Genomic DNA, 229,135 nt, shown 5'->3' on the forward strand with positions numbered 1-229,135 from the left:
AAATCACCGTTTCCATTACCACTAAAAATTCAGGCTGTTACAACTCTCCCCCTTTGTAACACCCCTTACCCGAGACTGTTGCCAGAATCGAGCACGAAGCGTTACCTAACTTAACTTACTAAATCGGAGCATAAAAATTTTCTTTTAAAATTAATTCACTCACGTTCAAACAATATGTCCCTAAAAAGGATCATCGAGACCCTAAAACATGCAATGAAAATAGTTCGGGTCCAAGCCGGGAACATTAAAAATTTTCCAAATACTTAAACAAATTAAAAATAATTTATTTTACTGTTCACAATAAAACTGTCCAACTATGCAGCAGTCACTAAATTAATTATAAATCGAGTTACGAAACTCAAAATTTAAATCCGTAAATTTTTCCTAAAACTAGACTCATATATCTTATTATCATAAAATTTTCAGAATTTTTGGGTTGCCCAATTAGTACAGTTTATTAGTTAAAGTCTCCCCTATTTCACTGCCCGAAGTTCTGACCTCTCGTTACTAAAAATTAATTATCTCATTGGACAGATTTCATATGGTGGTTCCGCTTGTTTCTACTGAAAATAGACTCACCAAGGAATCAAGAAATATAAATTATAACTCATAATTATTTCTGTACAATTTTTAATAATTTTACAAAGTCAGGACAGGAGATTCCAAAATCATTCTGACCCTATCTCACTAAAATTCAAATATCTCATAATATAAAATTCATTTGCCTATAACGTTTCTTTCGTATGAAAATAGACTCGATAAGCTTTAATTCTATACCTCATTCACTCTCTAATTCCATTTCTAATATCCTCGGTGAATTTTTCAAAATCACATCACTGCTGCTATCCAAGAAAAAAAAACTATTCCATTGCAATTTTTTTTACTCTTTCATAATTTCTTTGTATTAACTAGCATTTAGGCATACATAACACTAAACATATTCTTAATTAGCCATCTCAATATCTAATCATTATCAAATAGCTTTACTTTCCTATTTCAACTTTTTTCGAAACACAATCCAAACAATTAACCATGTTATTTAATCAAGCATGACACCATACATATCAAAATAAACAAGCCATTTTTGCATGGCTCCTTATATATATACACATCATTCAAAATATATTCCAAAAAGTAGTATAGACTATACATGCCATAAGTTTATGTTTAACTTTTATAGATACTGATAACGGACGATAGTGTGATTGATTTCGTTGACGATCTCCGATCCCGCAACTAACTTCCAAAATCTATAAAACCGAGGCAAACACATATGCACGGTAAGCTATCAAAGCTTAGTAAGTCATAAGCAAATAAACAATTCAATGTTATTAATAGTTCAATATCACATAACCGAATTATTCAATTCATATTCATATATATATAAGCATAAAAAAAAAACATAATTGTAATATCACATACCCTTACCATTTAGCCAAATATAGTCTTTAATACACACATACTTTCATTTGCATCGTCTAATTTGTATCACAAATGAAATAACCAACTTACCTTGATATCATATATTATTTAACTATTACATACTTGTAATATCATGTACTTATATGTCACATTCATCATTCATTGGATCCGCACAATTTGTGCTAAATAATTTGTCGAAGCTATAATGACGTTGCACAATTAGGGCTCTCTCTTATTTAACCAAATTGATCTTGGTATCGCACACTTAGTGCCTGTTATTCGACATCGTCATTTTTGTTTCACACACTTAGTGTCATTCGTATAGCCATAGCTATTCCATACTCGCACACTCAGTGCTAAATATCGGTCAATCACATCCACGTCTATTTCTGTTACCCGAACTTAAACACATTTGGCTACATATACATATATTTGCATGTTTTCATTTTAGCATATATATAACTAATATGTATTTAGAATTTATATCATCCATTTGCTTATAAACTTACCTCGGACAACGATAAACCAGAACGGAACGATTAATCGACGACTTTTGTTTTCCCCCGATCCAAGTCCGATTTCTTTAATTCTTGATTTGTAATGAGAAAAGCTTGCTGAAATTTTTGAGCTCTCAAACCCCTATTTTGCTGCTAATTTTCGGTGGTGAAGGTGGAGAAGAAAAGATGATATCACTCTTTTCTTTATTTTATGATAAAAATCAATTTAGTCACCAAATTTTTACCTAACCAATTGACCAAATCTTTTCTTTGTCCCTGTGGCCGGCCACCACCCTAAACAAGGCCTAATTGCACATTAGGGACCTCCAATTAATATTCTATAGCTTTTAGACCCCTTTAGATTGTAAAATAGAACTTTTACACTTTATGCGATTTAGTCCTTTTATCAAATTAAGCACACAAACAGTAAAATTAAATCACGAAATTTTCACATTTATTAACTCACAAATTATAAACACAGAAAATAATATTTAAAATTTTTTTTGACTAAGATTTGTGGTTTCGAAACTACTATTCTGATTAGGATTGAAATCGGGCAGTTACACCCTTTAGGAAATTTCGTCCTCAAAATTTGTTACCTAAGAATATATTCGGATATTGTGATCTCATCGATTCTTTTGTTTCCCAAGTAGCCTCCTCCGAACCATGACAGTGCCATAATACTTTTACTAGCGGAACTCATTTATTTCGTAATTCCTTAACCTCTCGAACTAAAATCTTTATCAGTTCTTCAGTGTATGTCATATCCGGTTGAAGCTCAATTTCACTATGAGGAATTACATGTGAAGGATTTGATCTGTACTGTCTCAGCATAGATACATGAAACACGTTATGAATTTTCTCAAGTTCCGAAGGCAAAGCTAATCGATAAGCCAGAGGGCCGATTCTTTCAACAATCTCATACGGCTCGATAAATCTTGGGCTCAGTTTCCATTTTCTACCAAACCGCAATACTTTCTTCCTTGGTGAAACTTTTAAGAACACTCAATCACCCACATCAGATTCTATTTCTCTTCTTTTCAAATCTGCATACGACTTATGACGGTCAGAAGCATTCTTCAAATTGTCTCGGATGATTCCAACTTTATCTTCAGTTTCTCGACTTAAGTCGACTCCCACTAGCTTGGATTCACTCAATTCAGACTAATACAATAGAGTCTTACATTTTCTTCCATAAAGAGCTTCAAGTGGTGCCATTTTTATACTGGATTGATAATTGTTGTTATACGCAAATCCAGCTAATGGTAAATACCTTTCCAAGCTACCTCCAAACTCGAGTATGCAACACCTCAACATGTCTTCCAAAATCTGAACCACTCGTTCTAACTACTCATCAGTCTGAGGATGAAATGCAATGCTGAAATTTAGCTTTACACCTAGAGTTTCTTACAATTTATTCCAAAATCTCGATGTATATCTCGGATCCCGATCCGAAATAAGGATTAAATTCCGAATATAGAAACTGTAGAGGGACTTGAAACATTTTTTAACCTTAAAATTACATCGAAAAGGGCTTTAAGCTGAGTCATTGACCTTCACTGAGAATCTGACACATGATACCCTAATATCCAATATAAAAAAGCCACGTGTATTATCACTGACTATCTTTAAAACCGAAAACCCTAGCAATCCCCTCTTTGTTTCTCCCTGCCCCGTCGTTTCTCCCTGCCTGTTTCTCTTTTCAATTTCAGTGAAAGAAAAAAAATGGCTCAGTTCAAAGCCATTTCACTCTCTTCGTCCATTAATCTTGCAAGTTACGGTCCCAAAAGAAGTAATTCTTCTTTACATTTCCAATTTTCTGATTATCGCTTCATTTTTCGTGTGGTTTTTGGGGATTCTTTTTAGTATTTTCGTATGATTTTATAAGCTGATGTTTCGGTTTGGTTCTTGCATTTTGCAGATACATTGTTACATTCCGATAATTTGATCTGTGGGGATTCTTTTTAGTATTTTCGTATGATTTTATAAGCTGATGTTTCGGTTTGGTTCTTGCATTTTGCAGATACATTGTTACATTCCGATAATTTGATCTGTTCTAGGAAGTTATCCACTTTCCATGAGGTAATTTGTACTAAACCAGTGGCAGATATTGGGACTAAAGTTATGGGGCCTAGTAAAATTTTCAAAAATTTAGGAGATTTATGAAAAAAATTAAAAAAAATTTGGGGTTTAATTAAAATTTTTTAAGAAGAAATGTATAATAAGAATTTTAAAAAATTTGGGTCTAATTAAAAATTTCAAGTGAAAAATGAAAATTTCTCAAAATTTGGCGGGCCTTGGCCACCCGTACAGTCCCCCTCTGACCTCTCTACTCAATGGTATTATCAAAATTTTCTTTATTTGTTTGTATTCGGCTCTACAATTTGCAGTTCAATATGTGTTTTTTTTTTTGCAACTTTGTTGGCAGTTAAGTGGAAAATCTAGTTCGCTTCATGGTAATGCTATTGTAAGCAACAATGTGTGTATGACTCTAACACCTAAGAATCAAGGTGAGGGCCAGCATTGCTCCATTGTTTAACAGTTTAAGTATTCTATGTTGTTTTTTTGTTTGTCCTATCTGCAGGAAACATATTTCAAATAACTTGAAAATAAGAAAGGATTTTGTGATGAGTTATTCCATGAAGTACTTAAAAACCTGATACTAATTCAATGAGAAATTGAGACTAGAAGAATTTATTCTTTGTTAAGATTTTCTGATTGATTGATCATATTATATAAAGGATACACAAGAATGTCCAAGGCACCGATTATGTGAAGATGCATGGTAGCCAAGCTTAGTAAAGTCTTTTTAGTAAAGCACTTTTTCTTGAACAGTTACCTTTATATTGCAATAAGTGTTTTAAAAAATATATGGTAAATATTGTTCTTTAAGGTAAAACGAAAAGTTAGAAAATTTTAATTTGTACCAAACTTGACATGTATTATCTGCATCAATAGTCCATGAAATATGATGGTTGGATTGTTAAATTATCAGTTGTGTATAAAGTTACTGAAAAGTATAAGTGATCCCTTCCCTTGTCCTTATGACAGTTTTAGTTTACTGTGGGATGTACCATCATTATGGCTTTAGTTTATTTCACTGCCACAGTTTTGCCAATTCTAGCTTGATCTCCACATTATTGTTTATTATTACTTTTTTTAAGGAGAATGTGCCTAGGAGGTCCTTGTATTATAGGGATTTAATCATATTAGCCCCTCTATTATTAAATGGCTCAATTTAGTCCCTTTACTATTAAAAAGAATCAAATAAGACCAAATTGGAATAGAGTTAACATTTACTGTTTAAAAAATATCATTTATTGTTTAACAGAGTTAATATTTTTAAAGTTTTATCATTCTATAAATAAAATCTTTTGTTTGGAATTGAACTGCAATTGAAAATAATAATTTTCAAAACATTTTTTATAGAATAAATGTTGACTTTGTTACAATTTGGACTTATTTGATTCTTTTTTATAGTATAGGGACTAAATTGATACATTTAATAATAGAGGGATTGATTTGATCCAATCCCTATAATACAGGGACCTCCCAGGTACTTTAACCTTTTTTTAACTATAGTTAACAAGCAGAAACCTTCGGAAGAATTCCTTCCATTTTTCTTTTCTATATAAGCCTCTCTTGTTGCATGATTCGTCTGCATATTTGCTTTGCCCCCATTTCATTAGCATCTTTTGAGTTATTTTTCACTACTGTATTTTAGTTTTAAGCTGTTTCAATTACATCTGCATTTTCATTGTAAACTTGCAGGTATTCAAGCTGTTCTTTCCAGCAACTCAGGGACGGATGTTTCCACAGTTACAAAGGGTGGAGGGCTTCGAGGCAAATTAAACAAAGTTGTTTTAGCCTACAGTGGCGGCTTAGATACTTCTGTTATTGTTCCATGGCTAAGGTAGTTAACCTGTTTTATGTTATATATACTAATGCTTTCCATTTTACATCATAATTCTTGAAACATGTATCCTTAAATGAGTAGCTTCTAGATGATGGTTAACTGGAATTCAATATTTTATTTTTCGTTGATCATTTGTACGTGCTTATTTATGAAACCTATGATTTAAGTATTATTCTTTTGCAGGGAGAATTATGGTTGTGAGGTTGTTTGCTTCACTGCCGATGTTGGCCAAGTATGTGGGAGTAAACAAGTTTGCTAAACAGTCTGATTTACTTTATGTGGTGTAAGTTTATAATGTCATCTTATTACATGCAAAATTTATTTGTCATTTCAAACTTTTTCAGGGCATAAAAGAATTGGATGGTTTGGAAGCAAAGGCCAAGGCAAGCGGGGCTTGCCAGTTAGTAGTTAAGGACTTAAAGGAGGAATTTGTGAAAGACTATATATTTCCATGCTTGCGAGCTGGTGCCATTTACGAGAGGAAATACTTGTTGGGAACCTCAATGGCCAGGCCTGTTATTGCAAAGGTTACTAACTATTTGTGTATTTGTCATGTTCTGCTAATTATACATTCTGTCAAGCTCAACACTAATAAAGCTCTTGTGAAGCCTACATAGCATGCTACCTTAGTATTGCAATTTTTCGGTAAAAATTATTCCCTATATGTTAGATTAAAGAGCAAAGTAGGCATTCAGTTATAAATTCCATCTATTTATATTGTTAAAAACTGGTCCCCATATGTTGACATAAGAGTACATGTGGCATGTTAAGTGTAACTAATTGGTTATTTCTTCAGCTACATTAGTTTTTAACCGTAGAAATGGATGAAATTTTTAACAAAAAGGATCAATTTGCTCTTTAATCTAATGTACAAGAACTATTTTGCCCATTGTTTTGAGTAAAGGGGGCAAAATGTAATCTGATTCTTAGTACAAGGGCTTCCATTGTACTTTTACCCAGTTTTTCTCCTTCAATATTTCATCTCTAATTTTCTTTCCACTCTATAAAGCAAAGCTTTGTACTAGCATCATTTTCTTTTATGTTTTTTTCTTTACCTTTTGAGATAATGTGCTTATTATGACAGGCCATGGTGGATATTGCTAGAGAGGTTGGGGCTGATGCCGTTTCTCATGGATGCACAGGGAAAGGAAATGATCAGGCATGCCTCTCAACGAAAGCTTTAGCTATGAATAACTCTCTTATTTCGTCAAACCTGACTTTACTTTCATAAATTGACTAGCATATTTATTCTTCCAGGTTCGGTTTGAGCTCACCTTCTTTGCTCTAAATCCGGAATTAAACGTTGTGGCTCCTTGGAGAGAATGGGATATTACAGGGAGAGAAGATGCTATTGAATATGCTAAGAAGCATAATGTGCCTGTTCCAGTGACAAAGAAATCAATATACAGCAGAGACAGGAACTTATGGCACTTGAGCCACGAGGTTTGGTAACTAAGTCTTATTTGTCCGATTTACTTAACGTGATTCTCTTTGCATCTCTCTCCAATATTTATCTTTCTTGGCATTGAAGGGAGATATCTTGGAGGATCCAGCAAATGAACCGAAGGAAGATATGTACATGATGAGTGTTGACCCGAAAGATGCTCCTGATAAACCTCAGTATGTTTTACCTGCCTCTTAATGATTTTTCACATGTTTCCTATTCCAAATTAACAGCTTTTTTATATGCACAATTTCTGCAGATACGTGAAAATCGGAATTGAATCAGGCATCCCTGTTTCACTTGATGGAAAAACTTATTTGCCGGCTGAACTTCTTGCTACACTCAATGAAATTGGTGGGAAACATGGGATTGGTCGTATTGACATGGTTGAAAATCGGCTCGTTGGTATGAAGAGTCGTGGGGTCTACGAAACTCCGGGTGGTACCATCCTATTCAACGCCGTTCGTGAGCTGGAATCTCTAACCCTTGACCGCGAAACCATTCAAGTTAAAGATTCACTTGCCCTCAAGTATGCGGAGTTAGTTTATGCAGGAAGGTGGTTCGACCCACTTCGTGAATCCATGGATGCATTTATGGAGAAGATAACTGAAACCACCACTGGTTCCGTGACTTTGAAGCTATACAAAGGATCAGTTTCCGTAACTGGCCGGACCAGTGCTTATAGCTTGTACAGAGAGGATATCTCCTCCTTTGAGAGTGGAGACATATATAATCAAGCCGATGCTGCCGGATTTATTCGGCTCTATGGTCTTCCAATGAGGGTTAGGGCAATGCTTAACAAAGGTATCTAAGTGCTTTCTATTTTGTGTATCAATGTCTGGAATTTCAAGGCTAATTTATATATTGTCAATGGAGTAGTTTTCATTATATATTTTGAGGTTCCTTCAAATTTCAAGGCTTAATAATTTATATCTTGTCAATGGAGTAGTTTTCATTATATATTTTGAGGTTCCTTCAAGATCCATACTCTTTCATTCTTTTAACTTGTTTCCTTACTAATTTATCATAATTTATTGAGTTAGTTGCACAAAACATTTGCACAAAACATCCCTAAACTATGACATTTATTTTAAATTGATCATTAAACTTCAAATCATTGTAATTATATCCCCGAATTATTAAAATTATATCAATTAGGTCTTTTCATCACTAAAATGGTTTTTAGTTATTAAATGATAGATCAAATATTATGTGACAATTTAAAATAAAAAATTTAAGAATAATGAATATTTTAAAAAAGATTAGTATTTGATACACTATCAATATATAATCTAGAAAAGTTGTTGAATTCACTGGGTTTAGACTTATGTATAGATTGTGTTTTAGCTCAAGAATTTTTTCTCTTTACTTGTTTTGACTTGACTTGGCTCAAAAGTTTGAAATTATTATTAATTTAATATTAAAATATATTAAAAGTTGACACTTGTTTAGAGTGTTAGTTGGATCTTCTATCAAATACTTAGATACTTAAATAACATGAATGTTATCTGATATAAAAAAAAATCTCAAAATTATATATGAATTATGATTTAATGTGTAATTGTATATATGAAATTTTAATTTGATCCAATTCTTATAAATTATTACCATAATTATTGATATAATATCGTTTTATGTTTATATATTGCATACATAAATAATTATATTTATCTAATATAAAAATAAATTAATGTATTTATTTATTTAAATGTGTATGCTTAAATCAAAATTAAAGTTTCAAGTATAGATTTAAACCAAATTATAATTTCATGTGTATAATTGTACCAAATTAAAATTCATATATATAATTGTACATTAAATTAAAGTTGATATATAATTTTGAGATTTACCTTTAAAAAAATTTGTGAAAATCTAATAACTTAATTTTAAATTAAAAAACGGTATGCTACAAAAAGAAATCAATAGTTGGAATCCGCTATTAACTTAATTTTAGGTTAAAAAAACCTATCAATTTAATTTTAAAATTATTTTTATTAATATTTATATATTTTTATGATTAAATTTACATGAATATAAATTTAAAATTTAAAATAATAATAATTTGAGTTGAATTGGGTCTACTTAAGTTAAAATTTACCTTATTTAAATGTTGAAATATTTGTAATTAAGTTTAAACATAAGTGATTAAAAAAAATTTGAGTTCTATTTAATATATTTTAAATTTTATCAAATATATTAAATTATTTTATTTGGTTAATAAAATTTAGTTTTATCTAAAAATACATTTTATTAAATTATTTTTAATCATAAATATGAATAAAAATATTATTAAATTATACGAAGAGAGCGAAAATTAACAATAAAAAAATAAAAAATAAGATAATAATATTATAAAAAAACATTAGGTTTTCTCAAGCAATAATAGTAATAATTGTTATACATAGTAAGTAACTCATGCATTAGCATTTTCGTGTAAAGAAAAACATCGTCACATTGCTTTCAAGGGCAACCGTCACATCAAATTCAATTTTGTGATAAAAAAATTATTTAAAGCCTGAAATAAATAAAATAAAATAAAATTTTCGGGTCTCCTATTTTTGTCTATTTCTTTTTTTTCATTTTTTAGGTTAGCCTTCGGCTTTGTAGTTGACCTATGAACAGTTTTAGTATGGGGTCTTGACTTAGGGTTTAGAATTAAAACTGGATAAATTTAGTATATTAATAACAAAATTTAATAATTTAATGAATAAGTGAATAAATATTAAATTGAAAATTTCAGAATTTGATTTCTTATAAATTATTAGTAAATTTAATTTTTGATAATTCAATAATTCAACTAGATAATTATTTGGCAACTTGGGCGTAGAAGGCTTGTTTTTAGTTTGATCGAATTAAAGTTAAACCCTCCATTCTGGAAAATAGAACACTAAACCCTTCATTTCTCTCCGCCATCGAAAGCCATGATCATTAATAAGCTAAGCCACCTAGCCACCGTTACCGCCGCAGCTGTAACGGCGGGGCCACCACTCTATCGACTGCTTAAGCTCACTGTTAGCCGATTCCATGGTGCTGCGCAGCCGCAACCTGACACCGACTACTGGTACTACTACCACGTGTCACCGTCACAACAGGAGTCTCGTCGTGATGAGCTTTTTCGTTCAACTCCAGTGGCTGACACCAATGGCTCCGTCCCTCTAAGAGGAGTGCAGTGGGCGTTCATCGGAAGCCCACGCGCCAAGAAGCGCGTGTACGCTGTAATGTTGTCGAAACTTCTAGAAGTTCCCCATATTACAATGGCGAGCCTTGTTCGTCAAGAACTCAGCCCTAACTCTAATCTTTACAAACAGGTTATATTCATTTGCTCAAGGCAAGAATCAATGAATTTTGACAGATTTACAATTTCTTCTTGATTGATCATTTTTACATGATTTAATTACTAGTTTCCCCCTCTTTCTCTACATTGATTTTACGGAAAAATATACTTTGACAAAATTTTAGCGTGTTTACCGTCAAAATTTGCTTACTATTACATATGTTTATTGAATTCATAGGGATTGATTGCGTGTATGCTTCTCGCAGTATATTTTGAACTTGATATTATGATTTTTGTAGATTGCAAATGCAGTTGATCATGGGGAGCCAGTTAACGAGGATATTATATTGGGGTTATTGTCGAAGAGGTTGGAAGATGGGCATTACAGAGGTGAAACTGGCTTTATTCTGGATGGAATTCCTCGATCACGGATTCAAGCTGTAAGTACTAAGTACTGCTAAAAGAACACGTGATTATGCAATTATCTGTTATGTTTACTTCTTGGTTGTTGCATTTAAGATATGAATTCTGCTCATAGCTTTATATATATATATATATAACTCGTAGGAGATTCTGGATCAACTTGCTGAGATTGATCTTGTAGTGAATTTCAAATGCACTGAAGATTTAATGATGAACAATCAAGGTGGTGAGTTCTTTTCCTTAATGCTGTGATACTTTTGACTTCCATTATGTAATGTTTCATTGCTATTGCAGAAGCTTCATGGACTGAGAGGCTCCAAGACTATATCAAACAGGTCTGCAATCCTCACATCTCTTTGCATTGCAGTTACGGTTTTGGATGTATGTTTGCATATATATATATATATATATGGGTTAATTGCATTCGGAATATCATATCATCTAGGTCTTTTCATTAGCCTAGTCATTAGCATGAGTGTTAAATGTCAGTTTAGATATAACATGAAACATATTTAAAACATGTAGAGCAAATTTTAGATACATGTGTACCTACTGCATGGACACCTTGGGTCTAAGTGATGTATTAAAAAAACAATGTCGTTAAAAGTTAGGAATATTATATTTCTTTACACGTTAGGGCCAAGCTGTCCATGCAATAGGTAATGTAACAAGCCAATTCTGCTTGGCCCACTTAACAAATAAAACCCAAATAAATAAAACCCAATAAATAGTCCATTACAAATATCAGACCCCCAAAAAAATCATTACAAGTGGCCCATATTTACAACGGCCCAAACCTAAAAAGCCCAATAGGCCCAAATCCCCTAAAACCAACAGAAACCCTAGCCCGTGCCGCCCTTAACTCACCTAGGTCTGCCACTGCCACCTCTGTCAGCACCGCCCTCCACTTGCACCGCCACCTGCAAAGACCAAAAGCAGAAGTGACAGCAAATATACAAAAATAGATTAAAACTTTGTAAAATGGCTATATAAGTCATGAAAAGCCATTGTAGTTTTTTCTCCGGATTTTTTTTCTCTTGAATACAATAAAAAACAGATTTAAGTATACGGACAACAAAAAGCAACAAAGCAGATTGAAGAAAAAAATAAAGTTAGAAACGTGCAAAGGTCATTTTGCCTGCTTTCGAAACTGTTTATATTCAAAAAAATATTTCTATTTTCCTTTTGTTTATTTTTAAAAAACTATATATATATCAAATATATAATAAAAGCGAAGGAAAAGAAACTTACCTGGGGCGTCTGACCACCGTCCACGGCGGAGGCGTAGTGGAGCCACGGCGTCCCCTTCGCCGGATTTTGGGCTTCGACCAGAGGGAGAGGGATGAGGTTTTCAGTTTTTTTTTTTAAAAAACAAGGGCTAAATGATTTTTTTGTCAAACATTCACTTATATAGGCCTCCAAAGTGACGTCGTTTTGAGATTGGCCTCAAACGCCCAAAACGACGTCGTTGTGGGGCGACCCGACCCATTAACCCTTGGGATCCGCGTGTTTTTAAATGGAAGGGCTAAATTGGCCCTTCCGCTTTTTATTATTATTTACAATTAAGTTTATTTCATTTTTAATATTTTCCCCGTAATTTATTTCGATTTTCAATTTGGTCCACCTTGAAGCTATACGCTTTGGAGGGTGGGGATTATTACCCATTTTGGTCCCTATTTGTTATTCGCGCATTCTATTTGGTCCTGGTCCTTTTTATTTATTTATGATTTGCCCTAAATTTCTGTTTTAAAACTCAATTTAGCATTTTTTTGTTATTTTTGCTATTTTATTATTAAATTAATTAATCTAATATTATTATTACTATTATTATTTTCCTTTTTATTTATTTACTTGTTATTATTATCATATTATTAAAATAATTAGTTTCACATTCTTATTTCTATTATATTTCTTTTTATATTTATTTACCTAATATTTTAAATACATCTAATATATTTTATCATATTATATTTATTATTTCTCATTCTTTTATATGATTACAAACCTTAGATTATTCATTATTTATTATTTTTATTGCCATTCATATTATTCTCATTATTATTAGTATTATTTTTTAAAACCCTTGTATATCCCATTTATTCATATGGTTGTTTACTATTGTTTTTTATTTTATTTTTTAGTTTGCTTGTTATTTTTCTTTTATATGTAATCAGCTTGTTTGTTTTGTTAATCCATTCTCGTCTGTCATGTTGGTTTTTAACGCATTTATGTTGTTACACATATTATCATCGTGATTTATTTTCACAACAAATTTGTGATACATTAATTTTACTTGACACATAAATTATGATTTTAAAATAAGTAATTCTTCGTATTTTGAGATTTGAAAGTTCGTACCCTAACTTACGGGGTTCTGATTTTCTTGATAAATTTGAATAAAAGAACATTTTTAAAAAAATTGAATTTTAAATAATCTCGAGAATCAAGAAAATTGTGTTCTAACTTACGGGATATGATTTCTTTCTAAAATCGAGATAATCGAATATATTTTAAATAAGTAAAATTTTCAGCGTTTATTCTTGTATCTAGAATTTAAGACATTGTGTCCTAACTTATGAGACATAATTTTCTTTCTCAATTAATGTAAAATATGTTCTTTTTTTGAAAATTTTTTAATATTTTAACGAAGGATCGTATTTTAAATTTCTTCAAGATTTTCAATTCTCGACACTAAAAAAACGAAGTAATCAACTAGGTATTAATTTTGGGCGCTACGAGGGTGCTAATTCTTCCTCGTGCGTAGCCGACTCTTGAACCTATCTTTCTGAATTTCGCGAACCAAAATTGTTGTTTTAATAAATCAAATCGTTTATTAAAAATGACCATTTTTGAGGTGACCTTATCCTACCTTATTAAAAATGATTGGTCGCGACTCCTATATTTGTTTTCGTTTTCAAAATTAAAGTTGACATCTTTTACAAAAAAATGGTTTCGACGGCTTGGCGATTCCACTGGGGACCCAAAATGAGAGAGTCAAGCCACGAGTTGATTATTTTGTCTTTTTGGTGAAAATTAAAAACTTGGTTTAAATTTACGATCTTTTCGTTGCATTTTAGTTGACTTTGTTGCAATCCTTATTATTTTGGTATAATTACTTTTGCTGGGTTGAGTTTTTGATATATTTCTGTACATTGCATCGCGTAATCGATCGATTTTATCCTTTTAAGTGGGAGTGAGAAGCTATTCATTCGTAAGGTCTTCACCTGCGTATAGGATAGTAGATCGCTTTCGGAATATATCCGCACATATATTTTCGTGAGATTTTCATCTCTGTATAGCTATAGGGAAATGTATTTTCCTGAATTGAACTTGGTCCATATAAGCCTGTAATGGGTGAAGATCGAGGAATTTGCTGGTTCAGGTACCTTTACGTTAGAACCGAGTAGATGTTTTACTTATTATTCTTCGCTTGCTTTAAACTGTGTATGAAGTATTGACCTGTTTTGCTTTTATTGTATTTGCATGACATTTTCATCAAAAAAGGTGTTGATTTACATTCGATTGCTAAATAGATAATTTGTCATGAAAAATGGGTTTCTTGATAAAGTAGAGGATAATGCGGCCGTCCGGATATGGGCCGAGACAACGCAATAAGAGAAGGGTGATAGTCTTATAGAGGGGTACGTGTCAGAGTTGTGGGATTTTACTCGTATTAGCGTAACCCAAAATAATCTTCAGGAGATGAAGGAAATATGGGATCAATGGGATGACGAGATCAAGCAACTATTCTACTATAGTTATGGTGATTTGCTTTATCTATTCGATATCAAAGTTGACAAGTATTTATTCAAAGCTCTCGCCTAGTATTAGAACCTTGCTTATAGTTGTTTTACTTTTGGAAAGGTGGATTTGGTACCTATTGTGGAAGAGTATGGCTTTGCTCCGTTGCCCAAAAATTCAAACTGACAATGTTTATTCTAGAGCTGCTAATGTCCTAACGTTCTTAAAAAAGCTGACGAACATCATGGGAATGAGCGAACAGTGGGTTGCAGCCTGAATCAAGCAGAAAAGTGATAGTAAGTGCATTCCCTGGAGAAATTTGAAATATTTGATCCTAGCACATCCCGATATGAAGAAGATGATTGATGTCTTCGTGTTAAGCATTTACGGATTGGTTATTTTTCTTAAGGCTTTAGGGCATATAGACGAGATGGTTTCTGACTTATTTGATCGACTTAATAAAAGGGTCACACCCGTTCCCATAATTTTGGCCGAAACTTTTAGATCCTTGAACACATGTCAAAGAGCGGGTGAAGGGAGATTCATCGAATGCACACAGCTCTTACTAACGTGGTTCCACAACCATTTTTGGAAAGTGAAAAAGGAGATATCCCGAAGGAGTTAGTGGCTACGCCAAGACGGGATGATATACCGAAGGAGAAATGGATGATCATTCTCCAAAATCTGCGAGACTAGGACGTCGAGTGGAGAGCCCTTTGGATGGTCCCTGACGAGATTTTATATCGGTGGAGATTTTGATTAGGTTCCCTTACTTGAAATATGAAGAGCTGTTGGGTATGCTCCTCTGCACGTGTTAAGACAATGCAAATTGAGACAGCTTGCGTCGTAACACAAGGGTTAGCTCAGTGCGAGTTTGTATACAAGGAAGATAATTACAAAAAAAAGTTCGTATTTGCAGTTGATCTTGCATCTGTATTTGTAAGAATAGTTTTCGGAGAAGATTCGATATGAGACCTTTTTCACAGTCCAAAAATAGCTGTGGAACCACGCTAGTAAGAGTTGTGCGCATCCGATGAATCTGCCCTCGCCCGCTCTTCGGCATGTGTTCAAGGATATGAAATTTTAGGCCAAAATTACGGGAACGGGTGTGACCCTTTTATTAAGTCGATCAAATAAGTCGGAGACCGTCTCGTCTATATGCCCTAAAGCCTTAGGGAAGATAACTAATCCGTAAATGCTAAACGCGAAGACATCAACCCTCTTCTTCACATTGGGATGTGCTAGGATCAAATCTTTCAAATTTCTCCAAGGAATGCACTTAATATCACCTTTCTGCTTGATTTGGGCTACAACCCACTGTTCGCTTATTCCCGTGATGTTCGTCAGTTTTTTTTAAGAACGTTTGGATGTTGGCAGCTCTAGAATAAACCTTGTCTATGTGAATTTTCGGGCAACGGAGCAAAGTCGTGTACTCTTCCACAGTAGGTACCAAATCCACATTTGTAAAAATAAAACAACTATAAGAAATGTTCCAATACTGGGCGAGAGCTCAGAATAAGTACTTGTCAACTTTGATATCGAATAGATAGGGCAAATCACCATAATTACAGTAGAATAGTTGCTTAATCTCGTCATCCCATTGATCCCATATTTCTTTTATCTCCTGAAGATTATTTTGGGTTACGCTAATACGAGTAAAATCCCACAACTCTTACACGTACCCGTTGTAGGCTATCACCCTTCTTTTGCTGCATTGTCTCGGCCCATATCTGGACAGCTGCATTATCCTCTACTTTATCAAGAAACTACTTTCATGATAAATTATCTATTTAGCAATCGAATGTGAATTAACACATTTTTTGATGAAAATGTCATGGAGTTACAATAAAAGTAAAACAAATCAGTACTTCATACACAGTTTAAAGCAAGCAAAGAATAATAAGTAAATTATCTACTCAGGTAACCATTAGGTTTGGTATGGTTCTACCTAAGGTGGGCTCTTAGGGCTCGCTATATGGGGTTCGGTTTTAACGTAAAGGTACCTGAACCAACAAATTTATCGATTCTCACCACTATAGGCTCATATAGACCGAGTTTAGTTCAGGGGAATACATTTCTCTATAGTTATACGGAGATGAAAATCTCACGAAGATATAGGTACAGATGTATTCCGAAAGCGATCCACTATCCTATACGGAGGTGAAGACCTCACGAAGGAATGTCTTCTCACTCCCACTTAAAAGGGTAAAATCAATCGATTACGCGATGCAATGTGCAGAAATATATCAAAAACTCAACCTAGTAAAGCAATTATACCAAAATAATGAGGATCGCAATAAAGTCAAATGAAATGCAACGAAAGGATCGTAAATTTAAACCAAGTTTTTAATTTTCGCCAAAAAGATAAAGTAATCAACTCGTGGCTTGACTCTCTTATTTTGGGTCCCCAGTGGAATCGCTAAGTTGTCGAAACTATTTTTTTGTAAAAGGGGTCGACTTTGATTTTAAAATAAATATGGGAGTCGCGATCAATCCTTTTTGATGAGGTAGGATAGGGTCACCTCGAAAAGTGGTCGTTTTTAATAAACAGTTTGATTTATTAAAACAACGATTTTGGTCCGTGAAATTTAAAAAGACGGGTTTGGGAGTTTGCTACGCATGAGGAAGGAATAGCACCCTCGTAACGCCCAAAATTGGTACCTAGTTGATTACTTCGTGTTTTTTTAGTGCCGAGAATTGAAAATCTTGAAGAGATTTAAAATATGATTTTTCGTTAGAATATTCAAAATTTTTCAAAAAAAGGGGCATATTTCACGTTAATCGAGAAAGAGAATTACGTCCCGTAAGTTAGGACACAATGTCTTAAATTTCTGATACGAGAATAAACGCAGAAAAATTTACTTATTTGAAAGATATTCGATTACCTTAGTTTTAGAAAGAAATCATATCCCGTAAGTTAGAACACGAATTTCTTGATTCTTGAGATTATTTAAAATTCAATTTTTTTTTAAAATGTTCGTTTATTAAGATTTATCGAGAAAATTGAAACCCCGTAAGTTATCGTACGACCTTTCAAATCTCAAAATATGAAGTATTACTTATTTTAAAATAATAATTTATGTTTCGAGTAAAATTAATGTATCACAAATTTGTTGTGAAAATAAATCACGATGATAATATGCGTAACAACATAAATGCGTTAAAAACAACAAGAATGGACTAACGAAACAAACAAGCTGATTACAGATAAAAGAAAAATAATAAGTAAACTAAAAAAAAAATAGTAAACAACCATATGAATAAATGGGATATACAAGGGTTTTAAAAAAATAATACTAATAATAATGAGAATAATATGAATGACAATAAAAATAATGAATAATCTAAGGTTTGTAATCATGTAAAAGAATGCGAAATAATAAATATAATATGATAAAATAGAATAGATGTATTTAAAATATTAGGTAAATAAATATAATAAGAATGCGAAACTAATTAATTTAATAATATGATAATAATAACAAGTAAATAAATAAAAAGGAAAATAGTAATAATAATATTAATTTAATAATAAAATAGCAGGCTAAATTGAGTTTTAAAACAAAAATTTGGGGAAAATTAGAAATAAATAAAAAGGAGAAGGACTAAGTAGAATGCGCGAATAATAAGGAGGGACCAAAATGGGTAATAATCCCCACCCTCCAAAACGCACAGCTTCAAGGTGGACCAAATTGAAAGTCGAAATAAATTATAGGAAAAAAATTAAAAATGAAAGAAACTTAATTGTAAACAATAAAAAAAGCAGAAGGGCTAATTTAGCCATTCCGTTTAAAAACACGTGGATCCTAGGGGTTAATGGGTTGGGTCGCCCCAAAACGACGTCGTTTTGGGCGTTTGAGGCTAGTCTCAAAATGACGTCGCTTTGGAGGCCTATATAAGTAGGGGTGTGCATAATTCGGGTAAAACTGAAAAAATTCGGTTAATCGACCGAATTCGATTAATCGGTCGGTTAACCGAATTTTTTCGGTCGGGGGTCGGTTAATTTTTTTATGATTTTTCGGTTAACGGTTAATTCGGTTCGAAACCGGTCGGTTAACCGAAAATTTTCGGTTAACCGAAAAAATTAATAAATAAAATTATCCAACCAAACCCAAACTCAATTACCCAACCCAATAAAACTAAAACTAAAGTTTACCCAATTACCCAATTCAATAAAACTAAAACTAAAAGACAACCCAATTTACTAAAGTCTAAAACCCAATTTACTTTAATAATTTATAAATTTTTTAAATTTTAAAAATAAAAAATAAAAAAAATTCGGGTATTTTTCGGTAATTCGGTTAATTCGGGTAATTCGGGTAATTTTTAACCAAAAATAAAAATACATAATTTTCGGTTAATTCGGTTAACCGACCTTATTAACCGAAAAAATTTCGGTTCGGTTAAATTTTTTTAAAAAAAAATCGGTTCGGTTAACGGTTAAAATTTTTGGAAGGTCGGTTAATTCGGTTATAGTAATTTCGGGTCGGTTAACCGAATGAACACCCCTATATATAAGTGAATTTTTTACAAAAAAAAAATTGAAAAGCTCTTCCCTCTCCCTTTGGCCGAAGCCCAGAATTTGGCAAAGGGGACCGCCGCGCCTTCGCTTTTATTATATATTTGATATATATATACTGTTTTTTTTAAACAAAAGGAAAATAGAATTTTTTTTTTGAATATAAACAGTTTCGAAAGCAGGAAAATAAAGAAAAAAAAAGACTTTTGCACGTTTCTAACTTGTTTTTTCTTCAATCTGCTTTGTTGCTTTTTGTTGTTCGTATAATTGAATCTTTTTTTGGTTATATTCAAGAGAAAAAAATCCGAGGAAAAAACTACAATGGTTTTTCATGGCTTATATAGTCATTTTACAAAGTTTTAATCTATTTTTGTATATTGCTGTCACTTCTGCTTTTGGTCTTTGCTGGTGGCGGTGCAAGTGGAGGGCGGCTGACAAAGGTGGTAGACCTAGGGGAGTTAGGGGCGGCACGGGCCAGGGCTTCTGTTGGTTTTAGGGGATTTGGGCTTTTTAAGTTTGGGCTATTTTGGCCATTGTAAATATGGGCCACTTGTAATGATTTTTTTTTGAGTCTGATATTTGTAATGGACTGTTTATTGGGTTTTATTTGTTTAGTGGGCCAGACAGAATTGGCCTGTTATAAACCCCTTTTACAAAAAAATAGTTTCGACAGGTAATATGTGTTTACAATTTGGTCATATGTTTTAAATATGCTACTCTTCAAATTTGAGCAGATACTTAAAGCGCAAGCAATCAGCTAGGATGACTGAAGAACTTAATTGATATGATAATGATATTTTGAGGATTCAATTAGAACATTTAAAGCTTATAACCAATTTAAAATTTGGGTCATAATTTGGAGAATTTGGTCTAATTAATTATTAGATCCTGTGGTGGTCGAAATTAGGGTTGTGTGCATGATTTCTACACTTGAGCTTGAGTTAGAACTCGCTTCATATACAATTATTTTATATTTGTATAACAAAAGGATTCAATTATTTAAATAACAAAATAGTGATTTAATATTCCAAATATATTATAAAAAAAAAAGCTTGATTAAGCTTGTAAATTGTTCGAATCAAGTATTAAAATATTTGAACTCGACTTGCTCATGCTTGGCTCAATGCAGTCGGTCGATTTGATCAGTTTGATTTAAAAAACTCAAAAATCAATTTAACCGACTAATCCTATGCTTTAATTGTCTAACCGGTCATCATAACTTATTTGATCAAACTGACTTGACATAAAACCCTCGGTTAAGTTGATTCGAATCAACTTTTGCTCACCCCTATATAAAGTTTTGATGAAGTATATTTATGGCATTTGTTAGAGTAAGGTGGTAGAAGATTATTACAAGAACGAGAAAAAGCTTCTTGAGTTTCAAATAGGCAATGCACGTATGGAGACTTGGCGAAGGCTTTTGACTGCATTGCATCTACAACATATAAATGCTGCTCGGCTTTTACAGAAACCGACTGTAAGTTCAAGTTTGCCCTAAACTCTTGATTGCTGGTAAATGAATCAATTGTTTAGCTTTACTGTATATAGGCTTTTAACATAGGATAGGATGAGTGGAAAATTAATAGCAAATATATGTTGGATATAGTAGATGGTATATGTTTCTTATCGTTCTTATAGTCCTAATATATAAGCTATTTTGGCTATATGCAATTTTCTATAACTTTCTGGCATTTCAGTACCTCCCCACATCCTCTAAGACACTATTTTCGATTTCTATCAACCGTTGATTTTCCCTCTATTTACCCAGTGTTTTCAGAACCAGACCGGCTGGACCGGGAACTGGCTGGTAGATTGGTCTAGAAAAAGGCTAAAAGCTGGTTGACCCATGACCGATACAACACTAATTGAACCGGATTTTATAATTTTTTTAAATATTTTTTAATATATATGAATTTTTAATAATTTATTTGATTTGAATTAGCTGGACCATGAATCGGTGACTTTTTAACGGTTTGACCACTTGTTTGGTTCCGAAAACATAGTATATACTAGTTCAAACTCGAGCATATAACTAAAGCTAGTCTCCTTGCACGTGATTTTACTTATATTTAAATTTATTAAAATTTATAGTTGTATTTTATGTAATTAATATAATAGTATTCAACTTGTTGAATATAATTAAAATATATTAATTATTGTGATAATTAAATTTATAACAGTAAAAAATTCAAAACATAATTAAAGTGTGAATGAAATTAATCATGAATTTTTAAAAAAAAAAATTTTAGCTACTAATCAAATTTTATAGTTGTAAGTTTTAGTTTTATATGATTGAAATATTAGTAAAAGTGAACTCAAAGTTGAGTAATATAAATCATAATGTATGTTGTTTAAAACCGAACTGGATGGGCGGTTTGGATCAAGATATCAGTTTAGAGAGGGACATTAGGCTGGTTGACCTGTGAACCGGTACAGACCGGTTTAATTGGGTTAAAAAATCGGTTGAACTGTTTTTTGTTAATTTATTTTTAATGGTTTATTTAATCAAACTCTACGGACTGATTGAATCAACGAACTAATGGTCTGACTAGTTTGACTACTTATCTAGTTTTAAACCATGTCATAGAAAGGATCCAAATTATAATTTCAATTATCATTTCAAACTCGTATTTATGTATTATATGTTATAGATATGTAACTAAACTTGCTTTTGATTTATGTAATCACCCTTAAAGGAATACCAAATCTAAAGTTTGAATGGGAGTATTTATTTATTTTTTATAGTTTTTATTTCTATTCACCTGTTACAGCCTCCTAAATCAAAGAATTAGAAGAAACATATTTTTTGAAAAAGCAATGAAACTATACAGAGCTTAATCTTTGTTCACAATCTGGTCCTGAACTTGTGCTGCATACTGCAAATTCCAAAGAATGTCCTCAAAAGATGGGCGGCTCCATAATTCTGGGAAAATGCACTTATTTGTTATTGAAATCACTATTGATATTGATTCTTGTGAGGCTGTAGCTGAAACCACTGGGTTCATCAACCTTCCTCGCCCTTCCTGCTTGCTTAAACATGCCTGGTCATTTCCCAACTAAAAAGGTCAGTTTTCATCTAATCATCTTAAAAAGTTGATAGCTTGAACTTGAACCAGGAATAATTCACATCTGGAATGATTGGAACTCGAAATTATTCAAGCCATCCGGGTTGGCTTGGATTTGAATGTCAAACTCAAATGAGAAATCTGGAAACTTATTGGCAAACCTAAATGGCTTGGATATGGAATGGCATGAACAAGTAATTCAAAATTACTTGAATTCAAGTGTTGAATGAAAGAAAAAACCTACTAGCAAACTCTAAAGATCTTACTTCAAGAACATCCGAACTAGTAATATGAGATAAGATGAATTCAAATTTCAAATCCTAAATCACTTCAATCCAAAATTGATCGAGCAAGTAATCCGGGTTAACCCGTATTTGAGTGTTAAATCCAAATAAGAAATCTGAAAACCTGATTGGCAAACATAAATGATCTGCATATGGAATGAGGAGAACAAATTAACTTGAAATTACTTGAATTCAAGTCAATGATCCCACCCGAAAAACTCGACTAGCAAACTCGAAAGCCTTTAATTCGAAAACATCCAAATAAATAATATGAAATGAGATGAATTCAAGCTTACCCAAAAAGAATAACTTGAATCCAAAATAATTTAATTTTTTTTGTTAAATTTAGTTTTACTTTTATTTTTAGAAATTTAGTCTATTTATTTTTCAAATTTAAAAATTCAAGTATAATTATTAACAATGCTAAAATTATTTTATTAAACTCGTTGGTTGGTGTGACATTTTGAAATAAGAAAAAAAATACTCACTTAGTACAGTCATTTAACCAATAAAATGACGTTGTACTATACATGAATCTAATAGAAGAATTTTAACAATATTAGCAATTGAACTTGCATTTTTAAATAAAAAAATAGGATTGAATTCTAAATGTACGAAAAGTATTCGAACTTGAATCATATTTTACCAAAAAAATTTTGAACTTAAATTGACCCCATTTAAATTGATGCAATCCAGAATCAATCAAAACCATATATAATTAAAGAGCCTAATTATACGAATAGCTCATTCATAAAGCACTCGAACATACCAATTCATCTCGTAGAATCCCTTCCTTTTTAGCAGCTAGGGAGCATCCAATCATCGTCTCCAACAAGATGAGGCCAAAGCTGTAAACATCGTCCTCTAATCTCGTCATTTGCCTGCAAATGTATTGTTCAAATACTAAGTATCTCTGCTTAAAACTGCTAATAAGCAGATCAAATGAAACTAGTCCCTAGTCCTTACCATGATTTAGGATCCTCTCCTTTTACCTGCATGAAAGAAATATGGTCACAAGTTTTTAATTATAAAAGAGTGATTGTATGAATCAACTGAGCGGGATTTTGAAGGGTTAACATGACAATGGATGGTAAATCTTACCTTATAATTGTTGTTGGTTTCTTCGGAGATAATCGACAGACCGTAGTCATTGAGTTTCGCCATCCGATGCTCGTTGAGCAAGATGTTGTTGGTCTTCAATCTATTGTGAAAGAAACCAGGAATAACTCCGGTATGCAAGAATTGCACAGCCTTGCAAACACCGATTAAAACCGCCAGTCGTTCAGACCAATTCAGAACCTCTCCAACACAGTTCTCTACAATAACAAATGAATGTAAAAGTGTGATCCAAATCAATAAATTTTGGTAGAATTAAGGTGTCTTTTATGTCTATTTTATGGTTCATGGAAACTAATCCTTTCGGGAATGCAATGTTTCTTTCGGGAGTGCAATGTGTCACTCTACTTTTTAGATTTCAAAATTCAAGTCTAATTGTTAACACTATTAAAATTATTTTGTTAAATTTATTGGTGCGATATTTAAAAAAAAAACTTAATTGGTAACAATATAACTATAAAAAATATTGTAACAAACCTGAATTTAACAAAATAATTTTAACAGTATTAACAGTTTAACTTGAATTTTGAAATCTAGGAAGTAAATGGATTAAATTTCTAGAAATAAAAATATAAGGACTAATTCTAAACTTAAGAAGAGTAAAAGGACTTACGGCATGTTTTAACCATTGGTATTGACAATAAATAAAACAAGGTTAAAATATATCATAGGTCCTTGTACTTTTCACAAATTTAGAATTTAATCCCTGCACTTTTATTTTCAAGAATTTAACTTCTCTACTTTTCCAATTTTAAAACTCAAGTAGAGAGACTAAATTCCTAGAAACAAAAGGATTAAATTCCAAATTTACAAAGACTATAGGGACTTGTGACATATTTTAACCATAAAACAATCTAAAGATAGGGAATTTGGAGTTCCAAAGGATATTACCAGAGAGATAAGAACGAAAATTCCCATTAGGAATGTATTCATAAACAAGGAAGACCCTGTTGACACTGCCGTCATCTTGTTTAACTTCAATGCAGTGCCCCAGAATGGCAACCAAATGCGGGTGGCGAATCTTTGCAAGCATATCTAGCCTGAGTTTGAGGTTTCTAATCCAGTATTTCTTTGTTGTTGGCAGGCACCTTATAGCAACTTGGCTTCCACCCTCCAATCTTCCTTTATAAAGCTGGAAAATGAATCAATCATACGTGCTACATTGGTCAATTGTGGTGAATATAAGAGGTAGAAAGAGCTAGAATCACAAAATAACGATCATAACATCATGTTGTAACTGATGTTTAAGTGTCGGAAAAAGGGTCATTGTTTATTGCAAGTTGTAGGCTTTGGTGAATCAATCATACATGCTGTTTTGGTCGGTAAAAGTACCATGGAGGCTATTGTATCAAGAGTCGGATTGTATTTTGTCCCCTCAACTCAAAAAATGGGCAAATTAGTCTATATACATTAGATTAAAGAGTAAACTAGTTATTCTGTTAAAAATTCCATCCATTTCTACTTTAAAAATTGGTTCTTATACTTTAGCATAAGATGCACATAACATGTCATATGCTACTATCTAATTATTTCGTCAGTCAGAAATCTTTAACAGAAAAGATCAATTTTGCTCTTTAATATAATGTACAAGGACTAATTTGCCCACTTTTTTAATAGATGGGACAAAATGTATTCTGACTTTTAATATAGGGGCCTTCATAGTACTTTTACCTACTTTGGTCAAATTTTGATGAATATAAGAGGTAGAAAAGGCCGGAATCACGAAATAAGGATCATAACATCATGTTGAAACTGATGTTTAAGTCTCGGGAAAAGGGTCATTGTCTATTGCAAGTTGTAGGCTTTGGTGGATCAATCATACATGCTACTTTGGCCAATTGTGGTGAATATAAGAGGTAGAAAGAGCTGCAATCACAAAATAATGATCATAACATCGTGTTGCGACCGATGTTTTAAGTCCCGGAAAAGGGATCATTGTTTGTTGCAAGTTGTAGGTTTTGATATTTTTACCTTTCCATATGAACCTTCACCCAGAAAAGCAGAGTTATCAAAGTTGTTTGTGGCTTCATTTAACTCTTCCAAAGTGAATGATCTACATGGTGGGAGACCTTGAGTCCCTAACTTAGTAGTTTCAGAAATTGACCCTAAAAAGAAAATATTCATCAAAAATTTCTCATAGAAAAACCATTTTTTTCCTAGTGAAAAATTTAAGCTTATTGAACTTACTTGCATTGTTTAGTATCTCAGAAGAGAACCCTGTTGCTGAGTTTTCATGTACTGATTTGTGCAGCAAATGTTGCTCTGATATCCGTCGATGGCAGTAATGTCTGCAAATGATTACAAAGGCAATACCCAAAAGGACAATGATAACAACTATGCCTACAATGAGACTGACTGAAACACCTAAGCCATTGGCATTTTGAGTGCTTTGATCCTTATGAACTTTATCTCTGCAATATGATAATGGATGCTGATGATGATGATCAATGGATAAACAGTTGCCACTGAAGTTGACAACTTTATTGCCTGATTCAGAGTTCAAACATGAAGGTAAACTCCCTGTTAGCCTATTGTCTGATATATCAACAAACTCAAGGTTGTTCCCACATGTTAGATTGTAGTATCCAAGTGATCCACTCAACATATTTGATGCCAAATTCAAGGAACTGATGTTTGGCAATGAGAAAAGTGAAGCTGGAGGTATACTGATGAGGTTATTGAATGAGATATCAAGGTGTTGAAGGTGTGTTAAAAGGGTATATTGTGGTGGGATTTCACCATCGAAGGAGTTTCTATTGAGGGAAACCATAATCAAACCTTTGGGAATTGTTGGTAAATGTGAATACAATCTGTTTCCACTCAAATCCAACACTTTCAAATGTGTTAAACTAGTGAAATCTAATGGACCTTGCTTCAACTTGTTGTTCTTCAAGCTCAAACTTGTTAAGTTAGACGTAAAATCAAACACGTGGACTGTATCATTGAAGAAATTATCATCCAACACAAGTGTCTGAATCTTCACCATTGTTGAAACTTTAGGAGGGATTGAACCAAAAAGGAAATTGGAACTCAAATCTAAACACTCAAGTGATGATAACCTATGGATTTTATTAGGGAGAGGACCCCAAATTCCTAAAGAAACCAAACTAAGAACTTTCAAGCTTGTCAACCTAGTCAAAGTTGTAACAAAAGAATCCATTGAAAAGGAAAGTGATAATGTTTGATTTGGGATTGGGAAACCATGAAAATCAGTGACTTCAATGGAAGGCTTATCACCCATAATTTTCAACTCAGTTACTGAGTGGAACTCGCATGAAATGTTTACTTTTGAAGATGGTGGTAAAAAGCAAAACATTGTTCTTCTATCATACCAGCTATCAAGCTGTTTTGGGTATTCTAAATGCTTCTTTAGTTGAAGAAGAGCTTGGGTTTGAGAGTTTAGTAATTGAGAATCACCTAATATGAAGAAACTCCATGGAAGCCATAATAGTATAAAGAACAAGCTATAATTCTCCATGAATATGATGAAAAGATTTGAAAGTTATGGCAAAAGGAAGGTAATGAAAGATTCTTTGGCTAACCTTTAGAAAGCTTGAAAAATTCTTCAATGGTGAACTTAGCAGCAAATTATGAACTTAAAAAGGAATCGCAGAGTTACCTAAAATGGGATTCACTTAAAAGGAAAATGATCTTTGCAAAGAAACTTAATAATGGTGAGGAATAATAATAAGCTTGACTTTTGGGAGTGTAAATCCAATGGTTTTTAGTGGTGGGTAGTACGTCACTCCAACTACAATTAATACAAGGAATAATAAGTTTTACTAGTACAAGAACCATTTGTTGAAACAAGGATGAGTCGGTGGGGGAGATGATGTTGGAGGTATGTTAGGAAGAGAGGAGGTGTAGGTTCCTCGTCCTTCGCCCTCATGGCCAAGATTTTATTGTATTTTGTTTTGAAGTATCACTTATTGGTGAGTTAGGGATAAATGACGTAGTGTCATGAAGTGTGGTAATTAAGATTTAATGTGATGATTAATGAGTAAATTCACTTGTCAAGCATCTTATAAATTGAGAGACTCTTTTAACTGTTTGAACGAATGCAACAATAATATACTATGAAAAAAATAAAACAAATATTGAACTAATTTAAAAAGAATCATACAAAATCCATACAAAGCATATGTATATAATAAAAAAATATCTACACATTTTAATCGCAAATGATGAAACTTGAGCTCTAACCTTCAAAATTGAGAGACCTCAATCTTTATCAACAAGACGTGATTAGCTGAATTGTTGGAGTTAATGCATGTACTACTTCCACATGGTGAAAGTTTTCCACCGACAATGATTGTTTTGGGTTAAAAAGCAAAGTGGTGAAAAGGAGGAAATTTCTTTGGCTTTGGATTTGATAGTAAAGTACGTAAAATCCAGTTAAAAAGTTGAAAATATGAAAGAAAAGTTATGTGAATTAATTAATGAATATCATTGCATGCAGCTTATAACAATGGAACAGGCTGTCTCCAACAGGAAATTTGAGCAATATTTGACTGCCCATACCAACACAGTCTCCCCTCCAGATTATTATTATTTTTTCGTCCGTTAACAAATAAAGAAATTAATTTAATTGTCGGTTCTAATAGAATGGATCGATTCGCAGATGAATCGGATTAACTCTTTTAATCGAACTGATATCTTAATTAATTAGCGGTTCATTAAGTCTGACTGATCATCAATTCGATTAAAACAACGTTAGTTATTAATTTTGTATTAATGGTAAGTTGTACTTTAATTTAATTAATTTTAATTTTTTAAAAGTATATTTGGTTAAATTGTAAATCTCATCCATATACTAATTAAAAATATATTCAATTCTTTGTTCAAATCGATATATCAATTAATTTTGAGTCCAATTGATTCGACCGACTAACCCTTATCCGATTTTAACATCTATGATTTTTATCTATTAGATTTCATTGTTGAGGGAAGAAAAGATAAATAATTGAAGACGAAGACCCACATTTATAATAATAACAAAATTTTAATAAATGCAAAGCAAATTACCATGAATGAACTAGGGATTTGACCCTTATCACTATCTTTATTTTCTCATTAATTATTGAACCTACTCTCACTCTCTCTTTAATGTTTTACCCTTACATTCAGGTCATTTGACCAAAGACCCCCCATTTATTGTTTCTTTCATTAAGGGTAGTAAATCGGTTAAAGTGACTTCTTTCTTCTTCTTTCTCTCTTGCTTCTTCCAATTTCCAAGTATGAAAAATAAAATATGAATAGTTGAGTAATTATTTTATAATTTTTTAAAGTTGAGTGATGAAAATATAAATTTATTAATAATTAAGCATAGTTCACCTTAAAAATTTATAGGATAAACTATACAAATAATCACTCAATTATGCCTACATTCCTATTTTAGTCATTTAATTTTAATTTTTTTCAATTTAGGCACCAACGTTTGAATTTATTCTTATTTTGGTCGCACGCAGTTAAATTGATAACATAGAGTCTTTTTTAAAATGGTATAATCGTACATTTAGTCCTCAATACTTACATATTCTATCAATTTGATCATCAAACTTCATAATCAAAGCTTTTAAAACAAAGGCATCCTGCATCCATAAATTTCTTAACAGTATGGTATTTCCTTCAAGGTACATAGAAATAGTCCTCGAAGTTGGTTCTTGAAATTGAAAATTAAAGCTAGAGTTAAAAATATGACTTTAAAAAATCCAATTGTTCAATCAATAATTATATAAGAAAAAATTATGAACATTTAATTTTTCATTTAAGAAAAAATGTGAAAGAATTAATCGAATTTCTTTATGTTACATTGATAATGATTACTTTTTAATTTTATAAACCGATTAAGAGGTTATTATATGTTCTATTTATTTTTAATTTTTTATTTTTAAATCCACAACAAAAAAAATTCCATCACTAATAATATGATTTAGTGTCAAATCATTTACTAAACTAATTAAAAACTAAAATTATAATAGTCAGAGTGAAAATTTATGTTTTACAAATATTAAATTACTTATATAATTTTTATTATAAGGGAGAGAACCACTTATATAATGTAAAAATTAAAGTAATTTTACACACTTCCATAACTTTTTATATGATTAATATTTTAATGATTCAACCATTAATTTAAATACATACATAATTAAAAAAAAATTATTGTTAGATTTTATCACAAATCTAATGGCAGTAAAAAAAGAGAGTAAATTTATAACTTTAGAATAAATGTAGTTTATTAATATTTTTTAATTTAATATTTTTTAAAAAGTAGCAACTTGGAATGTATCTTTAAAATTTATCAATTCATAGTTTAGTACGAGACGGTGGCTACAAGATGTTCACCCATCGAATTCGTAGAGTAAGTGGAAAGCCTTTATTTGGGTAGATATTTTTGATGTTTAGATGTTGTGTGTGTGCATATGGTGTGAGTATGTCCCTACAGTGTGTAAGTACTAATTCTTTAATTGGTGTGTACTGTAGGTGTGTTCTTACTCTTTGTATGTGAGTACTAATATTTTAATTGTATAATATATTTATAACTTGAGCATTCTAAAAGTATTTTTAGTAGAAATCAAGTGCTTTCATAAATTTGAAAAACGGCTTTAATAAATAAAAATATTAAAAGTTGATTACATCAGTCGATTTCATATGAAATTCATAACACATTATCAGCTTGTTTAGCCTATTTTAATTGTCTACAAAATCGAATTAACCATCATAATTGACTTGACTGAATTGATTTGATAAGTTAAATTGGCTTCAACTAGCTTCTGCTCTCCCTTATTCATATTATCCTCTTGCACAAAAGATAGATGAGAGGCTTGGAGCATTTAAGTTTTTCCAACTCAAGTGTTTCAAATATTTTTAATTTTTTTTTTGTATTCGAATATGTGTCGCGCACAAATAATTTGAAAGGAGAAAAAATGAAGAATAGAAATAGCATACAAACATGTAATTGTAATGTAGAGAGAGAAAAGGAGAAAGAAAAAGAATAAAATAAAAGGGTTGTATTGGATGGGAAAAATACTATGGAGGTCATTGTATTAAGTGTTGAATTGCATTTTGTTCCATTTATCTAAAAAAATAGATAAATTAGTCATTGTACATTAGATAAAAAGTAAATTGATCATTCTGTTAAAATTTCTAGCTATTTTTACTATTAAAATTTGGTCCCTATACTTTAGCATGAGGTACGCGTGTCACTATCTAGTTATTCTACCAACGAGACTAGATTTAACAGTACAAATTGATGAAAATTTTAACTAAAATGATCAATTTGCTCTTTAATTTAACGTATAATAACTAATTTATCTATTTATTAAGTATATAAAATAAAATATAATTTAAATTTTATAATACTTTTACCGAATGTGAGGAGTGTAAGAGAAGCAAATTGCAGTTAGCAGAGATGCTATGGCATTTTGGACATTCACATATATTCACATTATATGTTTTCAATTCAGCTTGTTCAATGAACATTTTTCAAGAGAAAATATCTCTTAGTAGGGACAGCTTAAAATACTCATTTGATGTATATATACATATTAGAGCAAGGAAGTTAATTTTGTATCGGTTGGTCGGAAGGTCCCGTTTTAATAGTAAAACAAAATAATAAATTTATGTTTTCGTTACGGAAAAAGAGGTTATATAAAATTGTGATTCTACATTATTCTTAATTTTTTTCAATAAGAGTTTTTCTTTTTGTTTTCAACTTTTTTATTTTGAAAAAATTCAAATCCAACTAAAAATGTTAAAAATTAGGAGGAAAAGTTTGATTGTTATTTTTCTATTGGAAAAGGATAAGGATAACATGGAATCACAATTTCATACAATTTTTTCTTTTTGTTTCGATGTGAATTCTAAATGTTAATTGTTGTATTGGTGTGTTTCTTTCTATATGATGTGTACCGATTTATACAATTGATACAGGATTTTAATATTTTAAAATTTTTTTATTTTTTATAATTATATTTAAAAATAAAATGTAACTACTTACTTAATTTATTGAACATAATTAATAATTTCAAAATTTAATATTTTCATATAAATATATTTATATGTATGTAATTGGAATACATTTACATGTATATATATAATATAAATGAAACTATTTTTAAAAAATATTGATAAACCCAAAACGTTGTATCGAAATACATCGGTACCAATATGTACCAGTACCAAAACAAAAATTGTATGTCTATTGATACAATACTAATTATCTTGGTTTGGAGTATATACTGCATATTTCGATACCAATATTTTAATATTTTTAATATAATTTTTAAATATGAATATTTTAAAATATATGATGAATTGAAACAAAAATAATAATAATTTTATCTAAGAGTTGGATTAATGCTTTCAAAGCTAAACTAAAATGTTGCTCACAGGTGTAGTGTAGACCTGCTCATGACTTGGGTCATTTGTTCAAATTTGAAGGTTCGCTTGAAAAATAGAAGGGTTTAGAGAAAAATACGATGTCCAAAAAATGAGCTTGCATAAAATTTGATGCCCGTTTTCTATATGGGTTGAGTCTTGGGCAAGTTTTTTTTAGCTTAAGCTCGACTCAACCTAGTCCAAATATATTATGTTATAAAAAATATATTAATTATATATGTTAAATAATAATTATATGTGTTTATAATTATATTAAGTCACTAACTCAATAACAATTAAATCTATTACCCAAAACCTAAAAGAAAACTTACTCAGCTAAATAACCTAACCCAAAATATAAAATTTTAAAAATTATATTTAATACAATAAATCATTTATTATATTTATTTATGTTTTTAATATAATAAAACATTTATTATATTTATGGTAGTATTTTTTAATATAAATATTTTTAATATACTATAAAATATTTATTTTGATGTTTTTTAGTGCATTATATTTTTTTAAAAAAATATTTTTAAATAAAAATTAATCTAAAAAATCAAATATGAGCGGACCGAGCCGGACCCGAGTTTGCCTTTTTTAAATTAGGTTGAGTTTGGATTAAAAAAATAAACTCATATTTTGAATCGAACTCGAATTTGAAAATTTAACCTAAATATACTTTGCATGGGCATGATGCTCAACACTTCTATTGCGGTGACTTTTAAGGTTTGAGATGTGAAATTACCATTAACTCTTAACCGAGGAATTGCAAAAGTAGGATTGTTTAATGAGTTGCAAAAAGATCTTTTTAATTGATGATGTGTGAGATGTACAATCTAATTAATTTCTTCTGCCTCGTGACAACGTGTGATATTTTGCTATTTATTTTTGTACTTTAATTTGGTTATTTTTAATCTTTGTATTTTTAAAATTTAAAATTTCAGTTTTCACTAAAAGATAACTACTAAATTTATTAAATTAAGTTCTGTTATTTCTAAATTCTGCTATGACAAACATATGTGTAATGTGCCTTATCAACATGTTATTTTTGAATATTGCTTACTAAAAATCCAGTTAACGGATTAACGACTGTCGTTTGTATCAAAATTGAAATTTCAAAATTTGGAAACTATAAAAACTTAGAATGATTCAGTTGAAGAATATAATCTAAATCTACAACTGTTGTCATAATATAAAACTAGTAATTGAGTTTAATCAAACGGATTTAACTACTATTGTTTCCGTCAAGACTAAAATTTCAAAAATACATGGACTAAATCCATAACTTTTATAAAGTACATAGACTATTAGCAAATTTAACCAAAGATTAGTAAACAGCGTTTAAAGTATCATATTATCATAATGACCAAATTAAAAAAATATCAAATTTAAGCAGTAATGTAAAAAAAAAATTCTCAGTTCAGATACTTATCCCTTGTATTTAAATTTCTAGATGCTGCCATAAAAGAAACAGATTATAACATATATCGGCCCATACCTTAGAGATGGTGTCTTCTCTCAAAAACTTTTGCAGACAAAAGTGAAACCCAAATCAAAACCATAGCCCAAAAACAAACCCTAGAATTTGGAGGAACAGTCTAATTAACAACTCAATTGAATAATAAAATTAAAAAAAAAAACAAGTATTTTGTACAAGAATTGTAGGCAAACAATATAAACTGGATGAAAGCCCTTAAACCCTAACTTATTATCTATCTCATTCACTCATTTCCTAAACCCTCAGAAACCGCTGAAAAACTCGAACCCCACCCAAAGACACTGCCCATTTATCGGTTAATTTGATTATTTTGAAGCTAAAAAGAGGTGGGATTTTTTTTCTTCGAGCCTTTGATTCAATGGCTCTTTATTTCTTGTACGAATCATCTTCTGGGTATGCGCTATTCCAAGCTCAAGGGCTCGATGAAATCGGTCAAAACACAGAGGCTGTTAGGAACTCGGTTGCTGATCTGAACCGGTTCGGTAAGGTGGTTCAACTCACTGCTTTTCAGCCTTTTGAATCCGCCATTGATGGTCTCAACCAATGCAACTCTGTTTCTGAAGGTATTAAAAGTGATTTCACATTTGTTTTATTTTTCAAGCTTTTGGGTTTGTTTATGCTATTTGGCTTTTCTACGTGTGTTTTTCAGCATTGGTTTTTGCTAGTAATAGAGTCCGGTGTGTTCCGGTGTACCGTTTCGGGTTCATTGATATATATATTTATAGTCTAATTTTTAATTTATATATATACATGCTAATATATCTTAATTAGACTTACTTAAATGTAAGCTTTAAAATTATTAATTAGGTTCAATAACTTAATTTAATAACTATTAATTTAAAATGTAATTATATAAAAATTAAAATGGTTAAGATAAAATAATTTAGAAGTTGTTAAAAATATTGAAAATTTGTATTAATTGGTACAGGCCTGTATTGACCAAAACAGGCTGAAACCCACTGAAATTTTGACTGAAACGAACATAAACTGCTTGGTACTGGTTTAGGGCTGGAACAGTATATACTGGTATGGTACTGACTACCATGGTTTGTACAGCTTTAGAACTTTTTTTGCATGTAAGTTGCTATATTTACTTGTTGCCTTGATTGGGATTTGCTTGAAATAAAGGATTCTGCCATGTTTGTATGGATAGTTAGGTGATTTAGCCTTTCAAAAAGACTAGCTAAAGGAAGTTACAATGATATGGATTTGCCATTTCATATGAGGTTGCTTGCCTTTTAAGTTAACCATTGGTTTTATGTCCGGTTTTGATCGCAGGGCTAATGACCAATGAGTTAAGGAGTTTTCTTGAGCTTAATCTCCCTAAAGTTAAGGAAGGCAAGAAATCCAAGTTCAGTCTTGGAGTTGCAGAGCCTAAGCTTGGTTCTCACATCTCCGAAACAACGAAAATTACATGCCAAAGTGGAGAGTTTGTGCTTGAGCTTCTTCGTGGTGTGCGGTTGCATTTTGATAAGTTTATCAAGGACCTAAAGGTTTGCATATTTTCTTTATGTTTCGCTTTTATTTTCTTTATCAAGAAAACAGCTACAAGTGTGTGTTTCTTAAAACTTTGTAGCCCGGGGACTTAGAAAAAGCTCAGCTCGGTCTGGCGCACAGTTACAGCCGAGCAAAAGTTAAGTTCAATGTCAATCGAGTGGACAGTATGGTTATTCAAGCGATTTTCCTTCTCGATACTCTTGATAAGGATATCAATTCCTTTTCCATGAGAGTGATTGTTGTTAATTTACCCTCGAAACAAGCACCATAACTAGTAAATGCATGGATTTTACGTTACGGATATCCTCTGATTGATTACTTTCTGCAGGGAATGGTACTCTTGGCATTTCCCCGAGTTGGTAAAGATTGTCAACGACAATTATCTTTATGCTAGAGTTGCGAAGCTTATAGAGGATAAGTCAAAGTTGTCTGAAGAACACATGCCTGCCTTAACCAAAATACTTGGGGATGAGGACAAAGCAAAAGAAACCGTTGAAGCTGGCAAAGCATCAATGGGTAGATCTCTTGCATTTATACCACAATTTAACCTTTTTTTACTTGTACCCCCAATCATTGGTGTTTTTTCTTTTGCAGGGCAGGATTTGACCCCGGTTGATTTGATCAATGTTCAGCTATTTGCTCAGAGAGTAATGGATCTTGCTGAGTATCGAAAGAATCTTTATGATTACTTAGTGACTAAGATGAACGACATTGCACCAAATTTGGCATCGTTGATTGGGGAAGTTGTTGGGGCTCGGTTGATCTCTCATGCTGGTAGTCTCACAAATTTGGCAAAATGTCCCTCTTCCACTCTTCAGATTCTTGGTGCTGAGAAGGCCCTTTTCAGGTATTTTACTTCTCACCTTATGTTCTTATGACATGGTGGAGTTGTAAAACGTATGGAGAAATAGAAGTTCTTGCTAAAATTGAGGCCCTCAAGATCTTGAGTACTAATCCGGTTTTTTTTTTTAATTTCAACATATTTTGAACCTTACTTTTAAGGCATTGATCTCACTCATTGCTGGCTGCTACTTGCTTCAGGGCACTGAAAACACGAGGGAACACACCTAAGTATGGTCTAATTTTCCATTCATCTTTCATTGGTCGAGCATCTGCTAAAAACAAGGGCCGAATGGCACGCTATCTTGCAAATAAGTGTTCCATTGCTTCTCGCATAGATTGTTTTGCGGGTAATCATCATTGTTCTTGCCTCCTACACTCTTTTAGTTCTCCCCATAAGTCTATCAGTTCTTTTTTTGTTTGCAGAGCGAGGCACCACTGTTTTTGGGGAGAAACTACGGGAACAAGTGGAGGAAAGACTCGAGTTCTATGACAAGGGTGTTGCACCTAGAAAAAACATTGATGTGATGAAGTCCGCAATTGAAACTACTCAAAACAAAGGTACAAGGAGCTGCAAACCCTTTTCATTTTGTACGATTTCGAAAATATGTTGTCGCATTTTAAAATGTTTGGATATGCATTACCCTGCTCTTGAGAACTTGCAAAATTGATATATCAGTTGAGCTCAGCTTCTAATGAAATTGCCAGATTATTTTAAGGGTAAACTATGTTAGTAGTCACCCAACTATATATTTTTTTTCTTTTTTGGTCATCCAACTATGAAAAGTTACAAAATGATCACCCAACTATTAGTAAATTTCTTATTTTGGCCACCCAACTATAAAAAATTACAAAATAATCATCCAACTATACAATTTTGTCTTTTTTGGTTGCCAGTTGGCTAAAGTCAAAATGGAAATACCCAAAAATCCAAGATAGTTGGGTGACAAAAAAAGAGAAAATTGAATAGTTGATTGACCATTTTGTAACTTTTCATAGTTGGTGGCTACAAAAAAAAAACCATAGGTGGGTGTGACTACTTATGTAGTTTACCCTTATTTTGATGTAGTTAGTCAATCAGCTTTGGCAAGTTTGATTTCTGTTTAAAGTTTTTTGTCTATTACAATGTTTTTAATACAGATGTGGAAATGGAAGAAGCACAACCAGTTGAAGCTTCGGCAAAGAAAAGCAAGAAGAAGAAATCGAAACCCGAAGATGCCCCAGCCAAGGCTGCAAATGGAGATGCTTTGGAGGATGCTAAATCAGAAAAGAAAAAAGATAAAAGAAAGAAGGAGCAGGGTCACGGAGCTGAGGAAATGGACGGCATTAACGGGGATGTCGCCGAACAAGATGGAACAGCCAAGAAGAAGAAAAAAAAGAGCAAAGATGAAGTAGCTGCTGCAAGTAAAACTATAAAGAAAAGGAAGTCCAAGGAGTGAATTCATCACTATTATGCTCAATTTTGTGTAATGGCATATTAATAATTAATTTTGAAGTATTGTTGTAGGAATATTGTCTAGATAACTTTGTCACTAGAACAAATATTTAGGTTTCCGGAAATTTTGGCATTTGTAGGTGAAAATATTGGATCCGGATGTGAAAATGTCGAATCCGGATATGCACGGATGAAAAGGGAAAAGAGCATGGTAGTTAGTACCGTTTCAATCTTCAACTGATATTCGGGGTTTGGATGATAATCTGTGTTTCGGTTATTTCGGTTAATCTTTTAAAAAGAATGTAGCTTATGCATAGCTTGTAAAATGATAATTGATGCCAATTTTGTTCTTAATGTGCGTAAATGTTATGTGATGATGTGGGAGTTGAGTTATTTGGTTATGCTCTGTTGAATATTGTTGATGTATATACGCTTATAATTTAGCAATTGTATATTATGTTGTTAAAAAAATAGTTGAGCATTACTGAGTTATGAGAAAAGTTCAGTGTGTGGATTTGTTGCAGATCACCGGTGATCTGAGAATGGATAGTGGGATCAAGCAGCATCAGTCTTCAAAGTTTCGTCGATTTTTCATCTTTTTAAAAACTTTTACTTGTTTTTAACTTTTGAAATCTTTTTACTTATGTTGAGTATTTGTTTTTTTTGGAATGGCTCATTCGCGTGTGTGTATATATATATAAGATACGGTCCGTTGATGTGACGTGTTAGAGGTAATTAGGTGTCATGCATGGTGACGCGTTATCTCGCCTAGAGGTTATACATATCTTAGATACTCTTCAGAGGATTATGGTTGAACAGGTGATACCATGCAAGTCACCAAGTTGGTAGGCTGTCAGGTTAACAGTACTTACGTGTCAGACGTAAGTCACCAAGTTGGTAGGCTGTCAGGTTAACAGTACTTACGTGTCAGACGTTTTGTATTGCTATAAAACAACGTGTATTTTCTATTACTAAGGTGATCAAATTTTGAATGATGTGGTGTATAATTCTTAATTTGCATGTTTTGTTTGTACAATTTAGTATATCTAGATTTATGGGCTTGGGTATTAGTACTTGAAATTTAAGTATCGAAACCTCATAAGCTAAGTATCGATACTTAGTCCATTAGTTTCGGTGCTCTCAAAGTCAATAGTTAAAATTTTGAAGCAATGGAAACATGTATTGGTACATGACCTTGAGTATTGATACATATACTTAGGTATCAATATATCCTTAGTTATTTCAATACTTTGAAATATCGAAACTAAATTTAAAATTTGACCCAAGTATCAATACCTAGTTTATAGTTCGATTAAGTTGAGTCCAAAATGACATTTTAATTTTTTTTTATATTGATTCGTGAGTGCTTGAAATGTGAAATGTTAGAATTAGACAATTTTTGAAATTTTATGGAGAGTGAAACTTATAATTTTTGAAAATTTTAATTAGGCACTTTTTGAAAATTTTAATTAGGCTTCTCAAAGTTTTTGAAATTTTTTATTGTCTTAAAATTCTTCAAAAATTTAATTAAGCCACAAATTTTAATATGGATCAATTCTATGGGCTTGAAAATATATATATATTTATGAATCTTCACGATTGGGTTGAATTCAAATTCTAAACTCATCACTATTGGGAGGATTTTACCTCAATTACACCATGGTTCTAACATGAATAAGTTTCGATTATAAAATAGATAAAAATATGTGGTTATAAAAAAGACATAATGATAAATTTAATACTAAATTTTTACACATTCTATCAATTTAGTTCTTATTCGTTTCTAGTTAAATTTGGTTATCATCATTTTAAAAAGAGTCGAATTGTTGTTTTTTAAGTAAAATACTGACTAAAAAGTTAAAATTTTAAACATGATACATGATTACATGGTAATTTGTCTGACTTATTGAATTGGAGCTTAGAATTGAAGTAATAATATAAGTAATTACATTTAAATTTAATGTTATTTGAATTAGATCGGATTGGGTCGACTGGGATACCAGTCTGGAAGGTGCTTTTGAACCGTTAAATTGAAAATTCATACAAACCAATGTAATCGGCTTTTTAAATTTTGAATAATTTTTTAATTGAACCGGTGGCCTGATTGATTCGACCACCAGTCCAATTTGAAATACATTGCCCAAATCTAATTTTAAAAAATGATTTTATACAAGTTATAAATATTATATTATAACAAAAAATTTCTTATATTATTAATCCTAAAAAATATATTATAAAAATTTGTGAACAATAAGTATGGACATAACTTATTTATGTGTCCATGCTATATATTATAAAAATAATATACTTATTCATAAAAGGTGTTATAGTTGTTTTTATCATAATTTATCTATAAAAAATAACTTTCTAAAGTTATGGTAAAAATATTATATTATTTATAAGAAGGGTTACGAAGTTATTAGAATAATTATAAAACGTTATTTAGAAAGGTTTTATATTATAAATTTTATATTATTTTTTACTTAATTTGTGTATTATAAAAAGGAATATAAATTAAATTCTTTATTCAAATTAAGTTTATATAAGTTTTTATAATTAAATCTATGAACTATTTAGATCGTGAGCTCAAAAATTATAAGGTTGATGTTAATTATACAAATAGAAAATATTTTTTTGTACCATATCGTGAGATATGATATTGTTTGAAAAAATGGTGCCAAATGCAAGCATCATAGACAGTTTGTGAACTTTTTAATTTGAGACATTTAAAGTTTTGAAATGTGATTGAGAAGACATTTGATGTTCTAAAAAGATATTTCTCATATTAACAGATGATGATAAAGAGAATAGGTTAAATATTAAAGAGAAATAACCCAACAAATATGTAGTAGAACAATTATATAAAATTATCTATTATGTTTATTTTTATTGTTATTTTTATTATTAAACATATTATTAACTATTTTTTAGAAAAACATAATAAATTATTTACTTAAAAATTATTTTTATTATATTAATAATTTTTATAATAATTAGTATTATTTAAAAATATAAATTATGTTAGTTTGTAATTACAATTTATATTTTCAATCCAATTACTCTTTCTAATTTCCAAGCTTTACCTAAAAAAAAAAAAAAACCTATCTTTAAATCTTCCCTTGATATTCCCGTTGTTTTCTCCCACTGTTTTCTCTTTTTCCTTTAAACCCCCTAAACCCTTTTAAAACCAAAAAGCCATTAGAACAAAACCCAATACTAAATCGAAAAAGAGATTGAAAAATGGCGAGCAGCAGTTCAGTGAACTTAGAAGATGTACCCTCCGAATCACTCATGACTGAGCTTCTCCGCCGTATGAAATGCGCCACCAAACCCGAGAAGCGCCTTATACTAATCGGTTTGTCTTCCCCCCCCCTTCATTTATGTACTTATTTGATCGGTTTGAAGTTCGCATTTTGTTGGGTAAACTGCAAATTTTGGGTTTTTATTTTTATTTTTTGAGAACTATAATGGAATTTATCAGATCCGGTGTCAAGGTTTTTTTTTTTATTTTATTTGTTTACAGTGAACCGTGAAAATGTATGAGTTTTCAAAGCTCAAAAATTCAGATGAATATTGTTGAGGGGAGGTTGCTCTCGGGCCGGCCTCGGATCCTCAACGGTAGAGGTATTATTCACAGGTTGTTTATGCTTGGTTCTAGACTCAGGTTTTTATGTTCCGACTCCGAGGAGAACCTTTTTGGGCTTTTCTTGGAGTAGAGAGACAAAAAGCCGGTTTAAAACCGAGCATACACTTTGGAAACAATACCTCCACCGTCGAGGGTTCGAGATCGGCCCAACGACCTCCCCTCAACAAAGATTATTTACTTTTCATACGATTTAAATGAATATATAAATATGGAATGGCAAAGTTTGAGTTAATTGTCAGTGTTAGGAATTTCGTTTATTTATATATATATTCAGAAACTTTAGTTTCTTAGCTATAGAAAGTGTTAACAAATTCTTATTTATTAACTTTTATAGGGAAAAAACGAGTCTTTAGTAAAGTTCTAAAGCAATGAAAAGTGGGTTGAGCGAATTGCCAATGTTGGGATTTTTGTTTTTGAGAAAAATTTAGTTTCTTAGCTTTAGAAAGGGTAAAAGTATCACGGAGGCCTTTGTACTAAGAGTCAGATTGCATTTTGTCCACCTTTTACTCAAAACATGGGTAAATTAGTCTCTATATGTTAGATTAAAGAGTAAATTGATTCTTACCGTTAAAAATTTCGTTCATTTTTAGTGTTAAAAGCTGGTGTAGCTGACAGAATAAATAAATAGTTACACGTGATCTGCCACGTGTACCTCATCCTGACGTACAAGGATCAATTTTTAAGAGTAAAAATGATAGAGTTTTTAATAGAAAGACCAATTTACTTCTTAATCTAACGAATAATGACTAATTTGCCTATCTTTTTAATAGAGTGGGCACAATGCAATTTGACTTCTAATATAAGAGCTTTCAATGTACGGTTGCCCTTTAGAAAGTGTTAACAAAATACTCATTATTTACATTTAAAGAAAAAAAAATGGGTCTTTTTTTAGCAAACTCTAAAGCAATGAACAGTGAGTTGAGTGTATTGACAATGATGGGTTCTTTTTTCCTAAAACAAATAGTTTCTTAGCTTTATGAAGTGTAAACATTAACAAATGTTCAGAGGAAAAATGGGTCTATTTTTAGCAAACTCTAAAGCAATACCATTACGTTGTGAAGGCCATAGATTTATTTTTTTATGTTTCATCTTTGTATGGTTGTTGCAACTTGCAACAAAGCCTAGCCCACATTTTCTTTTTAACAATGAAATGAATTTTTTATGCCAATTATGAACTTGTATTATTGTATTTTCCTTATATCATGCTGAAGAACTAATAGATTTTGGAATACTAACCATTAATCTATGTTTGCTCAAACTTTTTAATTTTTTGAAGTGACCCTTCTTTGATGCCAGTGTCTAATATATATCTAGATATCATTTTGGGGATATTGCCTTCGAAATAAATGAAATAACCTTAAAACAATGAACATATCTGTGTTGGAAACATTCCCTTATTCTACACTAACACCCGAATCCAGTAATCGATGCAGCAATGTCTCTTCCAGATTACATCTCTTGGTTGCACGGGTTTTGGAATTTATTTTTTTGTTTTCTGCCTTAGCTTGACCTCAAATCAGATTGGAACTTGGGTTGCTTGAAAGCGAATAGAATGATACTAAAGTTTGGTATTTATATCTATTTTTTACCCAAGTCTCGAGCATTCTTGATTTTCTGTATCATATGGAAAGTGCATGCTTCGTAGCAGTCCTGAAAATGCATTGCATTCTATTATCATTCTTTACAGATACCAGGAAATCTTATGATTGGCAGGTCCACCCGGTTCGGGGAAAGGTACTCAATCACCAATGATTAAGGATGAGTACTGCTTGTGTCACTTGGCCACCGGTGATATGCTACGAGCTGCTGTTGCTGCTAAAACGCCACTCGGTGTCAAGGCCAAGGAGGCCATGGATAAGGTTGAATTTATAGTAGTGTATGGGTTGTTTTAATAGTTTTTATGAGGTTGCTTTTGAATAATGAGTTGTTTTATGATTGTTTCTCAGGGAGAACTTGTTTCCGATGAGCTAGTTGTCGGCATTATTGACGAGGCGATGAAGAAACCTTCGTGTCAGAAGGGTTTCATTCTTGATGGATTTCCGAGGACTGTAGGCCAAGCACAGATGGTATTGCCGTCTTTAGAATCTTTATACTCGAGTTTTTTTAAATGTTTACGCTCATTCTTCCAATTATGGGTTCTTGATCTTTGCTTTGCAGCTCGATGAAATGCTTGAAAAACAAGGAGTTAAAATTGATAAGGTGCTTGATTTTGCAATTGATGATTCGATCTTGGAAGAAAGGATTACTGGTCGATGGATCCATCCTGCTAGTGGTAGGTCTTACCACACGAAATTTGCACCTCCTAAAGTTCCCGGTGTTGATGATGTAAGTCGAACATAACAACCCTCATTTTACTTCTGTTTATTACATAAGCCGGAATTGGGTTGCCAAGCATTTTGGCCTTAAATGCAAACTTGTCGGTCTGTACATCAACCCCAAAGCCTCAATATAAGCTGCATCACTGTTTTTCAACGAACCAATTGCATTTACGTTAACAAGCTCGTTTCCTTGTTTATGTTCTCTTCAAGGTAACTGGGGAACCTTTGATTCAACGTAAAGACGATACTGCAGCTGTTCTCAAGTCAAGGCTAGAGGCATTTCACAAGCAAACTGAGCCGGTGTGCTTTCTGTTTTCCCTAACTATTTCTATGCACGATTGAAATGCCATCGGCATTTTTATAGACTCCGTAATATCTAATTTGAATGCTTTCCAAGTTATCATCAACAATTTTAATGGTGTCAATCAAAATGTAGGTGATTGATTATTACTGGAAGAAGGGAGTAGTTGCAAAGCTTCATGCAGAGAAGTCTCCAAAAGAGGTTACGGAGGAGGTTCAAAAGGTACTCTCATGATGAACTTTTCATTAGGAATGATCTACTCATGAATATTAGTTATCTTAACTTACAAACCGTAATTTTCGGATTTTTCTACATTCGGATATTCGGATCCATTTTTATTTGTATCTCATTGATAGATCGGTCCAAATGACCATCTCATGTTGGTTTCAAGTATTGATGCTGAATGATGATAATACTAAATAGCGTAGATTGACTACAAATTATTTTTGGATATTTGCTTTGCTTTGTTTGGGCTCTATTCATTTTTTTCTTGTCGCATGTACAAATACAAGTATGAGTATACGATCTTTCAAATAATATCCGTGTCTAGCGATCACTCCTGGGGTTGGAATAACGCAGGTAATGGCAATTTCTGATTTGTATTTGTTGATACAAGAATGGGTGGATGGAGGAGCTGGGTGGTTCACCCTGTTTAGGATAGGATGAAGAGTTGCCAAATAGATGGTCAAAGTAGTAGGGAGGAAGGAGGGAAGGAGATATGGCTTATATACTCCTCACCCCGTATCTCGAGGTGTCATGTGCTGAGTTGCTATTGGCGGATCAAGCGCAAGTGGCTTGGTGCCATAGGCTTCGGTAGAGTGGTGTCATGGCTCAAATGGGATCCTTGGGCCTCGAGTCTTATATGTGTCATTCATTGTCTTGAGGTGACACATGTTAAGTTGCTATTAGTGAATCAGAGACAAGTGGTTTGGTGTCGTATTGTTACTATAAATTTTAAGTCATCTCAAATGGGACCTAGTATTGATGTGAAAGTTAATGAATAGGTATTGATTGTCACGTAAGGGTCTTCTTGGGGATCTATTTGCACCGCCGGAGTGAACATAGCGAGGTGTAACAGTATTATTATATGATTAACTAAACCTTCTAGCTTACCATTTCAAGATCATTGTATATTCTTAATGAAGGGAAAAGTAAACAAATTAGACAGTTAACGGAATATAAATATATTGAAAGATAAAGGAGAGGTCCGTTGGGTCATCCACATGGTTGCTGATGTGAAGTTGATGATGACACATTGATTGTTTACCCTCAAATAATTAAATTAAAGAGTTAATTCCAATATAATATCTTTAGTAAGGATGATCTTTCATCATATCAGTTCTTAAAAAATTCTGAAATTTAACTATTTTTACTTTTAATGTTTTCAATTTTTGGGGAGAAGTATTGATAGCATAGAATTGAAACTCTTGAAATTCTAAATTTTTATTTTAAAAAAATATTTTTTATTTTCTATTCGATTTTGCTTTCAAAACAGTATTGTAATCGTTTTTTTCTATAAATATTTTATTTTAAAAAAATTATATTATATAAATAACAATATTTCGTATTAAAAAGGTATAATACTATAACTATTTCAAAAGTTTCATAATTTTCATTACCACATATATTGTAAGATGAAAATCCAAATCTAGCAAAAAAGTTGATGGGACTTCGCTGATGAATCTTATATGAAAAAGATAAGTCAGAAGTTTTACTATTAAACCATGCAATTATTCAATCATGGTGGCCGAGCGTGCATAATATAATTTAAAATTAGGGCCAATTACAAAAATGTCGCTAAATTTTTAAGGGATTTTATGTTTTTGTACTACAAAATGCGATCACTAAGTCGTTAAATTTTTTTTAAGTTCAGTTAAAGAACTCCAAGCGGCGATTTAATGATTGTAGTACAACATATTAGTACCCAATGACCAGTAGAAGAACATTCTTTAGATTCAAGCTTACTTTAGAATAATTCAATAACTATTTTTTAAAATTTTAAAGTTGAGTGACCAAAACGTAAATTTACTAATAGTTTAATTACCTTAAGTGTAAATTGATAGCTCAATCGAGACTTCAATTACTAATAGAGATGTATCTATTTATCATTAGCGTAAGTAACACCCAAGGTCACTAAACTATTAGTAAGTTTACGTTTTGGTCACTCAACTTTAAAAAGTAACAAAATGGCCACAGAACTATTTAAAAGTTTTTATTTAAGTCACTAGACTATTAAGGTTTTTTTTTTAAAGTTAGATTAGCAAGCTCCAAGAAAAGATTTGACGATCGATATGGTGGATCAGTACCCATCGATGAGAAAAAGAACATATCTTAGATCTAAGTCGATCTGACAATCAATGTCAAAGGTTGAAGAAGAAAGTAGTTTGTCTTTTGGTTCACAGATTCATGACGTTCAAAACTGTTTTATGAAGAAAAAAAAACTGAACGGTAGAAAAAGAGATGGAGAGCTTTCAAATGGTGGAGGCGATGCATCTAGAAAAGATCATACAATAACAATTTTAACAGTCCAATAACTTAAAAAAATTTTGAATAATCATTTTAAATGAGTGATTAAAATGTAAATTTACTATTAATTTAATAAAATTTTACCTATAAAAATATAGCTCAATCGAGACTTGAATTACTAATAGAGTGTAATGCATCTAATTATCATTAATACAACAACTACACGAGTAGTTATGATGAAATTGTCATATTCAAGTATTTTTTGCCGGGAAGATTAACTGTTTCTGCTACTCAATAACCACCATTGGGTACTTTAGATTCTTCATGTTACTCACTTTCATTAATATTTCTCCGGGAAACTGCAGGAAAATCTGGGAAAAAGAATCTTCAATAATGGCAAGACCATCAGGAAGGATAATCAAGAACCCATTCATGAGTTTAACACCGAGTCCAAGATCACTAACTCAGTTCTTCTCCGTTTCACCACCATTAACATCCCTTTTTTCTTCCAAGAAAACATCCCCATCCCTCTCCATTTTCATCCTTTCTTTCTTATTTTCCTTCACTTTCTTGGGAATCTCCATTTTCAGATTCTTCCCTAGCTCCCAAGATTCAATCCATTGTTCCATTATATCCCCAACAACATCCCCTATTTCATCCCATCCTTTACCATCTTCTTACTCTCAGATCATCTTAACATCTTTACTTTCCGGCATAAACTCCGACAACAAGATTCAACCCAGAGTTGGCGGCACTGCAATGGTTCCATTACCAGTTCATTTGGTTTCTGGTAACTTGTCCGAAGAAGAAACCGAGTTCTGGAAACAACCAGATAGTAATGGCTACCGTCCTTGTTTGGATTCCACCGTTGGGTATCGTAAAAGATCTGCAAAGATTTCCAAGGAGAAAAACAGGTTCTTGGTTGTGGTTGCTGCTGGGGGATTGAATCAACAAAAGAATCAAATCATTGATGCTGTTGTTATTGCAAGAATACTTGAAGCTGCTTTGGTTTTGCCTGTTTTGCAGGTCAACATGATATGGGAAGATGAAAGGTTTTGCTATTCATTTTCGGGGTTTTCAATCACATGCAATTTAGGCTGTTGATTTTAATTTTCCATGTTCGTTTTATTGTATATCGGGACTGATGTTTCATGAAATCATGGTGGGGAATTGCAGTGAATTTCCAGATATATTTGATGTGGAACACTTCAAGAAGACATTAAGAGCAGATGTACGAGTTGTATCTTCGTTGCCATCGTCTCATTTGGTGGCTAAACAGACCATTGTAACTCAAATTCCTTATGGTGTTTCACCGTTTTGGATCCGTGCTAAGTTCTTCAAACAAGTACGAAAAATAATAATATAAACACGATATGAATGCATGAATTATCGATTGGATTATTAATATTTTGTGTGTGTGTTTCAGCTGAATCAGGAAGGGGTACTTGTACTGAAAGGATTAGATTCTAAGCTCTCCAAGAATCTTCCATCTGATTTACAGAAGCTTAGGTGTAAGGTACTATGTTTATCCCACTCATATTTGGATATTTATCATCGAAGAGTAGAAATTTTCGAAAAACTAAACACACCCATTTTTAAGTAAGTTAATGGATTAAATCAGTTGAATTAAAAATTTATATATGATCGAGATAACCCTGTGAATTAAACTTATTTTTTTAATTTTTCATGAAATTAAGATAAAATTTAGACATTTATACTTAAATTTGTACCATCTGATATTTTTAGTATTAAATCACTTATTTAATATTTAAATTATTATTTAGGTTAAAATATATTTTTGACAAATTGTGAAATTTAATTAATATATTTAAAAAGTTAAAATTTAGGTTTTTTTTTGGTTTAAAAATCTTAATTATTAAAAAAATAAATATTTTTTGTCAAAATTTATCAATTTTTAAAATTTATTCAAGTTATTCTCGTATGACGTGATTTGTAATTACATTCGAGATTTGTAATTATTCCTAATATCGTTTTTAAGTATATTTTTTTTCAGGTAGCATTCCATGCACTGAGATTTTCGAAGCCAATTCTTCAAGTTGGGAACCAGCTAGCAAGAAGAATGTGGATTGAAGGTCCATATATCTCTCTTCATCTTCGGCTCGAGAAAGATGTGTGGGTTCGAACCGGATGTCGTACTGGTTTAGGTCCTGAATACGACCAAATCATTACCCAAATTCAGAAAACTCAGCCTCAGTACCTCACTGGCAGAGTCAGCATGAGCTATAGTCAACGTCGCCTCTCCGGCCTTTGCCCCTTAAATGCTTTTGAAATGGCAAGGTAATATAATAAGGTTAAAATTCTGTTATTAGTCCTTATACTTTACAATAATTATAGATTAGTCTCACTATTTTGAAATGGCAAGGTAATATAGTTAATATAACAGATAAATTCATTTGGTTGGCTGTCAATAATTTATTAACTAGATTTTTAGTAACATGGGAGGAGGGAAGGGGGCAGGCAGTGGCCTTGGGCACCTTAAAAAATGAAAAATTGTTTATATAGTCTTTTTAATTTTTAAAAACCACAAGTTAATATAATGATAAAATTACACTTTTAACTCTTAAAAATAAAAAAATATTTATATAGTCCCTTTAGTTTTTAGGAAATCACAAGTTAGTATAATTTCTTGGCTTTACCCTAATGAGTAATATGTGGAAAAAACAAGTTGGCATGATATTACAGATATGATAATATGTTTTACGCATCGTTTGGTGAATATTGAAATATGAAAACTTGAAAAGTATACAGGGATTAAATTCACAACCTTTGCAAAGAAGAGGGCTAATAGTAGAACTTCAGCAAATAATAATATCATCAGATTTTGGGTATGGAGTGCGGAGATTGCTGAAAATAGTGACGTCTATATTTGTAGGCTTTTGAAGGCTTTAGGAGCGCCCCAAAGTGGTCGGTTTTACATAGCCGGAAGAGAGCCATTCGGTGGCAGCAAAGCATTGGAGCCGCTCGCGGCAGTGTTCCCAAACTTGGTCCGAAAGGAAATGTTGGCTCGTGACGGCGAACTCTCTCCTTTCCTCAACAGCTTCTCCGCTCTATCTGCCATTGATTACATTGTCTCCTTTAACAGCGACATCTTTATACCTTCCCATGGCGGAAACATGGGACGAGCCTTACAAGGACATCGTGCGTACATGGGACATAGAAAAAGCATAAGACCAAACAAAAGAACAATGTTGCCTTTCTTTGAAGATTCATCCATTTCTGATGAAGAATTCAGTAGCATTATAAGATCATTGCATAATAAATCAATGAAACCTGAACCTAGGAAGAAACAAAGAGACAACGATGTGATTGCTTATCCAGTGCCTGAATGTATGTGTCGACATGGTTCTGGTAGTTTTTGAAACAAAACACACTCATATTTGTACATATAATAGGTTTTGATTTTGAAGTAAACATTTGTACGTACATTGACTTTTGCTCATTTTATATCAACCTTTTCGGATATCTTTGGCTTGAATTGAGAACCGAATATCTAATCGATTTAACATTTGTTTCGGCTGCTCGGATCTCCGGTTGGAGATCTTAAGTGATAATGGTTGAAGCTCTAGCCTAGGTTTTTTTTGTTGCATTATGATGGTTGATTGTATAACCGTTAAACAATTGTTCATACACCGGAATTTAATTTAATTTTTTCATATATCAAAATATAAGTTTATATGTATTAATTTATAATTTCATAATTTTTAAAGGGATTAAATATAATTTTTTTTATTTTTAGGGGGTTAAAGTGCAATTTTACTATACATTAATTTATAATTTCTTTATTTATAAGAGGATTGAATTGAAAAAGAATTCATTTTAAGAGATCAAAGTACAATTTTACTATATATTAATTTATAATATTTTTATTTATAAAAAAACTAAATTAAAAATTTTTCATTTTTAAGGGATCAAGGTCCAAGGCCTTACATGCCCTCCTCAGATTCTACTCTACATACACTTATTAGATCTCGTTGTGTCCTTGAAACTAGACTCTGGCTTTTTTTTTTTTTTGGTAGAAATGGATAAACCATCGGAATAATAATTTTTTGTCTATGGATTGGGCCATATCTTGGTGTCCTGGTGATTGCCATGACGTCTGAGTATTGTGGTGACTTATTTTCTCTAGTCTTTGATGGTTTCGTCTATCGAGTTCTCATAGAAGGTAACTTGATTAAGTGTCATCTGTTTTGTAGATGCCTTCCTTTGCCTGTGAGTATCTACTTGACCTTGAGGGCTTAGAAGTACCTATAAAGAATAATTTCAGATTATGTACTAACAACACAACCTAGCGGGTTGGGCCATGACAAATAAATAGAAACTTAACCCTTCAAACTATAAATAAAATAATTGGTTAAATCAATATTTGGGGCTTGAATTTAGTAACTCCTATATTGGGACTTAATTTTTTTTTGTCCAAGTTAATCTTTGAACTTGGTAATTATTTTCATATTGGGGCCTAAACTAGGTAATTATTCTTACATTAGGGCTTGAACTATCTTTTATATTGAACTTGACAATTGTTCTCATATTAGACCCTAAACTTTAGATTTTTCAAGGAAGTACGTATTTTATTTTTTAAATTTATTTTTATACAAAAATAATAATATAAAAAAATTAATATGAGTCGGGTCGGGCTCAGGTTTTAGTACTATTATTCGGGCCGAGCTTGAGCAAAAATTTAAACTTATTTTTCAGGCCTTTATTTTTGTCTAAACCCTCCCACTTTTCAGACAGGTCTTGAGTCGATACATTTTGTGACATAAACCTAGAAAAAGCCACACCAACAAGGCAACAAAGGCGTTTAACAAAATCCAAGTGTTCAATAGATAATAATAAGTGTAGGGCTCAATCAAAAACACCCAATCTCGATATATGGATAAAAAATCGAATTGAAAGAGAAGCAAACGATAGTGATTGTAGAGACCTCCGTTTCTTTGACAATATACGTGATTGTCTGGTTGAAGATATCGTGATGTCGATACATTTTGTGACTGTTTCGTTTTATAATTTGTATTTCAAAATCATTTATTTTAAGTTGTGGTTTTAGTAATAAATTAAAACAAATTTATAGTAAATGTGATTAGAAGAAACAATACAAAATCGAGAATCAAATTTAATAAAAAATATATATACCTATGTTGTGAAACTTTTTGAAAGGGTTCTTATGCTTGTTAGATAATGTTATTCAAAGGAATCAAACTATCCTTCAATGGTGGGAAGTTACTTACCAATGTGAATGCTTGACATGATTTTAGTTGCTTTGAATTATAACTTATAAACTCAAATAAAAATGCATTAAATTTATATTGATGATTATTTAATTTTATCACATTTACGATTAGGGTGAAATCATATTTTTTTAAAGGGGTTAGAGTTAAATTATATATTTTTATTATAGTAAAAATGTAATTTTACCATTTTAATAGTCTATATATTTATAATGTTGAAAGGATTAAATCAATTTTTTATCATTTTAGGAGCCAATGTGCAACTTTATCATTACTAATTTAAAATTTTCTATTTTAGAGAGGACTGGAGCCCCTGCCAGCCCCCTAGCTCTACCCTTCCTTATGATAATTTTATGAAAATTTTGATATAAAAACTAAATTTAATTTTAGTTGAAATAGCAAAGATAATGTAGTGAACAACATGAAATTTTGAGTTCAAATCCCATATTTTTTTTATAAGAAAGACAAAAACATGAGGATTACATCATGATTCAAATCTTATTATTTAAGCTTTTGACTAAGTTGGTGTCACATTCAACTGGATCACCGATTCGGTTAAGAAAATTATGAAAATGTCCTTAAATATGTTATATTATTTGAGAATACTTTAGTCTTTTTATTTAAAAAAATCAATAAAAACATGCATATGATAGGCTTTGAACTCAAACCAACTACATTGGTAAAACCTTTAATTTACCACTCAACTAAAGTTTTACTTTAATAATTTTATATATTTTAATTATATTATGTAAAATTCATTACTTCCATCAATTGTATATCTATATTATTATTTAATTGTCTGACTCAGTTGGTGTCTCCTCAACTGGATAGGAAAATTACAGAAACACCCTCCGTAATTAAAATAAACATACTTTGATCTTTTTATTTAAGAAATGAATAAAAATATGCATATGATGAGATTTGAACTCAAACCAATTGCATTGGTAAAACTTTTAATTTACTAGTACTACTCAACTAAAGCTTTACTTTTATATTTTTATACATTTTAATTATATTATGCGCTCTTTATTTTGTTATCGTATATATTTCATGTGTTATTATTAATTAGTTTTAAACTATACATTTTATTATTTATTGTATGTTATTTTTAAACATGCATTTGTGTTCGAAATATGTGGTTTCCATACGCATACACATGTGATGGGATTTCTAATATTAATAATGTATTTGATTGAGTCAGTGTCACAAGTTAACTCGACACCAACTTATAAACAATTTAATCTATTTTTTTAATCTTAATATCGTACATATATCACGTGTTATTATTAATTAGTTTCAAGCCACATATTTCATTATTTATTGTATGTTATTTTTAAACACATATTTGAGTTCTATATTTGTGGTTTCTACACACACTCATGTGTGATGGAATTTCTAATTTTCAATATGTAAATTTATTTTTCTAAATTTATTAAATACAAAAAGGCATAAATGTTCTCAATATAACATTTGTTACTTTATGAATGGACTTTTAATATTTTTTGATTGAGTTGAGACACGGTTGAAGGGTGACACAAATTCAATCTACCCCTAATATAACTAGTTTATAACACACCCATAATATGGATAAGAAAAATCTATGTAAAAAATATTTATAAAAATTTTATATTAAAATTAATTAAAGCTTTGGTTGAAATTGTTAACTTAAAATTTTAAAACTCTAGTTAAATTATTTTATTTTATTAAAAATATGAAAAGGCAAAAAGTACAATCGTATTAATATTTGTTATTATGTATGTGAAAAGATATTTTAATAATTTCTCAATTGAGTTGTGCTGGTTGGCTAGAGACACAAAGTATAAAAGTATCACGAAAACTCTTATATTAAGAATCAAATTACATGTTATCATTTCTACTAAAAAAACAAACAAATTAGTCCATGTACCTAACATCAAAGAACAAATTAATAATTTCAATTAAAATTTTCATCAATTAAAAACATACCAAAACTGCTAGTTTAATAAAAAATATTTTATTTTTTCTAAAATATAAAAAATAATTTATTTATTTTTTAATAAAAATAACTAAATACAATAAATTCTTAATATAAAGAAATCCACTCCAATGGCTTAATATAACTACCAATAATTAAATTACTCCCAACATTCTCTCCTACCAAAAAATATTATTCCATCTTCATCCCTTTTAACCGCCGGCCGTCTTTCACTTCTCCGGCGATATCATTTTTTCCGTCAAGGTACCGACTTTACTTAAAAATCCCGTTCATACACACATCTATCATCTTCATCGTCGGCGCCTGATCTGTAATTAGCTGAAAATTTTTACTTGCTTTTCGATCCAGTTTCTTTTAATTATGAGAATTTTTTTATATTGATTTTCTCTTAAATTTTGAGTCTTTGACGCTTCGCGATGAGTTGCAATGAATTGCTATCTTTTTTCTTTCTTTTTCTGAGTTCGTATTCGCTGATTCGGTGCGTTAGGGATTTTTAGATCCAAATCATTTGAGAAATATACTTTGCTTGTCTTATTTTATATCTTTATGATTATTTCGATTTTGATTGAATAAGAACTTCATATGTTTTTATAAGGGATTTGTTGACAAGTTCCCTAACAAGATTTTTATCTACATATGACTGATATTTTCACCATGTTTCTGGTTTCTGTTAATATTAGAAACCGGAGGTGTTTGCTTTCTTTTCTAATAAACTCTCCAGTTTTTGCAAATTAGAAGTATTATATGATAGAGAGGGCGAGAGGGACTGCGTTTTAATCTGATTGGTTGTTTATCATTTGCTAGGTTGAGATTTGGGGTCTTAACTTAAGCATAAAGATTTCCACTTAGATTTATCGGTAATTAGCTAGTTCTTCGTGATTGTACAATTGCCCAATTCCACTCTCTAGCCTACCTGTTAAAAACCTGATGTTTATAAAGAACCAGGAAGCTTAACTATTAATTTATGGGTTTTTGAATAGGTTTTATTCATATATGATGGTTACACCAACTGAATGGGTTAATGGCTTAGACCTTGTGGCGAAGCTTTGTGCTTATGTAGTATCATTTAACTAAGAAGAGTCTTAAATGATATGTAGAATTTGACTTTTCATAAGTAAAATATATTGTTCAGGAGGTGGCATTTTTGTTGTTTGGGAGGATGGTTTAAAAACTTATCCCAACTTCTAGAGTGATATGCGTGGCAGTACTTTCAAATGATTATTGTAACCTGCTGATTCTGCAGCTGAACTTTTGTTGTTTTTGAAATTTGATAATTTGTAATAGTTCCTATCTGACTTCTAAGTTCTATACCATTGCAGAGCTACTCTCAGCAGAATTTGTCACAGATGGCTTCTTCCTTCCGAGCATTCTTGAACAGTCCAGTTGGTCCAAAAACAACTCACTTTTGGGGACCTGTTGCCAATTGGGGATTTGTTCTTGCTGTATGCTTAATTACCAACAACTTAAGATTATACAAATATAGGTTTTTAATATGTTAAGTTATTCACCCTTTGGGCAAAATTGTGCTGCATCTAAGAAAGATACAACTTTGTGCTTTATGACTCATGTTTGAACATTATTGGTTATTGTGTTAGGGACTGGTGGACATGAATAAGCCCCCAGAAATGATTTCTGGCAACATGACTTCAGGTTAAAAATAAAAGATGGTTTGAAAAAGCTTTGTATTTCCTTTGGTACGCAAGTTTCTAATTTTTTTTCTTCATTTCTGGTCTTGCAGCAATGTGTGTCTATTCAGCATTGTTCATGAGGTTTGCATGGATGGTACAGCCACGAAACTATCTTCTGTTGGCATGCCATGCTTCAAATGAGACAGTACAGCTCTATCAACTTTCACGTTGGGCTAGAGCTCAGGGGTAAGTATGGTGTTTGTATACATGTAGTTCGCGTTGAGCTGATATCTTTTCTATGCAATAACCATTGTGTTTTCCAATCTTGTTTTACCCAACTATGTTGTCCTTCCTCAGTTTTATATCGATTGCTGCTTGCCATCTTTAGAAATGCTTGTGGGAGAGTTTCTCCCATAATTTGCACACATATTCAAGGTTATGACCAAATCATATACTAACCTTACTTTCAGATAATTTCAAGAGCAGGATTTATTTAGCTTGTTAATGTCGAAGTAAAATTTCTGATATGAAGTATTGAAGATAATGCTTACGTTCTCTTAATAAACAAATAATTGGGATAATATGCATGTGCTTGCAACTGTGTAAATTTGCTACTATAGGGGAAAGGCATTTGGTTTTTGCTTTATTTGAATTTAGAGAAGTATGTTAAGTATATATAGGTTAAAATATGCCATAAGTCTCAGTATTCTTCACAAATTTAGAATTTAGTCCCTCTACTTCTCAGATATCAAAATTCAGGTCCAATTGTTAATATTGTTGAAATTTTTTTGTTAAATTTGTTAATGGGATATTTTGAAATAAAAAAAAATACTCACTTGGCATTCATGTAACTAAAGAAATGACGTAATGAACTTGAATTTAACAAAATAATTTTAACAATGTTAACAGTTGGGCCTGAATTTTGAAATCTGAAAGTAGAACTAAATTCCTATGTACAGGACTAAATTTCAAATTTATGAAGAGTACTGTGACTTATGGCATATTTTAATCTTATATTTATAAATTACTGTAAACGTATTTCATAAATTCTGCCGTATAAGAGAATAATATTTGTTTGTAGTGGTGAAAGGCAAGTTTCAGTATATCTAATGTAATTTTTCCAATGTTCTCTAGGTATTTGTCTGAGAAGAAAGAGGAAGCCTCATCTCAGTAAAGTACCCTTTTTTCCTGCTTTTCTTTCCATTTTGAGATTCTGCTATTTTCTTGTGATCCCTGTAAGAATCTATTCTGAGCTTTACTTTATAAAGAAACTGATTTAATTCTACCTTCATCTGGCCGAAGCTTAAGCACATAGTAAGCCGATTACTGTTAAGTGGAATCATGATCGGCCGCCTTTCTTATTATGCATGAGTGGTAAAACAGCTTAGAATTCTACAATCAATGTTGATTCAATAAACTTTTTCTTGATTTAGCTGACCATAATTGTATAATGTGCAATGAGGTATATTGAAAGTCTTATATGTGATGCATCATCCTAGTGATACTTTCCGGGTAGCACAATTTCATGTTGAAATTCAAAGCATTTCGATTTTCTATTTTTTAAAATTTTAAGAATTTTTTTAATATTATTGAATTAAACTAGACAAACCAGTTGAAATGAGAACCTGTGGTCTGATCGGTTTGACAATCAGTAGTTCGGTTGTGAAAGCCTTGCATATTCTACACTTTTGCTTCTTATTTCGGATTTTAACTTCATACTTGCCTCCTATTCTTTTGGTGCCTTCTTTTTGCTACCCCTGTTTGCTTTAGATGATTTCTTTCTTTTTGTAGGCTGTTTTAGTTCGGACTTACTACTGCATATAAGAGAAATGGCAGTGAAAATTAGCAGCCACAATCAGTATGGGAATATGGTTACCTCATTCTTAAATGGTCAAAATGGTAAATGCCATATCTAATATCATAAATTTTTTTAACCTAGTGCAATGGGCAAAATGCAAACCTTAAAATAATCTATTTGAGCCTAGATGCTTTAGGATTTTCCACTTTGAATGCAAGTATGAATCTAATAGGTTTTTCCTAGTTGTAAGGATTTTGGCCAAAAACTAAAATAGTGCTAAACATGAAGACGATTGTTTGCTCAAGGAATCAAGGATCGCTTCAATGTGAATGGTTAATCCCAATGTTTTTAAAATCCGGATTGAATCAGTCATATCATTAGAAAATTATTAAAAATAAAAAAATAGGTTTAATTGATTTTTTAGTTGGTTTAATTGGTTTGTATTGATTTTTAGTTTAATTGATTCAAAGTCATTTTTCGAATTGATAATTTAATTGATTTACTATCTAATTGGTCTGATCAGTTGGTTTGATTTAGTTCGGTTTGGTTTAAATATCCTTGGTTAATCTGAATAAAATTCCAAAGAAAACTTAATAAAGCTAATTAATATTTGATTTATTCTTTGTATCCGAAGAAGAAAAGAAAGCCAATCACTTAATTTGCCTTGAGTGGGAATTAAAGGAATCAAATTAAGATTGCAGACAATTATTTTACATAGGGTGTTTTGCCGTGACAAGAGTTGTTGAAGGCCCGGATAAATTTAGTGATTGTATTATTAAAAGAAATTTAAATAAGTCTAAGTTTAATATTTATATTTTAAAAAATATTTTTTTAATTATCGATTAATTTTAAACAAAATATTTTGTTTACAGAACCATAAAATTTTTTAACTTTATTAATTTTATTAAGCAATAAATGATATTTTTTATACGGTAAATGGTAACTCTATTCTAACTTAGTTTTATTTTATTCTTTTTAATAGTACAATGACTAAATTAATCCATTTAATAGTAAAAGGACTAATTTATCAGATCTTTATAATAGGACCTTTCAAATATATTCATTAAAATAATATATACTAAATTATAATATAAATATTTAAAAAATTACGTTATGTATAAAAAATTAAATTAAAAAATAATGGGAGTAAAAGAAATAAATATATATATAACTATTAAATATTAAATAAAAATAAAGTTATTTTTATTTTAAAGAATATGGACTAGTGGAAAGGGTTTGATATTCATATTTTTGGTCGGGCCAGACTTATTCAACTATGTATTGCGCTAATAACATAAATGATTTCGACTTGGTCCATGAGTACTTTTAATAGTGACTCAATGGGTCAAACATCAATATTAATGTCCAGTTGAGCCTCTACCATTGACCTAAAAATAATAATTAAACACCTCCGTTAACGAAAATTGTATTCAACTACATTAATGGTTAAAATAAGCTAACATGACAAATGAGACATATGAGATGATGGTACATGGTAATCACAAATTTAATCATTCATTTTAATAAAATTTATAAAAATTATTAAGAATTATAAAAATTATAAAAAAATTACAAGTCATTATAATAATATTTAAATTTAATAAAAATAAGAAATTTATAAAATATTAAAAAGTAGAAATTTGATAAAAACATTATAATTATGCTGACTCTCTTACTTTCTCATATGTTCGTGTGTTAAATCAACTAATGTTAATGATTAATGCAGTCAAAGGTGACTTCCATTAACAGATGAATTTAATTAATTTTTTAGGTTAACCATAAAAATTTAATTGAGTGCGAATTAAATCGATAGGGTTAATTGAAATTTTGATATTTTTTTGTTAAGAGCATTTTAAACTTATAAACATTGCCTGTATTAAAAGGAAAACATACATAAACCGGTTGTTGCTAAACCTTAACATTCGTATTGTATATATTTCTATCAATTTCGTATGACATCTAAACGACTCGGTTTGAACAATAAAAAAAATGATAAGCTTATACTTGTTAATTGTAAAAGGAAAAATAACACTTTCATTGACTAATCTCCTCATAACGAATGAATATAATAGAGAGATTGTCTTTTATAAAATAATATTAGCCCTAAAAATATGCATTGATGTCAATTTCTAACATAAAAAAAACCACGATATTAACAAGCACGCGTTCATGTCGACAACTCAATCTTCCATTGCCTTTTGAATACTTCTCAAAGCAAACAGTTCATTCATTGGGGCTGGCGGGTTTCTCCATAATTGTTTAAAGGCAAAGAGGTTTGATAATATCGTCAATAAAGGCAAAGATATCAACATCACTAATATATATATGTAACATTGTTTAAATGCCGGCCTCGTACAAGGTTGAAGTCAATCTTGATGAACAAAACTTGGGAGAAATCAACACATAAAAGATTGAAGATGGAGCCAAAACCAAATTGGATTTAGTGATCTGCAATACATAGATATATATGTGTGTCTGAGGGGGAGTGATAGTCCATTATCAAACACATATATCTTCCTAGTCTAGCTATTAGCCCATCTGCTAGACTAGAAAGATGAGTATATGCAATCACTCCTTGATTGTGTCTTTTTTGTTGGTTTTGTTGCTTGGAATCGATAATGCAATGCCAGAACATGAAGAATACAAGACATACATAGTCCATATAGATCATTCGCTTAAACCTTCATCTTTCTTGACCCATGAGACTTGGCACCGAGCCATCCTGCGATCGTTGTCAAAGTCAGACAAAGAGATGTTGCTTTACTCGTACAATCATGTCATGCATGGCTTCAGTGCTAGGCTCACACCATCTCAAGCATCAAAAATCAGGAAATCTCCGGCTCATATTGCTATACACGAGGAGAAATTTGGCAAATTGTTCACTACACACTCCCCTCAGTTTATGGGATTAAGGCATTCTTCTGGGTTGTGGAATGCATCATCATATGGTGAAGGTGTGATAATAGGATTGATTGATACAGGCGTTTGGCCTGAGAGTGAAAGTTTCAACGAGAAAGGAATGCCGCCAATTCCTACAAGGTGGAAGGGCAAGTGCCAGAATAGTACAACTAATCCTTTTCCTTGCAATAGAAAACTCATTGGTGCACAAGTATTTATGAAAGGGAATCAAGCTGCTGGTAAATCAAGCTCACCAGATGATTCACCACGAGACGTCTTCGGACATGGAACACACACATCGTCAACCGCCGCGGGTAACCATGTACCAGGTGCAAGTCAATTCGGATATGCAAAAGGGGTAGCTCAGGGGATTGCACCAGGTGCACATGTTGCCATGTACAAAGTAACGTCTGATGGATTTATTGCTGAAAGTGATGTTCTTGCTGCTATGGATCAAGCGATTGTAGATGGTGTTGACATCATGTCACTATCTATAGGTTTTGAACAAACACCTTATTTCCAAGATGTCATAGCCATTGCTTCTCTTTCAGCAATAGGGAAGGGGATTGCTGTTGTTTGCGCTGCTGGGAATGATGGAGCACCTTACAGTACACACAATGCAGCACCATGGATTACCACAGTTGGGGCTGGGACACTTGATCGAAGTTTCACTGCAACAGTGACTTTAGGGAATGACCTAATATTTGAAGGAAAATCAGAGTTCCCAGAACGTGTTGTAGTTATAGATACACCTTTGTATTATGGAAAAGGTGATTCTGACAAAGCATTATGCAGTAATGGAGCATTGAAAGAGAGTGAAGTCTTCGGAAAGGTGGTCATCTGTTATAGCAATAACACTAGTAACATTTTTTATCAAGCGGAAGAGCTAGCAAGAGTTAATGCAATTGCAGGAATACTTGTTACAGATGTTGATTGGTCCCGTTTTGGAATTGATGGACTCAGCATCCCAAGCCTTATTTTACCATCCTCTTCTGGTGCTTTGATAAAAAAGTATGTTACAGAGGCAGCTGAAGAGGCAAGAGTAAAATTCATGAGATTCGTGCTTACAAGTTTTGGCACAAAGCCGGCACCACAAGTGGCTGATTTCTCTTCGAGAGGACCAGACCCCATTAACCCAAACATTCTAAAGCCAGATATAATTGCTCCAGGGGTCCAAGTGTTAGCAGCATTCCCACCATTAATTCCAATTGAAGGAATGGGCAACTATGGAGTAGCTACAGATTACGCATTATTATCAGGCACATCAATGGCAGCACCTCATGCTGCTGGAGTGACAGCTTTGCTAAAAGCTATTCACCCTGAATGGAGCCCAGCAGCTATCCGATCAGCCTTGATGACCACAGCAAACACCATTGACAACAATAGAACTACTTTGACAAACCAATACACTAACCTACCCGGAACACCTCTAGATTATGGGGCAGGTCATATCAATCCGAACAAAGCAATGGATCCTGGACTCATATATGATATAGATTGGCAAGGTTATGTTGATTTCTTATGTGGCCTAGGCTATGATGATGCTGAGATGAGAGCTATTCTTAGACAAAGCCAATGGACTTGCAACCAAGACGGAACTGACATAAACTACCCATCTTTCGTTGCCATGTTTAGCAAAAATGCCAGCGCTCCAAATGTAAAGAACTTTACCAGAGTTGTGACAAACGTGGGAGATGACCAATCAGTTTACCAGGCGACTGTAGAAGCAACTCATGGGATGACGATTAAAGTAGAGCCTACCACTCTAACCTTCACAAATAAATATCAAAAGAAAAAGTTTGTTGTGAGTGTGCAAATGGATGGAAAAGCTCCTCCGGTGGCCTATGGTTATCTAAAGTGGGTTGATCAGAATAGCCACGTCGTTGCAAGTCCTGTGGTGGTCCTAAACACCTAACATACATTCTTAGCATAATAATAATAAGATGTGATTGTTTATCATGAAGCTTTAAGCCTTAAGATAGATCAGCCAGTCATAAATTCATGTGGAAGTAATGTTCTTGGTAGAAGACAAATTATGTTTTCAATTTCCTAATTTTGTTTGAACAAGAAAACTTGAAGTATTATTTGACATTATGCATTACTTTTCTAAAATTGATTATTTTGAACGTGGAGGTGAACTTTTGATTCCAAGCTTTTCATTTTTAAATGATCTTAGAAAACTTTAGGGTAAATTAGCCTATGAGATAAGTCTAATGCTATGTTTGGTTTTAGAAAATTTTAGGGTAAATTACATTACTAATAGTCTAATTATGTTTTTTTTGTCACCTACATATGAAAAGTTACAATATGATCACCTAACTATGTTTGTTTTTGTTTCGGTCACCCAATTATGAAAAGTTATAAAATAGCCACCTAACTATTCAATTTTTTCTTTTTTGGTCACTAATTGGCTAACGTACAAAATCAAAACACCTAAAAGTTCAAAATAGTTAGGTAACAAAAAAACAAAATTACATAGTTGAATGATCAATTTGTAGCTTTTCATAGCTGAGTGACCAAAAAAAAAAAGATAATGGAAGGATCATTTTATAACTTTTCATTATTAGGTGATTACTACTATAATTTACCCAAAATTTTAAAAATGATGTTTAAATCTAGTAATGTGTATGGCCTAAAAAAGTAAAATAAATATAATATTGATTAAATTCCTAGGGAGTCTAGCAAAAATTAGTAAAAGAAATTGCTAACGCAAAAGTTGGGTGATACAAATTTTTTACTACCACAAATTATATGAAAATATTTATTTTAATATTTTTAAGTGTATTTGATATATTATATTTTTAAATTTATTTTTATATAAAAATTAATTTAAAATTATTTTACTACAATAAAATCGAGTCGAACTCAAGTTTAACATTTTTATTATAAATCGAGTTTGAATAAAATTTTTAACTTATTTTTTAAAATGAATCAAACTCAAATTCAAAAAATAAATTTAAAATTCTAAATCAAGTTGACCCCACTCAACCCATAAATCTAAATAATCACATTCATTTATCCACATTCTACATTTGAAAAAAAGACAATGAGACATTAGGTTGGCCGGCAGCCATTCTCCATTATTATTTATCGATGGAAAGTTAATGCTCCGTCTACCAAACGTTTTCTTACCAACGATAAACTATTAAATTTAATAGTTAATTTTATTTACCTCAAATTATATTTTAGTTATTTATATTTAAAATGTTATATTTTAGTCATTTATATTATTGTGTTGTCACATTTTAGTCATTAAGCTATTAATTACAGTTAATGGTATAATGGTAAGCTAACGTGGCACATTAAATCATCATTTCAAACAAAAAATTTATGTTAAATTATACAATTGGTCCTTATATTTTTTTTCATTTTGAGAAATTTAATTTTTTTCTTTTATGTTCTTTTAACTTTTCTTTTTTTCTTTATTTTCCATTATCTTCTACTTCTCCCTCTGTTTGATTGATCTTCCCAATTTAAATTGTTCAAAAAAAATAAAAGGGCTAGTTTTAACAAATGGAAAACATAGAAAAACTACGTTAAAATAAATGAAAAAGATAGAAAAACAGAGGGAGAATGGGAAGATAATGGAAAATAAAGAAAAAAAAAAGGAAAGTTCAAATAACATAAAAAAATTGCTCAAAACAAAAAAATATATAGGGACCAATTAGATAATTTAATCTAAATTTTTTGTTTGAAATGATGACTAACGTGCCACCATTAGTCCGTTACACCGTTAACGACAATTAACGCTCAGCGACTAAAATGTTGCAACATTATAACGTAAGTGATTAAAACGTATCATTTCAAACATAAGTGACTATTTTGGTAGTTTACCCTAAAAAAAATATCATTTGATACTTTAATTTGGTTTTTTTTTAATATAGTATTGTATGATTTTTATTTAACATAGTATTTGTATTTGATAAAAATTATATATTTAGATTAAAATGAAAATTTCCCACCATACTATTAGTGACTGTTGAAATTTCTCATTATATTTTATTTTGATTAATAATTGTCATTATACATTGAAAATATGATTAAATTTACTACACAACTTTTATGTCATTGAAAACTTTGAAATTTACTAAATTTTGCCATTAATATTGATTTTGATGATTTGAAAATAAAATTTGACAAGAATTTTTTTTCAAATATTTTATTTTAATAGTTAATAATAAATAAATTCATAAATATTAAAATATAATAATTAACATATATATTTTATTTAATAAAAATGACTTGAAAATAAAAAAATGAAAAAAAATTAAGTTTACTTTTTATAAATATATTTTTTATTGTTGATAACATATTAATTAATTATTTTTAGGTTTTAAATTATAATATTATTTTTAATTAAAAATTTCTCGAAAATATTTTTAAATTAAATTGAATAGTAAAATTCAATCAAAAATCAAATTTTAGAGATAAGTTTCAATGTAAAAGGGTTAGTTTGCAAATTTACCGTTACATTTTAAGTTAAATTTGAAAACTTTCACTATATTTTATTCCAATTTGATATTATGCTTTTGAGTGAAAGAAATTTGAGAGTTTTTATCATAATAATATAAAAATTTTAATTACGAGAATAATATAAATTATTTACGAAAATACAATTTATAGTATTTTTTAGAGCCGCGCCACTTTAAAATTTTTATTTAAATAATATATTTTTAAAATTGGGAATGTGTTGGGGACCTGGGGTCACCCTTAATTAAATAAGAAAAAATCTGGTTTTGATAAATAAATAAAAAAGCTGGGTTTGATTCATGTGTAGTGTAAGGCGCAGATTCCAAAGCTTTCTTTTGTTTTTTCTTCTTAAGTGCACATATTACATTTTAATTATTCATGTTTAAAATATTATATTTTAATCACTTATGTTAATGTATTATAATATTTTAGTTATTGAGCTGTTAATTTTCGTAAACAGTGTAATAGTAAACTAACATCACACGTTAAATCATCATTTCAAACAAAAATTTTAAGTTAAATTATGCAATTTATCTCCATGTTTTTTTGGTTTTGAGCAATTTAATTTTTTTTCTTTTATATTCTTTTAACTTTCTTTTTTTTCTTTATTTTCCATTATCTTTGCTTTTTCATCTATTTTCCTCCCTTCTCCGTCTCTTTTAACATATTTTTTTTTCTATATTTTACATTTGTTAAATCTTTTTTTATGTTTATGAAAAAAATACAAAAGTTTAAATCAAAATAAAACTTGTTTCATATATTCTCACCCCCACAATTACAAACTCTCATTGTCCATCATCACTTTAACAAATCAATTTGGATATTTCAATTACCTTGTCCACAAACTTGTCTCACTTGAAGACCTTGTCAGTCGTGACTTATGACAATCCACCCTCAACAAAGTTTCTCGAGCCCGTCCCTTTGTCTCTTAACCAACCCCCACAACCACCTTATCTATCTTACCTACAAAATTCTCGCCCTCTCGAAATTACATTGTTTCATAGATTCTTCAAACGAGCTCTACACTCTCAATGACTAAAACAACCACCATACGAAACTTACTTTTAACTTTACCCAAACCAGTTTGGGTCCATACTACCTTTCTCTCTTCGGTTCATCTATGCTCGGCTTGCAATCAAGCTTGCTTGGGAATATCCAAGAAAGTTTAGATCAATTTTATTCCTCGAAAAATAAAATAAAAAGATATGAATAATCTACACGTTTCTGTAAAGGTTTGGAAATAGAAAAAAATTGTTTTGAATATAAATAATTTAATTTATGTTTAGATTTAATTAATGATAAGGTTTTTTATATCGATTAGTTAGATCTAATTTTAGTTTCAAAATTAGGTTTTATCCAAATCGAGATTTGATTAATAATAATTGATATTTGAGTTTGAGTGAAATTCAATTTAGGAATCATGTGAAAGAAACAATGACTTGGTTTTATTTAGTGGGCAGAGATTATGTTTTTGCTGTGAAGAATACGAGAAAAGAGAAAAATAAATTGGAAGAAGAAAAGAAAAATAAAAAAAATTAAATTGTTCAAAAAAAGAGTATAAGGACTAATTTTAACAAATAGAAAATATAGAAAAACTAAGTTAAAATAAATAGATATTAGAGGAAAATAAAAGGAGAAAGAAAAGAGAATGAAAAAAAAGAGTTTAAAGAACATAAAAAAGAAATTGTTCAAAATAAAAAAATATAGGGATCAATTATATAATTTAATCTAAAATGTTCGTTTGAAATGATGATTTAACGTGCCACATCAACTTATTGTTACACTGTTAACGACAATTAATACTTGGTGACTAAAATGTTACAACACGATAATGTAAGTGACTAAAACGTAATATTTTAAACATAAACGACTAAAATATAACCTTAAACAAAAAAAATAATTATTTTAGTAATTTACCCTAATTAAAATATGATAAAAGTCGTAGATATGTGCCTTCCCAATAAGTGGAGTGTATCAAATGGGTAATTTCACTTCTTTTAGGAATAAGAAATAACAACGGGCAGAAGCAATATTGGTCTGGTCTTGGTTTTTACCAAGACATTTCTCCTCTTTCATCAGCTTAATCAAAATCAGCTTTTCTTTTATATGATATATTGGCACCATCAATTAAAAAATATATATTTTGAGTAAATTTAGGGTGATGTTATTTAAGACATTGGCAAAAATCGAAAACACGATAAGAAAAGTTGATATTCATAAATAATTTAAGATAAACTATAAAGTAATTACTTTGTTTGCTTCAAATTATATTTTAATTATTTATATTTAAAATATTACGCTTTAATCACTTATGTTATTGTTTTATTATGAAATGATCACTTTATCGTTAAACTCCATTATCTCCCTACCAGCAATCCTAGATAACAGTCCAAATGGGCTTTAAATGTCATCTTGGATGTCCAACTGGGACGAGAATAGGTTTTTAAATTTAATAAATTTAATTAATTACACCTTGAATTGGAAAAAGAAAAATCGTGCGTCTCATTTTTCTTTTCCATGTTGACTGAAAAAGCTATTTTTATCCCAATTGGAAATCCAAGTTGACATTTAAATTCATTTGGATTGCCACGTATGATTAGGGAGGTAATGGAGCTTGACGACAGAGTGACTACTTTGTAACAAAACGATAACGTAAGTGACAAACGTAATATTTCAAACATAAATGACTAAAATGTAAACTGGGTCAAACAAAAGTATCTATTTTTATAGTTTATCCAATAATTTACAACTTATTAAATTCATAACTTTTCATCCATTTTGATTAGACGTCATAATTTGTCAATTACCAATTAACTTTTTATTATTTTAAAAAGATTAAATTATCTTTTTTTTTGAACCGAACGCATTAAATAGAACCCAATGTTATAAATATTAAATTACATCACACTCACGTTATGATAATAAAATATTATGTATATATGAGATAAACCTTAAAATTATATATGAACTTTGATTTAATATGTAAATTGATACATACAATTTTTATTTTAAATAAATACATTAATTTATTGTTATAATAAATAAATATAATTATTTGTGTACACAATATATAAACTTTAAAATAATGCTATATTAATAATTGTGTTAACAATTTATGAAAATTGAATCAAATCATAATTTAAAGTATAAAATTACACAAAATCAAAGTTCATATATGTATTGCATATTAAACCAAATTTTTATCTATATTTTGAGATTTATCCCTAAATATATTTATTAAAAGTTTATATAAAAATTAAATGGTTTTTTTGTTAAAATGATAAAGTTAAATAATTAAAATCCATTGTGTCACGAGTTCAAAATATTAAATTTTTATTGTTTCTATATAAAATATATATACATATATTAGACAAACACTCTCCTCATAATATAACTTGCTTTGCGTATAAAGGTACTTTAGTAATTTCTCAATTGAGTTGGTATTTAATTGACTCGTGACACCAATTTAATTAATGACTTAATACAAGTATAGGTAGAAATTATAAAAAAAAACGTAAAGTCTACACACGTAGTTATCTAATTATTAGAGCATTTTTATTTGGAGCCATCTAATTACAAAAATTTTCAATTTCATCACTAATATTTTCAACATTCTATATTTTAGTCACTTGTCCATTAAATAGTTAATCAAACACTAACGTGTCCTTTTTTTATTAGTATAACCATAGATTTGGTCTTCACAATTTATATATTTTGTCAATTTGATTTTGATTTTAAAATATTTAAATATATGAATTATCAAAATTATTTTTTTGAATTTTTATGATTTTATGATTTTATAGTTTTTTTTTAAATTTGGTTCTTATTCTTTATAACATTTTTATGATTTTTATAATATTTAATAATATTTAAATATTTATTGATTTTTTAGAATTAAGATCAAATTAATAAAATATGTAAAATATATAAATTAAATTTATTATTATAACAATTAGAAAAAAACCATATCAACATTCATTAACGATACCTTTAAAAAACATTTCATTAATGACTTAACAATTGAGAGAAAAAAATATCAAATATTGAAAATGTTAATGATAAAATTAAATATATATAAAAATTAGTGAACAAAATGAAAAAGGATATTATAAAAAAGGCTAAAATTTTTTATTAGTTCGCGTATTTTTTAAAATTTAAAATAACAATCACTACTAAATGATAATTGTTAAATTCATTAAGTTAAGTTCTTCTATTCCAAAATCTGATACGATAAACATATTATCATATATGTAATAGATTAATGTCTGTCATTTCTATCAATATTGAAATTTCAAAATTCAAAAAATATAAGGATTTTAAAATGATGCAATTCGAGAATATGAATTAAATCTATAACTATACATATAATGCATAACTATTAATTGAAGCTAATCAAATGAATTTAACTGCTACTATTTAGGATAGGACTAAAATTTTAAAATTTAAAAAGTAAAAGGACTAAAATTGACCAATTCAAAAAGTACGGGGACTAAATTAATCAAAATAAAGTATAAAGATTAAGTCAATAACTTTCACAAAGTACAGGGACTAATAGTAGAATTTAACCTAAAAAACTATTTTCAACGCCATAATCTAAAATTGGTAGGGCACGTCGTAAATGACATCAAAGTCACTGTAAACAGTCAACTGTCAAATCCTAATATAAATCCCCATAAAGTTACGGTCAGCTTACATCTCAATTTCCATGGCGGAAACGGATCCCAAACGTTTAATGGATCCGAAAACCGGATTCAGTCACCAAACCGGAACTTACAGTAGCCTTAGACCGCCCCTCCCTTTGCCGCCTATCAATCAACCGTTTTCCGTCGCCGAATTTTGTCTCTCCCTTTTCCATCGGACTTCCACCGACGGCTCCACCACTTTCGTCGTCAATGAAACCGCCGGCGAATCGCTATCTTACTCTCAATTCGTTTCTCAAGTACGTTCCCTAGCTTATTCTCTACAGCAGCGTTACTCTCTTTCCCAAAACGACGTCGCTTTCGTTGTCTCACCGCCTTCGATTCATATTCCCGTTGTTTACTTCGCTTTGCTGTCTTTGGGGATCATCGTTTCTCCCTCAAATCCACTCAGTTCCAACTCGGAAATCGCTCACCAGATCCAACTCAGTAAATCCGTTATTGCCTTCGCTACTTCAAAAACCTTCCATAAAATCCCTTCTCTTAAACACGGAACCATACTCCTCGACTCGCCCGAGTTTCTCTCCATGTTAACTCAGTCCAATGTCGATAACATCATTAAAAGCGTTAAGGTAAACCAATCCGACACGGCAGCGATATTGTATTCTTCTGGAACCACCGGCCGAGTCAAAGGCGTGATGGTGACTCACCGAAACCTAATCGGAATTATGGCGATTATTCATCGCTATAACATGAATCAAGGCAAAGATAACGATAAACCGCCGCCGCGACCGGTGACGTTTTTCACGCTGCCTTTGTTCCACGTTTTCGGTTTCTTTATGTTGTTGGGGATGGTTTTGTCAGCGAGTACAATGGTTTTGGTAGAGAGATTTGATTTCGAAGAAATGCTAAGAGCAGTTGAAAAGTACAAGGTTACAGGCATCCCAGTGTCGCCGCCCGTTGTGGTGGCGTTTGTTAAATCGGATTTGACAAAAAAATACAACTTAAGCTCGCTTCAAAGACTTGGCTGCGGTGGGGCGTCGCTTGGAGAGGAAATGGCTCAGCGATTCAAGAAGAAGTTCCCCAATGTGCTGTTGGCGCAGGTACCTTTTATTTGGTCAAAATATGCTCTTAGTCCTTCTATTTTTTATTTGAAGATGTCAACCTAATCATTAAAATATAAAATACTTTTTATCAAAATTTTTAAGATATTTGAATTGAAAAAAATAAAAATATTAAATTTTTAACTTTTAAAATTATTACAAATATAAGGGCTAATAACATATTTTAACCTTTTTATTTACTTGTTTGTTTATTTCTTGGCTTTATGTTCACTACGTAGCACTTTCTCTAACGATTAAAAATATAATAACAAAAAATAAAATTATTAAATCATTTAGATTTAGTTGGACTAAAATAATAACCATAATAATTAAATTTTAAAATTTCTTTTTTAAATTAAATTTGACGATTTCATTAAATAAATAAATTTAAAAACAAAAATTTTAATGTTCCAAATTACACTATAAATATTTTAAGAGATTATAATAATATAATTGTAATGGTATTTTTATATTATTTTTAAATAAAAAATTATAAATTATAAATCAAGAATCCAATCATTCAAAAATTTTAAAATACAAATTCATTATCACTCCATTTATTTCATGATTGAATAAATTTTAAAAAAATAATATAAAGTATATTTTACTCACACGAGAGTGACAAAATCTTATATATATAACTTTCTTAAATATTTATTTAAAATGAGATTTTTATTAAAACATTGTTCTTTTATGAAAATATTGGAAAATAAATTCTTAAATGTGCTTTTTAAAATGCAAATTAACTACCCTGAAAATTTTGATTGAATCTCAATCTCCATTCATTATATTAACGTTGATGTTCCCAACAAAAAAAAGTAATGAAAATATTAGGAAAATACTAACATCATAATTAGTATAATAACACATAACATTTTAAAAATGTCAATAAAAACAACATATTACAACATTTTGATAATGAAAATAACAACATCAAAATTTCTTAGTAGAATCAAAAAACTAATTCACTATAATACTGAAGTATATATATAAACTTTTTTTTAACCTCCTAATCAATGCACTGACACATAACATGTCAACAATCACAACAAAAATAAGGTATAATGCATGAAAAAATAAAAAATGAAAATAACATTTTCAACTTTTTATAAATAATTTTAAAAAATAAATACTTACAAAGCGTCATGGTAAATTTTCAGAGTAATTGAGGGCCGGGGGATTATGGTATTGGAAGAGGTAAAAAGTGAATACGAAAAGGGGGAAGGAGTGAATATATATTATTAATTAGTATATATACTTTATTTTAATTAAAATGTTTGCACCAATTTTAGGAATCGTTAACACCATTAAAATTCTATGTTAATTTAGGATCATTACGATACTATTTTTTTGTCATGTGACTATGGTTTTCTTTTTTTTTTTAATTTTAGAATGTCACGCCAATAAATTTAATAGAAAAATTTTAACACCGTTAATAATTGAAATTGAATAAAAGTATAAAAATTAAATTCTAAATATATAAATAGTACAAAAATTTTGTAACATATTGTAAATTTTAAATTGTAATTTTATAATTTAGTCCAAAACTAATTAACTCAGAACTATACTAGTTAAAGATTAAAACAAATAAATTAGAACCATAAGATTCTTAGATTAAAATGTCCGGATTTTTGTTTTTTTTCAAAAAAAAATTCGGATGTTTGTAGGCTTATCGTTTACACCCACCTTATATATATGCGACCATTCCCATGCCCACGTACCATGACAGGCATTAGCGTCCAGAAAACCGGCCAATCCCTTGCCTCTTAATTAATAATTTAAAGAAACGGTCAGTACTAATATACATAAATGATACTAGATTTATGGCGCTATAAAGAAGTTTATGTTTCATTATCCAATTTTAAAAATTTATCAAATACCATTGAATTATTTAGAAATTTTCATTTAAATCATCTAATTATTTGAAAACTTTAATTTAAATCGTTAAACTATTAAGGTTTTCTTTTAAATTCGGTTAGCAAGTACTAAGCGATGATTTAGTAATCAATATGATGGTCAATACCCATCGCCATGTCATAGATCCAAGTTGATCTGACAATTAGCGTCAGAGATCGAAAAAAAATTATTTTAATTTTAGTTCACATATTCGTGACGTCCAAAGTTATTTCATAAAAAATAAAAATCAACTGTAGAAAAGAAGTAAAATGAGAGTTTTTGATTAGTGCAAGCAATGCGAACATAAAATGTCATATGGTAGCAATTTTAATAATCCCGTGACTTAAAACTTTCGAATAGTTCAGTGATCTTTTTTTCTAACTTTTTAAAGTTGATTACAATTTACCTAAAAAATTATGTAATAAATATATTTATTAAAAATTAACATAAAAATATATTAACTTGAGTTCAAATATTATTAGGATTAAATTTATACAAAGCGACCATGATGTCGAAAATCACAATCTTACATTTATTTTTAATTTAACTTTTCTATAAATATATTTGGTATAAAAAAAATTCATGGTCTTGCCGTAATCCAGTATGTTTTACATTTTTTTTCATCCAAGTAGTAGATTTCTAACAACTAAAATATATTTAATCACATTTTGTCATTTGATTACTAAATATATTTTAGTTTTTGAATTATATCATTTATACTAGAGAGTTTGACTGAATTTGTGCTACTCATTAATTAGAATTAATTCAATTATAAAATTATCAAAAACTATTTTTTTAATAAAACAACAAATATTATTTATATTTATAAAGTGAATTATGAAATTTGAACCCAAAATATTATAATCTTCACGGTAAAAGTATCATGGAGGCTTTTGTACTAGGAGTTAAATTGTATTTTGCCCCTTTATTCAAAAAATCGATAAATTAGTTCTTTTTTTTAAAAAAAATTATCTATTTATACTGTTAAAAATTGATGTGGTTGACAGAATAATCAGATAATAACACGTGGCATGCCATATGTACCTCGCTGACATATAGAGACCAATTTTTAATAGAAAAATGAATGAAATTTTAATGGAAGAATCAATTTACTCTTTAATCTAACGTACAAAGACTAATTTATCTATTTTTTGGGGTAGATGGGGCAAAATGCAATTAAACCCTCAGTACAAGGGCCTTTATAGTACTTTTACCTAATCTACTATCGCAACTTTACCCTTTCAACCAAAACTATATTTTTTATATCAACCTTTATTAATTTATCCTTTTTTCTATCGAGAAACATTAAATCAATTTAAGTTTTTTAATCAAAGATTAGGGTAAACTATCAAAATAGTCACTTTTGTTTCTCTCAAGTTACATTTTAGTCACTTATGTTTGAAATGTTACGTTTTAGTCACTTACGTTATCATGTTATAACATTTTTGTCACTGAGCATTAATCGTCGTTAACGGTGTAACGGTAAGCTAATGTGGCACGTTAATTCATCATTTCAAACGAGAATTTTAGGTTGAATTATACAATTGATCCCTATATTTTTTTTTCGTTTTAAGTAATTTAATTTTTTCTTTTACGTTAAAAGAGATGAAGAATAAATGAAAATAGAGGGAAAAGCATAAGAGAATGAAAAAAATTAAAATAACATAAAAGAAAAAAATAAAGTGCTCTAAACGAAAAAATATGGGGATCAATTGTATAATTTAACCTAAAATTTTTGTTTGAAATGATGATTTAACATGCCATGTCAGCTTACCATTACACCGTTAATAGCAATTAATGCTTAGTAACTAAAATGTTACAACAGGTGGCTAAAACGTAACATTTTAAACAAAAATGATTAAATATAACTTGATGAAAACAAAATTGACTACTTTCATAGTTTACCCCCAAAAATTAAAATGAACCTTTTTGCGGTACTTACAATTACTAAATATATTTTATTTTTGTATTACGTTTAAAATTATCTTTTTAAGTTATCATCATCATCATTATAATTATAAACGGATTAAAATTATAATTAATACATTCGTACAATTATAATCAAAATAATTTATTATAATAAATAAAATGATAATTAAAATATATTTTAACTTAAACCATAATAAATTTAATTAAATATTTTTCACCTCAATTACATTCAAATATTGGTAATAAATAGTATAGAAAGAATCAAATTACATAGGTAAATAGCAATCAAAACCCAAATCAAAAGAAAAACATAAAGGTTAAAATATTCATTTAAGTATTTCCACTTTTTCATATATAAAATTTAATATTTTTACATTTATATTAAGAAATTTAATTTATCAACTTTTTAAAATTTAAAATTTAAGTTCAATTGTGAACACAATTAAAAATCTTCTATTAAATTTACTGATGTGACATTTTAAAATAAAAAAAGTTATTTACCTAGTAGTCATATACAAAAATTGGCATTGTAACCAACTTAAATTTAACAGAATAATTTTAACGCCCCATCTATCCTCATGAGGAGAAGTTTGATTTTAAACACCGGTTCGAACAATAAAAGTACAACATGCTAATGTACCTTGGATAATTCACATCTCAAGATCAGGCGTTGATGAATACATTGAACTATCTATATGGCTGAGAGTCCTCAGGCACAATGACACAATTATTAGAGACACTTTTTACCACTAAGCTAATAACCTGGCATGCGGGCCACTCACTGGGCCTGTTATGCCAAAAGCAAGAGAGACTTCATCCCTCTCTTTCTTTTTTGCGCTCCCATGTCCGTTATATGGGAGAGACTCGAAGGCGTAAGAGGGGATCTTATCAACTTGTTCCGACCTAAAATAATAAGCTCATGAGCTTACCGTGGAACTTGAATTAATAAATACTAAATTTCTTAGAATAAAAATAAAAAGTAAATTTCAAATATGAGAAAAATATAAAAATTTATAACACATTTAAACCAAAACACAAATAGCCTGTTTCAGCCGATTTTGAATCCGTACTATTTCAAAATCATTGCATCCACATACACTTAATCCTAATATAAATCTCCCAAAAGAAATTCGAGTCAGCTTTCATTTCAATTTCAATGGCGGAAAGGTATCCAAACCGTTTAATGGATCCGAAAACCGGATTTTGTCGCCAAACCGGAATTTATAGTTGCCTTAGACCGCCCGTCCCTTTGCCGCCAATCAGTCAACCGCTTTCCGCCGCCGAATTTTGTTTCTCCATTTTCAACAGTACTTTCACCGACGGTGCCACCACTTTCTCCGTCAACACAACCACCGGCAAAACGCTATCTTACTCCCAATTCGTTTCTCAAGTCCGCTCCCTTACTTACTCTCTGCAACAACGTTACTCTCTTTCCCAAAACGACGTCGCTTTCATCCTCTCACCGCCTTCGATTCATATCCCCGTGGTTTACTTCGCTTTGTTGTCGTTAGGACTCGTCGTTTCTCCTGCAAATCCTCTTAGTTCCAACTCGGAAATCGCTCACCAGATCCAACTCAGTAAACCAGTTGTTGCCTTCGTTACTTCAGAAACCTCTCATAAAATTCCTTCTCTTAAACACGGAACTGTTCTCCTCGACTCGCCCGAGTTTCTCTCCTTGTTAACTCAGTCCAATATCGTTAACGGCATCACTAAAAGTGTAAAGGTTAACCAGTCCGACACTGCTGCGATATTGTATTCTTCAGGAACCACCGGCCGAGTCAAAGGCGTGATGATGACTCACCGAAACCTAATCGCAATGATGACGGTGATTCATCACCAAAATACGAACCAAGGCCAAGGTAACGAGAAGCCGCCAAGGTCGGTGACGTTTTTCACGGTGCCTTTGTTCCACGTGTTTGGTTTCTTTATGTTGTTGGCGGTGGTTCTGTTAGGTAATACAGTCGTTTTGGTGGAGAGGTTTGATTTCGAAGAAATGTTAAGAGCAGTTGAGAAGTACAAGGTTACAGGCATGCCGGTGTCGCCGCCGCTTGTGGTGGCGTTTGTTAAATCGGACTTGACAAGAAAATACGACTTGAGCTCGCTTCAAAGGCTTGGCTGCGGCGGCGCGCCGCTTGGGAAGGACATTGCTATGCGGTTCAATGAGAAGTTCCCCGGTGTGTTATTGGTCCAGGTATTTTCTAATTATTTATGTTTTTGTTTTAATAATTACCACATAATGGTTTCTTTTTAACCAAGGATTAAGGTAATATATAAAAAAAACAATATAAAAGTTCATAACAATTTTATACAAAAATTTATATAATAGTAAAAAGATTTAAATTTTATAAAAATATTAAAAAAAATTTATAATAAAACATATGAATTATCATGCGTATGTTTAAAAATTTATTCAATCAGTATTTTTGTTAAAAAAAAAATAACTCAATCCTTTTTAAAAAGTTTAGCGTGAAATTTACCTAAAAAATGAATAAAAAGCAAATGACAAAGTTATAAACGAAATAAATTTATTGTTATATTTTTTATTTTATATATACAAAAACATTTTAATAAACTAGAAGATGATAGAAGTAGAACATGAAAAATGTAAATAAAAGTTATATTTTGTAAAATGTGAAAATATTTCTTAAAAATAGATAAAATTTAAATGAATAGTTATAATTTAAAATTAAATAGTAAATTTTAAATGTTTTTATTTATTTCTAATTTAATTGATGTTAATTAAGATTCATTCGTAAAGGTTCAGCCATATACTTTGTATTGGACAAAGCTCGGATAGAAAATGAAAAGAAGTTAAGTTGGATAGAACAAAATTAAATAAAAATGATATTTTGAGAAATGTTAAAAGAGAATATATTTTAATATGTACTTATTAAGTGCATACATTCGTATATTTTTATTTTAAATTTTTTATAGTATTTCTTAAACGTTTTTTTTTATCAATCTATAATTAAATTGATGCTACTTAATAATGGATTCAGTCAAAAATAATTGGCATGGTTTTTAAATATTTGCTTGACTGTGCTATAAAAAATACCAAAAAATGAAAATAATAAAAATAATAAAATTTTATCTTAAAATTCACTTGCAATTTTTCAAAAGTTTTGATTTGGTACATAAACTATAATTTATTAATAATGTTGAGGTGGGGCCGACTTCTTCCAGAAAAGTCTTCCAAGTATATATGTTCAGAGCCGATGAGCTTCTTAACAAGTCGGTATTGTCCACGGGTCAAGCCGCATTTTGGCTCTAGACTTTGTTAAAAGCTCAAGCCAAAAGCAAGATTCACAAAGTGTGAGCACCTTGCCGGATTGAGCCTTGCATCTTTATAAAGAGTCGGTCTCATTTCAACAGAAATTAAATTTGTTCCCAAAAACTTTTACCTTCTTATTGATAAAAATTGAGACATCATTGTGTTCTAATTATACCCTCAATTTATGTGCTCTTCAAATGTTTTAAAGTTAATCTTTTTATTAAATTTCAAGTGATTAGCATATTATTTGATTTAAAAATTAAACTTTATTTGATAGCATATATTTAAAATTGATAGAAATCAATTGGTAATCTTATCAATTAAATTTTAATTTTTAAATTAAATATTTATTTGAATATCAAATACAACATATTCAAATTTAACATTTAATAGAAATCTATTTACATGTTATCAACTGAAATTTATTTTTCAAAATCAGACCAAATAAAGGGATTAATACAGAGATTAAATTTCAAGAGTCTGAAGAGCACAGGGTCTGAAGGGGTAATTAAACCCTGAAACTGAATCCGTCGATAAATCTGATGAAAAAGCAGTTCAAAAAAATAATAAAAAAGCCTAATTAAAACTCACTGCAAATCACATTGACTTGAAAAAGTTAAAAAGTTCACATGGCGGAAACAGCAGCCAATCACCGCCATCGGCGGTAGATCCAAACACCGGTTTCTCTTCTCAAACGAAGTGTCTGTTTGATTGCCAGTAAAATATTTTCCGTAAAATGATTTCTGGAAAATGTTTTACTTTTCTGTAAAATGATTTACTAGAAAATATTTTCTGCTGTTTGGCACATTCCCTGAAAATATTTTCCGGAAAAGTTGTTTTTACATATATTAATATATATTAATAAATTTTTATATTTTAAATTGTTTTTACATATATTGCAATGATTTATTTATAATAATACTCAATTATTAAGCTACAATATTAATCGTTATAAATTGAAAAAAAACTAATATCAAATAAATTATTTGTAATTGTGTTAAAAAAATAAGTATTGAATAATTAAAAAAAATTACTGGAAAATCGATAAACAAAAGCAGTTTTTTACCGGAAATGAACGAAGGAATGAAGGAGGCGATAGAGAGGAGAGCACGGAAAATGTCTTACGGAAATTGAAAGGGTAAGACATTTTCCCTAAAATGTAACCCATTTTTCCTTGTTTTGGAGTTTATTTTCCAAATGGAAAATGTTTTTCGCCAATCAAACACTAGAAAAGTTAGAAATGATTTTTCGGAAAATCAATTCCGTCAATCAAACAGACCCGAAAACTTTCGACAGTCTCAGACCACACGTCCCCGTCTCGCCACCTTCTCAGCCTCTTTCCCTCCCTCAATATGCCCTCTCCCTCTTCCACAGCTCTTCCCACGCCTCCGCCACCGCCGGCGGCGACACCACTTTCATCGTCGATGCTGCTAACGGCAATACCCTTTCTTACTCCCAATTCATTGCTCAAATCTATTCCCTCGCTTACTCAATGAAGAAGAACTTTTCCCTCTCACGAAATGATGTAGCATTCATTCTCTCCCCTTCGTCGTTTCACGTCCCTTCGCTTTACTTCGCTCTTATGTCATTAGGAATCGTTGTTTCTCCAGCCACCCCACTTGGTTCCGAGTCGGAGATTACTCACCAGGTCAAACTCAGTAAACCCGTTATTGCATTCGCTACTTCAAAGACATCTTCCAAGCTTCCATCTCTCAAACTCGGAACAGTCCTCCTCGACTCGCCGAGTTCCTCTCTTTCTTAACTCAACCAAACATCGGTAACGAGGTCTTCGATAGTATCAAGGTAAGTCAACACGACATGGCAGCTATCCTTTATTCTTCCGGGACAACCGGACGAGTCAAAGGCGTACTGCTGGGTCACCTCAACATAATCGCGTTGATTGCTGGGTATTATCATACGAAAAACTCCACAGGAACAGGAGGAACCGCACCCAGTGTCGTTTTTCACTGTGCCTTTATTTCACGTGTTTGGGTTCTTTTTGTTAGCGAAGGCATTTTCAATTGGCGAAACGGTGGTTTTCACGGACAGATTTGAATTTGAGGGAATGTTGAGAGCCGTTGAGAAGTATAAAATAACTTATATGCCAGTTTCTCCGTCGCTTGTGGTGGCGTTTACTAATTCGGAATTGACTAAGAAGTATGACCTCAGCTCGCTTATGCTGCTAGGGTCCGGTGGCGCTCCGCTTGGCAAGGAGGTTTCTGAGCGGTTTAAAGAGAAATTCCCCACCGTAGAACTTATTCAAGTAAGAATTAGTATACCAATACTGTTCACATCTCTTTCTACTTTGCCGGCTTAACATAATAAATTAAAGAGAACCAACTTCAGTTTCCTCAGTCCTGTATTCAAAAATAATAAATAAAAAGTTAAACCTCCCTGTATTCCATCTAATGAAATTTAATCTTACTCTTTATATTTCAGAATTTAACTCTGCTAAATTTATTGTTGTAATATTTTTTAAATGAAAAAAACACACGATAATCATATAACAAAAAATTTAATAGTTTTAATAGTTGAATCCGAATTTTTAAATTTAAAAGTCAGAAGAATTGAATTCTATATAATAAAAATATAATATAAGATCTAAATTCCTAAATTTTAAAAAGTAAAAGAACTTAGTGCCACATTTTAGCCTAAATTAAAATCACTTTATTGATCATCTCCTCGTCATATTATTCGCTATCTAGGCCTAAACTACACGTTGGGGTTAATTTTTTTCAAGTTAATCCTTGAATTTGGTAGGTATTTTTAAATTAAGGCTGAACTAAATAATTGTGTTCCCTAGGGTCTAAGCTTTACGGTTTCTAAGGAAATATTAGGGATTAATTTAGAAAAAAAAATTCAAGTTTTTATACAAGAAAATTTGTGTTTAGGAATTAATTTGAACAAAAAAAGTTTAACCCAATACAGGAACAATTATCAAGTTCAGGAAGATAAAAATAAATAGGCCTCAATATAAAAGTAATTGTCAAGTTCAGACTCAAATACCTATTTAACCCTATATATAACTATATATAATAATGATTATATTCATATTCGGTATATATTCACCCGAATTCAGTTAATAGAGTGTAATTGTCTATGCTTTTCATGTTACTTTCGTTCAAAAAAATTTAGATGTTGGGCTTTTGGGTGCAAAAGTAGATTGATGTCAAATTTAAATCAGTACAATCTTATTTGGGTGAATGTTAAAAGAGTATTGTTACTGTTAATTTTGATGTGCTAAGGGGTATGGGCTGACTGAGACCGGCGGCGGAGCAACCAGGGTAATAGAGCCTGAGGAGGCAGCTCGGTACGGTTCGGTTGGCCGCCTTGCTGAAAACATGGAAGGCAAGATAGTTGATCCTGAAACTGGTGAAGCATTGCCTCCTGGGCGGAGAGGAGAACTATGGTTGAGAGGGCCAACAGTCATGAAAGGTACCGTTCTATCTTATTTACTTTTATTCGATATCTATATAAAGTCCTAGTTAAATATATGGATATGGCAATACACTTGTATATGAAACTTACAACAAAATCTGAATAATTTAGATTTATTATAGGGGGAAAGAGAGATTGTTTAAAGAGGTAAATGTGCTGCCAGAATTGTATGCTTGGGAATTGAAACCCACATTAATTTACCGGCTTCTAATAGGGAGTTAGGTTTCTTTTTTCTTTTTAAAAGCTTTGGGCCCTTGGCCTATAAGTTTATTTAATTATGTATGGCTGATAGTTGACTGAAGAGGAACTTCCCTCATTGGTCTACTAGTATTGGGTGTTCACTTCAAAATTTCAGATCGGTTTGAATCATAAAGAGAATCTTGTTTGTGCTATGTGAGTTAGCAGTAATTTGTTCCTATCAATTCTAAGTTTTGTTTGTGGTGTGTGAGTAGATCTGTTTATTCATTCTCAAGCATAAAGTTCCATTCGAAATTTAGAAGATTTGAGTAAAATTATTAAGTTTGAAAATTGAGTTTTAACAAAAAAAATTTAGATATTATAAAATATGGACTAGGCTCAAGCTTGAACATTCAAGGTTCGAGCTGGACTCATTTTTTTTTAATTTATAAGATTTTATATTATGTTATTTTTATATATTATGTAATTTATAACAAATAAAAATTATAAAGTGATTATATATCAAATTTTAATACATGAAAAATATATAAAATTATTAAATATTAAATAAAAAATAATATAAATATATCTTTTAAAAAATAATATGACGAGACTTAAAATGAGTTTTTAGTTTAATTATTTACAAATATAATTAGGATTGGATAAAATTTTATGCTTGTATTTTGAATCGTACTAGACTTAAAATAAATAGAAATTATATTAATATTATGCTTAAATCCAGCTCAAGAATACTTTTATATTTTGAGTTGGCACTAAAATTTTCCTATTAAAGGACGATTGATAATAATATCTTGTCACTATCGTTCCTTTTAATTACGAATAACTATTCTAATTTTGTAGCATAAGCATTCATGATATTTGAAAATAAGTACCTGACTAGAATTACTCATGTCTATAAAATAATTAAATGTGTCATACATATATATATAAATATACAACTCACACTCCATTAACATGAATGAATTGTCGAAGAAGGCTAACATAAATGTGATACGTCAAAGCCAATTATAAATGAGCAAAATGACATAGATTTTAGGCTTTACCAATGTATAGAAAATTGAAAAGAGATTTTCATAAGTATGCGTGGTAGTAATTATTGAAAACATTAAAAGACAATAATTTTCTTTTCAACTATTACTCAGTAAATTTGAAAAATAAAAGTAAAGGAAATAAAGCATATAACAAATGAATGATTTTGAATTAATATAACATTCTTCTTTATTTTTTCTTTTATCGTCATTTCAATTTGGAAGAATTAATTTTGATGCAGTATGACGGAAAATAATCGTATCTCTTATTTATTTTCCTCTCACTTTTCTTTGCTATTAAGTATACTCAAGAAATTTTTTTATTTATTCTACTTTTCCACTCTCTCCTTTTATCTCTTTACGTTTTTACTCAATTAAACACACCCTTAATCTTTCGACATTTTATGAAATTCATAAAAAGCTTATTATTGTTTATATATATATATATAGGTTATGTAGGTGATGAGAAGGCAACAGCAGAAACCTTGGACTCAGAAGGGTGGTTAAAAACTGGTGACATTTGTTATTTTGATTCTGAAGGGTTTCTCTATGTTGTTGATAGGTTGAAAGAATTGATCAAATACAAAGCCTATCAGGTAAATCATCATTTACTTTACAGCTTAGGTTACTTAACCTCAAGGGGGAAACTAGAAATTAATTTAGAAGAGCTCGAGGTTTTTTTATTAAAAGTTGAAATGCAATTTCGGTTTATAATTTATGATTTTGAAAAGGATTAAATCGAAATTTTATTATTTTAGGGACAAAATAATAATTTTACCATATATTAATTTAGGATTTTATGAATTTTGGGCTCAAGGTATAGAGTCCGACTCATTATTTTTTTTCAAAGGACTCGAGATTAAATTACATATTTTTTTCACTAGTTAAAATACAATTTTACCCTGAATTAAAATTTTAGCATTTTTAAAAGAAGAAATTATAATTTTACCATCTAGGATTTTATGAATTTTGGGATAAAAAATAGCAACTCCCATTTTAGGGGAGTCAGTGCTTGCCTTCCTCCCTTCAATTGATTAAAAACCGACGAGAAATGACAAAGAAATTGGTTGGACTTGTTGGTTTTTAAACCTTTTTGGACAATACAATCAACGTCATTGTATGGAAAACCAAAATGCAGGTCCCTCCAGCTGAATTGGAACATTTACTTCTCTCCCATCCAGAAATCGTTGATGCTGCGGTGATTCCGTACGTACTTTATATATATATATTATCATGTGTTCTTTAACTCAACATCATAAATCTTATATTGATTGATCAGGTACCCGAATGAAGAAGCGGGGCAGATTCCCATGGCATATGTAGTCAGGAACCCTGGAAGTAACATTACAGAGGCACAAGTCATGGATTTCATTGCAAAACAAGCATGTGTCTAAAACACCACCACAAATATTATGTTTCTTTTTTCTTTAGGCAAAACTGTGATGCTGGAGCTGATTTTTCAACATTTGCAGGTTGCACCGTACAAGAAGATCCGACGAGTTGTTTTTATAAATTCAATACCGAAAACTCCGGCAGGGAAGATCTTAAGGAGGGAACTCGTTAATCATTCTCTATCTAATGGTTTATCTAAATTATAGAACCATATATATATGAGCACATATAATCTTATTATAGTGGCGAATATTGACACTAGACTTTGATTTATCTAAATAAAAAATTTATTTTATCATGAGTTAAAATTTTATTATGAATTATTTTATTATTTATAAAATCGTGAAAAAGCTTTAATGGTAACTCGTTTATTTTTTATATAAAAAATATTTTAATAATATTTTAACTAAATTGTTGACTCATACATTAACTCAATGACTTAATATAAGTATAAACATACATTTTTATAAAAATATTTTATCACGTATTACCAATGAGAACTATATATGTAAGTTTTGCACTAATAAAAATTAAAAACATTTCTAAAACCATAAAATTTAATGATTCATATGCAATAAATATAAGAAAACAAAACATATAAATAATATACGTTGCTTGTAAAATTTTTAGATTTAACGAGAAAGTTCAATGAGTTCACAAATTTTCTATTAAAAAATAAATATTAAAAAAAAGCAAAATACATGACAATTTTTAAAATTTATTTGTAGAATAAAAAAATATACTGTCGATGTACTAAATATTAACCTATAATATTATTTAAAATTTTGAATAATGTTTTTTGAAAGAAATAAAATGTTCATGAGATGAAACCAAAGCGAATGTCTTTTTAATATATTAAAATTATATTAATCAAATTTCCATGCCAAGGCAGTTTTTAAAAATTAAAGAACTAATTAATAATAATAAATGTTGTGGAAGAAATATTGAAAGCATCTCAAATTATATACAAATATAAGGATTAATAACATAATTTTACCTTTTTATGTTTTTTTATATTTATTTGTTGGCTTTATGTTCACTGCGTAGCACCTTATCTAATGATTAAAAATATAACAACTAAAAATGAAAATTATTAAATCATTTAGATTACGTTTGGACTAAAATAATACTAATAATAATAATTAAAATTTAAAATTATTAGCTGTATATGTTATTTTATAAAAATTAAATCAAGGTTGAGCGTAATTTCTTTTCTTTTTTTTTTAATTAAATTTGAAGATCACATTAAATATATAAATAAATTTGAAAACAAATATTTTTAATGTTCTAAATTAAATTATAAATATTTTAAGGCGTCAAAATATAATTTTATCGTATTTTTAACAAAATTGTAAGTATTACATCAATATACATAGTGTTATCTAGATTTATATGAATATTTGTTTATATACACTTAATAACATGCAAAATAAATATTCGTTCTTTTAAATTATAATAAAATTATTGTAATGATATTTTGATCGGATCTCGATGCCAACCAATGTCAAGATCCTATCTATGTCCAAACATCATATCCAATTTATAGGATTTTAACCACGCATCAATACTTAGTCAATGTCAAGATAAATATTCAAACCGACCAACCAACCCCCTTCATCTTCAATTCTATATATAGTTCTTCCCCAATTGGTATTCTCCCCAACCTTGCAACATTCAACTAGTCACTAGATGAACAACATCCCAACTCCTCATCCTCCAAGTCACCCGCTTTTTAATATAAATATTTCTCCAAATGTAAAGACTTTTTTAAGGGATCACTAGAACCCACTTAAACATAACAACTTCATACTGTTTGAAAGGAATATGAGAATGAGTCTCACCAATTACATTTCCCATGCACTCCATGATGATGATCCAATGATAACAACTTGCCATATCACCACTACCAAACAAGAGGGCCTTCCATATAAATACCCTCCATAACGATGACATCCATTAGCAACCCTAAACACTTAATCTTTACACCCATACTCTGTTACCTTCACAGCAATCATCCTCTTCCTCTTGACCTTCACAACAATCGGCCTCCTTTGATACACTACCTCCTTTTTCTTATCTCTTCTTTTGTTGATATCTCTCATCAACACATTTAATTCAATATTCTTCTATTGATGCGGCATAAACGTGTTGGCCACATTGGTTCCTATCTCTAATATTTGAAACATGTGTAAGTATTTATAATTATCACTAAAGTGTTGCTATGACTAGAAGTAGGGTTATATTAAACTTTTGATCTGCTAAAGGAATCGTATCATCAGTTGTGCTGAACTTTAAATCCACAATTATGATTGTATCGCATTTAAATTAAGTCTAATTTCCAACCACTTTATTTTATAATCTCCTAAACTTGCTTCTTTTTTCTTATATGTGCTCCCTATACCCGCCCCAATTGCATGTTTGGCTTCATTATGCATTTGATTGGTGTAGACTCGGTCATGTTTTAGTCTATCAAACCTTGGTTGTTGTGAGCATGACCTCTTTTGATGAAAATTGTAGCCCAAAACAGAGATCAATACTACATACGAAAGAAGGAAAACTCAAATTGGTTACTATATGGGTATATTCCAGAAATTAATCTCCAACCATTATATATGTTGATGGTCCACAAAAATAGTAGAGGTTGATGTGTAGATGCATCTGACAGCAGCAATTGGAATTTCCTTAGCCTTGGAATCACTATCCTCCTTATCTTTGACCTCCTTAAGGTTGCAATATTAGGAAAATACTAACATCATATTTAGTATAATAACATATCACATTTCAGCAAAGAAAATAAAAATAACATATACATATTAAATTCTTTCTTTCTTTCTTTCCATGTATATATATACTAAATAAAATAATAAATATCATTAAAAAAAATTCAAATCAAATATTATAAACTAATAATCTAAAATATCTCCAACATTATCATTGCCTTCTAGATTTCTCTCTCCTTCTAATTGACCATTTTGCCCTTCATGATCTTTTAAAATTTCATCCTTGAGTCATCACTCAATTTGGTAAAATTACGATTTAGTCCCTCATAATTCTTCACTTATTCAATCTGGTCCTAATTCATCCATTTTCCTTAGTTTCTATATCATTCCACCCTTAAAATATTTGCACAATTGATCCTTCAAATTTTCTATATTTGCACTTTAACCTCTCAAATTTTAAATATTTACTTTTAGGCAACAAAACTTTTCTCACTTTTGCGAATTAGTCCTTTCTTGCATTAATATGTCATAATATACTTCCCAATGTTGACATAAATCAAAATTTTCCTTTTTGTCACTTTATTTCCTTATTTTACTATATCAAGTATACCTACTTTCTTACTGTAGTAATTTTCGGGATATTACATTCAAGTAAGAGAACATTAGTACATTAATATTGTTCACATCTCTTTCTACTTTGTCGACTTAACATGATAAATTAAAGAAAACAAGTTCAATTTCCTCAGCCCTGTATTAAAAAAAAACATAATAAATTAAAAGTTAAAATATGTGTTATTATACTTTTCAAAGTGAAATTTAGTCCTATTTTTCAGATTTTAGAATTCAAGTCTAACTATTAACACTGTTAAATTATTAATTTATTGTTGTGACATTTTTTAAATGAAAAAATACTCGATAGGCGTGTACCAAAAAGAAAATTAATAATGTTAATAGTTGGATTTGAATTTTAACATTTTAAAAATAGAAAAATTAAATTTCATGAAATAAAAGTATAGGGACTAAATTAAAATCACTTTATTGATCATCTCCTCATCATCATTCACCACCGAAGCCTAACCTTCAACTACTCTCACATTGGGATTAATTTTTTTTAAGTTAGTCCTTGAACTTGGTAAGTATTTTTAAATTAGGACCTGAATTAGACAATTGTTCTCACATTAGGGCCTGAGTTTTAGGGTTTTCAAGGAAATATCAAGCACTAACTTAGAAAAAAAAAGTTTAAGCCTTAATATAGGAACAATTGCCAAGTTCAAGGATTAATTTGGATAAAAAAAAGTTCAACCCAATATAGGAACAATTATCAAGTTCAAGAAGATAAAAAAAATAGACCTCAATATAAGAGTAATTGTCAAGTTCAGGACTCAAATAACTATTTAACCCTATATATAATTATATATAATAATGATTATATTCATATTCTGTATATATTCACCCGAATTCAGTTATCAGAGTGTAATTGACTATGTTTTTCATGTTACTTTTGTTCAAAAAATTTTAGATGCTGGGCTTTTGGGTGCAAAAGTAGATTGATGTCAAATTTAAATCAGTACAATCTTGTTTGGGTGAATGTTAAGAGTGTTGTTACTGTTGATTTTGATGTGTTAAGGGGTATGGGCTGACTGAGACCGGCAGTGGAGCAACCAGGGTAATAGGGCTCGGTACGGTTCGGTTGGCCGCCTTGCTGAAAACATGGAGGCAAGATAGTTGATCCTGAAACTGGTGAAGCATTGCCTCCTGGGCGGAGAGGAGAACTATGGGTGAGAGGGCCAACAGTCATGAAAGGTATCGTTCTATCTTATTTACTTTTATTCGATATCTATATAAAGTCTTAGTTAAATATATGGATATGGCAATACACTTGTATATGAAACTTACAACAAAATCTGAATAATTTAGATTTATTATAGGGGGAAGAGATTATTTAAAGAGGTTTGTATGAAATGTGAAAGTTTGGATAAAAATATTAAGCTAAAAAAAAAATTAAGCCGTTCAAAATATGGATTGGGTTCATGCTAGAACATTCAAGGCTCGAGCTCGGTTTAACCATTTTTCTAAGTTAATAATGTTTTATATTATGTTATTCTTATATATTATGTAATGTATAACAAATAAATATTATAAAATGATTATATATCAAATTTTAATACATAAATATATAAAAAATATTAAATATTAAATTAAAAATAAAAAAAATTAAAATGAAAAAACCTGAAATAGTTTTGAATTAATTATTTACTAACATAATTGAAACTCGTATTTTAAGTCGTACCAAACTTAAATAAATATAAATTATGTTAATATAATGTTTATCGACATTAATTTGTTTCTGTTAATCCTAAACAATAGGACGAATGATAATAATATCTTGTTACTACCATTCCTATTAATTACCAATTACTATTCTAAATTTGTAGCATAAGCATTCATGATATCTGAAAATAAGTAGCTGACTAGAATTTCTCATGTCTATAAAATAATTAAATATGTCATACATATATATATATATACAACTCACACTCTATTAACATGAATGAATTGTCGAAGGTTTCCTTTTGGAAGTTTCATTGAAAATAGAAAAGGTGAAGATAAATGTGATATGTCAAAAACATATATAAATGAGTAAAATGCTAGATTTTAGGGTAAAAATGCATAGAAATTTGAAAAGATTGAAAAAAATATAACTTTTCTCATAGACATGTTTGGTAGTATAGATAGGAAAAATTAAAAGACAAAATAATTTTCTTTCATCCATTGCTCAGTAAAATTAAAAAAAAAAGTAAATTATTTAAAAAAATGCATGATTTTGAATTAATATAGCATCTCTTTTATTTTTTCTTTTCTCATCTTTTAATTTGAAAAGATAATTTTGATGCGTTAGTATGAATCACTTTTCTTTACTATCAATTACGCCCAAAATTTTTTTTTATTTCTTCTATTTTTCTACTCTCTTTTCATCTCTCCACTTTCTTAACCAATTAAATACATCATTAGTTTTTCGTCATGGAATTCACAAGAAGCTTATTATTGTTCCATGGTGTGAATATACATATATATATATATAGGTTATGTAAGTGATGAGAAGGCAACAGCAGAAACCTTGGACTCAGAAGGGTGGTAAAAAACTGGTGACATTTGTTATTTCGATTATGAAGGATTTCTCTTCGTTGTTGATAGGTTGAAGGAATTGATCAAATACAAAGCTTACCAGGTAAATCGTCATTTACTTTACAACTTAGATTTTTTAAACTCAAACGCGAAGCTAGAAATTAATTTAGAGGAGCTCCAGGTTCAATTATGTATTTTATTAAAAATGAAATACAAATTTATTTTATAATAATTTATATCTTTGTGATTTCGAAAAGAATTAAATTAGAATTCTAACATTTTAAGAATCAAATTATAATTTTGTCATATATTAATTTAAGATTTTATGATTTTTAAGGTTTAAAGTTTAGAATCCAACTCATTATTTTTTGAAGGAACTCGAGATTAAATTATATATTTTTTCGTTAGTTAAAATGCAATGTCACTATTATATATTTATGATTTTTGAAAAGAATTAAATTAAAATTTTAATATTGTTAAGAGGTTAAACTATAATTTCACCATGAACTTTGACATAAAAAGCAGCAACTTCCGTTCTAGGGGAACCAATGCTTGCCTTCCTACCTTCCTCTAACTTGAGTATGTGTGTCTGATACATAAATTTCTTGATTCAATTGATGAAAAACCAGCGAGACATGGCCGAAGAAACTGGTTGGCAATGTTGGTTTCTAAACCTTTGTGGACAACACAACCAATGTATTGTACGGAATATCAAAATGCAGCTCCCTCCAGCTGAATTGGAACATTTGCTTCATTCCCATCCAGAAATCGTTGATGTTGTGGTGATTCCGTGCGTACTTTTTATATATATATATATTATCATGTGTTCTTTAACTCACCATCATAAATCTCATAGCGATTGATCAGGTGTACCCGAATGAAGAAGTAGGGCAGATTCCCATGGCATATGTAGTCAAGAACCCTGGAAGTAATATTACATAGGCACAAATCATGAATTTCATCGCAAAACAGGCATGTTTCTAAAACAACACCACAAATAATACGTTGCCTTTTATTTTAGGCAAAACTGTGAACCGGATCCCCTTTTTTGACGCACCATACAAGAAAATCCGACAAGTTGCTTTTATAAATTCAATACCAAAAACTCCGGCAGGGAAGATATTGAGGAGGGAACTCATTAATCACTCTCTATCTCATGGCTTATCTAAATTATAGCGGCGAATATTAACAATAGACTTTGAAGCCTACTTAATTATGCAACAAATAGAATTATTTGAATCCCATATAAAAGCTAAGTAAACTTTCTACCTAAATGATAGAGCTAAATGATCAAAATTTCATTATATCATGAGTTCAAAATTTACCATAAATTATTTTATTAATACCATATAGAACTGTAGAAAAATTAAACCAATTTACTTTGTATATTTACTGTGGATATAAAAAAATTAATAATCTTTTAACAAAATTGTTTACTCATAACATTAACTCAATGACATAATATAAGTATAGATATGTACCTTTATAGTGTATTATCAATGAGATATCAATGAGAACTATATATGTAAGTTCTGCACTAATAAAAACCAAAAAGATTTTAAAAACCAGTTTATTAATTCATGTGCAATAAATATAAGAAAACAAAATACATAAATAATAATATTAGAAAAATATTTAGTAGACTGTTACTCAAAATAGTCAAAGATTAATACATGCCCGATAAGAGTATAGCAAAATATTAAATAATAAATACTTGTAATTTAATTAAGAAAAAGATTTGTTATGGGTGGAAACAAAAGCATCCCCATAATAAATTGACCCACATGCCATAGAAAAACTATACATAGTGGCCAATCCTAAAAAATACCATGAAATTTATATGGAAAAAATCATGAACCGCGGCTTACACAAGAAAGAATGTAGCTATATTCTTTCTATTTTAGATATTATAATCAAAATTAATATCATGAATAAAATAAATTCTACCAATTATATTCAATGTCAAGGTATATATAGCTTGAAATATGGAAAACTTAAGCCTGGGGTGTACAAGCCCAAATATGCCCGGGCCCAGACCAACAAACAAGCCCAAACATTTAACCCTAGCCCAATCACTAAATTGCCCAATACTTAAATAAAAGCAGAAAACCCTAGTAGCAGCAAGTAGCCGCCGCCCTCAAACACCCCAGCAGTCTCCAGTCGCCGCAAGTTTCGGCCTCCACGCGTGCCGTTTCCACCACGTTCGCTTGCAAAACGGACTAAAAGAGTCCGAAGAAAAAAAACAGCAAAATAGCAACTATATTTGATCTATTTTTTCTTCTTTTTCAAGCTATATATAAAGCCATTTCATTTTTGTAAAAAAAGGAGAAGAGATTCTGTAACTTCCATTGAAATAATACGAAAAACAGTGATTGAAAGTAAGGAGCAAGTTTCCTTTCATTTTTCCCCATTCTTTTGCTTTAGTTTTTTTTTATTATTATTCAAAAAAGCATAAAAAGGAGAAAGAGTAACGTACCTTGCTCTCAGATCTGCTAAAAAAGGGGGTTAAAAACCCATTCCGGCGAGCCTCCGGCCACTGGTTGCGGCGAAACCGTGGGGAACGGATGGCGGCGGCTTGGGGTATGAAACCCTAGCAGACAAGGGCTTGGGGTATGATATTTTTGCAAAAAAGAGGGTTTAAATAGAAACACCGAAACGGTGTCGTTTTTACTAAAGCAGACCCGCGCGGTGACCCGACCCGATGGGAAGGATCCGCGCGTTCTTGCTTTTGATGGTACAATTTTGCATTTAGTCCCCTTTTTTGCGTTGTGTTTCAATTAAATCCTTTTGTCTCTTTTTTAAATTGAGCCGCATATTTTTATTTTGTTTTTCAATTTAGCCCATTGCTGCGCACTGTTTATAGGGAAATGGATTATTTCCATTTTAGGCCCCTCATATAATGCGTACATCGCAATTCGGCCCCCCGTTTCGTTTTAAATACATTTCTTCTTTGCAATTCAATTGTGTTTTTGTTTTAGAAAAAGAAAATTGATGCTTACTGTCATTATTCTCATTATTGTTTATTACTATTTGTATTATTTTATTAGTTTTATATTTATATGCATGCGACGTCTTTATATAATATGTATATATTGTCTTATATTACTTATGCATATATCATACATAGGTTTTATTTTATTTCCTAACTTTTATATACATATATAAATATTTTCATATTTTAGTTTTAATTTTTTTCTCTTTTGTAAATATTACATATTTTATATATATATTATTCTTCATAATTTTTTTTCGTACATACATATTCTAAAATATACATTTATTTCCTATAGTATATACATTTTTTTAATATTTTTTACTATTCTATTCCATTTTTATATATATATACATACTGTATATAGATATAAGTGTTTTAATATACGTATACATATTTGCATGTTTTATCAATACATATATATTTATACATTTTTTGTTTTTTGTAAATATATACACATGCATATCTTTATACTTTTATTTTATTTTTACGATTTTCATACTCATACATACATGCATTTTTTTCCATCTTTTTATGTGTATCATTGTATATCTACATTAAATATATGCGTACACATGTTTGCAAATTTACTGGTATATTGTATTTATTCGTAAATATTTATTCATATATGCTATAAATTAAAGTATCTGTATCATATTGTATATTAATTTTTTAACATATCCTTTTGAAAATATATTTTGGTTTTAACCATTCATCAAAGTTATTTTCTTGATTTGTAGGTTTTTTTGAATAAAGGCATTATTCGAAGTTTGGGGATTTTAGAAGGAAATTGAGCCCTAACGTATTGGGTTCGGATTTTCTTCGTTAATCTTAAATGACCGAGGATATTCTTTATTCAAAATGCATGAGTATAAAAATAATTTTTAGAAACTTAACTTGTTGTGTCCTAACGTATTGGGTGTAGCATGTTACTTTCTCAAAATAAAGATTTTCGCATAAAATAAAGTGATATCAAAGTTCTGGGATTATGAGGAATTGTACCCTAACGTATTAGGACTCGCTTTATTTACATGACTTGAACAATTGGTTATCCTTTTGCAAATTTTATCATTCAAGCTTATTTTAAAATCTTTTTAACTTTCGACACTAGGACATCAAATAATCAATTTGATACCGATTTAGGCCGTTACGAGGATGCTAACCCTTCCTCGTGCATAACTGACTCCCGAACTTGTTTTCTCAAAATTCGTAGACCAAAATAATTTTTAAGGTGAGCCGATCACACTTTAATAAAAAATCGATGGTGACTCCAATCTTTATTTTTTTGAAATCGACAGCTGAAAATTTTGTTTTAAAAAAACGATTTCGACATGGGGCAAGCTCGAACACACATTACCCATCTATCATAAATTTTTACAGAATACGACGTGAAATCTACAGATTTTTAATACTATAAAATTTCAACCTACTAAACTCGTCAGTAAATCGGTCACCATATGAATCAAGGATTTATTAGAAATTTCCTAGGATTAACCTTCTTTTTTTGAATTCTTGTTCTAAGTTCTAAATCTTGTTATTTTTATGATACTTCCGATATTTATTCAAGTTTTACTTAAATTTATGTAAGAATTTTTACGTTATTAAAATTCAATTATTATTAATTATTAATATAACTCAAACTCCATAAAAATGGAGACATTAAGACTTGAACCACTGACTTCTACATAACTTACTTCCTAATTTACATTAAAACATCGAGTATCCATCGCCATGCTAGCATATCAAATACCAACCCTTTTCACAAAAAATAACGTTATGAACAAATAAGATTTACATAATAAAATTCAATACTTCAATTCACAAAAAATTATAGACATTGAAGCAAAGATCACAATTTTGATTATATATATTTAAATCAACTCAAAATTCAAAAGTATATGTATTTTGAATATTCAGGCTCCATTTACCATATGCTTTTTCCTTGAGAAAGAAATGGAAAATAACAAAATAACCTCAATACCATATATATATGAATCTAGCAACGTCTGTAAAGCATTTTGTGATGTTTCCTGAAGTATTCAGCAATCAAAGAGACACTTACACTGCACAGAGACACCCGGTGCATAGTTTTCACCCATTTCGCAGTAGAACCACCACCCACCCCATATGCCATATCATTTATTCAACGTCGTCATCATCATCCCGACAAGAAGCTTCGTAGTTATGAAATTTTGGTCTACAGCAGTAGGCGGGGCACCACTCATCAGTTCTGCTTTTTAACCGTTCCCTTGTTAGGAAAGTAACAACAGCTAACACTACTAACTCTCAATTGCGTTCTAATTGTCAGTTAATTCCTTCAAATCATTATTAACAGCAAACCCAGAAAACCATCCATCATGATCATTTCATATAAACAACCATACCTCTCAAGTTGATGAGCCTTCAGGGTCGGCTTGGTTTGGTTCAATCACAGCCGCTTGTACCAAACAATTGTTTCATTCTTACAGTTCAAGATGGTAAAAGCTGTAAGAATTCCTTAATGAGGAGAAAAGGATAAATGAAAAGAAAAAGTAAGAGAGATGATACGCTTTATCCATCTTCAGAGTCAACTTGGTTTGGTTCAATCACATCCGCTTGTACCGTATATTTCACTTTTACAGTTCATGATGGTTAAAGCTGTAAGAATTCATTCATGAGGAGAAAAAGGATAAAGGAAAAGAAAAAGGTAAGACATGATACACTTTAACCGTCTGCAGAGTTCAACTTGGTTCGATTCAATCACTTCCACTTGAATCATATAATTGTTCCATTTTTTACAGTTGAAGATGGTTAAAGCTGTAAGATCCATTCATGAGGACAAAGGAATAAAGGAAAAGGAAAAAGAAAAGAAAGAGTAAGAGATGACACGCTTATAAGAGTTCTTTTTATCTTATATTTCTCCATCAGTAACATCTGCATATGTTAAATCAGAAACATCTGTGCATCATATCCAGCCAATTACTCCATAACATCAGTTCTTTTGGTCATAATTATACTAACAGTTCGATCAAAAGATAATAAGGTAAGACCAGCAATGCATAAAGCATCTTACTTGCACAATAAAGGATAACATAAATGCGTGTAAGCTGCAAACCTTCCCGCAATGCTGCAACAATTGCAACAGACAAGAAAACAAAACCAGCATCTCATTAATGATTTAATTCATTTCCAAAGCACTCAACTTACTGCTTATGAGCGGGAAAGACCAATGCTGTTCGCTTCCAAGCATCAGTAGACTCTTGCAAGCAATGTGAAAAATTGAAGGAAACAATGTGAGCGATAATTTGAGTATGACAGTAAGGAAATTTTTAAACATGGCTAAAGATATATACACAAGCATCTGATACAATATACTAAGAAAAGGTAAAGTCAATAATAACCTTCACCTTTCAATCGGTGCTAAGGACCATTACAATTCATCACAAAATCATCCTAATAAGTGAATTGAGGAAGGCTGTAACTCAATCACCTCGAAAAATTAATCTCTACAAGCAAGTCATCTATGTGCCTGCCAATCAATGATATAAGTTTCTTGCAATACTTTGCCACCAAAACAAGCAATTGCTGCAACTAACCTCTTGTTAATCATTGGACCAAGATACAAGCAGAATGAAAAATAGCATAGTGGCTCTATGCACCAATCCGCTAGCCCCACAACAGTATAAAAGGGATTTTTTCCCCACTGCAGCTGCATCACATTCAGATCATGGTTCCTTGTATATGTCTCTAAATCAACACAAAAACTAAGATACAACTATCACTGCAAACCGATTCAAACTTTAGGGCGGAAAGTTGGCAAGTCATCTATGTGCCTGCCAATCAATGATATAAGTTTCTTGCAATACTTTGCCACCAAAACAAGCAATTGCTGCAACTAACCTCTTGTTAATCATTGGACCAAGATACAAGCAGAATGAAAAATAGCATAGTGGCTCTATGCACCAATCCGCTAGCCCCACAACAGTATAAAAGGGATTTTTTCCCCACTGCAGCTGCATCACATTCAGATCATGGTTCCTTGTATATGTCTCTAAATCAACACAAAAACTAAGATACAACTATCACTGCAAACCGATTCAAACTTTAGGGCGGAAAGTTGGCAAGAATTCTTTAGATTTTGGTAAAGGAAGTTCACGGAACCAATCATGTTTAAGAGCATCATCAGCTGTTATTCTCTGCATAAATAAGAACCTTCAATTAGTTGGGACCTATACATATAAGCTTAAGGTTAACAAATTGGAATGTTAAAAACTTATATATTTACCTTTTCAGGATCGTATGTAAGAAGCCTGTTTAATAAATCAAATCCAGCATCAGAAAGAACAGCAGATCCTGTGAAAGATGCCACAGGGAACTTTTTACGCAACAAATTATACCTGCAAAAAGAAAACAAAATCAACTGTTCATTGAACTGAATAAATACTAAACATATAGACACCGTAATATATAATAACAAATAATAACATAAGAGTGACCAATAGGGCACTTACCGTTGCTTAGAATAATTTGCCTTGGACCCAGGTAATTCAGAAAAGCCAGCCCAAATCTTCTCATTTGGAGTACCAAGAGTATCAAAGATCTACAACCACCAACCATAACAACCAAACATCAGAAAACAATTAAACAATAAGATAAAAGAAATCTAAAAGTTCAAATAGGAACAACAATTACCTTGCGAAGCTGATCAATTTCACTTGTCCCTTTGAATAAGGGTTGCTTAGCTAACATCTCTGCCATTATACAGCCTACGGACCACATGTCAACTGCTGTTGAATACGTCTTTGCTCCAAGTAAAAGTTCAGGTGCTCTGAAATGAACATAAAAAAAGGTGATCAAATTAAAAGCTCAGAAATTTTCATATGAATGTATAAAAGAATACATAGACTACTTACCTATACCACTGTGTAACCACTTTAGTTGTATATTGCTTTTGAGGGCTTCCATACTGGCGCGCCATACCAAAATCACATATTTTCAGTTCCCCTTGGTTGCTCAAGAGAAGATTGGATGTTTTCAAATCCCTATGGAGCACCCAATTATCATGAAGATATTTAACACCCTCCAATAGTTGTAGCATCAAACATTTAACATCACTTGTACTAAAGGGCCATTTCATGGACTCCATTAGAGCCTTCAAGTCATGTTCCATATACTCCATAACCATGTAAACATTGTCATGGTCATCTACAACAACTTCTTTAACTTTCACAATTGAAGAGTGGTTAAAAGAAGCAAGAATGTTAATTTCCCTCAGTGATGTCAAAGGGAAACCGAATTCTTCTAATTCTCTTCTGTCTAGAATCTTTACCTTCTTCAAGGCCACGATTTCACCCGTCTTCTTATCCCTAGCTCTAAAAACAACACCATATGTACCTTCACTTATTTTGTTCAATCTTTCATATTCATACACACTTCTGCAACCCAAAAGCATGTTCATGCCTCCTGCCAACTCTTCAACATCTGAATCTGACTGATCATCAGATGCATCTTCACCAAATGTTCCATCAATGTCCATCACACCATCCGATTCCAACTTGCATTCCATATCTTCATCCTTCCAAGCAGACAATACACTGCTACTTCTTTCGTTGGACAGCACCCCATCTCCTTCCAAATCCTCTCTTTCAAACTCTCCATTCTCTAGACTCGAACTCCTCCTAATCTTTTCCTTGCTTCGAGAATCATCTTCATCATCACTATCAGAGGCCCAACGAGATGTGAATATGTTAGGCCCTAGACGTTTCTCTTTTCCCGTCATATCTTGTTCTTGTTCATCACCCTCACATTGCTGGCCAACAAGCGGAGATAAAACAGAACTAAAATCAGACACCGTAGACTTGGGTGGCGAATTCTCCACTAGATTCGCAAACAGCGGGGCCCTAACTGCATCTAGGGCACCATTCCTAGACGAAATTCTCACTTCCTTCTCTTCTACGTCCCATACAATCGGGGAAAACTTCCTCTTTTTCTGTGCGGGCTGCTGAACCCCATCATCCAACATCGGGGCTAAATCACTCTTAACTCTCATAACATCCTCTAACCCACATCGCCTAGGACCCAAATTGAACCCATCATTACGCCTGGTAGATGGGTAATCGTAACCATTCTTATCGACCCAATTCAAATTCCCAACATCAGTTCTCCTAGGAACATCAACTCGCCCTGCCGCCATATCAATAAAGAACCACAGGTCCTCTTCTCAATAAAATTTTACTAGATCTCAAAAAACAGATACCAAACAAAACTAACAATCAAAGACACCCCCAAAAATTTACAAACCCTAATAAACGAACAAATCTCACAAATTCAACACAAACAAATATCAAAACAAACTATTACACCGTAGAATCACAGATACGGCATTTAATCAGAGTAAAAAAAACAAAAAAAACAACCCTAGAAATTGAAATTTTTGTGCTTCTCTGGGCGTATCTAACGTGACCTCAATAAAAAATCAAAGGCAAACGAAGATCTTACCAAAAAGGGATGTGAGAGAGAGAGATTGAAAAGAAACAGAAAATAAAAAATTGAGATTTGAAATCGCTAGAAACCCTTGTTGAATCAAACGCGTTGATTGAGCCAATCTATTTCTAGCCGCCCCTTACCTTTGCCTTCGTTGCGAAGGGATCCTATTTATAGAAAAGCGCGTTAGGTAAAGGATTATTTTTATTCAAAGTCGGTGTTTATTCTGTTAATGGGTTATTGCTCGGCCTAGGCTTTTAACGGTTCAATCCAACTTCCCCAATTTGTTCATATAGGGATATTTGGGCCTTTCCTTAAAAAAAATCGAATTTAGCAGATTGACCCTCTCAAAAAATTTTGGAGCAAGATGTGAATTCTACATAATTTTAATTGGTATATATAATAACAATTTTAGCTCTCAATGTTTATATATTATATGTGAATGATTGCATAATGTGTAAATGTTACGGGTAAATTTGTTAAATCAATATTAAATTGATAAAATATGTAAATTGGATGGCTAAATTTATTATTATACCAATAAAAATATGTACAATTGATGAAAAATATTGTTCTGATTAATTATTCTTAATTGGTCATTTTCGAAATTGATAAGAATTAAATTACTCTAATCTTTTTAGTAAAACCAATTTACTTCATATTAAAGTTGAGAGGGATCAAAGAACTCCTTTTTACCTCTAAACTCAAATTTTGGACATCTTCATGGCTCCTAAAAATTTCTAGATAAATGAGGTCAAAATATACAAATAGTTTTTATACTATTATATAAAGTTCATTTTAATCCTTCAATTAAAATTTGTTCCAGATTAGTCCTTATATATTAAAATTTATTCAAATGATATTAATTTTTTATTAATTTAAACAAAATATATTATGCCCAATCAATTTATCCATCACTCAAACCATCTTCGCCAATTTGGGCCTTAAAAGCTCAACCCAAATTTTAGATTATGAACTCAATTTTTTTTGTCCATAAAAGTATTTGGGCTAGCCTCCGTGAGGAGCCCAACTCTAATGTGCACAAGCACAACATTGAGAAATATAAAGAAAGTTATTTCAGCTTTTCAAATAAGTGGTCAAACCCTGTTAGATCATTGGTTTATCAGATTTATCAATCCAACTAAACTTTTTAAAATTGGATTTGAGGTCGAATTAATTAAACTATCGATTGATTAATTTGAGCAGCTCCATTAAAAATTCATAACATTAAGATAGTCACTAAACTAGTAGCCTTGGTTGCTATAGTGAATACCTCTATTGTTGTTGTGGTCTATTTTTTTCAGGCTTAATACATAATTTAGTGCCTCATTTTGACACGTTTTCTAATGTGGTACCTATGTTTTGTGTTTTTTCTTCTTCTAATTTTGGTAATTGTATTTGACAAAAGTTATCTATTTTGGTACCCAAATGCAACGGTGTTAACTTTTTATTGTTTCGTTTGAATATCAGAATTTGATTTAATGAAAATTTATGATTAGCTAATAATATTAGCAATTAACTTTCACCAAAACAACTCTAAAAGCCAAATTAAATAACATCCATTGGATTGTATTTGACAAATTAAACACAAAATTAAACAAGTTCAAAATTAACACTAAGTTTATTTCATTAACAAAATCATGGAAATTTCTAATCTAATAATATTAGTAATTAATTTTTATCAAATCAACCCTAAAAGGTTAATACAATTATTTCTAGGTGTCAAAATATATAAATTTTATCAAATTCAAATACCAATTTAGATAATAAAAAATAATACAAGTACTATATTAAAAAAAACGTCAAACTTGAATACTAAATATTATATTAAACCTTTAAATAAGGGTGGTTAGTGCATCATATTTCACCTTGGAATTTCTACTTTTGGCTCTTGGATATTAACATTTCCTACTGATAAGGTATTCTCCTTTAGCTTTCTCCATCCTTTTGATCATTTTCTTTTTCCAATCTCATGTGTGTTATAAGGTTGATACATTCAACAGTTGTTTTCTCTAATTGTATTTAATCATTGAATTTTATGCATTTCTCGATATAGTCAGACTAAATTTATTGTTATCGGAACTTGAGTAGTAGATTTATTAACTGAAGTGATTAGGGTTGGATTTGCAAAGTTGGGTCTCGGGCCATGCTACGTGTAGTGAACTCGATCTAATCAAACCTATGTACGAGTTTCTTTCATTACCATCTTGTTGAGGGAAGTAGGCTCTCGCCAGGTAGTTGGTCAAACCCCTAACAACGGTTAGTATTGTCTACAATGGGGTTTTGTCTCCCACCTCCTCCTCGAGCCCTGAAGGGTTTGCAGTGGAGTAGCACCTCGATTAGTAAAGACCTGTAAGGCTCACAATATAAATGTTAATATAGTGCATAACATTAATTATGTAAATCACCTATGTGAAAAGATTCCTACCCAAGAGATATAAGGCAGATACTTGTACGCATAGTACCACTTAAACTTAAGAGTCCGGTCAATCGCTCGATAGAAAACACTTTAAAAACTTTTTCCAATTGAAATTATGTCCTTTAACGAATATTTAAGTTGATTTGTATGTAAAATATTCAATAATTTATAACTTTATATCAGTACTAAAATTCTTAACGCTTTGATTAGAAATTTTAATCTCTGTTTTATTAATTGGATCGCATTGTAAAATTTTCCATTTATCTAGAAAATGCGAATGGGATTATTTCACTTGATATTATTTTCTCTTTCAAAATTATTTCTTACAGTTAGGTCCTCTTGGTATTTCCATTAACATAGATAGCATTCCAACTTAAACAGATCACTTTTGGCCCAAAACTTTAGATAGTCTAATATACGCATTAACTTGAAAACAACGAATAAACAAATACCATATGTCGTTATATGATTGGTTTTGAATTTTAAATATATTTTATTGCATTCAATTTTCAACGAATAAGTTTTATTTCTTTTAAATTATTTTTAATTTTTTTATTGCTTAGAAAATAGAAATAAAAGGAAAAAAAAATCTCAAATTTAATCAATTTGTAAAAATTATATTCAAAACCTAAAACTAATACATGTGACATTTATTTATTCGTTGACTGAAAATTTAGGAGCCAATTGTGACATTAACCTTTTATTTTTCATCATATTATTAAATTGAAATTTAAAAATAATTATAATATTAAGTTTAAGAAATGAATTAAATAGAAACTGTGATAGTTATACATTTAAAAACAATTATAATTTAATAAAAATTGTGATAGTTATACATTTAAAAATAATTATAATTTAATTTATAATTATTGTTTAAAAAAGTTTGATGTAAACAAAATTTTGCTAATTTAAAAATAAAATTATTACTTGAATAAAACTAAGCATAAAATTTAAGAAAAATGTTGTGATATTATAATTATAATTTACAATTATTGGTTGAAAATTATAATTTGAATTTGACATTATTATAAAATGACCTTTTTTTATAATTTTTGGTATTTTTTATTCATGTAAAACAGTGCTGTTAATTGTACAGAACTCTAAGCATCTTAATTATCATTTAATTAGTATTAGAGTTATTTATCGATTAAAATTTAACTTTAGCTTTATAAATAGCATTCAGTAATTAAGTATATTCAATCAGGTAGCATCTAAAAAAATTACCGATAAAAAAATAGAGATTGTTAGCAATAATAATTTTGACTTATATAAAAAAGATTGGGACATTAAAGTAATGATTTTTCGAAGAGGTAATATTGAATATATTCAAACAACAATTGCATAGAGAGAAATAGAATATTATTTTGATTAATAATGATGTAATACAGTATTATGATATTATATATATTTTTAAGTTGTTTATATTTTACGGAGCAACCCATCTTTAAGTCTATTTATTTATTTATTATTTGATTGGTGCAGGTGAAAAAGATTTCGTGAATTTGTTTTGAAAAGGAATTTAAATTTCAACAATTATTTTTTAATCATTATTCTTAAATATGATTAATAACTTAGTGTAATTATATTTTATAGTTAATTTTCTATATAGATTTAAATTTATATATTATTTTAATAGTTTTATGTATCAATTTAAATTTTTATTATTTTTAAAATAATATTTTACTCTTTCATTTGCTATTTCAAAACTAATTCAACTTTAATATAAATTAAAATAATCATTATTTAATTAGCACAAATATGTATTTGAAATTATAAAATATATTATTTAATAAATAAAAAATTATATAAAATCACGTGCAATACATATAAGTAAAAGCATCGTATAGGTTTTTGTACTAAGAGTCAGATTGCATTTTGCTTATTTTAGTTAAAAACGGGTAAAATAGTCATTATACTTTAGATCAATGAGCAAATTGATCATTTCTATTAAAAAATTCTTTCATTTTTACTATTAAAAATCAATGTGGCTAATAACATGACTAGATAGGTGTCCTTTATGCTAATGTACAGTGACCAATTTTTAATAGTAAAAATCGATGAAATTTTTAACCAAATGATTAGTTTGCTCTTTTATATAACTCATAGGGACTAATTTACTCATTTTCTAAGTAGAAGGGACTTCCATGGTACTTTTACCACACATGATATTAGAAACTAATTTTATTTAAGATAGGATCTAAATTTCACTAATTAATACTATTAACAATATATTATCGATTTTTAATTTAAATTTTCTAAATATTAAATATAAATTGAATCTCAAATGTCACTCTAAGTGTCTTAAATACTAGTATAAATATATAACAATCACCTTTTTATAACATTTAAATATTTGACAAAACAAACGGAGTTGCAAAAACGAATATTGATGATAAAAATACCATAAAGATTGTAAGAATTGGATTGCATTTTGACGCATCTATTAAAAAATAGATAAATTAATTCCTCTCTATTAAATCAAAGAGTAAATTGGTCATTCTATTAAAAAATATTACTATATTATTATTCTATTAATCATGTAAATTTTTAGATATTTTTATAAAATTTGAATATTTAATCAAATTATTCGAATTAATTAAACCTATAAATCAATATTCCGAAGGATTCCACTATCTATCTAGTTTGAAAATTATTGTTATAAATTCATTAGATGAGAAGAGATAAGAAATGGAGGTATGATATACCAAATATCCAAACAAACTGCACATCCCAAGGTAGAGGGCACACATTTCGAAAACTTATTCTTATCCTACGCTCTGCCCATCTTTCGAATAAAATAGGAATAGGTGGTGGCGTCAGAGTTTACGCAGGTAAAGCCATGCATCTCTCCAAAAATAGCAAACATACAAAGTAACGCTTTCATTTGATGATGGTGATGATTGCCTGCCTTATCGGTGGTGGTTCCAACACTCCAATAGTGGCGGACACGCCTCAAAGACCAATCCAATATTTTGGCATTATTAACTCTTTTAACTTGCTTGCTGACTCGGTTAGTTTCAACTCAATTAGCAAATGACTTTCTAGACGATAACGCCCATCGTTGCTATCCCTGCTCAGGTGTGAAGTTGGAATATTAAATCTTTATTTTTAAATTTAAGTTTGATTAAGTTTGTTTGTTCTTTATTATACTTAAATTTCAAATTAACTCAATAATCAAGTTTAAAATTAATAATTAGGGTAGTGTCAGTAGGGGTAAAGTAAAAAAATTTATTTCGAAGGAGGATAGAATTAAGTTGTATATTTTTCATTAATAAAAATAAAATTTTATTATTTTAATAACCTATATCTTTATAATTTTTAAATAATTAAATAATTTTTATCATTTTCAAAGAACCACAGTGTAATATTATTATATATTAATTTAAAATTTTATAAATTATAAATGAATAAAATAATAACATTTTCAATTTAAGAGGCGGCCTTACCAACCCCTTGGCTTCACCCTAAACATTAGGGGGTGACAAGGCCTAACCCCTTTAAATTAAAATTTTTAAATTTTAATTTTTTTACAATTTATAAAATTTTAAATTAGTATATAGTAAAATTATATTTAACTCTCTTAAAATGATAAAAAGTTAATTTAATCTTTTAAAATTATAAAAAATATAAATTATTAAAATGATAAAATTATATTATCGTAAAGATATACTTACTCATGCCAAAAATTTGAGTATGGTGAAATTGTACTTGTTGAGTTTTTTTTTTTCTATATAGTATCGTGTTGATTTGAGTATGGTGTGTTTATATCAAAATTTTGTCTACTTTTCATTTAATTAAATCTCTAAATTTGCTATAATTTTAACTTTTTCTGATATTATAGAAAATAATAAAATATAAACTCAGTTAATTAACTCAAGTAAAATAAATTATTTCAAAACGATAAAGCTGAGATGAAAACCTCTAAAAAAACCGATAACGCTCAGTGTAGTTATCCACTTCCTCTTTACTCTCTCGTCTTCAGTATATATACACATATATGGGACCCTAGGGGAAGAACTTGACATCTTATAAAATGGAAAATTTCTTCTTTCTTTCTTTTTTTTTTTCCCTTTAAATTTTATAATATTTTAATTTAATAAATAGTAAAAGCACATTGATCTCCTTAAAAATAATATAAATTATTAAAGCAATAATATTTTATTTTATTATAAAAATATATAACTTAATTTTAATTTTATAATGACGATGTTGATAGAAAATATGTAATAAATTTATAAAAAAATAAAATTTAGGTTTTAAAGTTGAGATAGTGAAGATTATAATAATTTGGATTTAAATTTTATGATTCTCATTATATGTATTTATTTTTTTAAATTTATCATAATGTAAAATTATAAATACCCTCAAAATAATGTTTGTTAGTTTGTAAAGAGTTAAACTTTTAAAAATTTTATAATTAAATTAAGATTCGATACTCATCAATCTTTTACTCGATAATAACATATTTTTATTTAAAAAAAAAGTTCCAGTATGAGGCCTTTTCTGACAAATTTATCAAAATATTTTTTTTAAATATAACAAAATTATATTTCTAACTAAAATTTAATAAAAAAACCCTCATATTTAATATTGAAAGAAGTTATTATAATATAGATGTGGATAATATAATTATTAGCTCCTAAACCTAGTAATTAGGTTCAGTTTGTTGCTTATATTATTTTTGGTTCGCTTATATTATTTTTGAATTTGATAATTAGATCCATTTTGATCCTAAATTTTGATTCTGTCAAGATTTAATGATCTAATCAGTCTGAAACAAGAGTAGATCAGATGAAATGAGAACTAATTGATATAATGCCCGAACAAATGGGCTAAATCAATTGACTTGGAAATTGATAAAAGTCTAAGAGAGATAAAAAGTGATAGTTGAAACAATTTAATGATTTTTTTTACTTTTTTATTTTTAATGAGTTTTTAAGTAATTAATTAATTATTATTACTTAGACGATCGAATCGATTAAACTGCTTGAATAAGAACTAGTGATCGAGCCAATTTAACCACTGATCTGATTATTAAAGTACTCAATGTGCCACTCTGAGATTGTATCACATAGTCACCTAAAAATTTATATAATTATTTTTTAATTTTGAAGTGATTATGTGACATAGTCTTACAGTGTCATATCATTAAACTTTTATATTTTCAAGTTCAAAAATTAAAATAAATCTAATTGTGGAGTTCAAATTCTAAAATGAATAAAAAAATACAAATGTTAAAATAAATCTAGTTGCCAGTTGAGCTGAAAAATTATATTATGTGAAAAATTTCGGGTGTGAGAAGCATTTTTTTCTTTCAAAATCAAATTTAAATGTTAAAATCTGAAATAAAATCGAGTTTTAAGACAAAATCAAGACTGAAAAAGCTACCAACTTTGCCAATCGCCATCCCTATATATAGTCCACCATTTTTACACGTTACAAGCACTCATTCAAGCATCCATTTTCAAAATTCCAGAGGTTTTTAGTAACCAAATATGATTGGCCTTGGGAGTTACGGTTACACTGCACCATCTTCCAAAAAAATCAACGCCTACGATGTTCCTCAAGGCGTTGATATTCGTGGTCGATTCGATGAAGAATTCGCTAAGATTTTAACAAAGGATGCCTTACAATTCGTCGCTGATTTGCAGAGAGAGTTCAGGAACCATATTAAGTATGCGATGGAATGTCGCAAAGAGGCGAAAAGACGATACAATGAAGGGGCGTTGCCTGGTTTCGATCCTGCAACGAGGTATATTAGAGAAGGGAAATGGACTTGTGTGCCGTTTCCGCCTGCGGTGGCTGATCGGAGGGTCGAAATTACAGGGCCGGTGGAGAGGAAGATGATCATCAACGCTCTTAACTCGGGAGCTAAAGTGTTTATGGTGAGTGATGTTTGTTAGTTATATGTCACTTCTGAATTCGTCTTCCATTTGTTTGATAAATTGCGCAGCTTGGGATTTTCTTTTCTTTGGCATTCTGATAAATATAACTCAAAAGTTTTTGATGATCGGTGAGTTTGGTCATCAGCTAAGGCGACCTCTTTAAAATGGTAAATTTCATATTTGGCCCTTTAAGGTTTATAAAATTATAAGTTAATACAAGTTAAAATTGGATTTTAACCTCACAAAATGATAATTTTTTATTTAAGAAATTATAAAGCTAAGCTAATAAAAAGCTAAAATTACATTTTAGCTCTTATAAAAATATAGAAAAAAAATTGTTTTACCATTGCCCTCAACTTTCTAAAATGATCGAATTTAACTATCTTTTAAAAAGAGTTAAATTGTTGTTTTTTCAATAGAATTATTAACTAAAACATTAACTTTTTATACATGACAGCATATACGACAATTTACGTATACTTTATACTATTTTTTTTTAAATTAATTTTTTTTGTTGGAATATTTTATAATCTTTAATTATTTGTTGACGGGTTTATAAGACAAAAAAATATAATATCAACATTAAGTATACATAAAATGCCACAATATTCTAATTAATTCTTCCGTTAAAAAAGTAATTTGATTCATTTTGAAAAAGTTAACAATTAAATTTAACTTTTAAAAAGGACTAAATTGATAAAAATATAAATATTAAAGATTAAATTTGTTAGTATATCTTTTCCTTTCACAGGCTGATTTTGAGGATGCACTGTCACCAAGTTGGGAAAATCTTATGAGAGGTCAAATAAACTTAAAAGACGCAGTGGAAGGGACAATAACGTTCAACGACAAAGCAAGGAACAGGGTTTACAAGCTGAATAATGAAATAGCAAAGCTATTTGTTCGGCCACGAGGTTGGCACTTACCGGAGGCTCATATTTTCATCGACGGGGAGCCTGCAACTGGTTGTCTAGTGGATTTTGGCCTTTATTTTTACCACAATTATGCCACTTTCCGCAACACTCAAGGTCAAGGCTTTGGACCCTTCTTTTATCTTCCTAAGATGGAGAATTCAAGGTAATTAATCTGTCTCAAATTTTCAAATTTATTATTCATTTAATATTAAAAAATATTTAACTTCAGCGTTTTATTAATTGACAACGGGTTAACTTAGGCTCAATTTAGTAATATTTTTCAAAAGTGTTTTTGAGGAAAAAAAAATTTTGGGGAGAAGTTAAAATTTTCAAAAAAGTGATTTTGGGTCACTTTTTGTATTGGAAGAAGTACTTTTTCTCTTAAAAAATAGTTTGTTTAGGAATATTTTTGTCTCAAAAATGCATTTTGTCTCAAAAATACTTCTTAGAAGCAATTCTAAACACACTCTTAATATGATATGTGGTGCATTAAGAATTTAATGAGATTTTTTTTCAAAAAAATTTGGAGATTTAATTAAAATTTTTAAAATTTGTGAAATTAATTAGAATTTCAAAAAAAAATTAGAAAAACTTAACTAAAATTTTTAAAGAAATTAAAAGTCATAATAATATTTAAAAAAAATTTAGGGGTCAAATTAAAATTTTTAAATAAAAAATTTCAAAAATTTTAGGGAGGTCCCCATTAGTGTGGGGAAAATACTAGATTATAAAATTTATAAAATAAAAAAATGTTATAACAAAAGAATTTGAAAAATAGTTATAAATTAAAAAAATATTTTAGTAAATACTAGATTATGACACATTCACTTGGTAAAAAATAATTATATACTGTATTTATTAAGAATTTATAAATCTCATTATAAACATGTATTTTTTTATTTCTAGGTTTTATATATAAAAGAGTTAATATTTATTGCTTTGTTAAAATAAGAGCATTTTAGTAATTTAACAACAACTGAGTTGGGATTTGACATTTTATATAAAAGGATAAAAATACCCTTGAGTTAACATTTATTACTTTGTTAAAATAAAAGTCTTTTAGTAATTTAATAACTCACCCGATTATAAATGATTCCAACTCAACCAAATCTTTATATATAGTATAGATATAGATATAGGGACGAGTTTGAGGTAGATTTTACTTAAATTTATCTTAATTTAACCTTAAAAATTTTAATAGAGAGATACTGACTCAACCCACCTTCGAATCCGATTAAGAAAAAACACTCTACAAAAAATTGTGATGGTTATAACATAGCATTTTAGGGTCATAAAATCTAGAGTTGATATTCAACAAAGTGATGAAAATTATGTTTACCTGAATTTGCAGGGAAGCAAAGATATGGAATAGTGTGTTTGAGAAGGCAGAAAAGATGGCAGGCATAGAGAAAGGAAGCATAAGAGCAACAGTTTTAATCGAAACACTACCAGCAGTCTTCCAAATGGATGAAATCCTTTATGAGCTCAGGGATCACTCTGTTGGTCTCAACTGTGGCCGATGGGATTATATTTTCAGTTACGTTAAGACCTTCCAAGGTCACCCGGACCGGTTGTTGCCGGATCGGGGTCAAGTCGGTATGACCCAACACTTCATGAGGAGTTACTCCGATCTCCTCATCCGAACCTGCCATCGACGTGGCGTCCATGCCATGGGCGGAATGGTATGTATGAATATAATTATGACATTTCAATTCATATAATACATAAACATAAAGGTGTTCATGAATCGGATCGGATCAAATTTGAATTGAACTCATATATTGTATTAACATCACATATAGTTCTCCAAATTCGATTCGGTTCGAAATATGGGTTTTAATCAAATGATTAACTTAAAACCAAGTTTTTAGAACCGGGTTGATGGTTGAACAAAGTAGACCATCGATTCTCGATTCAACTAATTCAATTCAATAAATTATTTTTTTTAAAAATACTAGGAAAAATCCGTTCAACCGGTTTGATCTCTTATTCCAAATTGGTACCTCAGTTGATTATCAGTCCAACCAACCGATCTGATTTTGAAAATAGTACTTAAACCGGCTAAATCCATATTTTTAAAAAATATTATTAACACCTCAGTTGATTATCAGTCCAACCAACCGATCTGATTTTGAAAATAGTACTTAAAACGGCTAAATCCATATTTTTAAAAAATATTATTTTGTTAATATTTAATATTTTTATTCTTTTATGAAATTTGTTAGCATAATCAATTTAAACTTTTTTATTATAATATTATATATTTAGTTATACAATATATAAAAAAGAAAATAAAATAACATTATAAAATAAAAATCTAAATTTGACTTATATTCTAAATAGTAGTTTTTCGACCTAAAGTCATTTTTATGCCTAAAACTTTTTTGCTCAAATATTCCCATATATTGAGTGAGCTTTCATTTTTGAGAAAGTAACTTAATCCGGATCTTGCACATGTTTTGATCCCACCTATAACCAATGTTTTTGAAGGTGAATCAGTGGTCGAAACTAGTCAAGTTACTGGTTTGTTTGTCAGATCGATGTGATTAAAAATTATTAAAAATCTAAAAAAAAAATTAAAAACCCCGCTCAATTAGTTTGTACCGATTCCTGTTATAACTTATTCAAAACCTTTTTCTTAATTAATACCCCAATCGATTTCTAATTTAACTAGTTTGACCGGCTAATCTGATCCGGTTCAAACGTCCTTGCCTATTACACGCACCATTTTACATTCAATTTTGTGTTTTTAATGTGTTAATGAAGGTTTCAATTGTCTTAAACAGGCAGCACAAATTCCCATTAGGGATGATCCAACGGCAAATGAAGCAGCCTTTGAACTTGTAAGAAAAGATAAACAAAGAGAAGTTAAAGCAGGGCATGATGGAACATGGGCAGCTCATCCAGGTCTCATCAAAACATGCATGGAAGTTTTCACCAACAACATGGGGAACACTCCGAACCAAATCGAAACCGTCAAACGCGATTACGCTTCCAACTTAACTGAAGATGATTTATTACAAAGGCCTCGAGGTGTTCGTACGATGGAAGGCCTCCGTTTGAACACTCGTGTCGGGATCCAATACTTAGCAGCTTGGTTAACCGGTTCAGGTTCGGTCCCGCTTTATAACCTAATGGAAGATGCTGCGACAGCCGAGATCAGTAGGGTTCAAATTTGGCAGTGGTTGAAATATGGTGTTGAATTAGACGGTGATGGGCTTGGGGTTCGAGTGAACCATGTGTTTGGGCGAGTGGTTGAAGAAGAAATGGCTCGGATTGAACGTGAGGTCGGAAAAGAGAAGTTTAAGAAAGGAATGTATAAAGAAGCATGCAAGATTTTTACTCGCCAATGCACTGCTTCAACTTTGGATGATTTTTTGACACTTGATGCTTATAATTATATCGTCATTCATCATCCAAAGGATGTTTCTTCTAAGCTTTGATGAAGCTTCCATGAAAGCTTAGAATTATGGGGTTTGAGTGAAAAAAAATAGTGCCATTGCTAAATAAGCAAATAATCATAATTGTGGTTTTTACGGGAAATGGTTCAATAAGGTATGTTTTATTTCAATGTTGGGTTTTAATGTATTATTTGAAAGTTTTCATTTAAGTCATTAGACTTATAAAATTGTAGTCGTTTGACTTTTTCTGTTTGTACCGCTTGCACCAATAGAAAGTTCTCTTTTCCTTCTCTTCTGCAGTTCAATTTTTTTATGAAAAAGCTTTAAACATCACGAAGCTGCGAATCAAAATTTAAACAATTTTCTTCTTCGATTCTTGACATTAACCTTCATATCATCTTTGATTTAAGGTATATTATTCTACTTGTCGATGGATATTGATCCACCGTACCAATGATCGAATCATCACTTGAAACTCACTAGCCAAACATAAAAAAAAAACTTAACAACCTAATGAATTAAATAAAAACTTTTGAATAATTTAGTAACTATTTTGTAACTTTTTTAAGTTGAGTAGTCATAATGTAAACTTACTAATAGTTTAGTGATTTGGTGACTTTAGGTGTAGTTTACGCTGGTTAGCCAAGTGCAGAGCAGATAACTACCGAAAGCATCTAAGTACTAAGCCCACCCCATGATTAGTGCAAGGGGTTCTCTGTTCCTGCTAGGATCGAGTAACATAAATTTTGAGAATTCAAGAGAAGGTCACGACAAGACAAACCATTTATCATTATGATAGGTGCCAAGTAGAAGTGCAATGATGTATGTCGTTGAGGCATCCTAACAGATCGATAAATTTGAACCTTGTTCATACATGATCCAATCAATTCGATTAGGCACATGATTTTGAAAATTATTCTTGCTTAAAAAATAAAAATAAAAATATGGTTTTTTCCTATTCACTTCTTTTACCATTATTTTCAATAAATATAATTTATTTTTATGTAATTTTTAAAATTAAAATTAAATAAATATAAAACATAAAATATTTTTTATATAAAAAATAAAACAAGAGCCATTGCTAAATAAGGGTCAGTTCTTTATTGCTTAAAAAAAACACTTCTGACTCCAAAAGCACTTTTGAAAGAAAAGCTAACAAGCTGTGAAAAACAATCTACTTTTAGCTGAATTTTTTAGCTTTTCAGAAGTGCTTTTCAAAAGCACTTCTGAAAAGGAGCTGAAAATGAGAAGCTAAAAATTTTAGTTTTTCCTCTCCCAAAAGCACTTTTGGTGCTTAATTACTCTTTCACCCCTCCAATAACATAGTATTTTTTTTCTTGATGCTTAATTACAATTGTGTTAAAATCATTAATTAAAAATAAAAAAATATTTTTTAAAATACTAATTACAAATATTTAATGGTTATATTTAAATATTTAAAATATAGTTTATATATTCTAATTAAATTTTATAAATAATCAATATTTATTGCTTAAAAATATTTACAATTTATATTTCATATATTAAAATATTAACAACAAGTTATAATAATTTTTTTATATTATTACTAAAATATAATAATATTAACTAATTTAAATATTATTTAAATGCATATTTGTTACTTGATAATAACATGTCTAAAATGAACATTTTATTTCTCAAAAGTACTTTTTGACAGCAATGCTAAACACTCAAATTTTAAACCAAACTTTTCAAAAGTACTTTTCCACAGTACTTTTCAAAAGCACTTTTCAAAAATAATGAAGAACTGGCCCTAAGTCAACAATCAATCGTCATTTTCAATGCTGGTTTTTAAAAAGGTTCAATAAAGTATGCAAATGTAGTTTTATTTCAGTAAATATGGTGGAATTGAAATGTTTTCTTTTTTTTGGAAATTGAATATTTCTTGTTTCTTTATGGTGAAAATATTTTAGTTATTGAAACTCAAAATTAAAGTTACTTAAGAAGAAAAATTATGCAACAATGCAAAAAAACCCTAATTGCACAAATTAAAAAAAACATTTATAAATAACAAAACAAAAATATTTAGTAAGAGTATCATGGAGTTTTGTACACTAAAAATTAGATTGTATTTTGCCTTATTTACTCAAAAAGGGTAAATTAATCTTTATACATTAGATTAAAGAGTAAATTGGTTCTTTTTATTAAAAATTTCATCCAATTCTATTATTAAAAACTGGCATCGATGGTGGAATAAACAAATAGTTGCACATGGCGTGCCACGTCAACCTCATGCTAATATATAGAGACTAGTCTTTAAAAGTATAAATGGATGAGATTTTTAATATATAGAATGATCAATTTGCTCTTTGATTTAACTTACAAGGGATAATTTACTTTAAATAGAGGAAATAAAATGCAAGCTAACTCTTAATACAAGAGCTTCTATGACACTTTTACTCTAGAATTGCCTCTCCAAAAGTACAAAATTTCTATTAAGCTCATCAAATGAAGCAATCAATAACATCGTCAGAGAAAAGTTTAGCGAAAGTTCAAAAAATTGTAAAAATTGCAGAATTCATATGATTTTTGAGCCTGCTTGAGTTGACATTGATGCTTGTATCCTATGATTGACTAATAAATCATTTTATCTAAGCATAACATTACAACCATAAATAATTTACCACCGAACTAAGTAAATAATTCTCGTGTTTTATTTACCTAATTGTAGTATATCTTAACCAATGACATTATAATTTTCTTTTCCTAACATCTTTTGCAACACACATACATAACAAGCAAAGGATGGGATCAATAGGGTGATTGACTTGTTAACTATTGTCCCCTCATCTGTTTTTTTTTCAATATAGTTTGAAATTGGTCAGTCAATTGGTTCTCGATCCAAAAAGAGATTTTGAATCGATTAACTTGAAAATACGTATGGATCGATTGAATTGGATGGTTGAACTAAATTTATTAATTATTATTAATAATTTTTCAATCAAATAGGTTAAAATATGAAGAATCAATAGTTTAATTGATTAAACCACAAATTGGATTTAAAAAATATTGCTTTTTTTCTCATGTTTTAATTGGTTTTTGAAGGAGGTTGCGTTGGAGGCCCCAGGGGGGGGGGGGTCGTTTTGGACGGGTGTGTTGGGTATTGGTCATTGTCCCTAGTACACGTTTCTACTGTTGGTGGAGTTCTAATAAAGTTAAATTCGTATATTAAAAAAATAATTTTAAATTTTAAGGTTAAATATGTATTTTGGTACTTGAATTTGGCCTCGAGGTTCGGTTTAGTGTGAAATCTTTTTGGTCCAATTAGGTACTTGAAGTTGGCTTAAAGTTCAAATTAGTTTAAATAACTAAGTGTGTGTTCGATAAACCATTGAAAATTTTCAACATTTAAGATTTTAAATGTGTTTGATAGTCATTTTAATTTTTTACTTAACATAAAATTTTCAACAAAATAGTGTTGAAGAAGATAAGCAGGTAGATAGCTACTTATCACTTAATGACCATTTTGCAACTTAAACAAAAACTTTCGAATAATTCAGTAACTTAAATAAAAATTTTCGAATAATTTAATGATCATTTTGTAACTTTTTAAAATTGAGTGACCAAAATATAAATTTACTAGTAATTTAATGAGCTTAGATGTAATTTACCCTTAAATGGATTGTGGACAAATCAATGTCAACTTTATAGCCTTAGATAGTAAGCAACTTTTGGGTGTGACAGAATAATTAGCTTCTACTAAGAGGGAGAAAAGAAAGAAGATAATATAGTTTAATTTAGTTTGAAGCTATTTTAAGTTTAATTTATTTAAATTAAGTCCTAGAGTGATAGGTGTCTTTGCAGGAGACAATATCCATATCAACTTATGGAATAGACCTAAAACTAACTAGGCTTATTTATTGTAATAGTTTTGTATAGGCATAATGATAATCTAGGTGTATTTCATGCTAATATTTTTAAACTTTTATTAATTTTTTAAGTTTTTAACCGAAGTGGATTCCTCTCATTTGTAATCTATATTAATATATATATTTAATGGTTAAATTTTTTTATATAAAATAAATAATTATAATTTTTAATGTATACCAAATTTATTTATATAAATAAAATATTAATTGTAGAAAATCTCCCTATACATATTAATCATCATTACAGTGGAGAGTTTGGAAGTAATTGTGAATGATAATGTATATTTATAGCAACCAATAACTTTCTGCATGGTGAGTCAAAATATTTACCCAAAAAAGGTGACCTAACTATAATTATACTAAAACCATGTCTCCTTCAATTCTTCCCTCACTTTAATCAAAGATTCCACTAACAAATTAAATTAAGATACTTGTTGAAAACCCAACTAAAGAAGTTTATTTATATGGATTTTAGCCTCTAAAAATAGAAATTATCTTTCAAGCCTTAATATAATTTTTACCAACAAACTAATAAACTAAAATATTTATAAACAAAATAAATTCGATCTTCGTCTTTAATATAGAGTAGTTTTAAAATTAGTGGTTAGTGTCTATCACTCTAATGGGCCTACTAAAGACGAAAGGTTAATTATTAGGTGCGCTCCAGTAGATACTTTAGGCATAAAAAAAAAAAAGAAATTATGCATTCAACTCGTATTTTTATTTTTTTTATAAAAACCATTATAAATTATTTCTTGATTATTAATTTTCAAACTTTAGTTAAAAGAATGTGAATTTTCAAAAATAATTTTACGTAATATATATATATATATATATATAATTTTCATTAACCACCAAAGTTGTTAAAAGCTAAAAGCAAATAACATGCTGTATTGTCTTTAACGATAATTTTAACCTAACTTTGATATGATTACGGCATATAATTTATATGCACTCTTTGGTTCCATTAAATATAATTTACACTCTTCAATCATATGCCCACTTAATATGTCAATGGTTTGCCGAGGAAATTAGATTATTTTACTTCATTTTTTTAATATTTGTTGGGAATTGGATGTCATAATTATATCAAATTTAGTTCTCAATGTTTATGCCTTTTGTTAATTTACTCTTTCTTTTCTGGAGTTGAATTTGATAATTATATCCTTTTAGAAAGAGTCAAATCGTTAGTTTTTAATGGAAATATTAACTAAAATGTTAAAATTTTAAACATTACAGCCCGTATGACAATCCACCATGTACTCAATATTAATTTTTTTTTGAATTTTTATGAACTTTTTATAATATTTTTTTGAATAATTCTTAAATTATTTGTTAACATGACATATAAGACAAATACTATCATGTCAGCATGAAATATATATATATAGACTGCCACACAAGTTACTATGTCGATAAAAAAATGATTTACCTCTTTTCGAAAGGTTAATAACAAAATTTACTTAAAAAATGATCGAATTGATAAAAGATGTAAGTTAAATTTAACAATATGCTAATATAAAATTATAAAAATAAAAAAATTGGAAAAACATAACTAAAATATGCAAAAATAACTCTCTAGGAACACATATACATACACATAATTAAATTAAAAGATAAAGCAACGTGGGTGGTTCAGAATATTAACCCTACTGTTTATATTACTTGGAGTTGGGTGTAAGTGTCAAACATGATTAAATTAAGGTAAGTTTGTAAAACTTTTTAAACATTACAAGTGGATTGATGTGTGCTAAATGTCGCATTTTTTATACATTTAATTTTTTTTACTATACCTTATAAGATATTTGTTACACTTTAAACTTACTTGTGAAGTTCATAAAACTCCCTATAAGATAATTTTCCTTCAATTAATACTTCATTAACTCGTCATGTGAAAATTAGTTGAAATTTGTATATAAAATTAAGTTTGAAATGATGTACAATAGAAGTGACTTGCGAAGTCTCTTTATTATGAGAACATGATTAAATTAGGTCGTTTATTAATAGATAGATTAATCGGATCCTTGTACTATTAAAAAGAATCAAATAATACCAAATTGAAATAAGTTAACATTTAATGTTTAAAAAATGACATGAAAATTATTATTATTCATTTACAGCACACCTTCAAACAAAATATTTCATTTGTATAATCATAAAATGCTTTCAAAATTATATAACTTTGTTAAACAATAAATGACGTTTTTTTAAATAGTAAGGGTCTGTTTGGCTTGCCGAATATTAGATTACCTTTCATAATAGAATTACGGGAATATAATATTATAGGTGAAATATAAGATTACCTTGTTTGGTTTATTTGGCTCGAATGTAAGGTTCATGTGTTTTGTAGACGGGATGTAAGATTACCTAGTTAACTAAATTGTCCTAGATATAAAATTTTTGTTTTTATAAATTCAACTTTTTAATCTTAAAATTTTCATAAAACTATAATATCTTAATAAATTCATTTTTATTACACATAGAATATTTTATCAAATTAATTCAATCAAACAACTATTTTATTTATATGGTTTATAATTGTTATTTTAAAGAAATTGGTTTGCTTTTAATATAAAAAGGGAAGTGGAACTAAAATTTATAATATAAACCTCCAAGTTTTATGGTCTATTTAACTTTTGGAAGAAGTCGTAATGGGATTACACCCTATATTACGACATTTTGACACTGTCCGGGAATGTGATATTATGGGATGACTAGAATGTTGAGAATTCAAACACTGTAATATTGATAAGTGTCAAAAGTAACATATTTTCGCCTCATTCTTAGTGTATTGTTGGGTGATTATGTGACCTTAATTGTAAATTATATACTCATAATCCTTTATATTCATGTTTTGATGCTTAATATAGCACTTGGGAGACATAGGAGTGAAAAACGGGTGGAAATTAAAACATTGAGCATTCTGGAAGCTGCACATGGGCAGTAGAGTTTCACACGGTCCAACCACACGAGCATGTGAATTTCGGGAACCATGTGTGCTAATAGCTGAAAGTTACAATTTTTAGGTTTTTTGGCACTTTAAGAATATATAAATAAGGAGATACAAGAGGGAGACAATAGCCGTCATAGAATAGCATAAAAATTACCCAAAAGAACACCATTAAAGTCGAGTTCCAAGCAATTTTCCATCAAGATTCAAGAGTCCAAGTTGATTTCCAAGGGAGTTATCATGGATTTCTTTTATTTTAGTGGTTATATTGTATCTTTGGTGTTTATTCTTGCAAATATGAACTAATTTTCTAAATACCTAGAGGAGATGAACCCTAGGATGGATTCTATTGTTTGATTTCTAGTTTTATGCAATAAAACCTTAGTTTTTTGTTTTCAATTATGAACGCCTAATTGTTCTTAGGTTGATAATTTTAGAGTATTAATCCATGTTTGATGTGCATAAGTTTGAGGTTGAATAGACCCTTCTTGTGATTAGATTCTGCATAATTGAATAGAGTTGCATGTAATCCTAAAAATAGGATGACATAAATCTATTGGATTAGAGTAAAATCTAATAGGGGTATTCATAAAACAAATTAATGCGATAATAGAGGTTTTAATTTGAAAGAAATTTCAATTAATCCACATAGAGTTAGTTGCTCTTATTCTCGAACGAGATATTCATATAAATTAGGGATTTCTACGGATCAAAGAAACTAAGAAAATAAATTGCATAAATTAGATTGAGAATTATAGATTAAGTCTAGGTGGATTCTTACCTAGGTATTATTTTGTCACTTGGTTGATATTTGATTGTTTTTGCGTTTTATTTCTTTGATGTATTCATTAGTTAAATTTAGTTTTAATCAATCCTTTGAATTATTAGGTTAAATAATAGAAAGACTATAATTACTAGTAATTGTAGTCCTCGAAGGAGCGATATCTCTGCTCATCATAGGTATACTATTAACTGTAGTTCTGAAGGAACGATATCTCTGCTCACCATAACTATACTATTAATTGATAACTGCACTTGCCTTAATTGATTTATTAGTTAGTTTAGTGGACATCAATCTCATTCTAAAATATAACATTACGGGTTGTAATGTAAGATTTGATGAACCAAACTCTCTTAAATGTTAACTTTATTGAAATTTGGCATCATTAGTTTCTTTTTAATAGTACAAATATTAAATTAATTAATTTAATAGTAAAATGACTAATTTGATTCGATTCTTACAACAATGAGGTGTAGTATGGTGGTTGCTCACATCATCTATTAACCATGTGGTCATATATTTGATCCCTACTTATGGGAATAGATCACATTTTGTGACCAGCCATTTACCTATTCGAAAAGCACCCACGGGGATACCCTAGTTACGACAAAAAAAAAATTGTCATCTACATTCTCTAAGCAGTAGGCAAATTAGCAATTAGTTAATGGAGTCTTTGGTGGAGTATAATTTATAAATCGGGGTTTCCCTTCCCAAGAATAATATTATTAGTGATAAGACTTACCCTATATCTAGTTTTATAATTTATACAGTGCGTGACTGAGTTGGTGTCATGAGTCAACTCAATACAAACTTAATCAATAAAATTACTAAAATATTCTTACACGTTTTAAATAAGTCATGTTATTATGAGAGTATTTTAGTCTTTTTCTTTTTTAAAAAATTAATAAAAAAGTTACAAATGTTAAAAATTAAACCCATGCACTAGCATATATAAATTATTTCACCCACATTATTTGTATATTACACATGTATTCTAAATACATAATTTCCACACAAGTATATGATTGTGATAGAGTTTTTAGTATTGATAATATCGTTGATTGAGTTGATATTAAAAACCAACTCGATGTCAATTCAAAAAAAATAACAATATCATGATAAACAATTGAAATATATTTAATATTCTTAATATTATATATTTACTTATTTAAACATTTTTTACTCACAATTCAAACTAATTTTTATTTTAATTTCGTACGTATTATATATATATATGTTGTCATTACTAGTAGCTTCATTATTTATTGTGTATTATTTTCAATCATGTGTTGTGGTCCAATGAAACGTTTTGACACAAGTATCCAACTAAAGCACACAAAAATTAGGTTAAATTTTGTAGTTAGTCAGTGTACTTGAACAAATTTTAAAATTTAGTCTTTATATAGAAAAAAAAGTTAAAATTTAAGTTTTTTTTTATTTTTTCAACTTCAAAAATTTCAGTCCAATCATTAACGTCGTTAAAATCTTTCATCAAAATTTGTCAACTTAAAATATTGATTAAATAGCTTACACATGATAAACAAAAAAATAAATATGTTAAAATAATAAATTTGGACAAAAATAACCAATAAGATTGAATTAAAAATTTGTTTTGAGAAGTGATTGAATTAAAATATTTTAATTTCACAAACCAAATAAAATTAATTATTAACTTTTAAATATAAATATTAAATCTTAAATTTTGAATAAATATTAATAACATGTTTTAACCCGAAAATTAAATAATAGACCAAAGAAAAGAGTGATAAAGTAGTTCCTTTTAAAAATTATAATCGTTTCTGAATTTCATATTTATAAATTTTAGGGTTATAAATATGGTTAAAAGGGATAACTTGGAACACTAAACATAAACAATAAAACATATATACAATATATACCAAACAAAAAAATAATTACATAGAATATAGGGTATTTGTAGTTCCTTTTAAATCCTTAAAAACACCCAGAATCCAGTCTTAACCAGTCATTAACAAAGAGAAGAAAAAAGTTTTAAACAAAAAAAAAAAAACTACCATTTAATTACAAGACCATTGCGGTGATTGCTCACCTCGTTCTTTAATTACGTTGTCGGAGTTCCATTTTTGTTCACAGAATTCCTACAAGCCTCGGACTCGTGGCATATGACCAGAATATATAGATGCTAAGCTTTCTTCATGCAAAGAAAATGGCTGCTTCTTGCCCCTTTTTTTTTTTGTTCTCACCGGCCCAAGCAAAGAGCGGCGTTGATATCGAGCCGCCATGCAATTCCGCCGCCGTTCATTCTCCATACATCACACGGCAACGTCAACGATTTCCTATCCTTCCCACAACTGTATTGTACCCTTACCCTACACGTAAACGCCGGAAATATCGTCGCCGGTGGAAGCTTCTGCTTCATCAACAACCTCACCGTCGTCATATCCCGGCCGCCGCCTCCAACCATTTCCTTGTACGCTCCATTGGTCCAAGTCACCCTCCCAAACACATCCGATATAAACCCTGGACACAAGTCTTTCCCTAGGTTAACCTTCATCTCCTCATCCGTACACTCCAACCAACCACCACCGCTAACCCAAGTCTCCGTCACGCTTTCCACCGTCACACACGACGAAGACGACGACCCAACCACCATCCTTACCGCCCGATCCAATGATTCACCACCACCGCCGACGAAGCCGAAACTCTCCTTTCGATAAACAGCATCATCAGCCGCAGCAGCAGCATCAGATTCGCCGGAGCTCAACCATAAAGAAGGCGGCGCCACCATCGTTTTCGTCTCCTTCGAAATGCAGTCTTTACAATCTGGGGTTTCAGATATAAGCGACAAAGTAGTAACCCTTCGTTTTCTCTTCGTAATACTCCCTTTCGTGTGTCTTCTTTTACGTCTCCCCGATTTACAACAAACCTCCGTACCACCACCGGTTTCCCCACTTCCACCGCCGGTATCCGGTTTGGGTGCGATCGGTCTGAACCGGAGCATTATCCGGTCCATTTTCGACATATCATAAACCCCATAAGCTTCATATCTAGCTACAGAACATCCTCCTCTACCCTCCATTTTAATTTTTCTCTTTGGAAATCTCTTTTAGTGTACGCATAGATTTATAAAGAAGACGAAAGGGGACACGTGTGAATGTTTTCCACACGTGTGTGACTAGAGAAACGAACAACGCAGCATAAAAGGACTGATATCTTTTTTCTTCTTTTGTCTCCGTGATTTAGGAAAATATGGAAAATGACTTCTTTTCTTATTTAATTCTTTTTTCTATTTTAGGGAAATTTTGTTACCAATATGCCCTTGTATTTTTAATTTGGGTTTTAAAAATGACCTTGGTAGTTTAGGCCTATTTACAAAAATAGATCCCTAAAAGGTGACATTTAGCTTTGCCTGGCTTGAACTGGCAAGGCTTTAACGTTTGCTTCTAACCCTTTTTAGTATAAAACTATAACTAATATTATCCAGGTACATTTATCGTATTTTAATTTTACATATTTTTATATAACCAATATTTTAATAATTTCATCATTATATCTCATATTTCATTCACACCTATCATAAATATTAAATATGACATAAATTACTTTTTTTAATTATATGTTTTATATAAATAAATATTAATATCTAAATTTTTTATGATCGACATGTTAAAACGGTTTGAAAATTTACATGTATAACAAGTCCAATTATACAATAAATTCAACAATCAGATTGATACCAATATAAATAAATTCCTCGTCTCCAAATAAAATTATTTAAAAAATCCATAAATAGTAAGATTAATTTTTATCATAAATAATTGAATTGAATGGTCCAAATTCATTGACAAAGAAATTTGGCATGTCAAATTTTTTTAATTATTAAATAAACTCTCTTTCTAAATTATTGAACTATTCAACATAATTTTTAATCCATGACTTCAAATGCTGCCAAAGAATCTAATCAATTAGTGGCAGATCTATCATATAATATTGTACATGAAAAATAAAATAAAAAGTGCCCTCAAACTCCATAGCCATTAGCTTTTGAAAATTTTTGTAAATTTTTACTTCCCGCATCAGATTATTGTGCTGTTTTCTAAGAATAGAAAATTTCAGTTCCTTGGATAATTTTTGGGTGATTTTGCGATTTGACAGATGATTCGTACTACCAATATAATTATAAGTATACAAATATGTTTAATTAATAATAAATATATAAAAATTTGGATTAATCTAAAAATAATTGAATAAAATTTATAAAGAGAAAAGAGATTTATATGTCACGAATGTATATGATAAAGCTCAAATCTTTAGAGATAAATGGTAATGATGACCCCTTCATAATTTTTTAAAATTTTCACCACTCCACTGAAATTTATTAAAAATTTTAACTTTTTGAAAATTCTCATTAATCTCGCATACAAATTTTAATTTGACTCCATTTAAAAAAAAAATCTTATTAACTTCCTAAAATTTTTGAAAATTTTAATTAGGCTCCTTAATTTTTTTAAATTCTCATTAAACTTTTATTTTTTTTAAAATTTTAAATAAGCACTCCTAAATATTTTAAAAATTCTCATTAATCTCACATACAAATTTTAATTAGGCCCCTGAATTTTTTTTTAAAGTTCTCATTTAACTTATAAAATTTTTAATTAAATCCTCCTAAAATTTAATCCCAAAATTTGTCAAAATTTGATCCTTCAAATTCCAAAACCTAACATTAAGAATTCATTAGCCATATAATTCATAATTTAAATTTTATTTAGATCAATTTATTTTAAAATAATATATAATTTTAATTACAATTAACACATCCAAATAATTTACTATTATTAAAACCACTTTAATTATACTATTTTCATTATTTTTTTGTGAGATTTAAGAATGTGAGAAAAGTGTCTCTAGTTATTATTATTCCCTATGCCTAAGTACCCACCATTAATTGTCGCCATGATTTTGAATGCGTTGGGCAAATGAACTTCAATAAGTACATTTTCTCGGCTGGAAAATTTTTTACTTTTTTCCTTCCAACCAAACAGAAGAAAAATAAAAAGCAAAGTATTCCTTGATAGTAAGACCAAATTCATAATAAACCAGTAGAATTGTGGCACGTTACATCAATTATATAAGCATTTTTGTAGCCTTTTAATTCATCGCCAAGTGTCCATTAAAGCACTTAAAAACTTTTTTTTTTTTAGGTTTTTCATATTTTCTTTTTGAAGAATCGAGAGGCAAAGAGACAAAGAGTTCAATAATTCCGGCAAGATAAAAAAATATACTAAAAAAATGTTTTTTTGAAAAATATATTTTCTATTTTTTGGTGGGACCCTATTGCTTAAAACCTTAAAACATTAACATACAGATGTAAAGATCTAAGCCGTTCATTTTGTTTCTTTGCAGAAGAGGGTGGGGTCCACGAATCAGATGAAAGATCATGGGCGAAGATGATTGAATCGTACGGACGAAAAGTAGTGGTGAGAGAAGGGCATGATAAAGAACAGGTACTAGATTTTTAGGTAGGAAATGAATGATAATCTTGACTTAACGTTATGAGGGATTTTTTATTATTAAATTTTGCTATTACTGATTGTAGTTTACCAAAGTTATGGATCTAATTCTTTCACTTCAATTTATCTGGTATTTTTAGTTTGTGTACTTTTTAATCTTTAAAATTTTAATTCTCATTAAATGGTAATTATTAAATTTATTGAGTTAAACGATTTTTTTAATAGGAAAAGTGGTCGAACTAATCAAGTCATAATTCATTGGTTCAATTAAAAAATTATTAAAATTTTATAAAAATAAAAATAATAAATAAAAAAATCAGTTCAACTAGTCTAATACCATTCTCTAGATTGATACCTTTGTTAGTTCCTAATCTAACTAACCAGTTTGGTCGGATTCAAGCATCACTGGAGTCAATGGCAGAGCCACGTTGATGAATTGACCTCACAAAAATATTTAAAGAAAAAAATACTTTATAAAAATAAATTTTAATTAAAAAAATTAGAAATTTGTGCCCACAAAGTTTTCGAGAATAATGATTCCACAATCAGAAAACACTCTTAAAACAAATTAGTTTATATGGAAATATATTAACCTCCCTCTAAACCAAACAAATTAATTTGTGGTTAACAAGGTCCGAGATAGGCTAAATGGGTGGGTTGCAAATAATTTATCATTGGCAGGTCGGGTAACGCTAGCCAAATCGGTTCTTTTATCTATTCCAAACTACTTCATGGCAACGGTTTGTTTGCCTATATCGGTCTGTCGAGAGATCAAAAAGTTGGCTCGAAATTTCATTTGGGGTCCACTACTGATGTTAGGAAGTCGGCATTGATTAGTTGGGATGATTGTTGGTAAACCTATGGATATTGGTGGGCTTGGTATATGCTGCTTAACTGACCAAATTAATATATTTTTGTTGAAATTAAGATTCCAATTGCTTACGAAGACGGAAGCCTTATAGGTGCAAATTGTGAGGAACAAGTACAATATATGTGGAGTACTGTCGAATAATATTGCAAGGAGTAACTACTTTTTCTTATGGAGATCACTAATGAAATTTTGGCCAGAGGTTATTGGCAATGTCTATTGGGCTATAGGGGATAGTCGCATTGTTAATTTCTAGAATGATGATTGGATTAATAGGTGGGTTCGTTGAGAGAGTGGCATACTGGGTGGTGCAACTGGATGACACATTAAGAGTCAGTGACATGGTGGACGAACATGGTAATTGGGACTAGGTTTACCTGAGGAGTTTACTTCCTAGCCACATTGTGTTGCAAATAGGCGCAGTAGTACCACCATCGATGAACGTTGGACCAGATCGTCTTGCATGGAAATGGGCGACAAGGGAAGTTTTTTCTTCGACTAAAACTTACAATGGAATTCATCAGTTCAATTCGGTCGACAATTCTAATGTTTAGAAGCTGATATGGAAATCCAATGTGCCTCAAAGGGTTAGGATGTTCATATGGATGCTATGGAAGGGAAGAATATTGACTAATGGAGAGAGAGCAATGAGACATATGGCAAATGACAGTAGTTGTCAGCCATGTTGATGAATCTAGGATCCATGCAATACATGATTGTAATTTCTCTAAAGTGGTGTGGTGTCCGATTGTGCCGAATCATAATTAGGTACACTTTTTCTCTTTACCTTTTCAAGATTGGTTGTTGTGGAATTTGCAAAACATAGGAGGTTGTGGATATCTCAATATCGAATGTCAAATGCTTTTTCCAATAAGTCTACTAGTTGTTATGGAAAAATAGGAACATGTATGTGTTTTCGATAGGCCATAGTTGTGTTCAGGAAATTATGGATACAGGCACAAGTTGGACAAGGAGTTATAGAATGTTGAGTACAGTGAGATTGCATGACAACCAAACAGTGGTCAGATCCGAACAGAGGATGGGTTAAGCTTAACACGAACGGAGCAGTATTGCGAAATGGTTCATTTGCGGGCATTGGGGGAGTGTTGAGGGATGCTGACGCAAAGTGGCTAGATGGATTTTTTATGCTATTATGTAAGGACACAATTTTTAAAATTGAGGCAAGAGCCATACTAGAGGGTTTAATCCTATCATAGTGGAATAGATATTGTCAATTAGAAGTAGAATGTGATAATGCTCTGTTAGTAGAGATGATTTTAGTTGGTAGAGCTTCTGATAGCAATATGGTGGAACTACGTCTTATTCATTGTCTGTTAAATCGCAACTGGAAGGTTCTTATTCGTCACATTTCGAGGTCCCAGAATACAGTTGCTAACCATATGGCTAAGTGTGCGGCAACAACCTTCACAGGAATTCAATGGTTTGGAGAATCTTTGAAATCAGTACGTGGCTTAGTCGAGGAAGATTATCTTGGCTCTTTGAGGAATTAATGTAATCTTTGGTTTTTGCTTTATGTTGTTTTATCTACCATTCAATATTTATCATTTTTCTCTCAATTTTCTTATTTTCTCTCATATAACTCTCTAAAATTTTTACCACTTTGACGAGGGAAGATAATTCAATGATTCTAACATATGAAAAAAACATGGTGGACAATTGTGAAAAATGTATGACCTATTGAAATTATTTTATTTATATTTTCTTTTAGTTATTTTTAATAGTTTTGTAATTGTCCTACAATTAATTGTACTATATATTGATTTATCGAATATTAATATTATGCATTAGTTTATATGACTTTTTTAGGCATTTTTTTTAAAATTTGACCCCCATAATCTAAATTTTTTGGCTCTGCCATTGAGTAGAGTTAAGTTCTGTTTTTTTTTTCCCAAAATTTGATGTACCAAACATATTATCATAAGTGTAATGCCATGTCAACTTGTTATTTCCACATATTACTCTCTAATAATCTAGTTAATGGATTAACCACTTTCATTTGTGTTCAGACTAAAATTTCAAAATTTGAAAAGTATAAGGACTTAGAATGATCCAATTAGAGAATTTGGACAGAATCTACAATTGTACACATAATATAAGACTAGTAATTGAATTTAACCAAATTCATTTAATTTGTACTATTTTGGTTAAGACTAAAACTTTGAAATTCGAAAAGTATAGGACTAAAATTGAATAATTCAATAAGAATAGAGACTACAATTGATCAATAAAATAAAAGGATTAAATTCACAACTTTTGCAAAGTATAGAGACTAATAGTAGAATTTAACCTTTCTTTTTGGGATCAAATTGCAATTATACAGAACCTTCACGTCTACTATTTTGAATTTGGTGACTCGGATAGCAGGGGGTCAACCAGGATGTAGACGTGAATTTTGGTCCTAATAATTATTTCCGGTTTAATGAAAATGACAACAACAAAATATCATAATTTATTTAAGCTTCTTCAAAAAAAAAAGCTAATTGAGTTTTAGTTTGTTTGACATGAGTATTGTTGTCAATACAGGATAACGTGGGTTCAAATGCGCTGAAGTGCATTATCCTCTTATTTATGGGTTAGGGATGATTATAGGTAGTTCTAGGCATTGTTTCAAAAATATATGATATGATTAAAACCTATAATATCGAAAATTACAATACCTACAGTGACTAAAACCCAACACCCAAAATGATTTGAATCCATAATAACCCGACATGAAAATCTAAACCTCAAACCCGAATAACCCTAACTCGAGCTATCCAAACTTGAAACAATCATACTCAAAATGATCAGAATTCTAAAAGAGTATTATTTAATTAAAAATGAACTGAGCTTAAAGCCACCAAAACAAAAAAAATAAAAAAATAAATTGAATTGAAACAACTCGAATTCATCGTTTAATGACTCCACACACACACACACAAAAAACTCAAGCTAAACTCAAACTTATATATGACTAAAATTGGAACGACAAGTATATGAAATAACTCGAATCTAAATTTGGATCAACCAAAACAACTCAAAAATTTTTAAAAGTCATTTTAACGCGAACCAACTTGACCATACATGCCTAATTCAAAAATCTAATTATTAATATATCAAATATAAATTCTTAAAATTTACTTGTGATTTAGTTATAACTTCTAAATCAAATATTAAATATTCATCTGAGTTTGAACGTTGCATCTTGTTTATAAAGGTTAAAATAAAAATATCAAGGCCAAAATATAAAATTAGATTTAAGATCGATTCAAGCTTTCAAATTACTTCATAAGCTTGAGCACTAACAATACAAGAGAGTAACGATTACGTTTCTTTATCGACACTCTAATGTTTAAAATTCAGACTTTATTTATGTAATCCGTAATCCCTTTTCTCTTAATTTATAAATTGACTCCATAAAAAAGACCGAGCTATTTTTAAAGTCTTCCTATAAACTAGAGTTCAATGGTGGTTTAGCGTAGACCTGTCCATGGGCTGGGCCGGACCCGGAAAAAATTTTCGGCTCGCCTCCTATGCCTTGGCCCGGGCCGGCCCGAAATATGGGCCTGAAATTTTTCTCAAGCTCGGCCCGGGAAAAATATCATAAGTCCGAGCCCGGCCCGGCCTATTTTTAAAATAAACATTAAAAAATATTTTAAAAATAAAAAAATTATTTTAAAAGTATTTTAAAATTAAAATTAAAATTAGAAAATAAAAATAAAAAATATATTTATTATATTCGGGCCGGGCCCGGGCCAAAAAAGTGGTGCTCGAGGCCCGGCCCATTTTTAAAACGGGCCTCATTTTTTTGCCCAAGCCTGTATTTTTGCCCGGATCCTCCCATATTTCGGGCGGGCCGTCGGGCCGGGCTGGGCCGCCCGACCCATGGACAGGTCTAGTTTAGCGGCATAAAATATGAGTTCGAATTGATTTGGATTCGGAATTAATTCAAACCCAAAATGATCTGAAATTAAAACAACTCAAACTCAAAAAGATAAATATGAAGTGATTAAAACTCAAAATGATCTAAGCTTATTTGAAAATTCAAATTTCAAACTCGAATTATTTGAAATAAAACTACTTGAGCCCGAAATAACTTGGACTGAAAATTAATCTAACCAAACTTACTTGAAAAATTCTAAAATTTAGATTGACCAACTGGACTAATTCAAAAATCTAATTATACGTACATCATATATATATATATTAACTTTTGCTTGGCTCCTAAACTCAAGTATTAGATATTCATATAAGTAAAATTATAAATACAACGTGATTGATTATTTAGAATTAAAATTAACTTAATATAAATAATAATTAATTGAAAATCGAAATATATTCCAATCTAAACCAAAATAAATTTAAGTGAAGTTTTCATACGGTAAAAACTTAAAGTGAGAATAATTAAATAGAAAATATATACGTGATATTTCCACATCATAAAACTTGAATATGAGCACCCAAAACTCCAGAGTCCAAACCAAAGCTTCATTTATAATATTTAAAAAGTTTTAAATAAAGGTTAAAATATATTGTTAGTCCTTGCATTTTAACAAATTTTGAGATTTAGTCTTTGTATTTAAATTGTTAAAAATTAAGTTCTCCAACCTTTTTTATTCCAAAATTCAAGTCCAATCATTAAAATTGTAAGTTGTTTTTTTTTTGTCAAAATTGTCAATTTGGCATGTTGATTAATCTATTTTCATGTCACGCGACATATAATTGATAGAAAATAAACTTATTAAATTGACAAAATTTAATGGAAACAATTAATGATGATAATGATTGAACTAAAATTTTTAAATTGAAAAAGTAAGAGGACTGAATTTTTAGCTTTTAAAATTCAGGGACTAAATCTCAAATTTTATAAAAGTATAGAGACTAACAACACATTTTAACCATAAATAAAACAATAACTAACTGCCAAAAATATAAAATTAAAATTTAATATCAAGTAAGCTTTGGGATTGCTTTTGGTAACATAAATATTTGAAGTGTATATTTATTTATTTTTGATTAAATCCTGCTATTAGCCCCTGTACTTTATGAAAGTTGAGGATTTAGTCTGTATACTTTAACTTGGTTATTTTTAGTCCATATTCTGTTCAAAATTTAAAATTTCAGTCATCATCAAACAATAACTATTAAATCCATCAAGTTAAGTTTTGTTAATTCAAAAATCTGACGGGGCAAATAGAATATCATATGTCTAATGCCATGTTAGGTTGTTATTTTCAAATGGTACTCACTAAAAATTCAATTAATGGATTAACGATTATCATTTCCATCAAGATTGAAACTTAAAAGTTTGCAAAAAAAAAAGGACTTAGAATGATCCAATTGGAGAATATATACTAAATCTATAACTGTATGCATAACACAAGAATAGTAATTGACTCTAACCAAATGAATTCAAGTTGCTACTGTTTGAGTTAGGACTAAATTTTCAAAATTTTAAAAATAAAGAAACACAATTCATAACTTACACAAAATACAGGAACTAATAGTAGAATTAAACCTATTTTCCTTTTGAAGAGAAATCAAATTAGAATTGATTTAAATGTGTTAATTTATAATTGGAATTGGGTTCTTTAATTGGATTGATGGGAACATTTACTTTAACTGATCAAAGTGGTTGGTTGACTGGAAAATAAGTATTTGTGAAAATGACATTCAAATTCATTTCAGATAAGATTTCCATTTCCTAAATGGAATTTAATTTTGGCTTAAAGCCTTCAAACTATTAAAAGAAAAAACAATTAAACTCCGTTTTTTTATATTCAATTGAGTACTTGAACTTTCAAAATGCATCAAAAAGGCCCTTAAATGTTGTTAAGAAAAGCAATTAAGCCCCTATTTTTTTGTTTGGCACTCAATTGGTTCATTGAACTATTAAATGCATCAAAAAGGCATTTTGACCGTTAATGCTAACAGTTGACCATTAAAGTTAACTGTCCCTAATTTTTTTCAGTTAAAGTCACCCTGTGTTACAATCATGGCGTGACATGTGGAAAAAAATTATAAAAAATAAAAATCAATAAAAACTATAACAATTATTAAATTATAATAAAATTAGAAATTTTATTTAAAAATTAGAAAAAAAATATAAATGCATAAAAAAAGGCTCTTTAACCATTAACCTTAACCGTTGACTATTAAAGTTAATGACCCCCAATTTTTTTCTGTTAAAGCCATCATATGTCGCAACACAAGTGACATATGGCAAAAATTGATTAAAAATAAAAACCAATAAAATTTATGGAAACATTATAAAATATTTCTTTTAGTACGATAAATTTTATTTTTTTTACGAATTTTATATTTCTTTAAATTTTTTATAATCTTCTTACGACTTTATAAAATTTTATAATTTTTTTATGATCTTAATAAAATTTTAGAATTTTTATAATTTTTTTACAATTTGTAATTTTTTCTAATTTTAGATAAACTTTAAATATTTTTATATTTTTATTAAAATTTAATATTTTTATAACTTTTATTAATTTTTATTTTTATCATTTTTTGCCACATGTCACACTATGATTGTGACACGTGGTGACTTTAACTGAAAAAATTAAGGACGGTTCAAGTACCCAATTGAGTGCAAAAAAGGGCAGGGGCTTAATTGTGTTTTTTTGAAAAAAATTTGAGGGCCTTTTTAATGCATTTTGAAAGTTCAAGTGCCTAATTGAGTGCAAAAAAAAAGTAAGGGCTTAATTGCTTTTTTTTTTGTAAAAATTTAAGGGTCTTTTTAATACATTATAAAAGTTCAAGTGCCCAAGTGAATGCAAAAAAAACAGGGACTTAATTATTATTTTTTAAATTAAGAGCTTTTTACACTTTAAAACGTTTAATTTCCTACACATTACCATGCTTGGCCTATTATGGAATTTTGGCCAACCCCACCACCAAGTCACACCATACTTACCTCTAATTTTCAGCTATCTAATCTGTTTGTCTATTTATTTATTTATTTATGGGGAGTTAGACTTTATTTAACTATAAAATGGATAAATATTGAAGATTAAATTTTTAAAAATTAATATTAAATTGATATAACATATAAATGTTGATGGTTAAAGTTGTTATTATACCAAATTTAAAAGCTTCCAAGTAATCTTCCGTTTATAATTAACAACTGGTGACCAAAAAAGAAAAAGTGATCATTTTATAACTTTTCATAATTGAATGACTTAAAAAAATTACTAATAGTTGGATAACTACCAATATAGTTTACCTAAACTATAAAACTTTTAAACTATATAATATGTCAGTCTATTTATTTATTGGGACTTGGATTTTATTTTTGTCGATTTCGACATCGACTAGACCCTTACGCTAGCAATCTAGTTAGACGTTACTAGAGATGGTAAAACTTGAATTGCTTGATGGATTTCAATTTTTTTTATTTGGAAAATTAGATGTAGGGTGGGGTAAGCTAGGGTGGATTTTTTTTATAGCAAGTATGAATCGATTATGGTAATTGTTTGTTCGACATGCTCCACTATTTAAAATTATCATTTTATCCTTGTATATATAAACTATTAAAAGAGAAAAAAATGTAATAACGTAATATAAAAAAATTATGTTTAAATATATTTACTCAACTTTAAAAAATTAAAAAATATTAAAGATAAATAGTCAAAATTAAATTAAAGCGGAGCAAGGTGGGATAGAGCGATGATAGATGCATCTAGCATTCATGAAAGTGGTGGTGGTTTTCAAGATTATACATCTATACTGAGCGAGGCGGATGATGGAGCAGAGCGTGGCAACTATGAAACGATGATGAATTTAGTAATATCCACCTCACTCCAATCCAAAACCATTACCAAAGATTAGTTCAAGGTAAAAACTTTTTGATCAACCACAATAGCTAAGTATGAGGTTCATAAGTATAGGAAGTGTTAGGGAAGGTGGGATAGTGACTTTGTGCATTTTAACGCTAAACCTAAATCTAAAGGTACATTTGTATTATTAATTCTAAATTAGGATTAATCCAACATATATTATTAATTGTTGAAAATGATTCTTGTGAACTGATGTGGTAGAAGCCACAACATTCTTTTGTTTATGGTATTTGCACTTAGTGTACTTGCTTTATTTATTTGGTTTCTACTGCTTGACAATGATATTGCGCACTGTGTAAGTAATGAATATTTTTTTAAAGGTTTTATTGCACGTCAGAATTATAATTTTAATAGTTAGTCAATTTTTCCATCTAAAAAATTGTAATTTTACTATTTTATTTTATTTTATTAAATTAAGGGCCAAAGTGATAAAAAGAAAAAAATTAGGATCAATCATCAAAATATCAAAAGAAATAAATAAAAGTTAAATTTATTATTATACCTTTACTAAAAATAAAAGATTAAATGTTCAAAGTAAAAGAATAGGGATCAAAATGATAAAAATCCTTAAGTAAAGAATAAAATTCAATTGAAATCTTTAAACAAAGAATAAAATTATCGTTTAAAAATGAAACTCTAAAGTACTAAAAAAGCCCCTTAACAATAGTTCGAAAATCAATTGGATCCTTGATTGAAAAGTGCAATCAATTAGATCCATAATCTAAAAATAACAACCAATTAAGCCCTCCGAATTGTGATTTCCGTTAATAATTTTTAAATTTTTATTTAATATTCTCATTTTTTTCCATAACATATTTATAATATTTTATAATAATTAATAGTTTTTATATATTTTTAAAATCTTATGATATTTAATAATTTTTATAGATTTTCTATCATTTTCAAAAAATTTATAATATTTTAATAACTTTTAGACTAAAACTTTTATAATAATTTTAACTCTTTCATTTTTTTTCATTTTATATAATTTCTAAGTTATTTTCATAATTTTTATAATTTTTTAAAAAGTTTTATATTATCCCTAAAAAACAATTAAATCCTAAAATAGTTTAAAAAAATCAATTAAATCCTCTTAAAATAATTTTTATAAAAAGTCAATTAAACCCTCATAAAATAATTAAAAAATCAAATAAGCCATTCACATCAATATTTTTCTACATCAACCGCCACATCATCAAAATTTTTAGTGTGTCCATCAAAAATCTTAACAGAAATGACAATTCGAAAAGCCTAATAGATTATCATTTTTGAATTAAAAGTCCAATTGATTGCAGTTTTTAACTAAGAGCCCAATTGATTTTCAAATGATTTTTTAATACTTTAGCCAAAATTAAATAAATCTTACTAATAATAAAACCAAGAGAAACTCAGTTTCAAGATAAACAAGTAAACGTCTACTATTCGTAGAACAAGAAAAGAAGGGTAAAACTGTTCTAAATTGGATCAAAATTTTATCATCCATACATTGATTGAGCTCACCAGCTCTCAAACTGTAAACTATACATCAATTATAGCATGATCCTCTATGTTACTATGACTGCGAAATAAGCGTGTTTGATATCCGTATCCGGTATACATGATTACCTAACGATCCTTCAAATACATGAAGAGACTTAGTTCTCAAACATAATCGTGTCCCAACTTTCACACCCGAGTCCAATTAACATAACTATTCACGTTAATTCTCAAACATACCCTCATCTGATATGCTAGAAGATTCAGTCCCATTAACAAGAGGTTGATTTGGGAACTCAAAACTGGAATCACTTAAAATGCTGAAATCAAAATCATCATCAGAATCATAATCAGAATCACTTACTAGATCTATCTTCTCATCTTCATCAGCTTCCATTTGCATTGTTCCTTTTGAATTGGTTTCTCTTTGCATTTTCTGCTTGATGGCATCCTCATAAGACATTTCGTACCATACGGTGCCTTTTCCGACAATAGATTTGTTGTGGGCATCTGTCATCCGTTCTTGTTTGCTTTTTTCTGAGTTCTTGGGTTCTCCCCAGTAATCATACCGGTACAAAGGATTTGAAGGATCGTATTGATCCTTCCCAAAAAAACTCGCATCTTTATATCTTCCTGGCTCTTCCAATGGCAAACCAAGAGCTTGACGGCTGTGTAAAATCAGTCTATCAGTAGAAAGCAAAGACATGTATTTGTAAGCACGACGTAGTGCAGAATGAATCAGAAGGAATTGGATTCGGTATTCCCAATACAATCTTTCCATGGAAAAGATAAGAATTAACTACACTCAAAGTCATTAAACTATTAGTAAGTTTACGTTTTGGTCACTTAACTTCAAAAAGATACAAAATGATCACTAAACTATTCAAAAGTTTTCATTGTCATTTGGTTGTTAAAATCGCTGTTGTATAGCATTCTCTGTTCGCACCATCTACATCAATTGAAAGCTCTTCATTCACTTCTCTTGTACAATTCAATTTTTTTCATGAAACAGCTTTAAACGAATCAAAATTCAAACAACTTTCTTCTCCGATCTCCAGCACTAACCGTTAGATTGTCTTGAATCTAAGATATGCTCTTCTACTCGTTGATGGATACTGATTCACCCATTGATCATCAAATCATTACTTGGAACTCGCTAGTAAGACTTTTTGAAAAAAACTTAATAGCCTAGTGACTTAAATAAAATCTTCCGAATAATTCAGTGACCATTTTATAATTTTTTGAAGTTGAATAGCCAAAACGTACATTGGTTGCAGTTTACCAAAAAGATAATGTATCAATGCAGTTGGTCAATCAGATGGAAACGACAATAATTCTATTACGAGTAAAACACTGTTATATTACCCTGATTCTTACTATTCAAGTATCTTGATAATGCATCATTTGAAATAGCACTAATAGAAAATACGCCATTATACGATAAAGTCTTTCACCAGTTGTAATTTATCTATATAGAAAAAGGAGAAGAAGAAGAAGAAAAAGAAATAAGAGCAATGGGAATAAATACCAGCTGATGTCTCTGATTAAAGCTTCTCTTTCCTCAAACGATCGACGCCAATGTATATAGTCGTATTCATCCATCTCAATATTTCGCCTGAATTGGCTGATCTTATATTTCTCTCCTCTTTCTTTCGCTTCTCTTCTGAGTTTATTGTGATGCTGTACCGGATTCAAGGGAAAAAGGTAAAACCTCTGCCCAAAGTTCATTTATGTGGCAACTCAAAGAAAACAACAGAAATTTGTAAAGATTCATACGTTACTAGTCTTGGATATGTTTGATTTTTTTTTTCTTAAAAAGGGTTTGGTAAAAAGAGCTCTGTAGTCCTTCTCAATTTCAATACTGAGAAAATCGTCCCTCTCAAAAAGATTGGAGCAATTTAATCTTTATCAATTTCAAAAGTGGACAACTAAGAACAATTAATTACAATATTAATGTTTTTCGTCAATTTTACATAAATTTGGCCAGTATAGTAATAAATTTAGCTTCCAAAATTTACACATTCTATCGATTTGGTCATGATTTAACAAATTCAACCCACAATACTTCAATTAATTGTCTGTAATTGCTCACTTTTGAAATTGATAGGATTAAATTACTCCAATTTTTTTGACAGGTCCTTTTACCAAAAAGTTTTAACATGTATTTGGTGTTGAGTGTGAAAAATGAAGAAATTGAGTAACATTGTTAAGGTGAAAAAGAAATTTCTCTTGAATATTAAAGCAAAAACTAGAAAAACGTCAAGAATAGAGGAAGCAGAAAACGAAGAAATAATTACCTCACGCTCTGCTAAGGCAGCTTCCAAATCGAGTTCTTTAACACTAGTTTTCTATGAAGAAATATGACCATATTAGCAGGTAGATATAAGCAGAAATTTGGTCCATATCGAAATTCAATTAAAGAAAAGCTCACCACAATCATTTTTGGTAAAAGACCTTTCTTGTACCGAACTTTGGTATATTGAACATTGTTTTCTTCATCATAGTCATCGTCATCAGTTAATTCCGATAGCTTTTTACCTTTGTATTTCTCCGGATTTGCCTCCAAATCATCCAAAATCATTTGCTCAGCAACATGGATTTGCCACAACTGCATGACAGACAAAAACAGGTGTTGTAACAAGAATGATCACTTGTTCTTTTTGAGCGTTCAGGTGGGTGATAATAACATTCACTTGTTAACATGGGTGTTTAAAATGTTATCATTAGAAGGTTCATCAGCTCTCGCAATGTCCATAGACATGGCATGCATTCATGCACATGCATGAACAAACTATTACGAAGCAAACTACAAATTATCAATGAAGACATTACTGTCGGATTACCTTGTCAACATAAGGGTGATTTGACAACAGGGGCTCCACTTCGGGTTTAGTGCCTGGATCTTTTCTAGGAAGAGGAGGTCTCCCACAATCCCGCTGCAGAAGGAATGAAATGAGATTGAAGTATAATCAGGGTACAAATTTGATATTCCAGAAAATGAATAGAATAATCTCGAAACAAAATCACACGGGGATACTAAATAGCTCAGTTGCATTATCTTTTGAAGTCATTTTAATTGAATAACTAGAACAACAGCTTTGAAATGGTGGTATAGAAGGTCTTTTCCCCACCATCCATACAAACAAATTAGATGGGCAAAACCATCATTAGAGAGTGAATATGAAGTTGTAAAATGTATGTTAGAAAAACCAAACAAATCAAGATAACAATTCTAAAGTTGAGGAGAACCCAGAATTTCTCCCATATCGACACCATAAAAGATGGTCTCAGTGAGGGTAAAAGTATCAGAAAACCTCTTGTACTATATCCTGGATTGCATTGTAGCCCTTCTACTGAAAAATGGGCAAATTAGTCCCTTACGTTAGATAAGTGAGCAAAACAGCCCCTCTGTTAAAATTGCACCGTGAAATGTTTGTTTTGGTGTTTACATATAAGGTAAAATAACAAATTTAGCCATTTTTTCAGTAGAAGGGCTAAAATGCAATCCACATATAGTACAGAGGGGGGTTTGTGGTCCTTTTACCTCTCAATGAGTTTGATTCAAATACAGAAAAAAATAATTGAAACAGATATGATGCAACAAGGCACATACCCGTAACTCATCTGGATTAGCATCCTCATCACGATGAAATATAGGTGGAAAGTCAAATCTATTAAATCTGGAAGTAAGGATGCAAATCAGAAAACAAAGAGGAAAATTGGAAAGTAATAAACTTAAGCAACACTATGAACTCCTAGTGATATTAGATGGCAGGTGGCTTCCATTTTACATCACATGGACCATATAATAGAAGAAAGAACTACCAATGTCCAGAATTACATACATCAGATGGTCTATATTAGGATGAACAAAACGCATTTCGATAGGAAACCTGAACCGGTAAGGATCTCGTTTGGCCTGCAGAAAGGGTAAAATGTAGTTAAGTGACATAAAATTACTAGATTCTTCATTAATTTGAATAGGAAGTTTATTAGAAGAAAATGGAAGAGGCAGAAAATACTCACCAGAATTTCAACAATAACATGCATACCAACTTTTATATGATGGCGAATCCAATACCAATCATTACCTTTAATCGGGACCCACCTGAAATATATAAATACAACATATTAATCTAGTAGGAAATCCTCACAGTTAAACATAGACTTGATTTAGCTAATCATGTGCGAAATAAAAGATCAAGTAATCGACAATAGAACTAATTGATACATATTAATCTAGTAGGTACCCCACACAGTTAAACATAGACTTAATCTAGCTAACTAGCCATGTCTGAAATCAAATATCAAGTAATTAACAATAGAACTAATTGATATCAAATCAGCTATATAGCAAATCAAGCCTCTACAATAGCCATTAATCAGCTACTGCATAATATTTGAGATCATTCTTGATCACATAGTTAAATAAATGTACACTCAAAATTGATGTATTGCCTTGGAAATATGCTGGTAAAAGTATCATGGAATCCCCTGTGTTAGGGGTCAAATTGCATTTTGCTCCCTCTACTAAAAAAAATGGGCAAATTAGTCCATGTACATCAGATTAAAGAACAAATTGGTTATTCCTGTTAAAAATTTAATCCATCTTATTGTTAAAAACTGGTATGGCTCATAGAATAACTAGCTAGTGATGTGAGCAAAACTCGAAACGACTCGAAAAAACAGAATACAAAATTCAAATTTCAAGTTATTTGAATCAAGTTGTTCGGTTTTTCACGTCAATTCGAATAAGCATGTCGGTTTTTTGAGTTCAAATCAAGTTGAATTTTTACAACTCAAATAACTAAAACCGAATTATCAAAACGATGTCGCTTTGGATTTAGGGTTAATTTCAATTTCTGTAACCACCCCCACCCTTGTTTTGCTGTAAAACTTAACGTTTTAAAGTTTTTTAACTTCATCCTGTGTTTCGTATAACTGAATCCGTACCCCAAATAAGACAACAATTAAACTTGAGTTAAAATGGCATCTTTAGTTTCTAAACTTATATATAGAAATATATAAGAGAATTAAAACTTTATGGTTTAAAGTTTCTGGTGAAAGCTGGTTAACTGGAGCAGCTTTCCCAGTCACGGGCCACAAAGATGAAGTTGGCTGTCAGAGCTAACTTTGGACCCTGTGGCTCTGCAATTTAATGAACTACAAATAACTTCTCATTAACTCAAAGAATCGTATCTGTGTCTAGGTTATGGAACCTCACTTCCATTACCAAGACTATTACAACATGTCTTTTGAGAATAAAAATTATATGACAATAAATATCCTATATCTGATGTTAGAAGAATACTATCTTTGAGGGTGAGGCAAAGTACCATTAAGTAAAAACTTTCACCATCACAAGACAAGTTGAATCTAGCATTGAAAATAGAAAATGGCACTTCAGAGCTCAAAGAGTCATAATTGCATAAAATGTCTTTATTCAAAGAAGGGAATCTTTAATTCTTTCATCTATGTCTTTATTGAGCATATCATGTACACTTGATTATGATTATTTTTAAAAACAAAACTTTTATAATTATTTTTGAATTGATTTATTTTTTTAATTTAACTCGAACAAATATATTCGATTTGACTTGAATTTCGTATAACTCGACTCAATTCGAAAAATTTTCAAATTGAGTTTGATTGATAAAATAAGATTCGTCAGCTCGACTAACTCGAACTTTTTTCACTTGATTCGATTCGATCGAACACTCACCCCTAGACATATGGTGTTCCTTATGTACCTCATGCTGACATACAGGGACCAGTTTTTAATAGCAAAATTGGATGAAAATTTTAACAAAAAAAACCAATTTACTCTTGGATCTAACATGCAGAGACTAATTTGCCCATTTTTTAGTAGAGGGGGCAAAATGTAATTCGACTCCTAGTACAGAGGCCTCTATGGTACTTTTACCGCAATATGCCACATGGAGTTCCAAAGGTCTAAGAATCTCACAATTTCCCATTACTAGCAAGCTAAAATTAAATAATAGTAGGAATGCAGATAATTGGATTGATGGAAGGAGCACAAAAGCACACATATTTGAAGACAAGAACACATTCAATGGTGAATGAATAGGGAGCTCTAGCCTTTAGAAGAGATTTATTTTGGTACTTGTGATCTTGGTTAGATAAAGGTCTTTAAGATAGACACAGTAAGAAAGTTTATAGCAAAAGTGATTTAAGTTAAAAGATCAAAACTTAGAATCTGGTGAAATTACTAACAACATTAGATCAAGTGATGACAATTACCCTTCATGTACACCACCTATGTCGACAAATGCTCCTTGATATAGGTGTAAGGTAGTCACTTTACCTTCACAAATCTATAAAGAAATTATTCATCAAATATCAGTTCTTTCTTATGTGATCCTTAAACTTGAAAAGCATTTTCCATAAGAAACAACGAGTTTGGAAACTTACTTGTCCTGGATAATAAAACGGAAGCTCCAACTGTCAAAATACAATAAATGATGCATCATCAATAGCTTTATATATAGTTTAGAACAACTTGGAAAAAAAATGGGCAATTCAATTACCATTTCCTCTTTGTAGTCCTTCCCTCTTTTTCTCCTACCAGGATAGTAATCTTGGTCATACTGCATCAACAAACAGGAACCAAACTAGCATATAAGGGCTTAACAATATATAGAGAGAAATATAAACCCAATATATAAACCCAGCACAGAAACTTGTTAGCATATCAACCTATAAGAAAACCCATTTTTCAGTAAAAGTACCATGAGACCTCTATTCTAGGAGTCAGATTTTATTTTGCCCCTTTTGCTCAAAAAATGAGTAAATTAGCCTTTTTACTTCAGATCAAAGAGTAAACTAATCCTTTCTGTTAAAAATTTCATCCAGTTCTATTGCTAAAAACTGACATTACTAACGAAATAACCAAACAATTTCACTAGGCATGCTATGTGTATCTCATTTAGACATATAGGGACTAATTTTAATAGTAGAAATAGATGGAATTTTTAACAGAACAACTAGTTTGCTCTTTGATCTAATGTAGAAGGACTAATTTGATATTATTTTAAGTGGATGGGGCAAAATGCAATCCAACTCTTAGTACAAGGGACTCCATGATACTTTTAGCCCATTTTTCTCTTCCCTGATAAGCTAGAATTCATTATATCAGTTCATTATTGATCTCACAAAGTTAAGAGCATCAAATGCCAACAAAATATTAAGATTTAGAATATTAATTTCACTTAAATGCCTGTTCAATGAAATACTTTAACCGTAAAATTCATTGTAACCCCACTTCAAATGGATTAATCAAAATTGCCAAAAGTTTTAAACAAAAAACACCCAATCCACCCAAAACCAAAAAGAAAGGAAAAAAAGTTAAGTCGTTTAAAAGATTGCAAACCTTGTAAGACTCCTCTTCCAATCTATCTTTATTAGCATCGACCCATTCTTTATATTGCTTCAAAAACACTTTATATCTATCCAACTCCATATCTGCTTCACCAGTTATAACCTCCTTCTCCACTTTCTCCAAATCCACTCTCACAGCTTCCAATTTATGCGCTTCCCTTATAAACTCCAGCTCTTCTCTATCCACTTCCCATCCCCTAGGCGGCCAATCACGTGGCGGCACGAGTCTTAACGCCAATGGTCCCGTCCACAACGTCTCCAAAGGATCAGGAATATCCCCTTTAATCTCAAACTGTTTTCGATACCATTCATCCTCAGAAATCCCCATTTCTTTCATCTTCTTAAGCCTATAAGAAGGTTTCAACATCTTAAAAGCCTCGATAGCTTCAGGGGTTTGGAGAGGGACCTCTTCACCTTCATTGAGTGACTTTCTAGCGAAATCAGCTTCTGGGGTTAGGATTTCTTCCCATGGTGCCCATCCTCGTTCAATCCAGTTCCGGCGACGGGCTTCGTCCTCGGTTTCTTTGTCTTTGGGACCGAAGTTCTCGAGGAAGGTCTCGTCGACGGGGAATTCGTCGGAGCTGAAGGATTTTGGGGTAAATGGAAGTTTGGGGAAATGGGTTTTGAAGAAGAAAGGGAAGGAACGGGGATTTGGGGGATTAAAAGAAGAGGGTTTTGGTGATGAAGGGTTTAAGGGTTTAGAGAATGAGAAGAAAATAGGGGTTTGAAGTATTTGCATCTTTCGGATTTGGCCAAGGAAGAGCGTCGGGAGATGGAGGGAAATGGATAACGTTTGTTTAAAAATTTATCCAATAAATGGATAAGTTATAATTGGTTCAATTATGGTTTTAGTCCCTATGGTTTTCCATCAAAACATATTATTCTTTCATTCATTTGGAAAAAGAAATCACTTTTTATTATAATTAAGTTCGAACCTTGACAACCACAAACATTAAACATGAATCTTAAAATAGAAAGCACTTAATAAATTAATATTATTTTGAAATTAAAATTTATATAATAAAAAATTATTCAATGCATTGTTAGCAAAGTTAAAAACTTCAACAAACAATGATTAAATACCATCAAGAGAAAATATTAGAAAGAGAATAAACTACATCCATATCACTTCAAAATACAGTTTATCCTATTTTAGTCTCTCTAAATTTTTTTCCTCATTTTAGCCACTTTAATTAAGATCCTCTTTCATAGAGTTTGCCAACCTCTTCTCTTATTCCAAACAACAGTTGACAACTCTTCATTTTCTTTGGATGCACGTTTACTTTTAATGCGGTGCGTTTAGTTTTTTCTTTCTCATGCTACAATATCACTATAATATTTAATCTCACCATCACAACTATTTTTACACTAACCGCAACACATTACCCATCCAAATAGGTTAATCTCTTCAGCCTTACTTTATTTTATAGCTATCGATTCTTTAACCTTCTCTTCAATATTCGCCATTTCCTCCACCTTCTTCACTTAGCTTGCCGGATTTTCTAGAACCAAAACCTTCGATTTATCCTTCATACCAGCAGAGCTCAAATGCACATTGTCCTCCTTTTTTTCATTTTGTAATGCTTTGTTCGATTTATCTACCATTTGAAATAAAAAATGATTGATTAAAGAAGAGAGGGTGCTGAACAGAGAGAAGAGAAACAACAAAATTATAGAAGAAATTGGACTAATTATAGAGAGGTCCCTAAGTTTTAGTTAAAGTCAGAAAATATGCCACATGTCTACCACTCAATTGGTCTAATGTGTCACGTCAATTAACAGAACTTTTAACGACAATGACTAATTCGAAGGATTATTTTAATTAGAGTGATTAAATTGAAAAATAAATTAAAATAATTATAACCCTCATTTTAGATTGACTCTGAGTGTAGTTTACCATTAAAAAATTAAAAATGAATTAAAACAGACATGTGTCATATACTAAACCTTGCTTGCGAAGTTAAAAAACTCATTACTAAAAAAAATAACCAAAGTTTTTATATTATTATTGTTTTGAAATTAAAATATATATAATTATTAAAAACACAACCATTTATTCACGTTCTAGGTGTAAAATAATATTTATGATTTTTTTATAAATTTATATATTTTTAATTTCAAAATAATAATATAAAACATAATACTTTATAAAAAAAATTAAAAAATATATTAAGAATCTTAGTTTATTTTTTTAGTTCTATTAATTTTCATCATATATTATAATGAGATGGCACCGCGTGTCATCGTGTCATTGATTATTAGTGTTATATAATCACATTTTAATTGTATTATTGTAAATGTACCCAAATGTGATAGAATTAAAATTGAAGTACCAATAAAAAACTAATCACGAGGTTAAGTGAAATGGCGAAGGTTTTATTCTATTTTTTATTATTAAATTTATTATTAAAATAAGAAATGAAATCAAAATTATTCTTCTTATTATTAAATCGGCCAATTTTTTATTATTAAATTTAAATAAATGCTTTTATTATTATTAAAATAAGAACAAAAATACTTTGCAAATTGATTCCGATTTTTTATTATTAAATTTAATTAATTACATTTATTATTATTAAAATGAGAAAGGAGGTCAAATTCTTTTACATTTGGATTTCATTTCAATTAACTTTATTATTATTAAAATGGGTCAAAATTCCTTTGCATTTTGATTCCGGTTGATTTCTCAAAACATTCGATCATTTATTCCTCAAACATGAATCATAAAACTAACATGGATTATAAAATAAATTCAGCCATAAGCTAAAGTTGAACTTCATTTTGCCATGCATAAAGTAAAAGCACATCTTTAAATAGCAGAAGCACATCATTAAATAGCAAACTCTTGAATCCTTTTGTTTCTATCATTTTAACTAATTTCAATGAATTGATTTGGATACTACAAACCTCTAAATGCAAATAAGAGTCCTTAAAATCACTAAAAACTATTGCTCTTCAGTATTTTCTCTTTCCTTTTTTACATTCTAAACCATGCTTAATTGCCAAGTTTCATCTTTTTCGATGCTTCTGTCGCAAGAATGTAACCACCAGCTGCCCTAAGTTTCTGATTCTCCATTGTTTGGTAGATTTCTCAGTTAAATATTAACAGTAATTGTTGTATGTTAAAGCCTCTTCTTTCTTTTTCTTTTTTTCTGAATAGCATTTAAACACAAAGAAGCTTGTATTAAATCACAAATGAACAGGCCAAATGAATGTATACAGCAATGTGTTATGGACTGATAAGCCTACCTTGTTCTTCAAGCTAATTAATATCTCCGGAAAAATCTGCCCAGGTTACTTACTTTAGTCCGGTTCGCACCTGAAATAAGACCAACCCGAACTTGAAAATTACATGGAAGACAATTCAATATGCAAATCCAAGGATTATAGGTAAGTTTTTTTGTTGGTTGGAATTTTACACACTTAATACTGCACTTGAAGTCATTCAAATGTCACATTTGCTCAAAATATAGATAGAGCACGAGTAATGAATCAAAAGGCTGGATGAATCACTAATCTGACTGGGCAAAAAGTGGAAAGATGTTTCTTGACGAAAATGTAGTTCCGAAAAGGACCTTTGGCCCATTGATAAGACGCCATCGGTACAAATGTGACACTAGTTTTAGCTTATAGTTCAAAAAGGATACCTTTTAACCTTCCAGCATTGTACAAAGCCTCTTCCGCAATGGGCCTCCATTGCTCCGCACATGAGTAGTTGATTCCGAGACCAACACTAAGTCCTCTTAGAAGATGTACCGTACGAAGAACAGAAAACAATTCCTCTGGAAAAGACTGGCATAACCAAGAAAAAAGAATTCACTATAATCACAAGAAACAAATAGACATTTTTTTTTTTGAAGAGGTTACATGCACAATTATAAGCACAATTACAATTATAATCAATACATCTGAATAACTACAACCAAAAGCAACATTAGAAAGCACAACCTGACTGATGATCGGAATATATCCAGACCTAGTCCAAAATCAATTAGGACAGAGCTCACACATGGTGGAACATAAACCAGAAAAAATCTAGACTGAAAAGCCACACATGATTTACATAGGGTGGGACCCAAATCTAGAATCTCAAAGTTTCCAGGAATTCAACCTTACCATTAAGCCAAAGGCAAACAAATAAACATTAAATGCTAAATGAAGGGACAAATCTTGTAAGAATGGGTACTCTGAATATCATCAAACAGTAAGAAAGAACAATGATCAGCTTCCCTTACCTGTACACCGATTTTTTTTATGGAAGCATCTTCTGAGAATGGTTGCAGCATTACCACTCCTGGGGGGAGTTTTGTATCGAACATCGTCTGTGCCAACCGAAGCATTTCCTGCTGTTCATTCTTACAGTTGCTTACAGTATCTATCCCAAGTTCCCTAAAAGCAAATATAAGAAAATTGAAACCAATTAGATATTGAAAAAGTTAAGGATAACAATGTCAAACCAACAGCTATTAAAGTTATTCATAGATTCATGTTGACCATCCTGCAAGTTGCCTATTATTCTTATTCTATGCAACAGAAATGACACAACCCGGAATTAAGTTCTGTTTTTGTCTGGTCAACCAACTGAAATTTGTATTGAAAGGTTACTAAAAGCATAGAAACACCTATAGCTTTCTGTTGCTTTTACAGGATTACTATCAGCCATGGCAAGAACCAAATCAGCAAATCCAAGCCTCAACTGGTCTGGTAGATCCTTCACTTGCCCGTAGTCTAGCAATGCAACCTGACTTAAGCAGAAAAAGAAAAATGAAATAGTCGCACAATCAGCATGGAGAGTTTGAAAGTTACAACTAACAATGCTCAATTCAATCAGAAGTATGCTATATGGAAGATTATAAATGAATAAGAATTGGAAAATGTAGAAATCCAAAGTTAATCCCTACGATTTTTAAGGATTAGTTTCCCTAGTTTCCTTGTTCGAATAAAGAAAATAGGAAGGTTTTCCCAAGAATTTTTCTTCTCTTTTTTTTAGAGATTTAATTTGATTATATCTCAATGTGAGGGATTTGATTATTACTAGAATTAAGAAGGAACTAGTGACAAACATGTCATTTTGTCCTATGAATTCTAGCAGCTTCATGTTTATGGAATAAGAAAATTTTGAGGGTTAAATCACTTTTTAAGGCTTGATCTTAGCAACTTTTTCCACATTGGAGTCTGAACTATTTTTACCCGAGTTAGGCCCAGAACTTGGCAACTTTTCTCATATTGGTGCCTGAACTTTTTTTATTCAAGTTAAACCCTAAACTTGGCAATGGTTCCCACACTGGGGCTTAAACTTCTTTTGTCCAAGTTAGTTAAAATAAAGTTCAAGCCCTAATGTGTAAACAGTTGCCTAGTTCAGGCCCCAATGTAGGAACAATTGCTAAGTCATAAATTGAAAGCGAAAATGTTGGTAGCTTACTAACAACACTGACAGCTTAGGCAGATAGATTCCTAACAGCCTAGCTTGACCAAATAGCATGATCTTAGTAATTACTGATTATTAGGGACTTTTGAATTATGTACAGCTTACTAGTTTCCTTAGATAGGCCTAGATTGCTTGTAAATGTATTTTTCCACCTCAATTCAAGAGTAAGAATCAGTTTTATCTCTAAACCTTTTTCTAAATTTTGAACTCTCTTGAAAATACTCAGGTTTATTCATGGTATTAGTGCTATAATTCCAGATTTAGAGGTCCAATTTCGATTTTTTTAAAGACTCTCTTAAACGCTAGAATTCAAAATTTTGGCACTTGCACACTTAGCCCGTGCTTTTATTCTCACTGCCACCTATAAGAGATCCTTAGCCTTATTTTTGGCAAAACTCAAAAGTTCAGCAGCCTCTCTCTTTGCAGTTCAGTCTCACACGCCGCCAAAAGGATTTTCACACTCATCCACATGCCAGCACATGAAGCACACCCCCTAGAGGTGGTCTTTCCAATTATTGCCGTTGACTTCCTCGTATTATTTCCTTGGTTTTTCCAATTAATATAAAATTTTTGTAGCATTTAATTTGAATATACATCATAAATGAGAAGAGTGGATTAATAATTTCTCACCAATGGGCTTTTGCAAAAGCCAAAACCTGGATTTTCTAGCTTTTTGGTTTGGCTCGAAAAGCTAGTTTGAAGGTAAAAGTTAGTCGTTTAGCAATTAGCATTGCTTATGAGTCGAAAAGCCGATTTGGCTTGAAAAGCAAGTTGAAATGCAATGCTAAACAAAGCTTTAATATTATTTCGGTTTTGCTATCTCTAGCAACCAATCTAGACTGGCCTCTTCATTGGTTAGATGTAAAAAATGTTTTTTTTCTCAATGATGAATTGGAAGAAGAAGTGAATATGGAAATCCTATCGGGCTTTGATACAGGAGGCAATGCAACCAAAGTCTGTAAGCTTAGAAAGTCTCTCTACAGTTTCAAGCAATCTCTTAGAGCATTGTTTGACAAGTTCACAAATGAAATTAACAATTATGGGGTATTCCCAAGGTCAAGCTCATACCTTATCCACAAATTTCTCTCCTAATGGGGAAGTTGCTATTTCATTGTTTATGTTGATGATATTATTGTTGCTCGGGATTATACTAAAGAAATCAACTACCTAAAAGAAGTACTTGCTAAGGAGTTTGAGATCAAAGACCTAGGATCATTAAAATATTTCCAAGGTATGAAGGTTGCGCATTTAGAGGGATTTGATTATTATAATTAAGGAGGAAACAGTGGCAAACTTGTTTTCATTTTTCTCCCTTGAATTCTAGCAGTTTCATGTTTATGGAATAAGAAAAATTACAGAGTTTTTCTCTTTGAAATTCTTCATCTCTCAATTCTATTTCATCTTTGCAATTCTACAGAAAGAAGCTTATAATAGAACTTAAAAATTTAAAAGAAAAAAGACAGAAAACTCACCTCTGAACCTTTACAGATCAGTATATTTCCGGGATGGGGATCTGCATGGAAGAAACCGGTCTTTAGTATCATCTGTCCATAAGCTAGCGTCAAACTCTTAAGTATATTCCTGCATTCACAAGAGTTACTTCATTTCAAGTTCAAACAAAGAGATAAATGCAGTAGAGTATAGCTGGTCCAGTACGACCAAATGAGACAAGAGACCCAATAGTCTCTTTGGTATTTAAGATGCTTACTGCTTTGCTGAAGTTGCCATCTTACCACCGGGATTTATTCCTCTTTTAGCCATTTCATCACCAAGAGTCAAGATTGGGACTCCGTCGATATAGTCCATCACTAAAACCCTCCTGTTTAAACAGGTAAACGTCGCATTACAGAAATGACAGCACTGTAATGAAGCAATAAAACAAGAAAAAAAACAATATAAAATGCATCATCAAGAAAACATTAAGAAAACTCGACATAAATACAGAAGGAGCTGAGATCCGTCATCCCTTTGTCTCAAAAGCCATTCCTCATTTCCTGCTAAAGAATGCAGCTTGATAGTCTATCAACTGTATTATTGTCCTTCCAGGATCTCAATACCTTTAACTAAATAGGTAAAACGTTACATGGTTTATCCATCGTAGAAAAAAGCGAATAGGAGGTCAAACCGGTTGGACTATCTATTTCTGATTTTTTCTGGTTCAGTCTTTAAAATTTTCCAATTCAACTTATAAAGTTGAACTGCCAAACCAACAGATTCCTGGTTCAACCTGTTGAATTAGCCGGTCTGGTTTTTAAAGCCATGGTTTTATCTAAAAAGCTAAAATATTTTAAGGGTCAATGATGCAACATTAACCTGGATAACAAACCTCATTACTAACTCGCTGATAAGCACGCAATTTTAAAAAGACAAAATGAGTGAATCTACATCGGTACAGCCTTTATGCTTGTCTATTAAACCAATAAAGACAACACCAAGTCCTAAACTACAACACGTAATGCATTTTCAAACATCTTTTCTACATATCCTTGGATAGTCCTAGGACAAACCTGTACAAGCAATATGAAGAATTACAACGAAATGAACTTGCCTTGTAGCCAAACCCTGAAGCACTCTCGGAACCAGGACCGGAGTCTTTTTGTTATTCTCATATAAGAAACGGCGAATTCTCTCCATAGCATTGACTTCTCTTAGAAAGTCAAACTCATATCCGATCTTGACAACAGAAAGGATAAATAATTAACGACATGCAGAAGAACAAAGAAATCCAAATCCAAGTGGAGCGATACTCTCACTTTACATAATCTGAAAAGTACATAAAAGAAGGATAGATGTGTTTTGCAAGGAACATCAGTGTGACTACAGATACCTGTTTTTCCATTTCCTTGGTAACGGAAAACAGATCAAATTTGATATCAGTCTTTTGAATGTACAGTGCAAATGCTTGCAAGTTACGGATGTCGGTCATCATAAGATCCTGGATTCCCGGATGTTGCACCTGCCATAAACTTGAATGGTCAAAATCACATGGACATATGAGGCTTTAAAATCATTTTCAAGGGGACTTACCTTAACAACAACATCGTTCTTATCACCTCTCAATCTTGCTCGATGAACCTAATTCAGATACGAACATATGTTAAGGTATATCCATTCGGTTCTTGTAAGCATTATCCTATTTCCAGAACCAGAGAACCCCGCAAAACTGTTAAACTTTATGGTAGCAATAAAACAGCAAATGTGCCATATCCTGCTGTATGTTGGCAAGCATGAAGCTTATTTAATGAAAATGTTCAACCTTCAAAGATTTTATATGTTTAAATACATAAACCTATACCCTTCCCAGCATGCTCATATAAAACTTCAAGCCAGGTAAAGAAATGAAAAAGTAATACCTGCGCAATCGATGCTGAACCGAGAGGATTTACATCAAAATTCTCAAAAATTTCACCGATGCTTCGACCAAACTCCTTCTCTAAAACAAGTTGAACAGCATCAAATGGTGTTGCTGGGGCTTGATCACACAAAGTAACAAGCCTGTTCACCCATGCTGCTGGGGCTAGGTCCGGTTTTCCAATAATCTGAGCAATCTAATTCAATTCAAGCATCCACCAAGCAATTAAAACAGAATCATCAACAAATTACAATATATCACCCTACCGATGAACAGCATCCATGACTTGATTATTAGGAATAAAGGTAGTAAAAGTTCCATGGAGTCCCTTGTACCATGAGTCAGATTGCATTTTAACCCCTCTATTAAAAATTAGGCAAATTGGTCCCTATACATTAGATCAAAGAGCAACTAGTCCTTTTATTAAAAGTTTCATCCATTTCTACTATTAAAAACTGGTCATTGTACGTCAACATGAGGTACACGTGGCACACCACGAGTATTTGTCTGGTTATTCCGTCAGCCACGCCAGTTTTTAATAGTAGAAATGGATGAAGTTTTCTACAGAAAGGATCAATTTGCTCTTTGACCTAATGTACAGGGACTAATTTGCCCATTTTCTGAGTAAAGGGGGCAAAACGCAATCTGACTACTAGTACAGGAGTCTCCATGGTATATTTACCAATAAAAGTATTCAGCACCAAAGTGAAAAGGGAAACATCAGTAAGTAAAACAGGATTTCAAAAGGAACATAAACAAATTTGAACATACAGTTAAATTTCAGTCTTTAATTGAACTGAAAGAACACAAAAAGCAAATGCTGTGCAGTTTGCCAATAGCTAAGAACAGTAAAATCAACAAAAGGAGCAATCAATAAAAATCAAACAATACAAAAAAAAAAGTAAAAACAGACAAACCCGTTTAAATTTGAACTGAAAGAACACAAAAATCAAAGACTGTAATTTGCAAAGAGCTAAGAACAGCAGAATCAACAAAAGGGTCAGTCAATAAGAATCAAACAGTACAGAAAAAGTAAAAACAGACAAACCCATTTTAATTGAACTGAAAGAACACGAAAGCAAAGACTGTAGTTTAAAGAACTAAGAACAGCTAAATCAATCAATAAGAATCAAATAGTAAAGAAACTAAAAAAACAGAAAGAAACCCATTTAAATTTGAACCATTTTCAAACCAATCAATGTGTATACCTTAAGGAAAAACCCACCAAGATCATAACACATAGCGTAAATTTTATCAGCAGCAAGCTCATGTTGTTTATCCCACATTGCTTGTTGCTTTTGTGGATCCTTCACAAAACTCACTCGAAGTTGAAACACCTATCATTTCAACAATTACCCAACAATCAAAAACTATCAAATTAACAAGAAGAAGAAGATAAAGAAGGGACCTTATAGCCAGTATAAATATCAGCTGCTCGAACCCAGAATTGAAATGAACGATGCCAAGGTCTTAAATGAAGAGAAACCTTGTCTTGAATCTCTTTGAAATCAAAACCAGAAGCCAATGCATTCATTTTAATTTCCCTCAATTTTGAATAAAGTAATGAAAAAAAAATTCAAGGACTATGGTTTTTGAATAACATAAAAGAACCATGAGTTTGGGTTCTTATTACGGGACCCTTAAATGGTAAAACTTTACATAGACATGAAAGGGTGAAGTAAAGCAACAGCAATTAGTTCAAGGGTTAAAATGTGCCTATAGTCCTTGTACTTTTCAGAAATTAGAAATTTAGTCCTTGTACTTGTATTTCTAAGAATTAATCTTTATACTTTTATAAATTTTAAATTTCAGGTTCAACTGTTAACATTAATTTGTTTTTTTAGCTTGTTGTTATGACATTTTAAAATACAAAAACTACTCACTTAGTAGTTAGTAGCCATGTAATTAAAAAAAATGTTATAATTAACTTGAATTTAACCAAAAAATTTCTACTTCTTCCTTGTCTTTCAAGGCTTTGCTTTGGATGTACTTCTTTGTTTTTTTCCAAGTACACCAATGGGAACATTTAATAGTGACAAGTGACAATCAAATGAAAGAAAAAAAAAACTACACCGACACTAAATTATAAGTAAGTTTTTATTTTAGTCACTTAACTAAAAAAAAGTTATAATTTGATCATTGAATTAATTGAAAGTTTTCATTTCAGTCATTAGGTTGTTAAAATTAGTATGACTCTCTTTGTTTGCACCAATCGAAAGCTCTCATTCTCCTTCTTTTCTACAATTCAATTTTTTTTCATGAAACAGCTTTGAATGTCATGAATCTGCGAACCAAAATACAAACAATTTTCTTCTATGATCTCTAACATTGACTGTCAAATAGACTTGGATTTAAAGTATTTTTTCTACTTGTTGATGGATATTGATCCATTGTATCGATCGTCAAATCGTCACTTGGAGTTTGCTACTCCAACTTAAAAAAAAAAACCTAACAACCCAATGATTTAAATAAAAATCTTTTGAATAGTTCATTGACTTAAATAAAAAAAATTCAAATTGTTTAGTGACCATTTTGTAACTTTTTAAAGTTGAGTGATCAAAACATAAAAGTACTAATAATTTAATGACCTTAGATGTAGTTTACCCAAAATATAATTAGGAGACAACATTCAGTTTTTTTGACCAATTTTTTTATTAAATAGACTTAACTAATTATAATCTACAAAGATTAATTCGATCAAATTAGAGCTTAGGAATCGATGTAATTGAACCAACTTTTCATTGATCGGTTTGGTTGATTAATTAACTTTAGCTGACTTTAGTTACTGGGCTTAAATAATATACATTTATTTTATATATTTTTTAAATATATTTTAAAATTAAATTATGCTATTAGTCCTTATACTTTACAAAAGTTGTGGGTTTAGTTATTGTACTTTAATTTAAATAATTTTAATCCTTGTACTTTTTTAATCAATTAATTTTAGTCCTATACTTTTCAAAATTTAAAATTTTAGTCATAACCTAAACCGTAGCAATTAAATCTGTTTTGTTGAGTTCAATTACCGGGCATATACTATGCGTACAATTACATATTTAATCCATATTATTCAATTGGATCCTTCTAAATTGTTATACTTTCGAATTTTGAAATTCCAGCCTTTATACAAATGACAGCTGTTAACCTATTAATTTAATTTTTAGTAAGTAATATGTGAAAATAACAAGCTGACATGACGTTACATATGTGATAATTTATTTACCATATCAATTTTGGAAATAGCAAAACTTAATAAATTTAACAATTATTGTTTGGCGAGGATTAAAATTTAAATTTTAAAAAATATAGGAACTAAAATTGATCAAATTAAGTACATGGATTAAATCCACAACTTTCAAAAACTACAAGGGCTAATAGCAAAATATAACCTATTTTAAATAATCAAAAATATTAAATTAAGTTGGGTTTTTTCGGTCAAAACGGTTTGAAAATTCAAAAACCAACAACCAAACAAAACAATCAACAAAAAAGAATCCATAATTGAAAAGACAACCTAAACCGTCTAAATTGAAATCGACTAAACCGATTGGGTCAGTTTAGTCAAATTTCTTCATTTTAACCAAAAATTGTTCTCCCCTAAAAGTAATAACCAAATCAATACAATCATTTTATTTTTTATTTTATCATTACAACAATGGGAGTAGAGGATTATAAATTTTGAACTCATGTCATCAACATGCTAGAGACAAAACTACAAACAAATCTTACTATTTTTCAAAATTTGTTAATTGCATTAAACATTTACAAATCATTATCAAATTTAAATTCATATTAAAATTTAAAATATTTTAAACCTTAAACTATAAATATAATTCTAATTTGGTGACATGCAATAAATTTTTTTATAATAAATTACAACAGAGGTCATCCACTATGATATTTCTTTTACGAGAATTAAGTAATAAACGTAGCTGTCCAAGTTTAAGTGAGATGTTTTGGGCCAATAACTCGTGCTTAAGCCTAACAAATTATTACACATTCCTTAAATTATTTTCATAGTTAAATAAACCACTACCCTATGATTCTACCCATAAAAGCCTTTGATTTTATCATTAAAGTAAAATTAAGCTCTTATATTAATTTCCCGTTAATGCAAGGAAATTATATACACTTTTAACACCAACAGAAACTTTAAAAGAGTAATCAAATTTTTCAAAAGAGTGATTAAGTGTTATATATATATGAGCACTTTCAACAAATTTTAAAGTATTTTTTGTTTTACTTTCAAGAATATTATTTTATTTCTATTTAATAAACTATTATTATTAAAATCACATCAACGTAAAAATAGAAAGTAGTTTAAAATTTTAAATTATTTTTTTAATATAAAAATCAAGAACTTTCGTGGGTAAAAATGATTACAAAAATAATATAAGAGATCCTTTAAACAATGTATATTAATGTAAGGGGCATATTGTCCAAAAAAAAAAAAGGTTGAATTTTTAGTGGTTTCCTATCTTATACTCAATGTACGATATTGTCGGTAATAATGACATATCAATGTCTTTAATTTGGGACATGTATGTTTTTGTTGATCACATTTTTCATGTCTTTTCAAAATATGTTTTTTTTAAAAGGTAAATTACACAAATAGTTATTTAATTGTAAAAAGAATTTCACCCAAAATAAAAAGTTTGTAATTTAAATATTTGTGTTATATAATTTGGTCTTTTTTGTCACTATCGTTTGTAATTTAAACATTTGTGTTATATAATTTGATCATTTTTGTCACTATCGTTAAAATTACAAATAGTAAGCTGAAGTGGCAGTTAAAAAATTAGTATAATAACAAATTTAGTCTTAAATTTTTACATATTATATCAATTTAGTCATAATTTTAAAAAATTGACCATCAAAATTTACAAATAGTCTCAATTTGATCTTAATTCAAAAAAATAAAGAAATATTTAAAAATACACAAATGTTTTTTTTTTTAAAAATTAAATATTATATTAATATTAAATAAAATAAAAATCCCACCACCACCACTCCCGTCCCTCTCCCTCTTTGCTGCTGCAAATTCATATTAGGGTTAATTGAAGGAAAATGGAAGCTGTTTTGGAGAAGTGAAATGGGTCAGGAGGCGAAAGTGGAGTGGTTTTACAAGTTGGAGATATAAAAGGATTGGTTTTGGATGGGATCTTAAGTGGTCTTGTTAGTGGAAGTTTATAGAAGGAAACTAGGGTTGATTGGTGCCGTAGACGGTGTTGAAATATGTAGAAAGTTTTCTGATAAGTTTCCCAATAAAGAAAAAGACTGGGATTTGCAATTACAATGCTTCAAATATTTTTTGTATGAAATTTAAACTAGAGGGATTCATGGGTTAGGTTCGGGTCAGATTTAAGTATGATTTTAACATATTTTATGTTTGTCTAAATTCGGGTCTACTCAAAATATGATATTAACACAATTTTGTCGAAACTCGTCTATATTTATAATCCAAACTCATTTTAGGCCTGCTCATATTATTTAAAAAAATTAAAAAATATTTATTTTATTTTAATATTTAATTATTTTATACATTTTTATTTATTGAATGTTTTTATATAGTAATATTAACATTATTTTAATATTTACATTAGAGTGACATTATATATTTAGTATAAGTTTATTTTTTAACTGGATCAGGCTCGAGCTTGATTCAAGCCCGAGTCTGACCCATATTTTAAAAGGGTCTAATTTTTTTACTCAATCTTATTTTTCAAACACAATATTTTTATACAAATCCTCTCAAATTTTAGACGAAACTTGACAAAAAAAATTAAAACCATATTTTTTGTTATTGTTAAAAAAAGTAGGTTATTTCAATAGTTTTTATCCACCTAATGTTGTTGTGTTGTTACTCTTTTGAGTACAAAACATTCAATAAAATAATCGTACTGTACTGCTAGTTTAGAAAAAAGGGTTTTATGCCTCATGGACTTGTGTAAATAGGGAGAGGGACGGTAGTGGTCCAGTGGAGGAGGGAAGGAGGACGGGAAAGATGGTCGGGGGATTTTTATTTTATTTAATATTAATATTAACATTAATATAAAATTTTAATTTATCATTATATTTTTTGAAAATATTCTGTATTTTTATATATTTCTTTGAATCTTTTATAATTAGGATAAAATTGAGATCATTTGTAAATTTTGGGGGTTAATTTTTAAAATTGTGATTAAATTGATATAATATGTAAAAGTTGAGGGTTAAATTTGTTATTATACTAATTTTTTAACTGCCATGTCAGCATGCTATTTTTAAAATGACATAATTTTAAATTTAGCCCTCAAATTTTACATTTTTGGGGTCAATTTTACCCATTTTTAGCTAAATTTGGCCATCATTCCTTTAAAAAGAGTCAATTTAATATTCTTCAACAAAAATACTAACTAAAATATTAAACTTTTAATACTTCAATCTGCATGGCAGTCCACTCCTCCATGCTAATTTTTTTTGAAATTCATGAACTTTTTATGATTTTTTTAATTTTATTATTTATTTTTGAATATTTTATAAATTTTAAAAATTATTTATTGACATAATATATATGACAAATAGTGTTGTGTCAGCATGAATGATTTAATGATTATTTTATAATTTTTAAAATTGAGTAACTAAAACATAAACTTGTTAATAATTTAGACCTTGGGTGTAGTTTGCCCTAATTGTTTATGTATGAATTTTTTCTCCTTGGTTACCCTGTTAGAACATTATACGCAATAATAGACGGGGACCGCATCCGCAAGAGACAGGGACAGGACAAGAGTATTTTATTTACTTGTATTCTATTTGGGCCATCAGGAGATGGTTGGATGGGTCTGGGGTTGAGTTTTAGTAAAATATTAATATATTTTATATTTATCTAAATTTAAGTTGATCTAAAATATGTGCTAAAAGTTTTATCTAAGTTTATTTGGCTGATTAATCTAAATTTATTTTAGGTTTACTCATATCTTTTTTATTTTTTAAATTTATATTTATATTATTTTAATTAATTATTGAATACTTTTATATATTTTTCATTTATTAAAATTATATATAGACATATTAACATTTTTTAATATTTACATTATAACATTATATTACTATAGATTTAGTTTTTATGTGATAGAAATTAAATAATATATAAAATTAACATAATATATTATATTATAATCATAGAAAACGGGTCAGACTGGGCTGGGCTCGGGTGTTTTGAATGTTGAATCCTGAGCTTAGTCCATAACTTAAGCGGACCTAATTTTTTGTCTAATCTCGTTTTTTCGAACCTAATATTTTTTACCAAATCCTCTCAAATTTTGGACAGGTAGCCCCGGCAACATTGGGTTTTTTTTTGACAAAATTATAGAGGTAAATTTTAAATATTACAATATGATGTAAACTTTTCTTTTGTATCAGGAATTTAATCCTTATACTATTATTTTCGAGAATTTTGTCTAGTTATTTTTCAAATTTAAAAATTTAGGTTCAGTTGTAAGCACTGTTAAAATTCTTTTTTTAAATTCGCTTGTGTGACATTCTAAAACTAAAAAATAAAAATAAAAACTCACTTGGTAACTATGTGATGAAAAATTGGCATTGTAATAGATATGAATTTAATAAAAAATTTTAACAGTATCAACAATTTTTAAAAATCACCTTAGTATTTTAATCAAAATAAAATATTTAGACTAACTAATAACATTTTAAGCATAGAAGAGCCAAATAATAAAAAATTAAAGCATAAAAATTAAATCTTAAATCTGAATGTCTGAATGTAGTTTAGGGATGGAAATTGAAATTTAACTATTATATTAATAATGTAAAAATATATATAATTGCGTGTGAAAGAAGAGAAGGTCTTAGGGCTTCCTTTTATATATATAGTAATATAGATTTTGCATCATATTTTGCTTTGTCTTGCTTTCAAATCATTTTTTACTAATGATTTCTTAACTTTAGTTTATAAAAATATATTATAAAATATAATTTTAATACATGAAATTTAATATATGATATATCCATTTCTCTATTACAAGACTTGATTAAATTAATCCCTCTTTGATTAAATGGATCAATTTAGTCGCTTATTATGATGTTCGTCATTACCCATTCACTACCCAGTTACCCAATTGGGTCTTGACCCGTAATCTACGTGGTTCGCATCTTGAGTTCACATGTGAGGTTTTCGCATCCTTTCACGGGCTTGCGCGATGTGGGTTCGCACCACCATGCAAACAAATACACTTACAAAAAACACGTGTTAACCTTAGAATAAGGTGTGTGTTGGCATGCATGTGGACCTACTTACGACACTACATCCTTGAACGATAACCGTATCATATAAATAGAGAATTTAATATTTACACTAAAACACTCAACATCCCTATACGATTAAAGCGAATCAAATAATGTCAAATTGGAATAAAATTAATATTTACTATCTATATCATTCATTGTTTAATAAAGTTAATATTTTTAAAGTTCTTATGGTTCTATAGATGAAATCTTTTCTTTGGAATTGAACGGCAATTGAAAAAAAAATATCGAGATATTTTTAAATAGTAAATGTAAACTTATTTGATTCTTCTTAATAATATAGGAACTAAATTAATTTATTTAATAATAGAGAGACTAATTTAATTAAATCCGTGTAACACAGGGATCTCCTAAAATAAAACTTTCACTCCCATAACAGACTCAGAGACCATTAGGGATAAATACAATTTTGAATTTAGTAGAAAATAAATTAAAAAATAATAATAGAATGATCATAAATTTAATTTTAAAATAATTTTAATATTAAAATTTTGTAAATTAAATAATCATTTTTGCATTTAACTTTTTAATATTATTGTATGTTTTTAACTGTAACTCATATTTTAAATATTTTATTATTTTTAGATTTTTTATATTCTTTGTATGATATTTTCAATTTTTTTTTATAAGTTAAATTAAATGTATAGACAAATATTAAGTTACATTACATAGTCAAATTGTAATGAAGAAGACATTCCATGTAATGTCCAAAATCTTATATGAAAATATATTGTCATATGTATAATATTACATCAACTTGTTATTTTTATATATTACCTATAAAAAGCCACACCATTTTACTTAATGTATTTAATGACAACCGTTGAAGTCAAAATTAAAAATTTGAAATTTGAAAAGTATAAACACTATAATGATCAGATAAAAAAACATGAATCAAAATTCACAACTTACACATAATATGAAACACAACAAAATTTAACTATTATTATTTGGATCAAAATTGAAATTTCAAAATTTTAAAAATACAATAGGATAATTAATCATTGAAATTAACCTTTCTAAGTTCCATATATTTGAAAATCATATCTGTACCCAAATTTATCATAGATATATACATCAAAAAGAAATGAAAAGTCGGAATAACATAAATTAAAATGAAAATCCTGAAAATTATAACCTGAAATTAGGTTTAATAAGGCAAGTCTCCTTCAGGAAGCTCCCAATTATCTCCATCTTCTTCATCGTCATCCTTCTTACTGGTTTCCTCTTTAGATTGTGCCGAATCCTTCGGTTTCGGGCGTCTGAAAACAAGCCAAACAGATCATTCAATAAACTATGTTATTCGGATTTGGATGTGAATGCCTAATACCATTACGTGTTTGAATTTTATGTATTCGAAGGACCTTTAGAAAAGACAAATCTATATACTCATGTTCAAACATGCATCAGATATGGTTATGCCACAAGTATTTTTAAGAAAAAATGAAGAAACAAAAAGCTCTCATTGCCATCCATAACTTCCATATTAGTTGAAACCAATGTTGATTCGATTGGATCAGTCGGTTGAATGGAGAAGCGGTGATTCATCCAGACCTGTATATACCACTCAACTAGAATTTTTTTGATTGGACTAATAAGTAATAGTCGGTTGAATCGGTTAAAAAACTGATAAAAAAAATCAGAAATTCGGTTTTAAATTTAATTTAATTTTTTAATAAAAAAATAATTAGATGTGATAAGATTAGGGCATTTAACCCCTTACAACTTATATTAAAAAATTTACAATTTAATAAAATAGATTTGAAAATTAAAGTTCAGTTGATAATACTATTAATATATTTTTGTTAAATTTGAATATTATTTGATCTAAAAATTAAAGTCCAATTCATAACATATATTCAAATTTAATAGAAGTCAGTTAACAGTGTCATCGATTGAACTTTAATTTAAATTAGATAGTCAATTAGAAGTACTAAATTATTAAAATTAAAAAGCAAAGGGACTAAATTTCGAAAATCCAAAGAGTAGAGTGATTAGAGGCATAAATAGACCAAAAAGAAACCCGCAAAGCAAAACAAATTGGTCTAATTTTGTCTCCAGTGCCTATTCTCTCCAAACACTTGAAATTTAATCCTTTAAGATTTTAACTTCAAGAATTTAATCTCTCTACTTGGCTAATTTAAAAATGAAGTCCAATTAATAACAAGTTAATTGAGCTATGTTAAATTTATTTGAAAATGTGCTATCAATTGAATTATAATTTTTAAATCAAAACTTTGAATATTAAAATAACATATATTCAAATTTATCAGAATTTCATTAGTGGTGTTATCAATTTGGTTTTATTTTTAATTTTCAAATCAGATAAATAGGTAGACTAAATTCCTAAAAATAAAAGCAGAAAGATTATATTTTAAAAGTTCCAATAATACAGAAACTCAGGCAATAATTAAACCAACAAGATTCTCTATAAAAGTTCAAACCAACCACCATGTATTCAAAAGAAAATTAGGCAACATGAAACGAGACAACTCACTCAAAAATAGACAATAGATACGAGAATTTTAAGGATATATATATATATAGCAACATTGTTATTGTAGGCAAAAGAAAGAAGGAAAATATATATATATTTAAAAATTTAAGCATTAAAAACATAGAGACCAAAGTTTTGACATGGCAATGAGGCGGAGCAATCTTCGAGCAAATTGCATTTTACTTCTCTACTTAATAAATAAGTAATTAATAGATCAAAAATGCCATCTATTTTTACTGTTAAAAACGACTCTTATACGTGAAAATGAGGCATATATCGTACACCACATATAACTATTTGATTAGGCTAGTTTTTAACAGCAAAAATACATGATTTAAAAAAAAAAAAACCAATACCGTCACTAACTTATCCATTTTCTAGGTAAAAAAATAAAATTAAATCTAACTCCTAATACAAAAATTACATGATACTTTTACCCTCAAATTTCATTTAATACTTTAGCACTCCACCTTGAAATAAGCCCTCCAGGAAAATAAAGAGATATATGTATTATCTTTTACAAAATTCAGCCCAATATATACATCATAAAATCTTATAAAAATAGAGGTATTATAATCAAAATATTAAAATTATAAAGTTTTAAATTTTAAAAAATAAGGTTTTCAGAAACAGACCGACGATCAAACCCGCTCAAACCATCGATCCGATTAGTTCGATTAAAAATTTATAAAAATGGAAAATAGAAAAAATCGCTTTAACTAGTTCAACCACTAATTGAACCGGTTTTGTAATCCGGTTCAATTGATTCATACTAATTTGCGAGTCAATTAGTCTAATCTCTTGTTCCGGACCGATGCTCGACCTATTCCAGGACCAATCAGTCCAGTTCCGAAACATAAAACTAAACAATTATAACTGAAAATATTAACTTGAAAATTTTAATAAATCGTCCATGTCTGCGAACACAAGAAAAAAAATCTGTGCAAAAAAAGCATATTCGAAAGCAGGGCCGGCGCTTCCAAACATGGTAAAATTATGATTTTAGTCCCTCTAAAATCAGTAAAGTTATAAATTAATACAATGATAAAAATTTCATTTCAGCCCTAAAAAAATTTCAAAATTCAAATTTGAAGATCAGAAAAATTTTTCTGCCTATTGAGTTAAAACGATGATCCCAATCCAGATTATGAAAATTCATCAAAACTACAAACATCAAAATCAAAAAAACAGTAATAAACCCCAATACTGAATTTCTTTTTTGTGGTTAAATTAAAAGCTATGAAAGAAACAAGGGAAAAAGGGGAAGGAAAGCTAAACCTTCTGCGGTTCCTTTTAGAAGCTTCTCTTACTTTACGCTTCTTTTTTTCCTGTGAGCTCTCAAAGAACATCCTCCTTTTGCATTCCTGTATAACACCGGCTTTAAACACGGCTCTCCTGAACCGGCCCAACAGCTTATCCTCCGCTTCGTTGTCCGCCACCACCACCTGGACGTTGTAGTGACCCGATTTGAAGAAAAGGGTATTGGCGTAGGCTAACGATGGGCATGTTATGGCATTGGTTTCTTCGGCCGGTGTGGTCAAACAGGAAGAAAGACGAATGGATGTTGATTTGGGGTCTGATAGAGAAACCGGCGGGGCGAAATTTGGTGGGTTTTGGGGGAGATTTGGTAGTGAATGTTGGGAAGGGAGGAGAGAAGAAAGTGATTTGGAGAGAGAAGTGAGGGAAAACGCCATTGATGCTGACTTGTGATTCTTCTGGCTTTGGCTCCCACTTACAATATCAATCTTTAAATTTTGCTTTACTCAAGTTCTATAATATTTGGGTAAATTACTCTTATAGTGATTAAACTATTGATACATTTCATTTTTGGTCACTCAATTATAAATATTTACAAAACGATCATTCAACTATTTGATTTTATCTTTTTGATCACCAAAGAAAAGATGATGTCGCATATTTTACCATTGGCATAGCAGCTTTAACCCTCAATATTTATATATTGTGTCAATTTAGTATTGATTTTAAAAAATTAAACCTCAACATTTAGATATTGTGTAATTTGATTTCTTTTACAATTTTTTAAAACCCTTTCATCTAAAAAGCAAAAAAAAAAATTTGGTAAAAAATATACCAAAAATGAAAACAACCAAAAGTTCATCATAATAATTTTTATATTTTCTCATTATTTTAAATTTAATCCTCAATGTCATAAAGAAAAATAAAACTGTAAAAAAATAAATTATACAATGTATAAATATTGGTTAAAATTTTTTAATAAGCCTATACCGACACAATGTATACAAAAAATGAAATCAATTACACCCTAAAATATTAAAAACGCATCAATTAAGCTCTTTGGCTAACAATTTCTATCAAGCTAACAATTTCTATCATTGATCATTATTATGCTAACATGCTCGAGAATAAATCTAGACAAATAGATAACTAATTCATCTAAATTTAAACTATGATTTTTGAAATTGGATCGATGATCAAATTGATTAGGCTATCAATTCAATCTATCCAACTTCAATCAAATAAATTATTATAAATTCATAATTTTTTTAAAAAAAATATTAAACTATTTCAACTAGGTCAACCACCAACTCAACTGATTTTTATCTCAGTTCATATTGATTCACGGGTTAACCGCCCCAATTGACCGATTCAATCCAATTTCAACCATTATAATCTGAATGAACGTAATCTTTTAATTTATATAAAAATTTAAAGCCGATGGTTCTTGCTTTAGTCTTTTAGATTATATAAAAATTTAAAGACGATGGTTCTTGCTTTTGTTGCTATAAATCCATTTGTTCAAGTTAATGTAAAAAACTTTTCTTATCATCTCACAATAGGTAAATCCCATAAATTTGAACACATGGCCATATGATTTAAAACCTTATCCTTTTATCATCTATACTAAACAAATTCATTATTATAAGTCTTGTTTTCTTATTTTAGGCACATGTTTAATCAAAACAATAAATATGTTTTTCAACATTATAATTTTACATCTTGCATCCGAAAAATGATTATAAAAGCATATCAAACACCAATGTCACAACTATCAAAATAGAAAACAGAAGAAAACAACGGTAAGAACTTAAAAACTTGTTAAAAAAAAATAGGATTTACCTATTGTAAGATAGAAAGAACTACCCTTTTTCATTTATTTTCGTAATTTTTATCATGTTTTATATGTTTTTATATGTTTTTAAAATTTGTTGTAATTTAAAAAACTATATCCAGAATAAATCTACACAAATGGATTACGAGATTCGATCGAACTTGGATGTTCATTTGTCCAAATTCATTTTGGACTAAAATTTTTAATAATTTTATGAACACCGACATGGATTGTCACATCAACATCATAATGGCTAACTCAATAACCGTTAACAACACATCGACATAATAACAATGAACAACAAAAACCGTCACTCAAAGGGTTTAATTGATAAAGGACTGAGAGTGATAAAGGAAGAGAGCCTTTTCTGAGTTTTTTGATCCGAAGTAAACAAAGTAGATGAAGATTCACAGTGTATGGGTCAGTTTTAATATTAAGTGCTTTTAACTCAAAATTCCAAGTGGATTATTCCTTTTTTGCTCAACTTTAATTAATATAAAGTTCCACGTAAGCATTTAATGAGGGACCAGTTTGCTCATTTATCTAATGTTTAATAACTAGTTTGCTCATTTTTAAAGTAAGGAGACTGAAATGTAAATTCAAAGTATAATACAAGAATTGCTATGGCACTTCTACCTACAAAAGAGAGCTTATAAATAGGGAAAAGTTATCATAAATTTAAACATTTTAAGATGAACCAACTGAAATAAACTGAAACAAGATTTTATATAAACACGAAGATGATTTCGAGCAGTTTATATAATTATATGCAAAATGGGAAAAGTTAAAATGTAGTGAGAAAAGACTTACATTGACAAGCAATGGATCTAGTAGTATTGAATATTGGAGTTGGGGATTTTGATTGTTCCTTTCGAAAGATTGGATGAAAGACTAATAGTCTTGGCTTTGAATGTAGTTTCGGTTGACTCTAGCGCTCGGGAAGCTAAAAGGGCCATCTCAGAATGTAGTTGGAGACATGATACAGCCATCTAAAATCAGAATTAAACTTTGGCATTAAACAACATAATGATTCTAATAAATCGACCAAGTAAATGAAATGCAGTCCTAGGCACTAAATTTGTCCGAGAGCCGGGCTACTAGTCTAAGCTCAAAAATTAAAAATAATATGAGCACTGTTTTTAGAACTAGACTGGATTGGCTGGCCGGACTGGGAACCAGCCGAGGTATTGGTCTAGAATAAGGGGTTGGACTGATTGACTTGCGAACTGGTTGAGCAAGGCTAAAAAACCAATTGAACCATTGGATGAACCTATTTTCTCTATTTGTTAAATATTTTTATGATTTTTTAATAATTTATTCAATTGATCCAGACAAACCGGTCGGACCAGATAAATTGGGAACCAGTGGTCTGACGGTTCAACCACCGGTCCAAACATGCCTAAATGGGATTGGATTAGCCATTTACAAAAACGAATGAACTTGGACAAAATATTTAAGCATTCTTAAAAAGGCATAGATCAGAGAGATATCTCTTGAAACCGGAGGAGAGATGAGATAAGAAACTGAAAAAAAATGGTAAGAACTCTTTGCTTACCGTATAGCATTCTCTATCTGGGTCGGAATCGGCAACGTGAAGGGCCCATGTACGAATCCATTCAAGCCCTTCAGAGATTTTGATATTTCCTTCAACCAAGGAAGATGCTATAGAAGAAGGATGAACAGCAATGAGCACACATGATGCTGCAAAAAGGATAGCTCTCCTGACATATGCTTCTTTGTGATGGCACACCTCCCTGAGTTAACAAAATCGTGGAAAATGGCAGATCAGCAAATTATGTACGCATAAAGATTTGATGTATTATGAATAATAAATATGAACCACCATGAATGCAGTTGCATGCATGCACATACATCCATCATGACCATGAGAAAAATATCCGATGAGGTTGTCAATCTATATGTACTATTAGACACTAGTCAGCTGATGCCATAAAAGCTACTACGTGTAAGATCTGGAATCATGACAGGACATTTACATATTGATGTTGAGTCAAGTACCTGGCTCTTAACATATCAAGAAGAAGAGGAGCCAATGCAGATGCTTCGGGATGCATGGAAGCACATTTCATGCAAACACCAAGCATGTAGATGAGTTTTCCAAGGACAATAAAGTCTTGACCAAGCAAGTCAACACCATGTCTTTTCTTATCAAATCCCTGCATAGCTGGAAGCATAAATGCTGCCGCATAGAGAGGAAACTTATTCTGAGACCATTCAGTTTGGCTTTCTTGTATATTTCCTGATCTAAGGTTCCACCGGCGAGTCTTTCCTCTCTTGACCTGACCGGGTTTTAGTGGAAGTTCTCTTTCATTTCGGATCGACCAGTTCAGAAGGGTTCCCGTATCTGAGACCTCTTTCCATGATCCAGCGCCAGGAGGCCCTGTATTGCTAGGCAAGAACCAGGGTTGAGGTTCTGAAATGGTTGATATGAGGGGCCCTTTTTGATGTTTAGGTTTCATAGTTTTAGCATTTGCAAGCTCCTCTGCTGCCAGAGTCATGACATCAAGTATCATTATGCGTTGACAAACATCTACATTCGGTGAATATAATAGTTTGTTTAGGGTATCAAGAGATTCAAATGGACGTGTGACAACCAATGCTATCAAAGCTCTTTGCCGCTTCTCTTCAGCCGGTTCTTCCTCACCTTCTACAGCTACATCAGAGCAACGAACCTGTACAAGAGTTCGAACAAGATCACCTGCTAAATGTGTTAGTTCATCAGGTGATGCTCGTATAAGACTTTCAGCAACATCTAGAGCCCTCTGCACCTGCAATGTTAAAACATACATTACCAATTAAGACCTTCCACTAAGATTCTCTAGAAAAAAGTTAAATGTGTTCATAATCAATATCTGCCATATAACTTCCAACAAGGGAACAATTTCTAATATATGTTTAAGCTTATAAACCAAGTCACTTGAGCAACCAAAAGGATAAAAAGGAAAATAAAAACTCAATTAGGTAGCCAAAATCAAATTTTCTAGCAAAATTTACCCGAAGAGTCTTCATATTGCATATCAAATTTATACCTCATAGATACTGCAAACTGAATCATCTTCGTGAAGAAAAGAATGAATGGTGAACTCAAACCACTTACCCCATCAGCATCATCAGATTTCCTTAAGGCTCCAACCACATCAACCAGCTGTGAAATTTTTCTTTTTAAATCTGTGTCATCATCTGTCAAGTCGTATGGCTGCAAAGAGGAGTCACATGAATCAGAATTCTCACTCGCATCATCATCATCATTTTCATCAGAGACCGATTCATAATTTAGAGTAGCTGGATCAATAATCTCATCTGGATCAACCAAACTGAACTCTGAGGATTTCTTGCTTTTACTCTTCACCCCACTTCCTTTCCCACCATCAGCTGCACGTGCTAAGTCTTCACTTAAAGTGGCGCTGGTTGACGTCCCTGTTTCATCAATTTGTTTTTCTGCATTTGAGACTGACAAGCTCCCTTTCTCAGAGGTGGTTAATCCGAATTCCCAGTCAATGGTCTCCCCATTGCAGCTGTCATCAAGATATAGAGGATTTTTTGGATCAACTACTTTAGAGAACACTAAAGCGATAGTGCTAGCCATTTTTCGCACTAGGTCTGCAGGGCTCTCCAGCCTACCTGTTAACAGTATTAGTGCAAACTTAAGTGACCAGCTAAAATCCATGACAATTTGGAAGCAAAAGTTACAAGAAGTTACAGCTGACTCCTTGAAGAATTGAGTGCATTGCATCCTTTGTTTTATCTAGTTCCTCTTTGGACATCTTCTCCAGACAAAGGCCTAAAGCAGCAGTTATATCTGTTTTTAAGTTAAAGGGAAACAGAACATGACAAATAAAAAGGCGAGAAAGGAATAAAAATGGATGGACGGATGCAGTTGGAGGTGTTGGTATGGTTTAGAAGAAAATAACTAAAACAAGATATGAATCTTTGATTCCCCCGGTAAATTTTTAAGTTTCTACATCTTGCATGTTCAATAATTGTCAACCAAATTGAGAACTTTTAATTTGATTTGTGGAAGTAGTAAAGGATACAAGCTTGCTGCTCTAGTGGGGCTGATTGTACAAAGTCCCTTTTTGACCATACGGCAGCCAGGCGTTGCACTATGTCTAAGAGACCATTGGTGGCTTCGTGACCTTTAGTCCACGAATCTTTAATGGGTGAGCATTCAAGAACAGCAAATTGCAAGATCCACTGCAGGCAACAAACAGGAAATACTTTCCACAGTAAAAACTTGTCAACAAACATGGACCTGAGAAAAAAGTATGAAAAACAAGATCAGCTATAAAAAGAAACAAAGCAGTACAATGTGCCATCTATATAGTGAATTTCTAAATTGCATGGATTTACAATAAAGTATAACAATCTGCTACACTATTTATCTATCGATTATAAAATACTTCTGTATCACACAACTATTTGCATGTAGCACAGCTCACCAAAAGAAAACAACAATATGATTACGGTTGGATATTCAAATTTCAAATTATTAATATCCAATTTGAATTTATTTATAGATAAATATACAGAAAGGAAAAGAAAAGAAATGTTCATTCTCCAATTTATTGTATTTCAGACCATCAATATGCATGCAAGTTATCCTAATTAGTGCCGTTAATTGTAATGATTCATGACTATAAGATTGTTATTCCTTCTGATTCTGAATGGCCTAGATGCAATGAAAGGAACAACCCAATTAAAATAATCAGCTACACTTGATCGAAGATATAAACTAGCAAATGTTCACCAACCTGACTGATGACTGAGATTTTAGTAACTGATGAAACAATATCCAAAGAACCCAGTAAGCTTCAATATCACTTGCATGCTCAATTGCAAGCTGACGCAAAAGCTGTTCTGCAATTCTTTCAACAGTGTAGGAATCTGTTATTGCTTCCATTATCTTTAACCAAAATTGAGATTCAGGGTTTGACTCAAATACATCAGTGTCAACTACATCAGTGTTTGAAGATAAGCAACTTCGAACATGTCTGAGAACCTGGGGAGTTACTTCACTTAACAGCACATCTGCAAGCAATGAATGTAATTTACTTCAGTGTCAATTTCACCACCATCTTGCTTGCCTAAAGAGGAAAAAGAAAAAAGAAATTAAAGAAATCCCTATCAGCTGAATGTAATGTAATGAACAGAATACTTGGATAGCATGTCTTTAAAAGAAGCACAGTTAAATTTCACGTAGTTAATGCTACGTTACATTCCAAACTATAGTGCACAAACTTTCATGATTTGGGACCCTCATGCCCGTTTACCATAATTGTCAAATTAATAGCACTGAATGTTCCTTTAGAAATTTAACCCTACACCATAACCCTTGGATTTAAATTACACATTCCTTTTGCCTCTTCAAGATGAAGATCCTAGTATCACCATGCACAATCTTCACATTTACCTTAGCTTCTCCAGGTTCAACTTACATAAAAGTTTCATCATCTTTGGCAGCATTTAAGATGCAAGACAAATATTTAGAACTAGGAAATAGTAAATGCACAAACATCAGTATGTAATCAAATCACCATATATGACATGAGATGCATTCTTAGATGAACAAATATTTCTGCATTCACAAATTAGAAACTCAGGTTATACCAAATGACACTCATCTATTTAGCACAGAATTACTTATTGAACTATCTGAAAGAGTGAGGAGTAAAAACTAAAGAATGGATGAGAGTAGAAAGTCAAACTCATACAAATTGTTCTTCATTTAACAAAATCGATATATAACTCATAGTGGAGCACAAGTTCACTAAAATGGAGATGAATAAGCAAAATGACAGAAAGAAAATCTAACACTACCGCTTGAAATGTCTCGTTACCTGAAGATCCACGTCGAACGATGCGGGAAAATATTTCTCCAAGAAATGAAAGGTTAACATCCATCTCACTTTTATCAGTGGTGGCCTGCCTTTCTACCAAGCCAATCAGAAGTTGAATAGTGATCTGCTTGAAAAACAAACTATAATGCTTTTGTAAAGGAAAATCATTAATAAAAGGCATTTTTGAAATAAACACATGGATAGACAATAATAAATAAACAGAATAACTAGTGCCGCAGAAGTAAAGGATACTGTGATGAAAGTAAAGGCGGGGCTCTCAATCGTGCTTTGTCGGGAATAGATGTTACGATATGTGCTACCCTAGACACAACTGACTTGAGCCTTTCATTTATAGTATCTTCTGAATGGGGTGAAACAGCTAAGTCTAAAGCCATTTTAAACACCCCATCATTGTCGAGAAGGCAAAGAACAAGCAACCTGTCATCAATTCAAAACATGTCCAAAGGTATGCTATGAATTTACTATCATATCTCATAATATGTTTCATAAGAATAAACAATGGAACCTCTTCAATAGTATCATTTTCAACTATTTCATATATGGTACAATGAATGATTACACTTATATACCAAATCCAATAAATTACACATATAGCAATCGATTTAAACAGAAGACCCAGCTTACCTTTCTACATTTGACAGAACAACATTAACATCGAAAACATCACTGCTGGTCAGCTGTAGGTGAGGAACCAAAACCTGTACAACTTCAGTTGAAAGTCCATTGGCAAAGAAAACATCATAGATATGTTTCTTTGCTGAAAGAGGGAAACATGTGAGCCAATTGGAAGCAACCTCTGCAAACAACAGATTTTATATAAGAAAAATAGTGGATTTGATTCTTGCCAAAGCAGTGATAACTTCGAAAAAGAATACAAATTACCAAGCAACAAAACACGAGCCAGTGTTGGAAAAGCAGCTCCTTGATAAAATGCCCTCCACCAATCATCCCTTTCATTTGCAGCATGAACTTTTGCAACAATAACCTTTAACAAAGCAGAAACACAAATAATGAAAATTCAAAGAAAATAAAAAAAAAAGTTAATTAAAAAAAAACGAATATAAGAAGAAAACCTGGTCTTTATAATGCTCGTCAATGCTCCCTGTAATTCCATGATAGTAATACCAAAAAAAAATTATATATGTGTATAAATATTTTAGAAACATTTCCCGACAATAATTGTTATAAGGTTAAAGAGAAGAGCAAAAGGAGTGACCTGAGAGAAGAGAGGAATCGATGGGGAAGAGAAGAACAGCTAAAGAGTGAAGAGCGCAAATCACTTGCTCGACGTGCTTTGCTCTTTCTATTTCCCTTATCACTTCGCCGACCTTCTCCATCACTTTGCTCTCCACCTCTCTCTTGCTCTTCGCCGCCGCCGCCGCCTCCATCTCCACCGTCGCCGACTCCTATCGGTTCTCTGTTTCCGCCAAAGCCAAAACAGAATATTTCTAAATTATTGAAACGCTGTCGCTTGAACCAAGTAAAGTTTGTAGATTATGGAGCATGGAGTAAGGACCATATATTATATAGCCAAAACTATGATTTTGGTTCCTCTTACTCTGCGATATCTAATTTTCATATTTTAATTTAACATAATTTAATTCTTTAATTTAAAAGAGAGAATTAAGTTATAAATTTTAATAAGAATTAAAATATAATTTTATGTTTGTATTAAGTAATATTTTTATAACTTTTTAAAAGAAATTAAATAAAAATGTTATGAATTGAAAGGGGAATGTACAATTTTATCATTATTTACTTATAAACTTTATATATTTAAAAAAATAAAATATATAATTTTTCGGATAAACTACTAAAATAGTCACTTTTGTTTGGCTCAGGTTACATTTTAGTCACTTATGTTTGAAATATTACGTTTTAGCCACTTATGTTATCACGTTGTAACATTTTAGTCACTGAGCCGTTAGTTTCTGTTAACGGTGTAACAGTAAACTGATGTGGCACGTTAAATCATCATTTCAAACAAAAATTCTAGGTTAATTTATACAATCGGTCCCCATATTTTTTCGTTTGGAGCAATTTAATTTTTTCTTTTATGTTTTTTTAACTTTCTTTCTTTTCATTCTCTTATGCTTCTCCCTTTTGTTTTCCTCCCTTCTCCATTTCTTTCAACGTAGTTTTTCTATGTTTTTTTTTTGAACAATTTAATTTTTTTCGAGTGAGGCGAGCTTGTGGACTATTTACAAATGGAAAGCATAGAAAAACTATGTTAAAAGAAATGAAGAAGGGAGGAAAATAGATGGAGAAGCGTAAGAGAATGGAAAAAAAAAGTTAGAAGAACATAAAAGAAAATTTTTAAATTATTGAAAATGATAAAATATAGGGACCAATTGTAGAATTTAACCTAAAATTTTCATTTGAAATGATGATTTAACGTGCTACATCAACTTACCATTACACCATTGTCGACAATTAACGACTCAGTGACTAAAATGTTACAACACGATAACGTAAGTGACTAAAACGTAACATTTCAAACATAAGTGACTAAAATGTAACCTAAAGCAAACAAAAGTGACTATTTTGATAGTTTACCCATAATTTTTCTAAGCGGTGTCTACCCTTGATTTTATACTCTTATATCATTAGTTAAATCTAATTACTCGTAGACAAGAAGATTGAATCAAAATAATTTTATTAATTAAAAATGTTGATATGAATTTTTTTAAAAGTTACCTTTTTAATTAATCATATTTAATGGTTTTCTTTATGTTGGAAAAGGTGTCTTTAAAAGAATTATTTTTGAATTTCAATTAGAATAATTAATGATATTAGTTACTTGAATTAATTACTGTTTTTATCAAATTTGAATTAATTATGATATTATAAAAATAGGGATCCAATACAAATTAAATCCAAAATGTAAGCACAATAGAGGGAGCAAAACATGAATTTGACCTATTATATAAGTCAGATGTTATAGCAAACGCTGTCGTGTTGAGGTTAATAGAGTTAAAACCCCTTTCTTTACTAAGCGTCGAGCATTATTTTCAAAAATTCAGTTACCTTCATAGTACAATGGCAACTGCCGCCATAGCTCCGGAGCTGAAGAAGCTCCCGCGCCCCGGTCGGGGCGGATTTCAAGCCCACGTTCTAACCGAAGAAGAGGCCCGAGTACGAGCCATTGCTGAAATTGTCAACTCCATGGTAGAACTCTCAAGGAAGAACCAAAGAGTGGATCTAAACGCGATCAAATCCGCCGCGTGTCGGAAATATGGACTCGCTCGTGCACCGAAGCTGGTGGAGATGATCGCTGCACTTCCCGAGTCGGAGCGCGTGTCTTTACTCCCTAAGCTTCGAGCCAAACCGGTTAGAACCGCTTCCGGAATCGCGGTCGTGGCGGTTATGTCGAAGCCGCATCGGTGCCCGCATATTGCGACTACAGGGAATATTTGTGTTTATTGCCCCGGCGGACCGGATTCGGATTTTGAGTATAGTACTCAGTCGTATACGGGATATGAGCCAACTAGCATGCGAGCAATTAGAGCGAGGTAAGCTATTTGATGTTCATTTTCCCTTGCTTCGTCGAGCTCGTTGATTTACTGTTTTCATGTTACGTTAGGTTTGCGAACAATAATTTGAGATTTTCGATTGGGATTTCATTTGAAATATTAATTGTAAGAATGAAATACTAATGAATTAGTTGAGATTCAGTATAATTATATATTTGAAATTTGAGTAGTATAAAAATATGAATATTGTCAAATTCATAGATACTATAGGAATTTCAAATTCTATACTAAATAGGTACATGAGTCCATGGATTTGAGAAATAATCAGGAATGTTATTTTTGTATGTATTATGTATCACACAACTTGCAGTATTTTTAAAATCCAGGTTCAAAATTTGGAATCTAAATTCCCAAAAGCTACCTTAAAGAAACTTTTGAAAATAGAATATTTAGTTAGTTTTTCATTCATTGAAATCAATGGGAGATGGCTGTTGGCATTAGGTTGAATTGGAATGGTGGGGGTGAAAGGGCCACGTTTTTGCTTGGTTAAATTAGCTTCCGATTCTGTTTGTTTCTAGACTAGCTTTTGAGAATCCAAATGTCATGCTGAATTTAGCAGCAGTGAGGTTTCATGATTGTTAAGAAGAAAAGAGATGAGATTTTTGCATTTGCTTAGTACTGTCTGTCTAAATTCTTCGAAAAACTTGGTCTATGATGATTCCAGGTATAATCCATATGTCCAGGCAAGAAGCAGGATTGATCAGCTGAAGCGACTGGGTCACAGTGTAGATAAGGTTCAAATTATTCCCTGGATTAAGTATCTGCTTTTGTTTTTATTGCATTGAGATCTATAGTTTGAAAACACTTTGGCATTTGTTAAAATGATCATTAGATATTTGTAGGTTGAATTCATCTTGATGGGTGGCACTTTCATGTCACTGCCGGCAGATTACCGAGACTATTTTATTAGGAATCTTCATGATGCTTTGTCAGGTCACACTTCTGCCAATGTTGAAGAGGCAGTTACCTACTCTGAGTATAGTGCTGTAAAGTGCATTGGAATGACAATTTAAACGTGAGTTATCATGTTGCATTTTGAGATATTCTCATCTTTTTTTGCAGTCGAGAACTTTCATGTGTAATTTACTTTTTAGTGGTTCAGACTCAAAATTGGTATAGTGTTAGTTTGGAAGACATTTACCAGTGTTAATGCTTTCCTTAATCTACCTTCTATATATATTGCTGCTTGACATGTCGCATAAAACTAGGCAGCTATCTTGGTCCACTTCTTCATTTTTCTTGAAGTACCCCATGTCCAACATGAGTATAGGGATATGATCCTCCAAGGATCCTCAAAACACAAGGGGAAATTAACCACCGGGGGGGGGGGATAAACCTACTCAAAATACAAGGATCCTCAAAAGATTGTAAAGTTGAATGTGTTCTTTTCTGTGTCTGAAATATGTAAAGAAAAATTGTTTGCTTTTTACTTATTTCACTGATTGAACACACCACATATTTAATAGAAGTTCTCATTCTTCTGTTTCTAATCTACAGTAGGCCAGACTATTGCCTTGGTCCTCACCTGCGTCAAATGCTTTCTTATGGTTGTACACGATTGGAGATTGGAGTTCAAAGCACATATGAAGATGTTGCTCGTGACACTAATAGAGGACACACCGTAGCTGCAGTGGCTGATTGTTTTTGCTTGGCAAAGGATGCTGGTTTCAAGGTATCTGTCTCAACACTCTGCCATTTCTCTCAAGCGAAACAATTGTTACATTTCCCCTAGTTACCTCTATATAGTATAAAGAATCCCCCATTATCCTCTTTAGGGATGTAAATGAATATAAATGGCCAGAACATGACTTTCTCATGTTCGATTCCTTCAATAAATGAGTCTCAAAATTTTGTTCATGTTCATTTATTTAGCTTGTTAAACGAATAGAAGCCGAACTGTTCATGAATTGTTTACTAAACGCTCCATTCATTTTACACCCCTAGATTCTTCATCTTCTTCATCCTCCTCCCTCCTGTCTTTTCCCTCTCAGCACAGCCATTGAAAAAATGAAATGAATCTTTTTGTCCGGCACAAATCACATATCAAATAGACTAAAACAAATTTTCATTATCACGGAGTATGCCATATGTGGCTTAATTATCAGTTTTTGCATTTATGCATTCAGCTTCTTTCAATTGGATCCACTCCTTGCTGAACTTTTTTCATTGCTCCTTTTAAGGTTGTTGCTCATATGATGCCCGATCTTCCTAATGTTGGTGTCGAGAGAGACTTGGAAAGTTTCAAGGAGTTTTTCGAGAGCCCTTTATTTCGAGCTGATGGGCTTAAAATATATCCCACGCTTGTGATCCGTGGAACTGGCCTTTATGAGCTTTGGAAAACTGGCAGGTATGGTTATTTACTTATTTATATTTCTTTGTTAATGATTTCATGGGTATCTATGATTCTATGAATTTTCGGTTTCTTTCAAGTTTTGAAAGGAAATAAAATTTCTATTTATTTACTTTGCAGGTACCGAAATTACCCGCCTGATCAGCTTGTGGACATTGTGGCAAGAATCTTGGCCATGGTACCGCCTTGGACACGTGTTTATAGGGTCCAGCGTGATATTCCTATGCCTCTGGTTACCTCAGGGGTTGAAAAGGGAAATCTTCGTGAACTAGCTTTAGCTCGTATGGATGACTTGGGCTTGAAGTGCCGAGATGTTTGAACGCGTGAAGCTGGAATTCAGGTAACAAGACAATGTTGTTCCTCAGAATCTGTTCATGCTAAAAAGCAATAACCTGTTGAGAGTGTAATAATGGCATGTTTATTTCAATACAGGATATTCACCACAAAATTAAACCTGAAGAAGTTGAGCTTGTTCGACGTGATTATACAGCAAATGAAAGCTGGGAAACATTTCTGTCTTATGAAGATACACGCCAGGTACTGCAAGGCCCTCTCTATTGCTGTGTGTGTCACTGTGTCTACATATTTGATATAATGTTCTCTATGTAACAGTTTGTCTGTGCTGAAACATGATACGATGATACAGGATATTCTTGTTGGGTTGTTGCGACTGCGTAAGTGTGGCCAGAATACTACTTGCCCTGAACTAATGGGGAAATGTTCCATTGTCCGCGAACTCCATGTATATGGAACTGCTGTTCCAGTTCATGGTAGAGATGCTGACAAGTTACAACACCAGGTAATGGTTAAAATCTTTAGTTCTAAAAATTACCCTAGAAAGGAAGTTGAATAAAAGTTTCCCTATGAGGTGGATACACTTCAAGTTCTACATTTCGAATTTAATTTTTGTTTTTAACACAATAAAATAGAAAGGTCATGAAGTAACCTATACTGCTCCAGTTTCTCACATGTTTTTGAAATATTCATGTTCGACACTCATATCCGATGCGTATTTGGATACGAGTATGGAAATATTACCCACCAAATACATTGAAAAACTTCAATAAAATTGAATAGGGCTGTAATCGAGTCGAACCGAGCTTGAACAATGAGAAGCTTGATTCGAGATTCACTGCTTGAAACTTGGCTCTAGCTCGATGGAGTACTATTACAGAAGCTTGAGCTCAGCTTGAACTAAATCGAACTATTTGAGTTGGGCTCAATTAAGAATTGCTGACATGATTTATGTACTCGAGCTTGAGTTTGAACTTGAGACAGCTCGTTCATATGCAAATTTTTATATTTAGATAACAAATTTTAGGGTTTGGATTTAAAATGTACGTATTAAGGGAAAGGTAGTAATTTAATACTAAAATATTAAAAACATGACTCGCAAGCAGCCTGCTTGAATTGAGTATTAAGATACTCAAAAGTCTGCTCAATAATGACCAAAACAAACTTGAGTTTTCTTAAAGTCAAACTTGAGTAGCTTGCGAGTAAAGATGTCTAACTTCATCCTTAAAATTTAGCGGAAATGTACCCGTGATAACTCTATCTAATACTTAGAATCAAATCTAATCCGAGAAACATAAGTAGCTTAATCTTTCTTTCTTTTTTTTTTTTTGCAGGGTTATGGTACACTTCTAATGGAAGAAGCAGAGCGTATTGCAGGAAAGGAGCATAGGTCAACAAAAATAGCAGTGATATCTGGTGTAGGAACCCGGCATTATTATAGGAAATTGGGGTATGAGCTTGACGGCCCTTACATGGTTAAATATCTGACTTCATAGGAAAACCTAATTTTGAATGTAACACCAATTTTGTATGCTTGTGTAAAATTCTAGTAACATATATCAATTTGTAATTTTGTATGCTATATTACATGTTGAAATATTTTTGTGTTTAAATTATTTTCTTTTAAGGTCATCGATTGATCTCAAACGTAATACTTGTTCAACAATCAAATTATTTGGTAGACACGATTGCAATCTAAATAAGGATTTTATAAGGGTTAAATTATGGTGTTAGCTTTTGTATTTTATAGAATCGAGATTTAGTCTATATTTTTACAAGTTAAATATTTTAGTTAAATTATTATCTTTGTTGATAATTTTCGTTAATTTTTATCAATATAATATATTTATTTTTCATCTCACGTGTGGTAATCGAAATTAATAAATTTTGATGAAAAATATTTATGATTATATTTAAATTTCCAGTGATTAAATTTCAAATTTATCAAACTACAAGAACTAATAACACATTTTAGCCACGTGTAAATTTGAGTCAAATTATTCAGAAAGTTCTTTATTTAAATTTAATACTAAAATATGTTATATAATGATTTTGAATCATGTTTCTGAGTTTGTTTTTTTCTCAGACAACTATCTAATCCAATTAATAGGTCTAATTCTCTCAACCATCAACAGAAACCTTAAGTAAAAGAAAGCAAAATATTAAGCTCGATGATTTGAATATTTTAAACACGATTATGACATGAAAAATTAATACAAAGACGATACAAATACATGGATTAGTATCTGCTTATATTCTCTAACCTGAATGGACTTGAAAAAAGGAAAAAAAAAATTGGCTTGAATCAATAACGTCCAAAAGTCAAGGTTGAATTGCAGTTCCAAAACACTATTAATCTCTATTCAGAAACTCCTTATAACCCTTATAGAACTAACCATAGTCCAAGCGTTGCAGTATACTCTACAACAGTCTCGAAGCGATTCAAATGATATAAGTTCAGTTAACTCATTCCATCAGATTGTACAACACCTGTTTGCTGCCATCATCAAAAACATAACGTTGGTATCAAGAGGCATTGGCATCGGCATTCATGCCACTGAAATGTCCGTGACATTCAAAGGACGCAAACACATTGTTTTTCAACTTTCTGACTCGAAGCTATAATGAAGTTAAGGGCAAAACTCGGAGGAAGCAATATTCATCGTTTTATCATCTTCCTCACTGCAACCAAAAGCGAAGGAAAGTTAAGGGGACGGTCAAGATAAGGTTTGAAACAGTTATAAATACAAGTTACTTGCCAAGCATAAGCTAAACCGATTAAATTATGGCAACAATTTGTTAAGCACAAGATAATGAGCTAAACTAATACTAAACAGCTCTTGTACTCCTTTTATTTGGATAACAGGGAGTGAAAACAGCCTCTGATTGTTTTCTAACCAATATTCATATACATATATATAGCCCCACCCACACCACCTTTCATATTTAATTAATGGAGCTCCTTTTAAACCAAACTTTTCTCCCCACCGACATGAATGTCAAAAACAAGATATGCAAAATCAAACCCTTAGAAACCAATGCTTTGTTGGTTCAAGTGACAAAAAGCTCGATCCCTCTTTCCACCATGAGCTTCACTAAAAAACTTAGGAAAAGTAAATCCTTAGAAATATTGATAAATCGTTAAATATTTTAGTAAAAACTTTTCCTAAGCTTTTTTTAGTGAAGCTCATGGTAGAATTTCCTAAGTTTTCCCCCATTTGGGGTAGACAGGCTCTAGAATAGTCGAGGCCTAATGTACCTTCCCATATTGGGGGATCTTAGACCCCAAAAAATAAAGGCATAATAATAAATTTAGCTTTTAACGTTTACCTCTTTTGTCACTTTAACCCTAATTCTTTTGTTTTTGGATCACTTTGGCTCTCAAATTTTAAAATTTAGTCAAATTGCTTTCTTTTAGATGTAAAAGTTAACTGAACCATTAAAATTTTAGTGGCACCGATGTGGCTACCTGCATGGTAGTCCATGTATAATTCATAAAAATTCAAAAAAAAAATTTAATAAAAAACTTTTAAAATTTCACCAAATTTCAAAAAAGTTCATAAAAGTTTTTAGAAAAATTATCTGTGTTAACAGTGAAATATATATGGACTACCACACGAGTGGTTACATCAGTGCCGTTAAAATTTAATGGTTTAGTTAATATTTTCATCTAAAAGAAAGCAATTTAACTAAAATTTGAAGGTTGATAGCCAAAATGATCTTAAAAAAGAGAATAAAGGTCAAACTGACAAAATGGATAAATGTTAGGGACTAAATTTATTTTTATGCCCCCCAAGAAAACTTGGAAGCTGTTCAAATCACACGTTGCTAACCGAAAAGTGGAGAGTTGTATCAGAAGTTTAATATGCAAATCTGGTGCCATTGGTATTAATCTACCGCAACAACTGATTAATAAAGTTCAAAAGCAAAATGCAAAAGAAAATTACCAACTATGAAGGTTTTGCTTTCCGTCCAACTTGTGACACTCGTCTTAGCACTTGGGTTTCTTGCTTCATGTCTCTGCAAAATAAATAAAAGTCATAAATATTGTTGCATACACTCAGTCAAGCAGAAATCTTGGGAGTTTCGTTTTGTGTGAGTGTATGTATATATATTACCTTTGATATAAATAATAAAGAAGATAGAAAAGAGGAAGCAGCATCATAAGTAGTATTGATGTAGCCATGTAGAGTAAATTTGTTTGCTTCTGAAACAACAAAAGCAATTTCAAATGTTAAATCATATTTCGTCAATAGTATAAATAAGTTAAAAGGACTTCTACATCATTTTGAATAAATGATAACGAGAAGTTTCCGAAAATGACGTTCTGAAAATTTAGTATTACACTTTAATAGTCACACGTAGTTGATCTTTGAATTTATTGGAGTTTTTGCGGATATCCTAAAACACAAGGCTATTAATCTAGGCAGCATAATGGGATTTATGATAAATAAAAAAGCGAAGGTTAAAGTACTTGGGAGGTCCCTATATTATAGGGACCGGATCAAATTAGTCCCCCGGTTATTAAATGAATCAATTTAGTCCCTATACTATATTAAAAAGAATCAAATAAGTCCAAATTGTAACAGAGTTAACATTTACTATATGAAAAATATCTTGAAAATTATTTTTTTCAATTGCAGCTCAATTCCAAACAAAAATTTTCATTTACAGGACCATAAAAACTTTAACAAATATTACCCCTGTTAAACAGAAAATGATATTTTTTTAAACAGTAAATGTTAGCTCTATTCCAATTTGTGCTTATTTGATTCTTTTTAATAGTACAGGGACTAAATTGATTCATTTAATAGTAGAGGGATTAATTTAATTAGGTCCCTATAATAGAAAGACCTCTCAAGTATATTCACCAAAAATTGAACCCTATTCATCCATGCAAAGTTCAACTTTTAACCCAACTCCAAACTACACCAATTACGATTTAAAAAATAAGCTTACCTTTCCTCCTCTAGGGAAAGGTTTTGCTTTTCCAGAGCAAGTGTGAGCATCACAAAATTGGCGCAGAAACAATTCTTCAAGGGACAATGCAAATAAAAGTAAGAGATATTAGCAATAGTATGACCGTACCTCATTTTAAGTGAAAGATATTCATGTCACTACAACATTATCAGTTTTTAAATAACAGAACTCTGGATATATGAAAAGGCATATTTATATACCATGGAGGCGTCTGGCAGATGGACCCTGACTAATAGGAAAACAGCTATTGGCAAGACTCTGCTCACATGAAAGAATAGATGTAAACGAGCCAGAACATTGGAATCAACAAATTATGAAATTACAATAATTAGAAACAACCTCACAAAGATGGCGGTTCCTCGCTGCAGCAGCAGGATTGCACTTGGCCTTGAGCAAATTGGAATTTATCACAAAATCACAATGCAATGCTCCACATAAGTCAGCCAAGCACTTACTTTGATTCTGAATTGATCGGTTAAGCTTTGTCAGCAATGTAAAAATGAACCATAATTTGTTTATGAAGATTAGAGAGATATTGACACCCTAAATGAATGATGTTTACCAAACAATTTAATATGTAATGCTATTCACGTCAAGAAATGTAGTGTAGAAGCAGGTAAAAGTACCATGGAGGCCCCTGTACTAAGAGTTAGATTGCATTTTACCCCCTCTACTAAAAAAAATGGACAAATTAGCCCCTGTAAATTAGATCAAAGAGCAAACTGGTCCTCTTGTTAAAAATTTCATCCATTTTTGTTGTTAAAAATTGGTCCCTATGCATCAATATGACGTACATGTGGCATGTCACATGCCACTATCTATTTATTCTGTCAACCATGCTAGTTTTTAACAGTAAAAACGGATGAAATTTTTAACAGAAATGACCAATTTGCTCTTTAATCTAATGTATAGGGACTAGTTTGCCCATTTTTTAGTAAAGGGGGCAAAAAAATGCAATCCCGCTCCTAGGACAAGGGCCTCCATGTTACTTTTACCTGTAGAAGCATTAGTGAAAGAAACAAAGCACAAGATAATACAGAGGATTACCATAATTTGGAAATGATATATAACTTGACATCACAGAATGACAGAAAAGTAAGCACTTTATGTTATGGCACAAGAAAAATGCCTAACATTCGTTGCAAGAAAAGGAACAGGAGTCTAACATACAACATTTAGAAGATTGTAGTGCCTGTTGTCAAAATGCTGGTCAAGAAATCTTTCAGCACGAAAGCTTTTCTTACAATATCCACACCGCCACTCGTTTACATCCAAATGAATCTTGTGTCGCTCTTGATCCCTAAAAAGATCATTGTCTGGAAGAAGCCTACAGTCAGTTGAAATCTGATACCCTTCTTCTTCAACGAATGGCATCAAATACTACAAGGTGAACATGAAGAACATTTTCATTAGCACGACGCAGAACATCTAAATGAAATAAGTACTCCTCATCAGCCTAAAAGAGTCATTTTGTTCTTACATCATCTATAATCTGCCAGGCTGCCCTACTTCTTTCTCTGGAACAATGTACTTCATGAGTATCATGCGATTCCTGCTTAAGAGTCCTAAAGAATAAGGATAATGATGATATCATCAGCAGAACTTCATGAAAGAAGACACCACATTTTTTTCCAACACCCATGATCACTAGTCATCACAAAAAAAGGCAACCAAGTACGAGTCAACACAAACTCCCATCTCCCCAACTGGAACAAGTTCAAAACAGCATTACCTCGCAGCCGAAGATTCTTCGAAGCCTTGCTGCATAACAATAACAGAAGAGAAAACAAAAAAGGTCAGGTTGGCAAAACGGTGCATCTTAACATATTCTGATGTTTTCATTTCAAGAAGGGGCGGAACGGGGGGAGAGGGGGTGCTGAGGCTGGCAGGGAAAATGAAAAATTTTCCCTTTAAGCCCTTTAAATTCTCTAAATTTAAGTTGATATATGGTAAATTTGCACTTTGGCTCCCAAAAATAATAAAATTATGATTTAATCCTCATAAAAAAACAGTAAAATTATAAGCTTATATGATAAAATTACATTTTAGCTCTCATATAATTTATATTTAACTTTGGCCCCCTAGAAAAAATTTCTAGGCTTCGCCCCTGATTTCAAGAACGCAAATACAAATACAAGCAAACACTGTCCCAGAACTAAGCATTGAACTCCAGACTTCGGAGACATATACAGAGAAATGAATCATGCATATCTTCATATAAAAATTTTCTTGTTAACAAAAATGGCCCTTTGATAGTTAGGATATATATATATGTATATATAAATATACACACACTCACACACACACACAACTAATCTAATTAACTGAACTAATGATCTCGAATATACAATATACAACCGACATGAATATACTCGATTTTTTTCCATATATTTGGAGGATCATAGCTTTCTATCAATATCAATATATATGAAGCACTGATACATTCAAGAAAATGAAGAGTTCATATAACCTAACTTATATGTAAGTACCAAGTAAATTGGATTAAGGAATGTAAAAAAGAAATTAAGTGCAAACCGATATGAAATATAGCAAAAGGAACTGAAATTTAAAAAAGGCATTAGATTAAATTACTGGAGTAAATATTAGATATTTCTAATCAAAATGAGAAATTAAAAAAAAACCTGGGATTTTGTGACATGCAGCAATATAAATTGAATGAGAATAATTGAAGTTATTGCTTTGGCTCTTCCCATCTCTAATCTTCAGTCCTCGTCTTCTTCTCTCTCGAATGGGAGAATTAAAGCTTTAACTTTTAATTCTTCTCTGCAAAAAAGGAAAAAAGTGAAAAACTTTTCCCGGAAAATTCACCGTTTTTCCAACTTCTAAGCTATCTCGGTTTCGTGGAAGTTCAAATTGGGCCCTTTTGGGAATAAGGATAAATTAAAACTCCTGATGGTTAAGTATGTTCTCATTTTATGGAAGCATTGGTTATATTTGAAAGGTGTTGGTTTTAAGGCCCGCCCCATCTCATCATTCTCAACCCGGTCTTAGGCCCATTCAAAAATAAAAATGAATCATTATTAATATCAAAATAAAACTGGCCCAACTTTGAAGTTTGCAAAATGTAACTCGTCTGTTTCAATTTTGTATAATTTGATCTTTCTTTTAAATCATTAACACCTCTAAAAAAATTACTTGAGCCACCCACTATGACTTTAAAGAAAAAAGATAGATTAACTTCGATCTAAGGTATAATTTGATACATTAACTTTGATTTGGTGTAATTATGCGCATAAAACTTTGATTGTGGTTCAAATACATACATAAAACTTTAATTTTATTCAATTGTACACATTTAAAGGAATAAATACATCAATTTATTTTTATATTATATATATAATTATTGGTATTGCAATATATATTTAAAATGGTACTAAGTCGATAATTGAATTAATAAATTTGCCCAAATTAAAAATTCATGTGTAATTTTGAGATTTATCTAAAATTCTATATATGGTTAAAAGAAGTGAAATTGTGGTTATCAAAATAATATTCTTTTTTTTATTAATTTATCATTTTAAAAAAATCAACTTAGTCTTGGACTATTTTATTTCTTAGTTTGTTATACATGCATTATTGGCCTTAAAAGTTAAATTTGTTAAAATACAAGATAAGATCAATCCGAATCCAATTGATTTTTTTTTAATAAGGATTCCAATTGATTTTAAATTTAAATAAAATTTTAGTTAAGAAAAGTCAAAGGGGCCGCGTTTTGTTGACAAATTAGATTATGCAAATTAGTATGGGAAAATATTTGTTTTGTATACTCTATAAGCAGGGTTAAGTGGTCAACAATTATCTTATAAATCTGTAATAAAATATTTAAAAAATAAATATTAAAAAAAAAATACATGATAGTTGTTTAAGGTTGACTGTGGAATAAAAAAATTAACTTTTAGTGTATCAAATACTAACTCAATTAATAATGGTAGGGATGAAAAATTATAATCTAACCATTATTTCATGGAAACTTTTTCTATGGTTAAAATATGCTCTAAGTTCATTTACTCTACATATATTTAAAATTTAGTCTCCCTACTTTTATTTTAAAGAATTTAGTTCATCTACTTTTAAATTTAAAAATGAACGTGGACATGTTACTACAGTTAAATTTCTTTTATTAAATTTATTACAATATCATTTTCTTATTACATGACTATTATGTGAGCTTTTCTTTTTAATTTCAAAATATTAATATAACAACTCAAATTATGCTAAACTAAATTATTCACTCTATCCAACAACCTTAAATACAATTTTTGTACTAAACATGTTAATGGGTCGGATCAATATCGAATTTTGAAAAAAACATTCAAGTCCAACCGATCTAAATTTATTCGAATAGTTTGTTTCACTGTTCAAAAAATAATAAACATATTTTAATTTTAATTTAATTATAATTTTTTTATAGTAATATTAATAAAAATTTGTTTAAAATTATTTTATTATTTTTAAATAATTGACTTGAACTAAGTTGAAAATTTTAAGCTCAAACCTAATCCATGAGCACCTCTACTCCATATATTCCAAAGAAGACAAGAGACAAGTTGCAAAGATAAAAAAGCTTATGCTTATATTTCAATATTTATTCTTTTCATATTCACACATGGTACATAAATACTTGTCGGGTAGAGTTTTATGTCTTTATTCAAGTGTTTATTTATAATTAAGAGAGCTTAACTTGCTAATCTGCACATTCGATAAGTCAATCTAAGTTTGCTAAACTAGTATTCTCGTTCGTGAGAGTTTTCATAAGTGTAAATATTTTAAGGGAAAATTAGTGGCTCTACCTTAGCTTTCAAAAGATAAAGAGATTACAAAAGTTATACATTGTTATTGAAGAAAATCACTTCTAAATTAGAGAATTGAGGAAATCCTTAACAAGAGAAGTTAGGCAATTGACATAAAACTACTATAATTAATTATTATGTAAGTTTTATTTTCAATATTACTAGCTTTCATTTCAGATTTTTTAAGTACCAATTAATCTCATCTTGATATTTTTGAGCTAATAGTAGCAATTAAAGTCAATAAGTTAAATTTTGTCATTAGTCTCGTATTATGTGTAGATTGTGGATTTAGTCACTATTCTTCAATTTAATCATTTTTAGGGTCCATACTTGTCGATTTTTAAAATTTCAATCTTAACTCAAAACAGTAGTTGTTAAATTTATTACCTAAGGGTGTGTTTGATAAACATTGAAAATTTTCAACTTTTAATATTTTAAATGTGTTTTATAATCATTTTAATTTTTTACTTACCATTTAATGTAGAATATATTTTGTAGATTTTATTTTATTAAAAAATTGAAATAAATTATATTTTTTTAAAATTAAATATTCAAATTAACATGTTCATCTTTCATCCAAAATAATATAAAACATCATGTTAGTAGCATCAAAATTAAAAAATATATTATCTTTTAAAAATCACTATTTACTTTTATCAATAAACATAATCATATTCAAAACTTATATTTACTAATTTACCAAACAATTTTTTAATATAAACTCAACACTTATAAAATCTAATAGTAAAAATTTAGTACTTAATTTTCAGTTTATCAAACACGCCCTAAGACTTTATCTAATAAACCATTGAAAAAATTAATAAACCATTAAAAAATATTTTCAATGATTTATTTTTTTACATGTACTTGACAGTCCATAATAAAAACAACCCTATAAAAAATTCAAATAAAATTTAATGGAAAATAATTTTAATTAATTAATTAATTCAAATTTAAATATTTAAAAATTAAGGATAAAATATAAAATATTTTTCCATAAATTAAAAAATATATATAACACGGTTTAATTATATTTTGTACTTTATTTTAAGTAATATATCAAATAGATTTTATAACTTAAATTCACAATACTTAGTTTTTCAACAATTAATTTTTTAGTTTATTAAACAATACCTGAAATAGCTTATATGACATTATACATGCGATAATATATTTGCCGCATAAGATTTTAGAAAATAGCATAATTTATAGGTTATCATTTGGGCAGGACTGAAATTTTAAAATTAAAAAAAAATAAAAATACTAAAAATGACTAATATCATAGTAAAAGGACCGAATCAACAATTTGTGCATAATATAGGGACTAATTACAGAATTTAACCGTCAAATTAATAGGATTAAAATTACAATTTAATAATTATTTAATTGTAATTTTTTTGGTTAAAAGACACTTATCCTCTTAGGTTTAGTGTAAAATATGCTTACCCCTATTGTCTGAACAATGCTATAAACTGCATCGAGATCTACTATAAGTAAATTTCAAATAAAAAGACAATTATACCTTTATTATTATTTATCTATGTGTTTACTATTTAGTTTTTTCATTTATCTATTTTTAATTATTAAATAATCAAACTTTAATTACATATTGAAGTTTTTTAAAATTAAATATATTTACCTTCTTTTATTAAAATTTTATATTTTACTTTCAAAAAAATTATATTTTATTTAAATTTAATTTAATTTTAAAATTATATTTAATTCAATTACATATTAATCTTAAGATGAATTAATTATATTGTTTTATGTAATATCAATCAGTTACTATTATTAAGAAAGTTGAAATGAAAAAATTGATTAAAATATAGATTTAAAAAATTATCTCAAAGTTAATATTATAAATAATTAATTAAATATTTCACATATATTTACATAAAAATTAAACAAGAAACAAAAAGTAAGAGGTGATAAGAACAAAATATAATTATCACTGCATGAGTTCAACTCTCACAAAGAGCAAACAATGAGATTTAATTGGTAGATAACTATGTGCGTCCGCTTAGTCCTCTTTAACAAGCACCAAATTAGATACTCTTATTTTGTGAACCCGTTGTCTCTTCAGACACTTAGGCTCTTATTAGAGTTTAGAGACAAAACTTCCACTGGAGACAATATCAACACGTTGAAGGGTTCGTCAACTCCTAGTGGGCAACACTTTGCAAATTTCTCTTAAGGAAGTCGTTGTCCCACTACAAAGCCTTAGCTTAATGGTAAGGTTAAGATCTTGGAAACTTTAAAATCTCAAGTTCGAGTCTCAGTTTGTGTAAACCAGTGTGGGTTATCGATCTATATTTATTATGGTTTACGTCTCACTATATGTGAACTCTGTATAAATTATTTTTTATTTTGGTTTAAATATATTCTAATTATATTTTTGATTGTATTTATAATGATTAATTTTGGTTATAGTTATTCAGTTGTATGTGTAATTAAAAAAAAGCATATGTTAATTGAACAATACATTATGTTTAACATATGATTACATTAGAACATAATACAATTTATAATGTAATTTAATAATAATTAAAATATTTTTTATAACTAATTAATTTTTTATTTTTTAATTAAAATTATTGAAGATTGAATATAACAAAAAAATTAGAATAAATGGTTAACAAAGGGATAAAAAAAAGTCATTTTATTTAAAATTCATTTAATAAATTCACTGTTAAGAATTATCAAATTTTTTCATGAAATAGAGGCGAATCCGGGGGCTGGCAGGGCCCGACCCCCTTAAAATGGAAAATTACTATTTAGGTCATTTAGAAATTTTTAAAATTTTAAATTAATAAAAGTAAAATTACACTTTGACCCTTTTAAAATTATAAAATTTTAATTTAATCATTTAAAAAATATAAAGGTATAGGCTATTAAAAATTAAAATTTAATTTCGACCCCTAAAAAAAATTTTTGGCTTCGCCCTTATCATGAAATCCATATTTTTTTTAGAGAGAAATATTTTTTTAATCTCTTGTTTTCAAGAAAGTTTTCATATTGGGAAATAAAAAATAAATATTAAAATAAAAAATCAAAATGTGCTTAATTAAATAACGTGAAATTATTAACAATAGGGATGAAAAATATATAATTGAAGTGGTATTTTATTATAATTATTTTTAACCTCCTACTTTTTAGGCTTCACTTTGTCTCTTAAAAGAATAACTCACTGCAGTTTTAATTCCTCAACAAAATGGTCAGTAAAAAAAAGAAAAACCTGTAAATTACTTTTTACGCATGCAATATTTAAATTTTATTTTTTAAAGTGACCCAGAGCTAGACCTGTCGCTGACCCGCTAGACTCGGTCCCGGTCCGTGTGTGGATAAAATATAATCCGGGTTTATTCCTTCCGGCTAGAATTACTGTTTAATGATTTTAACATATTTTTACTCTAAGGTAAACCACACACAATGTCATAAAACTATTAGTAAGTTTATATTTTGATTATTCAGTTTCAAAAAATTATAAAATAGTCACAAAACTATTTGAAAGTTTTATTTAAGTCACTAGACTGTTAAAATTATTGTTGTATGGTTCTTCTCTCCTTTCTCTTTTATAATTTAGTTTTTTCTAAGAAACAATTTTGAATGTTATAAATCTACAAACCAAAATCCGAATAGCTTTATTCTTTGATTTTCGACACTGACTATCAAATTGACTTGGATCTAACCTATGTTCTTTTACTCGTTAATGAGTATTAGTTCATCATACTAATCGTCGAATCATCACTTAGAGTTCGCTAGCCACACTTTAAAAAAAAAAAACCTTAACAACCCATTAACTTAAATAAAAAAAATTGAATAATTCAGTGACTTAAATGAAAACTTTTAAATAGTTTAGTCACCATTTTGTAACTTTTTGAAGTTAAATGACCAAAACGTTAATTTACTAATAATTTAGTGACATTGAGTGTAGTTTACCCTAATAATAAATATTAATAATTTTTATATATATATTGACTACTTTGATTCCTAACCTTTCTTCAATCCTTAAATTTGAGAAAATAATGAGCTTAACCCACATTCTCCTTGTTGCTATAATAACAACTATGCCAATTAAGCTAAGCTTAATCAAAATATTAATAAATTATTATTATTATTTTACCTTCCATGTATATGTTTAGGTTTGTAGTTGTTTTTCTCAGTAATATCATCCTCAATTTTTGAACCTACATTTTTTCCTTAGAGAGTACAATATGACAAAATTTTCACTTTAATTCATATTTTTTAAAACTAATTTACTTGTCATATAATTGTTACTTGTTAGTATTTTACATGTTTATTCTTTTAAAATGATTCACATACAACATATATTATAAGGATTAGTGATAGTTAAACCTCATGTTAGACACCCGTTTAATACTGGTTCAAATAATGTGACACCCATCCCCTACTCCAATAAAAAAAAATCTTCATTCATGTTAAATTATTTAAAAGTACGGAATAATGTTGAAATAAATTATTTCGATGATTTAATTTTTTAAAGTATTATTTTACAAACATTATAATTTTTAATATATTTTAATAGATAAAGTGGAAACCAATTAATTATATATATTTGTCTTTAACTAGGTATTAGTTAATGTTTCCCAAAAGGAAATTCTTAAATAATGTCACTATGTATTAGTTAATGGTGTCCCCGAAAATATTATAAAAAAATAACGGTTCCCCCAAAAAAACATTTAAGGAAAAAAATAAACAACAAATAACCCCTTTTTTCTTAGCATCTAAGTTTTTATACTATATTTATATTTTTATAGGTAAGAACAGTGAGAGTTATATTACATTTTATTATTTTTATTCAAAAATAAATAAATCAGTCTTTATATGTGTTATATTAAAAGGCAGAATGATTATTTTTATTTAAAGTTTTATTTATTTCTACAGTTAAAAATTAGTGTAGATGAAAAAATAACGAGACAATTATACGTGACATATCATGTGTACCTTATGTTAATGTACAATGACCAGATTTTAACAGTAGAAGTAGATTGATTTTTCAACAGAAGGATCAGTTTACTATTTGATCTAATGTACAATGACCAGTTTACTTATTTGTAAGTAAAAATGACAAAATATAATTCGACTTTTAGTATAATAATCTTCAAGTTACTTTTACTTTTTCTATATTATATCTCTCTTCAAAAAGCTTTATATTATATAAATTTAATTTAATTTGATTTAATCATAAAAAATATGTAAAAAGCTTAAATATTTTTAAAAGTAATAAAATAAGTTATTGAACTCTTTCGAGTGCAGGTTAATTATCTTTTGATACGTATAATTTTAATTTTAAATGGATATAAAGCAATTTAAGTTTAATTATGTATATTTATTTATATAAAAATATTATTTTAGAAATACAAAAAAGTCAAAATATATTAATAGGAATAGGTACAGTGTAGCAGCCAGCCCTAGCCAGGCAGCATGCGTAACTTTGGTAATTTTAATGCTTTATTATTAGCGATGGAATCTTTTCCAAGTAACGAGAAAAAAGAAATCAAAGTTTTCGATCTAATCCATTTTTTTTTCTTTAATCCTTGGGCTTCAAATAATATTAATAAGAATGGTAAACTATAAAAATGGTCACTTTTATTTTTTTCAGATTATATTTTAATCATATACGTTATCATTTTGTTACGAAGTGGTCACTCTATCGTTAAACTTCATTACCTCCATAATAGTAGTCCTACGTAGTAGTTCAAATGGATTTTAAATGTCAACTTGGATAACCAGTTGCTAGGATGAAAATATATTTTTAAATAAATAAATTTAATTTGGATTGACAAGTAAGACATCTAAGTTGGCATTTAAAACCCATTTGGACTGTCATGTAGGATCGCCGTTAGGAAGGTAACAAAACTTAACGGTAGAGTGACCACTTTGTAACAAAACAATAACGTAAGTGACCAAAACGTAACACTTCAAACATAAGTGACTAAAATATAATCTGAGGCAAACAAAAACGGCTATTTTTATAGTTTACCCTAATAATAATTAGTCTGAGTCGAGTTCGAATACTGGCAAGCTTGATTTGAATATTGAAATTCAATATTCGGTTTGCGTTCAATCGAGTATTTATTTTTAACCTTGAGTTTGATTAAGCTCGTTAATCAATTTCCATATTCAAGTTTCATTAAACTCCTACATATTCAAGTTTGAGTTCGACTTGATAATTAAGCTTAAAGTTAATAATGTAGGTTAAAGGCAATAACATATTTTGATAATATAAAATATTCAAAATATATATTAAAAATGAAAAAATTTGATCTGACTTGCAAGCCGTTTGAGCCAAGTATTACTAAGATTAAATTCAACTCGATCAATAGCTCGAGTTCGATTTGATAATTACCAACTCAAGTTGGAATTTTTCTTATTTAAAGTTAAAAAAAATTATTAAATTAAGACTCGAGGATCACGCAATTAAATAACAAATTTGGTTTTGATTTTCTATTATAAAATTAAATTTAGTGACCATTCAAAGATTTTAGTTTTGGAATTTTCCAGCTACTACACTAAATATAATAATTTTAGTAAGCAAGGGCTGTTTTTCTTTTGATTAAATTAACATCATATATCTTTTATTTTTTTCAGTATATAAAATTGTTGCAATTATTTATTACATAATGTATTCTTATAATTTGTACTTATTTATATCTATAAGGTTGATTGAGTTTTAGCTTGATTGATGTGAACATTGTTGCTAATGTAAGGGAACATGAGTTTGAGTGTGCTGAAACGCGTTATCCTCATGTTTATGGGTTGAGGAGGGACTATGGGTAGTTTTAGGTATTATGTCCAAAAAAAAGTAAATATAATCAGAACTTATAATAAAATTGTTCAAAAAAGATGTATAATAATAACAACAAAAAATTAAGAAAATTTAGATTTAAAAAAAAACAAGTATTTAGATTTTTAATGTATTAAAAAAATCTTATTCTTTGATTTGTATAAAATAATCATTTATTTAAAGTGAAACATTATTTTATAGTGAGGGTTTAGTTGAATACAAATTAAATGTCAAAGAGTTTATTTAGAATAGATTTAAGGGTTTATTTCTTAAAATATTTATATTTAACATCCACATTTGAAAAATGATTTTTTGAAATATTAAAAATAAATAAATGAAGCCAAATAGATACACATAATTTATCCAACATTCGCTCCTAATCTAGATTTTGTCAAGATTTTTTGTTATTAATTTCTGCCTTAACTTTGAAAAATAAATAAATAAATTGTGTCTTAATATGCCATAGGTCACTGGGCTATTTACAAATTTAGAATCTAGTCACTATACTTTTATTTTCAAGAATTTAATCCTTCTATTATTTAAATTTCAAAATTTAGGTGCAACAGTTAACACTATTAAATTTTTTTGTTAAATTTGTTGGTGTGACATTTTGAAATTAAAAAGAAAATTCATTTGGCAGTCATGTAATTAAAAAAAGGTGTTGTAATTAACCTGAATTTAACAAAAAAGATTAAAAATGTTAACAGTTGAACTTGAATTTTGAAATATGAAAGTAAAGGGACCAAATTGCTAGAATTAAAAGTACAGAGACTAAATTTCAAATTCACCAAGAGTATAAGGACTTGTAGCATACTTTAACCATTATATAATTAAATTGTGAAGGGAGAAAAGTTGCTTTCAAGGATTACAAATTGACTGGAAATTATTTGTTTAATTGTTGATAGGCCATTGGACCACAGACCACAATGACAAATCAGTCAGTCAAATTTATTTCAAACCCAAACCCTAGCCATCATTTCTTCATCAATAAAATACTACTATGATTACACTTAGATTATTAGCAATTAGTTTCGGGATTTTGTCACATACCCTCCAAGTTGCTAATATATATAGGATGATACATTCATCATTATTTTAAATTTGGTATGTATAAAAAGTATATATTTTTTAAATTTGGTTAAAATATGCTTTAAAGTCTATGTACTCTTCGTACATTTGGAATTTAGTCTTTCTATTTCTATTTCTAAGAATTTAGTCCCTCTACTTTTTGGATTATACAAATCCAATTATTAATGCAATTAAAATTATTCAAATTCAAGTCCATTACAATGTTTTTTTTACAGGGCTACCAAGTGAATATTTTTATTATTTCAAAATATCATACCAATAACTTTAACATGATATTTTTAATGATTTTAACAATTGAACCTGAAATTTTAAATCCGAAAAATAAAAGGACTAAATTCCTGGAAATAAAAGTAAAATGGACTAAATTCCAAACATGCAAAAAGTACAATGATTTGGAACATATTTTGACCTTTTAAAATTTTTTGCGTAGAAGTATTAAAATAAAATATTTTTATCATACATGACATAAGTTTCTAAATTTTAACAGCATTGTTCGTTTGTTTTAGTAGGTTAGATCTGAAATATTCATGCAGTAGAAATATATCTCACCAAAAGTATTATGAAAGTTATTGTAATACGAGTTAGGCTACATTTTGTCATCTACTTAAATTAGTCATTGTACATTAGATCAACGAGCAAATTAATCATTCTGTTAAAAATTTCATCCATTTCTACTATTAAAAATTGGTCTCTATACATTAGCATGAGGTTAATGCGGCACACCACGTGCCACTATTTGATTATTTTGTCGGTTACACTAGTTTTTAATAATACAGATAAATGAAACTTTTAATAGAAAACACTAATTTATTTTTTGATCTAATATACATGAACTAATTTATCTGTTTTTAAATAGAAGGGATAAATTACAATATAACCTCCAGTATATACTTTTACCTCCTCGTTATATTTAATATCACAGCTGACGGATAAGTTAACATAGGAAGCAGCTTTTGACATATAAAATATATAATATTATATATAAAGTAGCCAGGTAAGGAGATGGAAATGGGTTATAAAATCTAATAGGATTCCCTTCCATTATTTGACATTATTACTCAGAGAAATCTAAAAACCACCATAGACATGGGAGGTGAAACGTGTGGAGAAATGGGGTTTGGGGCCTCATTGAAAAAGCTCTCAAATTCATGGAAGAAAATAGAAATGAGTGTCAATGATGCAATTTCAAAGAGCAAAGTTGGCAAGTTCTTCAAGCTTGAAGCAAGGAAAACTTGTTTCACAAGGGAAATAAGAGCTGGCACAGCAACTTTCTTAACAATGGTTTATATCATCACGGTCAACGCCACCATCATCGCTGATTCCGGTGGCACTTGTTTGATGGCTGATTGTACGGTTCCGGCTAACCAAACGGCAGCTTCGCCGGACTGTATGTTGAAGCCTAATCTGGGGTACGATAACTGTGTATCGAAAACCAAGAGTGATCTTGTTGTAGCCACTATTTTATCAGCCATGATTGGGTCATTTGCAATGGGAGTGTTAGCCAATTTGCCATTGGGGTTAGCTCCTGGTATGGGACCTAATGCTTATTTGGCTTATAACTTAGTGGGGTTCCATGGATCTGGGTCTATATCATATCAAACAGCCTTGGCAGTGGTTTTAATTGAAGGGTGTGCTTTTCTAGCCATATCAACATTAGGGGTTAGAGCCAAGATAGCTAGGCTCATGCCTAAACCAGTTAGGTTAGCTTGTGGGGCAGGGATTGGTTTGTTTATTGCATTTGTAGGGTTACAGATACACCAAGGGGTTGGCCTTATAGGACCTGACCCAACCACATTGGTCACTATCTCAGCTTGTGCTAAAATTGACCCTATTTCAAACACTTGTGTAGGGGGCAAAATGAGAAGCCACACATTTTGGTTAGCCATGGTGGGGTTTTTAATGACTTGTTATGGCTTAATGAAAGAGATTAAAGGAAGTATGATTTATGGTATTTCATTTATCACATTAGTTTCATGGATTAGAGGGACTTCTTTTACAATTTTCCCAAAAACCCCACTAGGTGATACAAATTATAACTATTTCAAAAAAGTAGTGGATTTTCATAAAATAGAGTCCACTTTTGGGGTTATAAGTTTTAGTCATTTCAATAGGCCTGAAGTCTGGATTGCTTTGGTCACATTGTTATATGTTGATGTGCTTGCTACAACTGGTACATTATACACCATGGCTGAAATTGGGGGGTTTTTGGATGATAAAGGGAGTTTTGAAGGTGAATATTTAGCATACATTGTTGATGCTAGTTCGACTATCGTCGGTTCGGCGTTAGGGTTTCACCTGTAGCTACTTACGTTGAATCATCTGCCGGGATTAAAGAAGGGGGTCGAACAGGATTAACTGCTGTCGTTATCGCCTTTTATTTCTTCTTATCGTTGTTTTTTACGCCGTTGTTGACAAGTGTACCACCATGGGCTATTGGACCTTCATTAGTGATTGTTGGTGTGATGATGATGAAAGTGGTGAAAGATATAAATTGGGAGAATATTAAAGAAGCAGTCCCTGCTTTTGTTACAATGTCGATTATGCCATTGACTTATTCTATTGCTAATGGCATTATTGGTGGTATTGGGGTTTATATTGCACTTAGTTTATATGATTTAATGTTGGGGTTTATCAAATGGGTGAATAAGATGAGGAAAATAGTGATCAAAGAACAAAATCAAGTGTCCAATGGGGTTGAATCAATGGTTGAAATCATTTGAATTTGTAGAGAAAAAAGAAAACAAGTTTTTGATTAGTATGATGCAATTTTCTTGTTAAAAATTGTGTGTGTTTTTTTAATGTTTTTGCAGGAAAATTGTGTTGTAATATCATAGTTTTTGAGTGTTTTTTAATATAACCATCATTCACTCTTTTTTTTAGTTTTACTGCAGCAATATTTTGCATATTGATATGAAATTAATAGTTTGAGAAGATAATTAAAATGTTTTGAAGTTTTAGGACCAATTCAAAATTAGGGCAATAGCTTGAGGATGTTTATACAATTAACTCATAAAATATTATGATATTTCAAAAATAAAAAAATATATATAAGCCGCACCGCCACCCGCCCCGGCCCTAGAAGTAAAAGATGTTCAAACTTTCACTTGCATTAGTTCCTAAGATAACGTGAAAAATCTGCCATAATTTACATTTTTCTGGATTTCATTTTCAGCTTCAAGCACTAGCACTAGCACTAGCAAAAACAATACATTTAAGTATATAGTGTTAATATATAATGACATTCCCTGAAAAGTTTATGGCTACCGAAACACGAAGAAAGAGGGTCGAATTGACTTTTCCGGTTGAAAAAAAGGGAAAATTCAGAATCCTTGATAATAATGTGATAGATCTAAGCGGTATGGACCTTTGATCGAAGAATCCTTGTTTTACACAGACTGCTGAACTGCGGTATCAGCACGGTTGCTTCTGGCAATTCCAGCTTGTTCCGTAGCGGTGGAATGGCTCAACGGTCGAGGCTGATCTAGTCCAGACACTGTTGGAGGAGTTGCCTGTATTGAATGGTCAAATTTACAGGCTGGCCCAAATTTGCAAATGCCGTATCGACTATAGTATGAGCAGATGCTTTGATCCTGGATTCCAAAAATATGAAACCGAGAAAGCATTAAACGTTAAGCACAATGAGAAATGAGAATTTATTCGGTATAAGTACCATGGACGCCCTTATACTAAGAGTTGGATTACATGTCTCCTCTACTAAAAAATTTCCATCTATTTCTACTCTTAAAAACTGATCCCTGTATATCAATATGAAGTACATGTGGCACGTCATGTGTAACCGTCTGGTTATTTCGTCATCCATGTCAATTTTTAAAAGTAAAAATGGATAAAATTTTTAATAAAAAAACCAATTTACCCCTTTTTTGAGTAAAGGGACAAATGCAATCAACTCTTAGTACAAGACCTTCCATGGTACTTTTACCGAATTTATTGTCTTCACCAAAAACACGAATCATTGCAGGAACAAAATGCTAAAAGAGTAAGGTATGTTATCAGGGTTAATCTCGGAGCCTAACAGTACATTAGGTTTTAATCGTTGCCTAGTTTATATGAATCAAGTTGCAACTTCTAAAATATGCAATTTTTTGTTGATTTCTCATAAGGAGCTTTGTTTCAAAATATAAGAGATACGGAGAGTTGGAATTGCACGATCTAAGTACGAAACAGGAATTGTGAAACATTTGTAGTTACGTGAATTACGTATGTTTTCATTTTCCACATACAAAGAAAACTTTAAAAGTATCTACCTGGTTTATATATATTTCAAAAGCAGCACAATCTAAAAGAGAAAAAACTTACGGGTCTCAATGGCAAGCCCTTGTCGCTGAGAGCACATGGAGTTGGCTTTGGAACACGATTTTTTGGATGATGATATTTGCAATTAGATTTGAACTTACAGTCCCCAGTTTTGAGGAAGTAACTGCACTCGGTTTGGCCAGGCCGTTCAGGGAAATCATCAACCACCATCTGTGGCTGATGATGAGTATAGGCAGTGGTTTCAGTTGATGGGTTGCTCATTACATACGCTGGAGTTGGATGCAAACCCCTTTCCAGTGGGGGATATAGAGTTGTCTTGATAAGGCACAACAAAATCAACTCATTATGCAGAACCATATTGGTTATAAGTTTTCATTAAGCATATCTAATTTCTGGGAGAAGAAAATAATATGCAGAACCAATTTCAGACTTACGAGGCAATGTAAAGCACGGGCTTCTTTAAGAATAGGTCGTAGTAAAATAAACAAAAGGTAAAAAAGTCAACCAAGTAATAAATACACATTGGACAAAGGTTCTACTTGGCCTACTTTGGTGCAAGTCTATTTTAGAGCCAAATAAAACAATCCATCATCCATGTAACTTAACCAACACCAAGGTTCTACTTAGTCTACTTTGGTGCAAGTCTCAACATATTAGACTACGACAAGCGTGAATATAACAGTTTTCTTCAGTTGAATAAACATGAAAATGGAATGTTTTTCCACATCCTGTGCATTGTCTCTACATGACTCTGCTTACATTTGCAAGCATTTCAGACCTTGAGATAACAAAGTGACCAAACTGCATGATGAGAAAAGTGAAAGTAGGATTTTCAACAAAAACCTTGAAGCCTGCCAAGTATAATATGGTTTTTGCTAACAAGTTCCTTACATGCACTTATTAGTTCTATATACCATTTATACTGATTCTTTTGTATCAATGCAGAAAATGACAGTTAGTTTCATGAGTTCCAAATTGAAAAATAAATTATTCAAGTTAGTAATCTTAAAGAGTTCCCTCAGGACACCTCTAGAACTAGTTTTAACCATCTGACCTTCAGAATTGAAATATTCCATTTATTACCTGAATATGGTTGTTTGCTATTGCCAGTAAGAATTACAAAATAAATTTATTAGTTATCAGTGCATGGGATCATGACATCCTAAACCAGATTATCCATTTCATTCATGCAATTTATATATTGAAGGTGCAGAAGCATTTTTACACAATTCAGAGTTATCAATATGGTGATACATACTGGATACTTCAAGGTATGAATTCAAGAATCTAGGAGAACATTTTAAAATCAGGTGTGCATTTCAAGAGGAAGGTAAGGACCATTGCAATGCTAAGATATTAGCAACTATAGTATGCTAATATAAGTTTAATACATGCTATAGAATATATGAACAGAAACTTAAAACAACATAAGAGCCATGGTAGTACCTGATACCCATTCCATTCTGGATTTGGAGGTGGAACACCTTGAGTTGGTGAAAACATAATTGGCAAATAGGCAGCACTATCATTTAATGTCATTGGTGCTGACCAGGATGGCATATTCACTAGTGACGCAGCTTGCAATGAAACAGATCCACCATTACTGTATCCTGAAGGTGGTTCACAAGCTCCAGCAAGTTTAGGATCAGGATGATTAAACCTGCAGTTGGCTCCATATTTGCAGGACCCATTACGCATGTAATAGGGGCACTCTTTCTCTCCCTGTGATGAATTAAAAAATTCAAATTTCCAAAATGATTACTCCAATTAATCACAAAATATATATCTCATAAGATTTGAAGGATCGTAGGAAAAATGAAATTATGGAATTTGCTAAAGTTCCACTGATAGTGTAAAGACAAAATTAACACCTTTCGGATGGGCAGCCCCAGAAAGTTAAGCTCTAAGATAGGACTCACTGAAGAATTTTGTTTTGAGTGGTTGTATCTGCAAGCCTTCCCAAACTTACATCCACCAGTTCTTAGGTAGTACTGAAAATCTCAAGCAAAATTGTAAAACTACAGAAATGTTACTATCAAACTGTGCACATTTCTTATATACACATAGATTAAAATAGATAAATATGAACTTCCGAAGCAGCTGAACAAGCAGGAACAAATATGTTATGGGCCAAAGTAAACCAGTCTAAAAACAAGATTTATTAGAACCAGTGATTAAAGATATTAACATTAGGCACTTGAAATGCAATGACAATGCTATAAAAGGCGGCTTCATTGAAAGAATGAAAAAATATATACAGATTCAGTCATAAAATTCCTGAAAAGAAGCAGCATAAATTCAAAAGAATTTCATCCTCAGGAAGCAAAGAACTTAATCTCAAAAACAAACTCGTCAAATGTGTTCAACTACTCAAACTGATCCAAAACAAAACTGAACATAAAAAACAGTTGAAAATCAAATTAGTAACACTCATCAACGTGATAGCAGTTACGATCGTAAAGAGCACATTTTGCAAACATAAATTACGAAGATTGACCTTGCATTCTTGTTGGTTTGTTTTCTCTGTTGATTCATCCTTTTCCTTAACAGCCTTCAGACAACATAATTCCAAAACACCCAGAATGAAAAAAAAGTCAGAATAAAATGGATACTAGGTATGTATCAAACAAGTCAACCATAAAACAATAAAACAACCAAAATCACTAATTGTTAAGGGATAGGGTAGGGTACCTATGTGAAGCACAAGGCCCAAAAATCAAAACTTCCTTTGTTTGAATAACATATCCCAATACTAAATTATATATCAGCTGGTAATTAATTAAGAGCTACGTCAGAGAGAAAAGACGAAAAGACAGTTTTTTGCCCTCACAAGCTGACAGAAGTAGAAATGGTTACATTTTCCTCAAGGCACAAGAATTAACAACTGAAACAAATGAAACTTCAACACTCACAGGCTCACAGCATAAACAAACAACTGGAAAAAAAATTCAATCAAGCAAAAAGATAGTTTCTGTTCAGCTAAAGAGAGAGCATTTTCAGCATAAAATGAAACGGACTAACAATGAAGTGAGAAAAAAGACCTGGTTCTTCCTTCGAACAGGGTGATTGAACTTGCAATTGAATCCAAATTTGCAAAGTCCGGTTTTCATATAATAAGCACAATCCTCTGCTTCCGGTCTCACCGGATAAATCGTCCTCCTTTCTTCATCCTTCTTCACATCATCATCATTCTCATTCTCGATTATGTCCTCCTCCTCTTCAACGTCGTTTTGTGTCTCTACGTCATCTTTCTCCTCCTCCTCTTCCTTCAAATCGAGGTTATTCAGCTGCTGTTCGAGATTGTTTTCGTGGTGGTCGGTTTCCTTAACCGAGTGATTGAGATCAGACGGTGACTCGTCGAGGGGAATCGGAGTCGGATCGGTCGAGTTAAGCCCTAAACTCAGAAGGGCGGAATCGGTGTGAGTGGTTTCTTCAGATTGTGACATCGTAAATCAACATTTCAAAAAAAAAACCCTAAAATTTGAAGAAAAAAAAAAAGGAGAGAAAAGAAAAAGAATAAACTATAAAGGATAGAGACTTTGTTATTGGGAAATGGCATGCAAGTGCTAAAGTGTGTGTCTGAACATGACGAAAAGGCAGCTAAAAGGTTAAGAGAAAAGAATCCATAATATAGAAATAATAATTCAATAAGATTTAAACCAAAAAAAGCCCCAAACCTATAGAAACCATTTTTTAAAAAAATTATTAAAATAGGTCCGGTAAATAATTAATTACTGGAATGGTCCTATTTTCTTGAAAACGCATTCACGTCAGCGAGTTGTCATGTAACAGAAAAACGTGTCCTTAAGGAAGCGTTTTGCCTACGTAGACAAAAAGCGCGCTCTACGGTGATGGGGATTGAAAAAAAGAAGAGCTCCCTGACAACCCCTCTTGCGATCCCTCGTGCGATGCTGGCCTAGACATCGGCGTTCCACTCAGCGTAATCGAAAATGGAGATGAACATGGCCATTGACTCCAATCTGCCATAGGACTAGAAAAAGGAAACATATCAGGGCTAGGATACATAAAAGGGCTAGAATACGCACTTGGCATCATATGAAAAGGCTGTACCGTGGGTATTGTCGGTTGAACTACTGGGTCGGGTGACTGTGTCGGTGCTGTTGCTGGGCCTGGTGATTGTATGGGTGCTGATAATGGGTCGGGTGATTGTCTGGGCCTCGTTGATGGGCCTGCTTCGTCGTCCCTTCTTCTTGGATTTAAAGGGCCACGTCGTTCCCTTAGGACACGTAATTGTTGCTGTCTCTCCTCTGCCGACAGTAAATACGGCTTGCCATGGATCCTAAACCATGCATGTATTCTGGCACGCACGCTAACTCAGGAACGATGATCGATTCTCGAGTAGGTATATAATCATACCGGTCTTCCCACATTTGGATGTAGTGTGACCAGAATCTTGGCCAATCCGTATGCAATTGCCGTATGTCGATTTTGTGATGATCATCCAACACTTCTAGTGCCACGGAGATCGGTTTTCGGAATCCAAATTGCCGTAATACTCTGTTCGACTGGTGCATCTCCACGGTCGCATAGTTGACCAATGCGACTTTCACATGCCAAGCGTTTGGATTTTGGAAGTACTCATCCGAAATTACTGCCCGAATTGCCGGATCCTCGTTTGGTGTCCATTGAAACTATATTAACATGATGGAAATATTAGTTATATATACTAAATACTAAATACCAATTGACTAGCTCATGATGGAAATATCTGTTTTATTTAATACTTGTGCTTTCGACTGTTGGCCTAATAGAAGCCGTATATCTTCAAGAGAGGTAAGTAATCGAGCATAACTTACCGAATGGTTCCACCTAATTAAATAAATTTTTAGCATACTATTATATTTTAAATATACGTAATAATTGTAAAATCTAATATAAAATTTACCTCGTTATGAGTGAGAATATATATGGGTGGTCACTCGAGGACGTAAAAATGGAAAGTGAAACCGTGCCCATGACTGCAGTAGTGACAGACAACCTCCGATTTTCGCTTTACTTGGTCGCGTCGCCTCGCACATCTCCTGGTACAATGTGGCCAAAACGGCAGACCCCCAACTCAATTCACCAGCTGCTCTAAAATCAACGAGTTTCAGCAGCCATCTTAGATGTACAAGGTTCCGTGACAAGTTCGGCATCAGATAACCTCCAATATCTGAAGAATGCATGCCCGAGCATATCAGATTCTTTTTAATTCGGTAGAATCATCATCCGGATTCAGAAATGTGTCTCGTAACCAGCCCATCTTGATTCGACCTCCGTTAATATTCTCCGGAATAGTGCCTAAAAGCTCGTAGCATACCGCTCCCTAATCACCAGATTGAACAGACTCGGTGACTGCGTACCCGTCCACCGACAATCCCAATTGCAAATTGACATCTTCCAAAGTGATAGTACACTCTCCACATAGAAGATGGAATGTGTGCGTCTCGGGTCTCCACCTCTCAATCAACGCACTGATGAGTTTCGGGTCCAACTTGCATCCCTGACCTACCATCGCCACGTGCCAAAAACTCGCTTCCCGCAAGTAGTTCTCTACCAACGGTGATGGAGGACCATGCATGTTGCGGATATAACATTACAATATCCGATCTACAGACTTTTATAACAAATAATAAAATAATAATTATTTAAAATTGCATAAATAAAAAATATCTTAAATAATATTTAAAATTAAAATTTAACACTTACCATTTTCATTTGCTCGATGGATATGTGCTTGTCATCAAGATGAATTAATTCCCCGGCCATTGCTAACACGATCAAATTTTTACGATCTAAAAAAAATTCAAAAAAATAAAATTCAAAACTTTTTTAAAAATAATTAAAAATTAAAGCTTTTTTAAAAATAATTTGAGAGGAATTTGAGAAGAATTTGAGAAGAATTTGAGAGAATATTAGAGAGAATTTGGGAGAATTTGAGAGAAAGGATTAAGTTGTAAAAAATTGAAAAGGGGGTTTTTATAGTTTTTTTTACCGTTGGGGGGGTTACCAACGGTCAAACAAGTAGCCATTGCTACTATTCACGCGCGGGCAAAACGCGTCCACATCAGCGCGCTTTGCTGACGTGGCAAGAAAATGCGTCCTTGAGGGCGCGTTTTGTGTCCACGTAGACAAAACGCTCCCCCAAGGACGCGTTTTCTAGTCACGTCAGAATAAGCGCGCTGACGTGGACGCGCTTTCGGGGAATTGGGTCATTCTGGTAAATATTTATTTATCAGGCCCATTTCAGTAAATTTTTTTAAAAAATAGCTTTTAATGGTATTTTGCCCAAACTTTAACGTATTTCTCATTCAGGTTCTTACACTTATTTTTTTGGTAATTTTTGTTACCATAGTTGGTCTAAAAAAATTTTGGAGCCAATCGTTATCTGCCATGTGGCATTTGAGATTTTTAAAAAATATAATAAAGAAATTATCTTTTAACACAATTATTTAAAACATTTCAATGTTTAGTCATTGAAATATTTCATAGTAGAACCTAGAGCAACCATGTTGATCACTCAAATATTTCATATATCTCCCCTGTAGCATTGTGTTCGTTCATGTATATTTCATATAACAAATTGTTAATTTATCACAAATATTTCGATACATATACAAGGCACTAAGCAATGCTAAACCCAAACAACATACATACATATCTTTAAATTACCAAGACAAGTTAATGATTCGAAGATTTTGACTTTTTTCTTAAATGATATATATCGATTTTAGAAAATGAAACAGTTAAATTTTTTTTATTTCTGCATTTTTTTAATACAGGATCGATTTGAGAGTTTAAGATTCTCAAATCAATTTTAAAATTTCAATAAATAAAATCGATTCAGAAGAACACAAAATAAATCAACAACAATCGAAAATCGATTGAATGGGTTTAGGGATTGAATTGAAGAACACAAAATCAATGGGTTCTTTTGACTGAAAGGGTTTTTTTTTTCTTTTTTTGGTTTTGGCTGTTGAATTGAATCAACCAAGGATTTGGGTGGGTAATTTTTTTGAGATTCGGTAAATTAATTCTACTAATAATTTTTTTTTCATTTCTATGTTTTCATTTTATATAATCAAAATTTTATTACAATAATAAAAAAACCCTCATACCGACGACGCGGTCATTCTTCATCTTGATGACCAAACGCCTCGTCACGATGTGGCACGTGCTCTTCAATTTCTCACTTAAACTAAACCTGAATTTTGAAGTTTTAAATTGACTTAATTTTTATTGTGATCGGAAGGATCTATTGCCCAATGTGTACGAACAATTAATGTCACAATAATATAGAAATAAAAGTATATCACAACTTGGTCCTTGATCACACAAAAGAAGTTGATTTTCATCACATTAATCAAACTAGAAATATGTCATTTTTGCCGGTATTTATTTCCATTTTGATTGAATGATAGAGACTCATACTTTTCATCTCTCACGAGGTGAATGTATGATAACGATAAAATATGTAATGTTATTGATATGCTTTCAATCAATAATCTACCAATAATAAGAACTTCTACATTCACTTTTTGAATATTACTCGTTAATGTGTTCAATATGTTTACTAACACTAAGGTTGATTACATGGGTTTACAGGTTAAATGGTTGATGAGGCATTTAAAGAGCTCCTATAAGATGTATCTCCTATTTAAATTCTTCAAAAATGCTAGATCTTACATCCTCTAAATGATCAGAGGTGTGTTGATGCCAAAAATGTTCAACAATAAAAATTCATGTAATGTATGCCTCGTTGTTAGTTGATTTCTGAATGATCACAAGATACAATTAGGGGTATGTTGTTTTGGCATGCTTATGTAGAGTGTATGTATAGCGTGCAAATAGGAGAACATGGAGATAAATGGTTGCCTTATAAGTTTGGGTAAACTACATTAGTAGTCACCCAACTATGATTTTTTTTCCTTTTTTGGTCACCTAACTATGAAAAGTTATAAAATGGTCACTCAACTATTAATAATTTTCTTTTTTGGCCACCTTACTATCTTGGATTTTTGGGTGTTTTCATTTTTACGTTAGCCAGCTAGTGACCAAACAAGACAAAATTGAATAGTTGGGTGACTATTTTGTAACTTTTCATAGTTGGATGACCAAAAAAGAAATTTACTAATAGTTGAGTGACCATTTTATAACTTTTCATGGTTGACTGACAAAAAAAAACCCATAGTTGAATGACCTCTACCGTAATTTATCCTATGATTTTATTATCATAAGCATGTTGTTGAACACATTTTTCTCTTATTAAAAGGTAAAATTATAAGCATACATTATAAAACGTATTAGAGTATAAATCATTTATATTTTTACTAATATTTAATACTTTAGCAGTTGGACTGGTAATTGTGACTATACAATTTATTAGAAGGATAATATTACATGGTTGCAATCACAAATTAATCTTCAATGTAACAATCTATTTTCAGTGGTATTGAAAACGGTGGTTTTGGAACTTCGTATTCTAATAATCAAGTCAGTAAATATTATTTATAATATTTACGAGTCTAGTACAATATTATATTGATTTTTTATCCGATAATTTCAATGAACAGTTAGTAATTAAGGTACAAGGACTAAATCGTAAAAGTTAATTGTTATGGAATTTTATTTGGTTAAAGGACCAAATAAAATATTAGACCTATTATTTTATATAGATAACTATGATTATTGATAATTAAACAAAGCTTAATTAGTTTAATCTTTAATTAATTAGTGTTAATTATGGTATATAAGTTAAAATAAAAAGAAAAGATGATATTATCATCATATTTTCATCTTTTCCTCTCCTCTTTGACCGTCCATAGCTAAGGAAAGTTAGGGTTTGAGTTTTCAAGGTTTGTTCTTCAAATTGGTAAGTGATTTTCAACCTGTTTCTTATAATTTTTATATTTTTAAGATCGTGATAACTCAATTCAGCTAACTCGCACTTTATTGCTCAAAATTTTTTAAGATTTTAAAACTTTCCATTGATGAATCTTAAAGCTTTCAATACTAAATTGTTAGATTTGAAGCTTAGATATGAAAAAGGACTAATTTGTAAATTAAAAATTGATTAGTTTTGAGTTTAGGGACTAAAATGTAATTATTTAGAAATTGTCATGGAATTTCTATAATTATGAATTCTAGAGAGTTATAAATGGATGAAATAGCAAAATGGATTGAAAAACAAAGCTTAAATGTGAAAGATATGATAGTTTCGGTTTTAGGGACTAAATTGAATAAAATGTGAAACTTTAGAGAAGTTGTGAAAGATGAAATTAAGTTTTCATATGCATAGAAATAGATTTTTTAAGATAATTGGAACTAAAATTTTGGAATGAATTGTTATATAGATCTAGAATTAAATCAACCGAAGATAAATGTGGAAAAGGAAAAATTTCGGAGTAGTCCTTGGAGTCGTACTTGTTGCTTTTTTGTTTAAATAAGTTTTATGTGATTTCCCTTGTTAATACATGTTATTATTGTGTTAATTATTACTTGTGAGTTAAGTTGTTTTAAAATGACAATTGTTCGTATTGAAAGGACTAAATTGCAAAGTGCAGTATATGTGCCTTGAGTGAATAATTAAATGATATGGAATGAATATGGATTTTTATAATGATGAAAACGTTACGAGGATTCATTTAAGGCCTGTGTGAACTTAGTAAACGATTAAGATACGAATGACATGCCATTAGGGTCTAAACGTTAACAAGTACCAGTACCAATGGTTGAGATCCTGCATGTGTTGCGGATTCTGCACAGCTCGTGCGAGCAGCATCATGTAAATTTCAAAGTTCTAATTCACAACTCATATGAGCAATATATTTCACAGCTCGTGTGAGCAATTTAAGTTATGTGTATCCGAGGCTACTTTACTATAGTTCTTCGAGTGAAAACAGTAACTAAATGAAATTGAATCGAATGGCAAGATCAAAGGTGAAACCAATGGTTATATGTATGAAATGCTAAGGTTATATAAATTTTTTTAAATTTAATTTAGTAAAGGTAGAATTGCACTTTGCCTCCTAAAAATGATAAAAATGTGATTTAATCCTTTGAAAATTATAAAGATATAGGCTATTAAAATGATGAAATTGCATTTTTACTATTGTAAAAATTACAATTTAATTTTAGCCCCCCTTAAAAAAAATTTTTGACTTCACCCCTGCTTATGTTATGTGATTTCATTTACTTATAATATTTAATGTCAAGGTAAGTTAAATCGATTTCTGTACGAACTTACTAAGCATCCAAAAATCCTTACCATTGTTCTTCTTTTCTTTTTGTTGTAGATCGTTGGTTGTCGAACACATTGAGTGGATCATGTCAAAGCTCACACTATCCACTATTTGATTCGGTAGAGTTTTGGTCATTTTGGCTCGGTTAGATGTGGCATGTACTTTGGTGGTTGTATAGGTCCAACATGAATGGCTATATGTCTTGTACATAGGTGTAGTTGTGGATATGTTAGTTTTAAGACTTGTCACTTTAGTCTTTATATGACTTTTGGTACTAATATGGTTGTAATGGTTATGAATGTGTATGTAGTTATTTTGGTATGCCTTAATTGTTTAAATGAATGGCAACTTTGAATGTGGATTCTATGTTGCTTCTAAGTGCATTTTGAAAATGATTTGTGATGTAGAAATGGTATGATGGTTAGGTATGACATTGTTGTAGCATTTATGTCAAACTTGGCATGTTGTTTGGTTTTAGAAATGTGGCTACTTGTATGTGTTTGGAATTGGTGTTTGATGGCATATAGTTAGTTATAATTAAGTTTTGGTAAGTGTTGATTTAACCATTTTGAATTGAGTAAGTTGTGGTGCCTTGAAGGGCATATTAGTTTAATGTTTAGAGAAGGATATGTGTTAGCATGGTTTTGAAGTCTTTTGAATAGGTCATATGTGGTTAAATGTTTATTTGGGATTGCTAATTATGGTTAGTTTTGAAAACAAACTTCAAGTGACCTATTTTTGTACCACACGACCATGTGTCACACACGGACTAGTGACACGATCGTGTGTCCATTGGTAAATATGAAGCATTAGAATCACACAACTCCCGATTGTCACATGGGCTGGTTACACACCTGTATGAGTATTGTAGATTTGGTTATTTAGTTTTTCACACGGTCTCAGTTAGTTACACAACCCAACCACACGATCGTGTGACATTTGATGATTTTTTACAAGTTGACCCACATGGCCACAATGAGTTACACATCCTAGACACACGGCCGTGTGACTTCAGTTTTACACACTTACAGCTTGTTACACAACTTGGGTACATGGTCGTATGACCCCTGTTTTGTAAAAGTGTCATTATTTTTTGAAAATGTTGTATTTTGATCCTTGTTCATTCCCGAGTCTATCTTAGAGCTCACTTAAGCTCATTTGAGACACGTAAAAAGGTTTAAATAGTGTTGAATGCTTAATATGATTGAAGTTAATATAATTTGACTATTAATTATTTGTAATTGTTTTATTTTGTACAGTAGCATTCTGTAATTTGATCCCAACATCAGGGACAAGCGAGGGGTGTAACATTTAAGCATATGAAAAGGTAATTTGTTTAAAACTTGTGGCTAGCATCTACCCCTTTAATGGGCCCACCAAATGCGAAAGATTAGTTACTGGGCTTGCTCCAATAGATACCTTGGGAAACTAAAAAAGAAAAGGTAATTTGTTTGTTTATTCATATTTACTTTATATAATTATAAAACATGTTCTATATATATTTTATAATGTACCAAATATTTTTGAGTCATTTACAAGTTTTTTAAAGTGTTAAAAATGTTTTTAAAACAATTTAGAGGCTACATATCAATACTAGGTGTAACACCCTTAAAATCAATATATTATAAAAGTGGTATTAAATTGAAATAGTCTATAATTGATTTACTGGTAAAATGAAAAGAAGATATAAAGATGATAAAAGAAAAGGGGTAAGTGATGCCAAAGAAAATTTCGAATTAAGAAGAATGTTGATCTAAGGAAAGGATTATATTGTAATAATGTCAAAAGTTTTGAGACACGAGTACAGTTATTCAAAATTTAAGGGATTAAAGTGTAAATATGAGAAAAGTTAAAGGATCAAAAGTAAATAGCCCAATTTTTTAATATATGAAATTGCGATGTAGGGACCAAATTGAATAAGTGAAAGAAATACGAGAGACTAAATTGTAATTTTATCAAAAGTGATTAGTGACTCAAGAATTAAATTTTGAAGAAATGTAAAGGGTAAAATGGTTATTACTCAAATTAGATATTTATATGGTATAATTATTAAGGATGAAAGGTGTTCAATTGTGGTTGGTTGATTATTTTATTATTTTGTAAGATATTTTAATATTTTAATTAAATAATTAAATGAGATATTTTTGAAGAAAAGTGTAGAAAATCCCCTCATCTTCCATGCATGTCGCGTTGGTTATAAATAGATGAAGAGGGGTTTTCATTTCTTTACAATTTGATCATTTACCATGAAGTCTCACTTTTTCTCTCAAATTCCTTGAAAATTTCCATAGCCACCCAAAAGGAGAAGTGAAGTAGAGACAATAGAGAGTTAGAATATCATTTTGGAAAAAGCGAGGAAATTAAAGAGATAGGGTAAGTATTTCAAGAATTTTACTTTATTTAATTTTAATCAAGTATAGAGTATGCTAAAATAGTTGAATTAATTGTGAATGTGCAAATATTGTGTATGAAAATTAAATTGGTATATTGAAGTAGTAGAAAAATGGACTAAATTGTAAAGTAAACAAAATAGGTTATGTGAAACTGAATGTTGAAAAGAGAATAAAAATGAAGTGTGATGAAATTGTGATGACATAAAAAGTGAATGTGTGGGAAAATTTCAAGTTACATTAAATTTTTTATAATAGGGATTAAATTGTAAAGTGTGCAAAAATTTATGTGTGAAATAAAGTTTTGTGTTACGAAGTTTAAATGAAATGTTGAGTGTTAGTGAATTATTTACAAAGTGATGTTAAAGTGAACTTATAGTAAATAATGAATTTTCATGATCTTAGGGATTAAATTGTAAACTTGTGAAATTTATAATTGAAATAAGAGAAGTTATGATAAAACTATATGTTGATGATAAGTGACTTTTAAGGATTAAATTGGACAATAATTAAAAGTATAATGATTATGTATGTCTAAATGAAAGTTAATACAAAAACCATGAAAGTAAAAATTAGCATTAAAACAATTATGGATAGCAACAGTGGTTTAACTTTGAAAATTCACCAAAAATTTTAGAAATCGAGTTATAGGTTGAATAAAATATTAAATTAAATATTACCAAATCTAGTTTTTCATAGAAGAAAATTTGTAAGCAATGAAATTGTAGATTAATAGATATAATAAATTTTGTGAGACAATACCAGAATGATTTCAGGTTCCCTTGTTATAATTTTGAAAAATCATTATAAATTGTAAAAAAATATTTAGTACATGAATAAAATATTAATGAATATATTTTCAAGGAAAACAAACGGAAACATAATATGAGACTTGTACTGAAAGATATTTAATTTTTAGTAAATAATGGATAGAGGTACTGAAAGATATTTAATTTTTAGTAAATAAGGGATAGAGCTGCCTAGCAGTAGAACAGGGGAAGATTTAAAGAAAAAACTGTATTAATTGAATTAAGAAGAAATTATGAAATTTTTATGGTATAAATCTCATTGAATTTAGTTTCAAACACAACAAGTAGATTTTAATTTCAAATTCTATAGACCAAGAAATAAATAAATTAGTGACTGTCACTCAAATGGACAGCCTTGATAAGAGTATGTGTGTAGCTACAAAAACCTTAATTAATGTTTCATATATATATATATACACACATTTTCATATATATATATACACACATATAAACATTAAGGAAGTGGAATGGAGAGGAGGAGGAGGAGGAAAAAATGATAGAAAAGTGATTTTGCTAAAAAGTTGTTGCAAATAATGGATTTGCTAGTACATAAGAGAAGTTCAAATATATTTTTAAGGTGCTAAGTGAGTGATGGTTATAAAATGAACTAAGGTAGTCCTAATGGATAGATTGATTGGTATATGTTGGCAATAGTTATGGTATGTAGAAAGAGTAAACTTTATTTGTAAGTGTAAGTCCTCTAACGGCCATATTTTGTAAAATTTCGATAATTGTGTTCATTTTTAATAGTTTTACTATTTTTGATTGAATATCGTGTTTTATTACGAGGATTTGAGATTATAAATGGGTAAATGTGAATGATATCTGAAATGAATTGAATTGATTGAATTTTGAGCTTTGAAGGACTTAGATATTAAAAACTTGAAATATGGTAAAACATGTGAAATAGTATTCTCGTTGTGACGATGGAGGAACCATGTTGCGACGACATAAGTCAGTGTGTGACGTCATGACGAGACGTCGTGATGAGGAACCCCCTGGTGTCACCCCGAAATTTTGAGAACATTTTACATTGGCCCCTATTCCATTTTATACTATTTTAAAGGTTGCAATAAACCCATATAAGACTTGAAAATGATATTAAGGCATATCAAAAGTTTAAATTCATCAAATTGATTAAATAAGTATTCAGAACCAATTAAATTTGACTGTCGTTGCTTCGGCAACAAATGTAGCATCCCGATATCTTGACCCGACGATCGAGTCAGTATAAGGATGGATATTGATAGGGGTGTTACACTAGGGGTTTGATATCCATACATTGGAAGTCAGCCGCAGAACAAACTAAAGAGGCATGAATCAACACTTGTTCTTGAGTAATCAATACATACCTTAGCAATTTGAAGAATACAAATTCAAACTTTAAAGATAACGTTGTTAGAAGGTCAAACATAGATATTATTAAAAATATAAAACAAAGATAATAATATATAAGCCCTTCTCATCATGTCACCAATTAAATTTGTCAACTTTCAAATCAAACCTTTTTTTTTTTGAAAGAGAATTACAAATTAAATCGACTTGAGAGGTCCTATTATAAGGACCTAGTCAAATTAAATCTTCTATTATTAAATGGATTGATTTAATTTTACTATTAAAAAGAATCAAATAAGATCAAATTGGAATGAAATTAACATTTACAATTTAAAAAACATAAATTATCATTTAATAAAGTTAATATTTTTAAAGTTTTTATCGCTTTGTAAATAAAATCTTTGTTTGGATTTAAACTGCAATTAAAAAAATAATCAAGACATTTTGTATACAATAAATGTAAACTTGTGATAATTTACACTTATTTGATTCTTTTTAATAATATAAAGACTAATTTAATCAAACTCCTATAATACAAAGACTCTTAGATACTTTAACCAATCTAAAATTCACACATAACAATAGTATATGATAAAATTCGAGAACCTACACATTTAATTGTGCATAATAATCTCAAACCTAAAAACTCAAAACCAAAGCATCCGTCTCTGCCAGCTTTGCCAAAGTCTCATTCCTAATAATAATAATAATAATAATAACAAACCAAAAGTAAATCAAATTGCAAATCAAGCCCTAAAGTTAGAATGTTAATAATTAAATCAGAAATGAAGGGGCAACAATCTGATTCAAGATCCAACCAATTGCTCTAATTTGAGAGTAAATGAATGGGGCTTAATGAAATCCCAAGACAGAACAAAATTAACAGTTTCCTGAATGACAACAATGGTGAAATCCTAACCCTAGCCTACCATTCAATAACAGGTTCATTACAATGTTAAAATTACAGTTTTCCCTTCCTTCTAAATTTATCATCTACCTTTCTTCCCACAGTGCCCAGTTTTCCGTTTATGACGACTGAAATCCGACACAAAACGAAATGTCTGGCCACAGCCTTCCTCACCGCATACGTAAGGACGAGCACCTGTGTGAACCCTGATATGTTCGGTTCGAGCCCATGCCCACTTGAATGTCATCTTACAGCCCTTCCATGGGCATTTAAGAGGTCGGTCATCTAAATGAACTCGACGATGCTGAACCAGATATTTGTGGGAGAAGAACTTCTTCCCGCACCCTTTGACTGGACAAATGTTCCTTTTGTGTAGGATTAGAGCTTGTTTCGAGCCGAAACTCATCGAACAGCCTTCCATGTCACACTGATATTCCACTTCTTCGTCTCTTACTTTTGCAGAGTTTTGACCAGATAAGGTTTTCGAATTCAAAGCATTCTTCACTTTCTTCTTACCGGCTTGCTTCTTCTCTTTTGGTTTTGTTTCCGGCTGTTTCAGTGGCTTTCGGGTTCTTTTCCTTAGGCGTGTGCTCGGTCCACCTTCTATCTCATCTTCATCAGATGATGAACTGCAGTGTCTGGCAGTTTGCTTAGTTTTGGTGTTCTGATTCTGAGGAGTCTCTTGTTTCACATGCTGAGAGATAACCTGTTCCGTTGACCGACGTTTCACTTGTTTTACATTCTGAGCGGTTTCTCGCTTCATTTGACATAGTGTCGGGCCTTTCTTTTTTCGGTTTCTAAGGCTCCTATTTGATTGATGAGAACCATCCAACGAATCATCTGAAATTGCATCTTCCCTCTCAAGAATTTCAGGTTGCTTACTTCTCGGAATCCTCCGAGGCTGCCGAAGAGAACTGTTGTCATCTGGAGAATCAGAAGAAACTGCATCTTCCGTCTCAATAAACTCGGTTAGCTGACTTCTATGAACCCTCCTCCTTTCAGTAAACTTGGCCGCTTTGCTGCTAAGAATCCTCCGATGCTGCTGTTGAGAATTATCCTCTACTGAATCATCTGAAAAGGCATCATATCTTTCCATGCACTTCATTTGCTTACCTCTAGGAATCCTCCTAATCTGATACTGAGAATCATCGTCTGATGCATAATCTGACATTGCATCATCTCTCTCGAAAACCTTTGTTTGTTTGCCTTTACGCATTCTTCTATACTGCTTAAGGGAATCATCCGAGACAGCTGTGTTCCTCTTGGATGACTTGATTTGCTTGCCTCTTGGAATCCTCCGATGCAGCTTATGTGAAATTTCCTCTTGTTCATCATCAGATACACCATTTTCTCCATCCAAAAATTTGGCCTGCAAGCTTCTAGGAGTTCTCCTATACTGCTTAAGAGAACTTTCATTGAGTAAATCACCAGAAATTTCATCATCTTCTTCGATATATTTGTGATGCCTGCCTCTGAGATTGCTCCGTTGCTGCTGATGGGTAAAATCTTCTTCTGCATCCTCTGATTCTGCATTCTCTCTTTCAATAAATTTAGCCCTTCTATTTCTTGAGAGATTCCAGTGACGCAGAAGAGAATCATCCTCGAGCAAATCACATGAAACTGCCTCTTCTTTCTCGACCAGTCTAGGTTTCTTGCCTCTGAAAACTATCTGTTGCTGCCTAAGAGAACTACCATCCAATGAATCATCCGAAACTGCACCCTCTGACTCAACACGTTTCACTTTCTTGTTCAGTGTGATCTCTGCCCTCGATTTTCTCTTTCTATTAACCACCTTCATTGTTTCAGCTTTCGGAACATTTTCCGGTTTCCTCTCAACATTTTCATCCGAAATTGCCTGGGCATGGAAGCTTCTTTCTTGCTCTTGTTCCTCAGAATCCCTTTGTGCTAAAAAGGGATGGACCTGATTTGACATCCAAACTTTACCACACCATTTTCCCACCACTACTTTTCTCGGCTTGCCTGACCTCCTCCCGTACACATTCAACTTTTTCGGTGAGCTATCAGAAGAATTTCGACCAAATGCACTGTATATAATCCAATTGTATGGCATCTGTTTACTGTACAACGTAGAACGGCTGAGATTGGCACTATAAAATAGGTTTATACCAAGCTTTACTGCCCAGTCCCCATTCCCAGGTATAGCATCCTCACTATCAAGAGCTGACTGGATCCGTTCTTTGTCATCCTTAGTAGCATCCCCAAATAAGATGTCATTCCAAGGATAATCAATTCCAAGTTCTTCAGCTACCAACTTTGCTTCTGCTTCTATTTTTGGATACTCTGCATTGTTTCATAGATAATATAGTTGTTAAAGATGGAAAAGAAAAGAACCTAAAACAGTTAATGTTTATTCATTTTCCCAGGCCAGAATGTACCTGGATGACAAAGGAGAAATACTTGCACTCCTCCGATTTGGCGAAGTTGCTGTTCTACTTCTACAGCATGCTCAAGACAGAAGACATGCATTCGAGAAGAATCTTCGTCCATCCTTTGAACAAATGGAATATCCACATTCTCCATTGGTAAGACAGCCATGCTAAACCTCATTTTCTCTATGCCATGAGCAGCTCGAGAGTAATTCGGATTAACATGAGATGATGTCATTGGATCTCTAAACTTATCCTCCAAACCATTGGATCTTCTTGAAATAAGATTATCAGTTTTAAACTCAAGATCAGGGTCAAATGTTTCAGGGCTTCCATTCTTGATGTCAAATGGAGATTCCTCCTCAGAATCGAGCCTTGATAATGAAGGATTACGACTTGTGTTCACATCACTAGGAGAAAAACCGGAATCATTATACTGAATTTTCCTTTCTGGTGAAACATTTGTGGGATTTGTCTCATCATGAAAGATGGTAGCATTTGGTTCAGGAAGATCTTCTTCAGAATCAGATGAATTTCCATATGTTGAAGCCAATAGACCGAGAGCAGAACTCTCTCCCCGTTTTTCAGTATCTTCCAGCACCTGGTTGCTCTGATCTCCCATCCGAAACTTGGAGTCAACAGGCTGAACAGAGACATCATATAAAGAATTTGGAGCACTTTTATTCATTCTCCCTGTAGTAGAAAGACAAAAAGAAGGGCTAATGATGTTTCCAGAACAAATAAAATATTAATTCCAGAAGCTCAGATAAGAATCCTCATCTTTAGATAAGCATATGATCGATCAAGATATCATATAGTATACATAGTTTAACTCAAACATGAAAGCTATCACATTCTATTCAGATGTAAGTATATGAGCAACTGTTCATTACACTGGCCCCAAACAAAAGCCAATTGCCATGAGAGTAACATAAAACAGGAAGCATCAATTCGAATTAACATATTTGAGTTATCATCCCTATCACTCGTTGAATATGACATCTTGTACGAAGCCAATGGCCTTCAGCCAAATTCGAAGATAGTCTACTTACCAGACTGCTTATATGCATCATAAAGACAAAGCTATTGTTCATCAAGCACAAGTAAAACGTTAAACAAAACAATAAATATATATATGTAAAAATATATTTACTTCCACTAGCATGTAAATCACATGAAGGTCGGCTAATAAGAGAAAGTTTCCATATTTAACCTACTTGAACAAGGATTTTGCTCGGAAGTGATTGCATCCCCATGAGCAGCATTGAACCCATCATGGGTTACTCCAGAACCAACGGTCCAATCATTAAAAAATCTACAATCAGCTGACATGAGGTATCTAGCCGCTTGATCGGTTGGCTGAAGAACAGCAACACAAGCAAAGCACAATATTCCGCATGTGACGCATGAAAACAGCCTCTGATCGGGCAATGCATCACCTAGAATGGCACTGTCTCTTTCCCTGGTTGTGTTCGAAGTCTGTGATGGAAATCTACATGAATAATCATTTCCACTAAATGAAGAATCTCGGTTACCTTCATACATAGAAGCAAAATTTCCTTTCACTGAATAGAAACCTTTTATTCCCTTGATTTCTTCGTTCCCACCTATGACGGTCTCATCAGAACCTACGTCTTTTGATGATTTGATTATATCCTTGTATAAACTGAGTGACATCCTTGGGTTTATTCTTGATTGGCATCGTAAATCAGAACAAAGAGAAATGTCAGATGAACTTTTGGGAAGTAATACCACTGAAGATCCTTTTCCGAGAATATGAAGTAAGGTATTGTTCTGTATTAGATTCTGCACAAATAATTCTTTAACCAAGTTTTCTCCTTCGCTTTTTCTCTTATCCTTTAGTCGAGAACTCTTAGGTTTAGCACCGATGCTCATAGGTATCCTGCAAAGACAAACTTAACAAGAATAAGGAAAAGGTGCATAATATAAGTTATTGCTCTTCAATTTATTGTACTTCAAGCATCCTACAAGCAACTTTGGGTATAAATTTTGAACTTTCCAAGAGATATTCACAGATTTTTTTTCCCTTTACAATGTCCGGTCATTAACTTCATAACAACAACAAATAAAAACTAAAGGGATATGTTTCTTACTCTTCAGAATTCTAATGCCAAGTTACTCAGACTCGAGTGTATTGGATATGGGTATGGTTTGATTTTTCCAAGTTTCTCCATGTATTTGGAGGATGTCATGTCCCCATATCCATATATTGGACACGGATTCTTCAAGAAAAGTGAGTATGAGCAGCATAGTTAAATCTAATGTACCAACATTGACCACATATACGACATAATGGCATGACATTGTGACTGTCTACATATTGCTAGGAAAAACTAGCAAAAAGTCAAAGATACCCATCTCTGGCATTCGAGACCAAGTCAAAGCAACAAAGGAGCAGGAAAAAACATTGAAAAAGGGCAACAAATTCCGGTCACAACTAGTGGCAAGAAATGAGCAATTACTCGATTAAATTTCATATGCATATTCAAATGAGTTGCGCTAACATTCACAGTGAGAGCAGCAAACTACAAGAGTTCCAGCCATATTTGATAGAGAAGGAAGATACTGCTTTTACCAGACACATGAGTCATACCTTGAACATAATTCAAGTGCAAGATCGTAAAGTAACTGGAAATGAGAGACCATCGGAGGGTAATTGATTGAAGCTCTTCGAATAGCAGCATCTCTGGCCACTCTCAACCATTCCGGAGTTGCAATATTAGCCGCCTCGCCAAAGTTAAAACCTAATGGCAAAAAACATATGGATGAAATTAGCGCCCTCCTAAAATCATAACTAATAGAAATTGGAAGGAATCTCACCATGACTAAACCCTGAATGATAAGCTCTCGGGAAGGTGACAACAAATTCCCCAGCATTTTGCACTAACCTGATTTCAGAATACTGTTAATGTCAGAAAGTGATAGATAACCGTCCCTCACCATGACACTATGATAATAAATAGAAGTTTAAAGAATTTCAAAGAAACTTCTCAATATATCATCTTTGCTAAAAAAAGGAGAAATGGATGGGCCATAAGTTTAATTAAAAGAACAAAAAATAGTATTAAAATACTTATAGCACGAAATAAAAATGAAAAGCAAGACAAGAAATGTGCAATGTAAAAGATCATAAGTGGTAATTTAGGATTTTTATTGAAACTAAGATCACTCGAGAGTGCAAAATAATATGAGGTAAACTTACCTGCAGCATGGTATCCCGGCATGAAGAAATACTTCAGGAGACATCACTGTGGTCTTCTCACCGAGAGTAGAAAAGGTAACTAATACATGAAAAATCAGAGTAAAATTTGCTGAATTGAAATATTTGGAAAAAGATACAATATCAATACCATCACTTAAGTATGAGAGATCCAATTGCTTTTCTAGTTAAACCAGAACATCACAAAGAAATTTCATGGAATAAAATTAAATTGATCCAAAATGGCAATTCAAAAACCATTGATACACTAGAAAGTCAATTAGTACTATTCTAATCATACGCCACACTTCATCAAAGGGTATAAAAGGATAAGAATAACACGAAATACTTGCATAAGCACAATCTACATTAAATATAAGAAAAAAATTTCATGGATGATATTGATGAGTCCCAACGCTTAAATTAACAGAAATTGAAGAGTAAATGTTAACTCGTGGTTATACATAACATAACACAATGAAAATTATACCATAGAATGTAGATTCAATCTAACAAAAACAGTATACATGTGTAACAGCATAGCCTCACTAAACACAGCTAACCGATAACTAAAGCCCCTTAAAAGGCCCCATTGACACCATTCAGGAAGAAGTCAAACACGAGCACCTAGTCTATCAAGTTAATTCCTCCATCACTCAAACCAGTCAATCTCACCGATGTTATCCATATGGCTACTAGTTACATATGCAGAGTCAACACAGTATTTCACAAGCAAAGAAACAGAGGAAACACAATTAATAGTTTACTAAACTCACCAAGAGGCTTAACTCCCCTCCATTGACACATGGCGCTAACCGATAACTAACACCCCTTAAAAGGATCCATTGACACCGTGGAACAAGAAGTCAAATTCAAGCACCTAGTCTCTAAAGTCAATTCTTCCTTTGCTCAAACTAGTCAATCTCACCAATGTTATCCTACATGGGCTACAACTTAAATATGCAGAGTCAACACAAAGTATTTCACATATAGTTAGCAAAGAAACAAAGGAAACACGATTACTAGTTCACAGAACTCACCAAGATTGAACTCCCTCCAATTGACACACAATGCTAACTGATAACAAAAACCCCCTTAAAAGGCTCCTTTGACACTGTTCAACAATAAGTCAAATTTGAGCGTTCAGTCTATTGAGTTAATTCTTCCTTTTCTCAAACTAGTCAATCTCATCAAAGTATCCTATATAAGCAGCTACTGCCATATGCAAAGTCAACAGAAAGTATTTCCCATTCAGTTAGGGAAGAAACAGAGGAAACACAATTAACAGTTCACTAAACTCACCGAGATGATTGAACTCCCTGATCATTGACACACAACGCAAAGCCATAATAAAACCCTTAAAAAGCCCCATTGACACCGCTCAACATGAAGTCAAATTCGAGCACCTAGTCTCTAAGGTCAAATTCTTCCCTCACTCAAACTAGTCAATCTCACCAATGTCATCCTACATGGGCTACAACTTACATATGCAGAGTCAACACAAGGTATTTCACATATAGTTAGCAAAGAAACAAAAGAAAACTAGTTCACAAAACTCACCAAGAGGATTGAACTCCCCTCCAATTGACACACAATGCTAACAGATAACTAAAACCCTTAAAAACCTCCATTGAGACTGCTCAACAAGAAGTCAAATCTGAGCACCTAGTCTATTAAGTTAAGTCTTCCTTTGCTCAAACTAGTCAATCTCATCAACATATCCCAGATAAGCTACTACTTCCGTATGCATAGTCAACAGAAAGAATTTCCCATTTAGTTAGTGAAGAAACAGGGGAAACACAATTAACAGTTCACTGAACTCACCAAGATGATTGAACTCCCCTCCATTGATACAACACTAACGCATAATTAAAACCCCTTAAAAATCTCCATTGACACTTCTCAACAAGAAGTCAAATTGGAGCACATAGTCTACTAAGCTAATTCTTCCATTGCTCAAACTAGTCAATCACACCAAAATGCCAAATTATCCTACATGGACTACTTACACATGCAGAGTCAACACAGTATTTCACACACAACTAGCAGAGAAACAGAGGAAACACAATTAATAATTCACTAAACTCACCAAGAAGATTGAACTCCCCTCCATTGAAACAAAATGCTAACCGATAATTAAAACCCCTTAAAAGGTGCCATGGACACTGTTCAAGAACAAGTCAAATTCAAGCACCTAGTGGTCCTAGTCTACTAAGTTTTTCCTTTGCTCAAACTGTTCAATCACATCAATTGGCTAATCCTATATGGGTTACTACTTACATATACAGAGCCAACACCAAGTATTTCACACGCAGCTAGTGAAGAATCAGAGGAAACACGATTAATAATTCACTAAACTCGCCAAGAGGACTGAATTCCCCTCCATTGACACATAGTGCTAGCTGATAATTAAAACCTCTTATAGGCGCCATTGACACCATTCAAGAAGAAGTCAATTTCAAGCACCAGCTGGTCCTAGTCTATTAAGGTTTTGATTTGCTCAAACAAGTCGACCACACCAATGGGTTAATCTTAAATGAAGTATTACTCACACATGCAGAGTCCATACAAAATATTTCACATATAGCTAGCTAAGAAACAGAGGAAACACAACCAATAGTTCACTAAAACTCACCAAGAGGATTGAACTCTCCTCCATAGCCATCAAGCCTGACGACCTCCTCAAAAGCAACCGCAGCGTCCCTCGGCACACCATACCAAGTCTTCCCTGCACCCATATGCAAATAATTCAAGCTATGCAAGTCATGATCCTCAACATGCCAAGCGAACCAACTGAACAACATTGCAATGTACACCATAGGGGAAGTAACCCCCGGAATCTCCTCCTTCATGAACCTTAACAATGACCCTTTAGCCCTCGAAACAGCTCTCATATTCCAAGGTGTTTCTCCTACTGTAACCCCTTCCCCTGCTTCTCTCCCTCCTCCACTACTCTTCTTTGGGTTCAATGGCACAAAAGCTGAACCAGGCATGTCATTAGCATACTCAACCATGGCAGGTTTATCAACCGTTGCTTTCCAAAAAAGGGTTTCAACTTCTAAAGCTGAAAGGGTACCCTTCTTGCTGTATTTTTTCAAGTAATTCCTTTCGAAACTTTTGGCTTTAGCTTCGAATTCTTGGAAAGTATAGTACTCCCCACTTTGCCATACCGGTTTCTGAACAGGTCGGGGCTTTCTGGGGCAAAACCCGATCTGTTGTTGACGAGTAGTGAATGTGGGTGTTGGCTTCAAATCGGAGCTTGCATTAGCTTCAGCACGAACCAAAAGGGAACGATTGAGGTTCCCAATTGCTGTCTTTTTAGAAGCAGGTGGTACTGGCGGTATGATTTTGCAGATTCCATACTGGGAAGCCTCTTTTTCGATCTTGAAAATGTATGCAATTGGATCTTGAAACTCTGCTAAAGTAGGCCTGTACTCTGGAGCTAAAGGCATGGATTTCAGCCATGAAAACGCTTCTTGACTTTGCTCCAATGAATGGTGACTTGAACAAGCCATGAAAAAAAATTGTGGGTAAGGTTTGGATAATCATTGAAAAAAGTTCATATTGTAAAAAGAGCTCAAAAAAAAACAAAACAAAAAAAGTTTTGAAGATTCTTCTAAGCTCCCATTTTCTTTATTTTTATACTCTGAAAAATGGGTTTTCTTTGCTTTTCTTTTCCTCTGTTTTTTTTTTTCTCTGAAAAATATTAAAATGTTTATTTTATGATAACAGAGGAAGGGGCAGAGACAAACTAAGAGGGAATTGGATGGGTTTTATTCTGGGTTTGGAAGAAAGTTATGAAAATGACAGCCATTTTTATTTTATTTACTTTCCTACCACTGTCTCTTTTATTTTATTTTTTTATTCCGGCTAATTTAACAATAAATTTTTGGGGGCTGTGTGAGCTGATTAAACTTTCCAGATTATGTCAAAAGAAATATATTTTAGGCTTGTACGTCAAAAAAAAATTAAATTAAATCTTTTCTTTAAATTCCTATCTAATTAAATTTTTGTCATTAATTAAAATAATCAATTAAGTCCCTCCATTAATAGTTTCGCCACTTATTGGTAAAATTTATTAAAATAAATTGACATAATAATAATACATGATAACTTCTGGTTTAATATAATATTTTTTTCATAAAATTTGATTAAAAAATCTTAAAGAATTATTAAAAATCAGAAAATATCAAAAAAATTGCTAAAATAAATATAAACTTCTAAAAATATAAAATAATATAATAACATAGAGGTGGATTTAAGGGGCTGACCTGAAATGAAAATTTTATCATTTTTACCCTTTAAATTTTTAAAAATTTTAAACTAGTAAAAGCAAAATTGTATTTTGACCCTTAAAAATGATAAATTTTTTATTTAATTCTTTAAAAGTTGTAAAGATATAGACAATTTAATTTCGGTCCCTAAAATTTTTTCCTTGCTTTGCCCATGAATAATATAATAAATTTTAATAAATTATATTTTTTTATAAAATTAATAAAATATACTTAAAATATTAAAAATTTTATAAAAACGTAAAAAAATTCTATAAAAAATAAAAATATTAAAAAATCATAAAAAGACTAAATCAGTCAGTTGGACCAGTTAGACCGAAATTGACAAGAGTATCGGTTCGAAAAAAAAAGACATTAGATCGTTGACTTGAGAACTGGATGGTTGAATCGATTTTTTATTTTTTTAATATTTTATTTAATTGAACTAGACGTACTAGTCAAACTAGAAAATTGACGACTTGATCGGTGGTCTCTAAAAACCCAGGACAGAATATTCTGACATATGCTATAGTTGGATAATGAAATTTTGATTTGATAAAAATTATTAAAATAATAAATACTTCATTTGCCTAGTTCCAAGTCAACCAGTCAAATGACTTTCTTCAAACCGGTACCCTTACCGATTTCGAGCTAACCAATCCAACTGACTGATTTAATCCAATTCAAATTTTTATGATTTTTTTTATAATTTTATATCAGTTTTAATGTTTTTAATAATTTTTACAAGTTTTTATTATTTTGTAAGAATTCTAATATTTTTTTATAAAAATTTAAATATTTTAAATAAATTTTATTAATTTTATATTTTTTATAATTTATAATTTATTTGATTTTTATGTATTTTATAATGTTTATAAGTTTTTTATTTTTTTCTTATTCTTATAATGTTTTTAATGATTTTATGGGAAAATTTAGATTAAACCACAAACTACCATATGTCACCATCTGATTGGCTCATCAATTTGGTTAATGGTCAACATGGAAACCGTTAATAGAGTGGCTTAATTTATTATTTTAGTTAAGTGCAATGGCTTAATTGGGTGCAAATTTATTATAGTGGATTAATTGGTTTTTTTACATTTCCTTAATGGCTTTTTTTATATTAAACCCTTATATTAAGAATGTACTTATAAAAAAATTATTCGATAAATAAATTGGTGAGGGTTAATATATATGGAAATATCTGAACTTGACAACTTGTACCTACTTGATACCTGAACTTCTTTTTGGATCTAACTAGTACCTAAACTTGAAAACCATAAGTTAATTTGGTACATTTTTTAGATACCTGAGTAACATTATTAAAAAAAGCTAATATGGCGCTAACAACCAATAGCATGGTAACACGTGACAAAAATTTTAAGTAAAATTTAATTTTTTATTTTATTTGTCACATGTTAAAATGTGAGGCCACCATGTATCGCCATACTATTGGTTATCTATGTCACGTTACTGTATTTTAACGGTGTTAGTCATGTGCCTAAAAAAAGCACCAAGTTGGCTTACAATTTCCAAGTTTAAGTATCAATTAAGCCCAAACAAAAGTTTAGGTACCAAATAGGTACAAGTTGCCAAGTTCAGGTATCTCCGTGTATATTAACCCAGGTGTAGTGTTTTTTGGGATAAAAGTATTATGGAGGCTATTGTATTAAGTGACAAATTGTATTTTGTCATCTTTACTCAAAAAATGGGTATATTAGTTATTGTATATTAGATCAATAAAAATGAATAGAAATTTTAATAGAATAATCAGTTTACTCTTTGATATAACATATAGAGATTGATTTGTCCATTTTTTAGTAAAATGAACAAAATATAAATTGATTACTACTATAAAGGCCTCTATAATACTTTTACTGTGTTTTTTGAGTTAACTATGTCTACTTCTATTTATAACCCCTCTTTGATCCTTAAATCGAAGAAAAAACATGCTTAAACATGCTTAAATCCACTTCCTCATAATAACTATAATAGCAACATTGTTCGTTGAGCTAAGGCTCAATCAATAATATTTATTTTTTCCTTAAATTGTGGTTTTTAGATATTTTATTTAAATATTTCATATAAAAATAATAAAAGAAAAAACACCATTATACTAATATTTATTACATTCTTAAAAATGTTTTTTTAATTAATTTCCCTGATCGGATTCATGTCGAGATGACTTATAACAATAAACTCAACAAGAAACTTTGTTGTATAAGAATATTGTTGATACAGTGTACACTAAGGGAGAAGGACAAGGAGGAGATCATGGCGGTATAGAGGAGGCTGATTCCCCTAAGGAGGCTAAGAACCAAAACAAGGACAATAGTACAGGCCGATTAATAAGAAAATTGCTCAGAATGACTTTAGGTTGTTGGGAAATCGATCCCTTCTTCATCGTTCATCAACGTATTTATATGAGAGGTTTACTTGTCCATTAGTGTGGTGTGGCGTGATAAGCGTTCAATCCTGCCAAATGTGTAAAGGATAATTATGAGTGTATATTATGAGACCTTATCAGTACGAGGTTGTTGCGCCTAAGTGGATTCCTTATCATATTAAGATTGCAATCACACTTGATAGTATTCATACCTAAAAAGTCGGTGGATGACTCCTTTTGAGAGGAATGGGTGGTTCGTCAAATCATTATTTCAGATGAAGTCAACAAGAAAATTAACGATGCGTCAGGTACTGACACGTGTCTCTTAAATAAAATTTCGTGTTTGAGTTATACGGATACATATTTACCAACTCATATTAATTGGTACAATATATTAATATTTGAAATTAGTTTTTAATTTTTTATATTCACTTTTTTATTACATTAAAAACAAAGTGTAAATTATTAAATTCATTTTTTAACTTAGTTAATAAAATTTAAATTTATATTCATATAAAACGTATTTACTACACAACTGAGATATATTCCATGTAAATTAATATATTTTATTAAAAAATAAAAAAATTAAATTAAATTAAAAATATCACTAAACTATAGAAAAATACACTAAAACATATCAATACCAATATAAGTCAATATCAAAATAAAAACCATACATCAACTTATTGATAATATTAGAAAATTTTCTTAGTAATATGTTTAAATAAAAAAATTTTCAAATTTTTATATAAATTTAGTTAGGAAAAATAATGAAAAATCAAATAAATGAATAAATAAATTTTATTTTTACGGTTTTTACTTTTTTATTTTGACTTGACGGTAGTCAAAACAGAGTCTAGAAGAAAACAAACCGCATGAGACTTTATTATATATAAATTTGCCTCAAGTGCATGGATTTGCGTGTCATACATTCATTGGTTAATTAATTTTGGTTATGTTGTAGCCCATTGTATCACTTGTTTTTCCTCCAACCAAAATCTGAATGTTCCATTTTCCATTGTTCAAATTAAATTTTTTTGGGTGCAGATTTATTTATTTTTGGTCAATTTGGGTAAACTCTTTAATTAGTCACTAAACTTTTAATAATTTTTTATTTTGGTCACTCAACTATGGGCATTTCCAATTTAATCACTAAAGTATATTAATTCAGTTTTTTTAGTCACAATCTCATTATAGATTCTGATTATATCAATTCTTTTTGACATAATGTATAAAACTATTCATAGCCACTCCCTAACCAATAAATAGGAGAATAATGCGCTTCAGCGCACTCGAACTTACATCATCTTGCATTAACAACAACATCCATATTAATAGAACCAACACTCAATCGGCTAGTCACTAAGATGTTAAGTATAAAACGACTTGGATTTAAAATTGCTGACATGAAAGTCAAAATTATTTTATTAATGCCTCCAAATTTTCACCTTTATTTATTAGTTCCTTCAAACCCAAACCACCACCATCGTCTCTGTTTCTGTCGTCGCCCACCACTCAAAACCTTCCATCAATCTTTCTCACCTTACTCTTGGCCACCCAACACCACCGCGCTACCCAAAAATCGAAACAAATGTATACCCATTCAAAATCCAAAAAAGAAAAAAAAACATCGGCAATAAGCAAAGCAAAAAAAAAAAAAAGTCTTTCGAATATTATAGAATAGGAAAGAAAAAAGAAGCAGAGATAAGTTAGAGATAGAAAGGAAAAATTTTTAAAAAAAGAAGCTATTTTGACAATTAAATTAATTGTTTACGTGGCATACATATGGTAATCTATGTGTTTGTTATGTTAGTAAAGTTAATAAATGTTGGTTTTTTTATTAAATTTGAAGTGATTTGACAAAAAAAATGTAAATTCAAAAGTTAAAAAATACGAAAAAGAACTAAAAAAATCATTACACCTTATAAAAATGATAAAAAATTTAACAATACTAATAACTAAACTTGAATATTTAAATTCGAAAAAGTAAATATGCTAACTTTTTAAAATAAAAAATGAAAATAAATTTCAAATACATTCTTTTAAATTTTTATTTTATAATTTAACCTAAAAAATATTAAATTTTTAATTACGGTGAAAATCATCACTTAGTAAGATTTATATTTCATCTATTTTAATATATAAAGTTTGTAGCTAGAAAGCATATATTTGCAAAAACTAAATAAATTCAACTTTATATTTATAATTTTATAACATCAAATTAAAAAAATAATTATATTGATCTCATTATTAATATTTTATTTTGCTATTATTATTGGGGTAAATTACCAAAAAAAGCCCTATTTTTTTAAAATTTACCGAAATGGGCCCGGTATTTTATTATTTACCGGAATGGGCCATTTTCCCTGAAATCGCGTCCACGACAGCGCGATGTCAGGGGACGTGTCAGAACATCGCATCCACGTCAGCGCGCTTTGCTTACGTGGACACAAATCGCGCCTACGAGGACGCGATTTGCTAACGTGGATGAACAGTTTATGTTTTTTAGCTTGGAAAACTTTGAAAGGCCATAACTTTTCGTTCGGTTGTCCGATTAAGACGATTTTTTTTATTTCGAATAACTTTTCGAGATCTACGCTCTGGCAAACAGCCGAAGGCGGTTTGCCGCAGTTTTCGTCGAAAAATTTCCTTTTTTGCCCCTAAATTTTAATTTTTTCGGTTTAAATTTGAATTTTGAAACATTCAAATCATTATTTTCCTTATTTATTTGAAGTAAACACCGGATTTTTTTTACAGAATTGTTGTATTATTTTTTCTGATTTGACACGTGTATGGAATAGGTCCGATAAATCGTTAGAACGTAAGTAATATAATTAAGATAATAACAATATTTCTATAATATGTCAATTAATTAGT

At 30.7% G+C, this 229,135-nt stretch overlaps 20 protein-coding genes, 1 long non-coding RNA gene and 2 pseudogenes across 40 annotated transcripts; 12 read left to right on the forward strand and 11 right to left on the reverse strand.

Moving 5' to 3' along the window:
• The first annotated feature begins 3,548 nt into the window (after positions 1-3,548).
• LOC107949646 (argininosuccinate synthase, chloroplastic) lies at positions 3,549-8,167 on the forward strand. Of its 3 annotated transcripts, none has more exons than XM_041097252.1 (10): positions 3,549-3,711; positions 3,943-4,001; positions 4,348-4,429; positions 5,691-5,832; positions 6,019-6,067; positions 6,180-6,362; positions 6,920-6,994; positions 7,093-7,278; positions 7,367-7,455; positions 7,539-8,167. In XM_041097252.1, the coding sequence occupies exons 1-10, from the start codon at positions 3,645-3,647 to the stop codon at positions 8,089-8,091; spliced, it is 1,485 nt and encodes a 494-aa protein (XP_040953186.1). In that variant the 5' UTR covers positions 3,549-3,644; the 3' UTR covers positions 8,092-8,167. The 3 variants fall into 3 exon arrangements, with proteins under 3 accessions (XP_040953186.1, XP_040953188.1, XP_040953187.1); XM_041097254.1 differs by having other exon boundaries at positions 3,576-3,711; positions 3,841-4,001; XM_041097253.1 differs by having other exon boundaries at positions 3,580-3,693.
• Positions 8,168-10,078: 1,911 nt separating this feature from the next.
• Positions 10,079-21,293, forward strand: LOC121219319 (probable adenylate kinase 7, mitochondrial). Of its 5 annotated transcripts, none has more exons than XM_041097257.1 (6): positions 10,079-10,587; positions 10,853-10,993; positions 11,121-11,199; positions 11,271-11,311; positions 20,567-20,713; positions 21,005-21,293. In XM_041097257.1, exons 1-6 carry the CDS (start codon positions 10,201-10,203, stop codon positions 21,077-21,079), a joined length of 870 nt encoding a protein of 289 aa, XP_040953191.1. In that variant the 5' UTR covers positions 10,079-10,200; the 3' UTR covers positions 21,080-21,293. The 5 variants fall into 5 exon arrangements, with proteins under 5 accessions (XP_040953191.1, XP_040953190.1, XP_040953192.1 ...); XM_041097256.1 differs by having other exon boundaries at positions 10,080-10,587; positions 11,121-11,202; XM_041097258.1 differs by having other exon boundaries at positions 10,081-10,587; positions 20,567-21,293.
• Positions 21,294-21,944: 651 nt separating this feature from the next.
• On the reverse strand, positions 21,945-27,799 carry LOC121203449 (probable inactive leucine-rich repeat receptor-like protein kinase At3g03770). Its single transcript, XM_041097255.1, has 7 exons — positions 25,889-27,799; positions 25,673-25,806; positions 24,593-24,833; positions 23,687-23,901; positions 23,552-23,577; positions 23,355-23,466; positions 21,945-22,277 (listed from the first exon to the last, which is right to left on the reverse strand). Exons 1-7 carry the CDS (start codon positions 27,177-27,179, stop codon positions 22,071-22,073), a joined length of 2,226 nt encoding a protein of 741 aa, XP_040953189.1. The 5' UTR covers positions 27,180-27,799; the 3' UTR covers positions 21,945-22,070.
• A 5,938-nt stretch (positions 27,800-33,737) lies between these two features.
• On the forward strand, positions 33,738-37,713 carry LOC121219320 (nucleolar protein 56). The gene is made up of 8 exons (XM_041097261.1): positions 33,738-34,150; positions 34,866-35,080; positions 35,164-35,318; positions 35,410-35,600; positions 35,679-35,931; positions 36,126-36,274; positions 36,351-36,485; positions 37,065-37,713. The coding sequence occupies exons 1-8, from the start codon at positions 33,946-33,948 to the stop codon at positions 37,361-37,363; spliced, it is 1,602 nt and encodes a 533-aa protein (XP_040953195.1). The 5' UTR covers positions 33,738-33,945; the 3' UTR covers positions 37,364-37,713.
• A 2,720-nt stretch (positions 37,714-40,433) lies between these two features.
• On the forward strand, positions 40,434-44,077 carry LOC121219321 (adenylate kinase 4). Its single transcript, XM_041097262.1, has 6 exons — positions 40,434-40,714; positions 42,719-42,864; positions 42,952-43,071; positions 43,163-43,330; positions 43,534-43,623; positions 43,760-44,077. Exons 1-6 carry the CDS (start codon positions 40,600-40,602, stop codon positions 43,856-43,858), a joined length of 738 nt encoding a protein of 245 aa, XP_040953196.1. The 5' UTR covers positions 40,434-40,599; the 3' UTR covers positions 43,859-44,077.
• A 2,209-nt stretch (positions 44,078-46,286) lies between these two features.
• On the forward strand, positions 46,287-49,578 carry LOC121219322 (O-fucosyltransferase 37). The gene is made up of 5 exons (XM_041097263.1): positions 46,287-47,142; positions 47,267-47,435; positions 47,517-47,606; positions 48,105-48,388; positions 48,984-49,578. The coding sequence occupies exons 1-5, from the start codon at positions 46,415-46,417 to the stop codon at positions 49,468-49,470; spliced, it is 1,758 nt and encodes a 585-aa protein (XP_040953197.1). The 5' UTR covers positions 46,287-46,414; the 3' UTR covers positions 49,471-49,578.
• A 3,611-nt stretch (positions 49,579-53,189) lies between these two features.
• Positions 53,190-56,379, forward strand: LOC107941033 (mitochondrial pyruvate carrier 1). Of its 3 annotated transcripts, XM_041097264.1 has the most exons (6): positions 53,434-53,557; positions 54,634-54,756; positions 54,910-54,964; positions 55,053-55,188; positions 55,300-55,377; positions 56,077-56,227. In XM_041097264.1, exons 2-5 carry the CDS (start codon positions 54,661-54,663, stop codon positions 55,328-55,330), a joined length of 318 nt encoding a protein of 105 aa, XP_040953198.1. In that variant the 5' UTR covers positions 53,434-53,557; positions 54,634-54,660; the 3' UTR covers positions 55,331-55,377; positions 56,077-56,227. The 3 variants fall into 3 exon arrangements, with proteins under 3 accessions (XP_016730034.2, XP_040953198.1, XP_016730035.2); XM_016874545.2 differs by lacking the exon at positions 55,300-55,377 and having other exon boundaries at positions 53,190-53,557; positions 56,077-56,379; XM_016874546.2 differs by lacking the exon at positions 55,300-55,377 and having other exon boundaries at positions 53,440-53,624; positions 56,077-56,379.
• A 2,984-nt stretch (positions 56,380-59,363) lies between these two features.
• LOC121219485 (subtilisin-like protease SBT1.5) lies at positions 59,364-61,553 on the forward strand. Its single transcript, XM_041097733.1, has one exon. The coding sequence runs from the start codon at positions 59,364-59,366 to the stop codon at positions 61,551-61,553; it is 2,190 nt and encodes a 729-aa protein (XP_040953667.1).
• A 7,037-nt stretch (positions 61,554-68,590) lies between these two features.
• Positions 68,591-83,298, forward strand: LOC121219323 (4-coumarate--CoA ligase-like 9). Of its 2 annotated transcripts, none has more exons than XM_041097266.1 (6): positions 68,591-69,848; positions 80,190-80,379; positions 82,059-82,204; positions 82,747-82,814; positions 82,888-82,990; positions 83,081-83,298. In XM_041097266.1, the coding sequence occupies exons 1-6, from the start codon at positions 68,814-68,816 to the stop codon at positions 83,204-83,206; spliced, it is 1,668 nt and encodes a 555-aa protein (XP_040953200.1). In that variant the 5' UTR covers positions 68,591-68,813; the 3' UTR covers positions 83,207-83,298. The 2 variants fall into 2 exon arrangements, with proteins under 2 accessions (XP_040953200.1, XP_040953199.1); XM_041097265.1 differs by lacking the exon at positions 68,591-69,848 and adding an exon at positions 74,192-75,864.
• Positions 77,880-79,124, forward strand: LOC121219324 (4-coumarate--CoA ligase-like 9). Its single transcript, XM_041097267.1, has one exon. It carries the CDS (start codon positions 78,149-78,151, stop codon positions 78,704-78,706), a length of 558 nt encoding a protein of 185 aa, XP_040953201.1. The 5' UTR covers positions 77,880-78,148; the 3' UTR covers positions 78,707-79,124.
• Positions 83,299-90,774: 7,476 nt separating the features above from the next.
• On the reverse strand, positions 90,775-91,935 carry LOC121219325 (uncharacterized). The gene is made up of 2 exons (XR_005915983.1): positions 91,323-91,935; positions 90,775-91,065 (listed from the first exon to the last, which is right to left on the reverse strand). It is a non-coding gene; the product is annotated as an uncharacterized lncRNA (long non-coding RNA).
• Positions 91,936-93,675: 1,740 nt separating this feature from the next.
• LOC121219326 (cyclin-dependent kinase G-2) lies at positions 93,676-98,526 on the reverse strand. Of its 8 annotated transcripts, none has more exons than XR_005915988.1 (7): positions 96,731-98,526; positions 96,510-96,645; positions 96,329-96,417; positions 96,103-96,214; positions 95,414-96,013; positions 94,223-95,346; positions 93,676-94,035 (listed from the first exon to the last, which is right to left on the reverse strand). XR_005915988.1 is itself a non-coding variant. In XM_041097269.1 (6 exons), exons 1-6 carry the CDS (start codon positions 98,008-98,010, stop codon positions 95,611-95,613), a joined length of 1,716 nt encoding a protein of 571 aa, XP_040953203.1. In that variant the 5' UTR covers positions 98,011-98,526; the 3' UTR covers positions 93,676-95,610. The 8 variants fall into 8 exon arrangements, 2 of the variants coding, with proteins under 2 accessions (XP_040953203.1, XP_040953202.1); XR_005915987.1 differs by having other exon boundaries at positions 93,676-94,068; XR_005915989.1 differs by having other exon boundaries at positions 93,676-95,551; positions 95,856-96,013.
• Positions 98,527-106,179: 7,653 nt separating this feature from the next.
• On the forward strand, positions 106,180-111,209 carry LOC121219327 (malate synthase, glyoxysomal). The gene is made up of 4 exons (NM_001426739.1): positions 106,180-106,604; positions 107,356-107,681; positions 108,870-109,200; positions 110,305-111,209. The coding sequence occupies exons 1-4, from the start codon at positions 106,215-106,217 to the stop codon at positions 110,959-110,961; spliced, it is 1,704 nt and encodes a 567-aa protein (NP_001413668.1). The 5' UTR covers positions 106,180-106,214; the 3' UTR covers positions 110,962-111,209.
• Positions 111,210-120,408: 9,199 nt separating this feature from the next.
• LOC121219328 (uncharacterized) lies at positions 120,409-121,713 on the reverse strand. The gene has a single exon (XM_041097271.1). It carries the CDS (start codon positions 121,596-121,598, stop codon positions 120,759-120,761), a length of 840 nt encoding a protein of 279 aa, XP_040953205.1. The 5' UTR covers positions 121,599-121,713; the 3' UTR covers positions 120,409-120,758.
• A 12,472-nt stretch (positions 121,714-134,185) lies between these two features.
• LOC121219329 (protein PLASTID TRANSCRIPTIONALLY ACTIVE 10) lies at positions 134,186-142,437 on the reverse strand. The gene is made up of 12 exons (XM_041097272.1): positions 141,614-142,437; positions 140,772-140,831; positions 140,656-140,685; positions 140,485-140,558; positions 138,250-138,331; positions 138,069-138,142; positions 137,837-137,903; positions 137,067-137,159; positions 136,655-136,831; positions 136,521-136,571; positions 135,752-135,903; positions 134,186-134,891 (listed from the first exon to the last, which is right to left on the reverse strand). The coding sequence occupies exons 1-12, from the start codon at positions 142,358-142,360 to the stop codon at positions 134,447-134,449; spliced, it is 2,052 nt and encodes a 683-aa protein (XP_040953206.1). The 5' UTR covers positions 142,361-142,437; the 3' UTR covers positions 134,186-134,446.
• Positions 142,438-144,870: 2,433 nt separating this feature from the next.
• Positions 144,871-152,050, reverse strand: LOC121203474 (uncharacterized protein slr0889). 2 transcript variants are annotated; one of them, XM_041097273.1, is made up of 12 exons: positions 151,810-152,050; positions 151,610-151,738; positions 150,403-150,597; positions 150,077-150,124; positions 149,877-150,005; positions 149,598-149,722; positions 148,758-148,868; positions 148,522-148,630; positions 146,244-146,362; positions 145,857-146,010; positions 145,269-145,413; positions 144,871-144,940 (listed from the first exon to the last, which is right to left on the reverse strand). In XM_041097273.1, exons 1-12 carry the CDS (start codon positions 151,933-151,935, stop codon positions 144,888-144,890), a joined length of 1,443 nt encoding a protein of 480 aa, XP_040953207.1. In that variant the 5' UTR covers positions 151,936-152,050; the 3' UTR covers positions 144,871-144,887. The 2 variants fall into 2 exon arrangements, with proteins under 2 accessions (XP_040953207.1, XP_040953208.1); XM_041097274.1 differs by having other exon boundaries at positions 150,403-150,588; positions 151,810-152,029.
• A 7,659-nt stretch (positions 152,051-159,709) lies between these two features.
• LOC121219331 (30S ribosomal protein S21, chloroplastic) lies at positions 159,710-164,848 on the reverse strand. The gene is made up of 2 exons (XM_041097276.1): positions 162,481-164,848; positions 159,710-159,967 (listed from the first exon to the last, which is right to left on the reverse strand). Exons 1-2 carry the CDS (start codon positions 162,894-162,896, stop codon positions 159,856-159,858), a joined length of 528 nt encoding a protein of 175 aa, XP_040953210.1. The 5' UTR covers positions 162,897-164,848; the 3' UTR covers positions 159,710-159,855.
• Positions 164,849-164,995: 147 nt separating this feature from the next.
• On the reverse strand, positions 164,996-171,820 carry LOC121219330 (telomere length regulation protein TEL2 homolog). Its single transcript, XM_041097275.1, has 13 exons — positions 171,389-171,820; positions 171,246-171,274; positions 171,055-171,157; positions 170,797-170,968; positions 170,404-170,589; positions 170,152-170,291; positions 169,066-169,342; positions 168,349-168,566; positions 168,015-168,113; positions 167,412-167,935; positions 166,313-167,082; positions 165,849-166,047; positions 164,996-165,282 (listed from the first exon to the last, which is right to left on the reverse strand). Exons 1-13 carry the CDS (start codon positions 171,558-171,560, stop codon positions 165,121-165,123), a joined length of 3,051 nt encoding a protein of 1,016 aa, XP_040953209.1. The 5' UTR covers positions 171,561-171,820; the 3' UTR covers positions 164,996-165,120.
• Positions 171,821-173,184: 1,364 nt separating this feature from the next.
• Positions 173,185-177,981, forward strand: LOC121219332 (elongator complex protein 3-like; annotated as a pseudogene).
• Positions 177,982-178,524: 543 nt separating this feature from the next.
• LOC121219333 (uncharacterized) lies at positions 178,525-184,240 on the reverse strand. Of its 2 annotated transcripts, none has more exons than XM_041097278.1 (10): positions 183,972-184,240; positions 183,062-183,090; positions 182,810-182,894; positions 182,500-182,709; positions 181,669-181,791; positions 181,530-181,587; positions 181,309-181,382; positions 180,468-180,556; positions 180,297-180,369; positions 178,525-179,031 (listed from the first exon to the last, which is right to left on the reverse strand). In XM_041097278.1, the coding sequence occupies exons 1-9, from the start codon at positions 184,041-184,043 to the stop codon at positions 180,300-180,302; spliced, it is 810 nt and encodes a 269-aa protein (XP_040953212.1). In that variant the 5' UTR covers positions 184,044-184,240; the 3' UTR covers positions 178,525-179,031; positions 180,297-180,299. The 2 variants fall into 2 exon arrangements, with proteins under 2 accessions (XP_040953212.1, XP_040953211.1); XM_041097277.1 differs by having other exon boundaries at positions 182,810-182,976; positions 183,972-184,229.
• Positions 184,241-195,105: 10,865 nt separating this feature from the next.
• On the forward strand, positions 195,106-196,915 carry LOC121219334 (adenine/guanine permease AZG2-like; annotated as a pseudogene).
• Positions 196,916-197,126: 211 nt separating this feature from the next.
• Positions 197,127-201,961, reverse strand: LOC107953568 (zinc finger CCCH domain-containing protein 67). Of its 2 annotated transcripts, XM_016888911.2 has the most exons (6): positions 201,354-201,961; positions 200,810-200,863; positions 200,184-200,303; positions 199,759-200,034; positions 198,355-198,627; positions 197,127-197,627 (listed from the first exon to the last, which is right to left on the reverse strand). In XM_016888911.2, the coding sequence occupies exons 1-6, from the start codon at positions 201,756-201,758 to the stop codon at positions 197,424-197,426; spliced, it is 1,332 nt and encodes a 443-aa protein (XP_016744400.2). In that variant the 5' UTR covers positions 201,759-201,961; the 3' UTR covers positions 197,127-197,423. The 2 variants fall into 2 exon arrangements, with proteins under 2 accessions (XP_016744400.2, XP_016744401.2); XM_016888912.2 differs by lacking the exon at positions 200,810-200,863 and having other exon boundaries at positions 201,354-201,939.
• Positions 201,962-213,841: 11,880 nt separating this feature from the next.
• Positions 213,842-223,350, reverse strand: LOC107953566 (lysine-specific demethylase REF6). Its single transcript, XM_041097279.1, has 7 exons — positions 222,237-223,350; positions 219,605-219,683; positions 219,223-219,290; positions 218,996-219,146; positions 217,599-218,284; positions 216,391-217,074; positions 213,842-216,295 (listed from the first exon to the last, which is right to left on the reverse strand). Exons 1-7 carry the CDS (start codon positions 223,114-223,116, stop codon positions 214,077-214,079), a joined length of 4,767 nt encoding a protein of 1,588 aa, XP_040953213.1. The 5' UTR covers positions 223,117-223,350; the 3' UTR covers positions 213,842-214,076.
• Positions 223,351-229,135: the final 5,785 nt, after the last annotated feature.

This window comes from Gossypium hirsutum, chromosome D07, assembly GCF_007990345.1.
Source record: "Gossypium hirsutum isolate 1008001.06 chromosome D07, Gossypium_hirsutum_v2.1, whole genome shotgun sequence".
Lineage (NCBI taxonomy): Eukaryota > Viridiplantae > Streptophyta > Magnoliopsida > Malvales > Malvaceae > Gossypium > Gossypium hirsutum.

What these genes read in the sequence shown, in the direction of transcription:
- LOC107949646 (XM_041097252.1), top strand. Translation starts at nt 3,645, where the DNA reads ATGGCTCAGTTCAAAGCCATTTCACTCTCTTCGTCCATTAATCTTGCA. An exon ending in GTTATTGTTCCATGGCTAAG is followed by an intron (nt 5,833 to 6,018) that starts GTAGTTAACCTG and finishes ATTCTTTTGCAG; the next exon opens with GGAGAATTATGGTTGTGAGG. An exon ending in GATGCTCCTGATAAACCTCA is followed by an intron (nt 7,456 to 7,538) that starts GTATGTTTTACC and finishes CAATTTCTGCAG; the next exon opens with ATACGTGAAAATCGGAATTG.
- LOC121219319 (XM_041097256.1), top strand. Translation starts at nt 10,201, where the DNA reads ATGATCATTAATAAGCTAAGCCACCTAGCCACCGTTACCGCCGCAGCT. An exon ending in CTCGATCACGGATTCAAGCT is followed by an intron (nt 10,994 to 11,120) that starts GTAAGTACTAAG and finishes TATAACTCGTAG; the next exon opens with GAGATTCTGGATCAACTTGC. An exon ending in AATGATGAACAATCAAGGTG is followed by an intron (nt 11,203 to 11,270) that starts GTGAGTTCTTTT and finishes TTGCTATTGCAG; the next exon opens with AAGCTTCATGGACTGAGAGG.
- LOC121203449 (XM_041097255.1), bottom strand. Translation starts at nt 27,179, where the DNA reads ATGGAGAATTATAGCTTGTTCTTTATACTATTATGGCTTCCATGGAGT. An exon ending in TGAGATACTAAACAATGCAA is followed by an intron (nt 25,807 to 25,888) that starts GTAAGTTCAATA and finishes TTTTCTTTTTAG; the next exon opens with GGTCAATTTCTGAAACTACT. An exon ending in AAACCAACAACAATTATAAG is followed by an intron (nt 23,578 to 23,686) that starts GTAAGATTTACC and finishes TCTTTCATGCAG; the next exon opens with GTAAAAGGAGAGGATCCTAA.
- LOC121219320 (XM_041097261.1), top strand. Translation starts at nt 33,946, where the DNA reads ATGGCTCTTTATTTCTTGTACGAATCATCTTCTGGGTATGCGCTATTC. An exon ending in AGTTTATCAAGGACCTAAAG is followed by an intron (nt 35,081 to 35,163) that starts GTTTGCATATTT and finishes AAAACTTTGTAG; the next exon opens with CCCGGGGACTTAGAAAAAGC. An exon ending in TCGCATAGATTGTTTTGCGG is followed by an intron (nt 36,275 to 36,350) that starts GTAATCATCATT and finishes TTTTGTTTGCAG; the next exon opens with AGCGAGGCACCACTGTTTTT.
- LOC121219321 (XM_041097262.1), top strand. Translation starts at nt 40,600, where the DNA reads ATGGCGAGCAGCAGTTCAGTGAACTTAGAAGATGTACCCTCCGAATCA. An exon ending in GAAGCGCCTTATACTAATCG is followed by an intron (nt 40,715 to 42,718) that starts GTTTGTCTTCCC and finishes TATGATTGGCAG; the next exon opens with GTCCACCCGGTTCGGGGAAA. An exon ending in TTCACAAGCAAACTGAGCCG is followed by an intron (nt 43,624 to 43,759) that starts GTGTGCTTTCTG and finishes ATCAAAATGTAG; the next exon opens with GTGATTGATTATTACTGGAA.
- LOC121219322 (XM_041097263.1), top strand. Translation starts at nt 46,415, where the DNA reads ATGTTACTCACTTTCATTAATATTTCTCCGGGAAACTGCAGGAAAATC. An exon ending in ATGATATGGGAAGATGAAAG is followed by an intron (nt 47,143 to 47,266) that starts GTTTTGCTATTC and finishes GGGGAATTGCAG; the next exon opens with TGAATTTCCAGATATATTTG. An exon ending in AATGCTTTTGAAATGGCAAG is followed by an intron (nt 48,389 to 48,983) that starts GTAATATAATAA and finishes CTATATTTGTAG; the next exon opens with GCTTTTGAAGGCTTTAGGAG.
- LOC107941033 (XM_016874545.2), top strand. Translation starts at nt 54,661, where the DNA reads ATGGCTTCTTCCTTCCGAGCATTCTTGAACAGTCCAGTTGGTCCAAAA. An exon ending in ATTGGGGATTTGTTCTTGCT is followed by an intron (nt 54,757 to 54,909) that starts GTATGCTTAATT and finishes TTATTGTGTTAG; the next exon opens with GGACTGGTGGACATGAATAA. An exon ending in CGTTGGGCTAGAGCTCAGGG is followed by an intron (nt 55,189 to 56,076) that starts GTAAGTATGGTG and finishes AATGTTCTCTAG; the next exon opens with GTATTTGTCTGAGAAGAAAG.
- LOC121219485 (XM_041097733.1), top strand. Translation starts at nt 59,364, where the DNA reads ATGCCAGAACATGAAGAATACAAGACATACATAGTCCATATAGATCAT.
- LOC121219323 (XM_041097266.1), top strand. Translation starts at nt 68,814, where the DNA reads ATGGCGGAAACGGATCCCAAACGTTTAATGGATCCGAAAACCGGATTC. An exon ending in CCAATGTGCTGTTGGCGCAG is followed by an intron (nt 69,849 to 80,189) that starts GTACCTTTTATT and finishes TGATGTGCTAAG; the next exon opens with GGGTATGGGCTGACTGAGAC. An exon ending in AGGGCCAACAGTCATGAAAG is followed by an intron (nt 80,380 to 82,058) that starts GTACCGTTCTAT and finishes ATATATATATAG; the next exon opens with GTTATGTAGGTGATGAGAAG.
- LOC121219324 (XM_041097267.1), top strand. Translation starts at nt 78,149, where the DNA reads ATGTTTTTCGCCAATCAAACACTAGAAAAGTTAGAAATGATTTTTCGG.
- LOC121219326 (XM_041097269.1), bottom strand. Translation starts at nt 98,010, where the DNA reads ATGGCGGCAGGGCGAGTTGATGTTCCTAGGAGAACTGATGTTGGGAAT. An exon ending in GTGGTTACACAGTGGTATAG is followed by an intron (nt 96,646 to 96,730) that starts GTAAGTAGTCTA and finishes TGTTCATTTCAG; the next exon opens with AGCACCTGAACTTTTACTTG. An exon ending in GCAAATTATTCTAAGCAACG is followed by an intron (nt 96,215 to 96,328) that starts GTAAGTGCCCTA and finishes TTCTTTTTGCAG; the next exon opens with GTATAATTTGTTGCGTAAAA.
- LOC121219327 (NM_001426739.1), top strand. Translation starts at nt 106,215, where the DNA reads ATGATTGGCCTTGGGAGTTACGGTTACACTGCACCATCTTCCAAAAAA. An exon ending in CCTAAGATGGAGAATTCAAG is followed by an intron (nt 107,682 to 108,869) that starts GTAATTAATCTG and finishes CTGAATTTGCAG; the next exon opens with GGAAGCAAAGATATGGAATA. An exon ending in TCCATGCCATGGGCGGAATG is followed by an intron (nt 109,201 to 110,304) that starts GTATGTATGAAT and finishes TGTCTTAAACAG; the next exon opens with GCAGCACAAATTCCCATTAG.
- LOC121219328 (XM_041097271.1), bottom strand. Translation starts at nt 121,598, where the DNA reads ATGGAGGGTAGAGGAGGATGTTCTGTAGCTAGATATGAAGCTTATGGG.
- LOC121219329 (XM_041097272.1), bottom strand. Translation starts at nt 142,360, where the DNA reads ATGCAAATACTTCAAACCCCTATTTTCTTCTCATTCTCTAAACCCTTA. An exon ending in CGTTTTATTATCCAGGACAA is followed by an intron (nt 140,559 to 140,655) that starts GTAAGTTTCCAA and finishes ATTTCTTTATAG; the next exon opens with ATTTGTGAAGGTAAAGTGAC. An exon ending in ATAGGTGGTGTACATGAAGG is followed by an intron (nt 138,332 to 140,484) that starts GTAATTGTCATC and finishes TATATATTTCAG; the next exon opens with GTGGGTCCCGATTAAAGGTA.
- LOC121203474 (XM_041097273.1), bottom strand. Translation starts at nt 151,935, where the DNA reads ATGAATGCATTGGCTTCTGGTTTTGATTTCAAAGAGATTCAAGACAAG. An exon ending in TTGGTGGGTTTTTCCTTAAG is followed by an intron (nt 150,598 to 151,609) that starts GTATACACATTG and finishes GAATTGAATTAG; the next exon opens with ATTGCTCAGATTATTGGAAA. An exon ending in CAATGCTGGAAGGTTAAAAG is followed by an intron (nt 144,941 to 145,268) that starts GTATCCTTTTTG and finishes GTCTTATTTCAG; the next exon opens with GTGCGAACCGGACTAAAGTA.
- LOC121219331 (XM_041097276.1), bottom strand. Translation starts at nt 162,896, where the DNA reads ATGGCGTTTTCCCTCACTTCTCTCTCCAAATCACTTTCTTCTCTCCTC. An exon ending in TCTAAAAGGAACCGCAGAAG is followed by an intron (nt 159,968 to 162,480) that starts GTTTAGCTTTCC and finishes GCTTGTTTTCAG; the next exon opens with ACGCCCGAAACCGAAGGATT.
- LOC121219330 (XM_041097275.1), bottom strand. Translation starts at nt 171,560, where the DNA reads ATGGAGGCGGCGGCGGCGGCGAAGAGCAAGAGAGAGGTGGAGAGCAAA. An exon ending in CGATTCCTCTCTTCTCTCAG is followed by an intron (nt 171,275 to 171,388) that starts GTCACTCCTTTT and finishes ATGGAATTACAG; the next exon opens with GGAGCATTGACGAGCATTAT. An exon ending in AATCTGATGATGCTGATGGG is followed by an intron (nt 167,083 to 167,411) that starts GTAAGTGGTTTG and finishes TTAACATTGCAG; the next exon opens with GTGCAGAGGGCTCTAGATGT.
- LOC121219333 (XM_041097277.1), bottom strand. An exon ending in GGAACCGCCATCTTTGTGAG is followed by an intron (nt 181,588 to 181,668) that starts GTTGTTTCTAAT and finishes TCATGTGAGCAG; the next exon opens with AGTCTTGCCAATAGCTGTTT. An exon ending in ATCTGCCAGACGCCTCCATG is followed by an intron (nt 181,383 to 181,529) that starts GTATATAAATAT and finishes TGTCCCTTGAAG; the next exon opens with AATTGTTTCTGCGCCAATTT.
- LOC107953568 (XM_016888911.2), bottom strand. Translation starts at nt 201,758, where the DNA reads ATGTCACAATCTGAAGAAACCACTCACACCGATTCCGCCCTTCTGAGT. An exon ending in TGGGGCTGCCCATCCGAAAG is followed by an intron (nt 200,035 to 200,183) that starts GTGTTAATTTTG and finishes AATTCATCACAG; the next exon opens with GGAGAGAAAGAGTGCCCCTA. An exon ending in AGGGCTTGCCATTGAGACCC is followed by an intron (nt 197,628 to 198,354) that starts GTAAGTTTTTTC and finishes TTTGGAATCCAG; the next exon opens with GATCAAAGCATCTGCTCATA.
- LOC107953566 (XM_041097279.1), bottom strand. Translation starts at nt 223,116, where the DNA reads ATGGCTTGTTCAAGTCACCATTCATTGGAGCAAAGTCAAGAAGCGTTT. An exon ending in GCACTTGAATTATGTTCAAG is followed by an intron (nt 218,285 to 218,995) that starts GTATGACTCATG and finishes TTGTCTTTGCAG; the next exon opens with GATACCTATGAGCATCGGTG. An exon ending in ATTTCTCCTTTGTCATCCAG is followed by an intron (nt 216,296 to 216,390) that starts GTACATTCTGGC and finishes GAAACAATGCAG; the next exon opens with AGTATCCAAAAATAGAAGCA.